Source organism: Clytia hemisphaerica, unplaced genomic scaffold (genome assembly GCF_902728285.1).
Source record: "Clytia hemisphaerica strain Z4C2 unplaced genomic scaffold, Clytia hemisphaerica genome assembly, whole genome shotgun sequence".
NCBI classification, from domain to species: domain Eukaryota; kingdom Metazoa; phylum Cnidaria; class Hydrozoa; order Leptothecata; family Clytiidae; genus Clytia; species Clytia hemisphaerica.
The window spans coordinates 29,664-266,149 of NW_027103716.1; the positions used below are offsets into that span (position 1 = coordinate 29,664).

Consider the following 236,486-nt stretch of genomic DNA (forward strand, 5'->3'; position numbering starts at 1 on the left):
GGCAATAACAATATTCTGAAAAGGAAAGTTTGATTTTCTGTTATGTGTTGATGTAGTACAAAAGCAGATTTAATCCAGTCCTGATACAACATAATCTCTGAAAACTACTCTTTCTCTCAGAGTACAAATACAAAGTTTTTTAAAATGTTATGATTTTTTAGATGTTGCCACTCACAACTAATTTAAAAGAGGCTTATGGCAATGGACGAGATGATGAGCAAAACTTTATACAAAACTTGGCGTTATTTTTGTCTTCTTTTCTCAAAGAACATGGAAACCTTCTTGAAGAAAAGGTAAATAAAGTTTTAATCTATCTCTCCTATAATTTGACGGCCATCAATACTTTCATCATTCCATTTTATGCTTTTTAGGCATTAAAGAAAATAAGTCGTAAAAAGCTTATCATCGAAAATGTGGACTTTTGCCTACTTGAATTTCTTCAGGTTTTTTTATTCTTTTCGCTTACTTTAACATATTCTTTATGATTTCTTTCTCTTTTAGGCTGAACTCAAAGCTACCCTGTTGGAAGGACTTCATTATCTTGTTTTGGTTTCTGAAGTTGAGGAAATGGAAATTTTCAAAATCTGTTTGGAATATTGGAATGCCCTTGCCACAGACCTTTACAGAGAAAGTCCTTTTGCAGCACCAATGCAACTCTTAGGCTCCCCAAACACAAATGTACCTCCACGAAGGCAAATTTATTTGCCAGTCCTATCAAAGGTAAGTTTGCTTGAATTTTGTTCCTAATCTTTTTTTTTGAAAATAAGTTTTATACTCACAGTAACTCTCAGCATCAACTTGCAATTTGCAGACTTTTTCACTCAAAACTGGTAGTGTGTAATTTATTCTTTTTTATTTACAGGTCCGTTTCATTATGGTAGCTAGAATGGCAAAACCAGAGGAAGTATTAGTTGTTGAAAATGAACATGGAGAAGTTGTGAGAGAATTTATGAAAGATACTGACGCAATAAACAATTATAAAAATATGAGAGAGACCTTAGTATATTTAACTCATTTGGACTACCATGATACAGAACGGATCATGACAGAGAAATTACAAAATCAAGTCAACGGCAGTGAATGGTCTTGGAAAAACCTCAATACACTCTGTTGGGCTATTGGTTCAATATCTGGTGCAATGCACGAAGATGATGAGAAAAGATTTTTAGTAATGGTCATAAAGGTAGGAAATCTAACAGGAAATGAGTTTGTCTTTGATTATCAGTGCAGTTTAGTAACTGTGGTTTATCTACAAGATAGCAAGACAAAGTTGTTACTACTTTCATGTGCCTCACCTTATGTTTGTTCATCCATCCATTTTTAAATAGATCACAGTAATATTTTAAAACTAAAAAAGACTCAATTGATGACCAAAAACCTCTAAATTCTGCTAATTTTGATAAAAAAATCTTCAAAATGGTGCAAAAGTCTGTAGTCTTGTTTGATTTATCAACATATTGTTAACCTACCATGATAATCCAACTAGTTTTCTTTTTTTATTCCAGGACTTATTGGGTTTGTGTGAAATGAAGCGTGGGAAAGACAATAAAGCTATTATTGCTTCTAATATAATGTACATAGTTGGTCAATATCCCCGATTTTTAAGGTAAGTAATAAATCAGGATGAGTTAATATTTTGTTTAATGCAAGTAAAACTTTGATAAACTTTTGTAAGATTTGTGAGATCAATTCAGAAATGGACATTCGGAGTAAACACATATTCTATTGTTTCAATGTTATTCTTTCCTAATCGTTTTGGACACATCTTTAAACAAAATTTTTTTCTAATCGTTTTAGGGCACATTGGAAATTTTTGAAAACAGTTGTAAATAAATTATTTGAGTTCATGCATGGTAAGTTATAATTCTTAAATTCCACAACATAAGTAAACATAAACACAACACAAGTTGTATAGGGCTTTGCTAAATTTGCTCACAATATTGGAGAAAGTTATTGTTTCTGTTGTTTTGCTCAAAGCATCAAAATATTAGTCTACATAATATACAGCTCCAGGCTTTAAGCCTTACTCTTGGTTATCTGATATGCCGATGGTGGATTGCCCACGCTTAATAAAGGGACATAAAAGTAGTAAAATGTAAACATTGCGCAAACCACATGTCATTAAAGAGGACAGTTAAAATTCTCGTGTCCAAAACAAACTTGCAAAACAATTGAACAATTAAAGTTAGCCATATTTGGTTTGATTTTTTATTTTGACATGTGACATTTGTTTTAATTTTGTATCCGCTGCATACAGTTTGTTTACAAATTTTGCAAGTACTGTTATGTCTCTTTAAGCTCTAAAGGACTGGGCCAATTTCCCAATGGAGAGGAATGATTGTCAGCCTTTGATGTGCCGCATTCCCAGTTGGGTTCATTTACCCTTACACGAAAACCTAGAAATATTTTGATTGGACCAGCCAATCTCCGAAAACGAGCAATGCAAAATCCTTGAAGCAGTAATCTAAACCTGCCATAAGTTGAAAATTTCCCAAACTTGGAGCTTTAGCGTGTCAGATGAAAATTTCAGCATCTGGATGCCATATAATACTCCTGTTCTAATAGGCACTGCTATAGGCAGCCACTAGTTGCCCCGCGCCCCCACCAGGAATTTGCTTTTAATAAGATTAAACACAATAAAAAAATTTTAACAAAAGTTTATCAATAGAGATTTCAAATATGAAAATATTTTTAAAACACAGCTGATTGGCTTACGTTCCGAAACACTATTGTTTCATTAAAACCTCAGTGCACATGTGATGTAAAAAATCATGATATGACGTAGCCTACAAAATATTAGTCCTTTATTTTTAGAAACACATGATGGTGTTCAGGACATGGCATGCGACACATTTATAAAAATTGCACAAAAATGTCGCAGATTTTTTGTACAGGTAAAACACTTTTTATTGCATCTTTCTCCTTTGGAATTTCAGGTTCTAAGACAGCTGTCCAAGCCCCCAATTGTATTGGTTCTGATAATTCATTTATTATTAAATAAAACCTTTTGTTAATACTTGCCAGTTATTTGATTGTCCTGGATGATTATCTTTCAGGTTCAAGTTGGTGAAGTGATGCCCTTCATTGAAGAAATCTTGAATAATATAAGCTCAATAGTGTGTGATTTGCAACCACAACAAGTTCACACTTTCTATGAAGCTGTTGGTTTTATGATCAGCTCACAAACAGTATGGATCGTTTTAAACTTTGCTTGTTATATTTATTCTTTGGACCTTTTAATATGCACCCTTTAATTTTTGTGTACCTAAGAGGTTTTTTCGTACTTGAGTTGTAAAGCAGATAAAGGTAAAAAGAAATTGAATTTCAGGTTTTACTCGTTTTTAGTGTACATTTACTATTTTTTACAATCCAGATTCCTATTTAACTAGAATTTAAGGCGCATGAAAAGAGAATTATTAGGATGAGACTTCTTATTTTTTGCATCTCTATGCATTTCAGGATCAAGTTGTAACAGAGAGGCTAATAGAGAAGTGTATGCTACTACCAAATCAAATATGGGATGGGATTATTCAATCAGCTACCAAAAATATTGATGTTCTTCGGGACCAAGAAACAGTTAAACAACTTATGAACATTTTGAAGACTAATGTATCAGCATGTCGGTCTGTTGGACATCCTTTTGTTGTGCAGTTGGGTCGCATTTATTTGGATATGGTCAATGTATATAAAGTTTTAAGTGAAAACATTTCCTCAGCAGTGGCACAACACGGTAAGAAAATTCTTTTCATTAAAAATCTTCGTTTTACAAATATTCCAAAGGTAATCTTCTAGGCAATCTTTGTAGAATTTTTTATGCTAACATTCAATACCATACATAAAAGTAACAATTATCATTAAAGGTAAAAAAAAATTTTGTATAGGTGAAAGTGTTACAAAGCAACCACTCATCAAGTCAATGAGAGGAGTCAAAAAGGAAACATTAAATTTGATTAGCTGTTGGGTCAGTAAATCAAATGATCACAAATTGGTGAGTGTTCCTTTTTTAGTTATTGATTAACTCATATTAAGTCATTCTCTGTAAGGTTTCAAAGGCTTTTAGAAATATAAAGTTCCATTGACAAGCTTATGTAAGAAGCTCGAAGGGCTTTTGTAATTTGTATATTGTAATTGATTATTAATTTCCTTAGGTAAAAGACAACTTCATTCCACCATTATTATCAACGGTCCTGGATGATTACAGTAGCAATGTCCCTCAAGCCAGAGAAGCCGAAGTCTTAAATACTCTTTCTTCTATTGTAAATAAACTTGAGGTAAGAGAAAGTCTTTGAAACTTTATAATGGTAAATTTACATAATACCTAATAATAGAATTTCCCTTACGTCCACTATTTCTCTCAGTTTGACCCACAGTGATTTTGTGGTTCAGAGATGTTGGCCCAATCGAGCTGGCCAGTCATGGTGTAGTGAAGTGCGGTGTAGTGAAGTGTAGTGTAGTGCTGATGAGTCCCAATAATGAAATTCATACCCCTGCCCTTCCACCCAAATCTCTTGAGTGAATATAGTTTGACATAAATTATTTTTTCCTAACATATAATATTCATTCATTGTGTTCTTTTAGAATAATGTTCTGGAGGATGTTCCGCTGATGTTTGACGCTGTCTTTGAATGCACACTGGAAATGATAAACAAGGTAAACAAATTGAAACAAACAAACTGAAACAAACAAACATATTCTCGTAGTTAAAGGTTGGTTTACTTTGACCTGGTACATTGATTGGAAGTGTCTTCTATAAATTTCCAGTGGTATCTTCTTAACTCTGATTTGGTTTTTCTTTTTCTGTCAGGATTTTGAACAATTTCCAGAGCACAGGACAAACTTCTTCAACTTACTACAGTCAGTTAACCAACATTGTTTCCAAGGTAAGACATTGCCCTTGAAAAATTCTTTTTCCCTTAATAATAATATAACTTAGTATCTGGGACCCTATAATGAAACTGTATGAAATACATTGCAAATTTGCAAAGCTTATTTCGCAAATTTTGTCTATCCCTTTCTTTTAGCATTGGTAGCACTTGCACAACCACAGTTTAAATTGGTTCTTGATTCAGTAATTTGGGCTTTCAAACACACCATGAGAGGTGTTGCAGATACTGGTAAGTGGTCTTTTATGATTTTTTTATTGTTGGTTTTCAACTACAGTACTGTATTTCCTCTATTTAGTGCCCCTCCAATAAGTGCAGTGCTTATTGGATTATTGGAAACTAAAGAAACTGAAAAAAGCATGTTTTACTCAAATTCAACCGTCTTTCTATTGATAAAATCTTCCACTATTAACTCTAGTTGGCTAAATACACACTTAGAGTTTTTCTTATTTTCTTTAGTAATTTTCTATATTATTATGAAAAGAAAACATACAATGATTTATATCATTAATTATTATCATTCGAACTTTTACTTGAATTGATAATAGAACAACAAAATTATTTCCTTTGCCAAATAAAATTCATTCTTTCAACTAATCTGATAAAAATCTTACTTTGTACTGCATTTTGAAATTTTAAAATAAGTGCCACCCTTTTTTTAAGTGCCCTCTCCAATAAACGTCGCAGAGCTTAATTGAGGAAATACAGTAGGTGTTTTGCTATAGCATCGTTTACTTATTCACACAAGACATGCATGCACAAGTTAAAAATTTTTCTCTGCTGCAGAGAGAGATAATCAATAAATTGTACCTTCTTGACCACTTAAAATGAAAAACCAACAAATTGTTACGTTTCCAGGTTTGGATGTCCTGCATGGTATATTACTGAATATCCAAAGCCATCCACAAGCAGCACAAACCTTTTATCAACAATACTACATCATGATTCTTCAACATATATTCTCTGTGGTCACTGATACTTCACATACTGCTGGTAAGTCCATGGTTCTGTTTGATTTCTCCCCCTTGCAACCATGAAAGCGCAAGATAGTGAGAATTATTTTTATGTAACCAGGCAAAATTCCAAGCACTTAACCCACTGGACGTTTTTTTATCTAAAAGTTGAGTGTAGGCTGATTGCCAAGGCGGTATTTGGGACCAGATTTTTGTCCTACGAAGTAAGAAGGTATAAAATATCATTTCAGGGAGGCTTAATAAAAATCTTCTAAAAACGAATTTGCAAGTGGGGAATACGAGATGTTTCTTATTGAATGAAAGTTTAGGTTATCAACATAATACGAGTATCTGCAAAGTGTACAAACACATTTTTTAAATGTTTACTTTTTTGGTATGTTTCAGTAGAGTGTTAGAGTTTATACTTACTTTGATTGGATAAAGTTTTACGGGGATTTAATTTCGCAGATCTGGGTAGGAAAAGAAATTTTGAAAACGGCCGAAACCTTGAAATAATATTTTTCCAATAATAAGAAAAAAGTTTCTTTTAAATCAAGTAATATGATGAATTTCGCAAATTGCAAAAAAAAATTGAAATTTTCAGTGTGAGTTTTATTTCCCTAATGGGTCCTTTCAAAATTCCCAATGGGACTTAATTTATCTGCAAAGTCCGTGAAATTCAATCCCTGCAAAAATTTATCCCATTAAAGTACTTAATATGTTTCACTGTCTATTTGCGTTTTACTCTCTTTCAGCACTGACAAAACATGCCTCTATACTGTCGCACATGTTTAGCATAGCTGAAAACAATGGGATTACCGTATTACTTTATGACCCAAATCAAGTTCAGAATCCGGCCATGACAAATGAGGTACAGCAACAATCTCCAGTTTTATTTCTCTAGCCTTAAGAGATTAGGATGGGAAAACCTTTCTAGGATTCCAGAGAATTCTAGCATTGCTTTATTTTATGCCAAAACACTGCAAAACATTATAATCAAGGTGGAGTATTAAGTTTTCCTTTACTATATATGTGAACAACGACGTCGTTTTCTTTTTCACAAAATCATAATTTATGATCTTTATTATAGCTATACATCAAAGAGTATACAGCCGCATTACTTAAACAGGCTTTCTCACACCTTCAACAGTAAGTTGTTAATCTTTAAATTTACAATTTCACTGTGGCCCAAAAACTTTAGCATATAGAGGATGCATACCTTTAATGATACCTGCATGGGATCTCAATAGTCCCACTGATGGTAGTAAACAACCAATCATATTTCTTGTGAAATAATCGTGCTAAGGATCCTAAATACATCTAATTTCAACCTAAGATTCTTTGGGTCAAAACAGACTACCGTCTGCCTGAAGAGGCTATTAAGGTAGTGGGCTGATTCGCTATTCACTCTTCCCTTTGTGAAAATAATTTTCTTTCTTGCAAAATGTTTAATATTTTTCAAATGTAATGGAATCTAATTCTCAGTATCTCTTGCATATGTGTAAAGCTGATTTGTTACAATGTATTCTTAATTTGTATATAATTAACACTTTGTATTATCCGCTCTTTTGTAGTGCACAGATCAAGATTTTTGTACAAGGCTTATTCGATTTGGATCAGAACATGGGTCAATTCAAAGAACATTTAAGGGATTTCCTTGTACAAATCAAAGTAAGAATTCTTTATTCAATGTTTAAATCAAATTTCTCGCGGTGATAAAACCAATTAGAATTTCTCAATATCATGGCACACATTCTTTCGGGTGATTATGATTCAATTATACACCTGTTCAATCCTGGGCTGTTAGTAATTAGCATTGAATTTTAATGTTTTCAGACTGACTGACGCACCACATTACATTCAGAAATAACTTTTATGATCAACGTTGTGCGTCTTTCAACGATCTATTGACCTAAACGAGCTATTATTTTGCAAAAAAAGCAACATTGATTACAATTATGGTGCGGGGAGGGTGTTTAAAAGTAATCGCGTTTAAAAAAGGGGTTATATAACAAACAGTTAAAAATGTCATGCGTTTTATTTTAATGATTAATTTCCATGTGTGGCTAATTAAATGTTGAACAGAAATGATTCTTCTCTAGCTCGTGATAAACTATAAGCAGGATATTAAAGATTGATTAGTATAATCAGCTTCTAAATAATGGTGTGCTGTACTATATTTCCTCTTTCCTGGTCTCTTTGTTGACACCTTGTCGAATATTTCCACCTGTAATTTCCTTAAACCCTCCTTTATCTTCCTCTCCTGTCAAACAACTGCAACATGTAATTACTTCGATGACTACAATCTGTTAACCTTTAAAGTGCACTCTGAAGCTTAAAAGTTTTGTCAGCTTTTTTTGCCTAAAATCATTCCCTCTTCAAAATAAACATCTACGTAAAAATTGTCAACTCTTGATATTTTGAGACAATCCAAAATTTCAAATTTTGAATTTTTTTTGTGTTTTGATCATTGCTCTTACTGATGATCCATGATTCATTTTCCAGGAATTCCAAGGAGAGAACTGTGAAGACTTATATCTCGATGAGAGGGAAGACCAATTACGAATTGCACAAGAGGAAAAACGAAAACGTCAAAAAGCAGTTCCTGGCATCCTTAACCCACATGAGCTGGGAGAAGACATGCAGGATGATTAAAGGATGATCGAGCAAAAATGAAAGTAGAAGTTGCATTAATAAATGATTTAATATAACCCAAAACGAAGAAATTTTACGTCTAATTATTTAGATAATGGCAGTGCTCCAAATGAAGAATTTGGTCCGTACGAGAGAGAGAGGGTTCGAGAGAAAATTGAGGAAATTTTTTGAGGGATAAAGTGAGTGTGGAGCCTGCATATTTTTAGCAAGCAGTGGTATACTTTTGTTATTTAATATTTTTATAAACCTATATATGACGTGTATCATTTGTGAGATCTCAGTGAGCTCTGAGAGGTATAAAGATTTTTATTAGTGGTCGAGAGAAAATTATTTCTTGTCCTGTTGTTTTTTCTCTTTGTTTTCCCTTTATTTTTGTTCGCATTTTATTTTTTAACTCCATGGTTGTCGCTTTCTTTTGAAACCCATTCCCACAACACCTTTCTTTTCTGAGCATCAGCGGCATTATGATTGTTCGTACGCGGGAAGCTAGTTAGACTCCCTTCGTCCTTCCCCTTTTCTTCCCCTCTCCCCTATTCGTCGTCCACATCTTTTTTCTTAAACTTGTTCCCTTTCTTTTTTTATTGAGTTGTTGTCTGTTATGTTGTGACATAGAGCGGTCAGTCAGTATGACGTGGACAGCATTTTGTACATAAAATTACACATGAGCTATGATAAGCAGAAAAATACATAAAATTTTAACACCCTCTTCCTTTCCCTTCTTCTGTCCTCTTCAATTTCTTAGATTTAAAGATTCGAGCCTAACTTTATTGCCAAGTAATTCAGAATAATGGACTATTTACGTGAAAAAAACCTTCCTTATAATTTCTATCGTAATCTTGATTTTATACGCTATGAGCTTGTCGATAAGGTTTTAACATCCAGTGTTCAAAGTTTTTCCGTCTCAGGCGGATTTCCGTCTTAGCGAGGTGCAAAAAGAGACTTTTTCGTCTAAAGATTCAACAAAATTGTGCAAAACATGAAGAATCTGACCAGAGATGTTGTCTTAAGTCCATTTCCGTCCGTGATGAAAATTTTGCTTTGACCACTGAACATCTTTATGGGTGGGCACTTTATGTGTATCCTGCAACATTTTTGTAGGTGTAAATAAAGGAGTTTTTCTTGACCTCACATATTACGTAAGATCGGTTTGTTCTTTTCATCTTATGTCAGAGTTTTACTGACTTGATCTTCTGTGAAAATTTGTCAAGACCTCGAAGTCTCATTCCCCCTTAGTGAACGGGTTTTAATCTAAGATTGCGTGGTCTTCAACTACATTTTAATCTCAGGCTCAGCAATTTTCTTATTTTTCGACGATTTAGAACCTCGTTATTCTTATAAAATTGTTCTTACAAAGAAGCTGAAGGTTTTTATTTCCAAGAAGAGACTTTTAATATCCATTTGATTCTTTGGCTTTTCTGTCATTTATTCTGACCTGTCAACCGATCCTAGGGCGTGGCATATTTATAATAGATATTAAAATGTAATTGTGACAAGTAATCCTTCGTTTTGATAAAATTATTTTATTAAAATTTGACAGCTCACTATTTTTTGACGATTGGTTTTGTTCTTTCAGTTGAAAACTAAAAACTAAAACTAAAATTACGTCAACATCAGCATCACCATGGCGACCACCTCAAACATCGCATATCTCAAATTATTGGTGGTAAGGTTACGCTTTTTGTGACGCAAAATGTTTTTTTCAATTTTTTAAAGTTAATTTTCCCATAAACAATGCTTTTTTGTTTATTTAGCAATTATTTAGTATTATAGAAGGGCCTCTCAGGAGAAAATAATCCATGATACTATTAGCACATAGTCCTTTTCTCCAATAGCTCTCTCCTTTTATCCTACAGATCCCAAAAAGAATTTGATGTGCTTCCAACAAAGCTTTCTTTAATGACTGAGATCTTGATAAATCAGTATGGGGTCCTTTCATTAATTCTCGTTAAAACATTGATTTTTTTCTTTCGTCAAGAGTTATTTTTCTGTTGTTTAATTTTGATAACCCCTTTGATTGACCTTTCTGTTAATTCGTTAAGGATTTTTTTATACGATGGCGTCATTTTCATATAACTTTGGGAAAATGCAACTGAATGCAATAGGGTTGTTCTGGTACAAGCTTCACCCCTTACATAATTAACAACATTAAGTCCTTCTTATTTAACATGAAGATATACCTAAGAAATAATAGACCTTTTATATGCCATGTGCCTCATGGCTTACCTGATATATTATTGTTGTGACACTTAATAATCGCACAAAACCCCTCCTATTAGCCTTCCCACGTTCAATGAACATTCAGTGCACTCTCGATATCCAATATGCCTATTAACTGTCCTTCCCCTACTCAATATTTAGATGCAAAGTGATGTAAAGTACAAAAGCTTACAAAGCCAAGCCGATAAATCATCACATTTATCCAGACACAGAAAAAAAAGGATCAAAATGTCACTAATGTGAAAAATGTCAAATACGCTTTAACAATCATAGTAAGTCAGCATTTTTTTATTACTCGATCAAAACGAATTTGATGCTTTGTTGTGACAGCTCTCATTTTTGTTTTGTTTATATTTTTTGTGAATGGACTTTGTACTATGTCAGCACTCTGTCAGGCATTGAGGAAACTTAAGCTCACCCTCCAATGTCGTAAGAAAGTTCATCCTTGATTGAGAAATTCGTAACCTCTCTCGAGAATTTCATAGGCGTGAAGACTATTTCTTAATTCAGACTTTCCCCTTTCATTCCTTTATTGTAACTATTTAGACTAATTGCTTCATCCTTTTGCATGGAAATTCGGATTTTTGAGATGAGGATCGTCAGACTGAGGATGACTTTTTATGTTACTATATGCGAATATTCCTAATGATTATGTCATCTTGTTTTGGCTTAAAATTCCCAAATTTTTTTGCATGTTTGTTTCGATTTGTTTTGATTTTACAACGAAATAGTGTAACACCTCAAAAACACCCTTTTTCAATCATGTCTCTCTCTCTGTTGCCTTACACGTTTTTTATTTTTTTTATTTATTATAACATTTCTAGGCATTCTTTTGCTCAAAGTTTGGGTTGAAAAAATAGCTATATTGTCTATAAACAGATGTTTGGGAGGGACCAGGGGGGGGCTTAAAGATGAATTAACATATACTAACACTCGGTATAGGTTTTTAAGATATTTTGGAGACACAAAGAACCATTAACCAAAGTTGACTCGCTGAGCTAAAGTTCTCTTCCACAACCTTGCTTGTTATTGCAACAAATTGGATCACTTATTTTAAAATCTAGAATGTGCGCACGTACACAATAACAAACATATCTAGAAGTAATCCAATCCAAATTTGAATCATTAAAATTCTTTGCAATCTTTACGATCGTTTGATTGGAGTTATAGCAACACCAATTTTCTGATTTACATTCATCAAATATAAAAATCACCATAGCTTGGCTGTACCCCTCGGGTTTTCTCATTTGATCTTCAGGTCCTTTAAATTTCTTTACTATCTTCTGAAACAAGCTACAAGAAATATGTGGATGATATGTAAAAGGTTAAACTGTTAGGTCTATTGTGTGGATGGTAAAACTTATTTGTCTGAAGCAACTTTGACCAATTAAGCAAATAATCCCGATAATTTATCTTATCAACTTTATTTCAAAAGCTGTTGTCTTTAAATGCTTCGATCGGTCTATTCCTTAGATCGATAAATGAGCTCTAGTTTTCATAATAGAATATTTTGTACAGATTTGAAATGTGTTCTAATGATCGACTGTTTTCAATGAGTTTCTATAATCTAATCAAAGCTGATGATTGTGAGCTATATTACCGGCTCAAAGTCCTTAAGCATCATCATTGTATATATTCATTTAGTTTTAATCAAAAACTAATGAGAAATCGATGGAATCATCAAAGTCATATAATAGCTCAGACAATACAATTTTATTATTGGCTTCCAAGCCATTTATTATTGGCTTCCAAGCCATTTTTAAGTATTCTGAAAATTTGATATAACACATTATGTTGTTATGGGGCTGCTATGACTCACTCATTCCATCTATTTTGTCTTTTGTTGATTAGAGGGTTAGTCTCCTAATCAACTGACTATTTAACTCTTCACAGCGTGCGGTCGAGATAACTCCAGTTTTCCTCACTGTGTGCTGTTTATGCTTGCATAAGGTTGTTTGTATTGAATGTAAAACTGCCGCCTTAACGATGACATATTTGCCTTTATATGCCTTCTAATTATCACATGAGCTCCTTTTGATGCTTTTCTCTGTCTTTTTGGTTCAATAGATTTCTGGATACACTACTAGACCATTTTTGTTCTTCAACTCCACTACCTTGCGTTTTGAATCTGTTTTTTATGGACAGCAAATGATCAAATTTTTAAACCCTTGTGTTTTTGTCTACACAATAAAAACCAAGATAAATCTAATATCTCAAGATTTGTGCACTGTACTGTGCTATGCTTTTAGACGTGGTAAAAAGACCCCTGGATTTGCATATACTTTGCATAGCTAGCTGACTGTGAGAATTTGCAGAATTGAAAATTCAATATAGTTTCAACTAGCGACGTCATTGGGTGCGCTTTATTTCCGAACGTTTCCACTCAGCTTCCCTGTTGAGTTAATATCTGCACAAAACGAAACTTGAAAGAAATTGGCAAAACGTTCTTAATCATAAACACCTTTTTCATTACTTTCCCCTTAAACTTTTTCGTTACTAGTTCTTTCCTAGTGGTTTAACGTTGCATAATCTTGACTTTTTGTTAATTATCAGTGTGAAATGATTCTTATTTCCTCTGCAAACTTCGCTTTATCCCCCCCCCTAAGTAATAATTGAAGCTCCTGTGTGCTTAAAAAACCCAAACATGGTACTTGATTTAATTTTCGAAAAGCCGAAAAGTAAAATGGTAGTTTTGCAAATTGAGGCTCGCCGCAAGATTAGGTTATCTTCTAGAACTGATCCATATTTTAAAACTTTTCCACCTTGATGCGGTTTTCTCCTAACACAGCATTTCAAAATATTATACCACTTTCAAAATTTCGTCTAAGAAGCGATTTATAAGCTGGAAAGCATGCAGCGAGAAAAAGTTGTAAATTTCTAATTATATTGATTTCAAATTTCCAGAATAGAATTCCTTCTTGAGATGTCACGGTAGCTTGCTAATCCAATTTCCACCCTTTCTTGTCTTAAAATACCAAAGTTTCATTCATCCATGTTTGCAAAAATAAACTTCTCGCTTCCTTCCCTCTCATTTCTTTGATTCTTCTTCTATTCGTGTCAAATTCCACACCGAGTCGTGTTAACCGGAAAGGTTATCAAACCCTTCTTCGTTAACTAAAAAGAAACGGCAATAGATCTCCAAAAAAACAACGAATCGCCCTCGTTGGAACGGTGGTACAGGCTACAGGAAAGGTGAAGCATATGCCATCTAGTCACGCGTATACTTGAGAAACTTCTCTTAATATAGGTAGGTATCAATATGTTTACAAATTGATCTAAGCCGTGCATTGCATTCTATTTGCCATCTTTCTTTTTCTAACGTCTGCCTTATATTCTTCTGGGCTCGGTCTTTTGTAATTTCAGCATTAATTATCGTCGTTATAGCAACTTTGATTAATTCAACTTCAATAAAGGGCTGATTTTTTTTTTCAAAATCGTTTGTGACCTTTATTCAAACCTTGAACCACTATAACAGAGATATTAGAGACGCAGGTGCATTTGAACCGTACCCATATTAACCAGCAACAAATTGTCAAGCTTTTTCCTAAATAATGACTTTCTTGAAAGGGTATTTAAATACCAGACCACATTTTTTTCTTCCCTACTTTCTTTCTGAGAAAATACGCATTCATTGACATTTGAAATAAATTCGATAGAATTAATACCACTTAAGACTTTTTGATTTTTCTTGCGTGAATATTACCTTCAGTAAGTAGCCACGCATTTATTGTCATGCTATTCTTATGCATTTTTGAGGTTATTGTAAAGCATGAACTTACACGTTTTTTAAAAGAACATCCAAAATTGTCGAAGCATGTTCTTAACTTTTTGAGTTTTAATGTTCTTAAAATATTCTTATTTTTACTTATACATAAGTGAATATTTTTTGTAACTTCCTAAGAAATTGGGTGTTTAAGAGTTTGCGAAGCCTTAGAATGTTCTTAACTTGTTCTGAATATTTTGGCCATCGAAGCCTTATGTTCTTATATACTTTAGAATAGTCGTGACCCTTTTTAATTCCATCCGAAAGTGACTGAAGAGTTTTTTTCGGAGAGTGTTTTTCAGGATTTCCCGCCGAATTTACCAAGGATTTAGTTCGAAAATTTCAATGATAGAGGTATAGACTAGAGACAGTTGACTTGAAGCCCAGTCCGGTTGAATCCATTGATATACATGTCTTTTTTATAAGAACACCCAAAATTTTTGAAGGCTTAATATGTTCTTTATTTTTTGGGTTTCGAGCCTAAAAATGTTCTTAAGAGCATGAGTCTGGTAATGTCACCCAAATAGGTGAAAAAATTTGGAAAAAATAAAGTTTTGAATTTCACTTTTGTTCCGGGATAATTTTTTTATTAATGACTTCAATTTTCAGAAAACATAAGTATCAGGGCTTAATCAAACTGGCTTGGTCCATAAATTTAACCTAGAGTAGTTATAATCAGACAAATTTGGCAAAAAACTCTTTGTAGTTTACACTTAATTTGAGATAAAATATGCATTATCTAATACTTGTCATAGATTTCAGTTCATGGCTAATATATTAAGCTGCATTGAAAAGCAATTTTTACCCTCCAGTATGGCATATTTTTCAAATTCTGACACTTTTTTCAAAATAAAATCTAAAATACTAAAAAATATTCCCATAAAGTTTGACTTCATGAAAAGAAAACTGGCTATGGTCAGGTAATTTCATTTTAGATTTGAAGGACTCATCACAAGGCTTCCAAAAAACCAAAAGTTTGCTATATTTCAGTTAGCCAATAAAAATTAGAAAATGAAACCTTGTTGGTTGCGGACATAACTTTTTGTTAAATTTGATTTAAAATCAGCAATAAACATTAAATTGAGTTATTATTTGGCTTTTAATACTTTGCTGTACTTGAACCAAAACTTAATCATTGAAATTTGTTGTCTTGAAAGGTCTTTGTAACTATGATTTCCTGAAAATTGAAGATTTTTTGTAAATGAGAATCCAATCATATATATTTTTTTGTTAAAATCTAATCTTAAAAGTTAAGATTTGAGCTTGACATCAACTGTTGTACATTTTCATAATCATTAAATATGATTTTTCCTTGAGAGTCACTAAACTTTTTCAATAGAAAGGGTTAAATGTATAATAATGCTGTGTTGCGGACATAACTTTTTCTTCTTAGGTTAGAACCCTAGAACATTATACATCATTAATTAAAGATTTTGGAGTGTCTTTTTCTATTGCCAAAATTTAAGGAATATTATAGAGACTAAATCAATATAAAACCAAAAGATTTGGTTTGGTTTGATTTCAGTTATTACATGTTTTTCTTTGAAAAGAACAAAAGAAGACTTATCAATGATATTAGAACTTTCTCATGTTTCTAATAGAAGAACGACCCTCTAGAGGACACAAAAAATAAAAAAAAACAAGGAAATGCATGGTTTTTACAAATGTAACTCTTTAGTATTGTCAAAGTGTTAGCATAACTGCTTAAGACACTTAAGGGGGTCAAAAATCTGATAAAATACTTTAAATAGTTATGTCCGCAACATACAATTTGCTACAGAATATGACTCTGTTTTGAACAATTGGAGCAATTCTAACCAGTCTGTAAGTGAATGTGTAGTAGATTATGTTGTGTGTACACTACACAATGAATTTAATATGCAAATTAATGCACGATTTATCCTTTATTCAAGCTCGCAGGCTCAGAACCATCATTTTCAAAGAAACAAAAAGGTTATTTTTCTGTTAAAATTTTAATTTTGGACCTCAACTTGGCATCAGAGTATTTGTTTTCTATTTCTAATAGCCTAAGCACTACTTCCATATAATAAAACATCATGCCAGCTTGCAAATACACTTTATCAGCAACATTTTAGATGAAATAGTTATGTCCGCAACATGAAATACATATGATATGAGGTGAAAAAACTGAAATCTTGCCAATGGAAAATTATCAGACTTTTTTCTGGTTTTGACCAACTTATAATGACCTCAAATGCAATAATTTGTCAAAGAAACCTAAAAATGGTGTTTGGGGGCTGAGAAAACTTCATGATTTGTTGCGGACATAACTTTTTGTTGCGGACATAACTAATTTTTGGAGAAACTATTTTGTTTCACCGTCTCCCAACAAATAACCTTTGGTACTTCAAATTTGTATAAAATGACCCCAAATATGACCCTTGATATAGAAAAATGATTCAGCTGAGTAAGAATAACTCCTTTGAAAATTTAAAGGATAAAATAATGTGCGGACATAACTCAAAATTGTGAACGGAAATCATACCCTGTTCACTTCAAAATGGAATATTTTTCAATGAAGGACAACTGGTATTTTAGTGTTACTTGGTTTGGTTCTCTAATGGATGGGAAGAGTTAAAAATCAAATAACTATAGATATTAACACTTTCACTTTTCTAGCAAATCAATTGTGTGCGGACATAACTTTGTGAACGGAAAAAGTTATGTCCGCAACTTTTTGCATTTATTCTGGGAAAAACTTCATTTTGAAAAATCTTTTTGTAGATTTTGTTTTTCATATTCCTTGGCTGTAATAAAAAGAAAAATTAAGTATGATCAGACAGGATTGGCCTAGATTATTAAATAATGAACTTAGACAATTTGCTAAAAACCTCATTTTCCGTTCACATTTTGATGTAAAAAGCTGTCCTGAAAAAAATTGTGTACTTTGTAAAGTGAAAAAATGACTGTTTAAGCTTGCCAGTATCAAGACTGATAAAAAACATCAGCTGGTATCATTATTGCATGCACCTAGATTTTTCACTGGAGCCTTAAAGTTGAAAAGTTGACAAAACCGAAAATGGGTGACATTAGCAGACTCATGCTCTTAACATGTTCTTATTTTAACCAATTTTTTACCATTTTTTAACCAATTTCCTAAGAAATCGAGTGTTTTTGAGTCCATAAAGCCTTAAAATGTTCTTAACTTGTTCTTAACATTTTGGCTGTCGGAGCCTTAAGTTCTTATATAGTTTGTTCTTATAAAAAAACGTGTAATGACACATATTGGAGATAAAACCAGGGGTTTAACCCTGCTTCCCTACTGTTAAATGAAGAGGTTCATCTGTAGGTGGTTTTTCTTTAATCCTATCATGGATCAACTTACTTCACCCCTGTCATGTTACTATATATGATGAAGTAGAAAGCGGCTTCACTATATTTCTTTCTTACGCTTATGAACTACCTTTAGTGTAGACTAGAATAAAAACCTTTATTTTCTGCAAAAGAGCAAGTTAATGGAATCCATTAAACGTTTTTTTATAAGAACAAACTATATAAGAACGTAAGGCTCCGTGGGCTCTAGTAAAACACCTGTTTCTCAGGAAAGTGGACAAAAATACTCAAAAAATGCTGAAAATAAGAACATGTTAAGAACACTTTTGGGCTTAACCCAAAAAGTTAAGAACATCTGAAGGCTTCAAAAATTTTGGATGTTCTTATAAAAAAAACGTTTATTATAATTCTTTGCAAAAGCTATCCACTTTTGAATTAGTGGATTTTTGAGAAATCAGTAAACAAATCATGAACAAGTTTTCAGATTTACGATAATTTCGAAAAAGTTGAGCACTAATTTTGCTACTAATGAGGGACCAATTAAGCACACATGTTCAGTTTTTATCCCAAAATCTGTTCCTAATCTTTTGTACAAAGCCACTCTATTACATGTTTTGATGGAGGAAAGTGTTTTTTAATTGAAAGTCCACTTATGTTTCGCGTCTAGCGCCAATTCTCTTTGATTTCAAAAGCAATGACATGTTTTAATAAGTGCTACACCAAATTCCGATGCTTCACATAATTGTTGCCTAGGTTACTGACGATTTGTGATACCTTTTGATGTGGTTTTTCTTATTTTCATCGTTCACTCTTTCGATAAGATTGGAAATATAAATTCTAGAATTCCTGTTTCCCCCCTGCTCTGTATGCAGCTTACTTTTGCTTTTGTATTTTACGAATGTTGTTGGCTGTAAAATTGTTGTACTAATTTTCTTTCCATATTTCGCCAACCATTATATTAAACTATATCATATTTATCAGGTCTAATCAAGAAGGGTTTTATTGGGTTAACCGTCAGATGACGTCGAATGTTTTCCTATTTTACTCCCCTGTGTCACCGACCCACTGGGACCCCATCCCCACTGAAAAATTTGGCAAAAATTTGGTCCCCGGTGGGAAAATACCCTGGAATTTCAGCCCCACTGGGAAATTGACTTTGATTACATCCCCACTCGAAAATCAATGTCTGAAAATTGCACTCCATAACCATCCCCACTGGATTTTTTAACCTTGGAACAATAAAATTTATATCCCCATTGGGATTTCGATAGGGATTTTTATCCCCACTGAAGAAAAATGTTCCACCGGGGTTGTGAGACAGGGGTGTTATCTTAGAATGCCCAATTCCTCATTTTAAATGCTTGAAACTCGTTAGAGTTAGGCCTCTATCATCCTTTTCCACTTGATCCATCCTTAGAATCATCTATTGGAGAGGATCATACTCAAAAGCGAGCAAATCAGAAAGTTTGTCGTTAATAACATTAGTATCCTAATCAAATCAACACATTTCCCATTCTCCTCACTAATACTTCTTTAATACTCAATTAACCCTGTGGAAAGGATTGCAGGATTATTCAATCACTTCGTTTCCTTTTCACCATTGACAACAACTTATCACATTGCCACTAATTCTCGCTCAAAACAGTGGACAACCTTTTTTAAGAAACTCCATGACAAAAGGATCGTTGATATATCACTGCTACCTCGTCTTCGTTTTGATTAATATAACTTTCTTCGTTTAAAAATAAAACATGTGACTTTCTATTTCTGTCCCACTTTAAAATACATTCTTCATGCACTCAGATTTTCATTACAGTGGAAAATGCCTTTTTCCAATCAAAATAACCTTCCTCCTTCATTGTCTAACTGTAAAATTTCATCAGATACTTCCTCACAGCTTTGTCGTCACCTGGCATAAGTAAGTTATATCTGAAAAGCTTTAAATAAACACATATCTTAAATATTAGCTTTCAACTTCAGCCCCCTAGCCACGTTCACTTATAACCAAACCGATGTAATGTTACAATATCACGAGTGAAAAGCCACTTATTTTGGTCAGTTTTCATATCATCAACTTAGTCTTTCCTTCATTAACACAGGACAGCTAAGAAAAGTTCTTCAAAGGAGACATATTTGTTTAACATGCGACTGTACAAATTCCAATGTCATATCTAACCGTTACTTTCATCTTTCATCCGATCAAAAGAATCTAAAATAAACGTAAACAGCTGAAGCGCTCAAAATATAAATGCCCGCGCGCGCTTTATTATTTGGATTTTTAAATTGGGTAGTAGTTGTCTTCTATAAGTAGCAACAGATATTATTTTCAAACTTTCGCACCCCATTTTCAAGTTAAGATCTTTTCTGATCTTTTAAGAAATCTGAGATTTTTAGAGGCATGCTGCGAGGGATTCTCGAGTGAACAGCTTAACAAGAAAACTTAATTTGGCTAATTACATGCTTTCGTTTGATGCAAATACTGCTAACTAATGGAATTAGTAAAGTTAATTGCTTTTAATCAGTATCCAATTTGAAATTATACAAAATCTGATGCTTCTATCCGTCACACATGTGCGTTTCTTATACACGTCAACTGGTGACCCTCCTCTTTTCCGACCATTAAACCACGAGGAACCTGCTATCATAATTTGTCATACTGTTTCGTAAAGGGGTTTCTTGAACGTTAAAAGTAACAGAATGAATTTCTCAATACACTTCTGTATCCGTTTCAAGTTTATCTAGGCACCCCTGCTTCAATATTAAGATGACTTCAATACACCCCTGTATCGGTTCTAGGTGCACTGCAAATCAACTTAGCTCTATCAATTTTGGGTGGGTTTTAATACTAAATATTTGCTTTAGTATAGATTGGAATCAAACCAAACCCTGTTCCGTATCGGTTGACTTGAATTTCCACTCTACAAACACTCTTGTGTTCGTTTTGGGTTGACTGCATTACACAGTGTTATGCAAATTACATCCCTGTGTCATTTAATAATTGAACATCCATGTTTGGTTTCAAATGGGCAAATTTACAATCCTCTATGAGTTTTGAGTGGTCCTCAGATACACCTTTTGATTTTGAGTTGAAGACTTCAATCCAATCATTTTAGGTAACCTCAATACATCTCTGTATCAGCTTCGAGTTTACCTAAGTAGGGTTTTATAACCCTTTATGTATTTGAAAAGAATTTAAAAACATCTCGCTTAGAAGAGCTTCGAAGTTCGACCCTGTATCAGTTTTAGAAATGATCTCCATACACACCTACATCTATCTTGATTTGTAGACTTAAATCACGCCTGTATCAGTTATGGGTGAAATCCAATACACCTCTTTATCAATTTCGAGTTTACTTAAGTACACCTATTCTGTACATGTTGAATCAAGAATCAAGCTTGGACAAAGTATATTTTCCTTATGCTAATGTAATCAGTCAGTGATGACAAAAATGCAAGTTTTGACTTGTTTTGTACTATAAACACTAAAGGTTGTCGAAGTAAGTTACATTTTTTACACTTCACAATCAATTAATCGTATGTATGAAAAGGTTCTAAGAATTTGAACATGATCAAATTTCCACATATCTCTCGTCTGAACAAGAGTTGGTTCAGTCATAGACTTTCCTAGACTGGACAAGTCAGGGCACATTCACACTTGATAGATCGAAAAGAAATATGTAATTTTTCCTTTGTTGATTATAGGAATTTTGTCCATCTTCCTAAGAAATCAGTTGTTTTAGATCCCACAAAGCCTTAAAATGTTCTTAACTTGTTCTTGATATTTTGACCATCGAAGCCTTATGTTCTTATATAGTTTGTTCTTATAAATAACGTATACTGTATAGTATTTCCTTGTTATTACGAATTTTAATGGTAGGAATTTTTTGTAGTCATGCAAAAAGCTTTTTTCATAGTACCAAGGTTACAGAAACATTGAAAACAGACGGGCGAAAAAAATGCACGAAAAATCAAAATTGAAATCTTAATGAAAAAGTAAAGAAAAGACACGAAAATGAAGAAATTTTTATTCTTCACAATAACTTCCAAGATACGTAGGCCACGTGTTTTTTTGATTAGCCCGCGAAAATATTTCGTTTTTATTTATCCCTTGAGTTGCCATAGGAACTCTTTGGACCATTGTCTCCCCTTTTTTTGTAAAATACATCATCTGATGCCCCCTCCTTCATCAAATTTCTTTGTTTAGACTAACGTCATGTGATGCCCTTTTAAGCGCGGTTCAAATTTCAAATTCATTGTTGTTCACGGATTCAAATTTTTCATGATCTCGCTCTGTTTGTAACTTTCCTTTGTTTTGAATGGACTTTTCACCAGTACTATTTTTTTTTCAAAGAAGACTACCCAAACAGTTAGCTTTAGAGTTTATTCACCAAATTTATTGTATGAACGTAAATAGAGATAGAGCCTTGTTTTATTCGTTTAGGCCCCATATTTTATGAAACATTTAGAGAATTTTGGCTCCCCACTGATCTATTGATTTATGGCTACTATTTCAAAACTTGTAAACAAGTCTTGAAAGGGTTTTAAGTTTTTCTATTTGTTTCATAGGAAGCTATAGTTTGTTCCGCTAACATGGCTAATATATATTTCGCGAATGAGCGCCAAAAGTCCTCCTAGTTGACAAGTATAGTTTTTTTTCACATTATAAAACAATATCTGACAATATCGATATTGTAGTTATTCTGTCATGTCAAACATTTCTTATTTCTTATGATTTCTTATACACTTTTCGTCGTGTTTAATCAAAAACTTCATTCCATACTCTCCGTTGCGTAAAATTTACTTAAAAGATGATGTCAATCGACATAATTTTCCCCTTCTTTATTTAAAATTTATAACACTGTAAGCATTAAATTCGTTTGCAAGGTTGTACACACAAAATTCTCATGTTTCAAAGAAAAGGTATCACTTTATAAAAACATCTTCGTTTGGTGGAAAGGTCCTTAAAATCAAATAAGCCGCATGTCAATAGCCTTTCTTCACTGCATACAGTAATACAGTAACCCGAAAAAAAATCAGTTTTTATTTCATGTAAGCGTATTATAACCAACTTCGCAGGTCATTACGAAATTGCCGCCCGTCCTCGTACACCGGGGAATTTTTGATTGGTACAAAGGGAAATGCCCGCAAAGTTTGCGTGAGAAAAAAGAAGAATAGACTCGCCCCTCTTTCTTTTGTTTATTTTGTGAGTTCCGCAGGCAGATTGCATAATCCGGCCTTTTAAATATTCATTAAATAGTCAAAAGAAACAGAGAGAGGGTGCCGAAACAACAAACACAATTTTGTAAACATCTGTTTTCTTTTGTGCATTTTCATGTTTTTATTTCTCCTTCTCTTTTCGTTCATTTACTCTCTATTGCGTCCTTTTAACTTTTTGTTTCTTTTTGACTTTCTTGATGATCAAAACACACATAGAAATAAATAGCGATCACACTTTCTTCTTTCTACACACAGTGAATTAACTGATGACCTTTCGCCCTCTTTTTCATTGCCATCATACAAAACTTTTTGTACATATTTTGTTATAAAAGAAATCCTGATTAAAGTTCATATTAAATTGCCGAAACTTTAGAATTCAGTTATAAGCAATCCACTCCATTCTGTTTACCTATCTTTTTTATAAGAATGTCAAATTTTTTTAAATATTTCAGATCACTTTCTTGATTCTAAGATTTTGTTGAATAGTTCTCAATGTCTTTTACTTTGGTGTTCTTATATACTTTGTTCTTATATAAAGGCGTATATTAGACATATGACCAAGTTGTCAGGCAAAATTATAAGACCCTGTTGTAAATCTTGGTTTATGCAGTTTCTACTTGGGGAAAAAATGTAAGCACCAATCGGTCGCGGGAAGGAAGGGCTTGATGGGCGCTCAAGGATTTTGAACAAAGGAAAAAGGTGTGTTTGAAAGATGAATAGGGGAAAGAACAGAGGCAGATGCTTGATGTTCATTGTCGTTTTGTTATGGAAAAACAGTGAAAAGATGCTCTCTAGTCGAAAGCACGTGGCATAATAAACGCGCGCCATTATTTATAAAAAAGGAAGAAAGAAAGAGAAGAAATTATATTGCTACCGAGATGAAAAAAACTCGTTTCTTTTCATGTTTTTTATTTTATTCTCTATCCCATCTTTCGTTTGTTGAGTTTTGGATGGCATACGTCAACTTGTGTCTCCCTCCCCTTCTCTTATTTCGTTTCGCTTTTGTTTCTCCTCTTTCTTTCATTCTCTTGATAATCTCATAATATAACAGATGACACAATACACTAGAATGTTTCGCGGTGAATCACATAGCTCTTTTGTTCAACCTCATTTCACTGGATGTGAAAGAGTATGAATGACTCGTTAATTGTCGTTGTTAATCATGTGGCTATAAAAATGAACCAATGAGATCGTTTGTTGTTATTCCAAAAACATTGAATTATATGAGATTTGAAAAGACACTCATTCATAGAGAGATAAAGGGCCGCCATTTATAAGAAGCCTATATCGTGCGCTTGAACGTTCAAATTGCTATTTCACATTAACTGTTGTTATGTTATGTATGTGTGTGAGTGTGTGTGGGAATAAAATGCAAAACTGACTCAACGCACCAACGAACACTAAAACATTTAGAGAAGATATGAACAAAGTAAAACATACACAAAACACACACACATTTTTATAAACAACTGAAACAAAACTCAAAAAAACTTTTTATAACTCGCATCATACTACAGTACTACTACAGCAAGCACATTTTTTAAAAAACTTAGAACATGGCTGTCACAGGACTTGAATCGACGGATGATTTGAGATTACAGTTAGCACGGAAATTGTATACAGCAGTTGTATTAAATGCTTCTATATTAAAAGTGAAGGATGTTCTCAAGATTATCGATATTGAGCGTATAGTTAACGTTTTAAAGAAGCGTGGCTTATGGAATGGAATTCGTGGATTTTTACAGAACTATCCATGTTCGTTTTTAGTGACAGAAGAAAATGGATGTGCTGTTATTAAACCTATCGTTACAATTGAATTTTGTCGTGATTTTGATGGGAAACGTGGCTGTAACAAGTCTTATTGCCATAAATTGCACGTTTGTCGACATTTTGTGAAAGGGAAATGTACTTTTGGCCCTCGTTGTAAGAAACCTCATCATTTTCAAAACGAAAACACGCGGGAAGTTTTGAAGAAACATTTCCTTGGTCAACTAAACGACGAAGAATGCAGAGAATTTTTGTGTCGAAATGTTCAACATTTTCTTGACCCTGAATTGGCAAATGCTGAACTACCAAAATGTTTAGAGATTTGTAAATATTACAACGTAGCAACCGGCTGTACTCGTGACTTTTGCCCCTTCATTCACGTGTGTCGTTTCTTTGCTGAGGATGGAAATTGTAAATTTGGAGGTCAATGCATTCGAAAGCATGACATCAACAATGTCCATTCCAAAATCTTGCTTCACAGATATCATATGGATCACTTGAACGAGCAACAAGTTTTGGCTTACCTCAAAATCAAAGGAGAAAATCGTGGTGGAGACCAACCCTTACCAAATGGAATGGTTGTCAATGGAAACTCGTTGAAAGACAGCAAAACACAAAGTTTATCATCCTCAAACAATTCTCTCAACACGAACATTTCATCTGGTTTCGTCTCACAATTTTCCTTACCAAATTCAGTTTATGGCAGTCTTCATTCTTTAATGTCAGATCACAGCAACTCCAGAAAGCTTTCATCACAGACACAATCAGCAGCTATCAATGGTCTACCATCAATGATGGATTCTTTGAACCCTACCAGGAAACTATCACTCCCTACACCTCCCATGGGACGCTCTAACCTCTACCGACCAAGTATGTCAAGAGAAGAAAACAACAACATCCTGTTAGGCTCATCAGTTGAAAACACTACATCAAGGATGGGATCTTTGGGTTCAAGCAGCTTCAAAGTTGGCTCCTGGAGTGCAGATTTGGATGTAGATTTAACAGCCTCAACATCACCAATGATGTCACATCACAATTCTTTTGTCAACTCATCATCCTTAACCGAGGGAAGCTCAGCCAATTCCATTCGATACAATCTCAACAATGAGAATTCTACTTCTTCACTGTTGAACAACAATAACATCTCAGTGACATCCAACAACAATGGAGGAGGATATCAAATAACCAAACCTGTTCCAACACAATCCAACACAGGAGTACATCTTTCAAAATCATACAATGATACACATTCCACAACCTCTCCGTCACAACTTACTCGCGACTTTCAAAGTTTCAGTTTACATGACAACCACTCTACAAATAATATAACACGTGATCAACAACGTACTTTCTCCAGCAGTTTGGGACTTCACAATCTCTCCCTACCAAACGTACACAATGCACCTTCGCACCAACGTTTCCAGTTTACAGACCACTTTGATAATTACCATTCTGATCCTGAAGACAAGCTCCCTACCAGTGTCACAACCAGTAATGGAGTCAACTTTTCCAACTCGTTACGTTCACAAACAAGCTCTCTATTCACCAACCGTAACCCGATTCTTCGTACGTCGTCAAACGATATCATCTCACCAACTGGATCTTCATCCAGCATCAATGGTTTGAACAACAACAACCGATCACCAGTCTTCGACGTTAACGACCCTTTCAGTGAATGGAACGAAAATGGCGAACGAATGTTCAAGTCTTTCTCAGCCAAAGAAAACGACGACGAATTCTCATTACCTTACTACCGAACACGGTCATTACCGAATTTCGAAACGACAAGTCTTTACAAAAATAGCAGCACCGACAATTCACCAACGGAAACAACGTTGATGAACGGAAAAGAGAAAACCACAACACTCGGGGAATGCATCTGTCAAAGAGGAGAAATCTGTCTACCCAACATCAATGGAGGCTGCAACGTCATGAATTGCCTTAAACAACACTCCAATGAACCTTTCTTATGGCAAATAGCAGCAATCCCATCATCACAAAAAGCATTCGCTAACAAGAACCTTAAAAATGATAGCACGGACATTGTGGCTGCTAATTTAGCCTGGATTAACGTTGATGAGAACGAAAACATGAAACTCGAACTTGCTTTTTGTTCTGTTGAACTTGAACAAAGTGAGATTGAAGTTTTTGGAGATTCAATCATGATCAACTTTGATGAGATGACTGGTGAAGGAAGATTTGACGTCACAGAACATCACAATCATTTACATAATGGTGGATCAAGGGCTTGTGATCTTTCTGCATGGCTTCTCCAAGCTACTGGTAAGAATATGTTATCTACTTTTATTGGTCTTGTCTGTTATTAAGTCTGTTTCGTGTAGTTCACCAATTCTTTTCATTGAACGGGTTTTGCGTTATGGGTGATGATAAAGGAATTGTGATTTTTTTACATGGATTCATAAGGCTAGTGGAAAGAAGTTGTTCTGTACTTCTTGACTTAATAATGGGCTCAACTCTATCCCAATGAATGGGAAATTCATGTTTGATTTCATGTACTACGTGCAGGAAATTCAAAGGGAAATAAGCTCTTCACAATAAGAAACAGATTCTAAGAGGGTTCTCGCTTTCACTTGATAGGGGTTTTCGCTTAACATATTTTGAAACCTTTAGGAGGTCGATCGTCAAAACGTAAACATTTCCAACGGTTTTAAACTTCCTTTTCTACTCGTCTGTTTCGTCAATTCGCCCCATTGCTCTTTTATTTTCTTTATGATGAAAAATTATTTTGAATCAGTCTCCTAAAGGGCTTTCTTTCATCGATTGTTATTCGAGAGAAAAAGTCTCATGGGCTAGTCATTTATTTGGTTGTGAATTAGATTAAGACTTCTACAAAAGGGTGTTTAGTTTTCTTCTCAATTTTATTTATCAAACCATGACAAAGTTTATTTCTTTTGACTGCAAACCCTCTCTCTGTCTCTCACTCTCTCTAGATCTTTCTTATTTACATTTCTAGTACTGAAACTGTGTTTCGTTGAGTAAGAAGTTTCAGATTGTTTTCGTTGTAAATGGTGACGTCATCATTCCCTGATGGGGGTTTCATTAATCATCAAAACCTATAATTAAACCAAATGAACAGCTTTTGATGTGATTTCCATCAATCCTTTCAATATATATTGTTTTTCTGTTCAGACTTAATTTGATTAGTCGAAGTAAGCGATAAAGTTTTCTTTGGTCCATGGATATTGTTTGCTTAGAACGGCATCTTTCTTATTGCTTTAATTGGTCTCATGTGATATCTGTTCGCTTGTTTTTCTAAATAAACTATTTTTGATGAGTTGTGACTTGTTGATTATCAAGTTTTGTGTACACCCTCAACGACAATCAACATTCATTTTCAAAACGTAAATGTTCCCTTTGACGTAGGCTCATCTCCGTTTTAACAAATTGCTTTCTCTCGTTAAACGCTGATCAAGTTTTTTTTAACAACCACCTTTGACTGTTTATTCAAAATTAAATCTAACAAGACCTCGCTCAATCATTTTTTAAGCCGCAAAAAGGCTATTAAGATAATTTTTAACAAGATGGTTGATTAGAGTTTGAACAACAACATCAAAAATGAATCGACTTTTTTTTTCTTTTTCTCTGCCTAATTTCATGTTCCATCAAGTTTTTAAAGAAAATTGCCGTGCCTTAAATTTGTTTCTAAGGAATGCCGCCATTTTGTCATTGTCTCTCTAAGTGTCAATATTGAATTTTGAGGGGTTAAGAGAAAAAATAAAGTCTTCTATACTTGTGGTTTAGCGTTATTTACTTTTCTCCTCTACTCCGTTTTTTCGCATTTCTGAATGGTTGTGTAATATATGCCTTAGTCTTAAACCCTCATCCCTTACAAAATGCATATTTGTCTCATTACGCAACGCTCTTTCCCAGTTTCACAACGTTTTGTGTGATCTGAGAAAAATGTACACTTCATATTTCAAGTTATAAATTCATTAATTTTGTTCAAGAATGTTAAGTCCTATAAACAAGAAATCGAGATTTTCGTGTCCGCTTTATCTCCACCATTATTAACTCCTGCTTGTAGATTTCGTGACTTGATTACATGAGAAGGTTTTCTTACAATATTTTAAACTCCCCATCCTTTTCAATTTTTGAAATCATAAACTGTGAAACTGTGACTAAATCTTTTGATTCTTATACTTTTGTAATGAATAATGTTTGACGTTTTTACCACCCCTCTGCCACGGCAGGCTACTATTCTGTTCTTTATTCTCATAAAAATTCTAAACTCCCAATTGGGTACTAATCGTTCTATTCTTCAAAAAAAAGATCCTTTTGAAAATCTCATTGTGTTTTTTTAACATAGAGATTCTTCCCTGTTATTTAATTTTGCGTGACACTTTAAAAAGACAACTGTTTCCACTGCTGATATCTCACAGTCACCAACAGAAAGTCATCCTTTACTTTAAGTTTAATTAAAATCACGAAAATGTCATAATGCTAAATTTACCTTGTTGTTATAAAACGCTACTTTTTGCCCGCCAATCAAATGTGATTTGAACGTTCGTTTTTCTATTTGGAAAATGACACTAAAAATAATCAAATTGCTAATCAAACAATTGTCTTCAATATCTATTGCTTTCATGTTTTTATAGAAGAAGTGCCAAGTCGGCGAAATTCACAAGACGCAGTGTTTTATCATATCCGCCGTTTGACGACACCCTCATCCATCACAGCTGATGTCAACCTCAAGTATGCTACACAGTGGAGATGGTATTGGCAAGATTCATTCGGCATGTGGAGAAGTTTCCCTAAGAATAGCTCTGACGTCATCGAGACAAGTGCAGCGTGTTTATCAGATGATATTGAAGCCAAATTCTTAGCAGGTAGATAATTAAAATGAGGCCATTAATGGTTTGCTTGAGACTTCCTCCCCTTAAGCCACTTGTTCGTACAGATGGTATTTAATTTTTATTACCGTATTAAGTAACCCTCTCTCCTTGCAGTTTTTACATCATAAGATTCTCATTGAATTCTTATTTTGAAAGTTTATAGTAATTAGATCAATGAGCTCATTTTCTAGCCTTTAACTTCAATTGGCTTACTGTATTTGTTTAAAGATTAACCACCCCTTGACTTTTCATCTAAATCAATATTCTGATCGTTTAGGACTTGATCAATGCTTATTTGAGGAGCAGAAAGTGTTATTGGACTTCAAAACTATGGTTCAAATCAATTGTCAAACTGGCAAACAAAAGAAAATTCGTAGACGTCCTTTGTTCGTTAGCAAAGAACAAAGAAGCCTATATTCAAGGTGTGTACAAATTCTTCTGTCAACGATAAGCGTTCAAATTTAATTGTCACTAGGTGAAAACCGCTCTTAAACACATTAATTAATATGGTTTCCACCATGAAAGCCAAAAAGAATGACGCAACTGTAGAAGGGCTTATTTAGATTATTTCGTCTGGGTCACATAATATTATAGTTTTTCCTCTGTTTATTTGTTCTGTTTCTTAAGGGCGTTTCCGCTTCTGGAAAAATTATAATTTTGGTTATCACCAAAAACTTTTTCAATTTGCTGATATCAGCAAAAAAAAATGCTGATTCGTTCGAAACAAGACCTTTCTATGATTAATCTTCCTTGTTGCACTGTTTTTCGATTATAAATATTTCCATCTTTCTCCTGGGTACATTATAATAAATCTTTTTTTGTATATTTCACTACGTTTAAACTTTCATGTTTTGATAAATCCATTCTTTTTTATTCAACTATGTTTTTCTATGGGTGAATCATCGAGTTTTATATTGGTTCACTGATTTGATCCTTTGTGTATTTTTTTCCGTTCCTCCCCAAGAGAGAAATTTTACGAAACTAATATATTGCCACCCATCTACATTCGTGTTTCCTTTCTACAAAATCGAAAACATGTACGTGGTGTTGTATTGAGTCTTTCTCCCTCGATGACGTCATTTTATAACCACCATTTTTTCGAGAAAATTCGAATCATATGGTTTTTTCCGAGTTACTGGGGTAACGAAAATCCGTTAAATGTCTAAACGCCCACCCTCTTCTCAAAGATTCCTTACATATCATATATTTTTGTTCAAAAGTAATTTTTATCAAGTTTATACTCTGACTGAACAGTAAGATGAGAAAAAAGGAGAGAAATTCTGAAACGTCTATACTACCCACTAATCTCATCACTGTGTTAAGACAACAACAATTTTTCCTCATTCGTCTGAAAACTTATAGCCTGTGACCGTAATCTCATTTCAGCCCGACTGGCAGTGTAACAGATTTGAACACAGAAATTTCACGCCCTTGGTATTGGGATAATGAGAAAAACGAAAACCTTCAAAACACTTTATCGTCATATCAATTGGTGGACGTGGATGAATCGTCCGAAATGCTGTCTAATGTCCGAAATTTGTTCTCTCGCTCCATGATTGGGAAATCATATGAAATCATTAGCGTCAAGTCAGTTCAAAACCCTCATTTGTGGACCAAATTTGTCAGGTAAACACCAAAATTGATTTAGAACTTCGTCATTTGCTTTTTATGAAATTCGCTTCTTTCTGTTTGTTGTGTTAAATAGCTTAGCAACTCCATTAGACAGAGACTGACTGCTTCTTTCAAGAGGATTTCTTCCATCTCCTAGAACTTTTTTTTCTGATTCTTACAAAAAAAACAAAGTTAGCAGGTCTAAAATGGGCTTGAATTGCTAGAAAACTATGTTTTCAACGGATTAGGTGGTGAACTTTGCTCAAAGGCTTTATGAGAAAAGATGCAATCTGCAAAAATGAGCGTTGACAACTGTGCTTTTGTATGTCTCACCCCTGCTGTTTTTATCAAAATAAAGACTAAACTAAAGATTGCTTTATTTGTTTTTAGACTGCGTTCGTCATTAAAGTCCAACGGATTCAAGCTAGCTGAGAAGTTTGTGTTTAAACGAGCCAACGAGAAAGAGTTGTCAGGTATTTGTCAACAAGGTTTTCCTATTTGTATGTGTAAACAGAGTGATAAATACCACACACAGAATTCCTTCACCACCGACGCCAAATGTTTGCTGACAGATAAGGATGAAACAAATGGTGAAATTAAATACATGTTTTGTATCCGAATGGCTGTCCTGTTGTCCGATTTGAAGAACAAATCATGTTCGTCCATCTTGGCGGAAAAAGTTGAAGAAGAAAGTGAAGGGTCCTCTTCTGACGACGAAAATAATTGGGTCCCATCCCCTACATTACCTAACAAAAATAACAACTTGATGTGTCGTCATGGTAACCAAATTTACCCAGAATTCCTGGTCGTTTTTAGAATGTGAATAAATGTATGTGTTTTTGTTTGTGGGCTGGTGTAGTGAGTAGTAAAGCTAGAGAGACTAGAGTGTTATTTTAAAAATGATTTGATGGAAAAAACGAAAACTTTTTAAACTCGCAAGTACATTGGTTGACAAATTTTTTTTTTGAAATATGTATACAAAAAGAAAACAGGTAGATTTACTTTTTGTCGTGGAAAAATATAAAACAAAATTTAGAAAGAATTTTTATAGGATTTTGATGGAGAAAGAAATCCTTTATTTTTTTGTTCATTGTATATAGAAATTGTATAAATATTTGAAGTCTTTTTGTTTTTTGGTTTACATGTTTGCCATGAAGTTCTTCCACGAAATTTAAAATAAAACTTAGAAACGCCATTAACCTATATTATTATAATGTATTCCATTTCAAAAACAGCTTCAAAACTAGTAAATTTGTTTTGAAGAAAAAGCGATATTTTACCAATTTTTTAATCAATACAATGTACAAGACCTTAATATAAGTATTTTTTTGTTGGTCTTGGACATTGTATAGTAATTATTATCATTATTATTTTTTATTTTGACGACAATAAACCGCAGTTAGGAATGCCTCTAAAAAAGTAAACAAATAAAAAAAACCCTAAAGTAACAATTTTTTTATTTATGTCAATTTGAATTATTTTTTAGATATATCACTTTCACTTTCACAAAAAAATGAATTGCACTTTCTAATAATATTCACTCGATTTGTATTTTAATTTGCTGACACGGAAGAAAAACTTGGATTTTTATGGTGAGGTCATAAAGTGCATTTTTTTCTCATAATTCGTTCAATGGCACCATTTCGATCAGTGATAAGCCTCACATCTGACCTTTTCCTTATTTCTTTCACTTTAACAAGTCACGAAGGTTAGCGTGCTCAATGTTTTTAATACACGAATTATGTTTGAAAAAAAAAACCACTAGGAATTAACGAAAAATTTTTGTTGCTTTTTTTATATTACAATATAAATTGGTAAAGAGAGAACGGAAACAAATATTTTATAGTATTATTTATTATATTGAAAACAGTTCATTAAATTTTAAAAAAGTTTTATGCGCACGCTCAAGAATTATTTTACCTTTTTTTCTGTTTGTTTTTTTTGTCCTGGTATGCTGTTATTTCCTTCAAAGCGGCCCTTTCAAAGAGTTGCATCTCTTGATATCTGAGAGCTCCCTTCCTGAACTCTTAATTTAAAATAAAACGCCCTCTCTCGTACAAACAAATTCTAACTTAGTTAGAAAAAACACTGCACTTTTGGTAAATAAATCACTTAAGTTTTTATGCGGTCAAGAAAGCTTTTATACAAGATTTTAGGATATTGCGAAAATATTTTTGCTGATGATTTTTCTTGGTAGTTTATTTTTTATAGTATTTATCATTAGAGTTGGTTAGTGGTCCTACGATAGAAATCTCAGAAAATCAATAGACGAGAGTAACAGAAATATGATAAAAATCTAAAAATAATTTTCAATGGTCAGTGAATTACACGTTTTTATTCGGGTCTTTCTTTTATACGTTTTAAGACACCAGGTGCGATTTTTAGAGGGTTTCTATGGAAAACACGTGTGTGAAAAATCATCGGAAAAAGGAATCTTCAAAGAAATTGTATTAGTCGTATTGTGGAAAAGAATCTTTTCAGATTTGCTTCTTTATTTTCATTATTTTTGAAGAAATTTTCACAAGCCTTTCTTCGTTTGTCTGATATAAAGAAATGAAAAAAGAAAAATAGGAAATAAAGAAAATCTGCTTCTCTTGTTGCTTTTCTTCCTTAAAAGGTGGCAACCAAGCAAGCAGGCTAGTCGGTGAAAAAAAGGGGAGCCTAGGGGTAAATTTAATGAACAAAGTTTTGTAAAAAAATAAAAGATATTCTCATCTATTTTTTACAGGTCAAATTTTGTTTTTTTAAGGTATACTAGGAAAAGAAAATTAGGTCATTTGAATTTTTTTTTTGTAATTAGTGAAAAATATTGATGATCAAATTAATATCGGCGCCCATAAGTGTATGATAAACTGTTTTAAAAAGGAAAAAATGTTAGCAATATTTTGCTTGTATTAATTACAAAAATCCAAAATTTATGAATAAAATTTAAAGAAATTATAATTATGAGTTTCTACAAGCCAAATCATTTAGTTGGCTTATCATTAGGTGAATTACTTATTTTGTTTTAAAGTATATTATTTTTTATTATTATTATAATTAAGAGTAAAAAATGCACTAGTATTATCCGTGGAGATTTTTTTGTGCCACGCGGCTTGAAAAAGAAAAAATTCACTCACATTTTTTTGTACAATTTTAACAGTATCATATTTAATTTAAAAAATAAAACTTTTTCAACAAAAAAATCTAAAATACAACAATAAAATGAAAAAAAAATTGTCATTCTTTTACAATCATTTTCCTTGCCATTTTCCTCCCGAAATTTTGAAAATTTATGACGGACTTAATTGCTTTGTTATGGGGAGAAGTGGCTAGTGTCCAGTAATCAACCCCATAACGATGGGTGTCATTTAAATTTAATGAAACTTTTCTCTTTAGTCAGAATTTTTACATTTTATCAATTTTTTGTGAATCATTTTTGAAATTTTAGAATGCTCTGGTAGGTAAATATGGAAGTGGAAAGTTTGTTAAATTCGATAATTTTAATCTTTTGTTTTAATGAAATGAAGTTTCCGAGCCCAAGAATACGGAAGACGATTAGTGCCATTTAGATTCTCCTTTAATTTTTTAACGACGAAACTAAAAAATTGACAACGAAAATAAAAAATTGACGCCGAAACTGAAAAATTTTTTACTTCGTTTCGTCGTCGAAATAACGATACATGCCTTCCAAATTCTCCTTCATTATTATAACGAAAAGAAAGAAAGAAAAAACATCGCTCATTTTTTGTCGTCAGAAAAATCGACGACGAAACTCGAAAATAAAAATGACGTCACAACTTATAGCGCATAGATAACACCCGAGTTGTTATAAACCAATTACCCAATGATGGTATAGACATGAAGGGTATAGGCTTCACTGTAGACTCTTTAGTAGGCTACCTTGATTGTTGGCCTGTTGACGCGTGTATTGTACTCTACTTAGGTATGAGATATGGTATGGACTATCCATGACGTAATCAAATATACCCAATGAAATATGAAATCAATACCCTATGAAAATTATTCATTTTCGTTTTCGAAATTTCAGTTTTGTTGCCAATATTTTCAACCACTAAAAGAAGTATAATTTTGCTTTAAGTTTTGTCGTGATTTTTTTTATTTTTGTCGTCAATTATTTAATTTCATCATATATCTTTCTTTTTCTTGTATCTTAACATTATCCCTGTCTCGATCCCTGATTTACTTAAGATTCTTCGCATCCCTCTCAGTTGCATCGAATTTTTACACTAATAGTATCTCGTAGAATTTGCCAAAACAAGGTCCCTTACCCTTAAAAAATAATATGTCGTCGCTGAAATTTAGCAAAATGTATTTTGAAAATGGGATCATTTTGTAAAATTTAGCGAAGTACACCAAGTTTTCCTGTTACGATACACGTATTTTTTTTAAGAAACTAGTTTTACCAAGCAGCCTCAATGTTTCTTAAGAATTCGGCCTTTTGATCCTTAAATGTTTCTTAAATGTTTCTAAACTTTTTGACATAATCAGCCTTATGAAAGACTGAATTGGAAGGCTCTTAAAAAAACCGAATTAAAAAATGTTATTTTCTCATTCTCAGCCTCAGCATGTTTCTTAGATGTTTCTTAGTTTTTAGGCATTCTGAGCCTCATGTTTCTTAAAAGTGTGTTTCTTAATAAAAAAATAAAAAAAACGTGTATTTTAGTCGAGATAACCATCGACCTCTAACGGTTAGAGGTCGATGAGATAACAAAATGGAATAATTTGTAAAATTTAGCAAAATACACCCGATTTCCTAATGACGTCTTCTTTTGCAAATTACTTTTACATTTTAAACCATAAGGGTTAAAAGAATAATCTTCAAACGTAGTAGTGACCGAATTTGGTATGGTTTATAACGAGCTTCGATGGCTCGATCACAAGATATTTAAGGTTTTAAAAATCATTGATTTCTGCTTACCTTTTACGATATTTTAGCCGAGTTAGCAAGATCTTGATTTTGTTATTTAAGTCTTTGAAAATGATCGATTGAATGCGTGGCTCTGCCACCCATTCAACAAATGGTAAACTCGTTTAACGATGAGTTGCTGGTTAACCACGTGCAACGTGGCCTGTGTGTTGGGGTTCACAGGTATTGGGAACTGCAGCCCATAACGTCCCCCTGTTGTCTGGAAGAATATGGGCGTTCCGCCCCCATGAAATCATCGCCCGCCCTCCAGACGCCCATACAAAAATTGAAATTTGCGACACCCCTTGAAAATCCTGGCTACGCCCCTGGCAGGCCATCAAAGTCCCCTATCAAAGTTGTTATGCAATGCATTTACTTGCTTTAATTCAAATCATTTTGCATTTTTGTGTCAAAAAGCAGGGGGTACAGGTGCATTGCAGTTGCCAGTTTTTGTCAAATCAGTAAAGAAAATTTCCTAATTTTCCGAATTTAACGAAAATATCTTGAATATATTTTCAAATTCAAAAAAGAAAGAGACTACTATTTAATTCGAATTCTATCAAAGGTTTTAGTCATTTACAAATTTCAGTACCAGGCTCTAAAAAGAGCAGGGGTACCTTAAACAAATCTTCCTGAAAATCAGGATTAATACTCTGTCGTGTAAAAAGCTCAAAATTTTATACTTTCGTTCATTATGGACAGGCCAAGATAATTTTAAGAAAATACTTTTCAAATAATTATACTGGTATTTTGCTGAATTTTGAGGGTTGGAAATCGTCATGACAAAGATTTTGATCTAAGGACAAAATATTATAATTCAAGAAATGCGGAAGATTGAAAGAAATAGACTCATAAAACATAAATAAAAAGATTACCAAGTAATACTTGAATGAAATTCCAAAATTACCAAAATACTATTTTGAAATATATACTTCTATCAAAGACGCCACAATATGCGTTATTCAACCAATATACATTGTTTAGCACAGCATCGTGAAAAAATTTATAGTGCCATCCGCGGAATCGAGTGACGCGCAATTTGATCGCGATGAAGTAGTCCATTTTCAATGTATCTTGCCGACAAAAAGCCTTCTATCAGCCAGTATATTTGAGACAGGGATGTTTATCATTTAAAATCCAGGCTATCACCGAAACTAGAAGTTGTCTGTAAAGTATCGCTCACACCAAACGCTGTTGGTATATTGACGTTCAAAACATTCGCCTGTTGATCACCAGAAGAAGGGCGTCGATAATTCGATTTCATGGGTGAATACGCTGATTGTTTTGGCCCTTCAACCGGGCTCCCACGTGACGATTTGGACGATTGTGATTGGTTAGAATAACGGGAACTTTGACTTGAATGTCTTGTCATATTACTATTAGTGCGAGTTTTCGATCTCAAGCTTTCCCCATCTGAAGATTTCAGCGTTCTTGAAATAGCACTCTGAGGGTGAGAGCTTTGCCGTGACGTCATGGATTGTACACTCCTTCGTGGGTCCAGCGAGAATGATTTCGCTGAAGATTGTTTTATAGTGTCGTCTATTTTCATCGGGGAAGCGCTATCCGTGTAGTTCGAAACAAGGGGCAACGAGACGCTACTTGTTCCCGAAATTGTCCCTTCACTCGCAAATGATTCGTCAGAGTAACCATTATTAAAAGATGGTTTTCTATTGGTTGTTTTCTCGTCACGTGATGTAAAATATGAATCTTGGTTGGCTGTATTTTCCAAAATTGTGTTTTGATTGGTTAGTGAAGTTGTTGACCATGTTTTGTTATCATCGAAAAGTTTGGAAGGTGAGATTGGGCGTGGTTCGTTAGGGGAATGGAACCCAACTTGTGAAGCAGTTTGTTTGTTCCCTGAATTTTCTCCTAAAAGAAAATGGTTTTCAGAATTTTTTAAACACAATGAGACTCAATAGGGTCTGAAACCAAAGATAATTTAAGAACAGTCCGAGTGTTATAATTCCAGAAATGCTCGGGAAAAAATATCCATTTCAAAGCCCTTCTTTCAGGTGCTTGTTAAACGGCCTGTTGTCTCCGGTCTTTGTTAGGACCTAATGAATCTAAGAGACAACCGACCTACGTATGATTTGAAGTCACTCGTTTCCTAGTGTATTTTTAAATTTTTAATTCTAAGTAAGCCTAAAATTAAAAAAATAAGAAAAGCATAAGCTCCAATATTTTACTGGCCGTTACAAAAAAGTGTTATAGAGCAGTTTCAAAACATAAAAAAAAACACACAAAAAGCGTATTTCCATACCAGTATAAGAAGCATCTTTTTCATCAGACTGTGTCTCCTTTATTATCTCCGTCATCAACCTTTCAAGGGAAGTTTGAATGGAAGCATCAACCAACTGAGAGGTTTTTTGCGTGGTAGGAATCCCGACGTCTTTCAGTTGCTCTAGAATAAACGGGACGTAACATTGTTTCAGTCAAAGACAAAAGGATATAAAAATTGAGACTTTCTAAAACTGAGATGGAAACAGAGTTTTCATCACGAAAAAATCCACGACGTTAGATTAGATAACTCTTCTTGAACTTCTATTCGAGTTATTAAAAACGTCAGCCATAATAAATATGGAAATATCAATCCCCATCGAGTTTCAGTCCGTAATTTTTACCTCCAATGACTGAAAAATCCGGGTCCGGAGAAGAATTCTGTAATACAAATGAAACATGGGAGAAAGTAAACGAGAGAGTATTACAAATCAATACCTTGAGCAGGATGAGCAGCTTCCTTCTCATCATAAACTTCTTCATATTTTTCCAAGGTGTTTAGATCGTCAATTGAATAAAGATTGTTCGAATTATTGTTTACTTCTTGGTTACGGGGAATTTCTCCTTGATGTGTCATTGCATATCTTAACTTTTGTGTTCGTGTTAATCCGTAAGGTAACGCTTTCTTTCTGGTCGTTAATTTCTTTTGTCTTTTTGCTTTCTCTCCTTCATAATCTCTCTTTAGTTTAGCAGTCCTCGGTATTGTAGTTTTTACCTTTGGACGGTCCAGTGGCTTTTGAGAGTTATTACGTTCATTTTTCGAATCAATAGACTTTTCTTTGGGAAAATTAACTTTTTTCTTTTGATCGTTAGGTGAAGCTATTTCCGAGACTAAAGGTTCCGATTTCGTACAATCACAATGATTTGGTTTTGTATTTACAGTTTTTCGATTTTCCTCACCATTCAAAAATTGATTAAATTTGGCAATCTCTGACACAAGACTACATAAGATGGGCATTGATTTTTTGACGTGTTTGAAAGTCATATGCTCGCTATCAGTTTTCGTTTCAATGGAATCTGAAGGTATCTCTGTATCATTTTTGCGATATCCTTCATCGGGCGCCATTTTCATTCGATATCCACGTGTACCTTTCACCCAACGTTCGGTTACCGGTTCCTCATCCTCCGTAAAACTCGATATCCCTTCTTCCTCGTATTCTTCAAATTTCGTTTCGGTCAAATATCGAGACTTTCGTTTGATTCTCTCCTCCGATGAGATCGATACTTCATCGATACGATGATTCTCGTCTGGCTGTAAATTCAAAAACAAAGGTGGCGGACGAAACATATTATCGTGTTCGGTAATGATTTCTTCATATGAAGTTTCCCTCTTCATTCGTCTAATTTTTTTCTTTTTACGGATTTGCCAAGATGTGTCTTTTGTAAATTTCGGTTCATTGACATTAATAGCTTTCGTCCCGTCTGCGGGAAAAATTTCATGCAAAGGTTCTGGTGTTTTTGATTGGCCTTTCAGTTGCGACGGTTCTTTAACTTTACGGGCTCCTGCGTTAGCATTTTCCTCTTCGAGACTCAAATTATTGAGCAAAATATTAATATGTGTGTCTTTCTTTTCTTGAACTGTGACATGCCGAAGTAGCGAGTTTCCATAGCAAGTCAATTTCAAATGAAACCTGATCGATCCGACAATGGTACCCATTAAATCGAAAAGTTGAATCTTTTCTTTCTTACTGGCAACTGCCAAAGAATCGATGCCACTTTCTCCTCTCATTTTCTTTACATCTTTAATCAAAGATAACAAGGGTAACGAAGCAACACCCAACAGTTTCGGTTGTTTCTTAGATTCATCTTTATAAATACAATCCACCAGAGTTATATATAAAGGTATCTGTTGAACTGACTTTTTCAATTTTTCGAATGCCTGTTTAAATAAACATGATTTTCCTTTATTAAAACTATACCCATCAAGTGAATTTCGCAACGAGTCAAAATCCCCAGCAACACATGTTCCAGTCAAGTCATCTGAGTTCATTTTTTGGTTTATATCGTCAATGTTCGAGAGTTCCGTATAATAAATAATGATTGTCGGATAGTCTAAAAAGCGGAAAGCAACAGCAGGAATACCGCAGTCTAATTCCAAGTTTTGGATATCTTGAATGTATAATTCCAACGAAAACAAACATTCTTCCATTGGCATTTTCTAAAAAAAATAGAAGAGAAAATGTGGAAACTAGCAAACGACAAAGCATGTTTTGTACGATTAAAATTGTATCAACATCATATTAGAAAATTAATAGTATAGGTTGCTAATTACCGTCATTTTGTATAAGATTCCCCTTTAGAGAACACCCGCCGCCTAACTGCCTATTACCTGATGGGATTAACAAATAACGAGTGTGTAACTTGCCGCGTGAGTGACGTCAAACGCTCCATTGTTTTACCACTAATTTGTTCTTCGTTCCAGACACTCGCATGTGTTCCACTGACGGATTTTTTCATATTTCGATTTAAAAGCCTACATACTCGGTGCGAAAGAAAAATCATGTATTTTTTAATACATCGTTCATTAACTCGACTCAGATGACTTTGGAGTTTCGGTGAAATGGTGGCCGAATTGCCGTCACATGTTTGTCAGATAGTCCCAAGTTAGAGCAGTTGACGGTACCGTGAGAACGGGTAACTTGCATCAGTGGAGGCTAAAAATTCTTCCCAAAACTCAATAAGCGGGGGGGGGGGTTGGAATAAGAATGTCCTGGCAGTTACATCAATATGCCTTCTTACTTGTCTTTAAAAATATAAATAAAAGTAATCACGGAAAAGGACACGAAAAAAAAGACATAAGTGTGAGAACAGAGTAATCAAACTCGTTAGAAAAAGTACCATTAGAAGTCATAAAAAATCAACCTGAATAAATGCAATCGAAATTCCAGAGAACTCCCATCACATAAATTTTACAATTACGTCAGAGTAGACTACGCTCGCCACCGAAGGAAGAGGTTTATTTGGAAAGGGTAATTATATTTTATTGTTCGCTTCTTTTTTAAAGATTCGCCGGGTTGGAAAAGTATGGATTTCTTTGTACATATTTTACCTACCCCAAATATTTAGGAGGCTGAGTTTTAAACGAATCGTCAAGTTGAAACGAACGATAAATATATCAAGGTCTGTTTTCTTTACCCCCTGGTGACTTAACAAAAGAGACTTAACTCAATGTTACAATCCAATTATTGAAAGTTTGTCTCGGCCTTTTTATAATGAGCGAGACATACGTTCTCTGATTACGCAATTTTCATATTGACATTTTCGAGGCATTTTGATGTAACTGCCTGGATGGAAAATATTCGAAAAATTAATTAGCATATTGATGTTTACACATCTATGTGTAATCCATATTTCGGATTTATGCCTTTAAAAAACCACCTTGCCCGGTGTGTGGGAATGATATGCGGGCCAGTTTGGGTTATGTTCCACACTTTTTCAAGTTCAAAATCCCTAAGTAGTCTGAAAAATCTCTGATCAAACCCAGGGTCGTTCACAATCAAATATCGATGCAAATGTGAAAATAAAAACTAAAAAATTTATGGATATATAATTATAGAAATAAAAATATCAGAGATATATATAATCCATATGATTCAGGTACTATCCTGTAAGATGTCACTTACAATAGATTGCTCTGTTCCTCCTGCGGATGTTGTTTGTCGTCTTTAGCCTTTTGTTGCTGAGAAAAAAGGTAGATGGTGGAAAAAGTATAAAATGGGAATAATAATGGGACTACCAGATGCCAGACTACAAAATAGCGATTGAAAATTTTGGCGCGAAGCTAGGTCTATCCTGTTTGTTATTGTTTTGATATTTTGGTATATGACTTTTAGCAAATCAGAACATTACGTCATTAATTTGAGGGTTCAAGATGGTAACCGAAACTTCGATAAAAATTTAAAAACAAACTTTGCTGGCACATCTCTTCCATCCATCTTCTGTCTTTGTAAGCAATTTTTATTTTGAACTCCTGTGATTTGACGGCTAAGTATAACTGGCAGTATTTATAAGGGTTGGGAGAGGGTTTCTATTGTAACTGAAAAGGTACCTAAACTACCTGTATTGGGCCATTCCAGAAAAACTAGCCGTATTTGTATTAGTTTTAGCATAGAGTCCCCTGCCCAGTTGGCGACCGGTCTAGTTGGCGACCAAACGTCTTTGAACCCAGAAAAGTCATACAAAAACAAACCTCTGGAGAATTTCTTTTGGTAGTACAGTTAGGGAAACCATCCAGGATCCTGCCATTCTATAAGCCAGCAAAAACTAAATGACACGTGTAAACTTAAGTTTCTTACCATTTTCCATCGAAAACAACCAAAAACAATGCTACTTCCCAAAGCCGGAGACCAAAACAAATTATCTTCCAAGATTATGGCGTCCTTTTGGATCTATTGTTAAGGCCATTTAAAATGGTGGAAAGAGTTGCGGAAAGACAAAGGCGCTTGCTGCGTCGGTCGAGGGTAGTAACGCCAAAACGCCCAATATGATCTTCCAACAGAAGGCCAGTTAGTTGCCGCGCGAGTTACGTCACGCACTCCACCGCAGCGCATAACGAAGCGTGTTTAAATGAATATCATTAATTATAAGAATATCTTATATGTGCTTACTTTCAGTAAACTTCAAGTGCTTCATTTAAAGATGAAGAAGGTAAGAAGATAAAAAATGCGCTGGATAATTTTCATTGTAACAGTTTGATCAATCATCGCTGAAAGTTTGAAAAAGTTTTTCCGACGCAAAAGAAATTGTCAGCCAATTAAAAGCACAGTGTGCTTATACTTACTATGTTTGCTACATCGTCTAGGCTAAAAAAAGTGCGCTGAAAAGACACGAACGCCATTTTTTATTGAGTGACGTTATGATTTTTTTGATTGCGGCCGCGTACAGGAACTCGCCAAATGTTCCTAACTGTAGTAATCTGCCTTGATCTATTTCCCGTACTGTGTAAAAAAAATTCTAGAAAAAAACGAGTAGAATCCGAAAGATCCAACTTTGCACAGAAGCACACGAAAAAGCCGGATTTTTCGAAAAAAATAAAAAATGGCTACCTGTGGACAAAAAAGCTTCGTAAGAAAAAACGCTTCAACTGCCACTCCAAAAAATACTTGTCCAAAACTATGAGTATGTTAGAAAGCATTTCTGTAAAAATCGGCTCGATAGGGTTTCCTTCGTCTGAAATATTGATAAAAAAGTTGATGCAATCAGTTTCGAAATTAGACGTCCAGTCTGCGACCAACAAAATTGAAAGTAAGAAAAAGAAGACTCTACATTGCGATCAAAACATTCCAGATGCTGAGAAAAAAAAGAAGACTTTACATTGCAATCACAACATTCAAGGGGCATGTCCGCGGTCTTTAACTTGACAACTGCAATGCAAAGTTTCTAGCTCCGGATTGAAATAACAAAGAAAACCGCCCAGTACATCGAATCTCTGGGTAGACATAAAAAATTCCCGCGTTTTTATCAAATGAAGACTCTCCATAGACCGCCACTTTCAAAACAAAACAAAAAAAAACTTTAGAAAAAAATGGCGACTTGAAGAAAAATTCTAAAAAAACATGCCAAAGGGAAATGTAAGTGAGCTATTTTAAAACAAAAAAACGAGTGCAAAGAAATTAAATACGGGAAAGCTTATGAGTTTTTTTATCATCCTGATCAATTCATATGACCTAACCTGCAAGTAGAGCACTGATTTTCTCTTTTTAGCGATCGGTCCCAGACTGGTACATCGGTCGGGAACTGGGCACTAGTACCGCTTGCTTTGAAAGTTTTTTATTCTAAGAAGATCGCCTCAAATAAAAAATCAAAACAAACACGAAGGGCATGTTAAAAGTTGTCTAACCGTTAGTCGAAAAGGATTTTCAAAAAAGTAAAAAGTAAGTGAGAAATTTGAATTAAAAAATTTTGGTCGCCAACTGGGCAGGGTACTCTAAAGGGTTGCAAAGCTATCCAGACTCCACCTCAATTTGCAAATTGCTAGCAAAATAAGAGACACTCTAAAAATCCCTCTAATAAAGCCGCTATAGAGATAGGGTGGTAAGAGCCTTAATGGTTTAATGCCCCAAATACACCACATAATCCATGATGGCGGCTCAAGCGCCCGTCGCCCGCGCATTGCTCTTTTTTTCCTTCTAGCTATTCTAGTGTAAATGGTACCTTAATAAAATCGAACGATATTCGTCAAACGATCGAACATTTTTATTTTAATCAAGAATCGTCTGTCGAAATCATCAAAACATAAAAATAGAACAAAAACAAAAATGTACAAAGATGGCTTGTTGGTTCTTGGGCAGTTTTGATTTATTTCTTGACAACTTTGATTACCTCCGCACTTCTTTATCATAGAATATCCACTTGGTTTTGCAAGGTAAGTTTCATTCACTGAAAGAGCACTCCTCCCGTCCGCGCGACTTGCAAAAAGCTCTCATTGATTGACCTTATTTGATACTTGATACTTGCTGTTAAAAGTCAAGGGATGATGAAGATCCTTTCTGTCACCGTTCAAACTGATTTTTTTCCATTTAACAGCAAAATAAACATTTAAAACCGAAGAACCACTGCTTGGGTTGGTCTAAAAAGCAGGGTAGCCAATGGGGTAGCCAATTGGGCTAGGTTGTGGGGTACCTCTTTTTGCCTAAACTTTTGAAATCTGAAACCTGTTTTCATGTGGAAATAACTATTACAACATCTTGTTAATGATTCCATGTAATAAAATTTAAGATTCCTTTCGAACTTCGGCCACAATAGCCTTTTTACCAAAGGTACTGAATTTTGTTACTTCTCAAGAGACCTGGCGCCATTTTGTCTTCCTTCTTGGCTTCATTTGAAACTTTACAGACCCGAATAAAAATATATACAAAATAGTTTTTAATATTTTAGATTTAGATTTATTTATGTTTTTAATTGTTATTTCCGTGAAGCTGTAATTCAATGATAATAGCTTTGGAATCGCCTTTGGGCCATATGATATCTAATTTTGTCATATCTTAACAATCCTTTATTATTGAATCTATTGTTTAATTTAAATCATGTTTAGATGTTTCGAACAATTAATTCCTTTCAAAATGTTTAAATATGGCAGCTTATAATAGGTAAAAAAAGTCTTTTGAAATAGCTCTATTATAATGAAGCACTATTTCTTACTCCTCGTGCATTAACACGTGGTAATTTATATCTTTGTTTATCTTTGGAATCATACATGATCAATCTAAGTATCAATCAGATTCATGCTCCCTGGTCAGTAAAATGTGGTTCTATACATTCATTTTCGGTATTTCTATTCTGGTCTGTAGAATATTTAGGTACCCCACAACCTAGCCCAATTGGCTACCCCAATTGGCTACCCTGCTTTTTAGACCAACCCCCACTGCTTAGATTGCTTAGATGTGTGCCGCCCGCACGGCAATTTGATCAACTTCAGATTCTAAGTCCTAGTTTTGGCTTCCGGTAATTTTGTTGCTGTTCACTGCTAGGGTACAGCATTTTAAAACGGCATTTTTCGCAGTCCTAGCTACCAAACCGAGAAAGTTTTTGTGGCTTCAAGCCAAACCATTCGACGTCATTTTGATAAAATCATCGGTTTGAAGATGTGATTTATATAGCAAATTTTATAGCAAATTTTTGCTTGGGATAGAAGTTAAAGGTACGTGCACACAATATAGCAAAACTGCTTCGCTCATAAATTCGTAATGGATGACATCAATTTTTTAAATAAATTTTGGCACGGAATTCCAGGCAAACTTTAAAGAGAAAGTATCGGAATTGCATGAATTTTACTAAATTTTGCATTAAAGTATTGGAATTCCATGATTTTTTAGGTTACAGTAACAAAATTCTACAGTTTTGATAGGTATTTTGTAAATTTGTTACGGAAATTCCGGACTTTCTTGAAAGAAATTTGCTACGGAAATTCTATGTCGTCCATTGGGGAGTAATGAATAAAAACTGGGATGGCTCGTCTAAGGATCATCTAATATTGACATGCGTCTTCTAATTTGACATCGGATCTGTAAAATAATCAAAACAAACCTTGAATGAAATTCTTGGTATCATTCTTATCGAACAAATTCATCCATCAAACTAGAAGTTCAGTAAACATTGCAATCCTTTCAATTAAAAAAACAGCCAAATTATAAGCAGTTTTACACAACACACGAAACGCATGCAAACTTCCTTGTAACTTTCTCGTGTCCATCATTACCATTTTACAACTTTAAGGACCCTGTCGACGCACCAGACTGTCCGGTGGCAAAAAGTATCCTTTCACTACACCGGACACAATAAGTCTGGTGTCAGTCCGGTGTTGCATACAGGGAATTTTGGACGCCGGACATTTATGAAACAAAAGATTAAGAAACACTGGACGAACCGGACTGGTCATGTCCGGTGTTTTGATTGTCTGGTGAAAAAAAATATCATTCTCCGACACCGGACATCCGACTTCTTTAAGTCTGGTGTAGAGATTGTCCGGTGGTAAAAAAAATTCTCATTTTACACCGGACTTTCGCGTGTCCAGTGTTCGTTAAGTCTGGTGCGTCAGCAGGGTCCTCAACTTTATTACGCTTTAAGTCACGTGATAAAAATAATTTGTGCGCTTATTCGACCTGGTTTCCCCGTCCTTATTATTCATTGCAAGCACACGTTCTAGGCGCTGCTAAGAGGCCGTGTTAAACTTCTAGGCGCCGCACCTAGCACACCCGGTCCCTTTTAAAATGGCATTCTGCACCAGAAAACTCACACAGCCATTGCCTGCAAAACGCTGTTGTAATTTGGGCATCTTCGTTGAAAGCATGCTAATTAGTTTTTTAGTGATTACTACTATGAGATGGGGTAACTTGCATCAGTGGAGGCTAACATGCATAGCCCTCAAATGAATGACCTGCCTGGTCATTAAAATACAACTACGCAGCTCCGCTTGCAGCTCTACTCTACTATTTTTTGTTTTGATTTAACTTTGTATTTTAATGACCAGCCAGGTCTTTCATTTGAGGGCTATGCATGTTAGCCTCTACTGATACAAGTTACCCAATCTCACGGTACATCGTTAAAGTTTTCTTTTCAAATATAAGTAATACCGTCAACTGCTCCAACTTGGGACTTACACAACATGGGACGGCCATTCCACCACCATTTCACCAAACCTCCAAAGTTATTTAATTTGAGTTTAATGAACCACATATTAAAAAATACACGATTTCTCTTTCGCACCGAGTAGGCTTTTAAATCGAAATATGAAAAAAATCCGTAGTGAAATACGCATGAGTGTCCGGAACGAAGAAGACCAAATTAGATGGAGCGTTTGACGTCACTCAGGCGGCAAGTTACACACTCGTTATTTGTTAATCTTATTGTGCGGTAGGCGGTTAGGCGGCAGGCATTCTCTAATTCTCCATTCGGCGTCCGGTCATTTTGAATGAAAATAAAAGTTAAAAAGGGCGCGCTATCAGTGAAAGTTATCGTGACATGTTATGACAGAAAGTATGGTGGAGTTATCAAAACAAATTTGTTATCAAAGAGATTTAACAGTAAGTGAAAATGCAGGCCAAATATCAACGAGTCCCATGTTGCGAACACTTGTCCCAAGTTGGAGCAGTTGACGGTAATACTTCACATTTCTCATATTATATTAACAATCTGTGACGTGATAGAGAGAGTACAATATATAGATTGATTGATAACTTTGGTATGTATTTGATTATGTTTGATTTTTTATTTCGAAGACCAGCCTACAGCTATGTCGAAATTAGAAGACGCATGTCGCTATTAGACTATCCTACGGTACTGTGAAGTCGGGTAACTTGCATCAGTGGGAGGGAAACTTGCATAGCCATCAAAGGGAAATGACTAACCAATCAATGCAGCAAAATTTCAAAACAAATGAACTACGCAGTTCCGCTCGCAGCTCTACTCGCAGCTCTACTCTACCATTTTTGTTTTGATTTAACTTTGTATTTTAATGACCAGCCAGGTCAACCATTTGAGGGCTATGCATGTTAGCCGCCTTGTCTCCACTGATGCAAGTTACCCGATCTCACGGTAAAGGTTGCGAAGTGATCCCCACCCTCCACCAAGGCAAGACTCCACCTCAATCCTCAATCAGTCTACAATCTTCACCAAAAAGGACCCTCCTGGCGCTCTGGAAACTTCCGGAGCTCTTCTGGTGCTCGCTTCTTCCAGAAGAGCAAGTGATTTTTAACATGGTTACAAAAAAATATTTGTCCCTAGAAGATGGACTTTGGTCAAATAAAATACTATAGTTATAGTCTTTGAGGATGATGGTTTAGCCATTAATGTAATAGAGTTTGTCACATTATGTTCGAAGGCATCACACTGGTTCGGATGATTTTTTTTAAATATGCGCGTGCGCAGTTAGTTTTCGCATGATTAGCACAGTGACCAGTTCTGGAAAGGAGGGAAATGTTACACCGGAGCTTTACTGGGAAAAGTTAAAGGCAGCAGATCTCAAACCTCAAATCTATGCCGGAGATATCTGGTGCACAAGCCGCACTTTCCAGACTGGCACACTATTGTAATTATATCGCAAATATCTTGCTCCGGAAATGCTTCGGAATATTCCGGTGTTCTGGAGCACAAAAAACAACACTTTTTGCTTCAGACGTTTCCAGAGCGCCAGGACGGTCCTCGCCAAAATATATTGGCAATTTTGGGTATTTAGAGACTGTTCATCTAATGTTTCTCTAGACCATCTAAAAAGAATGACAAATAACTATTAAAAAGCAACAAAAATAACGACAACTTTCTAAAGAACAACAAATTACATATTTCGCGATCCACAACCCCGACCGAAAGTAACTTTACCACCCCCTAGACATCCCTCTTTGTTTATCACATGAATTAACTGCATGTGGTTTCAAAGAACTGCAAATTACACATGTGTATAAGTCTCTATTTGGGTGAGCTGGAAACATTAAATGAACTAACTCTTTTCAAGTTTTTCAGAATTTAAAGGTCAGGCAAGACTTGCAGTTTCAGTACTTAGAGCAATCCTCCCGCCCGCGCAACTTGCAAAAACTTCTCATTGATTGACCTTATTTGGTAGTAATTGATACTTGCTTTTAAAAGTCAAGGAATTATGTTATGAAGATTCTTTCTGTCACCGTTCGGACTTTTGTGAGGTCTGTTAGCACATAAATACTTTAGATGGTGATAAAAGCATGAATTTTGTCAGAGATGATCCTTAGAGGGTCTAAAACTTAATTTTAAACTGTAACACCAAATTTTGCCACCTGGCCACCTGCCAGATGACGTCATGTGGTGGCTGGGAAAAAATTAATTTTTTTGAAAATATTCAAAATCTGATGATTCCAGTGGAAAAAGGATGAAATGCAGATGAAAATTGAGGTATAAAGCATGCCTTGAAAATCTTCCTTCTGTCAAAAGTTATGAAGGTTGAAAGTTTTATGATTACGTTATCATGTTGAATTTGTCAAGAAAAGGCCTATCGAATTCATTGGTGTTTTAAAATAGATAAAAAAGTCTACATAATATACAGCTTGAGACCTTAATCTTGGTCTATAGGCGGCCACTAGTGGCCCCCATTGGGAATTTGCTTCATTATTGCGTCAACTAGAATCTATTGTCTGTCTGGTGACATTACCTGGGTGAGCTTGAAACAGTGTATACAAGTAGTTGATGACGTCATAGAAATTAAAACAGTGAAAGAAAAGGGTCAAACATTAGTACTAATTTGTAAATCCTTATATCGAAGATTTACACCAGATTTTGTAAAAATCTTGATTAAAATCAGACATGTCTGAGATAAGTGAAAATTTAATGTCACAATATGACAAAGATGATATACTTTTTCAGCCGTTTATGATTGCAGATTCCAAATCACACCAGTCTCAATAAACTAAAATTTGAACATAAATAAGTTACAAAGGTCCATGCCTCATTTTATTTAGGGCAAAAATCTCAATTTTTTAGTGTTAGGTTGAGAAATCAAATCCGTTTAAAAGTCTTCTATATAGTTTATACTTTCTTTTACAGATTTAAAATAATTAAAGTACAATTATGGCACATTGGTTTCATAGAAATCCATTAAAAGCGTCAAAAACGCAAGATTTTGATGGTTTAAAGAAAATTGCTAAAACTCCACCAGCAGCAAAGATTTGTGGGTAAGACTTCTTTAGAAAATCCGATCAATTTCTTGGATAAATACTTCACTTTTAGTAATACCAATAATTTATGTTTAATCCTCTGTGTATATTTTTCTGTATTAAATTTGTCAGGTGTATACAGGTATATGCTTTATTAAACATCATTATTTTTTCAGAGATCTGCGAGTATATCGAGTGAAAGCACTTCAACAATTGCAAGATCCTAGAAACGCTGTTGAGCAGGTGGAGAAAACAGTCAACGAGTATCTCTCATTATTCTGGGGTTTACTTGAGGATGTCAAAGGGCCAGTTAAAGAGGGAGAAAGTGCTCCTCCAACTTCAGCATCAGGGGAAGCCAAATTACAGAAGATTGAAACTTTTAAATGGAGCCATTCTATATGTGGTAACACTGCAATGTATGCGTAATTTTAATTAAGATTTTTGAACTTTGTTTCTTTGATTTTATGAATTTTATATAACTTAAGGTTAATGTTTACTTCACATCACTTCCTGTTTCATTTGAGCATAGCAGAAAAAAGTCCACCACTATATGATTTGATACAGGCTTCCAAATGCTACATTTTCTTGTTTTGTTTTGTTTCAGTGCTGTTCCTGATGCCAATTACGAATTAGCCTCTGTGTTGACAGAGTTGGCTTTGTGGTATACCAAACGTGCCTCTTATCTCTCTTCGAATGAAAAGTGAGCAATCAATAACCAATTTTTTTCTTTCTTAATATCATAATTGAGCTCATTCATGCGCCTCCCAAATTTATGATAAATTGAAGAAAAAAAATAATTGAAACATAAAAAAGCCATAAGATGTCTAACCAAATTAAATGGAAATATGACACATTTTTTTAACTATATTTCGATCCTTACATGTTAAGTTCTTCTTTATCATTTAAAAAAATTAACATATAAAGTTCTGTGTCCGGAAATTTTACGACTACATACAATTCATTCTAATTGCTCATTTTCAATATATTTATCTTTCAATTTGATTAATTTCAGTTTGTCTGACGAAGAGGCGAAAGAGGTATTCAAAAGCTTAAGACAAGCTGCTGGTATATTCATGCAAGCAAAGGTATGGGTTTCATGGTTATTGTACCTTTCTCGATTTTGTTTTCGATAAGATATGATGAACTGACGACCAATTTTTTTTAAAGGAACTTAATGGAAAGGAAAATTTAACAAATATTTTTTATCTTCATTTTTAGAACATCTGTGAAAGTAAACTAGGAACAGGGCTGGTGGAGAAACACAGCGATGCGGATCCACGCGTTCTTGATGCTTACCATCTCCAATGTTTAGCAGAAGCTCAAGAAGGTACTTTTTTTATATGATGAAATTTATTTAAAATCTTAATTTATCTCATCAACATTCATGATAACCGTTAATGTGTAATTCCCTAAAACTTCCAGGGATAGACTCTCTTCTACTTTCACTCATATACCTTAGAATCTCTATTTTTCAAGACGGTTACGGTTACGGTTTACGAAGTGTTTTGTTGAGAAGTTTCAAAATCTGAATTGAATTTATTTGACGCATTTCTTTCATAGTAACGGTAGCGAGAGCAGTGGAATTAAAACACAAATCGACAACCATCACAGCTGTCGCACTGGGAACAAGTAGCTTATTTTCCAAAGCAGGTATTCAAACGGAAACAATTTGTTAGATTTAGTAGTGTTATTCTCTCAGTGCCACGGGTTATAGCATAACTTTGCAGTTTTGTAAAGGTTTGAACTTACTGACACTGTATAACTTCAGACCGAAAAAGTCTGCATTAGTGTAAGGATTAGGGGTATTTAATTTTTTTACAAATAGATTCCTCGTAAAACTCGGCAGAGGTACTCTTGCTTGTTCTTGTGATAAAGGATTCACCTTTCTCCTTCAGACGATTCATTAAGAAGCATCGATGCTGCCAAATCTGGAAAATGGAGACGTTATTTACAAATAAAAAAGAACATCTACTTGGCATATGTAAGCCCACCTTACACCTGACAACATATAATTAATTATTACATCCCGTTTTTTGAACCCCTAATTGAACCCCTAATTGAACCCCTCAGTTTAGCAATCACTGTCAAGGGTTTCATTTTAAAGTTTTACTTTTTTTAAGATTCAATCGTAGATGCTCGTTGAGGAATCGTGCTCTGAGCTGATTTTCGTCCCTGCTGGTTTATCTCAAAACCAAAATGATGAAAGATGCAGCTTCCCGATTCAAATAGTTATGCCTCTATTTCCCTTACCTGAATGCTTTTGCTTTCTTTCTCAATCATAGGCGCACAGTTTCAAAGGCGAAACGCTTTTAGCAGAAGATCAATGTGGAAATGCAATCAGATCACTCCAAGAGGCTGACAAATGTAAAACATCATTCCCATTCCTTTTTTTCTAATGTCTTCAAATATTCTTTGAATCGTTTAGGATTCGGGAGATCATCATAATTTTAACGTTTATTTCAAGTGGAAGGGGGGGGGGGGTGGCAGGGACTTTTAAATCCAATTTTTGAGAAGAAAATTTAACTCAGCCTAAACTTAAGCCTCCCCCTCGCTAATTTTACAGTATTGAAGAGGCTAAAGCTGCATTACCCTCCTCGATTGGCCAAGTTGATGAAACCCTTGTTTAAGCTGCTGGTGTTCCCTTTACAAAAGCTGATTGACTTCGTTCAGTTGATATAACTGGTTAAGAGTATACCAAGATAATTACAACGACAATAGACTACTTTTGGGTGCCTGCCTAATAGCCGCCCCCCCCTCCCTCCACTAATTAATTTTCCGAAAATTTTCCACCCAGGACATTCTTACTCCAACCCCCAGCTTATTAATTTTTGGGAAAATGTTTTTGAAAGCTCCCTCTTTTGTCTTAATTCTGCTGTATTAGCCTCCTTTAAAAAAATAGGTACCCGAGGGTAGTCACAATACGAAATTTGATTGGTTGGGACTCGCTAGTCTATTACATTTTTCGTCCGTCGTCGTGATTATACAGATTTACTTAATCTCACTAATATATATTATTAACCTACAAAGCTGCTTGCCTTTTGTCATGCAGGTTACAAGCTTGCAGGTCAACTATGCAAAGAATATGCATCTACGAAGGGGCCTGGAAAATCTGCTCGACCGGACGCTCATCAGTTTTTTCGAAGACTGGGACCGATCGTTCATCAACGATTGGAAAAAGCCACTCATGAAAATGGATTTATGTAAGTTTATAACGATTGTTGTACTTGTTATAACAAGTCCGGTTTAAAATTAAAAGATCAATCGATGCAAGTGCAGTTTTAAATTGAGTTAAAGCTAGGTAAGTAGGTTGAGATTCTTATTCCTTGATAACTATATTCCAATACTATATTTCTCAATGTTTCTTTTTAACATCCAGATACCATCAGAAGGTACCAGAGGAAACTCCTGAACTAGAGACAACAGAAATTGGAATAGCAAGTCCTGTTGAATTTGCCTTGCCTTCCCATAATCCTCGGTGGAAACCAGAAATCTTTGCGGCTTTTGACGCTGGAAAAGCTCAGTCACAGGTCAGTAATGGTATTTTGATGGGGTGTACTGTAATTGTATTTGTTGCTACTGCAGGTATTTCAACACCTTGTTGAATGGTAGAAAAGGAAGTAAATCTTGCTAAAGTTGTTCTTTAAAAAACCATTAAAATCTTGTTGAGCTATAAGATCCTCATATTCCTCATATTTTGACAAAGTTGTCAAAAGATTTTGAATACTGTCATCTGACCTTATATGAGAACCCATTAATGAGCATTTTATTTCTATAAGTGGGGGACCACCTACCCAATGTCTATATTTACACCTAAAGTTTCTCATATTTTTTTTCAGATGACGGGAAAAGATAAAGAAGACAACGAGAAAATTGAACCAGTCAAAGAGATTGATGATCCGAATTCCGCCGGGAATAAAAATGAAACTGGTTGTGTTATCTCATGAACATTCTTGACGCCTTTTGCACTCATTTACACCCGTCACGCCCATCTTTCATTCACAATACACATTTACTCTTATTGGCTCTTTGAAGAGAATTTGTACGTGAAATTAGATAATTTGTAGATAATGAATTCAACAAACGAACTTTTGGGTTATGAATAGTCAACGGTCAACGCTGGTAGATAATTAGAAATTGTTGGACGGCTGAACAGTTTTCCAGCATGTAAAATTTGCACTTGAATTTGATACACGTTCGACGCCTAGTACAATTAAACAGTAAAATTTAAACACTAAAACGGAAAATGTATGTTGCTAAATGTAACTTTCTGGTACCTATCAATCTATTTTGAAAAGTGCATTATCATTTTAATTTTTATCTTACTGATTTTTATTTGTTCGAAATTGTAATATTATTTTTAATTTTTGTTACAATTTTGAAAATTTAAGTAAATAAGACGAAAGGTATTATTACATACATTATTTAAAAGAACCAAAATGAAAATGTATACCTCTTAAAATATTATGCTAAACGAGAACAACTCTAAATAAATTTCCGATTTCAAGCCTTGGCCAAGGATGTTATTACACGTTTTTTTTTTCTATAAGAACATTTTGATGTTCCTAACTTTTTGAGTTTTATGCCTAAAAATGTTCTTATCATGTTCTAATTTCACCATTTTGTGAGTAATTTTGTCCTTTTTTTAAGAAATTGGGTGTTTTAGAGTCTGCGAAGCCTTAACTTGTTCTTAACATTTTTGCCATCGAAGCCTCTTGTTCTTATATAGTTTGTTCTTATAAAAAAACGTGGCGAATTTGAATTTAGGAAAAAGGATAAGAAACTGTACAAATTGATGCTTTCCTTCGTTAAGGGAAGAATTTAATTGTATTTATCTAAATTGTAAAATAACAAAATTTGTTTTTTATCTGAAAGAAACATTTTAATCTTTGGTAATCGTGATGTGGTGTGTGAAAATATATATTTTTGATTATCACAAAGTACTGTTTTGGGTAGTTTAAATCATGCGGACGTGGCACTATTCAATACGTATTAAGTGAGAAAGCATGGCATGTGATTTGTATTTTCTCATCCGCGTGCTTTCTGCGTAGGATCTTAAGTGTAAAAATCATTTTCAACATGCATGTGATTCGATAGTTGTTTTTTCCTGTGATAATGGCAATTAAAAGATTAAACACTACCCCAAATTACGTCCCGCGTATTTTTTCTTTCTGGTCAATATAGTCAATCTGTCGTAGATTAATCTTGTTACCCCGGTACTTGCGATGGGTTAAAACTTCGATAATGCCAAAACATGCCTTAAGGGAAAAGTATAATCTATTTTTAGAGTATTCCTTGATGACTCATCGAAAGTGCTTTAGAAAGGAGGGAAAATACTTTTTTGACATGTTGAAACGAGCTTGGAAAGATGTTTCGAATAATCTTGAAATCCGATCCACTGATATCTTCATATAAAAAGCCCCCCCAACAAAGGTTATTGGTGTAGTTTATGTTTTATCCTTAAAATTCAAAGACGCGCCATTTCAAATTTTTGCAGAGAAGATTTATATTTGGGCAAAATCATGAACAAAGTGGTGATTTGCGTGATGACCGTGTTTGTATTAAGTCAGATTTTTAATGAGTTTTCATTCGTGATAACCGTAACTGGAGAACCTATACAACGAAAAGATGAGAAAGTAGTTCTGAACGAAAAAATTCGTATTGACTCAGATGAAGATGAAATTTTGATTCGTGAACGCCGCTCACCTGATCCTAGACCGTGCGGTGGAAGATCGAGAGGCGGTGGTCGATCATCAAGAAGATCATCATCATCATCTCGTGGCGGAAGTTCCAGTGGTGCAGGGCGTTCGGCTGGACTTTCAGATTGGGCGATCATAGGAATCGTGATTGCTGGTCTCGTCGCATTTCCAATTTGTTCTTCATTTTGCTATTATTTTAAAAAGAAATGTTGTGCTTCTGGTAAGAAAAATAAAAAAACTGACTTCAGTATGACTTCGAAATAACCATAATGATCTTTTGATCATTTTTTTACCTAGTTTATTCAGTAATACATATTTTTTATAAGAACAGATATATAAGAACATAAGGCTTAAATGGCCAACATATTAGGAACAAGTTAAACATTTTATGGCTTTGTGGACTTTAAAACAACCGATATCCTAGGAAAATGAACGAATACTAACACTAACAGCATAACTAACATCATGGCGAATATAAGAACACGTTAAGAATATTTTCGAAGGCTTCAACAACTTTTGATGTTCTTATAAAAAAACGTGTTGATCTAATTTTTAGTAAGTTTGTAAATACTTTACCTGGTTTGAAAATAACAGAAAATATGAATAGCCTATATTACTAAAATGTAAAATTTTGTATACCCTTTCCACCCCTGTATTTAGTCAGCATTATAATACATTTCTGAAAATCATATAATACCTTTCCAACGTTATATAACTTTCTAGCATACCATGAATAATGGGTGTTGAGAAGATGCTCAAAAACTGTCCACATATTCTTTTGAGGCAGACTTTATTATCTGGCTTGAGATGTCCTTGGCAGAAAATTTCATTTACCTTTAAATTAATGCCATAAATGACTGTGAAAAAAACCATGTTTGCTAAATCTTATCCCTCCATCTTTGTACAAAAAATCAGAAAAGACTTATGACAGGATTTTGCACAAAGTCCAAAAAAGGCAGTTTTTGGTCCAAATTTGCCTAAATATATATTTTTTCGAAAATCGGGCTCCGTCACATTTTGGGCATTGCCATTTTGCATCTTTGTGCCAAAAATCAGAAAAAACTAATGAGCCAATCTCGAGAAAAGCGGGTAACAGACGAACGAACGAACGAACGAACGAACGAACAGACAACGGTGGAGGTAGGTCCAAAAATCTTATTAAAGGCTTAATTTTTCACTTTTTTCATTCATGGGTTTGTAGGTGATTGGGAAACTACAACAATAATCTACTCAGAAAATTTATGGTTGTCATAAGAATGACATTTTTCTATAAAATTGATAAATGCTATCTAAAATATGAAATTATAACATTTCTATTGGTTCAATAAAAATTATTCGAAACCCCAGAAAATCAGATGACAGGTTGTGTAATAGACAGAGTAAAGCTCTAAACGCCTCTAAAATGAACTACTAAAGCCCTTGAGGTAAAAAGCCCTCTCAAGGAAATTCCATACAAGTTAGTATCTTGTTACAAGTCTAAAAAAAATAAAATATTCCATTGCAACACCACAGAGAAAACTTCTATTTTATCCGTCACGAGGTCATCCTAAGCAAAGCGGGTCTTCATCAAATTCACCAGAGTGTAATACTTAACGAGAAAAAACAATTGTGATTTGATTTCAGGTTAGATAAATACTATAATTTTTTTCAAAAATTAGGAAAAACTAAATTCAGAATAGCCTAAGTAGTAAACTGGTAACAAAACGTAAACACGAAAAAACGATAAATAAAGATTTTTAACAAATAGCATGTTCTAAGTTATATTATTTCATAATATGATTTAAAAATTGTTATAAAAAAAAATCTTCTAAACAAACTAAAAAGTGCAAAAAAATTAAAGCCAAAAGTGAAATCATGTTTTATAAAATGAGAATAGACCTTTTCATAAATTACGTCACGAACATCGCTTGCCTCGTATTCAAACAATTACCATGGTGATCAGTAGTGATTATGTCCCTTGAGACATTAAATGATTTTTTTTATAAATAGAAAGTAGTTTAATAAAACCCGCTGGGAGCTAATCACCATGGCAATAATTTCAAAACGAGGCAAGTGATGTTCGTGACGTAATTTATGAAAATGTCTATCCCGGCAAGAATTCTATCCCATTACTTTCAATCTTCAATAACTTGCAAACAAGTTACACCCCCGTTTTGATAACGGGAGATTCCAAAATAACTCCTTCAGCACGAATTAAATAATGAAATAGCCCCACTCTAAAATAAATGCTGATGTCAGCAGTCAGGTTCGTATGCCAGAACAGGTGACAACCAGGTTTCGATTTCTTTGATTGGTTTCTTCTTGCGATTAGCATAATCTTCAACCTGGATGAAGAGAAAAGAGGTAAACAATTTTTCAATGAAATCGCCAGATATATCGGTTGCATAAGTATAAAGTATTTGAATACGACCCATTATTACAATGTGTCAAGATCTAAGTTTCTTCAGTCTTGTATCTAAAAGTCACCTTCAGGAATGATAATTTGATTTAATCCTTTTGACCTCATTTTAGTACAAAAGGACTTGAGACACCTCAATAGAGAATCAGGATCAGAAAATCACTATCGGTTTGTAGATAATAATCCACTGGGCCCTTTCATAACTTGAATATCAAATAAGTTGAAAAATGATTGTCAACAACAACAACAAAATGCTCTACCAGAAGGAGCATTATAACAAATAACTTGAATAAAAAAGTTGATTCAGTTTATGATATTATACTGTCGTCGATTTTTTACCTGGTCTTTGCAGATTTTCCCAGTTGCGAAATAATGTGATTTGGGATGTGCAAAATACAGACCAGATACAGAAGCCGCCGGAAACATGGCCAAGGATTCGGTCAATTCTACGGAAATGTTTTTTTCCGCTTCCATTATTTTCCACATTGTTTGTTTCTCTAAGTGATCAGGTTGTGTTGGGTATCCGGGAGCTGGTCGAATGCCCTATATGACGTAAGGAAGATAAGTTCTTATCGTACAAATCTCTTTATGAGCGCCATTTTAGCGTTTTATAACCAAAGAAAAATATTTACCTAAAAATAGCATAAAAGTGGAACAAACCTGGTATTTGACTTTGAGTAGGTCACTCTCTGATAGACTTTCTTCATTACTATATCCCCATAAATCACGCCGTACCATTTCGTGAAGTTTCTCTGCAAAGGCCTACAAAACAAAGATGATCAATGGTACATAATGACACGCACAGTAAGTGTGGGAAGCTTTGAGAAAATCAAGCAAAGTATAGAGGGTTTGGTTAAGTTATTCTCCATTGGGCTCTTCCATAAAATATTTGTACATGGGGGGTGTGGAGGATGTATTGGATGTTTTGTTCGGGGAGTAGTGGAAAATTGGCAAGTCAAAAAGTCTGCTTAGGGTTAATTTTGAATGTCCGGGTAGGGGGGCAACTAATGCATTTCCGTGGGTGAGATCTGCCCGGGGGGGTCGAAACTAACAATGTCCGGGAGATAAATTTCCAAAAAATGTTTTATCCTCCCCCCCATATTCAATTTTTTTCTGAAAGAGCCCATTTTTGAATCGCCATTACTCGAAGATTTGCCTCATAATGGCAGAAATTATTTAGGTAACTTAAGAAAAAAACCACGATTGTTATAACGAGTCATGTACTAATATGTCATAAATCTTTCATCCAAAAATATTAAAATTTCAACATCAACTTTTCAGAAGTGTTTGGCAAAAGAAGCCCTCACGCTTCATACATGACAAGTGTGAAAACTATGACTTACTTCGGCTAAACGATCAGCTATCGCTTTAACCATGATGGAACTGTAATCGTCAAATAAATCTTCGTATCTGAAAGAGAGAAACACACATTCGTATCGGTGCTTTTTGGGTAGATAAATATTTGTGAGCAAGCTTGTTTCTTTAAAGAACGTTGTTCAATTCAACTTTTAATTTAACAGGCATTTATACTCTGACGCCTGTTATCTTGCGATAAAAATGAGAGTGCAGCAAGCTTCAATTCTGCTATTTTTTTCGACCACTGAGCGCCCATCTACATTCATTTACCTTATGTGAGAAAAATATCGGAGGAAAGCGATGAAAATTGAAAAGGGGGCAATAAATTTTCCACATCGTCACCCGATAAAACTTTTCGCCGATTTTTTTATTCCCGAAATTTTATACCCCAACCAAAATTCAAATCCAAATATTTACACCTTTATTAACCGATACTAGTGCATTAAACATCGAATTACAAGATCTATTTTCGAGCTAGTAAAGGGAACCATTTCATTTGGGCAATTTAGTTGGGTGGAGATGTCTAAGCTGTAAATTTGGTCGGGGAAAATTGACGAATTTGAAATTTCGGTTTGGGAAAAAGTGACGAGAATGCCTCTAGGTGACGAAATATTTCCTCGTTTTTTCCCCGATGAGGTATATCATTTCTGACATCGTTAGTTTTATTATTTATAACGATTTGTTTATAAACAACAGACTTGCTGCAAGTCTAGGGCACCTCCAAAATTTGCCATAACTTTTTTGAATCGCAAAGTAGCGAATGTTCTTACTGTTTTGCGAGTTCTTCAGCACCAAGACAAGACACAACGAACATGCCAACATAATCTGTTTTGTTCGCACACAGAGGAGCAACGAAATCAGAAATACACATATAGGATTTCTCTTTCGTCTCTTTTTCAGCCTGTAAAAAGCAGAACAATAAAGAATTGAGCACAGACAATGTATTTGATTGTGTCTCATAAGTTATCAGGACCTTGGTATTAAGGATTCTAAATATTCTACATGTCTAAAGAGTTGGTTTTTTTAAGATTCTAATACCTCACTGCGAGTCAATTTTCTTTGCAAATTGAAAACACTGGGAAGATCTTTCAAACAATTCTAATCTCGACTTCAATTTATTGTGTAAAATGCTTCCTCCAGGCCAAGTACTCTCTTGCTGAAGAAGCTATAAAGCAACTTAAGAAGAAGGTCTTTCTACAAGTTTTTAAACCTTGGCAGTAATCTCTTTTATAGGACATGTTTCCGAGGTCTAGTCGGTCTTCACTCACAACATCGGTGCTGGAAGCGGTCAAAGCGGTTCAAAGCAGAGCGCTAAAGACCAATAGCCTCAATACATTTCGACAGTTGGAAAAGAAAAATGTCCATTAAGCGTACCTGTTGTCTAATACCATAGAACGTTTCGGAATGTATCCTTTCACCGTCTTCATTTCTTTGGTATAAATGAATATCATCTTCAACACTGTTCGCTTCAACGAATGTGACTTGACCAACCGCTTTCATTGATTTATTTGAAATGATTTTATTCAGCATACTTTGTGCATCATTGTACACCCGTTGTGCTTCTTCGCCTAAGGTTATGGAAAAATAGGATTTTAAGTCAAATTGAATTGCACAAAACAAAATGATTCACTTCCAGAGATATCTTTTTGTTTTTCAAGAGGTCGTTTCCAGGCTGGTGTTACAGACTAGCTGTAACTGGTTGACTGGCTGTTTCTGAACCAGTAGAAGGATCGTAGAAAGACGGAATCAGAAGGTAATAATAACATGAGTACCAAGAGTAGAAATATTTTCTGTGAAGGAAAAGTAGAGACTCACCCACAGTTTTATCTTTGAATATTTTTGGGAAACCACGATTCGGATATCGTCCACGAAGTTGCCAAATATCGAAGAAAGGTTTCCAATCAATGTAAGATACAAGCTGTTGGATGGGCAAGTCTTTGTATATCTTGTTTCCCACAAAGGTGGGTTTCACTGCAAGTATAAGAAGAAAAGGAAACTTTCATTCACAATAAACAGGTTCAATATCCAAGATTTTGAATATAAAAGTTGGTTACAGATCTCTGAGGCCTAGTCTCATATTCATTCAAATATTTAGGATCATCTTCGCAATAAGAACACTGAAAGAAAGACATCAAATGAGTCGTACCTGGTTCAAAACCATCCCAGTCGAGCGTGAATTTGCTTTGCCGTGCGGTTTCTATTGAAGTGTATTTACGATCCTGAAAAGGAGAAAGTTATCTTCATTTCAAGAATTTATATCAAATTCTTTGACTCCATTCCAAAATATATTTCGTCTAAAAAAATCAAGTGACTCATTTTGAGACACGGCGGTGTCAAGATCTTATAATTCGATTACTATAATAAAACTTCTTCTGAACCAGAGATCTTAATTATTTCATTATATATTTCGGACAGTTGAAACAATTTTCGGACAGATCCATGTTACCTTGATTGAGTCTTTGAAATCTTCTCTAATTTCATCATATTCTTCCACGGTTTCTTCCGTCAGTTCCAAACGACTATCCTCGTCCATCAAAGCCTGTGCCTGAAAAACATTTTCAATTTTGTCATCTTTAAAGGTTTTATTTTTACGTAAGTGTTCTCGTTTCATTTATATCATACACATGTTTCATATCAGGAGTTTGTTATATTGTGCTGATATAAGCAAAAAATGTTTTTCTTTTCTTCTTTCTGACCAATCAATATCAAAAAGCTTAGAAAATAAAATTTATGAGTAAGTAGTATCACTCTCATTTAAAATCTAAAATCTACAAAAATATTTTATCTATTAGATCATTCGCCTCAAAAATACCTTTCCAACAAGAACATTTATCGAGAAACTAAAGGTGTTCGCAAGTATAGCCATTTTCTTATCCGCACCAATGCTATTTTCTTGATTACAATTAAGTACTTTTTGGTAGTTTTTTGCGAATTTTCTTACCACGACAGCACTCTTTGACGCATCCAGGACATGTATTGTAGGGTTGCTGTACCGTGGTGCAATCTTCACCGCTGTGTGTGTTCTACGAGAAAATGGTTCAACATTATTATGAATCGTGCTTTTCAGATCAGTGATTGATTTCGATTGTGAGCTGTTTTAGAGTGTTAAAATTTTTCTTTACAAATTTACGAAATTTTATTTGGTACGCTCTGACTTTACCTGCCCGTGTGTTTTTAAAAATCTATTTTATGAATATCTTGTGCGCTAAAACAGATAGCCATGTAAAAAAAACTGAGGAAGATGGTAACTCTAAGCATCATAAAGGACAGAAAAGAGTTTGATGGCTGACAAATACCTTGATGTAGTCGCTCCACCAATCAGGAGAGGAGTTTTCATTCCTTTTCGTTCCATCTCCTTGGCAACGTGTATCATTTCGTCCAATGAAGGCGTAATTAGACCTGATAAACCGATGATGTCAGCATTTTCTTCGATGGCTGTTTGAAGGATCTTCTCACAAGGTGTCATAACGCCCAAGTCGATCACTCTGCGGATAAAGGTAGGTGTAAGTTAGAGCCACGGACATCATATTTTACACACTAGATAGGCTAACTGTTCACAGTTTTCCCGTGGAAGTGTGTCCAGTTTTGAAGTCGACTAATCCACCATATTTTTTTCTATTTTACCTTGGATTTTCAAACGTTTGAATTTCAAAACATTTGATTCGCGCTGTTGACGACCAGAATTGAAAACAAGATGACGGAATAGCCAGCTCTAAAACTGTACACGCTTCTTTTATATTGGAAGCCCGATCCAGTCAAGAGATTAGTGGTTTGAGTTCAGGTGCAAATCTTCGAGATTTTATTTTCATCAGCTTTTACAAGGAATACCGTTCACTTGGAGAAGAATCGTAGAAGATAACAAATTTACCTGAAATTATTGCAACCGAGAACAACACCAACTATATTCTTTCCAATATCATGAACATCGCCTTTGACAGTCGCTATCACGATTGTGCCACTGTACAATGACTACAATTAAAAATTAAAATGGGTATATAATTACGTCGAAAATAACTCTTCTGGTAGAATCACTAATAAAAGTACCAAAACAAATGTCTGCCCAGGTCTGCCACAATATAAATTTTCATACTAAAAATTTCATCATTTTAGGAGCAGAATGGGTAAAACTCCCCAAAATATAGATCAGTGTAAGTTCCACCGGCCAAAAAAAAAAGAAGAAAATCTAAGTCTGATTAGGATAATTTTGATCAGGAAAAGCGGGGGAGAAAAGGCGCATGGTTGCTGCTCACTGAGCTTAGATTTAGTTCATTGGTTATCTGATCTTAGGTAAGTTCGTCTATAAAACATCCGCGTAAGCATTCTTACTCCAATCATGCTCGAAATATATTGAGTATTTTAGGTGTTTTAACGTTTTTCCGAATTTCGGGCGAGAATATGAATTGCAATTTAAGTACTTTCACTTTATTTCATTGGATTTTTCGATTAAGAAAAGGAGTTCAGTAGATTTTAGGCTTTATTCTCAGGCTTATTTGAAAAATTTTGAGCTATTTGATTCTGGGATCCTAAGGTAATAATGCCTAAGTCTCAGAGTTAAAACTCTACATTCCAAAACTAATTCATAGTCATTAAAAAACTTGTGGCGCATAGACATTTGCAGGGAATTTTTTTTTTCATCAAATTAAATGACTTTAATCAGCTTTCATATTGTAGATACAAACAAAAATCTCACCGATAAATCTGGAGTTTCTTCTCCGCTGTTGGCGTTCATTTCAGCTTTTTCAATCTCCATGAACGGCACCAAATATCCGACAGCTTTCTTCATCACACGAGCTGATTTGATTACCTGTCAAAACCATAAGACAATTTAAAGGCTTACAATAATTAGGAATAGGAGTATTTGCTTTTAAAAACGTCGAGGAACTCTAGAAACTGTAAATTTGAGCTTCGCCCCTATTAAATACTATTTAAAAAAAATTAAGTTCTAAAAGGGACTCTTAAGTAATTTTTATCCCGTGCGAGATTTTGGTTAAAAACCAAGGAAAGTTTAGGTAATAATTAGATTATGTAAGATACCTGTGGCAAGAACATTTTACCAGCCCCGAATCGGTCGCCAACAATTGACATTCCCTAGATAAAGAATAAAATCAGGAAATCATCTTTAAAACGTCCAAGAGACATATTATAATGTTTACAAGTATAACCCTTTATTAAAGGAAAAGTTTTAAGTTAACCGGCAAATGTCTTACTGAAACGGCCCACAATTCTAAATACGGGCTTTTAAAGGGTTTCAAAATACTGACCCATACCCAAATTATAAACACACTCACGCTCATCAATGGTCCTTCAATAATATTCAAAGGTCTTGGGAAATCTTCTTTCATTTGTCTCGCTTCTTCAACGTCATTTGTCACATACTTATCAATGCCCTGAAAAATAATCCAGAATATGAGAAACATTCTAAAAACGATATATCTCAAATTGATCTGAAGCCTTTTAAAGTGCGTTTGTAACGATATCATTTTGAGTAAAATTTGCAAAGAAGACTTGCGTAACAGATGCCTTTCAATCTGCTATCAATGTTTGACAAAGAACCTTAAGAGGTCCAGTAATTTAATGTTGGTACGAAAATTTAAAAATCTCAAAAACACTGGACAGTCGTTTTCTACCTTGATGAGGGCGTATTCAAGTCGTTTACAAACATGCTCTTTCCTCCATTCTTCATCTGTTTGTGGTTTATTCCCAGTCTTGCTTTGTTTCTGCAAAAGATAACAAGGTAAAGAAACACCATTCAAAAATCCAAATAGAAACTATTGTAAACTTTTAAAACCAGATAACCCTGTAGCGACACTTTTATAAAATGTATCCCTTCAAATTTTGGATTTAAAGATACTGATTTTTAAGATATACTGACAAAGTAGGATTATTAAAATTTGTGCTACCGTAGACAAGGAGAGGTGGAAAGTTATTTCTTTTTTAAATGATGTGTAAGAAAATGGCAATAGGTACGTCAAAAGATGAGAAGGACTTAATCAGTTGGATTGACATAATGAACATCTTCCAAGTACTAGAACCTTCCAAAAGTACTTTACATATGCATACCTGCGCAAATTCTAACATTTTATCAGTAGCTTCAGTATTTTTATTCCAAATCAAATCTTCACATAGGTTCAACAAATCTTGAGGAATATCGTCATATAAAGGGATCGTTCCTGCATTTACGATTGCCATGTCAAGCCCTGCCTAAGAATTCAAGATTAAGGTTAGTAATAGTTTCGTTCTCGTAAACTAGACGGTTAGCAAGTTAACTGGGACCTGGAATCTTTTTTATGGGCTGAAACTCTGTATTCAATATTGAAGTTCAAAGAAATTCACAAAAAAGACACTAGTAAACTAGTAAAATCAGTTTGAGAAGCAAAGAAGAACGTCTATTACCCATACCTTGATTGCATGGTATAGGAAGACGGCGTGCAAAGCATCTCTCACAACATCCATTCCACGAAATGAAAATGAGAGATTGGAAAGACCACCACTACAACGTGATCCTGGACATAATTTCTAGAGAAGAAAAAATTGTTACATTTATTGAGAGACAGGAATACGACATAATCCTTTAATCCATTGAAAAACGAAAAGGTTGACACATCTTCCTTTTATTATCATTTTCATATGGAATGGAGAAAATCTGTACAACATAAAATAGAACAATATAAACAAAATGATCCAACCTTGATTTCAGCAACAGCCTTAATGAAATCAATAGCATATTCGTTATGTTCCTCCATACCAGTGGCGATGGTCAAAATGTTCGAATCAAAGATGATATCGTTTGCATTGAAATGCACTCGATCAACCAAGATATCATACGAACGTTTACAAATCTCGATACGCCTTTCCAATGAAGCAGCCTGTGTAGAAGAGGAAAATATGTATGGGTAAAAGAGCCATCATTCTTGGATTGGAAGATGTTCTTTCAGGAGAAGAAAGTTTAATGATTAGACATAAAGGATCAATCAATTTTAAAGTTAAATTAAAGATAATTTTCGACACAAAGTTGACTCCCACTAATTCGAACTCAGACAAGAAAGCTAATTTGTTCGAAATGTCATTAAAAAGGGGAAATTGATGGGATCGATTTGAATTTCAATAGTTAAAGAATCGTTCAATAATAAAAGATTAAATTAACGAGTCCATAAAGATCAATGCGCTATAAATTCCTACTCGAAAGAGAGGAATCCTGATCACCTGGTAACCTGGAGGTGTAATATCCATCTAACATCCATCTAACATCTATCTACCTAAAGATCAATAATACAACCACAAACCTGTCCTTCTTCATCGAAAGCCATAATAACAACAGCCGCTCCGTATTTCTTGATGAGCAAGGCTTTCTCAATGAAGTCCTCTTCACCATTCTTTAGACTGATACTATTGACGATCGATTTCCCTTGAGCACATTTCAATCCTGCCTCGATCACTTCAAACTTGGACGAATCAATACAGAGTGGTACCTACAAAAAGTTGAATTATGATATGAGTTTAATATCCTCTTATAAAGTCTGATTTGGAGATTTTAGTTCCAATATATCTTAATCCAAAAGATCTATGTCATGACAGGATCCATTATTAGTATCAATAATTTCTTTGATTTTAATATGTAAGTTTTAAACTAACTACCAGGAGAGAACTCATCTTGAGTTGATTTATCAAAATCATAAATGATAGGGTAGATTCTGAAGAATTCTTCAACATTTGGTTGGTCGTGTATACAATGGGGTATTTCACTAATTACTCTTTGTAGACAGGGTAATACCTTAGAGATATCGGGCTCTGATGCGATGAGTTTACAGAAATCAGTCATGCATTTTTCTCCATCTAGAAGCCCATCATCCATGTTGATATCCAAGATTTGTGCTCCATTTTCCACTTGACTTTTGGCAATCGCCAATGCATCCTAATGTTCAAATTTGTCAAACTTTTATGCTAGGGCTGAAACTCATAACAACTGCATTTATCATTACACTGATTTATTCCGAATAGGGGTACCACAGATCAAAGCATACTTTAAATGCCATTTTGATCATTATGCAGTGCCTTTAAAGTGTTTTAAAATCGAATATGAATCAACTTCTATAATTTATAAAGCACTGTCCTTGTTGTTTGCAGCAAGGATCTGATATAAAATTAAAACGAGGGTTTCTAGCGATAAGCTTCCACATATTAAACGATTTACCTCGAATTTTCCTTTCTTAATGAGATTACAAAAGCGCCTTGAACCTGCTACATTACATCTTTCACCAATATTGACAAAAATCGATTCTGGTGTGATATACTTAGGCTCCAAACCTGAAAATGAAATGTTATTGACGATTAGAGTGTTCCTACATTCACTGCTTGACAAAAGAATGTTAAAAATAACAACAATAACAAAAATTAAAGTCTACATGGCCTGAAACTACTCTAAAATGTCTTGTCATGGTATACAATTTAAGAATATTGGGCTATTAACTATCTTGGAACTATTAACTATTAATAGTATTAACTATTGAAATTAACTTATTATCTTTGTAAGACAATACGGTTTAGGAAATACAAACTATAGAGGATTGACCCTGCTCCAATTTTGCGCCATCAGTAACTTTGTACTTACAAACACTTTATTTAAACACAAGGAAAATTGAAGGATCACATGGATTTCGCCAGACGGTTTAACACAGAATCAAATCGACTTCATTATAACCAATCAAAACAACAAAGGAAGTATTAAAAATAGTCGATCCTATCAATCAGCAGACATCGGTTCCGATCATTCACTCGTTATTACTACAATTGTTTTTGATAAACAGGTAATAAAATGGCCACGAAAGAAAAACACACGATATGATGTACAGACTCTATTAAACAAAAACACTGCAGAAGACTTCAGGATATCAATAGGCGGAAAATTTGCACCGCTTATGCTACTACAATCAGGGACAAAATATTTGGCACAAAAGGGAAATTCACCAGAGTGTTTTGAAACTACAATCGATTTGTAAGTGCTCTAAAGTAGGTTCGAAGGGTAGAGTTTTAACTCTGAGTTTTAACGCTAGACTTAAGACTTAGGACCTTAGGATCTGAGGATCCAAAAGTTCAAAAATGGTCTAGTAGGGCTTGAAATATATCCTAGAAACCCATAAATCCCTCCCAGATCGAAATACTTGATGAAATCAAGTTGAAGGCCTAAAAATTGACATTCTCGCTCGAACTTCAATTTTCGAAAAATTGTAAATTAGCCAAAAGTGCCAATATATTATGACCCTGATTGTAGAAGGATCTGATATTGATTAACTCTACGATAAATTCAAAACCACTACGAACAAAGCTACTGAGGAAACCGTTGGACGACTTAGAAATAAACGAACTGAAGGACTTGGAGAAAACGTAGCATTACTTTTATTTGTCACCAGCGTAGACAAGCAAGAATTAATTTCATCAAGCATCCCAGAGACCCCGACATTAAAGAGAGATACAGGACTCTAAATAACTCGGTGAAGAGAGAAATACGAAAATTTAAATCCCTAAAATTAGAAGCGAAAATAAACCAAATGGAAATAGACTTTCAAAATAATAACAGCCACGACATTTTCCAAATTTCTAAAAGAATTTGAAGGGAAACCCATCAAGAAACCCATCAACACGATTAACGATAGAAAAGGTAACAAACAAACGAACATAAACAAAGTTTTAAAATGCTGGGAAGAACATTTCAAAGAACATTTAAACAAAAAATTTCCTTTTGATGATAATGCAATAAACGAACTTAACCCAAATTACGAAAACGAAAATAATCCCGAACCAATCAGCATTGAGGAAATTAGAAAAAGCATCAACAGTATAGAAAATAGAAAGGTCCCATGAGTTATTTCGATCACTGCAGAAGTCCTAAAAGCAGGAGGAGATGAAATGATTCAGCTTCTGCACATGCTGTTCAACAAAGTGTGGAATAAAGAGAAACCACCCATAGACTTGTCGAAAATGATCGTTACCCCTATCCATAAGAAAGGAAATAAGCTCGACCCGTCAAATTACCGTGCAATATCCCTCATATCCATCCCTGGTAAAGTCTTTACATACGTCCTTCTCCAGAGAATCAAAGTCCAAAGTGAAGACTTCATTAAGGACCAAACCAAGGAACAAAGGACGCAATCTTTGTAACCCGCCAAATCATTGAAAAAGCCAAGGAGCACAACGTCCATGTTCACTTTAATTTTGTAGACTTTAAATCAGCATTTGATACCATATGGAGAGAAGCCCTATGGAAGATGCTATCCAGCATCGGTATCAGTAAAAAGATTGTAAAAATTATAAAGAAATTTTATGAGAATACTGAATGTGCAATAACTATTGATGGAAAACTAACAAATTGGTTTAGTGTTTTGATTGGACTTCGACAAGGTTGTTTGCTGTCACCAACTTTGTTCAACGTATTTTTGGAGTTCGTCATCAATGAAATAAGATGTGTACCCCAACGTTTTGCTATGGACAACAATGATCTCGCTCTCATCATTAAATATGCAGATGACACAACACTTCTCGCCCTTGGTTTCCAGAAATTGCAAGAACTAACATCACAGCTACAAAATGCCTGCACTAAATGGGGTATGAAAATAAACACTGACGAATGTAAAGTTCTAACTCCCTCACAAAATCAAATCACTATCCAAGGAAATAATATCGACAATTAGTGACTTTGTTTTCCTTGGGAGTTCAGTCCCAGACGTTAAAATTGATATTGACCGAAGAATCGCCCTTGCATCGACAGCCTTCGCAAGACTGCGAAACAATGAATGGATCAAGCTAAACATCAGCCTTAAGCTGAAAATGAAAATTTTTCGTGCACTCATCCTCCCAATCGCCATATGCCTCAGAAACATGGGTTCTGACTACAAGGGAAGAAAACAAACTGACGGTTTTTCAAATGAGATGCCTTAGGTCAATAATAGGAATTTCGAGGCGTGACAGATTGTGAAGAAATGTAGACATACGAAGAATGACACAGTCCGAAAAAACGATTGTCAGAGTGATCAAAATCAAAAGGATGAAATGGTTCGGACATGTATGCAGAAAGCCGAACACATCACTTGTGTACCAAAGCTTCGAGCGAGATTTTCAAAATAAGAGGCCGAGAGGTAGACCACCAAAGAGATGGTCCGATCAGATCAGAGCCGACACAAGATTGCCACTCCTCACAGCGGAATGAAACACAAGAGACCGTTTGAAATGAGTTTGTCAGAAGCGTCGCAAAGGGTCGATTGACCTATGCTGTTAAGTCAAGTCAAGTAAGTCAAGTAACTATCTTACCAGATAACACCATGCAATCTTGATTGATAGGATCAGGCAACGAACGTGGTTTGCAATGTTTGGTTGCTTCCTTGATAGCACTAAGGAGAAAAACAAGAAAAAAATTTAAATCAATGTTTATTTCAAATTATATCAGTGATAAAGTTTGTCTTAAAATTATCTTTAGTGAAAACAAAAAAGGCTATAACTTAAATAGAAATGGAATCAACAAGCGGATATGTGCCCGTTGAAAGGATATTCTGGAAATGGATTATTATCAAACAGATAAATAAGAAAACCGTTTTTGTGTACGCTGGAGATTACATTGGGACAGACCTCAATTATTAGGTGCATTTATTAAGTAAAAAAATACTGTACTGAATGTGTTCAGGAGTGGTGCCGCAACATCCACCAACGATATTCACCAGTCCATCTTCAGCAAAAACCTACAGGCAGAGTAAAATTTAAAAAAAGTAAAAATATTGAAACCATTAGCATTAGATTTCAAATTAATAACGAACAAAGTATATTCACTTTTAAGGTAGCAGACATTTCTTCTGGAGTTTCATCGTAACCACCAAAAGCATTAGGAAGACCTATAAGGAAATAGCAACTACTCAAAAAAGTTGCAATGAAATTCACTTTCTTGATAAGACTGTATAAAGTATTTATTATTACACGAATATTACTAGGGAAGTATTCAACGGCCTTGGAAATTAACATGCAAAAAATTAACACAAATTTTATTTGCTTTTTCAAGGACACCATGGCTTGTTTTAATAACACGAAATTTCTTAATTCATGTTAATTACATGTCTTCTTATTTCCGTGTATATTATGTAACCATAAGAAGTTTTTTAATATGATTGCAGTTTGCAGGCTAAATTGCCGTTCAAAAAGAAAACGGAGGAAGTAAAGAAAAAAACTACAAATAACTAAACTAGAAAACTGTGAAAACGAACCTGCATTTGGGTAGCAAAGAACAAATCCTTCATAACTCAAACCCATTCTTTCAACAAAAGGTCTCATGTCTTCAGCACCAAGTGCACAATTCAATCCAATGCTTTCAAAAAAGAAGTTAACATAAGTTGAAGAATATTTCAGATTTTTTGAAATTGGCTTTGCAAAGGATTCATGCCCTGTAGAGGTTCCAACTATAAAACATACAGCTTATTTTTATTCAACAATTTACATGTAAAAGAATTCAGCTACACCACTTTTTATTCATAAGATTTACGACCCCTAGATTTTAATTTGAAGCAACATACCATAAAGGATTTGCATGTTGAACACTTGTGACAAAAGCTTCTGTAGTCTGGCCAGACAGTGTACGACCACTTTTATCAACAATTGTACCAGATACCTTAATAAAATATAGAAAATATTTATAACTTCAATTGACTTTCTAGTATAATTTTTCACATGGTACTGTAGCTCAATGGTTGAGTAAATGCCTGCGCATATTGTATGCTTGTGAGTTTGAATTTTGCCAGATGTGTTGGTTTTCCAAGGGCAAAATATATGAGGAACATAAATAAATATTGTCAAAGAGAATAAGGGCGAAAATGCTTACAAATATAGGTACTGGTCGATACTCCTTTTCGAACAAAGATTCTATTGCAAACAGTGCAGCCTAAGAATAGAAAAACATGAAAATTAATGCAAATCAGTATGCTATTTTGAAAAAATATAAAGATGATATCTATCTTCAAAAATATTTGATGAATATCAATTATATAGAAACTAATCATAATTTACTATACAAACTTAATTATTCTTTATTGACTTTAATCACCTTGGAGTTGGCTGTATCAAAGATGGTTTCCACTAAAAGAACATCAGCTCCGCCATCAAGTAGACCTTTAGCTTGCTCAGTATATGCATCCACTAGCTCGTCGAATGCTGAAAGCAACAAAAATGAAATTCTAAAATATTTTTAAATCACTGGGAAAAAATAAAAAATGTGTGAAAACTTCTCAAGTTTTCACAGACAATTTCTGTTCTGCTTTTATTTTGTTAATTTGTATTGTATGTATAATATTGTAATTCCTGAAAAGAAAGAATTATGATTCATATTTCAAACTGTAAGTGTAAAGACAATATTTGAGTAATATAGCATTCAGTAAAAAATATTTTATCATTTTCAAACTGCTGGACTTACTGACGTTTCTATATCCAGGATTTTCAACAGAGGGAGAAATTGAGAGTGTTCTGTTTGTAGGTCCCATTGCTCCTGCAACATATTTTTGACATCCTAAAGAAAAAAAAGATTGTTAAAGTATCAGCCCCAAAGGGAGAAACCAAGAATAAAACCCTTTATTGGTTCTCGATACTTCATAAAAATCAAAACAATCAGAAACAATTATAAATGCATACCAGTGATTTCTGTGACATCATCTGCAGCTTTTCTGGCAAGTTCAGCTGAAACTTTGTTTAGGCGATATACCTAAAAAATATAAAGCATAGAAAATCGGAATATTTTTTTTGAAATTCTCAATCATAATAAGGATAATTATGATCAAAGAAACTCTAGTAAACGTATGTGAATTTATGCTTGAAATTGTTGTACTGAAATATATACAAGTTAAAAATGAAAGAAGGTGAATATTTCATTAAAAAATACATACCAGGTGCTCTAGTGCATAATCAGCTTGAGCGATTGATGTTCCACTGAATGTGTTTGTTTCTATGAAATCAGCACCAGCTTCTAGGTAAGCCTGATAATATGGAGAAGAGAACAATTTCATATAGAATATTATTATAATGAAGCAACAATAACATATCACACAATAATAGAACAATTAATTTATATGAATTTCGTTACCTTGTGAATTTCATAGATTTTCTCTGGTTGGGTTAAGCTCAAGAGATCATTATTGCCTCGCAATAACTTTGAATGGTCTTTGAATTCATCACCTAAATTAACATGGTATATTAAAATTAGTTTTCTTTAAGGAATCAACGTATTATTGAATCGTTATATATAATATATATCGTTATATATGAAAAGTAGATTTCTAATTTTTTTTAACTCGGGCATTTATCATACAAATGCCTTATAGTACTGAAGTGTTCAAAGAATAATGTACCCCGGAAATCATCCTCTTCCAGTTCCAAATTTTGAATCATTGTTCCCATGCCGCCATCAAAAATCATGATTCTCTCTAACAGAGTTTTTTTGACTTCCTCTTTTACTTGTCTTGTTTCAATCATTTTTGCTGAGGTTATCTAAATAAATTATTAAAAAAAGTACCATATAATTGATATAAATCACACACTAAAGTTTTAGGACCAAATCTAATTGGAAATAGGACAAATCAGTAAACCTGGATTATTATGGCAGTTTTCCCCTAATTTCAAAGCTTGATATCATATTTAGAAGAAAAAATTGTTTAATGTAAAGGGTTTTAGAGAGAACAATTCGAAGTCAACTTTGTACAGCTGCTCTAGATTTTCATTACAATATTCTAAATTAAATTACAATTTTCTTTCAATCCAAATGTCAAAACTTAACAAAGGTACAATACACTTTAACTTTATACACTTTGATCTGTTCCTTTGTTCCCGCCCCTGATCATAGAAATTAGAGACCTGGAAACCTTGGGGTACTGAGGTTTGTGAGGTGAGGGGTATGTCCAAGCCAAAGGTTGAAAATCAATCCTTTCAAATTTCCAAATATTGCACTTTGACCTTTTGAGAGACTATTTCCAATTTCAGCCAAACTTTTCAAAATGTAATCCAAATTACAAGAATTATTATGACCCTTTCAGGTAGTGGAGTCAACTTTAGATATTCCGTAATTTTATCACCGTCATGTTAGAGCCCCATTGAAAGACTTCACATACCTGAAACACCCATTTTGCCTTCGGGGAACCAATGCCTGAACCCCCATCCCTGCCCTAGGACTAGCTAATTCACACATTCGTATGCACAATAGTGCAGATTCATGCATTCATGAAATCAAAGTGGATTTTCAAGTTTGGGCAGATTTGGGCAAGTTTTTTCAATTAAATCTCCCGCCTTTTCAGGATTTTCTCCCGCATCTTCCGCATTTGCAACAATTTGCTAATTCCCTGAAAAAAATATTCAGCTTTTTGAAAAATGGAATGGCAAAATTTACTGATTTTGGAGAATAGGGACGAAAAATTTCCTGATTTCCCGAAAAAAATTTCCCAGTTTTCCGATTTTGAAAAATTGGATTATTGGGGAAAATTGGATTCAAACCCACCAAATGCAAAGTTCCATCGTTTGGAAACCCAACACCTTATCCACTGCGCCACAGACTCATGCCAGAAAAGCGTTTCTGACGGCTATTTATATTGTACAAACTACAGACCAGACTATATTAAGAGAAAACCGGTAAAGAGTGCTTTTTTCGAGCTCCAACCCTAACCCTAACTGACAGTATTTCCGCATGCTGGATCCGGAAAATAGATATATGTGTCGCTGCAAGCGATTTAGAGCACATTCAAGATCGGCCAGGATCGGCCAAGTAATTCTACAGCCCAAATCGGCCTAGTTCGGCCAGGGGCAGTTCGGATTGGCCAAGTCCGGTCTGGATCGGCCAATAACGGCCAGGTCCGGTTTTGTCAAGTTACAAACCTGATAAAACAAAAACAATGATGTTTGGCCAATGTAAGACTGGTCTAGGTCGATATGGTCCGGTCCAGAACGTTTTACGTAAGCGGAAATACTGATTATAAGCAAAATTGTTTTCAAACAATTTTTTCGTCGAAAATGACATACTCCCTTGTATTTCATAACCTTGACCCACTTGCTCTTATGAATCCATTTAGAAAAGATTATTAGAAATCCTCCTTAGAATAGAATTGCACTGTGTCCCTTCGTTAGTTTATTTAGACATCCCTGTTTCATTTACATATATCTCCCTGTTATAACATGTCAATATTTTTCTTTGTATTTCATACACAGCTAGTAAAGTAACACCAAAACCAAAAGGAACAATTGGTTGTTTCGACCTTTTAACCAACAACAGCACAATCTCTGAAAAAGAAACTGTTACTTGTCTTTTCCTTTGCTGATATTCCAATAATACAGTTATCTTGATACTTTATAAATTATCTTTTAGCTCATGAAAAATTATTCTCGGGATGGTTTTCACTCTCTAGTGAAAACATAAAAATAAAAATACTTCCACCTTCTTCAGGGATCGAATTAGCGTATCGCATTTCGCAATTCGCGATGCGTTTTTGGATTACTTACAAGCTAAAAATTGAAAATTGATCCATTTTAGGATGCAAAATCATGCTTATCAAAAAATTGCGATGCACTTTCTATCCCTTATTTCGATGCCTGTTCTTGCTTCTGTTGTGATACTTTTCCTTTTGCTTTTGTTTTGATTTTGGAGTAAGAGACTTTTTAAAACATTTGAACGTTCTCTGGAGTTCATTCGAACACTTTACAAAAAGATTCGAAAGTTTTTAGGCACTCGAAATTGTAAACAAAAAATTGCCATCATACGAAAAAGATTTGCTTGTTTGTTTTCAGACCGGACTTGGCCGAATTTGGCCGATTTGGACCGGTCTAGATCGGCCTTTGTTTAGAGAAAAGATTTAGAAACATGGCTTAGCTAAGATCAGCCTATATTGGCCCAGATCGGTCAACATTGGCCAAATTCGGCTAGGAACGGTCCAGACCGGTCCATATCGGCCAAAAGTTTGGCTTTTTAAGGATCGGCCCATTTTCAATGTGCTCCAAATCGCTTGCAGGGACACATATGTCTTTCGCTTTTATGAAGAAGCCTTCGACTTCTACTTTCCTATCTTCCATCCTGATTTTCTGACTTACTCAAGTGTTTCTGACTGTTTTCTAAGTGTTTTTTCCTGAAATTTGCCTATACTGGAGAAATAGGACCAGTGCCCCTACAAAAGGATCCCTATGCTACGGGATCCTAAGTTAAGTCTGAGGATACGAATGTCCCTAAGATAGCCTTCGGCCTTATATTGTGACTCTCGAGCTCTAACCCTAACTGATAATAACCAAACTCCCGACTAGGTCTGTGGATTGAAAAATTTCACTTGCATTCTGGAGTATGATATTGTTTGCCAACTATTCCTAAAGTTAGTACCGTCAACTGCTCTAACTTGGGACTATCTGACAAAATGTCGAAACCATCCAGAGAGGTCCATTTTTTAAACATCTCTGTTTCCCAGGCATAGCCTTCCTGGAAAATTTGATCTGTTGACCAAAAGTTTCAAAAATCTTATTCCTAGAAATGAAGATCTGTTTCTCCTCAAAACCTAAATGTTTAACCTTAAAGTATCTTCCCTAAAAAATTTGATCTGTTTTCACAATTTTCAGAATTAAAATCTTGATATGTTCTCCCAAGCTTATATGGAATAAGATATCTGTTTCCCTCTCCTGGAAATTTTCATCTGTTTCCCTTGCTTTTTGTGATTGATATCTGTTTTCCCCCAGAAAGTTCAATCTGTTTCCAATGCAATATCATCTTTTTTGGAAACAGATATCTGTTTCCCAATTTATTATGTCATCTCCTAGAAATATTGATCTGTTTCTCTCTGATGACGTCATCAGCTAGAGCGGGGAAACAGGTAGCTTTAAGGAAAAGGTCTTTCCTAGAAAATCGGATCTGTTTCCCCATTTTTCAAAAAACGCTCTCTCCTGGAAAAGGGAAACAGATATTTCGGAGAAATGGGCTTGTTGGTTGCTTCTGAAACATGGGACGGCAATTCGGCCACCATTTCACCAAACCTCCAAAGTCATTTGATTTGAGTTAATGAACGGCGTATTAAAAAATACACAATTTCTCGTTCGCACCAAGCTTTTAAATCGAAATAATCCGTAGTCAAACACACGCGAGTGTCTGTGCACTCTGAGAGAAACAAAGAAGTATGCTTAATAAACTTGGTGGGGTTATCAAAACAGATTTGTTGTCAATGAGATTTAACAGTAAGTGAAAATACAGGCCAGATATCAACCAGTCCCATGTTTCGACCAATCGTCCCAAGTTAGAGCAGTTGACGGTAGTAATGAGCATGTGAAGTCGGGTAACTTACATCAGTGGAGGGAAACTTGCGTAGCCATCAAATGACTGACCAATCAAAGCAGCAAAATTTCAAAACAAATGAACTACGCAACTCCGCTCGCAGCTCTACTCTACCATTTTTGTTTTGATTTAACTTTGTATTTTAATGACCAGCCAGGTCATTCATTTGAGGGCTATGCATGTTAGCCTCCACTGATGCGCAAGGGGCCATTCCAGAATTTGTCTGTAACAGGGGGCCGACGACAAGACGACACAGGATTTCCGAGGGCAAAAGTTTTCACCAAAATTCAAAATTTCCAAGAAATTGAATTAAAAAAGGCAAAAAAGAGTGGAATTTCCAATGCATTTTGCAAAAGTACATGGATTTATATTGGAATTTCCGACCACCACTGGAAAAGAAAAATTATTTCTGATGCTAGAAAAAATTTAAAAATGCACGTCGTCTGATGGGGGGTAACAAAAATTTTCTGGAATGGCCAAAGTTACCCAATCTCACGCGCCACGGTACTACTTGTAAAATTAACTTTATGACTTTAGACCCTAATATAATGCCTAAAATGAGGGTTTATCATTTTTGTAATGTAATGTAATGTAAAATTTATTTGGTCAAGAAGGTCAAAAATTTAGTTATTGCTACAAGCATTGATGTGGATCTACTATCGTCAACTGCTCCAACTTGGGACGATTGGTCGAAACATGGGACTGTTGCATATCTGGTCTGTATTTTCACTTAAGCGGCAATCACAAATATCTTCATTTCGCGTCCTTGTTGGGTCCAAAAAGTGAGTAGGTCGGTCAGTAGGTTTAAAATTATGACCTTAACACTGTGACCTCCAACCCCAAAATGATGGCGCATGTACTGATTAAACAAAGTCAAAATGCTGCGAATGCGCTAAAAATAGCTCGCAAAAAATCGGCAATAATAAAATGAACGAAGAAAAGGTCATTGACAGAAAAAGTCCGACAAATTTACCGACTCACCGACTCAATTCTATTCAATTTTCGAGAGTCGGTCGAGCGACGCGAAACGAAGATATTTGTGATTGCCACCTTATTCTCTAAATTTAATTACTTTTGCAATATCTCTGATAATCTCTGAAGTCTCTGTTTTTTAAGTCATTTATTTTAGCCCATTTAACTTTAAGAATATATTTATTTGTTAATAGTCGAAATAATTATTTATATTTTATTATCTTATTATTTTCTAAATTATTTTTATATATATATACCGTCAACTGCTCTAACTTGGTCTTGGGACTATCTGACAAAACATGGGACGGCAATTCGACCACCATTTCACCGAACCTCCAAAGTCATTTGATTTGAGTTAAGGAACGGCGTATTTAAAAAATACACGATTTCTCTTTCGATTTTACAGTAAGGCGGCAATCGCGTCCCCCTGACCGACTCTCAAAAATTGAGTAGAATTGAGTCGGTGAGTCGGTAAATTTGTCTGACTTTTTCTGTGTCAATGACCTTTCCTTCGTTCAAAAATTTTATTATTGCCGATTTTTTTCGAGCGATTTCTAGCGCATTCGCAGTATTTTGACTTTTTTTATCATTACAGCATGCGCCATTTTGGGGTCGGGGGACGACCCTCGACATGGCCCGAGAATTCTCGGGCCTCTTCGGGCCATGTTCGGGCCGAGAGACCCTATCAATTCTTTTGGCCCGAACATGACCCGAGTCATTCGGGCCATGTTCGGGCCATGTTAAATGTTAAATTGATTCAGCATGTCCAGTCAAACAAAATAGTACAAAATAAGATTTGTCTGTTTTGTTTATATCGCTCAAAAAAACTTTACGAGCTTCCCGTGGACACGCTTCAGTTTAAAACCAGGACCAGTTTACTAGCAAATATTTCCACCCTAAGTATATTTATAACTATGTTTTCATACCAAATAAGACATATAATATTTATATGAATTTACAACATTCATATATTTAATATAATCAAGAGAAACCAAGTTTTTCTCAAAGAAAATGTTAAAAAAATTCAGTCCTGAAATTATACGCCTGTTTAAATCATGTTTTCAAAAATTGGCCCGAGTGTGGCCCGAGTGTGGCCCGTGCGTGGCCCGCGTGTGGCCCGTGCGTGGCCCGCGTGTGGCCTGTGCGTGGCCCGCGTGTGGCCCGCACACGGCCCAAATTCTCGGGCCAGCTCGGGCCATACTCGGGCTTTACGCGAATTCCAATAAAAGTTTTGGCCCGAGAATTCTCGGGCCATGTCGAGGGTCGTGTCGGGGGTCACAGTGTTAAAAGGTCATGATTTTAACCACCCATTACACGCGGTGGATTTGGCTGCTGGCTGGCTGGCAGTTTCCTCCAAGAATGCACTCCATAATGGATAGAAAAATGGAAATCCGAAAATTTTTACGACCGTCCGACAGTCCGATTCACTTTGTAGACCACACAGAGGACGCGAAATGAAGATATTTGTGATTGCCGCCTACCTAAGGCTTGCAAAGACAAAAGAGGTCTTAATTTTTTAGAAGCTTCGTCCCATAGCCGAGTCCAAGCTGCCAAGTCAGAGAATGTCAATAAAGAAAAAAATATTAAACTATAGTCTAAAACCCTAAAATGAACAATGATGAATGACTAAAAAAAGTATTTTGAGAAGATGTCTAACTTATAACTGGAGTGCCAGGGTTCAGGCGCTATAGTTATGAATCTATTTTATGTGATGCAATGCGAGGATCAATGAATATAATATGGTAACTTACTGAGGTTTATACAGGACAATCATGTGAACAAAGTGTGCTGATAAAGTTTCTGCATGTGATTTCACAAAAAAAGTACCAAATGACAAAGTGACTCACGCGAAGTTAACCTTCGACGCCGCGTGCGACTTTAAGAATGTATTCTACATGTAGGTAAATTTAAGCTAAATTGTACAAAGTTAGCCAGTATTTTAAATCATATCTATTATCGGAAGGTTATGCTTGTCGTTAAAGTCTGTCCAGATATAATTGGCAGTGGAAACAAGAATGCCTGTAACTTTTGACAGTCAAATATAATTATGGATTTTTTTTTTTGCTTGTTTTAGAGAATCAAGAGCGCTATAGTTCAATGTATTTTTTGTTGAAAAATTCGCGATTTTTAGCGGTTAGATTTGCGATTACAAAAATTGAGCTTTTTTTCTACTTATGCTATAACGTTCATTTTTACACCAGTGGTAGTTCAACCTTAGGTTAAAAACTTTTTTAAATTTCAAGGCAAACAAAAAAGTCCTTCGGAAGATATGGGACCCGAAATACCCCTTGGTAGCACTTTTCTGTGAAATATCAAATCTCCAACTTATTACTAAAAACGGGGGTTATGTTATCTTTTTTAACAGTGCAATTAAAAGTTGGAAAATGTTAAGTGTTGGTGCATTGGTATTATTGGTATCATTGATTATTTCGAAACGAAGTCACAGTATAATTGTTTTTATTGAAAAGATAAGCATGAACTTATATTGCCTTTGTTATTTTTAAGTCATTAAAGAACTTTGCTAATTCCCAAAACACTAAACACAGTTTGGCTATGAGGTCATTAAAGAGATCGTAAAATGTGTTATGATCAAAAAACTGTTTTATCAATCATATCGCTACCCCCGTTTTTAGTAATAAGTTGGAGATTTGATATTTCACAGAAAAGTGCTACCAAGGGGTATTTCGGGTCCCATATCTTCCGAAGGACTTTTCTGTTTGCCTTGAAATTCAACAAACTTCTTAACCTAAGGTTGAACTACCACTGGTGTAAAAATGAACGTTATAGCATAAGTAGAAAAAAAGCTCAATTTTTGCAATCGCAAATTTAACCGCTAAAAATCGCGAATTTTTCAACCAAAAATACATTGAAATATAGCACTTTTGATTCTCTAAAACAAGCAAAAAAAATTTCCATAATTATATTTGACTATCAAAAGTTACAGGCATTCTTGTTTCCACTGCCAATTATATCTGGACAGACTTTAGTAACTTACTCCTTTGAGGTCCTGTTTAAAATTGCTTCAGTATAAAGGATCGAATATAAGATTTTTCTGTCAGTCTTTTTCCATTCTAGACCTAACAAATTTATGAAATTTATTGGTTATTCAGGTGGGTTCAACTAGAATATATTTTGATATCTGTACTACATCCCAACAACGCATTATGTTATTAATAACCCTCTCAATATATGAGTCGATGTAATATTTGAGTGCCCACAATTGCTTATCTCGCGATATTTAATGATTGAAACCGACTGGGCATTTAGTCATTGGGAAATTTCGATTGAATAATTTAGAAATTTTGCTTCCGTTGTCATCGAATAAACATTCACGACATCCTACAGTCCTAGGTAAAACCTAGTTATTTATTCTACTTCTACTCAATATTTGAAATTTTGATAACAGTGTTGGCAGGGTAATTTTTCCGCTTTATTTTTCTCGCGGGATATAACCCACCTCCGTCCAAAGGAGGCGTCATCATCATGGTGTCATCATGGAGTTTGGAAAGGGTTTGTTTCCAAAAAAAGGTACCGTAACTTTGTTTAATATCAACATCCCTCGTCTAAATTCGACACCCTTTTCTAGAGCTGAAAAATAAAAAAAAGGTCGAAATCAATTGTAAAAGGGGTTACGCACGATACAAAAATCTCGTGTTCGCAAGCGAAAGGTTTTTTACACTACATACCGTAGCGCGTAGGATTGCTAAACTTCCTTATTCCCAGCGAAACTTTCCGATTGCTAGTGTACAACAGAAAAGGACCAAACGCCACAAAAGTAGATTTAAGACCAATTTTTGCCTGAGACGCCTAGAAGCGAAAAGATCCCGGAGATGGGGTAGGTATGTTTTCCCGGGAATGAGAAAGTTAACCATTTTATGATACAATTATAAAAACTTATACCCAGCTGTTTGCGTGATGCGTGATCGGGAAATAATTCGAGGCATGATTTGGGCTATTATAAACCATGCAATTTTCATGATCGTCACGAGAGCAAGGAAAATTTCTATCAATGCATTTTAAACATGTACAAACTCTGGTGAACCAAAAGAAAGTTGATATTCTATTTTCAAAACAAACTGCTTTTTTGAAGTTTTTTTAACTCAAATATCTTAAAATTTCGGCCTAAAATAAGAACATAATAAGGATTTTTTGGTATAAAAAATGTCTTATGATACTTTGCACAAAGTAACGGAATTTCGTTCCGTCTTTTTCTCTTTTCTCGTTTTGTTAAATCAGGGGGTAATGTATATCTACAAAAGTTGATCTTGTTCATCAAAAATTGAGAATATTTTACAATAAGAAAACCAAAGGAAAATTTATATTTTCAAAATAGATGAAATATTTTGCATACAGTATACTTTCATATATAAAATATTGGAAAAAAGGTTTAATATATAAAATATTGGAGAAAAGGTAAAATATATAAAATATTGAAAAGAAGGTAAAAAATTATAGCATCCAAAAGTTATATTTTTTGAAATGCATGTCAAATCAAAACAGGGAAACAATTTCATAATTTCAAACATGCACTTTTTTTAATATAAAAACAATTTTATAAGAACAACGAGGCTCAAAATCGCCAAAAAATAGGAACAATGTAAGAACAATGCTGAGCCTGAAACTACTCAATTTCAAGCAATTTAGGGGTCAAAGTAATAAAAATTGGGTATAATGCCTAAAATACCTCACTTACATCCTATTAATAAGAACATGATAGAAGCTCAAAGTGCAAAAAAAAAAAATCAAATAAGAACAGTCGAGGCTCAGAAAAATTTTACTGGTTGTTATATAAAAAAAAGTGTAATGCTAAAAAAGAAGAAAAAAAATTTCCTATATACTGGGAAACATTTTCATAATCTGAAAGAACGTCGAAAGGAAAAAATTCCCCTAGCAGAAGGCATTTTATAATTTTCAAAAGTATGCTGCAAAAGCAAAAAATGTCACATAATTGGCAATCATAATTTCCAAAAATTCCAAAAAGAAAAAAAGTCTTCATGCCTGGATATTGCTTGAAAAAATTTTCAATTGAGGCGAAAATAAAAAAAATGTAGCGTTTCTGGAAACCAACCGGGTGAAAAATAATAATTTTCTGATCTGGCCGCGGACTATGAGTTCATCTTTCAGGGATTTTTTCAAGCACTTTGAGCTACTACCGTTTTTGATATTTAGATTGAGTTTCAGATGTGTGACAGCACATGAACGAAGCGAGCCCGATTTTGAGTTGGGAGTCTTGGGGCGCTCTAAGAACCCCTAACCCCTTAATAAATGTTTTCCTACTGAATAATTCTATCTATTCATACTACATACTTTCAGCATGATTGAAATATCCAGCTTAATAAAGTTTACAGACGTCATACTTACTGACCCTGTCAATATTTTTATCAAATAGTCCCTAGTGTACAGAGATGCCTTTAGATGGCATTAAAAGATGCAATTTGAAAGGAATCAGAATGGTATCTGATAACAATATGAGAAAGGCACGGGAAAGGCATCCGTAAGCCACTTTTGTCAAGAAAATGACTGGTCATTTTCTTCTAGTATTTTGAGGACTTAAACGTTCTCTTCGGTGGAGAAAGCAGACAAACTCAATAACCCAGTTGAGTTTCATAACTCAATCTTGGATTGAGTATTTTTGCCGGTATACGGTAGTAAAAAAGTGCTTAGAAAAATCCCTGTCTTTATAGTTCATTATTAAAAAAATCAAGTTGGAGCATTTAAGCTATCAAAGTTTGGTTAGATATAGACATTTTATTAAAGAGGCAGCCATGTTGAATAATTATGTACTCCAGCATAAAAACAATGATACAGCCATGCATAATTACTGTATCATGCATATTTAAAAAATTATGCATGGCTGTATCATTGTTTTTATGCTGGAGTACATAATTATTCAACATGGCTACCTCTTTAAAAAAAGGTCTATTCCCACTTGTAAATCAAGATTTGTTTGTTAGTTAGTAGTTGATACATTAGTATATTCAAGGCTTACTTCATACTGTTTGTACATAAAAGTTATCTATAAAGTTCTATTTCAATGATCTTATTATATACGTTTAAGTCATCAAAAAGATCAAATAAAAATGTTTTTCTGGCCAGCCGCATGAAAGCTTTTTTCTTTCACCCGCATTCCGGAAACACTACGTTTGTTCATTTTTGCCTGACAGCAAAACTTTTATACATTGTTTAAATGCATGTGGAAGAAAATGTCAAGTTCATGACAAAAGTTTTCAACATTTTAAACGCACGGTGAAGAAAATGTCCAAATTCACAGCAAAAATTTCCACGTTTTAAAAGCACGTGGAAAAAAATGTCCAAATTCACAGCAAAAATTTCCACGTTTTAAACGCACGTGCAAGAAAATGTCCAATTATTCACAACCAAAAGCTTTCCACGTTGCATTTTTAAAACACCAAGGGAAATTCAATCACTAATCAGTAGATTTTGGTCCGGGTTTAAATTTTTACATTAAAGCTATTCAACCAGTTCATATCCAACCACAACCATTTCCTTGGGTGCCGCATCTACCATCTGACCATCATAAAAATTATTTTTCTTTGCTTATAGTGGTACCGTAAGTGGTGGCGTAAGTTGGTCTAATCTCGACATACGTCTTCCAATCTCGAAACCGGATCTGTAAAATAATCAAAACAAACCTTGAATGAAATCCATCAAACTAGAAGTTCAGTAAACATTGCAATCCTTTCAACAGCTTTCAATTAAAAAAACAGCCAAATTATAAGCAGTTTTACACAACACACGAAACGCATGCAAACTTCCTTGTAACTTTCTCATGTCCATCATTAAAATTTTACAACTTTGTTACGCTTCAAGTCACATGATAAAAATAATTTGCGCGCTTAGTCGACCTGGTTTCCATTTCCTTATTATTTATTGCAAGCACACGCTCTAGGAGGCGCTAGGAGGCCACGTTAAACTTCTAGGCACCGCACCTAGCACACCCGGTCCCTTTTCAAATTCATAAGGAAACCGGGTTCTTTTAATTATTTTCGGTTCACGGTAAAAAGGTCTACTAAAAAATTCCAGGTCGCGTGCAAAATGTTGTTGTGATTTGGGCCGCATCTTTGTTGAAAGCATGCTAATTAGTTTTTTAGTGATTTATACTACATCGTTAAAGTGTTCTATTCAAATATAAGTAATAACAGTTCACATTTCTCATATTTTATATTAACAATCTGTACCGTGATAGAGAGAGAGTACAATTTAGTGATTGATTGATAACTTTGGTATGTATTTGTTTATGTTTGATTTTTTATTTGAAGACCAGCCTACAGCTATGTCGAGATTAGAAGACGTATGTTGATATTAGACGATCCTACGGTAAGGGAGTGGTAATTTTTCAATCACAAATTCCAACTTTCATATTATTCCTATCTCTAAAAAAGGGTGTCGAATGAAATTAGAAGAGGGATGTCGAGATTAGACCAACTTACGGTTGTAGCTATGGAAAATCTTGTGTTTACCCACGAAACTGCCTAAATTTCCGAAGCTCATTTTTTAAAAACTACCCCAAAGTCCTGGTCCGATAATGACTTTCTTTTTATTACGGAGCGGAAACCAAACGAGCAAGAGCCAGCAAGAGCAAGTCATTAAAACTAAAAGTCAGCGCTCCGTGGTTGCGATGTAGGTTTTTGTAATCGATAAACATTAATTACGGTAATTTTCACAGTTTCTTGTTTCTACGTCATTTTTTAACCTCTTAAAGGAGAACGTGTCATTCTATAAGGAATTTTATAATACTTCATGGCAGATTAAAAAGACAATTAGAAAACGAAAGTTTCTTTGTTTATCATTTTCCCATTTATGGCAAAAAATGAAATTTTCAGAAAATGCTTTATTCGATATGAGGATTCCTATTTCCGTAGATTCCCATCCCCCATGGTTGCAAAATGGTAGCTATGGGTATTTCCTTTTGCTATTCTTTTGCTATTTTCTTTTGTTCTCTATGTGAAGTAAAGACACTTCGCAAATCGAAGTACTTCCACTAACTGCTGGTCGTTTTCCGCTAGAAAATGGGAAGAATCTCTTATACAAAATGACTATACTCCTTTAAAGCTTGACCAACTCAGTGAAATTCATGTAGGATATGTAAATTTTAAAACCAATGTTTTACCTAAAAGACTTTAGACTGTACCGTCAACACTGCTCTAACTTGGGACTATCAGTGTGGCTCGAATTCCTCAGATCCTTGGTTAGGAAAAGCTATACCTGTTTACTTTTTTCTTGCCAGATTCAACAAGCCATCAACCATCAAAATTAATACTGACATCAAAAGATTATTACTGACATCAAAAAATTCACACGACCTTTCCACTAGACACTTCTAAATGATGTCATTATGAAGATGTTCCAAAATTAACCAATTAGGTTTACAATCAGAATTCCTCTGGGAGTTAGCGAGTCGGGAAATGTAAAGTTACGTAATAGGTAATACATAATTTTTCCGGGGGTTAAACGCATAAAAAAAATTGAAAATGTTTTGTTTTTTTCTTCATTATATATTTAAGTTTCCATTATCAAAATTCTAGAAATGCTAATTTGTAGACCATATTAGAAAATGTTATATATTTCGCAAAATAAACACTTACAAAAGCTATTACTTACTATTTTTACCCCCGCTTTTTAAACAACGTCTTCTCTGGGCGTGATATCAGGCGGAGACAAAACATCCTCATCATAAGATTCTCGGGCCGTCTTATTGTTTGTTCCTTTTGTCGAGTCTGTCGGTCCTATTGTTCATGCTAAATCCATACACGATGACGTCAATAGCGTGTTTATGTATCGGAGATATTCTACAGCTATGGTTGCGGGGCTGCCTGTACGGGTAGGCACCAAAGGCGACATGTCATTGTCTACTTTGCTTTGTATGGGAAAAACACCAAAACACAGTATAAGCAAAGTCGACATAATTACTAATGTTTGTCGGCATACCTGAAAATAAAAACAAAAAGATTATCATATCATTACTTTTGCATGAATTACGCTACCTCATACGTTATTATAAAATTATACAAAACGAAAGCGAGTCTCGGCCGCCCGCCTACAGAGCGCGGGCCCTAATATGTTTTCTCTCGCAAATCGGAGAAAATCAGCCTTTTTAACCTGAAATTGAAACATTGAGCGATTTCGCTGGGATTATTTTGTCTTTTTGTGTTGAACATTAGTACAAGACACCATTTAGAAACCATTTTGACCCTTTCCTGGCCTTTTATAGTCTTAAAATGGGCAAAAAATACCATTTATACTCATTTTTCGCTATAGTGCGAATCAAAGACCCCCCTGGGGAATGCTTGATTTTTTACCTAGGAGGTTAAAAATTGCGCAAAATGTAAACAATAGATTAAATTTTCACAAAAAAATATTACACTTTGAATTTTTTGACTTTGCCGATCTACCCTATCTTCAGGGGAAAACGAAAGTGATCGATATTCTTCGAAGAAAGAACTTGCCAAAAAAAACCCTAGACAAAAAGATGTGTTTTGAGGTTGGGAATGGATCCTGCGAAGATGAAAAAATTTTGACTAGGCGTTTTTTTGGCAAAGCCAAAGCTAAAAAGGTTACAGGTTTTGGGTAATCGAGGCAAAAATCAGCAAAAAGCTGGTGTTTTCTTTAAATCTGAGAATCGCGATAAGATCCTCACTGACTATCTGACAAAACATGGGACGGCAATTCGGTCACCATTTCACCGAGCCTCCAAAGTCATTTGATTTGAGTTAATGAACGGCGTATTAAAAAATACACAATTTCTCTTTTGCACCAAGTAGGCTTTTAAATCGAAATATGAAAAAAATCCATATTGGAACACGCGAGTGTCTGTGCACTCTAAGAGGAACAAAGAAGTATGATTGATAATCTTGGTGGAGTTATCAAAACAAATTTGTTGTCAAAGAGATTTAACAGCAGTCAGGACCTCCTTTCACTTTATCAATATTACGCAAACGGCAGTGTGCGCTAAATTATTTTGGTTTTGCTTTCAATTTCAAACAAAGGTCTTAGCAACAGGGCGCGCGTACATAGTAACGGGGCTGGGTAGAAAAATCTAAACATAGAATTCAAAAAAAATACCGGTCATCGTATAGAGCACTAAAAAATACCCCCTTTCTTTGTTTAGTTTGTTCTACCTTGGATTATAACATATCTTCAAATAACCTTTGCCCGCTATCAGCCAGCGCGGTAATCTTTGCCCGCTTTAATTCTTAGATAATGAATAAGAGAGGTGCGCTGAGCTAAGCCGTGCTCGCAGGCGATAAATTTTTGTTCACTTAAATCTTGTATATTTTAGTGGTATTTATCCAATGAAAAGGATGTTGACAAAATATGTACTGCGCTGACAAAATATGTGTGGCATTGATTATGACACCATTAAATATGTCAATGTGGATTCAACGCCCGTTAAAGAAATAGTTCTTTTTATCGTGAAATTTAGAAATACGAACAATTAAAGGATCAAATTTAATATTTGTTTCCTATCTGGATTATAATTAGCATTAGACTACGGTAAATTTTCACGAAAAATATTTCACGATGGCGGTACGCCCAATTGCGCCCACGGGAAAGTACCAATTTTTAATTATTGGGAAATTGGGGAAACCAGTTCACCACGTGAATAATAAACGTACCGAATGAAACCTGACAGAAGGTTTTCAACCAGATTTATTCAGATAAAGCTATAAAAGTTCATTACTTATGGATTTTAAAAGCTACATAACCAAAAACGAAAGTTGTTGGGAAGGAAAGAGTAAACGCAAGACAGGAGGTTTGGTTGTGTTGATCAGGTATGTTTTTATCTATCCGAACTAATGTTATAAAAGACCAAGGAGGCCCTGACTGAACAGTAAGTGAAAATACAGACCAGATATCAACCAGTCCCAAGATAGAGCAGTTGACGGTACTCTTTAAAGCTTGACCAATTCGAGAATTAAGCAAGGTATGTCTGCATTGCACAAAAAGTTACAGTACTGGTTATACTACATATATACATCCAGACAGTGTCAATCGAATGAATCGAACACAATCGAAAAATTGCGATTCGATTGTCAAACGCAATCCATTGCCACCCTCTTCAATTTTGCTTGTTTCCCTCTTTCCCTCAAAATAATTTGCTGAACTTAATCCAGTAAAATGTATTGACCTTAATCATAAACCTGGTTTTCAGCCCTCAGGAGGATAGTAGCTCTAAGGAGTTGCTGAATTTCGACTTAATAGTTTCAATATATTACTTCGTGAAAAAAACTCGAGTAGTACTCAATGTGGTTAAAATAAGCAAAAACCAGTTGTAGTGTATGGTGATGTTTTAAGATAAAAAAAATAATATAAAAATAATTTAGATTTTTCAGAATGGGGCTTGTGGTTTAGCTGTTAAGGTGAGTTAGTTGGATGATGCAAAAGGAACATATTTTATGGTCACCTGATGAATATTTTAAGGATCTCCAACTGTATGTGGTATACAGTACTAAGTGATGTATGTTTCCAGACAATACAGTAATCGACATGTGATCCCTTTTATAATGCTTTTAATTTATCCTTCTATACAAAGAGAAATTAATAATTTGATATTTTATGATTTACTGATTCCAAAATTAGGCATCATTGCACTACTTAGAGAGTGTAGGTGGCATCACCAAAGGGTGATAAACTTCAATATGATGTTCAGGCTGTGATGTGTGCAATGCGTAAAAATAACATAGACATTGCAGATGCAAATTTATGGAGTTTATGGCCATGTTATGCTAACTGGCATTCTCTTGCAGGAAAATTTTTCTAGAGCATTGAATATGGTCACATAGTTTGCAGAGGGGTATGAGAACCCCCTGGGTTTATTTCATTCCCCTATATACCTATCTCCCCTTCTGTAATGAAATCTTACCCTCCCTCTTTTTTTTTCAAGTCATGAGTCAAAAATGTCAAAATGTAACAATATAACTAGCCTTTTTATTGACATGATACAAATTATTTTGTTTTGCTGGTACATTTTTTTACTTGAAAACAGCCATCTGTTTGATTCATCTCATGATTCATTTCCAGCCCCAATTTTTTGGCATATCTTTGTATCCCCTACAAATGCCCCCAAAAAAATCAGCATCCCCCCTATTTAAAAAAGGGGGTGCAAACTATGTGTTTCAATTATTGAAGCTTTTTTTCATGACAGAAACTTATTGTACCATCTGACAGAGCTCGAAAAGTAGGTCTCCAAATTGGGTCATTTTTCTAGTTTCTTTTGTTGTTTTTTATATATTTTACTCATGCAAGGTATATTTTGAATGAATAAATTGTGTTTCCATTAGATAGTGTACGATAATGACAAGTTTCCGACAGAGAGAAAAACAATCTGAATCAATATCCAAAGAATTCCAATGCTCAATATGTGGCGAAAAATTTAAGTACAAAAAGTTTGCAAATTACAAAAACAATAAATCACACTATTTACTGCTAGAGGAAACTTTTTACATGGATGATCCATTTGAAGCAACATCGAAAAGACCCTTTATCCTGGGTGGTAAATGTAGCTTTTGTACGAGGACTGTTTGTATCAATCAGAAGTGCAGTTTATATTACACCAAACGTTTTTGTACAGAATGTGTGAAGGAAAAAGATGAATGTTTTCCCAAAGAAATTTTAAAAGATGTGCCTAATGGTTGATAATTTAGACTTGTTTTACATATAAATCTATTAAATTTAAAACTTCTACTTGTACAATTGTATTTTATTCAAGAAAGAAAGTATTAACAAGAGGTGAAGGGGTGTTAAAATAACGAAATAATCTCAGTTAAAGTTAATCCTTTAAAATGAGTCAATAAAGGGATTTGTAGCCCCCTTATGCAACGTTTCCCCTAGATTTTTAAATAATATACTATTACCTGTTACTCAAGTTGTTATATTGTTATATTTTTTATATAGGGGTAAAATATAGTAAGGTTATTTCAAAGATTCTAACTAAATCTATTGACCGATTTTGTTTTTAGATAATAAGTTAAGAACAAGAAAAGATAAAACACTTGGATAGAAGAATACTCAGTGACAAAGAATGGATAATGAGGATATCAATCTAGTAGACTCAGATACAGGTAATATTCTTTCAGCTTTATATCGGTTTCTATAGCTACTTGAACAAAGAAACTTGTTATTTTATTTATGTAAATTAACCCAAGTCGCATTAATTTATAACAATTAAAGAAAAAAATAGATCCAGTGGTAGTCTTTAGGTGCTTTAAAGCACGGTTGGAAAGAAGAGTTTTAAGTTTTTTTTTATGAGAGTTAAGCTTTAGCTCAGGACCTTAGGCTCTAAAAGCTAAAAAATGTTACAATAATAAAGCATTACGCAATTCTCGCCCGTGCTTTAAAGTCAGAAAAAAAAGACGTTCAAATGCCCAAAATTTTCGATATATTTCGGTGGTGATTGTAGAAAAAAAATTCTGGAATATTTTCACCCTCATTTTTAGATTATGAAGATTCAGAGTTGAGCATATTAGGGGACAGTGATAGCGATGGTTTGGATACTTCGGATACATCAGATGATGATGCTGGTAGATGGTTCAGTGAAGGAAGTATCTCCAATGCTTCCTCTGATTCTTCTCTCTACGAATCTTTCGGTGAGGAAGGTAAGCTGTTGTTCTCTCCTTTGTTTTTCTTTGAACTGGGTGTTTATATTCATGTAGAATGAAGTCAAAATCACTAAAATTGTGTAAAAATCAAATTTGTTACAGAGGTTTAGAGGAAATGTTCGAAATCTAAAAAAAAACTCCACTTCAAGGAAGCCGGGAACAACCTGAAATCTATTGTGGCTGACATAATAATTTTTTTCTACTATTCAACCTGATTATTATTTTGTGAAAACATCTTTGGCCAGATAGGATGTTAATACACGTTTTTTACAAGAACAAACTATAAAAGAACAAAAGACTTTAAAGGCCCAAATATTAAGAGAAGAGAAGTTAAGAGCATTATAAGGTTTTGTGAGCTCTAAAACACCGGATTTATTAGGAAAACGGACAAAAATGCTTAAAAATTTAAGAACATCCGAAGGCTTTAAAAATTTTGTATGTTCTTATAAAAAAAATGTACTCGAAGTGTGTAATTTTTTCTAATTTTTTTAGGAGAAGCTGGTGGATTTTTCGAGGTGAGTTAACTTTTACTGTATTTAGTATTTTCACATCAAAATAAACTGGGAGTTTCTAAACATCAACCAGAAATGGCGACCACGACCAGCGACCACGACCGGCGACCAGATAAATTTGGGTTATCGAGTTTTTCCTCTTTCTTCACCATACAGTCTTTCTCTTATGATCATTTATTTATCGAATTGAAGAGTTTATCTGGTCGCTGTTCGTGGTCGCCGGTCGTGGTCGTCATTTCTGGTCGACGTTTAGAAACTCCCCTTTACACGTTTTTTTTTTATAAGAACAAACTATTTAAGAACATAAGGCTTCGAGGCCCAAAAATTTAAGAACATTCTAAGGCTTTGGAGACTTAAAAACGTGCATTTTCTTAAGAAATTACATCAAAATGCTCAAAAAATGCTGAAAATAAGAACATTTTAAGAACATTTTTAGGCTTCAAATCCAAAAAACTAAGAACATCCGAAGGCTTCGAAAAATTTTGACGCTCTTATAAAAAAAATACGTGTATCAGTTTTGAATTTGAAACAATAACTTCAGCTGGCAAATTTTCGCCTTTCATTGAATGTATATGAAATTTTCAACCATCGTGAATATCTATAAGTCAAACGAGTATTGCTATAAATTTTATAAGAACTCTCTATAGAGATTTTCTGATTGTTTAGATATGATGATGATTGTTCACCTACAAATGAGAACTATTAGCTCAAGACAAATATTCCTCTATTTGAATTTTCAAGCATCGTTCTTCCTTCTTCAAAGCAGCATATAGAAGGATTGTTGTTTTTTATATTTTGAAAAGTATTTGGTTTTTAGTATGATGTATGGTTTTGATAATTCCTTGCTGTGGAAAAAAGGCCAGCGTTTCTATTTCATGCAGATGTGTTTTTCTTAGTATTGGTGTTTAATTGCCCTTAATAATTAATTGGCAATTACTTGAAGAAAAAAGTTCACACATTTTCGAATCTCTTGAATGACTCAAAAGAGCATTCGGTGTGTTTCATCAACTTGTTATTGCTTGCTGTTTTTTTTTGCCGCTAATTACATCTTAATTGCTCTAAAGACACGCTTCTTTTTTTACAAATAAAAATCGCACACTAAAATAAGACACTATTTTTAACTACACATTGATGTTTAGTAGCATTATTTTTTCTTGGATATTGAAAGTAAGAATTTTTAGTTTTGAGGAAAAGTTTTACTTCCAGTCTCGATATTTAATGATTGGAATTATGTTTAAAGAGTTTTAATATAAGGCCGGAAAAGATCCAGTCCCAGTCCACTATTATGGTGCACAAATGACGCGATAATTGTGTCTTCAGGTGTCTTATATCTCATAATATTATTTTTTATTTTTTCAGCTGATGAATCAACATTTGGAAATTTTCAACCATGAAGCGGACTCCTTCTTCAGAGTCTCCTTACGAGTAAGTGTTTTAATCATATGTGATCTCTTTCCTTTTATATTGATCTGGGATGCTGGAATTGATGTAATAAGGCAAACTTGAGCATGGTCAGTCATGAATAAAACTGCCAAAATGTCGTCGGCGTTAGTGTTGATAGTTTCAGCAGTTATTTTGATGTCAAATAGAATTGCCTACTTAATGAATTTGTGCCAAAAAGTACCATTTTTTTCGGAAGCTTAGAATCCTATAATTTTATATAATCATTGGCACAGTTGAATTTAATTTGTGACCGCTGGACTTATTATTCTCAACAAGGGGTGTACAGGCGATATGGAATACATACTATCTTAAGTCAGTTTACAGAAGTGTGGTCAACCTTTTTTGCTGCGGTGTTTTAGGTACCACTTTCAAGGGAATTACTCTCGTTAGAGCATCATTTCCACTTGAAAGTCAAAAAAATTGCAAGCTGTTTATCTTAAACAGATTCTTCTAGGTTTCTCTAATATTTATTACCCCTTTGTTTTGTTTAGACCTTATACGATACCTTGATGGAGTTTATGGAGGAACGAGTTGGACCTACACCAAACCATATCATCCAATCTCTTCCCACTATCAAAGTCACTCTCGCTCAGCTTGGTACGTTAGTTAAGTTTCGTGTGGATTTTGTTATAGTTTTTTTTGAGATATTTTCCTTGCTTTTAATGTATAGAATCTTATAACAGATCATTGTTTCTGTCAGCACCAAGCTCTGCTAAAGGAATACTATGATGTGATGATTTTACGAGCTTCGCGTCGTTGAACCTCGAGTTAACAAGGAAATGGTAGTACCTAATGAAAGACCACGTAAAATAATATGTTTGTTATTAACCGAGTAATTTCTATTTCTTTTCATTTAGCGACTAACACAAGTTGTCCAATTTGTTTTGTCGATTACGAACCCAATGAAGAGTTGGTGAAGCTACCTTGCAATCATTTGTATCATAAACCATGTATAGTTAGTTGGCTCAAACTGGTAAGCCATCTTTTTGTAAAAAGTCCTCGAGGAAAATAACATACAGTTGACTCTCTCTAATTCGATCTTCAAGGGATCGAGGAATTTTCTTCGAATTAGAGAAAGATTCGAATTACAGAAAGTGTTTTATACTAATTTCTAGCTAAGGGGACAAATATTTTTGTTCGAATTATAGAAAGATTCGATTAGTAGAGGCTCGAATTAGGGAGAGTTCACTGTAGTTCGACCTCTCCCTTTCTTTAACGTGAAACAGTTTTTTGACTAAGCGGATGCTGAGAAACAAGAACCCTGCCACACTATGACTCAATTTCTAATAACATTGATTAGAGAATACCCCTGTTTTATTAACCCTGTTATAAAATCAATTGCGTGGAAATTAATTAAAGTCATTATTGATGAAGATTTGCTTGCTTTTAATGGATAAGGATTTCAATTTTAAAGTTTTAGTGGGTATTCTCAAACTTGTATTGTATTTTCAACTGGGATGAGAATTCAGTGTAATTTTTTTTGAGACCTTCCTGTGTCAATTTAAAACCCAAATCTCAATTTATGAAGGCTATCATTATTTTAATTTTTTTAGAAATCCACTTGTCCCACGTGCCGTTTGGATTTGAAAAAAGACGCACCAATAGAGAGCATCGATTTAACCAACACTGAAATTGATGACCTTCTTGACGGTGCGGAAAATAACGATGAAAATAATACGAACGAACAAGCGGACACTCTTCAACAATCGGACACTCAAACAAATAGTAGTACAACACGTGGTATTTCCATCTCTTCGGAAGACGACATTGAAAATACAAACACAAACGAAGCGAGTGCCATCGTTCAAGCGCATCGAATTTTCTCGCGAAGTAGTTCCCCCATACTCATTGTTGACTCGAGTGAAGAAACAGATAGCAATGCATCGCCATTCAGTTCAAAAGTTTCTATTGTTGATGCTACAAGGCGAGAACTCAATACTGGTGCACGACCAAGACTGAATAGAGGTGAAACTTCAAGGTCCAATGAGGGTAGCCAAGATAGACTAAATATTGCTTCGTCTAGCAGTAGCCAAACCAAAGGAAATATTGATTCTGTTTCCAGGCTAGGCAACAGTGAAAGCGACCTAAATAGACTTGAAAGATCTTATGATCAAAATAAACCACATTTTAGTGGGTCTAGTAGTAGTAGCAGCTCACGAAACAAACTAGATACTGGCGTGATATCAAAACTAAATAGAGGTGAAAATTCATCGTCAATAGATAACAGAATCAATGTTGGTGCAACAAGCAGTCAAAACAAACGGCAGACAACAACTCATACGATTAGCGAAGTACCGAAAAAACGCAAATCTAAAGAAACGGAAATTTGGTAGTTTTTGTTCCATGATATAATAGAGAAAAAAACTGGTTTTGGTCTGGTCATCTTTTATGGAGCTGATTCATACGGTGGCCAACAAATGGCTTGTCACTGGTGGACCACCGTGTCTGCGGTTAACCGAATAAAAACGAAAACTGAAAAGGTGGCGTTGTGACCGGTATTTGATCAGTGCAATCGATTGATATCAGACGCATGTTTACCTTTATATCAAAAGCTGAACGATTGATTGTGACGCTTTGACTGAGCGTGGGGTTAGAAATATTATTTTTAGTTGCTTTTTGCACTTTGCGAACAACGAAATTTAGCGATGTTTTAGTTCGCTTCAAAAGACATTTGTGATACTAACATCATTTGTGAATAGGTGAATATGATAGGATTTCATAATAGGTCAGTTATTTTATGGGCCACGAGCTACTGAATTTACAAAAGTGGCAGGACACATACATTACGCACACTTTACTGTCCCAATTGTAATTTTCACCTTTCCATTGCTATTAGCGAGATTATGTATCTGAGATATTCTACGGCTACGGTTGCAGGGTTGCCCATGCAGGTCGTCACCAAAGGCGACATGTCGTTGTCTACTTTGCTCTGTACGGGAAAAACACCAAAACACCGTATAAGCAAAGTCGACATAATGCCGTACGTCAAATATCGAACTTGCTTTCACCCGCCATTACTTGCCTTACTCGCCATTTCCCTCGCCACTTTAACCGTAGCCGTAGAGAATTCCAGATACATAATCTCGCTATTGTCCCTCCTTCCTCCTCTTGATCTTACAAAACTTATACACATTACACGTTTCTTTTTTTAAAGCAAATCAGTGTGGCCTGAAAATATTAGATCTATTGTGTTCTTAGGTCTGCTGCATCGTACTGTGACAGAACAATAGATACAAATAATGTCAATTGATCTCTTTGCTCATGAAATTAATGCCTTTTAGAAATCCAAACTATGATATGATATTTAGTATAATCAATTATTACCGATAGATAGTCATCAGGGTTTTTTTATATTTTTGCAATATTTATAACAGATAGTTTGCTTTTTCATAAATTTCTCCCTTAATTGCTGCTAGCTGCTTAGTGTAAAGATGAGATGAATATAACAACTGAAACCGATAATAAGTCAATAATTTTATAAAGCATTCATGATCAGATACAGTTATAAAGTGCTTCAGGACCGTCTGAAAAAATTGTGATTCTGAAATAAGTTGCAGAGGAAAAGAAATTCAAAAACTAAAATCACAATTTTTACGCACTTATGTTCTACAGCCTTACACATTTTTTTCTAATGTTTTTCATCATTCTTTGAGTTTGTCAACCATGCTTGTTTTGTATGCATCCCACCGGATTTTTGCGTGTAGCTTCTCTAAAGTGGGCGCATAGGAATTCCTCTCCAGTGACATCAGTTTAGAAATAGTACAAAAGTCGGCGTACCTCATCAGTTTGTTTTTGTTGATCAAGAGACATTCTGCACCGTTGCTAACCAAAATTGTTTTCTCCGTTGCTAAGGCTTTCGGATAACTGTCTGCTGAATCACTTATAATTGTTCGTACCATGTTTCGAACGCGCGGGAGGAGCGAGTCCAACCCGTAGATATCCTTGTGGTGGATTGTGCTGACTACAACATAGTCTTGATGTCTCAGATCGTTTTTGATTGTTAAGTGAGGCAATCGACGAAGAAAGTGATTGGTTTGAGAATTATTGAGTGTCTTCTTAGAATCTTCCGTAGAATTTAGAGAAATGGAAGGGATATCAGAACGTCTCATATAAACACTACACGAACCAGCTTTGACGATGTAAATGAATGGAGAATCATGAATATTTCTTTCAATGACGTCACTTTTAGCGTAGAATTCGACTCTCGTCGACTCGATGGCGTTAACGAGCTGCTCGATTGGATATGTCTTGAATAAGTCGATTGATTCGAGTAAAAGCTGTTTTGATAGTTGTGTCTCTTGTGTGAAAAAGATAGTTTGAAGATGTTCCCTTTCCAGTAGAAAAACTTCAACGTCAGTTTTACAGACCAGACTATACTGTCGTTTGTTGGTCTGTAAAGTCTCGTTCAGATCGGTATAAAAGCCATGGCTCAGTTCTTGAAGATAACGTTTTCTAACGCCCTCAGCTAAATGAAGTGTTTTTACTTTTGAAACAAGTCCGGATAGGATGAAATAAAACCGGTCACTTGTGCGATTTTGTAAGCATATCACCCTTCCCGGATCATAACTCTCATATCCGACCATTTTTGCCAGTCCGTCGTGTTTGTCCCTGGAGAACATTTGGAAAACTTTGTATTTGGATAAAATGAGCGTAATTTTCTTCTTATCTAAATCACTTCTTCGTTCGGGATGAACTTTCAAACATTCCTTCACGTCATCTGATAGTTTGTTCAAAACTGAGAAATTTCGTGTATCGAAGTTGATGCTTGGGTTATTTTTCTTTGACCGAATTGGTGGAAGTATGTTTTGTTGTCGATCTTCAGGTCGTCCAACTCCGATCTGCATCAAGAGTTTGTTATCATACAGTTTCCAGTAGCGCGGTATTCGACAAATAATACAGACAACTTTTACTTTGCGACGAAATTTGTGTAGTGAAGACTGTGAGAAAGCATGACATTCGAAGCTCGTATTGGAGTTTAAAAATCGTTCAGTTTTTTTTACAAGAGCTTGAGTAAGCAGTGGAGAAATGATCGCGTTTTGCGATTCCTCCACGAAGCGACGGATTTCATTTTCACGTGTTTTCAATTCTTGTTCTAAATTTCTTGACAGTTGACTTGGTTTAATTTGTAACCTCTGGTAAACGGTCTCTTCCTTACGCAATATGAAATCTCTCGTCTTTTTCTTGGCCACTGGAGGCTGTTGATAGTTTAATGGTGATAGTTCAATCTCTTGATTTGCATCTATAGACTCTTCGTAGTCTATATCTAATATTTGTCTTTGATATGCTTCTTGCATTTGTAGACTATAAAATTATCTTCAAAATCTTCCGGGTTGCTTCAATTCTCATGTATTAGAATGCGACACTGTTTTTGAGTTGCTTTGCGGGATTCTTGGTAGACGAGTTAGACTGATTTCACACGTCTATACAATAGCCATATGAGTCTCTCTTGTGTATTGTATTCTCTTATCTACCACGCGTTTCTGTGACAATCCGTACTTTAAAAACAACGTCCTTTTTTTCCTGACATTGCTTTATCCTTTCAAAATAGAAAGTGAGATTTTTTTTTTATTCATCGTATATTTTGATCATAAAAACGTACGAAAGGCGGTTTCATAAACTGTAAAAAAGGAGAAAGGATTTAGCACGATGCTTTTCCCTTGGACCTCTCTAATCTTGTTAGTTTTCATCCTTTTCTTCTAAAACCACGAGAAATTTTTCGTTCCCAATAAATATTGATCAACTGTTTTGTCTGTTAAACCAGACGATATTTTTGGATCACGGGTATTTGAATGATCTGAAGGTTAGAATGCTTTCTTTCTTTTCATCTTATCCGGATACATAGATGAATTTACAGTACATGCAATCGGTGACGAAATACTTGGCACAAATGGGGAAATCCACTCGGAAGTTTTGAAACCACAATCGATTTGCAAGTGCTCTAAAGTAGGTTCGAAGGGTAGAGTTTTAACGCTTGAAATATAGCCTAGAAACCAATAAATCCCTCCCAGATCGAAATAATCGATGAAATCAAGTTGAAGGCCTGAAATTGACATTCTCGCTCGAACTTCAATTTTCGGACAATGGTAAATTAGCCAAAAGTGCCAATATATTATGGCACTGATTGTGAGTTTTTAAAAAAATTGCGTATCATTTTAGTAGCTACCCCTACCCTGAGTATCAGAGGTTAAGTTTTCAAAGAAAATAGTAACCTCTGAAGACAAATAATAGAAATTTTATCGCGCATGTGTCGATCTAATCACTGTAGAAAAAATCAAAGATGAAGAGCAAATATTACCATATCAATGTCTAGCAGACTGTATCAGTATGCAGTTTACTATTTACGAATTCCCCAGAAACCTCCAAGTGTAGTTGAAATGAGTTTATTTCGAAAGAAATCTTTTACATGATCCCCAAATGTATAACAGTAATTACTAAACTTTTAATTATGGAAATGTCACTTTAATTGAATCGAAATAATAGACAGACATTATGTTATGATTCTTTATCACTGACTCTTTTTACAAAGCATTGATGACTTTTTGTAAGTTGTGTTTTCAACGACGGGAATAAAAATATCGACTATGACGCTCATCCAAGATCTTGGATGGTCGTCATGGTTACCTTTGTCTTCGCTGATTGCGCGATGAATTCTTGATATGCGTAAGTCATTTTTCTAGCGGAAACACCCTAAAAAAGCCGGGATTTGCCTCTCTCTGTTACTAAAAATAGAAACACAGAGGTCAAAAACCGGCTTTTTTGGGTGCTTCCGTTGAGAAATATGACGTCTTCTTGACTTACGCATATCAAGAATAGAATCTCGATTCGTCGGCACAGCGTAAATATATGATTTTGAGCTGTGCTTTTCACGGTAAGCTCCCAAAAATTAGACGCGCTACAGTCACTATGTTTTCCCGATAAGGTATATGTACATCGAACAACGCATACAGCCGTGTAAAATATGTCATATAGGAACTCGTTACACACTCGGAAATGTTTGAGGTAAGAAAATACTTTAAGCGTACAAACTTTCGCGAATTTTGGCACTTTTCGCGAAAGTAAATTTCTTTGAAAATTCTTAAAAGGGCAATTCGTGAAAGTTTATGCTCAAGAAAAAAATACTTTCGTTGAATTCGTGAAAGTAAATGTCATGAATTTCGCGATTTTACGACCACACAAAAGTTTCTGCTCGCGAAAGTTTGTACGCCTAAAGTAATTTTAGAGGGAGGCAAAACTTAAAAGTAAAATTTTTGCTGATGTCAACACTCTGACATCGTGACAAATATGTCGCTCATCTTGAGGCAAAGACGGGAAAATATATTAGATAAAAGCATAAAGGTATAAAGAAAAACAGGAGTTGAATGTTACGAAAATTAAATAGAACTTCATCCACGACACAAGTTTATGTTCCATTTCGTTATCCGTTCAATTTTGTTTTGAAAAGATATTTTCTCAAGCCAGAAAATGAAAAGTTTTTTTATAACCACACACAATTTCATACTCAATTTGTAGACATAAAGTCGCTGGAGAATTTTGGAGGAAAGTATCAAGCAATAGAGTTCACCTTAAAGAAAACATTGATCGAAAAATCTTATTATTTGATGAAGGATTGCCAAGTTTACAGGCCTTTTTTTAGTCCAAATATTTTCTTACACTGATGTCAGAAACAATGAATCTCGTCTCATCTAATTTCTAAAGCTTAAATGAGCCAATAAGATTTCACCTATGGATAAAAGAGCTCATTAAAAATGCACGATATATGAGATTATGAGCATGTATACATCGTAATTTTTTTAATCGTAGGGCGAGCTTGGTTACAATAGCATACTTCTCCTGTTTCTTTATACCTCCATGATAAAAGTCAGAATATATTCGACAAATAATGACAACAAAAAGCTTCATTTTTGCATTTTTGTATCTTTTTATTAAAATTGAATTTGCTTCTCTTGATATTTGGGGATAGATTGTTGTGGAGAGCTGATGTGACGTCATTGTGTCTACAACAAATCAACATACACCAAAAGTACGGTTAGGCGCCTAACCAGCTCTCCTACAAAACATATGGACGGTTTAAAAATAAACACTGTACTACTTCGCTAAAATAACAACCATAATAGGGTCATAATATACAATAATTAAAACTAAAGCCTAAACAATACACACAAGAGACACTATACAAGAGGCTAATGGTCTGTAACGAGTTGGGAAGTACAACTTTGAAATTGAAAATAATTTTCAGAAGATCTGCCAAACCAAAATCAGTTACTTGAGCGCTCATGGAAACATAAAATAGCAAAATAAAATTTGCCTTAAAAAACATATACAACCAAAATAATCAGTCTAAAAATAAAACAATAACTTTGCTTCTCATCAAGATAATAATAAATATTTCTAAGGGTTGTTTTGTTTTTACTGCAAAAATCCTCAATATTATGAAATCAAGAAATTTTGCGAAATCGTCAAAATCTACATCAAAACCAAATGTTGTCCGAAAAAAATAAACTTTCCGTCATACATCGTCCGCAATACGAATAAAAAAATCTCTCTCAAAAAACTTGGGTCAAATATTCTACTTTGTACAATAATAATAATTAGGTGTATCTTTGATTACAGTTTTGCCGCTTTGGAATAAAAGAAAGTTCCTTTAAATGTTTTTCATTGTCATTGATTTGAATGTTTCAACCAGATATCTCTAACCAATGAACTTTTGACGGCGGCACATATACTGGATCAGGGGGACATATATACAAAAAACAATCTCTCCATAATAACAGAAGCTCGGATACAAAAGCACAGCCGGATAGAAAAATGAATGGGTGGTTTTTTATGAATGTCTTTTTTTCAAAAAAGGTCTGTCAACTCCAATGGCTCAAAGAGCTGCATAAGACTCGGGAGGAGACTGGATCTAGTGATCTACATCTTCTAGTCATTTGTCACAGGCTATTCGGAAAGCGTAGAAGCTAATGAGAGAAAATGCCGGCATCCGGTACCATGGGTTGAACTGAGCCGTCTAGTTGATCGGTTGGAAAACCTAAAAATGCAAAAATATGATCAGTCTTGGATTGTTATTCGCTAAACTAACAGTCCTTGAGAACCAGCAAAATTCAGCGTTTAAAACTGGTGCGAAGCTGGAGCGCTATTGTGGAAAATTTGGCTAAGATTATCAAGTAGTGGTAGAAAATTTATAATGATCTTCTTGGTCAATCCTTAAAAAATGAGGCTTCGCTCCTTCATTGAACAACATATAAGCAAAGAGAGAAGAAGAACTCTGTAAAAACCTTCCAATCTTAAATGTAGCTAGCCAGGAACACAACACTTATACGTACCCGTCCTTCGAACTTGTTGAGGTTTCTTGTTTCCAGGTCTCTTGGAGCCATCAAAAGAGCCATTCATGTTCATCCTTTTCTCTGACACGTCATCATTCATCTTCTCCTCATCTCCACGCCGCTTCAAACACGCTGCTTTAGGATTCAAATTTCGTTCTGTAAAATATAGAAATGAAGAATGAATCATAACATAATGTTTCGTATTGTTCCAAAGTTCTGTCAATTTAAATCACTATGTCCAAACATTGTTATTGAACAAGTTCAATTGATAAAATGATTCTCATAAATCTCATAAGAGCTTCCACGATTAACAAGACTTTCCAAATGACAATGACACCTAAACTAAAGCTAGCAAATGCAAAGATATGCCATATCGTAAAAATTAAAAAATAATCGAACTTGGCCATACCTCGAACTTGTGATTCGAGACTAGTGATAATTGTGACTGCTTGATGTAAAATCGTCAACTGAAAAAAAAAAAAAAATTCATAAATTAAGTCTGGGAGCTTAACGGGAACAAACATATAAGCTAATTTTTAAAATTCAGTTAAAATTCAGAAAACAAATTTTCAAATACCTTCGTTTGTGGACTTTCGTTTTTGAGGTGTAACGAACACATTCGCCCGAGTTCTTTGAAAGCTTCGTTGATATCTCGCACTCGTATCCTTTCACGAGCGTTGTTCGCGTGTCGTCGTTCGGACTCGCGGACGACTTTTGTGCCGCCAGTTTCTTCGTTTCCAGGCTCGTCATTGAGATCGTCATCAATAGAATCTTTCGAACGTTTCTTGCCTTTCCCTTCTACTTTGACTTTTGATTTTTTCTCGGAACCTGAAGTTTGAAGCAAAGATATTGCGGTTAGATTTATTTGTACATATTTTGACATTTTGTTGAGAAATTAAAATAATGCATTCTTTTTGAGATCGATGAGAACACGCCTCGTTTTGCATGCTTAAAATTTTATTTTAAATGAAATCTACAAAAAGACATTGTTCAAAAACGCAGTTATGGTAGACTCTCGTTAGTTCGAACTTCTATTATTCGAATCTTTCTACAGTTCGAACTAATTCTCAGTTCCCCCTTAAAATACTCTGTATGATCCAAATCTCTGTGTAGTTCGAAGATACTGGAACAAAAAATGACCAATAATATGAATGGAATGGTGAGAAAACCTACCTAACATACCGCCTTCTCGAATTGTATTCATCGAGTTTAAGAGAGCGGCCGTTGAAGCTTCCAAGCCTCCTGGTGTATCCAGGACAGAGTTTTGTAAGTTTTGTAACTGATCTGTTAAACCGGGTGGAAATTGTGGGGTGGACGGGTATTGGGCGTTGGGCGGCATGTTTTGATTGCGTTGTGAAGTGCTTTCTGCGTGACTTTTCAATACCCAGATGGCGTCGTCTAAACTTTCTTGCATTCGATTCTATAAAACGAAAGAACAAAACAAATTTAAAACAAATTGTAATAAATTTGATGGTCATTTGTTAAGTGTTCCTGGTAATACAGTTCAGCTCTGTTTAGAAAATCCGTTTTGAAAACTAGAATAGTAGATTTCAAAGGTGGTAAATATAGCATACATATAAAGTCAAAATGATGAAAAATGCAAAATAAAATTATTGTATTAAAAAAATACTCACTAGTTGCTGCATGCTGTCGAAGGGAGGAGAAGGGTTTCCAGATGTTTGCCAGGCAGGATTACCGGGCGCGGAAGATGGTCCGTTAGATACTTGAGCACGATCACTGATGAGGGGCGGAGGCGAGGCGACGGGCGTTGATGGGTTTGACGGGAAACTATTGTTTGAGGCGTGGGCGTCTCCCGTTGAATACATCTGAAGGTGAGAGGAGGAAAGGAGGGTTGTAGGATAGGAAGGATTTGTCAACAGTTACAGTGTGGGCGGATAATGGGAGGAATTTATATTTGTCTTCGACTTCTCTTAGGCAGGTAGGTATCGGGTATAGCATTGTGTTAGAATAGGCCATCAGTTTTTTTTATGACCATTCATGAATTTGAAAAAACTTACGGATGCAAGTGCTTTTCCGAGGGCGTCGGCTGTCTGCGTGCTACCGCCATTCGAAGGCGGAGGTTGGACAGAAGAATCTGTGACGCGGGGCGGAGCTAAAAGGTAAACAGATGAGTATTACTCGTAATTAAATGATACATAGATTTCGCACGTTGATAAGATAAGAGAAGATTAAGTTTTAACAACGTCATGACGATCACTTTCAATATGATATTGTTTTCGCGAGATCTCGAATGGACAACCTAATAAACCTATACCCGGAGAGACAAAAATAAAGCTGATCTTAGAGATTCATGCCCTGACATGGTTACCCCATCTTAAATTTCGATAAAAGCAATTTGCTTTTACTTCATCATCAGCTGTTTTGCAAGTTCAAAATACCTCAGGGTAATTAGGTCGTTACATATTTGTTAATCAAAATCAAAATATAACAGCCGCATTCATTTACACCGACCAGCACATTTATGTTAAGTTTATCAATAAAACAACGTAAAGATCTAACTTATAAACTTTATTAAGTTCGACACGCCCTCAACTTTTAGAATTTAGGACATATCTTAGGTCTTGACTGATTCAGTTTTGATAGAGCTTATTATCAATAGTTTATTAGGAAAATTTAGTGTTTGCCGAAAATACCTTTTTTAATAAAACTGAGTGACAGTGAAGTCCTAAACAAGTCAGTAAATTGAAAGTTGTAAACTATAAAAACACAGCACAAAAGTCTAGAGAACATCTGAAAAAACGTGTTTTTTTTTTGAAGAAAAGGTTTTCTTTCTTCAGTTTCTCTTCGATGGATATCTGGTCGTCCGATCAAAAGTTACATTTCTCTATATTGAAATCATTAAAAAAACGCAAGAAATTTCAGTGAAAAGATCATGTACATACCAGTTTGTATGGTGGGTGACGCTTGCATGAATTGTGCAGTTGATTGAGAGGTCGCTGATCCGGGCTAAAGAAAAAAAGGAAACTTGAAGTCAGATACACTTGGCTTTCTTCCTTAATTTGAGCTTATCCTCGGTCGCACTAAAGGCTAAATGTTTCTATAGTTCAAAAAATGAGATAGTTTGAGTTTGCTTCAAGTTTAATCCGAGAATCAACCTAAACTTATAAGCCGCTAAAGTCTAGGCCTAGGACAAGAATAGGTCTATAAATTTATGAAAAATATACTCACAATTTCAGGCGGTAGTGAAGAGTATACAGCCGATATCGTTGGAGGTGGTCTGGAACTAGTCATGTGATGTCCCCATGGGTCCGGAGAACCATGTTCCGCTAGAAAATGAACAAAATGATAGTCAAAAGAAGTAAAGACATTACAATTTTAGTGAATTTGTGCCGAATTTCACGTCGGAAAAGGCCCAAGAGATTTAACAAAAAAATTGAGTTGTAAATGTTACAAGTCTGAAGATTGGAAGACATCTAAAAAACCTGGCAAAAGAAGATTTAGTAAACCAAAAACAAAAGTGAATAAATTATTCCGTGTTTCAGTTTTCCTTGATTTTAATGATAGCTTCGATCGAAACAAGGAATTGATTCAGTGGGTGTGGACTCGAAACATATGTTGGCTCTGATAGCAGTCCGTTGTATGCGAAAAGTAAATAATACGGAGCAAGGAAAATGATTTAATGCATACAAAAAGAGATATCATTGGCCAGTTGAAAAGGTTCTTTCAATTTGCTTTGTAAGCTACACGTTTTTTTACGTGTTATTTATAAGAGCGTCCAAAATTTTGGAAGCCTTCGGATGTTTCAAACTTTTTAAGCCTAAAAATGCTCTTATATAGTTTCTTCTTATAAAAAAACATGTAACGAAGTAATTATAGGGGATCGGTATTTTTAAGATCGGGCAAGTTTTAATCACGCAATCACATAAAACCCTTCCCGCGTTAAGACGGAATGCTTTAAATACATAGGAAGCTAAATTTTCATCAAAAATACTTGTAAAATTTCGCGATGAAATTCAAAGCGATTATTTCTTTTCTAATATTCAGAAAATTTCATTTAAAAAACAGTCATTAAGAGCCATTTTAAAGAAGAAGGAAATATTTCGAGCCATCTTGGTCTTTAGAATTAAAAGATTTTCCTAGTAGACTAATACGAAAAATTGATAGAAAAAGAACGAAAAGAAATAGGAACCTTGTGAAAATACAAAACTAATAAGCGGCTTTCCTTTGCAATTCTTCATGCAAATATTTTTTAACAAAATCTGATTTTTAAAATTTCTTAGGCGCTTCTCAATACAAATGACTGATTTTCTTAAAAGATTTACTTTTAAGTAAACCATATGGCTGTCTAGGTAAGGGGAAATGCTACCCATGACAAAAAAATCGAGGTTGAAATTGAAACATTCTTTCAAAACTTCAATTCTTTTGACGTCAAAAGGTCATCAAAATATCAATTTTTGACAACATTTTGACGTCCAATTTCAGCTATATTGAAAATCTACTAATGAACCTTAGATTTAGACCATGTTCAGATGTTACCGTTCCGTTCCGATCGAAACTGTTCCAAAACAAGTGTGGACGTCAAAATTCGAAACGTCAAAAAAGAAGACGTTACAAAGTAAAACAGATTAAAACGGGTTTCGCTCTACTTTTTCATCGGAACGGAACTGCTCCGTTTTCTTGCTCCAAAACGTTCCGAAACCACCATGAACACATTTGATCCGTAACGAAAGCGTTTAAAATTTAATCCGTACCGAAGCGAAACGGAACAGTAACGTGTGAACATGGTCTTAGAACGCCAGGAAAAATTCAGTTTGTAGATTCTATTAGGAGATCTTCACGGTATAGTTCTGGGCTTTCAGTTTTTGACTTTTGAGAACTTTTCGAATTTGGATTAGCGACGTCATGTCATATCATCCACATTGGAGTTTGAAGATGTAAAAGCCAGTGTATTTACTTATGTTATTGCAGTTACGTCGCTTAAAACTATATTTTTTTCAGATCAGAAAATGCATTACGGAACCAAGAGAATCAATTTAAATAGAGGCATAGAGAGATCACTTTCGCTAAGCCCATTCAAAAACGAATTTCCACGTGTCATAATGACATTAGAAGAGCAAAACTGAAGCTTAAAAGTGGAAATATAACATGGAAAATCAATCAGCCAAGTACACCTTCCCCTCAAAAACATCACATTTCTGGTGATGAAGTTTCAAGCCCTCTAAATCAAAATACGAAAAAAACTGACATACCTAGGTAGTAGTCACCATACAGAGCTCCTTTAGGTGACGGATATTGTAACGGCGTCTCGCCCGGTATTAGATCATCCGACGTCGGTGAATAAACCTGAAGAAAAGTAAAGATTGAAGAAGATTAAATTATTTGCATACAAAGTATCTCTTTTGTGTAGTTTTGAGTCATGGAGAGGTATCTAACCTCAGTAACTACTGTAGATTTGGTAAATTAAAGATGATTGCTATATGGCTAAAATAAAACCACAGGGATCTACAAAGGGAGGGTTAGAAACCTATCATACTATTACTAAAGTCAGCAATTTGCTTTAAGCGTGCACTCTTTTTTTGCTATGGAAACCACCCTCTCAATGGTACCAAAAAGAGTGCACACTTAAAGCAACTTAAAAACAGGCGATTCAATTATTTTTTCCAGGTAAAGGGATATGAAATCACAGCAAATTAAATCAATGGGTGATTGACTTTGAGAATAATTCTTAGCATGTAAAAAATAGAGACAGCCTAAATCAAAGTAAAATGTTGGTTAAAACCTTGTAATCCTTGTTATAGGCTATACACTAGATTCAGGACATATGTAATAGGTTTTTATGAGGCAAATCTGACGACTGCTTGTCCACAAGTAATAGGCTTTCGTCTTAATCGTTTACAGACCTTGTAACGATGAGCAATATGTATTGAGAGCAGGCTAAGACCGTGAAAACATTAGTTTTATAAGAGTCAAAGTGGATGGTGAAAAGAAGTTTTTCATTACGATAGAAAGTACGTCGTTACAAAAAAAGAAAGTTTTCCTCTCCGCTAATAAGGAGAAGTCAAGCTGAGAAGGTGTTTTATTTTCAATGGCAAAGTCGAAGTTTGAAAAAGTGGCGAAACTGTGTCAGTGAGTATCGCTTTTCTTTCTTTCTTTTCTTTTAGAACTGTTTGAAAGTGTTCCTTTCCCTTTCCATCAAATCCTCTCTTCGATTCACAAACAGATTTCTACAAAAATACTCCATTGGAGTTGTTGAGAATCCGTGTTATACAGTAATATGCTTGTAATATGAAAATATGATAAATGTTATGGGATAGTATCAGTTTGTATAATCTAAATCTTGCCGCTTCCATTATTTTATGCTTATCTTTTACTCTGTCTGAATTATTCGTCTAGCTAGCTAGACTATCAAAATACCCTCTGTACATCGCACCGAAACTTCCTCGTCATTCACATTGAAAAACATGATTTGAACGAAGGTTTTGTTTTTTTAATTACCATTCCAATATAAAAATAACATTAAAAAGGGACGAGCTTCTTAATTGCAAGAAGGATATTTGGGAATAATTTGACCAAACCTTATTCTTAATGATCAAAACATTGATGGACTACTACTCAAAGTTGGTCATATTGAACCCGGAAAAATTGTTGAAAAAATACCACAATGAAAGCAGTTGTGATTTGTTGAAAGTGATTAATGCGACCACGCCGTTTTTTTAATTAGTCTCAATTTTCAGTTAATTAAAACATTCCCTTCTCTTTCTTTGAACAAATCAATTTGATAATCTCACATGTTTAGTTTGTTATTTTGAGTACAATAACAATGCTTAGGAAAATGATTCATAGTGGTACAGTAACCAAACTCGATGGAAAAAGGAACAAATAAAACAACACTTATTTGATGAGTCAGCAAAATAAATTTCTTGCTTCGTAACCTAAGCCTGAACGAATTCCTGAAAGATTCTCGAGGAAAAAACCTGGTATTAATGATTCCGCTTTAGGTTCTGAAGGTTACCACACTTTAATGTGATGACAATATCAAATGTAGAAAATATAGTCAGAAAAACTTTTCCAGGTGAATTATAAGACTGGGGTGCATTACACATGTAAAAACTCCCAAGTTTTCCAGGCAAATTTTAAGGCACGTGCGTACATAATCCGATATAACCGCTTGTATTGAGAGGATTTTTCAAGTTGACTAAATAGACGTTATATTATGAAATATACTCACATCGATGTATGGTAAATCGATCATTTCGAACGAAAATGTTGATGAGGATCTCCTTCCTTGTTGATTTTTTCTTAATTTGATAGTTTTCTGTAGATTTATAATTTTCTGGTTTACGTATAATTTCTAATCAAACACAGATTGGATTACGACTCAATGGAACCATTGTATTATAAAAACAATATTCAACGAAAACTTTCATTGTAGTAGGATAGGAAAAACTGATAACATAAAATACACTTCTTCTATTCATGATGCAATGACACTTTTGTGCATTTGTATGTGGCTTTTCTACCGATAACCTGAATTGTAAATCGGGACACAGCAAAAAGCTTGATCATTGCCAGCTTTCCAACAGAAAACTTTTGAAATGTACTCTAATATTATAAAGTATAATTCTAAAAGGTAAAAAATATCCACCAAATTTCTAAACACTTTCTCCAAAATTTCTATAAAAAATAACCCATACAGATTGAATTTCTCTAATGATTTGTAAAATCTGTTTTAAGTCCTTTCAATGAGTTCTACAAGCAAAAAAAGCAACATAAAAACAAACATCTTTATTTCAATCACAACCTCCATACTTCTCGTTATTTATGGCACACAAAGTTGATGTATTTTACATTCTCTCCATCACAGAAACAGGATTACAATCAAACTATGATGGTTGATTACAACATTTCAGAGGAGAGAAAAAAGAAAGCTGGAAATAAAATATATCCCTCCTTAGCAAACAAAAGGAAATGGGAAAACTTCCATTATGTATCGAGACTAATAATTTGATCTCGCTCATCCACACAAGCGCCACACAATGATTTTCCCTCTATTATTTCTACTTTTTTTTGTTATTTTCCTTTTTTTATCTTTCACATTATTATTTTTTTTGATCAAAAACCTTTTTCCTTTCTTCATGATCAGAGAATAATAATGATAATAATATTCTACTTTGAAAAAAATATATTATAATATTATAAAGGTTGAATAAAACGAAGAAATAATTTTTTGTGTTTGGAGGGAGACCTTTTTCCCCTTCTTTTGTTCAATTTCCATGTGCTTTGACGATGTTTTTCATAAATCATTAAAAACTTGTCGCGAAATAAAAGTTCTTCCCTGAGCCGCTATTTTATCGGAGAGACCAGGGGGGGTCATGCAGTTATTATATAAACACTATGACAATTACTACCGTGGTGGTATATAAACCAAAATTTGGAAAAACAGTTACTCCACCAGTGGACTAACTGCAACATGGGTGGTGCCTAAGCCCAAAATTGTCGATTTTGGTAGGATATGGTGTACTAAGTGAGCACATTTTTCAATTTTTCACTTAAAATTTTAGAATTTTAAAAATTCCAGAAGTAAAAAAATTCAAAACATTTTTTTCAAAAGTCAAAAAAAAAATCGTAAAATTTTTTCTTCAATCAAGGCATGAGAGATATTTTAACAAACTTGGAAAATAATTGAGATATTTAACTCTTGAACGGTCGTTAATAAGACGAACCCAGTAAAATGGTATCAAAAATGAGGAATTCAGTGAAAAAATTGCCAAATTTGGCATTTTTAGGGGTGGTATACACAAATTTTGAGGGTAAAATCAGTTAGTACACTATGGAATAACTGTAGGGGTGGTGGTGTCTGTAGAAAATGTCCAAAATTGCAGTTACTCCACATAGTGTCAAGGAGTAACTGCAAGACCCCCCCCTGGAGAGACGGTCAAAGTATGTATTTTACTTCCATTTCTTCTAATTCCATTGATTCGCTTTTTGTTCCTCGAGAAACGACACATGTTCCTTTTCTCAATGAAATTGTAAAAAGAAGCAGGGATTACTCTAAGGAAAGCTTTATCGAAATTGAAGCAATAGAAACGGAGGTATTTTGAAAATCAAGCTGCGAAAGATTCCTATTTTTAAAGAATAAGTCAGATTAATCAGAACGATATCAAAATGTTAAAAGAATTATTGAGAGCCTCGCATAAATCAGGCATTGGTGGTAAAAATTGATTCAAAATTGATAACATTTGGACCCGGCTAGTTATGTCGTCACATTAAAGGGCGACTTCCAATACATCTACATACTAGGATATAGACCCATTCCTTTTGGAAGGTCAAGGTGGATGGCAGTGAATACACCATCCGAATTTCAAAGAAATAAAGTTTATGTTTGGCATAATGTTTATCTTTAAATGCTTTAGGGTGTACATATCCTACAAAACAACTTTTCAAACCATTACTCCGACATTTTGACAACAATCTCTCTACATGAAAAAATCTCTTGAAAAGACCGGTCCAGAGACATAATCAAAGAAAAATTTCAGTAGTGAATAGTAATGAAAAGATGCATTCAAACGACCCCTCGAAAGTTTACGATGAAAGGACCACCTGGTGTTTGAAGCCCTTTATTTACGTTTTAATCCCTTATCCCGAGGTTTCACTTTTAAGTAGCACTCCGCATTTTCTCATGGCTGAAAAGATATGATATTCTATGTTTGCTATTTTTACACTGTAACATCAATTTCAATTTGGTTACACAAAGGAAGGAGAAGCTCTTGTCCGAAACAATACTTTCGTTGAAGAATACAGTAAGTCTCCGTAACTCGAACACGCACCCGGCTAACACAAATTTGTTCGAGTTATGGAGTGAGGTTTATAAGGCATTGTTAGCTGAAGGGACTTGTTCGAGTTAAGGAGATATTCGAGTTATAGAGGTTCATCGAGTTAAAGATACTCCACTGTAATACTTCGCTTTTAAACAAAAGTTTTCAACAAAGTCATGAAATTCCCCAAAATTAACCAAAGAGAAGGACATAGAGAGCGGGAGAGAGAAAGATGTCTTTGTACTTACGAAGTAAGTGGTGGTCGGGTGTCCTTGTGTTTGCGGTTGAAGTGGAAAGCCCTCCATGTAGGTCAAAGACATTGTATTGAAGTCCAAAACAAAGTAAACAAATGAATGTAAACAACTGAACAAAAGTTTTCTCCCTCTTTCGCTCCAAATAAATAAACTCTGGTAAACAATGTTTACAAAATCAATACAAAGATGCCATGAAAAGGATCGGAAGAGTCACGCAAGTTTAAAGCTGCACAATCAAGTCAATAAAACATTAGACACACACCACAAAGTGTGTATGATCTATACTCCTCACACAATAATTGTTCTTTATTAAACCACCATAATACAAAATGGTAGCTTCGAAAAAAAATTTATATATAACGCAAGAGAAAGTCAGCTCTAATTCTTTCAGTGTACAAGATTAATAATAGAGCGTTTCACCAATTGTACTAATCTATTGAGACATGATTACGTAAAACTTAATGTACTTTCATTGTCTACACTTTTTTTTTTATAAGAACCAGTAAATTTTTGTTGAGGCTCGGCTGTTCTTATTTTTTTGGCACTTTGAGGCTCAAATTGTTCTTATCCTGTTCTTATTTCTAAGGCAAATTTGGGGCATTATGGGGTATTTTTGGGTTCGTACCCTAATTTCATTAATTTGGCCCTTATTTTACTTATAACTCAGCAATTCCAGGCTCAGGGTTGTTCTTAAATTGTTCTTATTTTTTGGCGATTTTGAGCCTCATTGTTCTTATAAAATTGTTCTTATAAAAAAAAAAAGTGTATCATTATTAAGATTTCAAAACGAACGCGCGGACTCGCATTCTCTTTCGCTCGGGCTTACATTTTCGTCCGCGCGACCATTCAAAGATGAGTCTAGATACTGATTCAAAATCAAATGGCTACAATTAACATATAATATCAAAGCTCGTACTTTAGTTGTACTTTGATGCAAAAGCCTAAAATATATATGAGCCAATCATAAATTCCTGGATTACCCTGGTTTATCATGAAAAGATTAGCACGATAATCACCCAGACAATCCCGTAGCAGCCAACAAACAAAACAAGTGAAAATCCATCAATACAATAAACAAAAATAGAAAAATATATGGGATTGATTATTAATGAGCTTATGGGTGCTGAAGGCTTTTGATAGGCACCGAGTATCATATTTTGAAGTTGACGTCATTATGGTTGGGTTAAATTGTCAACAAAAAAATTAAGACAAAAAGGCTACCAAGAAAAGACAAAAATAAGATATAATACCTATTGTTAGGTATATATTCTATAAAGCATGGAACTTGCATTTACTATTCAGAAATGCATAATAGGCAATGATAAAGAGCTTCGATGTAAAATTCATTAGGAGTGCATTCGAGCGATTTTTATAACAAGTCAAGCACTTCTGAAAACGTAGATCGAGATTTTGCGAAAATTGGGTAACGACAAATCACAGATCGTAAAGATTAGCCACACTTCTTCTAATTATTATTTTCTCCATTTCATTACACTGACAGCACGCACATCAATTTATTGTGGTTTTCCTATGTTAACAAGGTGGCAATCAACAACAAAAACAAAAGCATTCTCGAAATGACAACCGGTAACAGGTTATGCGTGCCAAAAATTCTTCATCACCCTCTCGTGTGTGTTTCAGCGTTTTGAGAAGTTTAAAGAGTTTCTACAAGTCAAACCAACATTTTAGCCATTTTCGAAAGGTTTATTTAACGGACGCAATTAGTAATGGCTACTCAGGATGTGTGCAAAGAATAACAAACTTCCGGCTGTCAGACGCAAGAATTAAGCCAATAGTTGTACCGAGCAGGCAAAACTCCTCATTATCATAGTTAATTTATTACAAAAATGTGTTAAAAAGCAGATTAAGTCATTGAACCCGTATTGAACAAAACTAAAGATTTCTTGTCTAAAGATTCCAAGCAAAAGGACAACTTATTCTCAGCAACAAAAGAGACTAAGCACGCGTGTATCGACGTGCCCATAACCTGAGACTTTGGAGGGTTTCACAAGAGATGAGGTGTCTGGTTTCCTGTCTAACCAAATAAGCAGGTCATTGCGGTTTGCAGTAACCACCAACGGGTTGCAAGATAACGAAAAAGGTCATTCGACACACACTTTTTATAGAACTGAGAGAAGCTTTTCAACACATGATTCTCATTCGTTGATTGAAACATAGGAGGCGCAACCTGTCTAGATCTTTCCAAAAAATAATGGCACCACTTCTTATGATAACCAATTAGGCTATGTTTTTTTCCAGGACATTGAACTATAAATTATTTTTATGATCCCATTCTTAACTTAGGATGTACCTCCTTAATTTGTTAAAATCGAGTCATCTCAGGCTCAGGACTGTTCTCGATTGTTTACATTTTTGGTGATTTTAAGGCTTATTGTTCTTATAAAATTGTTCTAATAAAAAAGTATTTAGCACATAGTGATATGTATGGAAAAAGTTTAACAGGGCAATCTAAAATTGAAAAAAGAAAATTGTGAATTCTAAAAATGAAGTCGAACTTAAAATCAGCGCTGTTTCAGAGATACTATGAAACTAGAATCTTTAAATTTGATTCATGACGTATTATTTTGGGAAGTCCACAACAGTAAAAATTTAATAACAAATCAGAGCAATGGATAGATGAGAGAGGAGTTTGTTATCTAAAGTATTTTGTTGTAGTAATTAGGTAATGACGGATGGTGTTTTAATTTGTGAATAGCTTTCAAAAAGCCATCTTTTAATTGAAAACAACTGGTTAGCTGTTATAAAACCACTGAGAATTAAGTCATCGTTTTTATCGGATTAACGTATCAACACTGTCGTGAAAAAAACCCTTCAAAACGATTAAAAACGATTAAGTCTTCCGAGAGAGAAAAAGAGACTCTTTGCATTTTTTGTGCAGATGACTGACGCGTTATAGTAGGAAAAAAAGACAATAAGATAAAATCGGTAAAACGCTCTTTTTCATGAGCTTAAAGGTCAATGTTGAAGTTTTAGATCACTGAGAAGGAGAGTAAGGAGGCAGACACTCCCTCGCAGACGCTCATTTATCAACACACTAGGGTATGTATGTTAGAAAAAGAAAGTCGGAAATAAGTACACACAAAAAATGAACTTTTGAAAGGTATCTCCAACCAGGTAGAGCGAGGTGGAGATAACATGATTATTTCCTTCTTTTAAAATAGAAAGATGACCTCATCAAAGCTTAGACAAATACATAATCCAACAAAAATATACCAACGATTTTAAGCCCTTTCCAAAAAAAAAGAGAGATTAAAACACATAGTACGAGAGAATTAAAATAATAGAACGAGGGATAGACGAAGAAAAATTAGTAACAAATTCTAAAAAGATTTTAGCATGGAACTGGCAAAAGGCAGTTCGTAATGAGACTAACAGGCTCATGCTAATAAGCTCTCTTTTGTTTGTTAGACTTCGTATTCAGGTGATAAGGGAAAGCCAATACCGAAAAGACAATAAGTTAAAACGAGACGTGTTTACATTTGGCAGGGGCCTTAGAACAAGATGTTCAAATAGAAGAAAAAGGAGTGCTTGATTCGTTAATTTTAACTTGCCTCCCACCGAAAACTAGATATTCACCATTGCACGCTTTTTTTATAAGAACCAGTAAATTATGGCTATGGCTAAAGAGAATTAAAGCTTAAGAAAAATTAAGTAAAATTTTAGTAAAGAGTGAATTATAAAGATTCAGACGTTTTTAATTATACTTAGGTTATAGCCAAATTTCGGTCTCGTTTTTTTTTATTTAACAGGGGCTTAAAATATCAGTATATTCTAGCCTAGGCCACCATTTCTAAAATCTGAGGCAGGGATTGAGACCATGTATTCATTTGAAACTTGGACACCTGGAATCAAAAAAGGAAAACAGGAAGATGATCATATTTAACGCATTATCCAAATGGTTTGACAGTGATAATTTGTCTGGATGACCTAAAAATATCTTCCTGATCAAAAGTCCCGTCGAGAGAAGGTCAACTCTTATTAATTAGACCTTCTAATTATTCCTATCTTTCTATAATTCGAACTAAAACTTTGGTTCCCTCAGCCGGGGAGCGGTATTTAGAGTCTTTCTCTAATTCGAAGAAAACTTGAATTCGAGAGAGTCAACTGTAGAAGTTTTCAAAGCAAAGTCGTATCTTGCTTCGTTTCGAGCATAAAACCTGGAGCGGTCTATTGTATAGACTGGGTTTGTCATGTTTTAATAATTTACGTAATTTCCCAAACTATGGAAATCAAACGTACTAACGTTACGTCAAAATGGAACTTATTTCAATGATCTCTTAAACAGAAAACTAATCCAATTCATGAAATGCATCACTGCAATGACTTAACATGTTATTTATTTGGTTAAAACGTTAAAATTTACAAAAATAATACTATATCTTAGAGAGTTACCGAATTGTTCACTAATTTACAAGGGTTTTTTTATTAATTGTGTCCATAACTCGAAATTTCCTTAATTCGAACAAATTTGGGTTCCCAAAGTGTTCGAATCATGGAGACTCAATAGATTAATCATTAATCAATCATTAAATACAAAAAAACGACCCCAGTCAGTAACTGGTTAGGACAAATGTTACGGACTCAAATTTCCAAAAGTTAGCATAATACAAAATATTTGAAATTAAAACCCGAAGAGTTTACAGTATTAGACTAATGAAAATAAAGAAGTCTGACCTCACACAGTTGAAGTGACATTATAAATATACCAACTACAACGTTCAGAGAACTCCTAGAAATACCAAAAAGAAAAGAAAAACACCTTCTTACTAGGACACAATTTCATTCGCTTAAAAAATGTTTCATGTTTTATCGTTTTCGAACAAAGTTGGGAAATATGAAGTAAAGTTTAGACTTCTTTGGTTTTATATTTATACAAATCGTGTTTTAAAAAATCTTCAACATTTCATTTTTAAGAATTTGCCAAAAAATGATTAGAAAACTATTTTCACATAAAAATATTACCCAATCAACCCCCCCCCCCAAATAGGAAATTCAAAAAAAAATCTAGCGACATGACCAATCAAAATAAACCCTTATAGGAGACTAAACAAAATTTAAGCACGATGATCTACTTTTTTTTAACATTAAAATTTGAATTTTACTTCATATTTCACATTTCGAAGGATTTCTTTTTGTTTTCGTAAATTTGTGACCTACTCACAAACGATACAAAGAGACTTCAAAGACATGGTTTTCTCACGCTTTAATCGAATTAACAGAGTACGTCACTCAAAGGCTCGAAAGACAACGGGAGCCCCTTAAGATTATGGGAATGTCATCAACAGAGAAATGATCGTTACTGTACGTGACTTATCTCGAAATATAAACTGGAAATATTATCAACATATTTGAAAGTCTAACTGGTAGTAGCCTGGAGATCCATGCTATGATTTCTTATTCTATATACTGATGAATAAATATATAGCATGGTATGGGCTGACAGTTTGAATTTCCCATATCCTAATAACGGTTGAAAACACAGCCAATCAAATCCTGTTATTGTTTCACTGGTCACACTTTCTTAAAGGAAGCGCAAGTTCCGAAATTTGGTTTTTATTTTAGTAAGTGAGGACAGCGCTAAATTCGAATTTTTCACTGTAATTTTTTTGAGTCCAAAATCGGACTCACAGCTCTGACCCGTCAAGTATTCATCAGATTTAAAAAAAAATACGCAGACGGGTTCCTGTCTAAACTGGTAGTTGTTAGATAATCTAGTATAGTTTTAATTGTTTTGTAGAGAATTTTCATATTTTGTTATGTTACGTAATTTTCACCATCAAGTTAGCAAACGTGGGACTTCGATTCGAACGTTTGCTTCCATGATATCGTAAATTACTCAATTTAACAAAACAAGGAAAACCTCTTTAAGTAAATTTTGAAATTTATAAAGTAAGGCGTAAGGCTTTGAAGCTAAAAGTTTAAGAATACTGTAAGACAATCATAGCTTTGCCAGCTTTAAAAACATGTAAAATTCGTATAGGAATACGGGAAAAAAATTAGAAAATTCTGAAAATAAGAACATCTAGTCCACCGAAGAGGAAGTAAATTAAACCAGCTTAAGCTAGACATCCAGACAGTAAAATCAGATAACGAAAACACGCCACCTGACTGCTTTCAAACAATGGGCGTAATTAAAACTCCTCAAGACGCAATAAATAAAATCAAAGCTCGTTTAAATAACAATGATGAAATAATGCTGAAGATAAATGAGGCATTAAAAATGATATGAAGTGTAACCACACAAACAATGAGAGTACTATACAGTACAGTTTTTCATGTTGTATGGAATAACGATATCAACCGGAAATGCTTGATTGATTAAAAGTCATTAACTTTTGATGTCAACTCATTTTCACAGTAATAACCAAAGGAAATAACACCAAAACATCAACACATGGTATTGTCATTATGTTGTCATTGAGTTTTTCTGAAAAATCATGAAAAATCGCTACTAGACCCACTCAAATTCATCAAAAACATCAACCAATTCAACTTAAACATCACCATAACCAACCATCATGACGTCCACGAGGAATAGAAATACTCCAAATCCGCTTTGCAGTCCTTCATCCTGTGCTGACGACCAAAACGAAGAAAGTTTAACCTGCTCGAAGTGTAATCGACTAGTGCACTACATTTGTACAAGGCTACCACCCTACATGATTGCAGTCTGTAAAGACGGGAGAAGAACTGCGAACGCATGCAAATACGTGTGTCAAAATTGTGTGAAAGTAACTAAAGATCTTTTGGTCCTCTCCCCTCAACCTGGACCTCAACCATCCCTGCGAACGGCCGCCGAGCTTGCAAAATTAAATGAGACGATTAAAGAAAACGAAAAGACAATTAAGAAATTGAAGTCTAATGAACAACACCTTCTCGAGATTATTGAATCTCAAAAAAAAGAGCTCACTAATCTAGAGAAGAAATTGTCTAATGACCCGGCGTTTCATACTGTCGAATATGTAGAGAGTAAACTGGAAAAGAAACTAGAAACCTTCCGAACGGAAATCTTAACATCATTGAAAGAGGAATGTAAAAAATCGTATGCTGCAGCCACTTCTGCCAATGTCCAAGTGCCTAATGACAATATCAAGACCGCCGTTAAAGAGGTCCACGAGGAGGAGGCAGCAGAAGAAAGGGATAAGATCAGAAGATCAAAGAACATCATCATCCATGGTGTTGAGGATCCAACGACAGAGGATGCTACCAAAAAAGATGAAGCATGGGTGAAAACACTCATCGAAAAGCTCCACGTCAAAATTAACATCAAGTATATCTCAAGAATTGGCAAATCAGTAGACGGGAAAAAGCGTCCCCTCATTGTTACTCTGAACAGTGAGGAAGAGAAAATGAATGTTTTTGGAAATCTCCCAGCGCTAAAAGGAATTGATGCCTATAAGGGGATGAGCATTTGCGTTTTCGTTATTTACATCAATGATCTAGCTGAAGTTACCAACTCAGAAATGTTTCTCTTTGCCGATGACACAAAGCTTGTTGAAGAAATAAATAACGCTGAAGATGCAATTAGACTTCAGCACGATATCGAGGCAATGGAAAAGTGGTCTGGTGACTGGTTGTTGAAATTCCATCCTGACAAGTGCCACGTGCTGACACTAGGGAAATTCTGGAACATTCAACATGCACATCCTTACGAGATCGCTGGCTCTGTCCTAGAACATGTTGATCAAGAGAAGGATCTTGGAGTGATTATTGATAGTGAATTGAATTTCGAAGAACACATCTACACCAAGATCAAGAAGGCTAACTCGATCGTTGGATTGATTAATAGAAGCTTCGACTTCCTTTCTCCCGAGATGCTCCGCACACTTTTCATTGCATTTGTGAGACCTCACCTTGAGTACGCGCAAGCTGTTTGGTCTCCACGACTGATCAAACACTCTGATGCAATTGAAAGTGTCCAACGTAGGGCCACAAGACTTGTCGGTGGTTATAGAAACCATTCATATGAAGAACGTTTACAAGTCATGAACCTACCCAGCCTCAAGATCCGGCGTAAAATCGGGGACATGGTGGAAGTATATAAACATCTTAATGTCTATGATAAATCTTCCCTATGTCAGAAACTCGTTCTTCGAAATCGACCTCAACGTAAGCACAATCTCGAATTAAAGAGGAATTTCGCTGAAGACGGCATTAGAGGATACCAAACGAATTCACTTTACTATAGAAGCATTGATACTTGGAACAGTTTGGCAACCAATGTTGTAAATGCACCGTCCGTAGGGAAATTCAAACTAGAATTGACAAACGAATGGAAAGATAAGATCTATAAATTGTAAAGATGTAAGATTGTTTCATAGAGGTCAATAGACCTGAGAAATACACTTCTATAAATTAAAAAAAAAAAAAAAAAAAAAAAATTAAAAAATTAAATAAACTACCTCTCAAAATTGACATTTTAAGCGACATGCTTTTGTAATTAATCACTAAGGCAGGTGGTAAAAAAGATACACTAATCAAAACTCAATTCTGACATTACATCTTTCTGGAAATGTCATAATTAAAATAAAACTTTTATTTATAATAAGAAGCAAGTTTCTTAAGACTCGTAATCATAAAAACCTAATAGACAAGCTTCTTAGTGCGGGATAGCCCTGCAATCTCTCCCGAAACCTCTCTTCTCTATGAAACTAATTCAACCTTATACTGTGGATACTTTAAAAAAAGCGAAACCTGGTACTGAGGTAACACAATTTCCAGTTTATAAAGTAAGTTTTAGCGACAATTCTCTATAGTTTTCTCTCTGTGACTTTTATCTTTCTATGTTGGGCAATAGATAAAAATCTGTTTTTGAGAATAAAAAAAGTGTACTTACAGAGCGAAATTGTGAGTGAGATTTGTTCGATGATGTTTTGTATCTTCGTGCTGTAAAATGAAATTGTTGAATGAAAGAAAAGATAAGAAAAAAGAACCTAAAGGTCAAAAGACATACGCAGTGATAAAATCTGCCTCTCTCGATTTCTTCAGTGAGCTCCAAACCATAGTCAAAATTACCTTATTTTTAAATTGGAAACTTGAAATCTCTTTAAACTAGTTTTTCCATACAATTAAAAAAAAACTGATCATTTTAGTGTCCATGCTTACATGAGTCTGGAGAGCTGGAGTTTTCAGGATACGAAGAAAGTGGCTGGAAAGGAATAAATAAAGTAATATACTGATGTTTGGTATATCTACCAAAAATAAAGGTTCTTTAATATCAAGCCTAAAATCAATGACGGTAGGAGATTGAAAATGAAAGACAGGGGACCATAATTATTATAGCAAGACCAAAGGTCGCTAATAATTATAGACACGTTGCAGTGGATTTTATTCAGCTTGAATAGATTTGCTTCATTTTTCTTTGGACAATAACGAGAAACTCCAATTAAAAAGAAGGCAATCGCAGCGAACGTTTACGGAGACCGGCCTTGAAAAACTAATTCATTACACTACCTGCGATCTATTGGTGAAAAGCATCGTCGAGAAGGGGTCTTTCTTTGATCCTAAATATCAAAATGGAGCTTGTTGATTAAAACTTTCATTAAAAGAAAGCTCGGGAAATATTTACAGATTATTGTAGAAGTAACAATATAACTTATTTAAAACAACTACCTTTTTATAGAGAACTATAAGGAAATCACTGGAGTACCCCCTTGCTAATATAACTTTGATTGGGGGTATTTCTTTTAACAAAAATGTTAAAGGAAAACCATAAAATCTTTCAAACAAGTTTTTCCTGTGTACACCCTCCAATGCCCCACATTTTCCAAGATAATGTTTATAGATAGAACAACCCGATTCCATATGCAACAATGCAACTGGAGTAGACATACTTAGCAATATACTTTGAATAGCCAGAAATTTACTAAAAACAGCTTTTATTTTTTGCACCAAATTTTGTTAAACGAACCCACTTGACACTGGGAATTGACACTGGAAAACACAAGGGAATTGGATTTTCATTAAAATAACGAGGCATATTGAATAGTAGAATTATGTCAAATTAGAGAGCGTCAATTTTGTACACACAAAATCTGTATTGTTTGGGAAGATAGGTAAGAATATAATTCGAACAACAACAAATACAGAACTCTTTAGTGCATTAGTTTAGCACTTACCAGTTGGGCTGAAAGTAGTTGTGATAGGTTTACGTGATGAAGAGATGTCTGCATTTTCATGAGCCAGCAAGGGAGCAGGTGTATTGCCTTCGTAATTCTAAATATTTGTGTTTAAGATTTTAAGGCAACAAACATTAGAGAATGAAGGGGGTCACAAGAATTTCAAATTCTGAAAACTTGACCAGTTTTGTTTGAGAATAGTAGGCAAAATTTTTGTGGATAAGAAATTTTTAAACACAAAAAAAAGTGTTCTTATCTTGCCAAACTTATCTAATCTAGTCTGATGCACAATCCATTGAAAAAGGCATTTTTGAAAATAATTTGAAAAAAAACATCACAGTAGTCATTTTTTATTTATTTACCCTTGGCTCGTAAGTAGTCCATGATGGTTCTTCTATTCCTGAAAATGAAGAGTAAAAGATTTACTTTCAATGACATTGAAAGATTGGTAACACGAAGTTAAAACTACCTTATTACACGAATATTACTAGGCTATTCAACGGATTTGAAATTAACACGCAAAAAATTAACGCAAATTCTATTTGCTTTTTCAAGGACACCACGGCTGGTTTTAATTAAGGGGGGTTTTATTAACACAAAATTTTTCAATTTGTGTAAATAAAATGACTAGTAATATTTGTGTAATAAGGTAATATGTTGACTGTGAATGGAATTGCAGCAGGCCAAGTCAAACATTTAATTTGATGGATAATATCAAAAACGAGGGAGGAAATTGTTTAAATTCCAAAAATGTGAGAAAAAGCTTTTAACAGTAATAAAAATAATAAGAATCAATCCGTTCAAAGTTCAAATGTTCAATTTAGAAACGAATCCAAAACTTCAAAATATTGACAAAACGTTCCCTTCTTTTCAGTATATTTGAACTTTGGCCTCATTTAACTACATTTAACTACATTTAAAAGCAAACAGGTTGATAGCAAATTGTTTTAAGAGGTGGGTAAAGTTAATTTTTGATGATTTCAGAGTTTTAAAAAGCTCCCTAAGACAGACCTGATCATTAAAGGATAGATCAGGAGGAGAACTATGCATATGTTACTTTCCGAAAACAAAGATTCCATTATTTTGAAGGACTTATTTTGTGTTCAATATTGAGCAAAAGAATGGTATTAAGCTAGGCCTAATCTTTAAGAGAAAGGAAAAGGAGTCAAAATTTTGATGAATAGCACTACCTATAGGATGCTTTCACAAAAGAATGACTTCAGCTTTAGTAAAGAAAATTGAAAAAAACATTTCTGGCCCAAAAAAGCACCTTTGACAGCTTTTTTCACCTAGTTTCATGCAGTTGTGTTGAAGTTTTTATAAGATGCTCACATAATTATTGGTTATTCAAAACAATAGAGATGACGCGTTCTTTAGAAAAATATAATAAAAGTTTATGTTTGAATAGTTTAACCACCAATCCAATGACAAAATTTCTTGTAAAATGTTCATCTTGACCCAGTTTCATGATTTTGATACGAAAAATTCACCTTGTGACGTACACCCCTTTGAAGTTCAACGATGGGCCAAAATATCCCCCAATTTAGGTATTTTTCAAGCAACGCTAAGAAAATTACCAAATCGAGATTAAAAATTAGCTAGCTGTATGTGCAGTGTCATTTGTAACAAAACAACAATGTAACAAAATGTTTTAAAGAGCATCTGAATAAGGATTCCTCAAAATGAAAAAGAAAACTGAAAATTTAAATGTGTCCCTGAAAGCGATTTAGAGCACATTCAAGATCGGCCAGGACTCACTCGCTCTTATGAATCCATCTTGAAAAGATTTTTAGAAATCCTCTTTAGAATAGAATTGCACTGTGTCCCTTCGTAAGTTTTTTTAGACATCCCTGTATCATTTACATATCTCCCTGTTAAAACTTGCATGTCAATATATTTTTCTTTGTATTTCATACACAGCTAATAAAGTAACACCAAAACCAAAAGGAATACCAATTGTTTCGACTTTTACTAACGACAGCACAATCTTTGAAAAAGAAACTGTCACTTGCCTTTCCCCTTGCTGATATTCCAATAATATTACAGTTGTGGTTCTTTTCATTTTGCTTTTGTTTTGATTTTAGAGTCTTTTAGAGACTTTTCAAAACATTCGAAAATCTTTTATAATTTGATCAAACAATTTCAAAATATTTGAACGTTCTCTGGAGTTCATTCGAATACTTTACAAAAAGCTTCGAATACTTTTCGGCACTCAAAATTGTAAACAAAGAAATACAGTCATACAAAAAAGATTTGCTTATTTGTTTTTGTCTTGCTTTTTTTAAGGATGGGCCCATTTTAAATGTGCTCCAAATCACTTGCAGGGACACAAATGTTTGAAAAGAAGGTTGATTGAAACTGTCAAGCTTGGAACTTCCTGTAAAGAAAACCATACTTGGGCATCCCAAAATTAGTCTATTTAGTGGTAGAAAATATGCTCAAAGTGTGAAAGGTCGATGGTTCAATTCCAGAAAGAGTCTTTGAAGAGCTTTATTAGATTTTCGAAAACTTTTTACAAAATGTTGTTAACACAAACAAATTAACGTATTAATATATAGGGGGTAGGAGGTCACAGGTCACAGGTTTATTTTAATCTGAGAGACCATGCGGCAGAAAAGAGACTAGACAATGTTGGGATTTCTAGTAAATTTGGGCTAAAGTTGGTACTTTCGACCTAACTGGGTTAGAAATTTCGTTTTAATTAAGATCTCTTTAATTAAAACCAGTCGTGGTGTCCTGGAAAAAGCAAATAAAATTCCTGCAAATTTTTTGCATGTTAATTTCAAGGCAGTTATGTGTCTACTTATTTCAGTGTAATAAGGCATACAGTTTGCCAGTGGACATATTCTGCTATAGAATTATTCTGCTATTTGAAGTTGTCAAAGATTGTGTTTGTTGGTATATAAGGGTTTCAAATATTTATTTTTTTAACCATGAAGAAGACAAGTTTTCTTACACCACGTTGGGTTGGACAAAATGTATGTTCCTGGTTGTAAAAATTATTATCATTGGGTCGGAAAGCGAGCAATTTAGGTCAGACAAGGAGCAATTCAAGCCCTGCATTTTCTAAGACATCCCAAGACCCAGAGGGACCATGGATATATAAAAAACTCTGGTCTGGAAGCTTTGTCGTTTGTTAATATCAAAAGATAAAAATTGATTTGCTCAGTTTTTGTTCACATTACCAAGTATTCCTCTTGGGATCGGTTTAAGATTTAATTACATGATCAAAAAGTAAGCAAAGCAATGTAATTTCTCAAACGCAAGTTCAAGTAAGAGACAATGGAAAGAAACAAAAGGCTTTCAAATATATGTAAAAAGAGCCTCGACGGAGGAGCATGAAATTGTGGAGGAATGTTTAGAGAAATCTTCGAGTGATCAAAACATTCAAACAGGGTTAGAAGAGTCCAGCAGTAGATTCAAGTTGATAACAATTCAGTCAATTTGCAATGTACAATCAGGCCTCTGGATACAAAAGGCTTTCAAACTGGGTTTTTTTATACAGACTATGGAAGGATAGAGATGTCAGATTTATGTTGCAAATATAAAGTCATTTAGCAGCCATTATTCAAGTGATGTACATACAACGTCTAGTTTTTATGTTGATGATTTAAACATAAAACTGACAACTTATTGAAGTACTTCACCAATGACCGCTCTTAATACCATATCAAGACTGGTGTAATTCTCAGATACTTATAATTGCTTGGAAAGTCACAAATTATTCGAGAAATAATATATTAATGATAATACAAATTATTTAATATTTGACATTGAATCAAGAATCAAGAATTTTTTCTCTTGTGTTTTGCCAAATTATTTTTTTAGACTCCAAAAATTATATCCCAATAATAATTGAATAATAAATTAAAATAATTGGTGGTGGTGTTCAAAATTACACTGGGAACTCCCCTTTGTCTCAAATATTTAGTGGATGATTGTAGAATAGTCCAAACAAAACTAAATCTGGATTCTCAGAGATTTAAGTTCTAGTTCTAGATATCTTAAATATATGTGTATTCATTTTTTTAAATCATATTGCGCAATGCGATGTGCAACCAAAATATGTAGCACATTTTTAAAATATATTTCGACCCTTGTGCCTTTGTTAAATTTTGGAGTTTATTTACTAGGTGTATTACAACTTCACTTAATTTTTGTCAAGTTCATTCTTTAAACATGGCTCTGAATGGGGTTCTAGGTCCCCCCAACAAATTTAGGTCCCCCCTAAATTTTAAGTCCCCCCACTTTTCAGTAAGCTTCAGGTCCCAGTTGAAGTCTTTGTACCACCCCCTCTCGCACGCAGATAAAAATAAAACAGTAGAATATTTAAAAACAGAACATTAAAACCAAACAAAAAATATTTTTACAATTTCTTAATTATTGTAATTAGCCCCCAGAACTTTAGTGCGGCCTTTCAGGCCCCCCCCCCACTTTTTTTAGGCCCCCCCCTGAGTTTATAAAATGAGACAGCTCCCACCCACTTTTAGGCCGATTTTAGATTTACACCCCCCAAATAAGTGGGGGGGGGGCTGAGCCATGTTAAACTAAGTGAGTAATTTCTGTTGACATTCAATAAATCCACTCCTAAAAGAGATACTTTAACCTTAAATTTGCCCATTTTTATTGTGGTTTTTAGTGTATAAAAAACATAATAAACTTATTAGGCAAAAAACATAATGAAGCTCAAATCAATGTAAAGGCAATGTATCAAATCCTTGACATCTGAACCTAATCAATTGTTGTAAAATGGCAGTTCAATTGCAGTTCAATCGTTCAATCACTCCCAGTCCCTACATAAAAAGTCACAAGGTTTTTATCAATTTTTTTTGATAAAATTGACGTGTGTATTTGAGGCTTTCAGTTTAGAATAGTCGAACGTGCGCAACGCACTGGGCTCAACTTCAGTGGCTTCAAATTATTCATAGGCCCAATTGTAGACCCCCAGATATTTACCCAATGAACAAGTGTGCCAAATTTCAACAAAATCCGACCATTTTAGAGGCCTGTAGGCTGCTTCAAAGCTTTAGCCTCGTTTTGGCAAAAAACTCGTCCCCAGGCCCCAAAAATCTAAATTTTTGAAAAATGCAAAAATCACTCCCAGATATTCACCCAAGGAACAAGTGTTCAAAATTTTAGCCAAATCGAACAATTTTTGAAGTCTCCATGCTGCCCCAAAGTTTTAGCCTCGTTTTGGCGAAAAACTCGTCCCCAGGCCCCAAAAGTCAAAATTTTTGAAAAATGGAAAAAACACCCCCAGATATTCACCCAAGGAACAAGTATGCAAAATTTCAGCCAAATCGAACAATTTTTGAAGTCTCCATGCTGCCCCAAAGTTTTAGCCTCGTTTTGGCGAAAAACTCGTCCCCAGGCCCCAAAAGTCAAAATTTTTGAAAAATGGAAAAAACACCCCCAGATATTCACCCAAGGAACAAGTGTACCAAATTTCAGCCAGATCGAACAATTTTTGAAGTCTCCAGGCTGCCCCAAAGTTTTGGACTCGTTTTGGCGAAAACTCGTCCCCAGGCCCCAAATATCAAAAATTTTGAAAAATGAAAAAAACACCCCCAGATATTCACCCAAGGAACAAGTGTACCAAATTTCAGCCAAATCGAACAATTTTTGAAGTCTCCAGGCTGCCCCAAAGTTTTGGGACATACACACACACAGACAGACACACACACACACATTCTCAGATTCTAACTCAACTGAAGTTGAGAACATTCCCAAAGCATTTAGGATTTTGAAGGAAAAGGTTTTCGTTGGTTTTCGCCAACATTGGAAACAATGTAATTTATGTTTAAAAATATATTTTTTTGTTGAAATTACTGAATTAGCAATGAGGTTCTTTTGTAGTTTATTTTGATTGATAAGATGTCACTGATCACTGCTGTTCATATTAGTCATATCTACTCCTTTGACAAAGGGATTGACTGCTGAAGTTTCAAAGAACAGTTTGCTTATATAGTTCTATTCAAAACAAAGTGATCATTTTCAGAGACTAGTGCTTATCAATATATCAAGGGTCAAATTCCTTTGAAAAAATGAAGATGAATCAAATTACAATTTTAAAGGAAATTGTGAAATTTTTTCATTAAAAGAAAAAAGAATTATGAAATACCCTTCATATAATGTTGATCAGAAGAAAGTCCTGATCTGGGAAGAATAAACAATTGAAAGTCTCTTCAAAGCAAATATTTTAACATTATAAAGTATATCAATTTTAAAAGTAAAGAATGAATCAAACTTCCCTTTCTCTAACTTAAACAATAAGGCACAACAAGAAAAAGAGGGTTTAGAGGAAAAATGGAAAAAAATGGTCAAATAACTAAAGTAAAATTAAACTTTTGTTTTGTGTAATCTCTTTATTATAGATTGAAAAGGCAGCTGAATTGACAAGCCAGATGGCTTTATTTCAAGAGTAACATAAGAAAATTTATTCATTTAAAAGAAAAAGGGACTGGGTAAGAACAGATGTTTTTCTTTTCATGGAAAAAAAAATCATATACAAAGTTCAAGAGAAAAAAGTACCCTTCTTCTTAAAAAAAGTGAAAAAGTGAATAAAAACAACTTCCCTGATTCCCCTTATTCTCTTGAACAGCCAAGAAGTGACATAAACTTCTCTTTAGAAATATTATTATCAGAGATATCTATTTTTCTGCTTTACAAGACTTAGGTGTAACAAACAGGTACAATAAAATAAAGAAAGTAAAGTTGATACCTTTCAGATAGTAATTCTAACAAATCAAGGGAATAATAGTTTGGGAAAGAAATCACAAAGATTTCTATCAAACAAAAAACACGACCATGCAAAAAGAAAATCATTCCAAATAAAAAATGACTCTTGGTAGTCTCCATATCTCTTTCTTTTTCCTATCTCACTTTCCTGGGGCATATGTTTTTCCATTGAGCCTATCTCTGATGAACAAGAGCAGCTGAATCAGCTAGCTTCAAAACAGATATGCTTTGATCAAAGACAACTGTCTCATAGGTACAAAATACTAAATAAGAGTAGAAGACCCAGAAAAACACCTTGCACTAACTTTTTAAAAAATGAAGAGAAAAAAACACCTGAACTCATAACAAGAAAAACCTTTCATTTTTCTAAACTTTTGAAACAGGTGAACCTAGAACTTTTTTCTTCTATATAGTAGAAAACATGCTAAGGACAAAATTAATGTATTTTACACCTGTAACTAAAGCTTTCTAGCATATTATAGGTGTAAGCCTAGAAAAACCCAGAAAAGCAAAATATGAAAAATGGTTTTTACATATTTATTTTCTACCAAGATATAAAAGTCATCAAAGATAAAAATTATCGTCATATTATATAGCTTGAAAATGGCAGAAATAAAATACTTTGAATCAGTTTTTGGTTTATTTACTTCACATTTTACAGGTGGATCTCTTTTTTATTCATAAAGATTTTTTTCAAATTGAAGAGTGCAATAAAAACACACTTTACCTGCTCTTGATACAGCTGCAGATGGGTCAGTCGTTGTATTTTGGTGTGCTGGAGGTGAATTTGTATTTGTCTTGGTCACAGTATTGCTGTTGGTTGGTGGAGTGAACATCTTAAACCACAGAAAAACAATAATATTATTGTTAATAAACAAAACAGAAAATAAAAGCAAAATAAAAGCTACATATTTTGAAAATACATTCACAATTTACCTCAAATGACCTAGATTCTTCTTCTGAGGATATGTTTATTTAAAAAAATGATACCAATGGCAAAAGATGATGCTACTTTCACATACAAAGATTATCAACACACATAAACAACTTATTAAACATTGCAGCAGTTTCAAGCATGCATACAGAGCATCAATTATTATCAAATTAGATTGGCTTTGTTGTTTAAAGAAAAGAGTATTTAATAAGCAATTTACGATGATTATGCTTGAGGAAAAGGGAGGAAATAGCTTTAATAAATGATATTTCACACAGACAATCACAACTTTGGTAATTAAGATATACAAAACACAGGAATATATGTGTACGTTACTAGATGGTAGAGTAGAAAGACCACCGTTATATTTTGACAACAATGACACATTGTAGCTTAAAAGGATATTTAATTACCGCACTGAAATCCAGTAAATCACTGAGTTCTTTCTCATTATGTATTGCCATTCTTGTTGATGGTGGCTCCCTGAAACAAAAATTAAAAAGCTTGATATTTGCTAGGAAATGAAGACCTTATAACAGCAGTTGGAAGCTCGGCTCTAAATAATACAAGCACTTTTGCCATACCCAACACTGTGACTTTCATCACACCCAAATAGAAGACTTGTTTACCTTTGAATAGCAGCCCAAGAAAGTCAAATGGCAAGACTTGAAGTAGTTAAAGTAGTATTTTAACCTTGTTAAATTTTAGAATTTTAGATATTCAATTGTTGTATTGTGTAGCATTTTTTTGCAAGATGAAAATAAAGATATATTCATGATAAGATTCAATTTTGAGCTCGTTTGAATGGTACAGATTATTGTGTAATACAGATAATTGTGGTCAAAAAGTATTACTATAGAGGTTTTGTGGTCATAATTTATTGGGCAAGCGATAAATGTAACTTATAGGCATTAAAATATAATTATCTTAAAGTTTATATTTTTGGGTGTTAAAATTTTGTATTTTAACATGAATATATTTTATATAAATACTTATTTCTTCACATATATATATATTTGAAGAAATCTATAGAACTTCTGTCCAAACATATTCTTTCAGGAGATTGGGTGGTAGAGCAGCATATCCATTTTTTCTTTATTAGGACTGTTAGCACTGCATACTGCACCAGGGTCTAGGCAGATCGAATTGCCTGGCATCTCACACCATAAAACTAATTGTGACACAGACTGAAAGAAGAGGACAGAAGGGAAATTCCTTGGGGAATTCTGTGAATGAATCTTCTGGAGTCAAGCTTTGAGAGAACCAAATGGGGGAAGGAAAGCCTGTATACAACATATATACCGTAATTTTCCAAAAAATCCTCCTCCTCCTCCTGATGACTTTTACAATTCTTTTTTGCAAGGGCAAATTTCCTTTGAATATTTTTTCTCTGTAAATTAAATAAGTTTTGAAAGAAGTTTTTCCTTCGCTGTCGTCTCCCATTTTAAAGGTAAAACAAATTTCAAAATGGCCGAATAAATATCTCGCTTTATACCATCTAAGTGAAGGTAAAATACTTTGAACTTTATATACTTTAATACTTAAAATATCGCATATGATTAAATTTCCAGACGCACAAACACTGCTGTATACAAACAATTATATCACATCAAAACTTCCCTCCTGAACAGTCCTGAAATAATTATTGTGAAAAATCCACTGTTTGAAAATAACATATTGCCTAGGGAATTTTTCAAAGTCATGGAAAAGAAACCTCTTATTTTTGGAAAATATTCTTTGAAATTTGATGCATGATTTTGGAATATAACTTTGAACAATGCTAAAGATAGCAGCAAAAAATAATACAGCCGTGGTCTCCTAGGTCTGCTGCACTGTAGTGTAGCTATAATAGCCCCAGTAGTGGGGACAATGATGAGATGGTAATTTTTAGAAAAATGTGTATCTTAAAGAGTTACCCTGATCTTTCCCAAGCATTCAACCACTCTGCCATTGGACCATCACGTTGATGTGACATAACCTACACTGCAAGAGGGAATTATAAAGCAATTATAATATTCTTGAAGAAAATATGCCTCAAGTGATGAGAACTTGAAAGCACGTCAGTCGCGTTTTTGTTTCGATATGAGCTACCATTATGAAAATGGAGTCGCGGTTCCCGAACTCACAAAAAAGACCTGGGCCGAGCCGATCATTCTTTTGTCTTCTTTTTAGTTAAATCTTCTTTCATGATTTTCTTACTGAAAAGATATTTTTTTCCCATTTTTTATGTAATGAGAAATTTGAGAAGATACAAAACTTAGGATGAAAATTGTTGAAAATGGAACAAAGATTAGAAAAACGAAAATAAGATTCCGTATGCGACATTGCAGAAAAACCATTATTGAGATTAAAAATATGTCTTACGCTGCCAGACCGCAGAGAAATGTAGAAGACTCCCGCAGACTATGTTTTTGAAATACTGAACCCGAAAAGTATGGGGTGGAGTTGTACAGTAACAAAATACTTCTAAAAATTTGACAAAGCGCTTGTGATAATTAACTTTTATTTCAAGTAAACATATACAAATTTAAAAAAAGTTTTACATGACCTAACTGCTCAAAGAAGTCATAACATTTCAAAAATATAAAGTTATATTGAAATTTATAACCCCCGGATGATAAAATAGAAAAGTTATTGCTCCACAAATGAATACGTCAAAAGCGCGCGGAACATGTTATTACAAAATTTAAAGATGGCGTCCGAAGATGATCATGCAGATGAAAATCAAGAAAATTTAAAATGTCAGCTAAAGGAAAGCAATCAAAAGCATGTTGAAAAGAAAAAGGTAAAAAGATTCTTGGGGCATTGAACAACTTTTGTACAACTCCTTCTGTTGGTTCTATGTATAGATCTTTTTTCAAAGAGTCCAGCAGAAGAAAAACAACAATATGGCACTTGGCGGCTGTCGTCAGACCAGCCAGCAGCAACAGCGCTAACCAGAGAGAGGAAAATATTTTTGGCTTTCCTGTTATTAGTATTTCTAAAGAATTGTGTCAGCAGTTTGTTCATTGAGCCCTTACAAACCAAGATATGACCCAAAAATTGACACTTATAATCAGGCCTGGGTCACAAATAAGTTGTGTTTGCGTCCTCCGACCGACTCACTTTCTATCTTAAAAATCCGACAAATTTTTCGACTTTCTGACTAGAAAAGGGACAACGACAAAAGTTGGACCCCCCAAATGGACCTCCAAAATGGAACCCTTTGAAAAACGAAATTACGCCTGTTTCAGGCTGTATGCCATAGATTATCAGTTGGCCCAGTGGTATAGGGCATTGGGTTCGTGCAATAGGGATCCCCAGTTCAAATCAGGTCAGGGTCACCTTAAAAATTTTAATCCAGGTTTTGATATTTCATGTTTTTTTGGGTGTAGATTCCGAAACAATAGTCCTGAAAAATTGACGGAAGGGCCCTACGGGACCTTAAAGGACCCGTACGGGACCGTAAATGACCCTCTTCTCCTAGCGCCGGACTGGGTGGGTCTCACGACACAATGCAACTTTTTGCACGGTCACGATTTGCAAAATAATCACATTGCATCAGCGCGCTCGATGATTCTTGTCACCTGAACAAACCTATGCTCAGAGAGCATTTTTCTAATGATTTTTGCACCGCCCGACCGGCTATATTCAGAGCGCATTTTTCCGATGATTTAAGATGTCAACCGACCGACCGACTCATGTTTTGGGGCTGGAAATGACGAAAACATAACTTACTGTACTGGTGACCCAGGCCTCATAATAATTACAGGCTAGCTCTAAAGCTCTAAAACAGCATCTAATAACATGAAAACCAGAATATGATTCTTCAATGAGAATCAAAAATATAAAGTGCATTTACAAACATCAATACGTCAGATCTAACAAAATTAATAATGGCACTGTCATCATTGACAATAAAACAAAGGATTTTCTGTCAAGAGCCTTGTAAACATTCCAACAACTTCCATCAAAATGATCTGTCACAACTAATTCTACCATTTTAGCGCCGTTTGATGATTGAGCCGAGAGCGCTGTCAATCTGTCAATCATTTTCTCAAGCGAAGAGTAGGCGAAGCGATTCTAGCTAGATTCTAGTATTCAGTTATAATTATCCCTTTATTTTCATTCCTAGAACTTTTGCAAAAAAAAGGAAACATAGAAAAGTTGTATTTTTTACTCTTTCTATTCACATACTGAATTTGAAAGATCTTCTATGTGGTGTTTTTTGCAAACTTCAAAAAACTGATTTTTGTCTCACTTTTGTGGGAGTTTAGCTTAAGTGCTTGCATACAGCATAGGGTACAAAGTCCAAAGCGTTTCCTGTAATTTTTTAATGAAGAGTTAAGTCTATACTGATTTACTAAGACCTAACTTCATTATAACATCTTTTTAACATTCAATTCATGTACAAAAGTTTCCAGAGGCTCCTCAACAATGAAAAATGTCCCTCAACAATGTAAAATACTCCTCAACAAATTTTTATATTTTTAAGGGTAAAAGCAGCCCTAAATCTTAAATTGGCTCTCGGCTCTTGGTCTACCCGTTGATTGACATATTTCTATACCCAATATCTTAGACTGTAGTAAAATCATTTGGAAAAAGGATCTGTATTAATTGATTAAGAGGTAATTCTTAATAGAAAAGACTGCTAAATTAACTCACACTCTCATGGCTGGAACCCCCCCTGGACTAAGGGGGGGGGGCTAAAAGGTCGAGGAGTAATTGGTACCTGATTTTAGCCTGTGGCTAGGGGGGACTAACCATGTTAGGGGTCACCTAAATTTTTTCAGATGGACCTGGGGGCTAGATTCTATGTTTGGTCCTACCAGACCATAGGTTGGCACTTTCTCATCTTATATTTTAATCTAAGCATATTATATAAGTTTCTTTTTTAATTTGTCATAATTATCTTATAAGTGCATGTTTTGAGTGCATTTTCAAGCAATGTAGAGCTCAAATTTTCAAAATTTCCCCCCTCAGGCCAAACCATGGTTGGCCAGAGCGGTGTCACTAAACTTCAGCCTCCCTAATATGAAAATGCTTCCTACGGCACTGATCTGTAAAAATTCTTTAATCCTGTTGCATTTACTTAGATAAAAAATCTGTCTTACAAAACCTTGATAATCTGGCATGAACCTTCAGTACTTAGCTTGTCTCTTATTTCTGAGGGCATTTAATCTATTTAGCAATAACCTAAGCTAACTGTTGTATTTCTTTGATTGTTTGAAAAGGATTTTCGAAAAAATTTGACGAGTCATTGGCTTAGGGGTCATCTAAAATATTTGGTAACCAGGGGTTACCTAAATCTTAGGGGTCACCTGAATTCTTAGGGGGCACCTAAAACCTGCTGCCAAGCCATGCACTCTTCATGGCTGAGAAAATGGTCACACCATCTCCTAGCATACTACAACCTCTTTTTATACTACGACCTAATACAATTCGAAAATCTTAGTGTTATTAGTCTGTCTTAGTTGTTAATCTTAATGTTATAATAGTTCGTAGTATACTCCTTGGTCTTAATATGCTGCCGTTAAACCCGACTGTACGGGCCACTCTTCAACACTTGGTAATTTAGAACATGTATCAGGGGGTGTTCAAGGTAAGTATTGAGAGGTGAAAACCCGAAATAGTAGTATTGGAGAATGCCACAAACTATTGACTCAGTTCTGCATATCAAATTACTCCACCCATTGGGGCTGGAAATTGTATGCTCCTTATTACGGAAATAAAACTATAGTACTCGGGCTAATACTTTATAGGATGTCACACTCGGGTAACTTAATGCATATTCCAGAATTGCATTAATTTTCCGCCCCTGTTCCAGTCCCTAAACCATAACAAACTATACATTTTTGGAAGTGTTTTTGGATGTAGATTACCGTATTCGGTGTAACTTAATTTTTTTCTCAGTATAATTAGAGATATCTTAAGAAAACCTAATTATGACGTCATGATTGATGACGTCATAAATACAAACTTTATGAAATTTTCGCCCTGGCATGATAAACAAATATCTAACGTGGTGACATCATGCGTTCCATGGTGTTGCTTCTGATTTCTTCTTCTTCATTTCTGAGAAGTCATATTTTGGAAGTTTTCTTGTTCTGCATTTGACACAAATTCAATTTTAGAACACCCTTCACGATTTATGTACTAAAACCGATTTATTCATTCATGATTAATTATAATTCAGAATTACAACTATTGTTTGAATGACGTCATTTCTGTGTTCTCTGTGTACAAAGGGGAGGGAGTGTCAAATATTTGGCAAGTTTTTGCATATATGAATGGCCGTTTTGAGATTTGTTTCTTGTCTAATTTTTGTCTATTTTGCTTTTTGATACAAAACTTTTCTTTCAACCGTTGTCAAATAGTTTTGAGGAGTTAAACATCTCAATTCAATATGACTATTATTTTCATTCAGTTAAGTTAACTTAAATTTGGGATTAGGCTGCTGGCATCCACTAACGGATTCGTGATCCTTATAGATGAAGAAGTTAGCTTGTTTTTCTACCTCCTTTCTTGAGTTATATGGAGATTAATAAAACTGATATGTATTTCCTTTGTCCATAGATTTGTCGCCTTTAGCCGATATACGGCTAACGACATTTTAAGCTGGCGAGGTCTCATAAATATAACATTAGATAATGTTTAAATTTTCTGTGAAGCACCAAATCATAGATTAGAAAATATATTTAGATATAAAAGAAAGTAGGCAGGAAGAAACTTGTTTTTTTTCTCCTTTCTTGAGTCATATTATGGAGATTTTGTAAAAGATGAGAAATTAGATTTATTGAATTTAAGTGTCCTGGTGTATCTAATGTGTGCACCTACAAAATTTCGCTTCATAAAGCTACATTTTGATGCTTTTCTTTGGACTTGTGTGAGTACATGATTTTTTACCACACTGGATTTGTTTATCACTTTGTCAGTTTTACATAAGCTGCAGAGTATTTCAAGGTATGTTAGTTATGTACATTGTACAGTACATTCATTTGGGAGTTATATTTGAATATTTCTACATTTAAACACTTTTTTTATAAGAATAGTGTACTTTGGATGAGAGTCAAGTTTGCCAAAATTGAGGGTGACATATTCTTAACGTATTCTTACTTTTTTAGACTTGACTTTTTTACAAACATGAGAAATGATCAATTTGAAAGTTTTGGACTTTTGAATGAATATTTCGAACTAAAATTACATTTCTGCCTCAAAGTTAAATTCAAGTCTACTCCAGGGGATTAAGGCGGGGTCAAAATTCTAGCAACGTGACAAATCATTTTCAGAAGCTCATTTTGGGCTCAAACGAAGCGTATAACTAAGTAGAATAAGATTCAGTCTAGGCAGATGTTTTTTTATTTGATATTTTGCGTAATTTGTAATTTGTTAACAAAGGAAGCAGTTTTTTTCTGTTAACCAAATACAAAATGACTGTATTCTTATCAAATTCTGTGAAAGTCACCCTAGAGGGAGGATTCTCAGGGCATTCTTACGGTTTGGCCAATTTTCACCCTGATATTCTTATAGAAGATATTCTTATAAAAAAAAGCGTGTACTTCTTTATGTTTCTACGAAAGGGAATGTTGTTTTTGACAAGGAAGGATCTTAACTGTAGCTTTGGCTCTTCACTTTTCCACATTGTGTGGACTTTGCGTTTATCTTTTTCAGGTACTTAGTTTTGATCCTTTTAAGAAATTGAAGTGTCTTTTGTTATTTTCTTACAGGTTTTGTAAGAAAAAAGTAAAAAAAGTTAGTACCCGGTATTAACAAGGGGTGGAGGTATATAAGACAAGTTTTCCTGAAAATCAGGGTCAGTACCCTGTAGGTTAGTTTAGCAACACCCCCTGCATCACTCTGTTTATTGTTTGATGGATGCTAAAGTTTTTAATTATTCAACATGACATTGTTAAAAAGAAAAAGTTTTATTATTAGAAGAAATCAAATTATATGGGGAAAAATCCCAAAAGAATGTGGCTATTATACGTGTCCTTTTGGTGTCTTTGGCGGTGTTTTTTTTCCACCGTTCAACGTAAGAAATCAAATTCAGGGGGCCGCGGCTCAACTTTGAAAGTGGTAGGGCCATGGTTTAGTGTCTAAGGAGGTGCCACCATGGTTGGCGCCGACGGGAGAAATTTTTGAAAATTAGCCCTTCTAGACTGCCTAAAACAGGTCTTTTTCAAGGTTTTTACGCAGAATTTAGCTGAATCAGTAAATTTTCTTTTTGTTTTGAAAAAATGTGGTCGGGCCAATGCCCGTGTGCCCCCCCCCGCTGCCGCAGCCCCTGAAATTACCAATAGGTGATCTTTATCAACTTGAGATTAAGTTATTTCGTAAAATAACACAAGATCTTCCGAAGATCAATAGTTTGGTTTTATTTTCTAAACCATGATCAAGACCACAAATAAAAGCTGAAATTCTAAAATAGAAACTGAGTACCTTATCGGCCCTTTTTACGCCGGCCCTAATTTAACGCTGACCCCTTTTACATCGGTCCTTATTACCCCACTGCCTGATTTTGGGCCAATTAGGGCCGTTAATAACGCCAAAATTTGTAAAAATGGCTACTTATGCTTCAAATTAGTAAAAAATAATGACTAAAATTTACATTAAAATGTCATATTTTAGTAGTAAACTGTTGAAAATTCCATCGAAAATCACTGATTTTTAAATATATTAAATATTTCACTGAAGTTTTAAAACAATGGATAATTTTCGTCTTCGAATCATATAATACCTAAAATCCTTTAAATTGAGAAATAATTGACCCTTTTAACGCCGGCCCTTGTTACGCCACGAGCCCAGAAATAACACAATAAGGGCCGGTGTAAAAAGAGGCCGATAAGGTAAATAATTTGAAATTTCCCTTGGGACTAATATTACTTTTGATGTTTGACAAAATTTAATGTTTTTATAAGGAGATGAGATATTGTAGAGATAATTAATAAATACTGTCATTAAAAATATTTATTTTTCCAGTGGAACATGAAAGAATTTGTTCAAAAGACACCGGGCGTTCGTTCATCTTTGATCAATGGCATCGTTGGTGGTTCGTCTTTTGGTATCGGTACCTTTCTCTTCACAAGTAAGTTGTCTATCAAAGAGGCCTCCAAGTGGTTTGCGTGATGGCGTGATAGGGACTTTTTTCTCGCGTGATGACTTGATTTGGAAAGATTTTTTTCGTGATTGCGTTATCAGAGGTCAAAAGGTGGTCACCCAAATCTTTGGCTGATTTGCCTGATTGTGGTTGAAGACAAAAAATACACCTTTCCCGAGTTTATTTCGACTTTTTGAAAAACACTATTCCAAAACTCTGCTCTACTTCCATTTAATTTAGAAAAATTCTACTACGAAATACAAAATCAACAAAAAAAGATGGTGAATTATGTTAAAAGCTCTTCCGGTTCTTGCCATAAAAAAGGAGCGGAAAACGTTTATATCTCAAATTTTTAAAATGACTTTGTGATCCAAAAGCTTCAAAAGTATCAAGTTCTCGTTTCAAACTGGAGAGGTCGAAAAAAATCGATAAACTTGGGAAAGGTGTATTGCGTGATATCGTGATCAGAGTTACCGCTTGGAAAGTCTCATCAACGTATTCTCACTTAAGTGTACACTTTTTTTTTGCGTAAATAACCACTCTCAAGAGTCTATTTAAACTGATTTAAAAACGCATTCAGACGTAGAAACGATATTGAAATTATAAATTTATTCTTTTTCAGAAAGAATCAAGAGATCGTGTGATGTTGCAGTTGGAGGATTCTTAACCTTTTCACTCATATCATGGTATGCAACTTTGAACAGTCTCTTTATATGCATATCCTTACATCCTTTTCACTCATATCATGGTATGCAACTTTGAACAGTCTCTATATATTCATATCCTTACATCTTTTCACTCATATCATGTATGCCAACTTTGAACAGTCTCTTTATATTCATATCCTTACATCTTTTCACTCATATCATGGTATGCAACTTTCAACAGTCTCTTTATATTCATATCCTTACATCTTTTCACTCATATCATGGTATGCAACTTTCAACAGTCTCTTTATATTCATATCCTTACATCTTTTCACTCATATCATGGTATGCAACTTTCAACAGTCTCTTTATATTCATATCCTTACATCTTTTCACTCATATCATGGTATGCAACTTTTCAAACAGTCTCTTTATATTCATCCTTACATCTTTATCATAGCATGGTATGCAACTTTGAACAGTCTATTATATTCATCCTTACATCTTTTCACTCATATCATGGTATGCAACTTTCAACAGTCTCTTTATATTCATATCCTTACATCTTTTCACTCATATCATGGTATGCAACTTTGAACAGTCTATTTATATTCATATCCTTACATCTTTTCACTCATATCATGGTATGCAACTTTCAACAGTCTCTTTATATTCATATCCTTACATCTTTTTCACTCATATCATGGTAGGCAACTTTGAACAGTCTCTTTAATTCATTCCTTACATCTTTTCACTCATATCATGGTATGCAACTTTGAACAGTCTCTTTATATTCATATCCTTACATCTTTTCACTCATATCATGGTATGCAACTTTGAACAGTCTCTTTATATTCATATCCTTACATCTTTTCACTCATATCATGGTATGCAACTTTCAACAGTCTCTTTATATTTCGGGGCACTTTTGATTCCTTCTACTAATATGTAAATTAACTAATTTTGCCGATGTTTTAATTTGTCGATTAGCCAGCAAAATGTTTGGCGGGATTTCATTTAGAGGAGTTTCAGAGTTTGGTAACTTTAACATAAATTAAAACAACTACGAAATATACTAAAAATTTGATTCTTCATAACAAAATTTGTTTAATCTAGGGGAATTCATATGAATAAATTCCGGTAATTTCCGGTAAAATTAGTTGGTTTGTTTTGTTGCGTTTGCGATAATCGTCAGTTCCATTTCCAAAAAGATTGAAATATTGATTCTGTTTTGATACCTAATCGATTGATTTTGTTCTGTTTTCCAATGGATTGGTTTTGTTCTTTTTTCCAATGGATTGATTCTGTTCTGTTTTCCAATCGATTGCTTTTGTTCTGTTTTCCAATGGATTGATCCTGTTCTGTTTTCCAATTGATTGGTTCTGTTCTATTTCCCAAACGATTGATTCTATTCTATTTATGGAGCAGTGCGGTGCTGCCAGAACGGTTGATTTGTTATGAGATTAGGGAAAAAGTTAATTAAAAGTCCTGTAAAAAACTGCCACGTATTCAAAATAAAAATTGTTAACTATACACGCTTTCCTACAAGAATAACTTTAACAAGAGTGCATAAGAATCATGGCGTTCTAAATCTAGATTCTAGAACGCCATGATGAGAAAATATACTTGAAGAATATTTTTTTTTAATAATGAAAATGTTCTTCAGATATTCTTGATTTGCTATACTTTGTTTGTGAAGTTCTTACTTATGTTATATCTGAAATGAAATACTGTCTTTAATATAGTGTTAGCTTATTTCCAGTTACATTTTCTTGTAAAATTGGTCTTATATAGGAATGCGTATGTATGCTGTTTGTAACTTTCGTAATTGGTTCGCATCGAATTTTTCAAAACTTTGCAAACCACAAACACAAATCTTATCTTGTAATAAAATAGCCAGAAAATTAAAGTTATGATTCAAAAAAAATCTTATCTTATCTTGTTTAACAAAAAGGCTATTATTGTATTGAACAGTATTAAAATATAGTGCGCATGCAGAATAGCCATGTCTGAAAAAGTATAACAAAGGCATGCAAGCAATCCTCGCCCTCTTAACACGATTTCACAGTAACGTATATTAATAATAATGTTTTACAGATTCCCAGACCACCGTGCAAGCACATAGGCCTCTATAAATCGCTCATACATTGGTTTTGTTTATTACAAAGGGTTAACTTCAAACAGATATGCAACAATAGTGATAATTTCAATCATATTCAATCATTTTCTCTTTCCAAGCTAGACCGAGGTTTTCTTTAAACTCTTGCATTGTAGATGATTTAACTACTTTTTCAGGTAGGCTATTTCACTGTTGAATGCCCCGATAGTAAAGGGAGTTGCTCTGGGGTCCACAGACACCATCGTTCCCGAAAATTCTTACCAGTTCAGAATTGTGTGTTCTCGTTGGTCTTATTCGTTGGTTAAATTTCTTAGAAACACACGATATTTCATAGTGATTTAAATGTTTAAAGATCTCAACCATATCACTTACCGCACGCCTATATTTTAGACTTGGGATTCCAATTCTTTGTAGTCTGCTTTCATAACATAGTCGTCCACATGTTTTGACTGTTTTTGTAGCGCGCCGCTGAACACCTTCTATAAGTTTTTTGTGTTTTTTCAGTTTCGGTGACCAAATGACTTGGGCATATTCTAGGTGAGGCCTGACAAATGTTATGTAAAGTTTACGGGATAATTCAGGAGTGAGATAAGTGAAGGTTCGTCTAATTAGACCAGCCATTGAGTTTTCCTTTTTTACTTGGTTTGATATACCTTATCGGGGAAAACTTCGCCGGGAAAAATTTTCGTCGGGGAAAAATTCGACCTGCTGGTAGTTGGTAAACGCATTAAGGCCGGGGAAAAATCTTCCCCGATAAGGTATGTTGGTCGAATAAGAGATTTTGGTCAAAGATAAATCCGAGATCCTTTTGGAATTGTACATGTTTTGGTAAATTTCCTCTGAGTGTGTATTGATGTACATGTTTAATTATATTCGGCTTACCTAACGTTAGTACATGACATTTGTTTTAAAAGCCACGTAAATCAATTTATCTGTACTTCTTTATCCGTCCTGGAATGGAATTCAGGGAGTTGCTCAAGTGGCTCACGTGTAAAGACACTACAGAATTGTTTCTGGAGTATGTTGGCTTTACTTTTGTCATCATATTTGATTGAATTTTCATTATTAGGGTTTTCGAGGAGAGGATGTATTCCCGTTCTTGCTTTCAGATTGCTGCGTACATATTTCCAGAATCTTTTTGATTGTTCGCTGGTCTTTTTTTTCGAACTCTCTCTCTGGGAGCGAGTCAGGGCTCTATTAGCGGCGTTGCGCCATCTTACGTACTCCCTTCTACGTCTCTCAGTGTCGTCATTTTGAAGTGAGATAATCCATTTTCTATGCGCCTTACGTTTTTCTCGATTATCTGACAAATTTTTGGATCTAAGGAATGCTTCCCTTTCTTCCTTTGATTTGACAGGTCGTTCTTATTGTGGGTAAGTGGCACATAGAGGTTTCAGAGCTCGATTATTTGTTTTAGGAAAAGGTCCCAACTCTCATTCACATCTAATTCAATCGACTTTTGGATGAATTCGATAGACCAATTGATATGGCTTAGATGAGATCTCATAAACTGGTAGTTAGTTGGCTTTGCTGTATTAATATCTATCAAGCTCATTTTTAATTGTGAAATAGCCATAGAATTTAAAGGAGAGGACACTGTGATCACTGAGATGGAGTGGGGCAAGGTATTTTATCTCGGAAATTTGATATTCTTCCCCTGTAAGGATGAGATCGAGTATTGATGGGTTATCTGTACCTCGTCGCCGTGTCGGTTCAAGGACATGTTGGTATAAAAACAGTCTCTTAGAGCATCAAGGTATTTCTCCTCGTCGCTATCTTCTTCACAAGGTGAGGACCAATGGACCCAATCGATTTTCTTATAGTTAAAGTCACCTATAAGACATATATGAGTGTATTTCGGATTTAGACAGAGATCTTTTATTAGCTTATTCATGTTCTTGTTATTTTCATCGAAGATTTTTGTTTCAGTTTTTGTCGGGCTTCTATAAAGACATCTGTAACATGGTGTTTTTGTTCCCCATTGCAATTTCTAACAGGCAAGTCTCTTCAAATTCAACTTTCGTTTGTATTTTTAGGATGAGATGATCAATGGACTTGTGGACTAGAATAATGATTCCTCTCTTTTTTTGTATTCCTATGTTAATTTTATAACATAATGAGTAGTCTTGATCTTTTCTCTCAGATCCGTTTGGTGTTGACTTCGGTGATCGCAATTATATGAGGTTGTTCAGTAGCGACGTGCTTTAAGAGTTCGTTTTTCTTCTTAGCTGTCATTTGGTCTGCATTTGTGTAGATGATAGTAAGTTCACTAATGTTGTGGTTGTGTTTTTTGAATCGTTTTTGTTAGGTGGGTTTTCATTCAAGCTGTCATTATCGTTATCGATCGGTTTTATTGATTGATTGGGTTGTTGTATCGTTTTTGTGTTTTGTTGTACGCCTTCTTTATGTCGAAGCCGTTTTTTGACGATCCTCGAACCCGATGAATAAATTCATCGGTTTCTAAGTCATCATTTAGTTCTTTCGCCTGTTGTGACAGCTCTTTATACTTTTCACGTTGGGATCTACATAGGTCTTCTGTGATACTTATGCCTTTATAAGTATCGTTACTTATAAGTGATGGGAGATTTGGTTTCTTACCTATTCTAAATATTTTTTTGATTTTAGAAGAAACATGCAAATCCTTAATTAATTGATCAGGCCATTCACAGTCCCTAGTATGATTATTTTTGTCACTATTATCGCATACCTGTTCTTCTTCTTTTATTCCGTGAACGATGATGTTCGTGGCTCTTCTCCTCTTCTTCATCTCAAGGTGATCCTCGAAGTCACGACTACTTTTTATAATTCCTTCGCATGCGTTGATTTCTCTGCGAAGGCGTTTAATTTCATTTTGCGTTTGAAGCGATGGTTTAGCCTTTTCCTTCTTGGGGACCAGTTCGAGCAGCTTGGGTTCAACTTCAACGCAGTTGATACAAATGTATTTCTGGTTTCTGTTGGCTGCGAACGTTGGAATATGGAATGCAGGAAGCATACAACATCGGTAGTGAATGGATCTCTTACATTTTGCACAGGTTAGCGAATCTTGATCCCTGTCATCAACACATCGATTTTCGGTTAAATCTGTCGGACATACAAAGTAATAAAGTTTTTTCCTATACTCAGTCGAGATAGAATTGATTTATGTTTTAAGGGGCAAGTGTCAAGTCAAAAAGTTGGGTTCGCTGGGTGACACTACATAAGGAAATTTTATTTTTCAAACTGCAATCATGGTCGTAATGTTTGAGAAAAAGGGAAATTCCCACGAAATCTTATAGCCACAATCTATTTGGAAGCGCCTCTAACTTAGGTTGAAAAGGTAGAGTTTTAACTCTGAGTTTTAACATGAGACTCAAATGAGGATCAAAAAACTCAAAAATTGTCCTATAAGGCTCATAATATAGCCTGGAAGTCTATAAACCCGAGCCAAATTGAAATATCCGATTGAATTTAAGAGGTTCCGCAATTTTGGAACGAAAACGGAACCGTTTTGGCTGAAAAAGTGAAATTTCAAGAAAAGATTTTACCTGTTGATTCTACATCGTTTCTTTTGACTGAAAGAAAGAGAAAGAAAGAGAAAGAGAAATTGGAAAACATCTTAAAACTTTTCAAAACATCTTTGTGTTTTGCAGATTTTTCCAATTTTTCGCATTAAGTTTTTTGTCGGCCGGTGAGATTGATAACTTGGCGTTTTATGGACCTTTTTACAATGCTGATCGGATAACGTGGTCTGTATTGTGAAATATTGAACGATGTCAAGATTAACGTCCTAGAAATAAAAAGGGTAACCTGACAAGCGCCAAAACCCATAACTTTTATTTACCTAAAAGGAAGAAAATTTAGCGGATTTGGCGGATTTAGCTAAAGTGAAATTTTAGTCATTACTCCTCGGATTCTTGGTTTCTAAGCAAGTCATGCATCAGACACACAAAGCATATACGTTCTTTTTTGGAGCCTTTTATTAGGAAGGGAGATTTTTTTTACCCTAAGTCACACCTGGTGGCTTACCCCACTGGAAAATCTAGCAAAATTTCGGCCCCGGTGGGACAAATACCCTACAATTTTAACCCCATTGGAAAATTGACTTGGATTTTATCCCATTCGAAATTTTTTAAACTTTAGAATTTCCTCTTTGGGATCTCGATAAAAATTTTTATCCCGGCTGTGGGATAAAAGTGGTGGCTGTGAGACAGGGGTGTTAATATAATAGATATGGTCATTAATGAATGTGTTATATTATTGTTCTCTTGTTCAGGGGTTATTGCTCATATCATCGAATGGAGCAAGCAAAGAATCTCCAAAACATTATACAAACCATGGAAAATACTAACAAACGAAATCGAAATAAAATTGAAGAACTCAAAGCACAAAAAGTTGCGTTGCCTGATCAGAGTGACTAATAAAAAAGACTCGTTTTTCCATTGTTTTGTATGGAGTGTGGGATTTGTGATTACGATGGTTGGTTATTGTGAACGCATCATCAAGAGCTGCTGTGTCAACGAACGAACTTGCTATAATTACTAGCTTTGTTATGAGCGATTTATTGGATCAACGAATAATAGGCAAAATATATTTTGCTGCAATAAACGCAAAAATTTAATGGTATGGAGTGAGAATAGACCTTTTCATAAATTACGTCACGAACATCACTTGCCTCGCATTCAAACAATTACCATGGTGATTATGTCCCTTGAGCCATTAAATGATTTTTTTTTATGAATAGAAAGTAGTTTTAATAAAATCCGCTGGAAGTAAATCACCATGGCAATAATTTCAAAACGAGGCAAGTGATGTTCGTAACTTGATTTATGAAAAGGTCTATTGGTGTACTTTTATTTTTTTGAGATATTTAGTCCATTTTGAGCATTGTACTATTTGTATTATCATTTACCGACATAATTAATAAACATCAAATAGAATGCGGTATACACATCCCTGATTCACATTCTTCGCTACATGATACACGCATTTTTTATAAGAATACACTTTATAAGAATTCCATAATGAAAATGGCCAAAAAATTAAGAATATCGTAAGAATATCACCATCATGGAATTAGGCAACAAAATCTAAGAATGCCATTTACAAAGCAATTTTAACTGTAAATTGCCAGTTTTCCCTCAGCAAGGCTCAAAATTTTCTCAAAAATGCCATTTTTTGTTTCAGGTGCGTGTATTTCTTGTTCAGGGACTCCAGAGGGAGGGCTATCTCTAGCGGTATTTTAAATATCTAATCAAGGTAAAGTTGGTATATTCCCGTATTTCCATGGGTATCACACACATTGCAATTTCGAGTTTGAAATAAATCTGTGTTGTAAAGCCTATGTTGTAACTTCTAAGGGGAAATGTTATTTCTTTCAAATGATTACTCTAAAAGACGACTAGATGTGTATATCAATAGCGTCATTTTTGTTTGTTTATCTTATGTTTATGTTTGGTCAAATAATTGCAAAATGATTTCACCCATCTTTCAAATACAGGAGAGCTTTAGCTCTGAACTTTTTCTTTGAACGGAAATCATAAAACTGAAATCATAAATTTTACGTAAGTAACAAACTTGAACAATTCTTTGCTCTTTTTGGTCAGCTATAATTATCTAAATTTGCAAAAGGTCGTGTAGTATATATAGTTAAGCATGGCATAATGATTGTTAGGACGTTGTATATTTGAATGGGATTTGGGTAGCTACAGAGTCACTGTTATATACAATCCGAATTTTCTTATGTTAAATCCATTCGTCATAGTTTCATTAAAAAAATCAAAATCAAAATTAGTAACGTAGACAGAGGTGAAAGAACATTTGAGAGCAGATTGAAAGGACACAGTAAGTATGTTTTTATACTACGAATAGGTAAGTGCTTTGCCGTAAAAATCTGCTCACGCAGATCGTTTTTCACCCCTGTCTACGCTACTGAAAATTTATTTCATAGTACTGTAAAAGCTGTTTGGCTACGCCATCGTCAGAACAAACATAAAAGCAAAGCAAAGGAATCGATAAAAATGTAAATACATATGAAATTATTCTTTAGGGTATATTCAAGAAATGCCATTTCTGAAAAATTATACAGTAATTGTTGTGTTTTTAGTTGATTGTTAAGTGACGGTTCCATGGTAGCTATAAACGACGCTTCTAGAAACTTCCTATTTATCCCGAAATTTTCTTATGATTCTTTGTCTTAGACCACTCTCGTCATGACCATGAAGATTGTAAGAGGGAATGGAAAAGAAATCACTTCGTATATACGAGACAATAAAAGGGAAATCATAGACGCCTTTGAGACACCCGGCGCCCTTCTACTCCGTGAATTCGACACAAATGAGATTGAAATTGATGAAGTTGCCCGATTAATAGGATATACACCAGCGCACACTTATATTCCAGGAATCGCTCCAAGGAAAGCTGCTATAGAAGGAAATCCGTTCGTATTTACTTCGACAGAAGCACCGCCCCATCTCCCTATCCTTCCTCATACTGAAATGACTTATTGGCCGGACCCTCCCCATCTTATACTGTTTCAGTGCAAATTTCTTGATAGTTCATGTCCTCAAGTCAATGCAAATGAAACTGTGCTATTTGACATGAAACTAGCTGCTGCTGAGCTAAACGAAAATCTGCTTGAGAAGTTTGCAAATGGCTGCATTATGGAACGAAAATACCCTGGCAAATTCAACCCAAACTGGGATATTGAGGACTCTATTGCAGGAGGTTCTTGTTGGCAAAAGGCTTTTGCTACTGAGAATATAGCTGATGTGGAGTCGATATGTAAATTGAATAATGTTGAATTTGAATGGATATCAACAGTAAGCAAGGAACCACCAACATTGGTGACAAAATATCACTCATCCTGGTATGTCAACCAACGATTGGTGTTACAGACACCCTTGCTAGGGAAAGCAGTTTACCAAGACATGATCAAACGTTTTCCCCAAAGGTTTGACAATCAAAGAATGTACGAAACTGTGGAAGGTGGTTCAGCTGCCCCAAAAGTGGATCTCTTACATCCTAACATTCCTGGCAAACCTTTTCTTAAAGAATCGGAAATTTTTGCGTTGATGGAAGCTCTTTGGAAACATGTCGTGTTTATTGAGTGGGAAAAAGGTGATGTTGTTTTGATAGACAACAAGAATATGGCTCATGGAAGGATGAATTGTGCAGGGAAACGGAGAATTGTTGCCTCTATGGCACACAAGCGTTAAAGACTATCTCGTCAATGAGAAATATTGGAATCACAAACTTTTTAATTCATTGATTTACGCATCTGGAAAGTATGATTATATTTACGTTTATCATTTTTCAAAATTTACACGTTTACGTATACTTGTAATTTGTAATTGCTTGCAGTATTCCTTTGAATTCATTTATTGCTCGGTTTCGCAAATGCCTAAGGGTGTTTGGCATTTGAAATGTCAATTTGAGCGAAGGAATCCCTTTTTCAAGTATTTCAAAACAAACAAAGAGAAAATAATCACATTTCACAGGTTATGACGAAAAATACTATGGAAACGGCCGAAAGTATCAAAATTGAGTCCCAAATGCCAAATACCAAAAGCCGTCATATGTAAACGCGCCCGTAGTCCATAAAAGAGGAATCGTTAATTGAAAAAAATCGCTCTTTTGAGCAACTCTGGAGATCCATGTTATGATTTCTTCTTTTATCAACTTCAGTTGAGCTAAATAGAATCTGACAATGTCTGTTTCTGTGTCTGTCTGTCATAAAACTTTAGGGTAGCCTGGAAATGGTCGGATTTGGCTGATATTTTGCACACTTATTATTTTGATGAATATCTGGGGGCGTTTTTTTCAAACTTTTGATTTTAGGGGCATGGTCATGACTTTTACGCCAAAACGAGGCAGCATAGTGATGAAGGTGGGAAGCCAACAGATTCTGAAAGAGTTTCTTTCACTTCTCCTGTTTTATCTTTCCAATCGCCTTGTTCTAATTTGTTTGAACCTCTGCTTTGAATAGGTTGGTTTGTTACCGTGAAAAGCACAGGCCGAAATCATATATCGACCTGTGCCGACCAATCCAGATTCTATTCAGCGCGCAATCAACGCAGAGAAAAGTAACCATGACGACAATCCAAGATCTTGGATTAAGTTCCAAGCTGATATTTTTATTGCCGTCGTTGAAAACACAACTCAAAATATCATTAATGCTTTTTAAAAAGATTCAGCAATAGAGAATCATAACATAAAGGCTACAGTGATTAGATTGACACATAATAAAATTTATATGATTGGTCATCAGAGGTTGATATATTCTTTGAAAACTCAACCTCTGATACTCAGGGTATTAATTTGTTCTTTAATCATTTTTTACCATCTAACGCGAAACTGAGTGTGAGGTCTGGAACTGTTGATTGCATCTTTTTGTTGTCATAGTGCTTCCAAGACCACCGACACGAGGCGGAAATATGAAAAAATTTCTTTCACGATCGTTACATATGTAACCATTGAGGAGAGCTGGTGGAGGGTGATGCTCTGATCCCAACTGGCAAACAACGTTGTTTTAACGTTCAAATAACGTTATTTGGATTTTAGGGACGTTAGATGGGCGTTGTTTTGAGGTTGTGTGCCGTCTGGGATGGCTTCTTCCAATGAAACAAATAATTCTCTTGTCAAAAGTACGGTCCTCATGATGTGTAGATGTACTTGTGTTGTATACTGTTTGTGAATGCACAGTACGCTGAATGGGGTATGCATCCTGGCAATTTTTCTCAGTGATTTGACTTCCGTAATCCATTCGTCGATCTTTAATTTAATAAAAGCTGATGTGAACTTTTCGTCGCCAAAACAAGCACCAATCAAATGTTTCCTATTAATACATTGGTAAACTTTTTTAACGATAATAACACTTTTAGAAGGATTGGGAAAGTAACCAATCTTTGGACCATATTGAACGATGGTATTCCACCCAGTCTTCTAACGCTTCGATAGAGCCAAGATCAGTGAGATCGTCACCAAACGCGATCTTCTTAGCTGTGCTACCTGCTGCTTCTAGAAGTGGCAAAATCGCTAGCGAGTATGTTGTCATGGGTGTTGGATTTGGATCGCCCTTCTTTCGATGCCAATTCTTTGCCGCGAGTTAGGAATAGACGTGCTGGTTTGGCATAGCAGCTTTGTACTACCCTGAGTATCAGAGGCTAAGTTTTCAAAGAGAAAATATTAACTTATTAATTTATTCGAGCTGTGATACTCACGGTAGCTTTGTACGAATCTTGCAAATTGTGGACATAAGATGTTCAAGTTATACATCGCCACTTTTCTAATGGTCGAATTGAAGGCATTGTTGTCTGCATCAATTTGCAGCAACCCTTGTGCGTTTCAGCCGCTTCAAACATCTCTTTGACACTGTGGATTGCATAACCAGAGTTCACAGCGCACAGTTGAAAGATTTCCAGCACACTCACGCATGTCGTTTTGAAATGCTGACATCACTGTTTTTCCGATTCTTCTTCTCAAAACCTCTCCAATACCGATTGGACGGTCACCGGGATTCTTTGAGAGAGGAATCAGACGACAGGCCACGCCATGAGGAGCCGAAAGGAGCAATAGATTCGGGATCTTCAAGCAGCTCAACAAATAGATTTTTAGGTCATAGGGTTGTAATTTCTTTTCGAAATTCGACTACAGCAGAACCATATATTCCACTACCGATCATTCTTCGCCCCATTCGTCTATGCCTCGAGTTAGTAACGATGCTCCCGACGCGCCACCCTAATAATAAGTGGCTTCTTTTCTCATCCAGGAGTCTCGAGTTTAGCTTTTCGGGCTTGGAAGTCAATGGTGAAGCGAGGCTGCTGGCATCCACTCCTGCCGGAGGAGGAGGGCGGGTACTACTAGGGTTGCTGGATGAGGGGTATGTGCGGACGGGACCTTCGAAAACCGACCCTTAGAAAGACCGAGACTGATTTTTGCTTGAAAGGTGACTTTTTTACAATTTTTTCACTTGAGAAATCAAAAAAAATTCCAAATCGTGAATTTTCCGACCCTTAGAGAGACTTGCCCTTGCCGTGTCTGCTGGTGTCTGCGGTTTTTGTAGAGCTGAAATAAAAGAGAAGGCGAAAAGGGCGTAAACTAAAAATGGCGGTTTTTTACCTGCATTTGTTACTCTTCTTAATTTGTGCACGAGCGTCGAATGGCAAAAGCCAGATAATTTGCTTGTAGAAAAGTCGTCGCGTGAAATCTATAAAAGCGGCGGGTACTTTGATTTGGAAAGAGGAAATCTGAAAACACTGCAAAGTTTTTTCAAAAAACTTCAAACTTCAAAAGAAATTGATTATTATTTTATTCGAATCATTCAACATTCAAAGCTTCAAAGCAAGGCTGACAGTTTGATTCAGTGTCAGTGAGGCCTGGAAAGCGTTGTCAGGTTAGACCCAATATTTTTACCACCTTGCCTTGGCCAAAAAGTAAGACAGATCGATCTGGCATGCGGGAATAGTGTCAGGACCTGTCGGCTTGCAGGAATAGGTCAGGACCTGCAGATGACCTGGTAGGGTTGGGTATGGGTGTGGTTTGGGTTTGGTTTTGTATGAGATTGGCTAGGAATTGGGTTATTATCAATATCAATCAGTCAGGGTCAGGGCCAGGGGGAGTTGGAGCTCGAATACTCTTTTGTGATGATATTCTCTTAATATAATCTGGTCTGTAGTTTGTACAATATAAATAGCCATCAGAAACACTTTCCTGGCACGAATCCGTGGCGCAGTGGATGAGGCATTGGGTTTCTAATCGATGAAAAACTTTGCAATAGGTGGGTTCGAATAGACCTTTTTTTAAAGAGGCAACCCTGTTGAATAATTATGTAGTCCAGCATAAAAACAATGATACAGCCATGAATAATTACTGTTTCATGCATATTATAATAATCATGCATGGCTATATCATTGTTTTTTTTTGCTGGACTACATAATTATTCAACAGGGTGGCCTCATTAAAAAAAGGTCTATCCCACCGGTGGCGAAATTTCGGTAAGTCATTCAGCAGTCAGTTAGGCAATGGGAATTTGATGTTCTGTTTACCGTCGCGTTTCTAAAAATATTTGATGCGGCAAAATTTCATTATTCATTATTCATACCTACCTGGTGCTTCCAATCTCCAACAAAGTTGAATTCCACTGTGAAATCGAGCTGCTTTCACTTTTGGAATCAAAATGACATGCGCAAAAATTCAAACGCATTCGAGACGTGCCTAAAACGCGAATTTCTAAAACGCCCTTGATGCCGCCCACTGCTTAAAAAAATGCCTGCCCCATCTGCGGACGTGATTGGAACCATGTTTTTTACTCGAGGCGCACATTTTGTTAGCGAAGATGTTGTTTTTGATTCTCTTTGAGTGTTTTGGATAGCTTGGCACAGGAAAAGCAGAAAATAATGAGTTTTTAAGAAATAATGAACTTTTTTGAGCGGCGGCTCAAGAGCATGCGGGCGGTCGACGGTAAACAGAACATCAAATTCCCGTCGCCTTAGAAAACATAAAAAACAACTCACATAGAACCAAATTTATTTTGCCATGGATCAATGTGGAGTCAGATCACAAACAACAAAATTTTCATTTTTTGAAAAAACTAATATTTCGCTTCACAATAAAAGCATCGTCAGAGTGATAGTAATACTGAAAATGTTGAACAAATTTCTAGAAAAATCAAAAATCAACTAGCGGAAAAAATCTCTAGAGGCTTTCAAACCCGAGTTCATTTCTGGATTTTTATCTTTAATTGCCAATGCCTCTTTAAACAAAAGAACAGACCAATTATTGCTTTTGTCAACAACTCGAATGTTATTGCGAACGTGATTAATCCGTTTATCACGTATTTCATCATCAGTGAGCGATTCTGTGACGCCAATCAACAAGAGGGAATCTATATAGTTAATGCCTTCACACTTAGTGAGGTGACGGTAAACGGCGGAGAAAAATAAGTTGCAACTATTGATGAACAAATGTTTCTGGAAATGGAGGAAAGTTGAAGCTGTTTGAAGTCTGAAACTTTACGTATGTTTATCGGAAAAAGGGTGAGGAATTCAAAAATCACAATCGCCAATTTCAGTTCTTTAATTTTTATGTATTTTTTTTCACTTTTTTGCTTCTTTAGCATGGGAATGTCCCAACTTTTTGTTCCTCCATTTCCAGAGGCCCCTTGAAAATGGGCCCTATCACCTTTCTCGACTCATTTCAACCTTTTCCAAGCTAATTTTCTTCAAAAAAAACACAAAAAAACTATGCTATGTCTTCTTTTTTCAAAAAAAGATATATCTTTCGTTATTTTCATAAATATACTAAATGTTTTACAAATATTTTTTTAATAATAATATTCTAACACCATCAAATAATTCTCCCTCCAAATTTCAGGTCTCTAGCTACACTAGAAAAATAGATACAGTATGCAAAATTAAAGAAGCCTGACTGGGAAATATCTTTTTTTTCTTTTTTGACACATTTTTTGAGTTTTTCCAAGCTATTTTCCTAACCTTTTTTTCGGTTAGTGTAGAACGCAGGTCACAGGTCACAGGTCACGGGTCACAGGTCACAGGTCAGTGTTGACAGGTCAGCTTTGATTACTGTAAAATACAAAGAAAATGTTTGAAAAACAGTTGTTAATGTCAATGATATAATTCCAAAGGTATTTTATTGATCTAGAACTATTTTAAAGCTAAAAATATACCCACGTGTTTACCACGTGATTTCGCGTTTTATGCCGTGTATAACACGGACCTGTAATACTTGTATTATATATTACATCTATATCACACATGCAAAAAAGTTATCTTTTCAATGTTCGCATGTTACGAATGTTATATACAAAGAATAAAGAAATATTCGAATATCGATCTCACCTTTGCCTTAAACAGCCCCTAACAGGAAAATAGCTATTTCACAATCACTAATGTCATATCTCATTTTATCTCCTGCATCACCTTGGGTATGATAACAAGAATTGATGAAAATAGCGTCAATGGGATTATATTTTATAAATGTTTTAATATTTTTATTTTTTCCCCTGCTTCGTATTTTTGATAAAATGACGTCACTATTTTCATTTCTCTAAAACAGCTCTCTTGGAGTATTTATTGTTTTCAAAACCTGTCAATCTATATCCACTTGCAGCGTCGGCATCCTATTACGCATGATAAATATTTTTATTGTTAATTGGTGTACAAAACCTCATACTTCGAGATAACATCATTATTTACATAATTTAAGTGTCATTTGTTGTCAATTTTTGGGGTTGATGATTTGTCGTTTAAGTCTTCTAAATACAATATTTTGATATTACATTTCCATTACATATAATATTTTCAGGAACTTTTGTTATGAGGGTTGTATGTTACATGCGTTACAGTTTCCGGTCTGTAATTTGTATGACCTGTGACTTGGACCCCGTGACCTGTGACCCGTGACCTGTGACCTGTGACCTGTGTTTTACACTAACCGCCTTTTTTTGGACATTTTTAGTCAAATTTTTTACACTAAAATTTGAATATCTTTACAACCACTTATCTTCTGGAGGAAATTTGAAAAATCTTCTGGAGTTGCTACATGGGGTATGGGTCACAAGGCACAGGTCACAGGGCACGGGGCATACAAATTACAGACCAGAATGAAATATAATGATATCATGACGTATAATTCATAACACATACTACACAGCACATATAATAGTACTAGTATAGTATGTCTAAAACAATTATATACGAATAGTATTGAATAGTATCATGAAAATTTTTAAAAGATATGTCACCCACAAATATTGACAAAATGATATTGAATGACAAAAATATTGTCAATATAAAATATAAGGCCCCTGAACCAATTTACAGCAAAATATTTTTTCATACTCAATAGGATGCTAATTATGTGACTAGATATAGATTGACATGTTTTAAAACGATTAAAATGCTGCAAGATAGTGGTTTTAGAGATATGAGTACAGTTACGTTATTTTTATTAAAAATTCATAATGGTAGGTGGAAAATATTAACACATTTATAAAGTAATATTTTTACGTTATTATCCATTAAAAATTATATTCATACTCAAGGTGATGGAGGGGATATAATGAGATATGATTTAACAATAGCCGTACTATAATTTCCTTGAGAAAAATCGGTTTTCAGGAGATGGGAATTGTAATATGTATATTACTTATGTATAACATATAACATATAGGGCTATATTGAACTATAAGCTTGTTATATGCATGTAATATGTTGCGGTGTTTTCTGGTCTGCATTGTACATGACGCAAACTTTGAAAGCACGTGGAAAGCACCTGGTTAGATTTTGAAGTTTTAAATAGTCATACGTGGATAAAATACCTTAAAATTGATTTTTCGATAATATTTTTAGTGTTTTTAAAACATTTTCTGTTTGAATTACTTTGATCTGAGCTGCCCTGTGACCTGGACCCGTGCCCCATGACCCGTGTTTCTAACTAGCCTAAAGAGGTAAGACTTAGGCTGGACTTAAAAAATTGTTGGTTTGCCGTCACCTGACCAACCCTATCTCGAAACCTGCCGACCCAAAAAATTTTATTTCCATTTTAAAGAAGATTTTTTTTCCTTCAAAAACTTCAAACAATAAAAAATCAAAACTCGTATCTTGTTTATCTCAAGCATAAGAATCGTAAATTCCCTGCTAGCACTTCTGTTCTTTATTCAAAATTACCTAAATGTAAACAAACTGTCAAGGGGGGGTTTGTAGGGGCTCAAAATACCGTTTTCCCGTCAAAATTTTTGCTGAATCCCGGAATCCCGAAAATTGAAAAAAATAATAATACCATCACACCGGTTTGTACAGGTATAAATACCGGCATAATGACAAAAAATAAGGCCAAATACCATCACCGTCTGATTTTAAAATACCGTTTTCCCGTCTTTTTTTTTGTCAAATCCCATAATTCCGTACTAAAAAAGGGGCCAATCCCATCACACCGTAAAAGTACAAACCCCCCCCCTTGTTAACCCTTCCATGGACAAATTTCATAAATCGCCAAAATAAAAAAAAATTCCAACAGACCAACCCACCTCCAAAATCTAGGGTCGGGTGACAGCAAGCCCAGCCTTAGCCTAGTTTCTAATGCTGATATAGGAGTTTAAGCTTGGACTGACTGGAAAGTACAAAATAAGTCCAGATATGTCTTTCGCCTTCATAAAGAAGCCACGACCATATCATCCACAGCCAGGATGCAAGTGGAATTTTTCAATCCGCGGGCCTAGACGGTATCAGTTAGGGCTAGGGCTGGAGCTCGAGAGGCATAATATAAGGCTAAAGGCCTTCTTAGGGGCAATGGGCCATTCCAGAAAATTTTTGTTACCCCCGGCCGTCCCATCCTGTCGGTTGATGTACATTTTAAAATTTTTTCTCAACTTCAGTTGAGCTAGAATCTGACAATGTATGTATGTGTGTATGTGTGTGTGTCTGTCCGAAAACTTTGGGGCAGGCTGGAGACTTCAAAAATGATCGGATTTGGCTGAAATTTGGCACACTTGTTCCTTGGGTGGATATTTGGGGGTGCTTTTTTCATTTTTTGAAAATTTTCATTTTTAAGGGCGTGGTCACAAGTTTTCACCAAAACGAGGCTAAAACTTTGGGGCAGGCTGGAGACTTCAAAAATGATTGGATTTGGTTGAAATTTGGCAGACTTGTTCCTTGGGTGAATATCTGGGGGTGTTTTTTTTATTTTTTGAAAATTTTCATTTTTAAGGGCGTGGTCATGAGTTTTTAGTTGAAATTGGTTACAATTTTACAATTGGACCTACGAATGATTTAAAAACACTGAAGTTGAGCCCAGTGCGGTTAGCACCTTCGATTTATCCAGTGGTGGTTGGAAATTCCAATGAAAATCCATGTACTTTTGCAAATTGTGTCGGAAATTGAACTCTTTTTTGGCGTTTTTAAATTCATTGTCTTGGAAATTATTCATACATTTTTCTACTCTTGCCTTGGAAATTGTGAATTTAGTTGAAAACTTTTGCCCTCAAAAATTCTGTGTCGTCCGCCCCCCTGTTACAGACAAATTCTGGAATGGCCCATTCGTACCCCTGAGACTTACTCAGCAGAATCTTGTAGGGATCCTTCTTGTTGTAGGGTTGGGAGCTTTGTTAAGGTCAAGTAAACTACACACACGTTATAAGTATTTGTAAATGACAGTATTCTGCTGTATATCGCTGGCGCAAGCAGTTAGGCATTGGTTTTAAGGTTACTTGCATGTTTTGGTGGTTCGTACCGGGGCGGCAAGAGGGTAGGTGACCTATTTCACGGGTAGCGGTACAGACAAATTTCAGAAAATTACTTAGAAAACAGTTAGAAACACTTGAGAAAGTCAGTAAATCAGGATAGAACATAGGAAAGTAGAAAATAGGGGGTTAATAAGAGAGGATGCATCACAATGATGATGGTATCGTTTGCCAACCTCACCAAATCACTACTAAGTGGTGAAGGTAGATGCTGACTTCTCAATCCTTAATGGTCGGTGAAAATCGTTCATATTAGGTTCAGGATCAGTTAGGGTCAGGGTGTAGCTCAAGAGTCAAAATAGGGTTGGGAGTTGGCATTGGTAGGGAAATATAAGACCCAAGGCCTCGGTGGGGGCCCTCTAGTGTTGGGGCTAACTCCCAAGGGCCAGACCCATTGAATTGTTTAGTTTAAGAAAAATTTCTGGCCTCCAAAACTAGGGACGATCTAATTACAGCCCATAACTAACAAAAATGAAAGTTATTCGATTAACAGAATTCTGATATTACCCAAAAGAAAATTCTATCAGTTGTTGAATTGAAAACATTAGAAAAATAAGTAATGGGGAAATGTGACATCGAAATATTCAATTTATTGAATTTATCTTTCTTAGAACGAAAAATAAGAATAACAGATCATGTCTTCGTCCCATTTTATTTCAAATTTTCGTAATTCGTGTGTTATTCAACCCAGAAGTCCAAGTACTCGTCTACCGACCACTGTATTGGAGCGAGATTCTCTGGATTTTGCCAACCGCATCTCATCTGGAATAGGTCGTAAGACCAACCCTTCAACTGAGAATGTATTAAATAGTTATGAAGCTACTTCCTCAGTATTGGATCAATGTAAATCGCCAACTGGAGAAAATTCTAGGAACCGTCTCCATCAAAAATCACCTACAGAACTAAAAAATCTCATCAATGATGATGATAAATTCTTCTCACATTTACAAGCACTCAAGAAAGAGAACAAGAAAACATTGAACTCTCTTGAAAAGTTGTATAACATGAGTATTGAATCAAATGAGGATCAGACTAACACTGGACGCTATATCATGAATGATGAAAAAGTACACAGCATTTTAGCACGCACTAAAAAACATCAGGAATCTACAAAAAGAAGAAAACCTGGAACAAAACAGAGATCAACACACAAAGACAAAAGCACTGATGAGAAAGATGAGTTAATTGATTTCGAAGACCAGGTTCTTGTTGATCGACTTGAGAAATCGTTTCAAGATTGTAGAGAGAAGTTTCAAAGACGTGCTTCACCACCAGGAACAGCTTCAGCAGAAGAAAATCACCAGAGCCTTTCTCAAAGTGATGAAGGTAAGACATTATCATAACAAGACGTTCTTCTGTTGGATAAATATAATTAGTGCTTAGTTGCTAATTAGTTTAAAGTCAAATTCCCATGTATTAGGTCTTTTTCTTTTTGGTCTCCAAGCAAATTTACACTTTGGAAAATCGAAAAAGTGTTATGATTCGGAAATCAGTACATTCAGAACTACTTAGTGAAGCAAATCTTTCGTCTTTCTTTTAAGTATATTTTATTTTTCTCTAGAACTTGGCGTTGACATTGAAAGGATCAAGCAACAAAAAATGGATTATTACGGAAAAGGTGAGTGAAAAACATTTTCTAGTGGTGTATTACACTGATCAAGATCGGACTTAGTAGTTTCTTTAGGAATTCATCCTGTTTCAAAAAAATCTACCCAATGTGAAGGAAAACATCTTTGGGAGGATAAGAACCCCTCTTGATTTTTACCAAAATTTCAGGGTATTATTGTATTTTTATAGATTCTTGAACTACACCTACACAAATATTCGTCTGAATTTCCTTGGTTTTTACAGACCCCTGCCCTAGTATTTTACAAAGTTTTATCGATTCCTTTGGAGTTTCCAGGTTATGAGTGCGCCCTCAAAAGGGTGTATTTATTGTTGAGTAGCCTAATGAACTTCAAGCTATGCATGGGTCAAAATAGAATTTAAAGTAGGTCAGGAACGAACATGGAATCATAACTCACAATGGGAAATGTGAGTTTTTACTGAGTACTGTTTCATTACATCTGTAAAGGGTTGGTAAGAACCAAAATGAACTTCTGCAGTATGAAGTTTTTATTAAAACTTTCTTACTTTTCTTTTCTCTGTTTTTTTTCCTATTTACAATCTTTTTTGATAAATTATTTTTTCAGGAGGCCTCTTCTTAAATACAGTTTTTAGATATTGTTTTTATTATAAAAACAATTTGCGTTAGTGTCGATACGACTTTTTGAGCTATTGAACCGTCACCGTATTGATTCAGCTTAAGTTCAATTATGTTTCACATTGTACTCTATATGAGTTAATGCTTTTTGCGTTTTGTCTTGTTTACATTCCATTCGTATCTTGTGCCAAGAAAGAAGATGTCGTGCTCTTGACGTCAGCCGGATTCAAATCACAAGCTTTCGCGAAATTCTCAGCGAATGCTTCCCATTGGTCACCTTGGTATTCCTCCTCCTCAGTTGGCTCCTCATGGAAGTATGCAATCATGTAACTTTCAACCATGCTCGTGTCTAGCTCAAAAGCCTCAGCTAGATGATGTGCGAATTCTTGATATTGGCTTTCGAGAGCGGCTTCAGGGTGCGCCCAGTGGTGGTGGGGTGGCGGATGCAAGTCATGATGTGGGTGGTGTGGTCCTTCAAATGGTGGTGGGGGCATGTCATGCTGATGGTGTCTTCCTTCAAAGTGTGGTGGAAATGGAAGTCCCCCGCGTCCTCTTCTACCACCAAAGAAACCACCTCTAGGTGCAAACATCCCTCCACGTTTTCCAAATCCAAAACCTCGTCTCGGCCCACAAGCGCCACCTCTGCGTCCCTTGAGCCCTCCTCTACCGCCAAACATTCCTTTTCTTGGATCGAAGTGATGCCCTCTCGGGCCAAAGAGGCCACGACAATGCCTACGTCTTTCGCGAGGTCCCGGTTGAGAAATTTCTGATGAATCTTCTTTAGTTTTGACGTAAAGTTTGACGCTTTTGGACGCGTCGGCGTTTTTCCATACTTGTGAAAGTTCTTCGTTTGATGAAATGATGACCAAATCCTCGTCCTCATCTATTGTAAAAAATAATAAAGTTGTTATTGTTTGAATTCAATTAAAAAATGCTGAATAAAGGTATGTTTTATCCATCTATTTAGATTCAATTACACTCTTTGCTTTAAATCAGCAAGATTTGAGCTTTGTTTTAATTGCCAACACTGATCAAACTTATTTAGAAGATAAATAAAAGATAGTATATCAGGGGAAATATAATGATCTCCTTCCTGTCTTAAGCTTCCCTTAATATCTCTCAATCAGCGATTTAAAGGTACAAAATCATGTCTTTAACTTCCCTTAATACATCTCAGTCAGCGATTTAAATATACAAAATCAGTTCTCATGACTGATTAATTATCGAAAAGGCGAAATCATATTTAAGATTTTAGGAAAATACAGCACCATTTCCTGTGAAAGCTTTTTCTCTCACTTTTTTACGAAGAAATGCAAGACATGGGTCTATCGATAGCATCAGTTTATGAACTCTTGAGTCTGCTTGAGTACCTTCTTTCTTCAAATAACTGATAAATCATCAAATACTTCATCGCAAACAACAATCGTCTTTATTATGCGATCTTGTTTTTTTTCGAATCGACTGTTTGTTTTTATTTGGTATTTTAATCCATGAACCCCCGTCTTTTTAATAAATTTGACATGACGTTTTTTAGCAATGACTAAATAATAAACTGTCTCTTGTTTTCTTTATCATATGGAATGTCTAATTATAAATCTGCGTTTTAGAATACCATTGATCTTATGTGTTTGTTGATGCAGTTTCGTGTCTTCTAGTGAGTATGCAGGGATTACAAAAAGAGTATCTCTATCGAGTGAACTTTCTACCGGCTTTGACAACGTCAGTTGAAAGTTCTCAAGAGGACGATCAGAAAAGCATCGATTTGTCTGGTATCTACAATGGTGGGTTTTGGTCACGAAGGAGACTCTACGGTATACGGGCGGCTCTAGGTAGGCACTACGTAGATCATAATTTACCGCTCCACAAAGTAGTTGCTATCGTATTGGTTTGCTCAGTTGGTGAAAATGGCAAGACCATCAATCAAGATTATAACAAGCTTGTTCTAAAGAGAAATACCAATCTTGATTATCATGTGCTGTTCGACAATTCATCAGGACGATGGTTTGTCATTGAATTCGTGGTGGATGAAACATCTCTACTTGAAGAAATTTTTATTTACACTGGATTTGTAGATATTAATCAACCTGACGGAAACATTATTTACTGTGATCAAAAATCATTTCTAAAATGTAGACTTTTTTACCAACCTAATCTTGGACATAGAAGACTCCCTCACCGCTCTAGCAGTTTGGTGGGAAATACATTGGCCATTATATCACCTTCGAATAACCTTGAAAACTCTTACTCCATCTTAGATCTTGTATGCTTTAATGAAAATGAAATATTTCACTTAAAACGGATTTTTTTAAACCATAATTTACGGTTTACTACCCTTTTTCTGGATATCGATGCTTCCATCGTTTATCTGTTCCAGAATAGGAGACACAGAAGAAGACTACCGTCAGGTCATAATAAAGTAACCACAAGACTGCAATTATCAATCCTCGACTTTTCTGGGAGTTGTATTATGGAAAATGCAACACTAGATTTTGATTCCTCAAATGTTCTTCATATCAGGAAGTCATTTTTCCTGATATATTCGCCTTCTTCCTGGAAAAATCACTTTAAAACAGCCAATGTAACACCTTCTGGAATAACAATGTTGAAAACAATTGATTTGCCAGCTTCTAATTTAGCTGTTAGAAGCATTGAAAATTCAATCCACATAGTGAGCTATTTTAACCAAGTATTAGTGTGTGCCATTGTTAAAGATGTAGAATTCTTGGCAGAAGGATGTTATGGAGTTTGGTCTTATAACCTTATAACAGGAGAGCAAAAGGTTTTATACAGTGGTTCTGAAAATGAACAAATTTTACATTTTGATTTGAATTGGGATTTGAGTGAAATTGCAGTTTGGACATCAAATGGTGATGAACGAGAGAAACACCTTAAAATTACGAAACTTCCATCTCATGATATCACTTTGAAACATTTTGCAAGACTGGCTTGTTTGAAGTCCTTTGGTGAGAAATATTTAAACGAGCGACTTCCAGTTTGTTTACAAAGATATCTTGGAATTTTGCATGAATGAGTATTGATTTGTTTTATGTGTAGTTTTGGTTCTATATAGTATTATATTGCATTATAATAGTCTTACTTGCTCAAAACGAGGCTCTCTAAAATGTATGTAACATTTTAATAAAAGATACCTTTCTCTAAAACATCTTTTACCACGTTTGTCTGACTTTGTATATTGGATCATTTTTGATACCATTCATGGTCAAGAGAGCCAGTCTACAAACTTTGGCTGTTCAAATTCAGACGACTTAAGCTGTAAAATATTCATATACGGCTCAAAACAGTATTTTTCCGTTTAAAGACTTTTATTTCATAATGAATAGAATGATTTACTATGATTTGATAAATGGACATACTGGCAAAACGCTTTCTTAAAGGTTTTGTTTTTAAATAAAAAATCGTTTGCGGACTCATCAATTTTAATTTACAAGCTTTTTCACATTGAATTGACACGGATGTGGAGCAAGATTGGTCAGCAGGAGGAAAAGAATAGCACAATATAACAATAGGGAGACAACAACACTAACGTAAAAATAAAACCTTTAACGGTTTCTAAAGCTCCCAATTTCTTGGGAAATTGCACAAAAATGCTCATAATAAATGGTGAAATTGAGAGCATTTTTAGAACATTTAGGCAAAATGTTAAGAACATCAAAAGGCTTTGAATATTTTTGATATTCTCACAAAAAAGAGCAGTAATCTGCAAATAATCGAGGCACTCTTACCTTTCCAAAATATCTCAATCTCCTTCTCCCTTAATTCTGGAAACATTTGGCAAATCTTCCCTCGGAGGTATCCAAAATCTTCTTTAGATGTTGATTGGACGGTGAACTTCCGAATTTCTTTGGTTTGTCGATCCTTGATGTAATAAACTTTCAGTGGAAGTTCACTCGGTGGTGATTGTCCTTCGTTACTCGTCATGACTTCCAGTGAATTTATTCAAATAGTACTTTTAAACTTATCTCTAAACTTTATATCTGTTTATATATGTATGTTTGAAAGTATGTTTTCCCTAACTTCCCTGCAGTATTTAAAAAACTTGCTTATGTAAGCATTCAATGCAAGATGCTTAGACTAGTGTGGTTGTTTTTAGATTTCTCAATCGTCTCCAATTTCATTACTTTTGTGTACATCTCAACATTTTTTCGTTTTTTTTTGCTGAATTTGCCATTTGTCCAGTCATCCGGTTTTTGATTTGTGATTACGTATACAAAACTGTTTTTCGGGCACAGGTCACATGATTGTCACAAGTGAAGTGAAGGGGAATTCCCATTTTACAAATTGCTTGAGTCTGCAATTTTATATAGGCACAGAAATCATAATCAAATATACGTTTCGAATTTACATTCTTATTACATTACATTGTTTCATTACATTACAAATTTTTGAAGTCTTCGGATGCTCTTAACTTTTTGAGTTTTAAGCCTAAAAATGTTCTTAACATGTTCTTACGCACTATAACCATAATAGATCATAAGACATTTGTCTCAATAGTATGTGGGCACTTTACTATTTTTAACATAATTTAACAGCACCCATTAAATATTCTTAATTGGCTAGAGTATAAGGAATATGATTTATTTCTAATTCAGCCTTGAATATCTTTTGTTTTTCTCAAGAGGCTGAAAATTGAATTTGTTTTGATCACTTAAATTTCTATAAAAACATTCGTAAGGTAATCGTATTGCACCGAAGGTTTTTAAAATCAACTTAAATAACATCACAATTAAATAATGGCACCAAGAAATGTTTGAAGTGAATTTTACTTTTTTACAAAAGTCCGATGAAACCTTCGTCTTTTTTTTCATGTTCAAGTGTATCGACCATTTTGACTTTGGTAGAAAACTCTCGATATGTTACTTTTATGATGTCTTTTAGTCTAGCGTCTAGCAAGCTAGACGACTAATTCAGATATAGTAGAAACAAAGCAAAAAGTAATGGAAGGAACAATTGTAGTCCGCTAAATACAAACTAAATCCCGTAACAATAATCGTATTATCATATAACGCCTATACTACTGCATTACACGCATTATAAACGACTCCAGTTTTGATGTCTTTCTTTTATTGAGGAATGTTCGCTAGATTTTATACAGCGAAAGTAAATTTCTTATATTGAAGAGATATTATTCAATCATTTTTACAGAACCAAAGAAATTTTTTCAACAATTCGACATAAGATAGTTTCGTAGTTTGAATCGCGGACATCTAAAGATATACTTGCTATAACTATAAGAAACCTAAGAAGCCAAACAGTGAGCGTGTGAGTATTTGTGAAAAGTCATCTCAGACGACCCCATGGCGACTTGAACGATATAACTTTTATTTATTATTAAACTAATTTTAAGAAACAGACCTTTATTAGCTAATGAGATTTCATTTTTGATTGATGAGGTTTGCTAAAAAGAATAAAACTATAATCACGTGATATTCATGTGACGTCACATCAAGATGAGATTCTTCGGTGAACGTTTTTCTTAACCCTTTCTGTGCCAGTACCTCGCTCTATTTGCCGCGAATTTAAAAAGATGTAAATTATATTGCCAAGAAAATTTACTGTCAAGAATACATTTTCACGGGCTTCCTATTTTGCCAATGCCGGATATATCCGACAATTTTATTCCAAAAATTATTGGCACTACGGGGCCATGGGACCAGCATTTAGCGCCAAAATGATGCTTTGTGTTTGAGACAGCCTGAAGATCACGTCAAAAATGTTTAGATTTGGCTGGAATTTGGCATACTTGTTCATTGGGTCAATAGATAAGGCCCTTGTTTTTCATTTATTGAATCATTATCAATGGTAAGGCTTAGAGACAAATGTAATGCATGTCAGATATATCCGACAAAGGCACGGAAAGGGTTAATCTCCTGGTGTTGTGTTTGTTGAAGGTCGACCTAAGCAAAGAATTTATCTTAATGATTAAAAGAATTTTTGAACGCGTCATAAAAATTCCACAACGATAACACGATTAAAAAATCAACCGAAAAAATTATCAGCTAGAAAGAATTTATTGTTGCTTTCTATTTTTCTCGTGCTATATATCTGATAAGGTAACTTGATGCTCAGCGATAGACATAACAATGTACAAATTGTTCTGGTTGGATACTTTTACAAAGTTCAAAATGAACTCTTGAAAATCTAGAAAGTGTACTCCGGGAAATTCGATATAGATTCCTTATTATAACAGAATATGTAGTACTTTATTTAAAGAAAATTCTTTCTTTGGGAAAGAACTCGAATTCTACGAATATCTATCCCCTTGAAAAATGGCAAAATTTGATAAAAACACCTCGAAAAAAGTTATTCTATTGCCCTTGGCAAAATCAGGTTCCTGGAAATCCCATAAAACTTTCTTCGGACCCTTGGAATGTACACGAGCTTATTATTCCACCCCTGGAAAAGGAAATATAGCCTTATTTTGCTCCAAAACTCAAAGAAAAAATGTGGTGCGTCATGTTTACGCATCTAAAAATCTAGAAGAAGAGAGATCGTTAAAAAAGTTTTCACCTGATTGGGTCGGAGTATCTACTACATTCTGGAAATTCCTTTGTTTCATCTTTATAAGTTTTTTGTTCACACGAAGAGAAAGATTGTTTCTGATTCAAAACCATCTTACCGCGATTATAAAGTAAAAATAAGCTTGAAAGTAGTCAACACATCAAGTTTTGTATGAAGTAGGAAGTATAAGGAAAAGGTGAAAACCTGGTGTCGACTACACCTTTATAAACAGTGAAAAATATATCATTACTTTCATTGTGAAAGCATCATCGTGCTGTACATGTCAAAGTTTTTATGATTTTAGGAGGAGCGTTCATTCGAGGAGGGCGTTTAAAAAAAGGGGGCTTTTTTATTGAATTATCCTTAACTAAGGTCACTTTCTTCGTTATCTTTCAGTTCAAATTATGTCATTTTAAAGATGTAAATGGGTTAAAATAAGTTTAAATAAATACTGAAAGAATGCAATTATAAACACATATTTAAGTTTTTCTTCATGTAACTCGCCCTCACAGCTACTTGACTCGAGCAAACGCCCCTCCTAGAGGGGAGGCGATTATTCGAAGTAATACGGTATGTCACGTTCTATTTCATGCAGGCTTGTTTCGTTTCTTAGTTAAAAATATCACAAATCAAAAAAATTCACAATGGTATCAAAAGCTGGAATCATATCAATCATATTCTCAGGTCTTGCTTTCATTTTTGGGTTTACTTCGATAGTTGATAATGATTGGTTGCATTCGAAATCTACAATTAACGGCGTTTTGATTGCTGAATTCACTGCTAGTATATGGGAAAGTTGCATTGGATTCCGTGGCCAACCAACTGAATGTTCAGCTAACAACATCCCATGGGATCGGCTGCAAGCTGCTCAAGGTTTTCTTGTGATTGGCACCATCTTTAGTTTCTCAAGTCTCCTAGCAACCATGATTGTCGTGTTCAAGCAGAAAATGAAACCTATCATTCCACCCATAATGCAATTCATCACTGCCGGATTTATATTCATTGGATTGATTGTTTTCATTAGCAACAAAGAAGGAAATGAGGTTTCGGATTTGGTAAGATGGGCTTGGTATGGTCGAGATTTTTATTTGTCTTGGGCTGGATGGTTATTTTCAGTTGTAGCAGGTTGTGTGAGTGTTTGTGGATGCAGATGTATCACTACTACCGCTTTGACGGAGTAGAAAAACCGCTCCTAAACGTGGCGCGGAGCTGTGTAATACCGTTTGTGATTTGAATACAGGTATATGATGTAATTTAGGCTTAGAAAACTTTTGTAAACGATTGTATTCCTTTAAAAGTGAGGTTGGGTAAAGAGACAAAGACACATACTGTACCCAAAAATAGAAAATTATATGTATTTTAGTGTAATTATTTGTGTAAAAATCTTGTATTTTTTAAATTATTTTTTTAAAGTTTTTCCTTTATTTCCTTTGTTTTTACTCGCTGAAAGAGATAATAAAATCCAAAACCTTGATTAATATTCAACTTCCCCAACATTCCCCGAGTCTGTTTATCGTTTGGAAAGAGAAACTTGGTATAATTATTTTCTTATTTTTGACCTTGCCAACAGAAGGGACCATTCAAAAAGTACGTACGCTCAAATATAAGAAAAATTCGACCCCTTTATACACTCGCGTACGCTTGGATAGCACCCCCTGTGCGTACGTTCGCTTTTCAATTAGAAGGTTCGGAAAATCTGGGAAAAAACAGGTTGAAAAAAATTTCAAAGCGTACGTACATTTCTTCATTGACCCCCCTCCCTCACGTACGCTTTCGTACGCTTTTCGAAGGACCCCCCCCCCTTCAGAGCGTACGTACTTTTTGAATGGTCCCGAAGTATATTTAAGTCGCTCGTCTGTTCTTTCGTTCGCTCGTTCCATAGTTCCTTCTATTCTGATTGTTTGCTCAGGATTGCCAGAAAGTCCATTTTGATGAAAAGGCTTTTTGGAGTCGCTTTTAGTCTTTTCTCCATTTGACTTAACTTGATATTATTGAAATTCCCGCCTGTTTCCTTGTTTTCTTTGAAGATTTAAAAGAAACTAAATTTATTTCAGTAAATGTCCATTTCTTGGAACCATTGACAACAATTTCCTGAATGGAATTTTATTGGCTTAAAGAGGAGAGGGGTATAGACCAGCGTCCGAGATTCAAAAAAGGCCTTAAAACGGTTTTCGTAGGGCACCCCTTAGATCAGGGCAAATTTTTGATATTATGCTCCTAATAGGGTGTAGAATTGTCAAAAAAAATTTGCCCTTCGAATCTCCTGCAGTTTTCGAGTGAATCGATTTTTAGTTAATCGATAGAACTTATCAAGGGTCCCCCCTTTACTAACGGTTTTTTCGAAGTCTGAAAATCAAATATCTGAGACTACCAACGGATTCAGCGTGAAAAGTAGATAAAGAAAATGGGGTTATTTGTTAAGTTTCGACCACCTGGTGCCGAGAAATGGCATTTTTAAGGCGAAAAATCGACGTTTTTGGCGTTTTCCGATGACGTCAGCATTTTCCTAGGAGCATTTTCAGAAAAAATCATTCCCACAGCTGGAAAGCCCTGAATTAGTAGTATCCAAAAATGGTATAGTTTGTCAACTTTCAATGTATAGATCTCGAGATAATTCATTTTTAAGGTGGATAAATATGCTGAAAAACTGCTGACTCAGCAAAAAATATCGATAATTTTCAATATTTAAACCAAAACATCTCGAGATTTAGACATCGAAAGTTAACAAACCATACCATTTTTGGATACTACTAATTCAGGGCTATCCAGTTGTGGGAATGGTTTTTTCTGAAAATACTCCTAGGAAAATGCTGACGTCATCGGAAAACGCCAAAAACCTCGATTTTTCGCCTTAAAAATGCCATTTCTCGGCACCAGGTGGTCGAAACTTAACAAATAACCCCATTTTCTTTATCTACTTTTCACGCTGAATCCGTTGGTAGTCTCAGATATTTGATTTTCAGACTTCGAAAAAACCGTTAGTAAAGGGGGACCCTTGATAAGTTCTATCGATTAACTAAAAATCGATTCACTCGAAAACTGCAGGAGATTCGAAGGGCAAATTTTGTTGTCAATTCGACACCCTATTAGGAGAATAATATCAAAAATTTGCCCTGATCTAAGGGGTGCCCTACGAAGTGACACAATCCACTGCCTCGGACGCTGGTCTAGTACGTGAATTAGGCCTGCGAATATCTATAATTCTAAAGATAGACTTTACAGGGAAAACTGTAAGGGGGTAAAAGTGTATAAAAATCAAGTAATTGTTACCAAGAAGCAAAGCATGAAATTCCAAGCAAAAAAAATATACAAAACTTATCCCTTACTCAAAATCCTATCAGATCTAGTCCAGCATGACTGGAAAGTCTATCGTCAGTTGGAAAAAATTCTCCACTTCTAGTGCAGTGCTTCATTCAATACTTCGATCTTGTTTTAGGCTCTGAAGGAGACGAAGATGAGATTAGTTCCCAATCCTCTGAAGAACGAGATGAAGATCTAGACGAACAACTTCGAGTCACTGCGCCGGAGAGTCATGTTAATATTCTTCCTGATAAACATGAACGAAAATCTTTTCGTGGACGCTCCTCCTCATTTGATGTCATTGCAGGGATGTGGGAGAACTTCTCCGTAGACGAATACGCGCCGTACACCAAGCGAGATAAGGACGCAGATAAGAAATGGTCGCCCTCCATTACCATCCCCGAACCTTTCCAAATGACGATACGCGATGAAATCAAAGCTAGGAGAAAATCAAAACGTATCGAGCAAATTGAACAAGAATACTTTCGCAAACGTCTCCTGGAAGATATGGAACTACAAAAACGGATCCGCCCTACGCCAGTGCCGCCCACAACCTTTCTACCGCTTTATGACGAACACCGGGAAAAGGAGGAAAAACGCCGGGAATATATACGGGACTTAAGTAAACAGATATTGAAATCAACGGAAAAGCCTTTTTCATTTGTCAAGCGTGAAGAAGTCAAACATGAAATGCGGAAAGTTCATACTTCAGTGGCTGAAATGAAAAAGGAAAAGAAAATGAAGGAAAAACAGAAATTCACAGCCAACCCATACCCAGAGAAATTGTTCGGCTTAACCTGGGCTGACAAGTTAGCGGAACAAGATGAATACCGGAAAATCAAAATCAAAATGCGAGCACAAGAAACGTTAGCTCAATCCTCTTTACCGCTGAGCATGAAAACGAGATCTCATTCTGCAAAGTATTATGGGTCACGTGAAGGAACAAAACGAGTCAAAGAAGACCTCAAAAAACGGAAACAAAAGTTCCAACCGGAAATTCATCATGATATACCAGACTTTGAAGATCTGCAAAATAAATTTGAAGAAGAACTTCATAAGAGACGTAGTGCGAAAAATCGCACTATTTGTGAACCCTTTGATTTGCAAACTGGTAAAATACCCGAGAGGCGTTCGAAGTTTTTGAATTCGGTTTGTAAGTCAAACACTAGTTGCAATACTTCCAGTGGATACTCTCCGAAATTTGAACGTACCGGGCGTAGTCAAAGCAGAAACAATCTTTCAACAACTGGAAACCGCTCTCGGTCATTGAGTTGGTCGCGCACACAACAACAAACGCCCCCTGAAGTCAGGTATGAATTAAAGTTATTGCTTTTAAAGCAAGAGATGTATGTTCAACTTGAACTTGGCCCATTTGAACTTAGGTTATAAAATCGAGATCGTGAATTCTCTCTGTAGAATCTTAAGTTTTTATTTACTAAATGGAGTTAGGCTAATGTTATGATAACCCTAAGTTGAATAGGTACTCAAACAGTTATGTCCAGGGGGGGTCAAGCAGTTAGTACATGACACCTGTGACACTTAATACGGTGGTACTCCATTTTCAAAATTGGCAAAATGCAGTTAGTACACCCTGTGGACTAAGTGCGAAAACAGGTGGTATGCTTTATGCTTGGTAATTAGCAGCAAATTTTGTGTACTAACTGCCAAAAATCAAGTTAGAAAAGATTTAATTTTTTTTTCAATCTTAAAGATATTTTTCAAATTTGAAAATAAAAAAACTTTCAAAATTTTGCATTTTTTTCTAGAATATGTTTAATTTCAAAAATAATTTCAACACCAAAGATGTTGAAAAGTTTCTCTCATTTTGAAAAAATTGAAATTTGGCCTCAAAATCAGTTAGTACACAGTGTACTAAGTGACAGCAGGTGGTGGTGGGGTACAGATTTCTCAAAAAATCAAATAGTACACATCGTGTTCAAAAATAACTGCTTGACCCCCCCCCTGTTTTGTCTCACTTATTCATTTGGCCAAATGATTTCAACTCTTTCAACTGTCAACTCAACATTTCAAAAACTACAGTACTTAATTCGAATTTTTTTTTCTTTTTGGCATTTGTGTTGAATTGTACCCTGGGATCTCTAGAACTCAGACCTCTCTTAGTCTAATGTCTCCTTAATTCAAACATGTTTCCCTTCAGTTAACAGTGCCTTACAAATCAGGCTCCATAACTCGTACAAATTTCAATTCTTGGTGCGTAATCAAGTTCTCGAGACTTCAGTGCAGTATGAAAGCTTTCTTTTCCAGCCATACAGAGACATCGAAGCTACGTCACGAAAGATTACGAAAGAGTCTTGAGAAAACGAAACAGGAAGAACTCCAGTTGGCTGTCAAACTGAAAAAGAAGCAACAAGAATTAAACGAACTCCGAAAGAGTGTCACTTTGAAAGCGAAAGCTCAAGATCCATCACGAAATCGCAAGAAGGAAACCAAAGAGAAATTGAAAATTTTTAAGTCAGTATTATTTTGCTGTGTGGATTCAGTTAGTTTCGCCGGTTAAGTAAAGCAATTGAAAATCGCAATTTTACTGAAGTCAAATAAAAGCAATGCCTGTATAAGTTTGTAATGACTTCAGACAATTGATCTTTGTAAACTTTAGTCCAATACCCTTTCATACAGTTTTTAAGAGCAACAATTGATAGGTGTAAAGCTTTTGGGTGTTTTATTTTATTTTCGACGTATCTCAGTTAAAAAAATTTATTTTAGGATGGCTGACCATGACCGACGTAAGGAATACGAAACATATCTTCAAGACGTCAACGAAAAGCTCAAAGATCGGCCGCTCTTATTCGAACGTGAATCGCAAACGAACGCGCGTAGCAAGGCGCATAAACGTTACGAGGAGATTTTACGAGAAGCTGGAATCGATGGTGGAACGTTGGATTCTTTCTTGCAAGGCGAAACGACATCTGGTGGAATGATAAGCACTGGTGAAGATAACGGTGTAACTGACAGTGAAGGTGAAATGGATACTGTTAGCAATGATGGCAGTTATGTGGGTGGGGATGATAGCCGCCGGACAGAGAGTCGTTTATCGGACGACGAAAGTGTGGATGATGAAGGTGCGAGAGAATATTCTGAAGATGAATTTGAAGAAGATGCTGATTGATTGATGTTTTCGATTGGTTTGTCGATCATTTTCGTTCAATTTTACCCCCACTGTTGAGAATTTTGATTTTCGAAGTATCGAACCCCCTGGATATCCTACTTTATTAGTAAAGACCCCCTGGATATTCACTTTTAGAAATATGCTCAACCCCCTGGATATCCGCTCCCTTGTAGATATTTAACCCACTGGATATCTACTTTTTAACAAAAATTGTTAACCCCTGGAAATCCGATATCCTCAACAGGGGGGGGGGCACGGACTATTTTTGGAAAAGCCTATTTATCAATGGAAACCTACATTAACCTTTTTGATAGAATGAATACCCTCTCTCTCAATACCGTAGTCATTGTGATGTTTTTAAAAGTTAAATAGTATGTCGTCTGTTTGAGGAAATTCGAGTTGAACTTTTACTAAAGGTACCCATCGTTTTCTATACCTCTACGTAGCGTTCGCTTTTTTTCTGGGATGGGGGGGGGCGCCGAAAGACAAAGGTCGAAAAAAGGCGCCTCTGAATACTAATTTTAGCGCCCCTTTGTTTTTATACCTTAGAATTAGCTGTTTAGAAAAGATAAAAAATATTTTGGTGATTGCTTCGCTCTCCTCATTTTTACAAAGATATTTTACTTTTAAAAGGGGCACCAAAATCAAATCGCCAAAACTTTCCAAAATTGTCTACCCAGCCTTGGTTGACCCAGCACGCTACTAGCTAAATGATGTAAAATCTGTTGTTTTACGATGTCGACTTTGATGAAAATTTTATACCCATTTCTCTGAAGGACAAATTTTAAATACAAATCTTAGTTAAGAGTTTATTATATACTTGAATTATTTAATTTTTATTGTTACATAAAATATTTATAGAATTTACAGTGTGTCCCGAATGAAGCGCAACAACAATCCTCACCATTTAGATGATTTTCTTAATCACTTTGAGTCATCAAATTTGATCATGAAATCGACAACAGATTTATTTTAATAAATTTCTTTGATAAACAACAAGAGCGACAAAATAATCAAACTTTGAAAGCAAAATTTGAAAAAAAAATTCTACCGTGGTCTAATAGCCATGATATATCAGGAATTATTCAATGGCTTTTTTTGCCTGCAGGTATATAATAATCATAATTATTTTTGTTCGCAGTTATGGAGATAAGGCTTTTCATTAATTGACTGCTTCATTCGGGACTCGTTGTATACATATTTTGAATATGTTTTTAAACGCAATTTCTTGGTTAACTTAAGAATGGATACTCCGATAAATCACTATCGTCTGGAGGAACTATTTTTGACGGTACTTAACTTAACTAGTGGATAGTCATCGATCTTTAAAATATTTTGTCGAGGCCTTTAATACCTAAAAAGCTATCAAGCAGAGTAACTTTTTCTGAACTTTTCGCATAAACTAAGTTCTCAAATGAGAAAAATTCGTCGGAGAGATTTACATGAACTTATAATAAAATCGAAATCGTAAATAACAAAAGGTTGAATTCCCTTCCGTGATCTCAAAAAAAAAAAATTGCTTTGGAAAATCTTAGCTTCGTGTAATAATTAATTATATTTCTTTCGTTCAAGCTAAAAAAAATAATAACTTGATCAAACTGGACACTTTGTATGGTTGCTATCAATGGCAAAAGTCAATCGCATCAAAGCCACGAACGCCATTATTTGTTGCATCAAAAATAAAGATCCATAATGATTCCTGGAATAACAGGTACATACTCTTTTTTACTTCGATACTTTATTCAACACGTTGCTCCCACGGGTTCTGTGATATTTAGTGGGCTATGATTTTACAACAATTTTGAAACATCTAACAACAATCTCCACAACCCTGTGACATCATTGTTTTCGAGGGTAAAAAGCCGTCAATTTGTCTTGTAGACACACACATTATGTTAAAATCGTTATTGATTCCCAAGAAGATAGTTGACGGATAATTTTGGGTGTTTCAGTTTAAAGTGAAAGTTTTAGCGCTGAGAGCTTAAGTGGAGTCTTCTTTCTGGCTGAACTTTATTTCCTTTTAAATTGATAATTTACTGGCGGACTATTTTCCGTACCATCGAAATTGAGAACTACCATCTACTAGTGGGCTACTTAATCGCGCCATCCAGTCTATCAAGAAAGCCCTTAGTGGACCCCAGGCTAGAATATTAGTCATGTTTTACGTCGGAAAGTTACTTTACTAAGACACAGAGAATCTGGAAAACCTTTTCGGGTTTCGATCACAGTTTACCTACTGTTCAAAATGATAGATGATTAACGATAAATTTCGTCTATTGTGGTTTCGTGAACCGAGGTTGTGGCTTCGTAAACTGATGTTGTGGCTTCGTAAACTGATGTTGTGGCTTCTTTTGCTCAATTATTCATGAGATAATTCTAGAATAATTTCTTTCTAATTCACTTTTTGCAATGGAGACACCAAAACGTTTTCATTTTAGGTTAGCTTATAGGGTTTGCGTCCCTGCGTACATGGCATGCCTTTTGCAACCTTACCCTCCGTCCTCTGATACCAAGCTCGTTTTTAGATGAATTTTTTCAATTGCCAGATGAAAAACCTCAACTAAAATTTAGCGACAAAAATATTTAAAAAAATGTAAAATCATTGTGACGACTATGATATGCGTTTTTATGAAAATATATGAATGAAGTAAATGCTACAAAAAGAGAGTATAAAAAGATTCTTTGTTATAAAAGTATCAATAAATCCTTTCGTAATGCATTATGGGTTCCAGATAGTGCATCATGGGAAAGACAGGTCTTGTTCCTTATTGTTTTCTTCAGGTAGCCAGCTATCTTTGTTCAGGAATTTGGCGTACATATCAAAGAACCGGCTCCCTAGCGCCAGTACCAAAACCATAACTGTTACAACTCCATAATATAACATTGCTGCTCCGATTATTTTCCCTGGTACTGAGGTAGGAACAATGTCCCCGTACCCAAGACACAAGACTGTCTGCATTGCCCACCACATGGACATTGGGATACTAGTAAAATTGGTCCCAGGCTCCGACATTTCAACATAGTACATAGTGCTTCCACATAAAACACAAATAATTAGAATTGTAAACCAAACTGCTAGAATATCATTAACTGAACTTTTAAATACTAGAATAGAAGTTTTTATCATTGCAGACATGCGTGCCAAACGTGATATTCTAAACGCACGGAGAATCCGTGATAAATTGATAGCCCATTTAGTTACGAAATGAGATGGTAACCATATCGCACCTAGGAATAATATAACAGAAGTTATTTCAATGTTGTTGAGTATTTTCTCGAAGAATCGTTTCTTAATAGGTGTAGCAAAAAACCTTGCCAGAAGTTCCATAGCAAAGTAAACATTCAATGCGAGTTCTATTGATTGCTGTATGTAATAATATTCCTTCAAACGAGCGCTCTTCCAATTTAATAACAAAATTTCACTTTCCACGCAAAATATTGCGATCGAAGCAAAAATTAATGCGAAAGAAAATACAAAATACACCATAGCTGACCAATTTTTAAATTCTTTTGGGAATTCAAAAAACTGCCATAATGTATATTGGAAATCACGGTAATATTTATAACCGGGTAGTTTCGTTTCTCGTTTGTGTAAAAATCCATCTCTACATTTCATTCTTTTAACTGCATCTTGCGGTAGATCAAAATAAGCACACTCTTCTTCAAAATCTATCATGGAGACGTTACTAGGTCGTATTAAACATCCACTGCTTTGGTAATAAAAGAGTATCGCGTCAAATGAATTTCGATTCCGCTCCAGGTAGATCTGTTTAGTACGCCTGTCCGTAATGAGTGACCGCTTTAAGGGTGTTCCGAGTAAGGTATCCGGATATTTATTTAAAGTCGATGCGTAAGTTTCGAAAATCATTCCACTAATATTGATGACAATTTTGGGTTTTCCGGTGTTTTTCTGTTGGCTTGTTACAGAGCCTTGCGGTGAACTCACATTCAGGTTGAATCTGCTGGTCCTGTACCGTCTTGGCAACTCGCTGTTACCAATGGAACCGGCTGCTAATGCGTGCATGTTGGTGGTGTGTTAAACAATTAATGTCTGTGGTGTACATTTATTTGTTATTTTCATCCCCTAAAAAAGTTCATAATTATAGTTACATACCTTATCGGGGAAAAAAATGTCGGGGGAAAGTGACGAAAATTTTGAGTGGGTGACGAAATTTTCACCCGACGAAAAAAAAAACCGACTAAATAAAACTCCGACATTTTTTTCCCCGATAAGGTAATTCTAATTCTTCAAGTCAATTATACAGGGTGTCCGAAAAAAAGGAGAAAAACAAAACCGATTCGGTTTTAATACTCAACATGTTTTATTTTATATTTTTTAGGACACCCTGTATAGTCTCTTGTTTACTGCAAATATTGATACGATTATTCCCAAATAGCTCTAAATTCATACAAACCCTTAAACTCGTTGTTTGCTCGAACTGGTTTTCTGGTCCCTTCAGGTTGCAAACCTTATAAGGAAGTCTCTATCACTCTAATTTTCCATAACTCGAATAAATTTTTATTATCCAAACGCTTTTGAGTTATGTTTTCAACATTCTGACTGAACGTTGCAGTTTTTAGATTTTATTAATAAACTCGAAAAATGACTTCAAAAGACTTCTCTTCGTTTGTTTACATCTTCTAATCGAGAAAAAAACAGCCATGTACGAAAAACATCGGGATAAACAAGCAAATAGATTTTAAAGGGAATTTTTCAGATTTCTTAAAAAATTGACCAGTCGTTGTGGGCTTCCTTAAACATATGCTTAGAGAATTTTAATCCAAAGATTTCCCTTTTTCATGTTTTTCCATAGACTAAAGATATATGGAAATAATGCTGGTTATTTTATCGAACTTAAATGTTTAATTATTTTCATGGTTTCCTTTATATCTTTTCTTAGTTATTCTAACTTCTGCATTCCGCGATTTTTCCTTTAGTTATTTTTATTCTCCTTTTAATAGGGATGTATGGCTTGCCAAAGAAGAAAGTTTCCGTTCTTATTCTATGATTGGAACCGGGGATCTAAGAAGTTTTCCTCGGACCCTAAATATAATTGTTGTGGAGCCATCTTTGATCAGGTGAGCCGGTCTTCTCCACTCTAATTACTCATCAAATCTAGCATTGAAATTTACCTTGAAATGCAAACAACTATTGAAATAGAATGCTGGTTTAGCGACACGCATGGCAGAGGTATGTCTTTCAAGATTCTCTCCACAAAACACGATTACTCATATTGATGAACGAAAGATCTCTGCTTTTCTACTATATTAAAATCAACAATTATCTTTGCTTTCAACGACACTATCTTGAGATAGATACTACCATAACCTTTTTTTTGTGTATGTAAAATCAATAAAGAAAAGGGCAAAGCGCGAGATAAACTTGTATCGTAAAATAATTCAAAAATCACATTCATGAAAAATCATTTTCTCAATAAATTCCATTCATCTATCAAAGAGATGAATCAGAAAGGCCTGGTGTTCTGTGTATCAAGCGATTGGATTGAGAAAAATATATCATAAATCATTCAATAATATTCCTCATTCAACCTATACAAATTTCCAATGCTCTGATTACAAAATACGCCAAACTTTCTCATCAATTATACATTTTCACCCCATTCTTAAGTTTTTACCCCTCAAAATTTAACATTCTTAAAATTAATCTTTCAATTGTCAATTAGTATAATAGGATTAGGTCATTCATAATTTTTTGCTAATTTCTAAAATACTATTTTGACCAGGTCTTCTCGAAATCTTTCCCATAGAATCCAACTTCCTCTGCTCTGTTCTGAAAAGTTCACCATAAATCCTCACTGACAAAAACAAAAACAGCTCGAAGCCCCCTCAAAGATTTCAACTTTTGACATAATCTTGCAGAGCAACTTTTAGCCTAATGCTATATCAGATTATAAAAAATACAGAACGGGTCTCCTGTCTAGTATTTCATTTAACATACCCCCTTCTCACAGACCTGGTAGGATTTTTTCAGTCGGTGGGGATAAAAATAACGGACTAAAACTCGATGGGGATTGCTATTCCCATATTTTTTATGGCTGGGGATTTCAATTCTTTTGTTTTCAAGTCAGAAATTTCATAGTGGGGATATGAAAAATAGCAGCGAGGATTGACTTATTTAATCATTTTCAGTGGGGACAAAAATGGGAGGATAATTTTCCACTGGGGACAACCGGGACGATATTCTGGTCAATTTTTCCAGTGGGAAGCCCGTTGGGTCTGTGAGACAGGTCTTTCGGGGTATAGTACATTAATCTTTTGCTGATAACGTATCATGTCCATATTTCATATTATTTACAAATGATTATGATATTTTATAAATTTGTGCTTATTTATAGGTTTTATTATTACATTTCATATCAGACACATATTTCATATCAGGACAGTGTCTGCCTATTGTTATTATTATGCTAATATAAGCAAAGAAATTTTTTTCTTTTCCTTTTTCTGACCAATCCTGTTCCACGCCCGCGTGTCAATCCGATGTGAAAAAGCTTGTGACTTTAAAGTGATGAGTAAGCTACGATGGCCCTGAGATGTCACTGTTTCGTCACAAAATTTCAGTGTTTTATCACAAAATTTTTAGTTTCATCACAATATTTTTAGTTTCGTCATCATAAAATTTTTAGTTTCATCACAGAAGTTCTTAGTTTCGTCACAAAGTTTTTAGTTTTGTCACATGAAATTTTTAGTTTCATCACAGAATTTCAGTGTTTCGTCACAACTTTCCAGGACTTTTCAGTGTTTCATCACGAAACTTTCAGTGTTTCATTATTAATATATTTCTTTATGAAACTAAAAATAAAATTTTCTTTCTTGCTTTTAAATACAGGCATTAAGGATCCATATTTCAAAAGACGATATTTTTGCCACCAGTGATTAAGGGTGTTGATGAAAACGTGATTAGTATTTTCCCACTGCGATACTCTTCGATACTCATTTCTTGAGATATTGAAAAATATTTCAGGCCTCCTTTTCAGAACGCAGTTACCAAGATAAGTCAACATCCCATGATACATGATTTTAAGCTTTTCGACTCGGTTTTCAAATTTATAATTCTCTTAATCTGATGCAAACGAATTTATTCGTTCTCTTAGGTGTAGTAGTGTCCACCACCCTTTTCTTGTTTGAATTATTTTTATAGAGTGTTCACAATTAAAAAAATTACTTAAGAGAAAGATTTCATGCAGCTAATTTAGAAAGCCTCCTTGCTATAGCCTAATATTCCCTACTTCAATGTCAGAAAATTTTGCGTCTAGAAAATTTTGCGAATGACCCCTTAATTCGCGAAATTAAATGGCGAGAAAAAAATCTTTTGGCTGACCAGAGAGATGTGCTGATTCCTGAAAACTAATTCCTATGAAAAACGAGCTTCTCAGTTTTCTTTGTATTTCTTTTTCGCAAAATAATATGAAAACAGGATCTTGCGCCTGATCCAGTTTTCGCCTGATCCTACCGCCACAAGAAAAAAAGTTTTTTTTAGTTTCATAAAAAAATATATTAATAATGAAACACTGAAAAGTCCTGTAAATCTGTAATGAAACACTGAAAATCTGTGATGAAACACTAAAAAATTGTGATGAAACTAAAAGTTTTTGTGATGAAACTAAAAATTTTTGTGATGAAACTAAGAATTTTTGTGACGAAACTAAAAATTTTGTGATGAAACCAAAAAATTTTGTGATGAAACTAAGAATTTTTGTGACAAAACAGTGACATCTCCGGGCCATCGTAGTAAGCAAACAATATCACTCTTATTTAAAAACAAAACCTTTTAAAATGTACTTCTCAGAAATCCCTAGTACTTCTCAGAAATCCCTAGTACTTCTAATTAGATTTTGTAAATGTACAGGGAAAGTCTTTGAAAACATATTGACATAATTTACAACATGCCGAGTTTTTGAATTTTTCATAATAGCTGATAACGTTGTCTAGATGAACAACTTTTTTTTAATATATTTGGAGTTGGTTGAAAGAGAAAGTTGTTGTGAGATATTTGTTTTCAGTGGATTCTAGCAACTATGGCAAGCTCAAATCAATCGAGTCAATCGGTGAAATGGAGAACGGAAGGTAACCAATTATACCAGACAGCTCAGAAAGATGGTTTTGGACCGACTATAAAGAAATCTCGTCTTCAAGAAGCAATGAAATGTTATCAAAGAGCATTAAGTGCTGCTAATGGGGATGAAAATGAGACATCGTCTGCCTGTAAAAATCTTGCAAGAGCAAATTATGCTGTATCTTTATTATCTAAAGATGATACAGTGCAAGAGATGTATTTCCTTCGAGAGACATTTCACTACTACAGTAAAGCTCTTGAAAGTGGAGAAGGTATCAAACCTTCAGAATGGTTAACAGATGTTGACGCTTTATATAGAGCTCTTTTTGTAGAAATATGTGAAAAATTTAATGAAGCAGAGCCAAAAGAAAAAGTGGTACGAATCGAATCATTTGTATCTGTCATCTCTGAGAATGACTGCCTGTATCCAGATTTACAGTATAATTTGGCCTTAACCTGGATCAACGAAGCCTGCGTTGGCTTAAGCAACAAAGATTTTAAGGCTAGTTTGAATGCCTTAAAAGAATGTTACCGACCAGTTGAAGAGTTGAAACGATATGGCAAGCATCGAGATGATTTGTCCGATGATATTGGCTGCTTTGGAAGTGATATTGCCTTACAGACAGCCAGAACAGAATCAATGCAGGCTATTGATACAGGTTTTAATTATCTTTCTTGTCTTGAGCTATTATTACAATTATTGCGTCTTCTCTATCATATCTTTTTATATTCTGGCCTTGACATTTCTAACTTTTCAAAGAATGAGACTTATCTTTGGGAATTGGAAATTCGCTAAAGCATTTTAGACAAAAATTATTTGATCATTTTTATGAACCAGATGATGGTATAAACACCAAAAAACTTCGAAAGAAATAAAAAGTTGTTACATGAATTTTTAAATTTTTGTTTTAATCCAATATGACATGGCACACTCTGAGACAACACAAAAATTATATTAGGGATCATTTCGGATAATACCGTGCACTCTTCATAATCCCCACGCCAAAATCAGTCCCCTTATTAATTTGAAAGTACTTTTGGTGACATTTTAGGTGATTCTTTACTGGAGCAGCATTTGCAAAATGACTCTGATATCAACATGGATTTGATTTACACCGTCATTGATTATTACAGACATGCAATGGTCCTCACTCGTGATGTTGAGGTAAGGCAAAAGAAAACCTTTCTAATCAAGCTCACTGTTATTTGTTTTTCCTGGTTTTCAATTCTCAGACCATCGTATTCAAGTATTTTACAAAATAACCAGGATAATCTTATTTCTATGTATTCAACCTGGAAACCTACTCTGTTTGTTTGGTCCCTAGTCATCATTTACTTTGTGAAATGCTTAATTAAGCTATGATATGTGGTAATATTAATACATTTGTTGTTAGTAATGACTTCAAAAATTCGGATATGTGTAATTCAGGAGACTCCATTGACCCATTATCTACTACATCTTAGAACAACCATAATTAATTTCTTGATTCATCATATTTTAATTTTAGATCGAACTAGAAGCTATAGCGTTGAGTCGTTTGGGCAAATTATACGATAAAGTTTTGAAGATCAAATATAGAGCTTCTGAATGCTTCAAGAAATGTTTGGAAATAGCTTCCACGCTGGTTCCTCGTGTTCTAACAACAGAGCGTAAGATTACCACTTAAGCGTTCGTCATTTTTAATCATCTTTATCTCTTATTTCTGCTGAAAAAATGTTTTTTTTTTTTCAAAAGATCGACTTTGGTGAGATACATCTTTGGTCCACGTTTGAAGGGAATTGGATGGATGAACCATTCTTGAGAAATTCAATTTTTAAGTTTTTATGACGTCATAATCAGTTTTTGCATTTTTCGCAAAATATTTAGGTTGCACCTCAGACTAGAAACTACATCATAGTACCCTTCATCTTCAGTCATTTAATTGGTCAATTTCTGTCAACTAATGCGATATAAAAATTATGGTAATTTTAAAACATACCATAACTTACCTGAGTTTGTCTTCACTGGTCAAAATTAGGCAGTAAGGGGGAATTTATACAGTCTTTTGTTAGTAGAGAACATTAGGGAATTAACTATCATCCAGCTAAATTGTGGTCTCTTAAAATCAAATTTTTCAGGGTTCTATCAATCAAAACAAAATGTCATTTACTTATCGACATGCTATATATTTTAGTTTGGTATCAAGTGGCAAGTGAGGCTCTCCAACGCTATCAACGGGAAAATCTTCAAAATCAAGAAGAAGAAAAACGAAACCAGAGAAAAAAATACATTGATGTAAGTTGTAATCAATATTTTCACCTGTTGATTTCAAAGAGCCATTTTTTCCTTGGATTCTGTTAAACCGTCTAAACGGACGCAAAAATGTCACCATTAAGAAATCCTTTAAAATTCCAGATTTCCGTCAAAAATTCGGGGAAATTCAAATATTTTTCCTGATTTCAAAATGCCGACCTATTTTCTGCTAAATTCCATCCTTACGGACCGTTTCCGACATTGGACTTAATTTCTGAAATTCCGCCACTCTGCGCGAAAAAAGGCTCCGCAAACCGTGAAGAAATTCTGATGGGTGATCATGATGGACAAAGAGATGTCAATAATTTTGATTTTGTTATCTTAGGAATTGAAGACCGAACTTGAAGAGATTGCTGAAGCAAAGAAGAAATGGAAAAAAGAGGGTGGAAAATTCCTTATGTTTATTTACGAAAAATTTCCACCCAAGGTCTCCTGTAAGATTCCAAAGAAAGAAGATGTTGTTGGTAAAGAAATGAAAAGTTTGAAGAAATTTTTTCAAAAAGCTGTCATTTACTACCACCCTGACAAACAAGATGTTGAAAGGTTTGGAATGAAATGGAAAGTTTTAAGTGAAGAAATTACAAAAGATTTGTCAACCTTTTATGAGATCACCAAAGGAATGACTGATTAGCGATTGTTCTGATCAAAACATGTTGGAGTGTCTCTATTCTAGTACTCGTTTTTTATAAGAAAAAAACTATATAAGAACATAAGCCTTCGATAACCAAAATATTAAGTACATTTTAAGGCTTTGTGGACCCTAACACACCTATTTTCTTAGAAAAATGTTACATTTTTAAGCTTAAAACTCATAAAGTTAAGAACATTTGAAGGCTTCAAACATTTTAGATGATCTTATAAAAATGTGTATTCAACGTTTAACACTAATACAACCCTCTTCTCACAGACCTGGTATATTTTTTTCAGCCAGTGGTGGTAAATGTAATAAACTAGAGGGAATTTTTTGCAGTGGGGATTTGTTTATTTGATTATTGATTGCTGAACTAATGTAATTGAGTGCATTCACATCACAACGCTTAATCTATAATTATCGCACAGTTTTCCAAGAAGTTGCATTTTTTCTAGTTTTGTTTACGATTTTTTTAATGTTTATTTGATTATTTTCCACCTTTGAATATCTTTTCAACAAGCGCAAAACTGCTATTTAACTCGGATATTTGATGGAGGGATTTCATATCTTATGTAATGTATTTTCTTAAGTGTGTACATGTGTTTTTGTTTTAATAAAGAAAAATAAGCTACTCTTAAAGTAAAGGGCTGAAGGTTTATCTGATAGTCTGGTATAAGATTAGTTTTTACCAAAGCTTGCCTGAGATGTTTATTAGAGATATAGTAAAATCGGTACGTGAATTCTAAAGAAAACGCCGCGATACCGATATCGTTGTCAGTAGCGGCCTGGCTTAATTTTCTTGGTGGTGCAAACTATGAAATTGGTGCCCCTGGTTTTTTGTCCTTGTTTGCGCCCTCCATCATTAAGTGAAAACATTAAACTGTAAGAGCAGTGACTGGTTGAAAGTAACGCCCCTAATCTTTGAAATGGAAATTTTATACGTAGTAAGTCGATTTAGTCTATATTTTTGCTTTCTAAAACTTTTATCAGAAAAATTACCTGATAATCTTTAAACTTTTGGACCGGTGGTCTTACTTTACCCTCCATTAAAGATCATGGCTGAAAGAACCCCCCAAAATGCAGAATTTGGAAAGAAGGGTTCGTTCTAATTTTGGCGCCGCAGGCAAAAAATTTTGGTGTAAGAAAGGTCAAACAGCTTAAAGATCTTCTAAAACGGAGAAAGTTAGTCAGTATAAGACCACAAAAACCACAGCGAGAATCAACAAGTTTTGATCATTTTGGCAATCTCTTATTTTAGGGGTGAGCATTTGTAACTAGGGGAAAGTGAGCAATAAATTTGTTCGAGTTTGCTAATTAATGTTAAATTTCTCTTCTTGCAACAAAACTTAGATGTCGAATGAAACAACAGCCGCCATCTTTGATTTCCATCAAAACTGACTTCCGTATCCGTCAAAGAAACATTTCTAGCGGGCCGCAGAAGAGCACTCTCATACGCCCAATTCATAAGGGCGACACATTCTCTTTAACCCCTGGTGGATACACAACACTTCTCTTACTTCTGATTGAATATTGATAGAAGTTTAGAAAAAATTCAAGAGAAAGGATGCAAGAGGGTAAAATAAAGGGCCGCAGGCGAAAAAAATTAACATTGTACTCATAGAAGGCGCTATAAACGTGCCGAAGGGCGCCAAATTGCCTAATTAAACATCAACAAAATTTTGGCGCCCCCTTGAAAAGCTCTTTTGGCGCCCCTCTCAGATCTTTCTGGGTGGTGCACTGCACACCCTGCACCCCCTGCCAGGCCGCCACTGATCGTTGTTAAAGTAGTCCGTCTAATGTCTAATTCCTAGATCAAAGTTTTTCTTTTTCCAATATCACATGGACCCAGACTCTTCAGGCTCAGATGAACCCATTTCACAGGGTCTTGGTTGTGCGTTCTCTTGTATTTTTATCGAATTTCTTGTTGAAGTAATAATTCATGTCGTCAGAATCACAGATCGTGATTTCGCCGAGTTGATCTGAAAAATGCTTTGCCGGCCTTCTTTTTCATCAGCCTTAAAGTGTGGAAAGTATCGATTCAAAACTTAGGCTGCACACATCCCCATATATGTTTTGATGTAGAAAAATATCCCGTCCGGGAATTTGGGGTAATTTGATTAAATTTTTCTTAAAAAGGGTCAGAAATCCAATGATTGTATTAATCTCTAGATATTTAAAGTCTCAATTCAGTATCTCAAGCCATTGATGCTCAAGCTTTAAGTATATTCCTGATCGACGTCAGAGAATAACGAGATGTAGGCTGATGTTTTAAAAACAATACCTCTTAATGAAATGGTGGTAAAAATGAACAACAATGCAATAGTTTCAATTTCAAATCCAGACACCTTCGCGAGCCAGGGCCAATAAACGATTCTGTTATAAAGAAGCCAGTGCCGTGAAATCCTTAGAGGCACTATTTCCACAAAGTTTCAGAAAAAATTTCGAAATTTTAGTCAAAAATTCAAAAATTCATGATCCTTTGAGGAAGCCGATTTTTTATTTTCGTAATTTTGAAGCCCTTGCAGAGACTGAATTGATTTTTAATGATTTCTGTACCCCTTGAGGGATTTTCGAGGGTGAGGAAAAAGGGACTCTTATGGCTGGTATCCCCCCATCCAATAACAAATGAAACCTGAAGTGCCAGGTTTTTTATCTGGCGCTATCATTAAAGCATCTACTAAAAGAATATTACACAGGAGAACGAGACCCGGGGGTACTATCCTTGCCGACCGACGAGGGTGTGCCGCTAAAGTTCGAAAATGGACCCTACGTGGGAATCGTAAAAAATTGATCTTGAATGGGACTGTAATTCCAAAAATTTTCTCAGAATTTTCAATTCCCCCAAAAAGGTACCCTACGACACGAGGGACTGATTTTCTCTTTGGGTGTTTTTGCGACCGATGTGGGACTCATGCGGTGAAAAAGGTATCCTGACCAAACGGCACATCCCGAACCCCTTTTTGCCCAAGTAACCCCCCCCCCTATGATTTACAGTCCGCCTCGCAGACCTTCTACAAAACCCCAAGTAGTTTGTGAAAAAGAAATCCGAGTTAGCGGTAGCCAAGTTGGCTAAAATAAAAAATAAAAAATATTCTAACTCGAAAAAACCTTCTTTCTTTGAATATTGAAAATGGAAAATTGAGTTAGAGTTATTTACACTTTTATGACGTCATAATTTAGCTTTACTCGAAAATTCCTAACTCGAAGTTTTCTAAACTCGAAGATCCCCCTCCAGCGGGGGATTATTCTTGGAATCTTGAATTCTCAGCACCAGGCTCCAAAATGGTTACAACCCGCTACAAAAATGAAAACACTTTCGTTTTTGTGACCCTTTCCAAGCTGACAGACGTTTTGCTCAAATTAACTGCTCAAACTACTCTCAGCAAATGAAAACTGAGATGGCTTTTTTTGAAGTGTTAGAAAACAGCTCACACTTCACAGATTAAAAAAATGCTTTTAGCTTGAAAGATGATTACATGTGATGGTGGTGTGATGAACCTCAAGTTGATTGAAATTGCTGAAGAATAGGTATTTTTGATAGGATATTTTTATTGGGATAAAGCAGGGTCATTTGGCTATCCCTCAAATTTGCAACATATTGAATATTTAACCTAAGGATTCTGTAAAGACTTGAATAAAATGTCTCAGCTTAGAAAATTAACGAAGGGACACAAAGGGAGGGAAATTTTGAATAAAATGAAAATGCAAAGGGTAAAGGCCCGGGGGGGGGGAGGCGGTACTAGGGTTGGCGAATGAGGGGTATGTGCGACAGGACCTCCGAAAACCGACCCTTAGAGAGACTGATTTTTGCTGAAAAGGTGACCCTTAGAGAGACTTTTTGAAATTTTCTTTTCGATTTTTGAAAAAAGGCCTACTCACTTTATTACAATTTTTTCTCTGGAAATCAAAAAATTTCCTAAAAATCCTGAATTTTCCGACCCTTACAGAGACTAATTTAAAACTTTCTGATTTTTCCGACCCTTTGAAAGACTTTGAAAGGTAAAAAAACCGACCCTTACCGCCCGCACATACCCATCAACCCCCCCCCCGGTAAAGGCCCAATGTTTTTTGGAGTGAAGAACATGGTATGGATAAGTGCTAATCAGGCCAGGGTTGTTCATTTCTCAAAGCTCAAAAAATAATAATACAACCGGGCTGCAAATCAATATTTTCGGTATCAGACTGTCAGATAGAGTGTATCTCAAACTTGGGGAGTTATAGTGTACAGTGTGTCCAATTCCAATGCGATCCAACATTTTTGAGGTACACTCATTTTTTCATCAAAAGTAGCTGATGTAATTTACAAAATTGCCTAATTACGTATTCTAAAATCACTGTAAAATTAATTTTTGTACCATAGGTGTGACACAATTTTTTTTCTTTTGAGTAATTTTTCTCAAGTTCTATGAATTCTAAAAGAATAAAACTTTTTCCATAGGAAAGAAAGGATTTTAATTTTTTATTAATTTTTTAATTAATTTTTTTTTCATCAGATTAATCAAAAGTTATGCTTAAATGAATATATAGAAAAGTTACTTTTCAAAAATACATTTTTCTGTAAAGAATTTTAAAAATTTTTTGGAACATTTGAAGGTCTGAAAAAAGATGGGCAATAATAAGTGTATGGATTGGATGGCTTGCTAGCTAAAATTTCCAACAACATTTATATATGACTATGAGGATGGCTTTTCGAAGGTAACCAAAATGCATACAATTCATTCCTTTTTTCAAATTTATGGTATATTTTTCTGTTTCCCTTATATTCCTTTCACAGTATAAAATTTGGAAAGAACTCTCCCTAATTTCTTCAAACAATATAATCAAGACTACTCACTCAAAATTAAATGGCTCAACTTACGATCATATCTAATTACTATTTGTAGTTGTATAAGTGGTCTTTTATATTAACTCATTAAAAATAAAAGCCACAAACCGTAATGCTTTATTATTGTTTTTTTGATAAAAGAGATTTTTTTCTATGATGCTCCTTTCCTTGACTCTATTATAGTCTAATTAGAATAATGCAGAGTTTGAAGAGGAAGCATATTTTATTGAAAACATTAGGCATCTTATTTCAAGTTATTTGTTTTGATTGCTTGTGATTTTTCATTTCTGGCGTATTTCATTGTTTATCAATCTCTTTTTCTTTTGCTAACCTAATGCTATATAATGCGACAAATTCTACAAAAATATGACATCATTTTTTACAAAAAGTCAATTATGTTGGCTTTTTCATTCAAATTCTCTAATCACATTATTTTGAATTGACGATGTGGATCATCTAAATAAATGAAATTATTGAAATTACTATAATTTGGCACACTTGAAATTTGGTCACTTTCCTCAAGTCTTTGATTCGAAAATTATTTTTACAGATTCATTGATTGTTATAAGGATTTTGGATTTCATTTTAGGAAAAAGGGAAATGAAAATAATATGATTATGTAAAAAATATATTGCTTTTTATAAAATTTGTTTTAAAATTAAGAGAAGATGAAAAAAATATTCACTATTTTGCTGTTTTTTGGACAATATATCATTACAGAGGCATCAAAACTGGATACATGTGGCTATGCTGATAATCCATCTGATCAATATGATTTCAAAACTGATAAATGGTTTCACATTGGGCAATTGTATTCTTATTGTATGCAGGTAAAGAGCCTACTTCGTACTTTGAGAAAATTGAAGATGAAAAAAAGTTATGTTTTGGGAGTGGAGACTTTTTGTTTCTAAGAATGTTATGATGACTATACTCAAGCAATTAACAAACATCAGTTAATCAAAGAGAAAAACATTGTCTTCTTGTCATTAAGAGAAAATTGATAGTTTGACTTTTTTGGTTTGTAATGTTATGTTTGTCATCACTGTTAGAAACCTACTCTTTCTTAACATAACATGAAAACATTCTTGTTCAATCTTCAAGTACCTTTTTTTCATTTGGCACTAGGGTCCCCCTCACATCAAATGTAAACAAAAAAGCTCTTATCATCTCTCATCTCTTTCAGCCTGGAAATTTGACCACTTTCGATGCAGATTGCAAAACTACTGAATGTAAAAACGTAAGAGAATTTCACAATTTTTATTTTCTATTCAATTAACACCTATAGTGGGGGTCTGATCACTCTAAAATGTAAGCAAATAATGGAAATATACACAGACATATTTGCATTAGAGCAGTAGCAATCTAAAGGAGGGTGTTATAATTTTTGACTTTAGGATTGTTGATATCCATATTAGGAATATAACACTCTCTATCATAAATGGAACATTTTCCTGATTTTCTTTTTTTTGAAAATATGATATATAACTAATCTAAAAACACAAATATTTGAAAAATATATAGATTTCGTATATACTTACGATTCGTGTGATTAAAATTGAAAAAGTAAATAATATAGAGTCTACGTGTATACGCGGGGTGTTGAACCAAAATTATGACCAGAGTGATGGCAAGACCACCAATAGTTTTCATAGTCATCGACTAGCTATAGGATGTGTTTTTCCATATCAGTTCACCATTTTCTTGACAATATCCTTGCCAGTTACCCCATACTCTTGTTGTGCTGAAAGGATAAATCTTCATACCAACTATAAGAAGAATAAAAGACAAATTCTAATATAGCCTTTACAATTGAACATAAAAAGGTTAGCATACTTAAAAGGAACACTTAAACAAGGATTTTTGTCATATTTACTCTTTAGATCTCCCCAGATATCTCTTCTTTCAAGTTTTACAAGCACATATAATTCTAATTTAATTAATACTCATGACCTATTCTGGAGGAGCTAAGCAAGTGCTTCAACAGTGTCAAAGAAGAGCCAACATGTCATTTTCGGGCTTATTTTACTGGGTCACTATCTAGTAATTTTGACAGTTTTCAAGGAGAATTTTTAAATGCTGAAAGTGACAGAAACCTTGCATTCATAGCAAAAGTAAACAAAGTGATCAGGTTTATCATACAATGTCAACATTAGTCTATGATATATTTACTCCATTTATCTGTGCAAATTTACTTAGTCTAACAGGTCAAATATCAATCTTAATACTTCCTCCTTTAGAAATGTTGAGTTTTATGAGGGATAGAAAGTAAAAAATTGAAATACATTTCTTCTTGCTACTAACTCCTCGTTTACTAGAAATGAAATGAGAGATTTCTTTTGGTCAACAATGATCAAAATATGCTACTTACTGTAAGAAACACAAAACGTTTGACTTGTTGTTAAAGATATCAAATGCATCAGCAACATTGCCAATATTGAAAAATAATACAAGAAATTCATCCTGCAGGCGAATAATGTAAAATCTAATTGATTGAAAAAAACAAACGAATGCTACACGGGATTCCTAATAAAATTCTAGTTTGGAAGACTAAATTAAATAATTAAATATCTGTTTGATAGAAGTATTAATACAATTTGAATCAGGATTCATTGACTTTTCCTTTTGTTATTGATGATTCAATCATATTTATTAAATATTTTATTAAAGATTGGTCGTTCTTTATATTAAAAATGGAAAATAGTTTATAATGCACGCAATCATCGCTGAATTCACTGCATTTTAAACGGAATACACAATTTGCTGGTTTAGGGATAAACAAAATGGAACCTTCCTTTCGAAGTCTTTCAAACAACTGGATAACTAATTTAAGATTAATTTTTTAAACAAAAATAATTATCATAGTCGTTGGTAATTGTAAAGCACTTTTTCAAAGACCTTTAGGAAACTTCTATCTAAAGAAGTTTTAGAATGAAAGAGGCTTTGTCGCTTTCGATCGAAACTAAATTTAAGCTTTCGTAACATTTACACGTTTTTTATAAGAAAAAACTATATAAGAACATGAGGTTTCGACGGCCAAAATATTAAGAACAAGTTAAGAACATTTTAAGGTTTTACGGACTCTAAAACAGCCAATTTCTTAGGAAAATGGACAAAAATACTCACAAAATAGTGAAAATAAGAACATGTTAAGAACCTTTTTAGGCTTCCAAAAGCTTCGAAAATTTTGGATGTTCTTAAAAACAACGTGTAGAAGGTCAAATGCCTCTTTAATGATCTGTTAATTATCAGTTTGTAGTAATAATGCTGAGACTAATTAAGCTTGTTATAGAATGGTCTTTTTTTGTATTTGATGATTTTAATTCCATGAACACTAGAATTTTGATTTTTGACTTATGAGCTCAGGGGAATATTAAGCTATTGTTACTAAAAACACATTTCTCGCATTCGCAGTGTAGCCCAATGACGTAATGGCTTTTTGATCAATGACTTCATTCTCTGATTTAAGAAAATCAACTCTATTGAATTTGGAAAAAAAACATTTATTTTTTTGGCTCCATATCAAATTTTCCCGACCGGAGTTTTGTAAAAATATAAGTGCCCTCCCCATAAATGAAAACACATTACTGACTAAAACATGATCAACCTTCTAACCCTCTCATTCCTTTATTTTCCTGCCTCATGTTCTAGGGAATGAAACCAAGAATCCTTATATTGTCGAGATTTCAAATATTTATTTGACAATTTTATATGTGAATAAGTGTCTGATAATTAGAATAAGGTTCTGAACATTATTCCGACTCATTCCGATTGTTCCCTTTCAGAAACAAAATTTATTTTACGTCAAGTGATATATTATTCCGTTCTTTTAGTGTATGAAAGCATGCCCAAATGGAGATTTTAACTTGGCAGCTTGCATCTCCGAGTGCAACGTAAGTACTACTACATTTTCTGTTATAATCGTTTGGGGAATCAGCACGATTTATTTAAACGAGGGTTCATTAAATCGTTAGCGAGGTTAAGCAATGTTTATTTAGACCGTTCAATGTGATACCCTAGGGGGGGGGGTTTCATGGTTGGCGGAGGAGCGGAATCGGCCCTTTTTTCGGACGGAGTGACGGAATTTGGCGAAAATTTAGACGGAATTACGGAAATTGGGTTCTCTGACGGAGACGGAAAATTAGACAATTTTAGTGCGGAAAAACGGAATTTAGCAAAAAAAATTGCGGAATTTCGGAATTGGTAAAAGATATTCAAAATTTGCGGAATATTCGACAAAAATATTGAATTTCAAAGGAATTTTCGGTGACGGAATTTTGGTTCAATTTAAGACGGTGTGACGGAAATTGAAGAAAAAATTGGCGGAATTGCGGAATCGGGTACCCCCTGAAACCCCCCCCCCCTAGGCCTGTACATAAGATTTCACTTGCATGGTTTGCTTTGATAAGTTATGTACAGGCCTACGGTATCGCACTTTACGGTCAAAATAAACCCGTGCTTAACATTGCTATTAACATGTATGCAATGGTTTGAATTTGACAAACTCTTCTATCAAATTACCAAAGGTCTCGATGGTTCTTAAAGGAGGTTTAAGATTTATGACCCGAGTTGTATTTTTATATAAGAAATGTTAGAAAAAGAAAATTGTTCATATCAGTCTTATACTGTTGACGAATGTAGAGAAATTTGTGCTTCCTTTCGAAAAGGTATGAAAAATACTAGATATAAGAGCGAAACACTCCACCATCAAAAAAGTAAACACCTCAGTGGGTTTTCCTAGTTTAGTTGAAAATCAACAAAATTCAATGAACCTCGAACCTCGTTTATCATAAAGTGTTTTGACGTCAACAACCGTTTGATTTTGCGTATAAATACAAACAAAATGTTGCAAGTTTTGAAATTATACAAAGATTCCCTGCAGATAGACAATATCATTTTACAAACATTGCGAATCTTTTGCCACCAGGAAACTCATCGATAAAATGAGTAATCTTTCAGATATGAAATACAACTTAAAGAATGCGTTGGCTATTTCGATTTAAAAACACTTGGTCTCATGATAAGCTGATACTGTAGAAAGAAGTTATAGACGATATCGGATTTAGATAAATGCAATGCATTCTGGTTTCTAGGGACTCTCAAAGGAATTATAATAGATCAATTATAATAGATTATAATTCCTTTGAGAGTCCCTAGAAACCAGAATGCATTGCATTTATCTAAATCCGATATCGTCTATTGCCAGAACATTGCCAAATTGTGTTTTGAGAATCCTTTATAATAATATCAGGCATTTTTGAGTGTGCCAATTATTGTAATTATCTAATCCTATCAAAGCTATTGATCTTGAAAAGTATGTTTAATTTCGGTATGTGGAAAAATCTTCCTCTCCCATCTTCTATAACAGTACTAGGTAATAAAAACTGAAAATAAAAAGCACATAATGGTCTTAAACAGTGTCTATCAATGTCCATTAAAGTCATGCCGGTTATTTTCATTGATTAAAATGGTCAATAGAACATGAATCATTATGAATGCGTAGTGTAGTGTAATGTAGCCACTTTATACCCGGAACACATTCTTGATCTCAGCCAAACTAAAAATCTTTGATGGAAGTTTCTTGAAGTGGTACCACTACTCAATACTGTATGAGTTAAAAGATTTTTGAACGAAAATTTCATCGAATTATACCATAAGGACACCATCTTTAAAAAAACTCTGATTGAAGATGACAGATATAACATAGTAAAGGGTTTATGAAGGTCAATGACTCTAACCCTCTTATATCCCTAAAATAATAATTATTATCATTAGTATAATTGGTTTCTTTTTTTCGGTTTTCCAGTCAAACGAGCACTGCATCAATGGATGCAAATTCTTCAATCAAGTAGTTGGAGGTAGGTCTTCTTTAAGTTGAGCTTTTCAATTCTATTGTCACTTTATTCGGGTACAAAAATACTAAAAATGAGGCGAAAATGGTCTCATCAATTCTAGCGAATTTACCCCTGGGAAATTTGTCCCTCGGAAAAATGCCCCCGCGGGAATTGGCTTTTCAATATATATACTGATGACGCAAGATGGTATTTTGAACGCTTAAAAAGAATACTTATTCCAAAATAAACACGTCAGATCTCATTGTTCTGATATAATTCAAAAGCTAGTCTTTATAACGTCAGACTTTCGTATGGAATTCGTTGAATGTAGTTTACCTTGAATAAGGTCGTAGATTATGTAAGTCGTTATATAGAACGTCGTCAAATTCTAGAAAATGAATTTCAGAGACGTCAACACATAATGCCAATCATCTTTTAAACGTGTGCCAAAAAGATGAATCTAATTTAAGAGTGGCACCAATAAAAAATCCACAAATATTCAAGAAATGTTGAATAACTATTTAAAAGTGGATTCTACCTCAAGTGTTTTTTTGTAAATTGTATAGGTTATTTCATGTCTCCTTATGTTGTAAAGACCAAAATTTAATGCGGTTTTATCGTCTCCTGGCTGTCTCCTTAGACAAAGCCATGATTAGTCCAATTTTTTTTAAATTTCGATTTCGCTTTTTAGTTAATACATAGCAGAATTCTCCTTTGACTCCTGAAACCTGGTAACACTTACTCACTAGTTTGAATTAAATAGATTATCGACCGCCGGAGGCGGTTTCTTTCATAGTGGTACGCTAATCTCGTTTTGCCTTGGCTCATTACTTTGTCTGCCATTTACTTTCTGTTTTTTTAACTAGATTACCCAGGTGTTTTTCTTTTTTTTCCCTGAATGTCTTTTATTCGGAATTGAATAATCGAGACATGAAAAATGACTATATTGTAATCTGTTTTCAATGAATAATCTAAAATGTACTGGAGATGACATGTAGGCGTTAATAATGTGCGCGCGCTCTTTCGCGAGCGTGATGCGTGATGGAAGGCGGTCGTTTCAGTGTGGTTTAGATCCACACTGTGACCTAGTTTATCTGTTGGCATTCTTTACCTAAAATAGTCATGTGGCAGTCAGACAAGATTTTCCTCCTCCCATTTTTTAGGTTCTGACGAGTTTTTAACACTTGCCATATCAAATACACCAAAGATTATTCAAGATGCTCCAATTATTACCGAATATGATTACAATGTCAATTATAAATGGGACAGTATCGTATCCGGTGGTTCTGTCAATTTATCCAGTATCTACTTGGTGACAACTGTCCTTGGATCTGACCAATTCCAATCGGGTTATACTGAAGAGAAGTTTCTTATGCTGGTAAGTGTAAATAGGTCTGTTGTTGCATTTACCAAATGAGTGGTCTTTAATGTTTCTACCCAGAAAGAATCCCACAGAGTTATCTATTTTCAACTACAAACTATAGGGTTCAATGAGACTGAAATGAGCTAATCTAGATAGGGCACTGGTCACATGCGGCTCTGCGAAATGTACATGATGTCTTATTCTGAGCCTGTGATTATCCTTGTTTTTCTTCTGAGAGTATAACAATAATGCACGAACATCGATGTTGCGAGGAGGAAAAAACCTTGGTGGACCTAATTTCTTGCATGACGCATTGATAGCATAGTAGTGATGCATGACTGTTCCTAACAATTCGTGTTTTCCTCAATCTCAAGACAACAGATACTGCATACAATTTGACCATCAATGATGTTTGTCAACGGATGGGAGGAATTCATAGACACACCCCGAAAAAGAAATATCAGATTAAAATATACCCCATCAATCGAAATGGTTGGAATCGATCAAATGCCCTTAATGCAACTTTTATACGTAAGTATTAAGAAAGATCCTTTCAAAACACGTATCAATTCTATTGTGATACATTCATGGGTCAAGGACCGTGTGATACCCGCCACTTTTGGCCAAAATTGTTTCCTCCTGGGTTGAGTAAATAATCTAAAATTTCATATTTATTTCTTCATCATTTTGTAGATGTATTCTCTAAGGATTCGAATAGTAGAGGAGAGTCTCCCATATTTTCTAAAAGTATGATTAACGGGGAAGTAGCATTTATTTATCTTATCTATTAAGACTCAGACGTCTCTGAATTCTTTAGGTATCAATTAAAGAGTTTTTTGAAATAATTAAGTTTAGAATTCAAAGTAGTCCTTCTTTTTCTCTTCCACAGGTAAAAGATTGCCGAATGTATCTTCAGTAGAAATTTCACGACCTCGATTTTATGGTTCTGCTAATTTAGAATGGGAATTTACTGTACCACCCGTTTCAGGTATCTATTAAGTATTTTTGTTTCTTTTGTTGAACGAAATTATGTTTTCTTGTATCAAAGCTTTCCACTTTTTCCATAAAAGAATCAATGAGAGCTTGAATTTTGATACAAGTGTGATGACCTGGGAGAGGTCACCTTTTTCAGTTTAAAAAAAAAGCATCAATAGTTCAATGCCTTCTTCATCAAACTGCAGCTTTATCAAATTTAAATATACAGGGAAGGAGTGCCCTAAGTGAACTGATTTAGTGGGAACTAATTTTTACTTTTTTGCAGGTTTTGGCCAAAAAATAGATTTCGTGTAATTGCCTACTACTAGTATTATCTTTTTTACTGCAAAACATTTCAAAGCAAGGTCAATTCACTCTCTTTTTAGACGATAATGCCACTTACATCAAGGTATACAGTGATTTCCAAGGGACAAGATGTCGCAGTATACCACTGTTCACTTCCGGCAAATCTGGCGGCCAAAACATACAATCGGGACAAGCAACAACCGTCAAACTTACCTACTATGACCCTGGGAAGGACCAATTAGATGGTTGCCATAGTGACGTAGAAATATACGTATTTTATGATTGTCTCGATGCTGGACCATTTCTGAGTAATTTTACGTACGTCAATTGCTCGTATGTACGGGACTACACGAAAGACTGTCCCTACGTGACACCGCCGACGCGTAAGTATTTAGGATATGTAGGGTATTTTTTGTTTTGATAGGCTCGCAGATGAAAAATTAAACCTGGCGAATTCTTAGAAAGTCCGGATTGTATTGTTTAACGTGAATATATATTTGAAGCGGCGAACTGAACTTTTAGACGAATTGTAATGTTTTTGTCCCTTGGACCGGCGAAATTCGCAGCTCGGGTCCTTGATAAGACCTCTGGGATACAAGATGGCTGTCTCTGGTTGACATCATTAGACCTGATAAAGTTGACTTTCGCTTAATCGAACTCGAACGGGAAATCTAATTTGTTCGAGAATCAAAGAGATTCGAATTATAGAAAACATGTTACCAAGGTTTCTCCTTTACGGGGACTTAAAGCTAGTTCGAAGTATAGAAAAATTCGAATAATAAAGGCTCGAATAAACGAGAGTCTATAAAGTTGATTGAGTTTCCTGCTAGGTCTCTTTAATTTGTTGTTTTTGCAGTTGGGTATTTATGGTCGCGACAGATAGGTATAAGATTGACGATACATTGGATTCTCCGTAACTCTAACCTTTATAACTCGATTATCTGCTTAACTCAAATAAGTTTAATGCTGGTCCTTTCAGTAAACAATGCCTAATAAACCTGTCTCTGTGGCTCGAAAATTTCTTAACTCGAACAAATTCTATTTCCTCACGCGGGTTCGAGTTACGGAGACTCCACTGTATATTTAAGTTGATATTGATTAGTCTCGAGCTAAGTACAATTTGTACTACTTTACATCAACTTTAAAAAAAAAAAAATCATAAACATAAACATTATATTTTCTCTCGACAAACAGTACCACCGCCAGTAGACGTTATCGCATCATATACATTATCAAAGACTACTTGCCGCCAACGAGCATGGACTTCTGATTTGCAAGAAAAATGTTCTAATGCAAACTATGCCTTATCTTTAACTTGGCCTAAACCCTCGACGGTTTATCCAATTCAGGAATATTTGATACGTTGGGGAAAAATGGAACCATGGTTCTTCCCTAATACTTCATGGGTTTTCAAGGGCAAAGAATTTGGAATTTCATCATCTGCGGTAAGTTTGAAGCTGATTTGATTATATTGTTATTATCGCTCAGTACCGACTAAGTACGATTAGTACGATAAATTAGATTTTTCATCTTCTTTTTCGTCATATTTTCTTGATGCGAATTTCAAGCAAGGAAATATAAACATCTGAAATAGTCGACGAAGAGTATCAATAAAAATTTGACAACTGAAATTGAAACCAAACTTTAGAGGGTGCGATTATTTTTCCATCCCCACAGAATCTTCTGACTTTAAAACAAAATAATTGAAATCTCCAGCCATAAAAAATATGGGTATATTAATCCCCAGTTTCAGTTCGTTATTTTTATCCCCAATTGCTAAGAGAATCCTACCGGGTCTGTGAGAAGGAGGTGTTTAAGAAGCACCTTAAACTGCATTGTTATATTCAGTCTTGGTGGTTCATAAGGATATTCTTTTCTACATCTTTTTTTTACAGCTGAATACATCTTTCTTGATTGAAGAAATTCCTCTTTCCTCGCAATTCAACGAATTTGGGATAGAGGTGATGTTCGTTATATTCGATTTTATAGCCAAGTCTCTTTAACTGGACAAATTTTCTGCTGCTTCCCTCAAACTCAAACTCTTAACCCAAAATAACTGTTCGACAATTTCTGAATAAAGATGAATTTTTGTCAAACCAGACCTTTATTAAAATCCTTTTTAAATCTACAGCCACGTGAACTATTATCTGGAAATGATTTAAATACCGTATTACTTTGAATAAACGCCCCTTGATTAAACGCCCTTCGAATAAACTCTATTTTCTTTGTCTGAAAGAAGAAGCTGTAGCAAGTGTAATATGAAGAAAAACTTGAAGGACACTATTTAAGGTATTTCGTATCTTTGCTGACACAGCATTTTAAGTAATAAGTTACCTATGTTGTAGATTCACCCAAGGACAGAAAGATACGTCAATTTCCGATACTCAAAATATGCAGCTGGTTATACCATTTATAATACAGGTTAGACTTATCTTCATACTTCAAACTTGCACAGAACATCAAACGAACGTCCGTATAACGTTAGATGAACGTTGAAACAACGTCGTGGGCCTCTTTTCATGATTTTGAAGGTTCGCCTGGTCCACCAACAAGAAATCGTGCGTCTTCTCTGTCTAACATAAGAATTATGACAGTCTCCAGGTTTTGTCAACAGTTTTTCTACTGAAAAAAAGATTTCTATTCAAGCTTAGATTAATAAGTTTGTGCGCTCTTTTACAGACGTTGTACCGCAAACTACATTTCCTCTGGAAATCAGTATCGAACAAACTGGAGAATCTTGTACAAAATGGTCATATGTTCCTTGCTTTGACGGAGATGCTCAATCTCGATGTGAAGAATGTATAGAGGGGAATGGTATCGAGTATACTGTTTCTTGGAAAAGTGAAAATGCAGAGGCTCCGTTTCCAGAGGGTGAAGGTTTTTTGGTTCAATGGGGACCAGCTGTTCAGTGGACCGGTGAAGAGAAAGTTATTTTGACTTCTGATGCGATGGATAAAGTGATTGTGAATGTGGTATGGATCATTTATGTTTCATTACTATCGTGGAATTATCATTTTAGTATCGGGATAGTATCACCCTTTCCATATCGAATACTGCGTAGAAAAAAGCCGTAACGTCTAAGGCTATCTTAGAATAAGATGTTATCGTCCTTTAAATGGATAGTAGGCGCGGGATAATATATATGCGTGGAGTTTACAGCGGTATGGACGGTTACGGAAAAATAACAGCGTAATAATAATAGAGTTTGTAACAAACCCCATAAACACTTCCGCCACTGCTTACCCCGCCCCGGGATTTACCTCCCGTTTTCAAATTTTCATATTCATCCTGCCTCCTAAATAATTCCATTTTTAGTGGCCTTGTTGACGATAAGACCGTCCACATTATTATCGTTATCGTGAAACTATTAGCCAATTTATCTAGACTATTTAAAATTAAAAACAAATTATTTTATCATGGGAATCGAGTATCCACCCTCACTATGTTTTATACCGTTGGTTTAAAGTTTTGTATTCATTGATACAGGATGGCCGTTAGATGGACATGGTATGGACATAAGCTGGACGATATTTTGACATTTTGTCTATAGTATAATATAACGATATCATTAAATTTTCTTTTGAACAGAATAAAACAACATACAAAATTCGAAATATCAAGAAAATTGTTCCAAAGCTTGGAGTCCGAGTAAGATCTCTTATTTTCACATTATATTTTCAAATAACTTGCTTCCCTGTCTGCACTTTTCCAAAGGTTTAATCTCATAGAGCCCCCTCCCGCAAATAAGTTTATTCTTACGCTAACCTAGCTCATACGCTGATTCTAAAAGGTTTTTTCCACATTTTTTACTTTTAACAGTAACATTCTCTTCTTTTTTTAAGGTTGAAGTTGACAACGTAAATAACACCAAATATGCTTATACTACAAATTTTGATTCCTTCAGAGTTGGTAAGTAAAATATGGTATAGGTGATTATATTTGATTGAGGAATGACTGCAAATAGAAAGAGGATAATTAACCCTATTCATACTGTTGGCGAAGGTGATTTCTCAAGTTTACAAAACAAAATTTTGGACATGAAATTTGTACTTTATTTTGTAATTTATGACATGGACTTGGCGTGCCAAATTTCTTTTGAAGATCAAGAACTATAGATCGAAAAAAAAACGAGTGGTACAAGCCCCCTAGTTCTGAATCGCTCCTAAAAGCCAAGCATTAAATTAATAGGGTTAAGGGAAAACAAAGAAAAAAAACCTTTTAAGATATTTTTTTCAAATCAGTTTTTTGTGTCGACAGGACTTGAAGCTGAACAGATTCAAGTCAAGGTTGCAAACTTTACGTGTACAAATCGAACAATAACTTTCGATTCCGAGGGGCGTGGTAACGAGAGATGCGAACATGGAGATTACGATCTGCTTTTCAAATGGGCGAAACCGGACACGAATCGCTCCGTAAACTACATGGTCCGTTGGGGACCAAGAAATCCGCGTCAAAAGGACGAAACAGAGGCACTGGTACTGAAAGAACAAAAGTTGGGAGATGTTACAACGGTTCGTATTATTCCGGACCCCAGTGCAGCGGCTTGCGTTAAAAGTTGCGTGAAACAAAGAATTTAGTGAACATGGAAATTCACTTTCTAAATGCGAGAATCTCGTAAACCCTTATTGTGTGAAGACGTAAACTTTCCATTTACAGCAATTTTCTCAAGTTTCCCTGGATTTGTCAAGCTTCCCTCTAGATTTTTCCTCAAAATTTCTTTAAAATCGAATTACGTGAATAAAATCCCCTTTGAGAATCTTTCATCTGGTGGAAATTGTTAACGGTTCATTAATTTTTGACAACTATTGATGATATTAAGCAAAATAGATAAATGATTTTTTGATGTTGCTTGCTTACCGACCTTGAAAATAAATTTTTATTTTATCCATAGGAGAATCTTTCACAGGAGATCAAAGGAATTGCACTCGAGAAAGAAATTGGTATCGAGGTCTGTATATTTTCTGTTTCGCATTGGCGTTCTGCATTATGTTTTATAGCTGGATCCATTGGTAAAAGATTTACTCTACATCTTAGATTCTTTGAATATGAACATTAAAGAAAGAAATTTTGGCGGAAAGAAAATTTGGCGGATTTGGCCAAAATTTCTATTTTCCACCATCCGCCAAATTTATATTACGTACCGCCAAATTTCGTCCTATTTTAGGCTCCAAAATTAGGTTTTCAATAATTTTGCTATCATTTTTTGCCCTAAACATCCAGCAACCGCCGAATTATTTTCCTGCCAAATTAAATTCCGTCTAAAAAAACTTTTTCGGGCATCCACCAAATTAAATTTCCGCCAAAATTTCTTCCTTTAATGTATTTAATTGAGACATGCGCGAAAAAATCCTTATAGTTTGTCGCTACAGATTAGATTTAAGAGAGCAACTTTAAATATATGTTTTAACGGAATACTTTTATTTTATTTCGAATTTCACAGCTACACGTTAAAACTAGACTGAAACCCAATTATCCTTACTCCTCCGAAGAAACTGGATACACTTGGTTTGCTGGTTTAAAAGGTATTTGAAATAACTCATTAGTTTTTGTTATAAGGTAGACTGCAAAACCTTCTGCCAGATTCTAGTTTTTGAGATGATCTGTATCCGCTTTACTGATCTAAGCGTCGTCAAAAATTATCAAAAAAACATGATTTAGCCAGAAATAGACTCCAGTTCAACTGTATCCTGAAATCGGCTAAGATTCGGTACTGATAGGGTTAAATTCATGATATTCACCATTTCAATGTCTTCTTACATTACATCACGGACCCAATAGCTGATTGGTTGTAAGTGACGTAAAATCAGTCAATACGTCACTTTCAACCAATCGTTGGGTCCGTGGAAGACATTGCAATGGTGCATATTATGAAAAAATTATTTTATGTTATTTGTATAAATTATTAACTCAGCACCCTCTACAAAATTCTTCAGATTCACTCCCGAAACCTATCAAGCAAAATTTGGAGATTACTACCAAACTGATCAAAAGCTGTCAAGAGTATGAGAAAGTGGAATGTTTTTCTGGCGATGAAGATCTCTCATGCGTTGAATGTCATAATGGTAAAAAATGTCTTAATTTTATAATTTAAGAAAGAGCGTTGGCCGAGTGTTCTATAAGGCGTCAGCGTCACAATTAAAAATCTCGAATTTGAACCTTTGTTGATTTGTTTGAAATTTGCAGATTTTCACTAAAAATTGACGATTTTTCTGCACTCTGAATTAATTCACAAAACAAGGATCAAAATACTCTACAAAACCTTTTTTGCTAAATAAAACTTGGCTTCTGTAGTTGACTTAAAATCGCAATGTTGTTCAATATTAGGTACAGTAGTTTATCAAGTGACTTGGAGAAAGTGGGAAAAACGAAGACGTCGTAGAAGCCTTGGTGAAGTGGAATCAGAATTTGATGATATGTATTTGGTGAGGTGGGGAGCTGCCGTTGAATATGGCGGACAAACCATTGTACCACTTGATTCGGAACTGGGTTGGTTACGAACGGTAGGTACAACCATTGAGTTTAAAGGCGAAGGTATATTTGAAGCTCTTCGATGGGAAATGAAGCCACTTATTTGAGATGCATGACCCAAACGGCATGACCTGCTAGGCCCGGTGTAAAATCCATCGCCAAATTTCAAAAAAATATACTGCGTGCTTTCTTCAATCCGCCATCCTTCCGATGTAACTAAAAATTAAACAAAACTCAAATTTTTGCAGTAACAGATACAGGGATTTGTCTTCAAATAAATACACTCTAAACTCTCCCAAAAACTTGCAATGTTTCTAGGAAGCAAACAATGTGACCTTCAACATCTCAAAGATTCACCCGCTGATGGGATTTCAGGTACGTTTAAAGATTTTGTCGTTTTTTTCTGATAATTAATCTGAGATGTCATGAGAATCTAAATTGGTCGGAACTTTCTATCCCCAAAGATTTCAGGTAAGTGGTTTGCCGTAATAGAGTATTGCCAAACATTAACTTACACTCTCTATACCTGTCTATTCTTGGACAATTTTTTTCTCAGTATACCCTAAAGAATATCTGTGCCAATTTTCAGCTTGATGGCAATTTTCTACAGTTCTGAGGCTAATTTTACCTGACCATTAAACAATATCTTAAAAGTAAAGAAATCCAAAATTTTTAGACCCATGGTTCCTTTCAACCGTGAAATATCTTCTCATATTTATGTTTCAGGTCTTCGCGTATGGTGACGGTGAAGATTTTTCTGTTTTCAGTGAAAATTATAAATTCAACCAAAGTAAGTTCACTGCAACCATAATTATATTCTATTCCTAGGTCTTAAAAAGTACAAATCACTATCTAAAAGTAAAAATGAAAATAGAATAAGGAAAATAGGAAAATTCATGAACAAGTTTTGCAGACAGCCGTTTGAGTTTATTAGCAAACTTCCACCTTTTCAAACGACTACCATTATCATATATATTTTCCCATGTTTACGAACGATAAAATTGTCAAGGTCTAAGTTTCAATGATACACATACTTACCATTACCAATTTATTACATAATTATGTCTCTTTTTGGACCTACCTTGGAGGTCCTATAAATTAACCGATGTCCGTCCGTCTGTCCGTCCGTCCGTTCGTCCGTCTGTTACCAGCTTTTCTCAGGATTGGCTCATTAGTTTTTTCTAATTTTTGGCACAATGATGTAAAATGGCAATGCCCGAAATGTGACGGAGCCCGATTTTCGAAAAAAAAAATATTCCGGCCGAAAATGCCGGAAATATGCCGGAAAAACTGTTTTTTTGGCATTTTCTCGAGATTTTATCATTAGTTTTTTCTGATTTTTTGCTCAAAGATGCGTACTAACAATGCCCAAAACATGGCCGAGTCCGATTTTCGAGAAAAAATTTTTTCCGGCTTAAAATGCCGGAAATATGCCGGAAATTGCCGTTTTTCTGGATTTTCATTGGACTTTTTCCTTATAATTGGTTGTTTTTTCATTCAAAAACATTATTAACAGCAATGCCCACCATCAAACATGTTTTAATTTTCAATAAATTGATTTTTGAAGCCGGAACTATTTAAAAATCGCCGGAACAACCTATTTTCGCCGGAAAGACAGTATTTCTTGAATTTCTCAAGCTGTACTTTATATTTTTTTATGAAATTTTGCAGACTGATGCAAAATGACAATACCTAAAATGTGACGGAGATTGATTTTCGAAAAACATTTTTTCCGGCCGAAAATGCCGGAAATATGCCGGAAAAACCGGTTTTTTGGCATTTTCTCGAGAAGATGCGTAATAGCAATGCCCAAAACATGGCCGAGTTCGATTTTTGAGAAAAATTCTTTTCTGGCCGAAAATGCCGGAAATATACTGGAAATCGCCGTTTTTGCAGATTTTCATTGGACTTTATCCTGATATTTCTTTGTTTTTCATGCAAAATCATTTTTGATAACAATGCCAACCATCAAGTATGGTTCAATTGTGAATAAAACTGATTTTTGATGCCGGGACTTTCTAAAAATCGCCGGAACAGCCGAATATCGCCGGAAAAACGATTTTTCTTGAATTTCTCGAGCTGTACTTTATATTTTTTCATGAAATTTTGCACACTGATGTAAAATGGCAATACCTAAAATGTGACGGAGTCTGATTTTGTAAAAAAAAAATATTTCGGCCAAAAATGCCGATAATATGCCGTCAAAACCGGTTGGTTGCCATTTTGTCGAAATTTTGCACACTGATGTAAAATGGCAATACCTAAAATGTGACGGAGTCTGATTTTGGAAAAAAAATATTTCGGCCAAAAATGCCGATAATATGCCGTCAAAACCGGTTGGTTGCCATTTTGTCGAGATTTCATTAACCGTTTTTCCCGATTTTTGCACAAAGATGTGTATCAGCAATGCTCTAAGTGTGGCCGATTCGGATTTTTGAGAATCATGTTTTTCCGGCCGAAAATGCCGGAAGTTAACTTAAAAATTATTGATAACAATGCAACCATCAAGCATGATTCAATCGTCAATAAAACTTTTGCAATTTTGCAACCGGAACTTTCTATTTCTTTTTTCCCTAAACCCCTCCCCCCATCAACAATCAATTATGAACTTTAATGCATTTTCGCTAAGCACTACATTTTCTTAATGATTGTTTATCTCCTTATTGCTATCTAAGTTTCATCATCAGGTAGGTCCATTCAGCATGTTGCTTGTTTGTGACTTTATTCATGATATCCACCACTGGAGAGTCTTCGAATAATTTTCAAAATTTTCACCTAATACGTCACTTTTTCGATTGTTTAAGTGACGTATTGAGTGGAAAATTTTAAAAGTTCTCAAAAGACTCTCCAGTGGTGCATATCATGAATTTAGGACAGCGTGATATTTATTTTTCACAATTTCTCTATTTTTCCCTCCACTAGCACCAACACAAACACCACCCACAGATAGTCCAGTATCTAAAGGCAAAGATGAACCAACAGCATCCATCGTTCTTGGTGTTCTCATCCCTCTTATTGTGATCGCTGTTTTAATCATCCTATTCATTGCATGGAGAAAACGTGATAAGGATAACAAGAGTCCTTTTGAAAAAGATGGATTCGGGTAAGTAGAGATTGTGGTTCTCAGAGAAACCATTTTTCATTGTCCCAGGAACAAAACTGAGAGAAGCACAAAGGTTATTAAATGAAAAATGGGGTGGAGACACGAGAAAGCGTTTCAGGTTGGTAGGATGGAGCGTGTTGCATTGCACCAACGCGAAAAAAACTTCTCGTGTCTCCAAGCCTTAAGTCTTAAAGCATTTTTTTCTTTTTCTTCCATGGTATTAAAAATCCATCCTCGTTTTCTTTAGCATGTATTTTGACGCGGAAAAAGGAATACTTGCAGATGATTGGGAAATTGATCCTAAAGCGATCACTCTTGACGTTAAAATAGGTAAAAGAAGGTTGTTTAATCCAGACTTTGATTTTCTAGTTGACGTCTATGGTACAATTGCTTGAGCGTCAGATAAGTTCGAATAAGCTCGAATAAGTTCTTTGGGCCCATCTACCCTTTATATTCAGTCAATTACATTCTAAATTATCTTGTATTTTGAAGGCTCGATGTCTTTCCCCCATTCTATCCTGAACAACTTCAGCTCTAAGCTCTACATTAACTCTCAATATATTCCTATTACATTTTCAGGCGAAGGGGCTTTCGGAACAGTATACAGTGCAACTATCGATGCAATAGTCATTGCAAAATCAAATTACGGCAAACAGGCTGGTGGAGTTGCTGGTTTTAATACAGAAAATAACCCCAAAGTGGCTGTCAAGCTCTTGAAAGGTAAATATTGGTCTTACCATCAGCAAACATATAGTTTAATGACTGCATAACTGATATTATGTGAAGATGTCGTTAATCTTTAGACCTTCGACTAACATTGATATTTTAAGGCTATTTTAACCAATGAGAAGAGCGATTTTTTATAGACGGGTCAAAATCTTACACCGCACTCGGCTTATAAAAAAAGTTATAGAAGTGCGCATTTTTAGGTAAACAATTCTGATAATTTGTCAAAATTCTTAATTTCATAACTTTTGTGATCAAAATTCGAATTTAAGATCTCTCAATATTACAGACGGTGCGCAACAGGAAGAGTTTGCAGATTTCAAAGAAGAGATCACATTGATGAAGAGTATTGGATACCATAAGAACATTGTCAACATGATTGGTTGTAGTACGGTCAGACAACCGATGTGTCTTCTAGTAGAATTTATGGAACACGGTGATCTATTGAATTTCCTAAGGAAAAGACGCTCAAAGGTAAATTATAATTAAACCTCTTGATTCAAACCTTACAGTGGATGCTTACAGATTTGACGGTGAGACGGTATGTGGCCCTCTTTACCATCAGTGTTTCGGTGTTTGAAGAGAAGTAACGGTATTTCGGGGGCAAATTTTCCATGTGATGACAAAATAAAGATCTAAAAAAATAGTGTTGGTGTTTAAGTGTTCTCGACCCCCTCCCCCCTGCATACACCCCTCCTTACAGTATAATTTGTGTCTCCATATATCCGTTGACAAACTTTTTTTTATGAATTTTAATATTCGTCATTGTTTACAAATCAAGATTTCTCTTTCCAACAGCTCTGTACTGGATTGACTACAACGGAAGGTACCAAAAGCTTCATGTACACACAACAATTCCATGATACATTACAGGTTTGTCTTTTCTGGATTTCTGGTATAAGAAATATAATATAAAACATAAATAAGGCTTCAAAAAATTTAAATTCAGATTAAGAACATCTATAGGCTTAGAATTAAGAAAAAGTTAAGAACATCCGATGGATTCAAGAATTTTGGAAAAAACGTTTATTATCATCCTCTAAAGTTTATCTCTATTTTCAGGACATTAATTCCATCGGTGAAGAATCAGTAAATTCGGGTGCACCAATATACGATGATAGTCCGAATTCTGATGAAGTCTTGACTCCTGATGATTTGCTGTCGTTTGCTTGGCAAGTTTGCGCTGGCATGGTAAAGAATTAATGGTTGATTCTGTTGATTTTCACAGCTTAGTTAGAGAAGTTTTTAACGAAAAAATGACCAGGTTTATGTCTAAAATCGAACGAATGTAGATATGTTTTGCAGATAATATGAAAGGGCTTTATTAAAGATCTAATATATCCGTTCTGGTATTCCATTGTGTGCATGTATACACAAAACACATACATACACTTATATATAACACATACTGCATACACCTCATACATACTTGAGGTTGTTTTTGTCAAGCATACAATACAGCCGTGTATTACAGCCCTGCTGTCCCAAATTATCCAGACAGTTAAAAATGGCCTACATTTGTAATCATATCTTCAATATTTTAAGAATTGGCTTTTCGAATTCACAACACTTATGTTGAATAAATGTTAACTGACACCTTCATTTCTTTTTCATCTCAGGAATTTCTGACATCAAATAATATGGTGCACCGTGATTTAGCAGCAAGAAACGTATTGATAGGTGCTAATAAAGTATGTAAAGTATCTGATTTCGGTCTCACAAGGACAGTTGGTGATAGTCAAATCTACACCAGTCAGAAGAGTCGAAAATTACCCATCAAGTGGATGTCAGTTGAAGCCATCTTTGATCAAGAGTTTACTATGTACAGTGATGTGTAAGGCTCATCTTGTTTGTTTGTTTGTATTTCATGTTATAATGATGACTCTCTCTGATTCAATCTTCAAGGGACCGAAAATTCGAATTAGAAAAAGATTTGAATTAGAAAAGATTCGAATTATAGGGGATTATAGTACAGAAATCACTTTTCAGCTGAGGGCACCAATATTCTAGTTTGAATGATAGAGATTCGAACAAGAGAGAGCTGACTGTACTGAAAGGTAAAACAAATATTTCCTCTCGGTAACCTAATAAAAAGACCATCCCTAAGTAATAGACCTTCTAGAGGAATTATTGGGATGGGTCGAAAAGTGGTTGTTTTGTGATAAAAAATGTTTGATCAGGAGAATTATGATAAAAATTCTCCATACAAAATTTTCATTTATAAGAGTTATCTAATTGTACCTCCTATGCCTGATAATGTCCATTTCAAAGTAGCTCTGTATGAAAGCTTAGACCTTTCTTATTTCTGATTTTTGCGTTTTAGTTGGGCGTATGGTGTTTTACTTTTCGAGATAGTCACACTTGGCGGTACTCCATATCCTTCGGTTAATAACCGTGAATTGTTGAGAATGTTAAAATCGGGTTACAGAATGGATAAACCAGAAAATTGTGCAGATCCGATGTAAGTATTGTTTAGTATTTTTTATCGCTGGGTACATTTCATCGATGGACCACTAGAGGGGGGTTTGTACTTTTACGGTGTGACGGGATTGGCCCTTTTTTAGTACGGTATTACGGGATTTGACGAAAAAAAAGACGGGAAAACGGTATTTTAAAATCAGACGGTGACGGTATTTGGCCTTATTTTTTGTCATTTTGCCGGTATTTGAACCTGTACAAACCGGTGTGACGGTGTTATTATTTTTTTCAATTTTCGGGATTCCGGGATTCAGCAAAAATTTTGACGGAAAACCGGTATTTCGAACCCCTACAAACCCCCCCCCCAATTAGAATTATCTAACTGTCTGACTTGAATAACTCAAGTTTGTAGGGGTTCGAAATACAGTCGCTCTCATATTGTTTTCTGACCAGCCACCAGAACCGTTGGAAAACCAACGGATCCGGCGAAACTCGAACTCACAACCATGCCATTCGCGATATGAGAGCGACTGTTCTCACCTCATTGTAATACATAAGGGCAATATTCATGATAAGCATATATAGGCTCAGATTTTATTGTAAAAATTTAAGCATGTGCTAAGCATTACCTTGAGCCTACAAAATTTTTTTGAAAAATGTAAAATATTAAAAATATAAAGGTTTTTCCTGATTTTACCTGTTTTGGCTGGGAATTTACAGATTTCCGGAATTTCAGTTAAATTTTGGTTTGGATATAGGCATCCTTATAAACATTTTTCAGTCTTGCCAAGCCGTCCTAAGTATCTATGAGCCTGTTTTCAAATTTTTGTATTTTTGTACTTCAAAAAGTGCATAAGTGAAAAAAGTGGCGGTAGAGTTTGGAACAAATACTGTAAACACCTCCGCCACTGCTTACTCCGCCCGAATTTATCACGCCTTTTAAACTATTCCCTTTTTTAGTGATCGTTAGGATCGTCTACTACAGCACGGGTCGAAACCTTTGCTTTAAGGCCGGTCTCCACTTGCGCGCGCTGCGATCGCACTTTTTCGAGCAAAGCTTCCACGTTGTTGGTCAAAAGAAAAATGAAGCAACTCTATTGGCGCGATCTGACGTAACAGTTGAAAAAAGTTGAAATGTGTTCAACTTTTTTTTCAGGCGTGCGCTACATTTTTATGACGTAATCTTTTTTCCAAACAAAAAGGATTGAAGCCAAAAAGTGCGATCGCAGCGCGCGCAAGTGGAGACCGGCCTTTATAGCTTGTAAAATACATGTACTTTATTATTGTTGGACCACTTTAGGTATGACATCATGCTACATTGTTGGAATGAAGATCCTCTTGAGCGTCCAACATTCACCGAATTACATGACCATTTGGAGCAGATTATGTCTCAGTCTGCCGATTATCTAAGTTTTGATATCGATCAAGGAAATACGTATTATAATGTAGCCTCGTTTAATAGTGTTCCCTCCGATGATGAAGATTTATTTATGTTTGATGCTGAAGAAAATGCACCGAAAATAAAAAGCATTGAAGAACTTAAAGAACAAAAACAGAAGATGAAAAATGAAGATAATGAACAAATGGAGAGTAAATTAAGCTTAAAAAGTCTTCAGCCTAATGAGGAAAGGTATGTGAAACCACAGCCCCTGAAATCATTTAACAGTGCACCAAACGGCTATGTGAATCCAGCTATGACCAAGGATCTATCGGATTTGACTTTGTGAGCTGGATTGGACGAATTTTAATGAAACGATTTTAGATGTGATTTATATTCTCTTGGGTTGCTGGAACACCCGGGTAAGAAATTAAAATGGAAGTTAATGGTTTAGAATCAGTTTCACAACCTTAGAGCCGGGAAAAGGTTCCATTGAAATATCTCGTTATTTGGAACCTTATGGACGTTACATGGACATTACATTGACATCGATTTGATATTGGATTCATGCAGGCTGGGTATTACCTATTTTTTGTTGTATAATATTCACATGAGAGAGCTGGCTCTCAAATAATTATTGCCGAATGGAAAGCGTTAATTTACTATTTTTAAATGCAAAGAATTTTATATTAATTTTATTATCAATTCCTAATAATTGGGCCATTCTATTTTATAACCATACAGGGGGTGGACGAACTTTTCCAGGGGGTAAAAAGCTATTCTTAAACTTCCAGGGGTTAAACGATTGATATTAGTTCGCCCACACTCACTTTAAGAGATGAAAATAATTTTTTCCATGGTCTTTTTTGCAGATGTTGTTATTTTCCAGGGGGTATCCACACATTTCCAAGAAATTTGTTTTGACTTGAAAAGGTTCGTCTACCCCCTGTTTGGAACAGCCCATCTTACTAATCTATCATATTTTTGTAAATTTTATGAAATTAATGGTCTTCAAAATCTTTGATGTGCTTCGACAAGAATATCTAGCAAAGCTTTGGGTAATTTTGAAGATTTTGAGCTTGAAATTTGCAAAAAATGATTCCATAGCAAACAAGAGATATTTTAAGTTCAAACAAGAGATATTTTAATATTTTAATGTTTTACAGTATAGTATATATTATTTTTGGAACACATATTTTTTTAAGTGCACCTTTTCATTTCTTAAATTATTTCTTTGAATTCGAATTTATGTAAGAGTTGTATTTGCTTTTATCAGCGATGATATTATTTTCAAAAATAAAGATTTAGATAATTTTCTAAAAGCATTCCTACATGATACTAAATACTCGAGCTAAATGCAACGGGGTTAACATATTTCAGAGGGGTATGCGCGTGGACATGTCTTTCTTTATAGAATTTTCGGGAATATTTTCCATCTCATCAACAATCAACCAGTGAGTCAAGGCACTTTATGGTCGACGAACAAGGTGCGCGGCTTAATTATTGCATAAATTACGTAAATCAAGCCTTCAAAGGCTGTCATTGAGCGCAACAAGAGTTGAAACTTTTCAACTTTTTTCGCTAGGCTGTGCAGCTTCCATATTGTACTTTTTTAAATAGCCAATCAGAAGAGACATTTAACTTTCTTGTACCGTGTGCAAAAAGATTTCAACAAAAGAAAAAAGAAAAAATGTGCTGGATCAGTGGAATGGGAAAAGCGTTCAGCGATTAAAGCGCCCGAGCCGTGCGCCTTGTTTGCCGAACATAAAATGCTGAGTGGGTAGCAGCCTTCACTGGGGGAGCGCTGTGGCTGAGGGTGTATGTGAAAGGATTAATGCATTCTAAATCACATTCACTAAAAGGTCTTGACCATGGTCTTGACCTAGCAGACTTTTTTTTCAAGAGTCTCTTTTTTCTTGTATTGTCTAAAATTTAGTTAAAGCACTTGTTATGGACTTGTTATCAATGAAAACACTTAATGAATTTCAAGTCCACGTTTTTTTATATAAGAACGATAAGAACACAAGGCTTCGATGGCCAAAATGTTAAGAACAAGTTAAGAAAATTTTAAGGCTTTGCAGACTGTGATAGAAAGGAAATTTAACTCGTGATAACGTGATTTGGATTTCTTTTTGCGTGTTTGCTTGATTTGAAAGGTAACTGGGGGGCCTCCTTAATATAAGATGAAGGACACGGTTCTTATTTTTACAGAACCAGTAAATCTGCTTGTTTTAATTCTTTGGCACTTCGAACCTCAAATTGTTCTCATCCTGATGTTAATTTCAGAGTAATGCTGCTGAGGTATTTTTAACTATTTATCTCGTACTTCTATTTTACCCTTCATAATTTGCTAAAAAATCAGTTATTCCATTTGTTTTCATTTCTAAGGGGAGTTTCATAGATTTGCTTGTACAGCTTATATACACATGTGATGATGGTACAAGAAATGCCACAAGGGTGAAAAATATACAATTGTATCTTATTTTCATCTTTCTCGTGAGATTGTAAAGACGTATTGTGAAATATGGTGTTATAAATGTCGTGGGGTACTAGGGTTGCGAGCTTACGGGGGGGGTGCCGCCCGACTTTGGACCCTTGGACCCTTACCGGGACTAAAAAGGAGAAAACAAAGGAAAGTTTTGTGAATTTTGCGACCCTTATTGGGACAAATTTGACCAATTTTGGCCAAACTTCGATCTTTCCGGGGGTAAACAGTTGAAATTTCCCTATTTCTCCGACTCTTGGTGGGACTGAAGTTTGATTTCCTGATTTTTCTGACCCTTAGCGAGACTTTGGAAATCCAAAAAAGGTACCCTTAAGGGCGGCACACACCATACCCTCCATTTATTTAAGTAACCCCCCCCCCCGGGTATAAAGGTCCCAGTTTAATACTCTATGCTAGCAATCTAGCTCACAAGCATCACGTGTATGTCTCTTAAACTTACAATAACACGTGTGTTACGACGTTTGAAATGAATGTTGGAACTGTTCCAAAACGATTTCGAGGAAAAAAACAATCAAATAGGAAAACCGAAACTGCATCATTAGCACTTAAAGCTTTGTCGTGACCTTTGACATGTTTTACAGTAATTATTCCTGTTGTGATCACAAAAGATTAATCGAACTTGGAAGATAGTAATTACATGCTATAGAATAAATACACCTTTGTGCAAGAAGGAAATGTAAAGTTGAAAAAATTCACTGAAACAACTCTAGACTAAGAGCGTGCTTGTACACAGTGTATTTTTCACAGAAAAGTTTTATCAGTGTAGGAAAGAAAATGGAGCATTTTGGAAGATTTGTCAAGATCATTCGTTGGTTATTCCTCATATTGTTTTTTTCTGGTAAGTTTCAAGTCTCTTATTCAGATTTGAAATTAGCATTTTCATTGTACACGTTTTTTTTTTTATAAGAACAAACTATATAAGAACATAAGGCTTCGAGGCCCAAAAATTTAAGAACATTCTAAGAACATTCTAAGGCTTTGGAGACTTAAAAACATGCAATTTCTTAAGAAATTGCATCAAAATGCTAAAAAAATGCTGAAAATAAGAACATTTTAAGAACATTTTTAGGCTTCAAATCCAAAAAACTAAGAACATCCGAAGGCTTCGAAAATTTTTGACGTTCTTATAAAAAAAAACGTGTAATGTTCTAGATTCCAATTTTTTCCAAATTTAACTCGTGCTCTTAATAACTGTTACAAAAAAGGGTATCGGATTATTTTGATGTCGATTGTTGGGCGTATATAACTGTGAAAAGGATGTTTTGTAATTTTTTAATTTTTCGTCCAAGCCATCAACAATATTGATTCATCCACAAATCGTGTCATCCTATCTTGTGGCAATCAAAACAGAACCAATAATGGAAGTCAAATAGTGTGGCAAAGGTTTGGCAAAAACTTGACATCAAACAATAATTTTACATTCAATCAAAACAAACTGAATATCTTCCCCTGTAAACATTTGGCTGGAAATTATAGTTGTTACATTAGAGACGAGAATGGGACAATCACCTATGAACAGAACTTCCAAGTGTTTATAAAATGTAAGTCAAAGTTCACTATTTTAGAGTTGTTATTTTCTACAATGAAAGTGCTTGATAAAGGCTCTGAAATCACTCGATGATTTGACGGTCTGAACGCATTAGCCCTTTTTCTGTTGTCGTTTCGGTATTTGAAGAAGAAAATGACGATACTTCAGTCTCAAACATGTCATGCGATGACAAAAAATAATTTATCAAATTTTGATGTCGGTGTTGACGGTGATCCAAAAAATGTCGGTTTTTTCGTGTTTACAACCCCCGTTGAGTTGCCTTTTTCCGAAAATAATGTTACCACTTTCATCTATCCCTTAGAACATTGAATTATAATGATTGTAACCTTCTTATTTTAGTCCAAAGTGATCCGGAACAAGTTAAAAATGTTACTCTGTATATTGGAGAATCAACAAAGACTTTAACGTTCAAATTAACATCATACCCTGAGATCACTAACATCACTTGGCTGCATGGTAATGATTCCATCATAAGTGGTGAAGCATTTGAGAGCATATTAAACGGCTTTCACTATGAAAGTACAGCTACTTTGAAACTTTCTAATATCAACGAAACTACTGATCTTGGTGAATATTCTATCAGATATTTTTTTGATGGTAAACAGTTTGAAAGACCAGCAGCAAATCTCATTAAAGGTATGTCCAAACATGACTATACTCCAAATGATCAGTCCATCATAATCGTCCTGGGATTTGACAAGCCAGAGCCAATTTAGGATTATAGGCTAAGGGGTAGGTTTAAGTTTGTATGAGAAGGACCATAATACTAGAGTTTAAGTACATGATAGCTCTCAACTGTTACACTAGATCCAGACTTTAAATTTTCTTTCCAATCATTTCACCCTCTTCTCACAGCCCCGTTAGGATTTTTCAGTCAGTGGGGATAAAAATAATAGACTAAAACTCGATGGGGATTTCAATTCTTTTGTTTTCAAGACAGAAATTCAGCTGGGATGAGAGGAATAGCATAATATTTTGCAGTGAGGATTGGTTTATTTGATTATATTCAGTGGGGACGAGATTCGGAGGATAATTTTCCACCGGGGACGATACTTTGGCCAATTTTTCCAGTGAGAAGGGGATGTATCATTTGATTTAATCCCTAGGTGGATGTGCACCACTACGATGGCATTGTCTACCTAATAACGAATGCTTATACTCGTCACTAAGATGTAATAACATGAAAAATTGCCCAGATCTGTCAGATGAAGTAAATTGCAGTAAGTTTTATTGTTTTTGGGTAAATACTTTATAACCCTTACTGCATGAATAGAATAGGCTCGACTCCCAATAGATTCGAATGACATCAAATGTCACATCAATACAATGGCTTCAGTGCAATTTGACGCATCTTCGATCACATTCCTTTTTACTGCAACTCTTGTCCTAAAGCTTAAAAGCAAGCCTTAAACCCTTTCATATAACCCAAGGGGTGTGCACTCTGCAAGCTACCATATTATCAAAAATTTATGAACACATTTAGCGAATGTAGGAGAGGCTGCGATTCTTTTTCTCGGATTTTCCCACTTACTCTAGATCAATATCTTATCTTTTTGAGCATCAAGCAAAAAGGAATAAGTTTAATTTTATGATTCTCGGGTATGACATGGATGGGGATTGAACCCACAACCTTGTCACTGGAGATGAATGCTTGATGCTTGGATTAATGCTTGAGGCCTGGAAAACCCCGAAAACTCGTGTTAAAAAATCTAGTTACGAAAAAGCCGAGTTATGACGTCATAACTCGAGTGTATGCATAACTCGGTTTTTTAAGATGCACCTTAATTTTCCGAGTTAAAATTGACTCGGTCATTTTATTTACACCCTAATTTTTCACACTTTTTACTATAAAATTGATATTATATAAAAGTCTTCCTCATATTAAAATAGCATCATTTGGGCACATCACAATTGGAAACATATCACATGTCAATTTCACTCATTTGATGATTTACTACTCATTCGATGATGCATTCGATCATTTTGAAAGAAATTACACAATTTTGGTCAAAGTGAGGGAAAACGAAGAATTATTGGTATCTTTAACCGTAAGTTTTCAAACTTTGATCTTTACATCACTACAAACAATATAAAATATACAAATGTCTGAAAAACGTATCGGTATTTTTTGAACCAGCCCTTATTCCGCCAACTACTCAATTTTGAGCTTTAGTCAAATAAGGACGTAAATAACGCCAAAACCTGGAAAGACATTAGTCAGTCTTCTAAAAAGTTCTCTAAGGTTCCGAACAAAAGGGGGTTCCGAAATTCCTTCATAGTATAATAAACGGGGCCTAATTGCCGTGCGGTTGGAAATTGTACCTCAAAATTGACGTCACTTTTAAGCAAATTTGCAAAATCTTGGCCCTATTTTACACCGGCCCTTATTACGCTAAGAGCCTAAAAATAACGCCAATAAGGGCCGGTGTAAAAAGGGCCGATAAGGTCTAGATTTTTTTCGGGCCATTAGAGTGAATATTAAGTTAAATTGGCATTTAATATCATTATTGGCCGGTAAAATATTTAAATCTTATTGAGTATCTCCTGAACACACTTTAAGCCACTAAGATTTAAAATTTTTGCCTATTTCAAACCGGGCCTTTTTTACGCTGGCCGAGGGATTCCGTCACAGACCAAAAAACGGGCTAACAGGGTGAGACATTGAGAATATTTAATAACTAATGCGGGTATGAAATGAAGAATCCAAATATCTATCATGTTTATTTTTGCAATAGAAATGGAATTTTTGCTTTGATTTTCACCCATTTTCCTTCAGACACATCAATATCAAGATGAGAATAATTTTCTGTTGGTCGATAACATTAGTAATGCAACAACATATAATATCACAATGCAAGCAACATCCATTACTGGTGAATTTGGTCCTCTGGTATCAAAATTATTCTCAGTACCATTAGCTGGTAAGTACGAATTTATCGAGATTGTCGATGCAGTAATGTCTCCTTAACTCGTACAAGTTTTCTCGTTCCTTCAGGTCACAATGCCTTATCAGCCTCACTCCATCTCCAGTGGCGTAGCAACTGGGGGGAGGGGGGGCAAAGGGGGGCTATGCCCCCCCCAATATTTTTTTTAAAAATGGTTACTTTGCAAAATGCAAAGAATTTCTTTTTTAAGTTGTCATAATTGTCTTTTAAGTACATGTTTTGAGTTCATTTTCAAGCAATCTAGAGCTCAAATTGTCAAAATTTCCCACTAAACTTCAGCCCCCCCCCCAATATGAAAATGCTTTGCTTCCTACGGCACTGACTCAATAACTCCATTTCCTTTAAACAGCTTAAATCAGACAAACTTGCGTTCCTCCTGCGTCTTTGAGTTATAGAGACTCCTCTGCAAAAATAATTTCATTATAGCTTCGTTCTGCGTATGTGATTATAAACCCTCCTATGAAATCTTACCAAAGGACCAACATCAAATATTTCTCATTTACAGGTTACTTGATAAATTCAGCTTCCAGTTTTCTTAGATAATACCCAGTTGGAACACAACGTTGTTTCAACGTTCATCTGACGTTATATGGACGTTAGATAAACGTTGAAACAACGTTGTGTGCCAGCTGGGTAATAAATAGACTTGTTATTCCAATAAGATTAATGCACGGGGATGGCTTTTGGGTTTTGAAAATGTTTTTTATGGCTAAGGATCTTAATTACATTGTTTTCAAATCAAAATTCAGTAGGGATGGAAAAAATAGCACATGTTTTGTAGTGACAATCTTTTATTTTTCGATTATTTGTTTGATTATTTTATCAGCGGGCACAACAATTGGAGTATAATTTTCCACTGCAGAGGATATTTTGGCCAATTTTTCCAGTTGGATCGGGTTTGTGTGAAAGGGGTATAATGGTTTTAGATGTATAAAAACCGATTTATATGAGCTATTTCTTTATTTTCAGAACTTCCAAAGGTCCCACCACTGAAAAGTGTATCACATTCAAACTATAATTCCATCATAATTCAACTGGAAAAATACCCACGTGACCTAGACTACACCACCACATTCAGTTTATATCAGAATGGTAGCAAAGTTATTGATGACGTCACCATTCATAGCATTCCAACAAAGTCGGAGTTCCCAATAGGACGATTGGGGGATGGGAAATTAGAGAATGATTTGATGTATACAATTGTTATAAAATCAAACTCAGTGGTTGGGGGAAGTTTAATTCCGTTAATGATAAACTACACCATACCGAGAATGGGTAAGTTTACTTTGAATACTTTTTTGTAGTAAGTAAGTAAATCTGCGACCGCAGTCGGAGGCGACCCGAAGGCTTCTCTTTCGATAGCTATCTACCTGAAGGTAAGGGAGGGTGCCACTCTTTCTTCCTGGATTTCTCCACTTACCCTTGATCCTTCTATCTTAATTACTGAGCATCAAGCAGAGAAACATCAAGTACCATTCTGGAAATATTTTTTATGACCTGGCTGGGGGTTGAACCCACAACTTTGCATGCCGTAGCCGGATGCTCTACCACTGCACTACGGTCGCTTATTAGCTTTGGAGAAACCAAGGGTAGGACAATGTCAACGAATGAAAACACTTCCCACTTGCCAGAAAAGTAGAAAGGGAAGACTTTATCCTTTATTACCGCATAGTATAATCACCGCATTTTGATGACGAATTGAATCCTGGTATCAAAGTTTTTCAAATCTGACCGCGGTGAATATTGCAGTATTTTCAATGTAGAATTTGTGCGAAAACCATATGGAACGCGAAGCTTATAGATGAGGCTTCAAATCCTACCAAAGATATTTTTTCCTATCTTTTTTAAGGCTCGTGAAGTATTATCTACAACCTACGTCATCTTTTTCTCTTTAGTTGCTCCTGGTCCTGTGCAAAGTATTAGCATTGTAAACGTTAGAAGTAGCTTCTCAGAAATCCGACTTCGTGTGAACTACACACGACCATTGGATGACGGTGGCACTAAGTCATTCAAAGGAAAACTAACGATTTGTGTAATTAATGACCAGGATAAACAAACGAATTGCGAAACACATGATATCGTGTTGAAAGGCATGACAGGGGAATTCGGCTTCCGCGACCTAAAAGAAGAGACAAAATATTCATTTGAAGTGTATCTGTTAAGTGAAACAAGTCAAATTGGAAAAAAGAAGACCGTTTTCTTCACGACTCCTAAATTTAGTAAGTATCGCTAGAATCTCATGAACCGTTTCTTTGATCAGCAACCAAATAATATCCTACATATTATTGCGACAGTGATGCTTTTTCAATAAATCTTATTTTTCCAAAGGGGCATAATTTACTTTTTATTGTTAGGTTTCTCTATGCTTTTATTCCCAGCTAAACAGAGAAAATTACATTCTTAAAACAGGTCCATGTTAAATCTGATTCTTTATTTCACCATGTGGAAGCCAATCTCAAGGGATTCTTACTAGCACTGATCAATCTTCACAAGAAAGCCAAAAAGGGTGCAAACTTGAAGTAAAAAGACTTTAATTTATCAAATTCCCTTTTAATTTAGGTGAATCTGGCAGCAGTGGGGGTCTTGACGCTGGAGCAATTGCTGGAATAGTTATTGCATGTCTTGCTGGTGTTTTTATATGTTCTTGTGCGTTTTACACAACATTTAAAGCAAGAAAATCACCTTCTAATAATATGCAAATGAATAATAACCCAAAGAATAGAAAAGCAGAATCTCAAGGAGCTTTGGAAGAACTATAAATTATTCTATTGTTGGATACGGTTAGTCCCAGTTCGCACGGGACTTGATGGAGTTTTTACAAGCTCTTGTTTGATTTGGTTGGTCGTTAACCAGTAATAAAACATTTTTTTTACTTTTTCTAAAGAGCGCGTCATTTCTTTTACTTCAATCGACCAATTATTAAAGTATCTTATATAAACTCCATCGCATCTGGTTTGCATAAAGCACCAAAGTCCGTTTTAAAGATCACCATATAAACATTGGATGAGGTAACATGTGACTACAGTACAACACAAGGCGTTTGTTTTTGTATATAATGGAGCAAAATTGCATTCTCGGGGTTGTAATGTTACCGAGAATACACGGGTTTCGAATTAAATTTTTGCTTAGCTTTAGCTTTGATCCCATGTAAATTTGCACGAAAAATATCAAGTAAACAGAACGAAAATTGGCCGTGTATCAAGCAATTTTAGCTCATTTTTCCATTTTGACAGACTTTATGGGTCATTATGAAAACAAAAAACATTAAAATAAAAAGTCAATCGTTTAATCATATTTCTTTTATTGAATTTAAAATAGAAAAACATCTTTTGAATGAACACCTGGCTTTCAGATTTTAACACGCAATTTCAAGAAATTCATGATACGGGCATGAGTGAAAAATTTGAATATCATTGCCGATATTGAAGGTGATACAACAAACTTGGTATTGATCAATAGTATCTGTCTTTCAAGTATAGATGACAAACTTTAGTAGAAATAATTTTTAAATATGCTTTATCCAAAAATTTTAATCGAATTCAATTGGTACGATTATTAACCAAGTCAAAGTTTCTTGTTTTAACAATTCTTTTTGTAAATATTTTTAAGTTTTTATTTCTTCATCTATTTTTTATTTTTGCATTTAAACTGTAAATAGTGCTAATTTTATCAAAAAAATTACAAAATTTTCAACAAATACTCTATAGTCAACAATCGACATCATCACTCAAAATATGCGACACCGTGAACAACACAAGCTAAAGGCACATGTTTCAATCATTACTACCCCAAGAATCGATAGGCTGCTTGCATCCTCTAACGAGTACGGTTTAGTAGGTGGGGGGCGTACGGCAATCTGGAATCCCGTCATCCCGTAAATTTTTCGAGGAAATCCCGTCATCCCGTGTTTTTTTTCCGAAAATACCGATCCCGTGAAAATTTTTCGGAAAACCAAGAAAGTTCCTTGGTCAAACTTGATAGTTTGGTAACGTGAACTCCAAAGATTTATATCATAACCCTTTATTTGGCAAAAGACGTTTAGCTCACTCATCAACCGTATGATTATGATTTTGCCGAAAAACAACGAAAAAAGTGAAAATTAGTTCCCGGCAAAATTAGTTCTCGAAAATTTAGAGATTTTCCCGGACCATAGACGAATATCTCGAGGAGCGACCAACAAGGAAGAAAGATCCCTCGTCAAGAGCATCGTCTATGTTGATGGGTTCGTTCATCACTTCGTCCTCATCGCCTGATTCATCAAACTTATCAGGTTCTTCTGGTTCCTCTGGTTTTTCTGGTCGCGTTGTTTTAATTGGTTTTTCTGATTCCACTGGTTTTTCCTCTGCTTCTACTGATGACGATTCCTTTTGTTGATCGTCTTGGTTACGCTCAATTGTTTGATCTTTTTCGACTCTTTGATGAGCTTTTGTTGACTCAATCACTTCACTCAGTTTTGTCGTGTAAATGTAGTGTGGTAATGTCCCCATTTTCGCCATGGTTGTTTCTTGACGTACCATTCTTTGTCGAACTGCTTCCGTATAATTGTTAGCCCAAGTTTGTAATTTTTCAACTTTCTGTTTATCCATTGGGATAGGAGATTTCTTTTTCGGAAGGAGCGCTGCCAACGTTTTGAAGTTGAAACTTCCTTCTGGAGGAGGATACCAACTCCACTTTCTACTGGTAAAATAATGAGCCGACCAAGGGTTTGTTTGTTCGCTTGAGAGATTCTTTTATTGCACGCATGAATTCTCTTACACATTGAAGCTGACTCATTAGAACATGTTTCACGTGTGTGGTGGAATGAAAATGCTCCAAAGACAGGGTCATCATGCTCAGAAAGATGGCGTTGTTGAATTTAAACGACGAAAGATTCTCAATCAGTCTCGTAATGGACCATTCCGTCTGCTGCAATGACACGAACGACTTTGTAGACACGAACCCTTGAGCACCATTTAATACTGCTGGAACATTGTTTCCGCTGGTCCGAATATCAAGCTTGAATCCAGAAATGATATTAAGTGACTGTGAAATCATTTTTAATCCATTCGGAAGAGCTTTGAGTTCGTCATCACCTAGAATATGTGGTGTTTTCAGCATGAAACGATTATACTTAGAAAAAAAAATACTATATTATATACTAATATTCGACTAAACGATACGTGCATGGAATGGTAAATCATAGTAACAGAAGGATCAATCTGTTACGTCGATCCCCTTTGCTTAAAATGTATGGATGTACCTGTCTCCCCACGTTACAAATTTCCCTTTAAAAACCCTTTACCCCGCCTCATTATGAAAATTTACCTTGCCTTATTGTTTATACCTTCCCAGCTGGCACACAACGTTGTTTCTATGTTTGTCTAACGTTATATATGGACGTTATGAACGTTAGATGGACGTTGAAACACCCGGGGGGGGCACTCGATTTTGAAAAACAACCGTACGTTCGGCCAAAAATCAGGTCTCTAAAATCGGACCCTTACAGTGCCGGAAAAATTTGGCTGAAAATCGACCCTTACAGTGCAATTTTTTGAAATTTCTCAAATCTTACCTCAAAATTTGGTATTTGCTCAAATTTTACACCCTTAGAGTGCACTTTTTCCCACTTGCTCACAAATCAACCCTTACAGTGCACTTATTCCAAAGTCCAAAAAACCTACCCTTAAGGGCTGCGCGTCCGGTAGGTCACTTACCTGGAGTGCCCCCCGGGTTGAAACAACGTTATGTGCCAGCTGGGTTACATTTTTGGGAAAGCTTTACCCCTCCCCCTTTCTAATAGGGTAGTTCACACTGAAGATTTAAAAGAGGAGGTTTAAGATTGCACAAACAAACACGTCATACCTTTCTTCTCATGAATAGAGAATGCTCTCAACAATTTGCCAATTGCCTCCAAAAACGTTGCTGTGTGGACCATTGTTGATGCTATCTTTATACAAGACGTTTGTAGTCCACAATATAAAGAACATTGTCAAACAAGTATTCGAATATTTAAAGCCCTGTTTACACTTTAACTCTCTGGTTGTGGTGAGAATTGCGTACCGGCTGTACCGTCCTTCTATGATTTTCACCGAAATACCGTAGATTTTTACTCAAAATACCGTATCCCGAGATTGAAATCTGACAAATATCGTCACCGTGGGTCATCTGAAATCCCGTCATCCCGTAGTTTTATTTCACAAATACCGTTATTCCGTGTTTAAAAAAGCCTTATCCCGGTTACCGTGAAACCGTACGCCCCCCCTAGTAGAGGTCTGCGATTCAGACTAGTCCTTACAGTCCTTAGCCGAATCGAGCTTCCTAAACTTCTCTAACGGACCTTTTAATCAAAAGTCACGACAGTCTCTCTAAGGGCTGGTTTTCGGAGATTCCGTCCGCACATACCTCTCATCCACCAACCCTAGTTACCCCCATAGGTTTTATAAAGCCCGAAGGGCTAGATGGCGTGCTTTTGCTGAAAAGTGCGCCGAGGTTAGGTAGGAAATCTTACCTAAGTCACGTGACATTACAATAGAATTTCAGCGCTTGACAAATCAGAAGCTTCGCAGGGTTTCGAAAAACAATAGCAGTAATAATTTTTGCGATATTCACTTTTTGCTTGGAATAGCTTAAAGCACTCCATCTAGTACCCTGAGTATCAGAGGTCAAGTTTTCAAAGAGAAAATATTATTCGCGCTGTGATACTCACGGTATCCATCTAGGCCTTCGGGTTTTATAAATCTATGGTTACTCCTCCCCCTCAAGATATTTAGGTTTGAATTCATAAATCCAAAATTAACCCATTAATATCCTAACTAGGATGCAAATTCTGGCCTAATAAGCCGCAGACATTCTAGTTTGGCCATAGCCTAACTTGCAGTCAAAGTTGTTGACAAAATAAAAAAGCCATAATCTGAAACCACTCAAAATAAATTTAAAAATTTTTCGTCCGGCATCCAGTTCAGCAGCATGCTCATTGGGTAAATGGTGGGCTCGCAATGGTTCAGAGATCATTTCTAAAATTTATTTAAAATTGTCAGTGTTTATGTTTTAAAGCAATATGTCAGTAGTCAGGTAACCAAGACTTAAAAGGTTTCAACTTTTATCGAATTTAGTTATTTAGTGCTAAAGGAAACTTTTTCAGGTATCGTGTTCTTCATTCAGGAACTAGTAGGCCGTGGCCAGTGGCAGTGGATTGTTATTGTTTCAAAAATAAAAATAAAATTCAAAATGTCGGTGAATAAACTTTTGATATCTTTCTTGGTCAAGTTGAGGGTGCTGATTCAGAATTTGAATGTTACCAAGCTTGAAAACCCGCAGTTTTTGCGTAATTTGCGATTTTTTGCGTTTTTAGGCAAAATTGTAAGCTCTGAAAATTTGTGATTTTTGGGGGGTCTTCAAAATCAAAAAAGACCTATACCACATAATAAAGCTCTTGAAACTGAGCAAAAAAATGTATTACATCAAAGTCTCAACTTTTCTTGATCAAAAAATATAGACGATTTTATGGTCAAAAATTGATTGAAAACAGGGAATTTCCCCACAATCTGCATAATTTATGCAAAATTATAGCATTTTTTTACCACAAAAACGCCCATAACTTTTGATTAAGAAAAGTTGAGACTTTGATATAATACATTTTTTTGCTCAGTTTGAAGAGCTCTGTATCACGTGGTATATAGGTCTTTTTTATTGATTTTGAAAAACCCCCCAAAATCATGAATTTTCAGGGCTTACAATTTTGCCTAAAAACGCAAAAAATCGCAAATTACGTAAAAACTGCGGGTTTTCAAGCTTGGTAACATTCAAATTCCAAATCAGCACCCTCAAATTGACCAAGAAAGATATCAAAAGTTTATTCACCGACATTTTGTGAAAAAAAGTGAAACGTTTTGAGGTATCTGGCCATGGTCTATAGCCTGTCATTAGATTTTTTTAGGACCCTGCGCCAACGTACCAGATTGTCCGGTATATTCGTCCGGTGGCAAAAAGTATCCTTTCGCTACAAGGGACGTAATAAGTCCGGTGTCAGTCCGGTGTTGCATACAGGGAATTTTGGACGCCAGACATTTATGAAACAAAAAATTAAGACGGCACCGCCGGACTGGTCATGTCCGGTGTTTTGATTGTCCGGTGGGAAAAAATATCCTTCTCCGACACCGGACTTCCTTAAGTCTGGTGGAAAAAAATTCTCATTTTACACCGGCCTTTCGCGTGTCTGGTGTTCGTTAAGTCCGGTGCGTCGGCAGGGTCCTATTTTTTTATGTTATATAAAGTTTTGTTATAGTTATAGATTAGGTAACTTGCAACAGTGGAGGCATAGCCCTCAAATGAATGACCTGGCTGGTCATTAAAATATAAAGTTAAATCAAAACAAACCTGATTTTAACAAAATTTGTGTGTTGCATATACTTACTTTTAATTATTTTTTTAATTAACAAATTTCTTAAAAAATTTTCTTAAAAATTATATAAATTTGAAGAAAGTGTTATAAATGCAATTTGTACTTAGGTGGCCGCATCTTTTTGATTAGCTTGACTATAAGGCGGTCTCCCTCCATATATTTTTTGTGCATTACATCACTTGTATCTCTTTTTGTAGTGTTAAATGGTAAATAAATACTTACTTACTTACTTACTTATATAATGTATATCTCCTAATAGCCATTCCAGGGTCAAATTGAAACTATTCTGGTGGCAATCAAACCTAGTTCATCTTGTAGAGCTTCAAAAAAAAAATAAAAAATGAGGGGTCATACACCTCCTAATGACAAGCGGTTCCGGAGATATTGAGATTTTAGTTCCGCTAAAATAACACCTTTTTAGACATTTGAGGCTGACATTTTAGCCCAGAAATGGCATATGAAATGGCACCGAAATATACACTTTTTGATGGTTTTCCAATTTCAAAATCCAATAACTTTTGATGTGGTTATAAGATATTGACCGTTGTTACTAAAAGAGGTAACGAGTGGTAACGAGTGGTAACGAGTGGTAACGAGTGGTAACGAGTGGTAACGATGTGGTAACAAGTGGTAACGAGGTGGTAACGAGGTGGTAACGAGTGGTAACGATGTGGTAACGAGGTAACTAGTGGTAACCAGTTGAAAACGGTGGCCCTCAGTCTCCAAATTTGAATTTTTCGATTCTGGTGGTTTTGCAACAGATGCTGATGGCTCTTGAGGTTCTGCAGCAGGACCTGGCAGATCTGGTGAATGTACAGTAGGAATTGGAGATTTAGGTGAATGTTATAGTGGAGTTGATGGATCTGGTGAATGTGATGGTAAAGTTGGTTGTTTGGGTGAATGAAATGGTGGAATTGATGGTTCTGGTGAATGTGAATCAAAGATTGATGGTTCTGGAGGTTCTGCATCAGGAGTTGGTGATTCTGGTGAATGCAATGTTGGAGTTGGTGGTTCTGGTGAATGCAATGGTGGAGTTGGTGGTTCTGTTGAATGTGTAGCAGGAGTTGGTGGTTCTGGTGAATGCAATGGTGAAGTTAATGGTTCTGGTAAATGTACATTATTAATTGATGACCTTGAGCTTACTCTTAGGTTCCAAATAAACGCCCCCTTGTTAATTTTCCGAAAATTGTCCGACGCTGCATGTCCTCTTTGTTATCTTATACACTTTTATCCATTTGACCGAAAATCTTTCCCATCGCCCACTCTAGTGGAAATATTCCTAAAACAAAGTCCCATTTAATTGACGTCATTTGACAAAATGGTCAAACCATTGAAAAATTGGATGCTCTTTCAATCCCTGCTGTACATTTACCAGAACAATCAACTCCCTTATCACATTCACCAGAACCACCAACTTCTGCTGCACATTCACCAAAACCACCAACTCCTGCTGTACATTCACCAGAACCGCCAACTCCTGCTGCACATTCACCAGAATCACCAACTCCTGCTGTACATTCACCAGAACCACCAACTCCTGCTACACATTCACCAGAATCACCAATTCCTGCTGTACATTCACCAGAACCACTAACTCCTGCTGTACATTCACCAGCGCCACCAACTCCACCATCACATTCACCAGAACCCCCAACTCCTGCTGCACATTCACCAGAACCACCAACTCCAACATTGCATTCACCAGGACCACCAACTCCAACATTGCATTCACCAGAACCACCAACTCCAACATTGCATTCACCAGAATCACCAGCTCCTGATGCACATTCCCAAGAATCGCCAACTCCTGATGCACATTCCCCAGAATCGCCAACTCCGGCGAACCTTTGATTCACATTCACCAGAACCATCAATTCCACCATTTCATTCACCCAAACAACCAACTTTACCATCACATTCACCAGATCCATCAACTCCACTATAACATTCGCCTAAATCTCCAATTCCTACTGCACATTCACCAGATCTGCCAGGTCCTGCTGCAGAACCTCAAGAGCCATCAGCATCTGTTGCAAAACCACCAGAATCGAGAAATTCAAATTTGGAGACTTAGGGCCACCGTTTTCAACTGGTTACCACTCGTTACCACATCGTTACCACCTCGTTACCACCTCGTTACCACTCGTTACCACATCGTTACCACTCGTTACCACATCGTTACCACTCGTTACCACTCGTTACCTCTTTTAGTAACAACGGATATTGACCTGAAATTTGGAGGGTAGTTTCGTCATCATGTATGGAAAAGGGAACTTCAAAAAAATTGACATTAACACATTATAAGCAATACTTATATGTCAAGAAGCTGCATAAATAGACCTTTTTTCAAAGAGAACGTCCTGTTGAATAATTATGTAGTCCAGCCATAAAAACAATGATAGAGCCATGCATAATTACTGTATCATGCATATTGTAATAATTATGCATGGTTTTATCATTGTTTTTCTGCTGGACTACATAATTATTCAACAGGGTGGCCTCTTTGAGAAAAGGTCTATTATGCAAAAATTAAATTAAACATTGATATATTTTTCATCCACACTAGTTTTTGGCTAACTTTCTGAATTCAAACTATCAATTGTCGAACGCAATCGAATCTCAATCGAACGTCAAAATTCTGGGTAATATTCGATTGGTTCGATTGTTGTTCGACTGGTTCGATCGTCGATTCCGCTCGATTGAGATTGTCTGGCTTTATTCTTGCAGATTCCCAACATCCAAGCTCTCAAACATCACAAGCCAAATGAAATTACTTTTGATTTCCCGTAGAAATTATGAGATGAACAATCCGGGGGTCAATGAATCGAAGATCAAACGCAATGGAACATCAATCGAACGCAATCGAATATCAATCGAATCTGAAAATTGCGGTAATATTCGATTGAGATTTGATTGCGTTCAACAATCGAATTTCAATCGGTCGATTGCGTTCGATTTGGTTCGACTGGTTCGATCGTCAATTCCGTTTGATTGAGATCGTCTGGCTTTAAGGGATGTGCCATATTCATGTGTACACTCAATCGCAGAGCTTATTTGAGATATTTTACTAACTAGCCCAGAGAAAAAATTTGAACCTTTATTATTTGAATTCATGCCTTTTTGCATAATTTATGCAAAAAATCTCAAAATCTAGCATAATTCTGTGAGTGTTATGCGCAATTTGACTTAAACTTTCCAGTTTTGCTTCAACTAATGTGTTTTTGTGATTTTTGTAATAATTTGTAGAAATAATCAAGTATTTTTAGACCTAACACATAATTAATTCTGCATAATTTATGCGAAAAGTCTCAAAATCTAGCATAATTCTGTGAGTGTTATGCGCTTTGGACTTAAACCTTTCCTAATCATAAAAGTGATGTCATACATAATCATGTATCATTATTAATTTTGAGATTAGCTACACCTTAGCCATCGATAAACATCTGAATTCTCACCATCTTAAAATTTATGATCTTGCATGATTTTTTATTATCCTTGAACCACGCTCTGTTTAATTTACCCGCAATTCTGTTGGCGAGAGTAAATATGAGATTCTTAAATGGTAGAGTAGAGCTGCGAGCGGAGCTGTGCAGGTCTTGCACTGTTTTATTTGTTTTGAACTTTTGCTGTTTGGGTTGGTCAGGCATTTGTTGGTTAAGCCCTCCACTGATGCAAGTTACCCAACTTCATTCACTGTATATCTCCTAATCATAAAAGTGATGTCATGCATACCGTCAACTGCTCTAACTTGGGACTATCTGACAAAACATGGGACGTCAATTCGACCACCGTTTCACTGAACCTCCAAAGTCATTTGATTTGAGTTAATATCAGTGTTGCTTGAATCCCTCAGATCCTTGGTTAGAAAAAGCTACACCTGTTTACTTTTTTCTTGCCAGATTCAACAAGCCATCAACCAACAAAATTAATACTGATATAAAAAAATTCACACAACCTTTCCACTAGACAGCTTCTAAATTATCTGCCATTATGAAGGTGTTCCGAAATTAACCAATCGGGTTTACAATCGGAACTCCTCTGGGAGTTAGCGAGTCGGGAAATGTAAAGTTACGTAATAGGTAATACATAATTTTTCCGGGGTTTAAACGTATAAATAAAATTGAAACGGTTTATTTTTTTCTTCATTATATATTTAAGTTTCCATTATCAAATTATCAAAATTCTACAAATGCTAGTTTGTAGACCATATTAGAAAATGGTTATATATTTCGCAAAATAAACACTTACAAAAGTTATTACTTACTATTTTTACCCCCGCTTTTTAAACTGCGTCTTCTGTGGGCGTGATATCAGGCGGAGACAAAACGCTCTCATTGTAAGATTCTTGGGTCGTCTTATTGTTTGTTCCTTTTGTCGAGTCTGTCGGTCCACGTTCTCCTACAAAGAGGTTTGAAAAATGACGTAGAAACAAGAAACTGTGAAAATCCATTACACCAGGTGGGGGGGGGGTACTTCATGTCTCCGACTGGGGTTCTAGGTCCCCCCGCCAAATTTAGGTCCCCCTGAGAACAAGGTCCCCCAAGCCTGATAAAATTTTAGGTCCCAGTATAGGGAAAAATTTTATGGCATTCACAAAGCTCTATTTACATGTTGTGTGCACTTTTAGAGAATGCAATAGAATGTCTTCATTTTTGCATTTTAACCCTTTAAGTGCCACGGTCATTTTTTTGCTAAGTTTTTTAAAGAAAATCGCTAGTTCAAACTTTAAAGGATTATATCTCCAGATCTAGAAGGAGTTAGAAGCTCGTTTATAGTCCGTTTGATAGCTTAGAGTCTCCTCTTTCTTTTAGGGGCCAACCTGACTGAATGATAGAAACGTGCTGAGTGATAAAACTTCAAACTAATTGAGGACAGAATCAAGTTTCTCAGGGCCAAATTTGGCTTCGCCCTCCTACATATCCCATGTCTGATATATACGACATTGGCACTTAAAGGGTTCACACTTTGCATGAAAACATAAATGTTTAGAGAAATAGAAAACCAACAGTAAAGAAAAATATTTAGGAAGTGTTATTTAGCCCCCAGAGTTATATAAACTAATGCAGGTCCCCCCCAAGATAGAGCTCCCCCCGCCTGTCAGGAAAAACAAGCAGATCCCACCTCTTATATATGGCAAATTTTAGGTGTAGCTCCCCCCGCTCAGGGGGGGGGTGCGAGCCATGGTGCTTAGGCAAATGGAGGGTACCGTATGTGACGCCCTTAAGGGTACCTTTTTTGAACTTCCAACAGAATGTCTACAGGATCTTGAAAACCTTGAAAACCTTGAAAACCTTGAAAATGAACCACCCAACCTTGAAAAACTTGAAAACTATCAATTTTCTGGGAAAAACCTTGAAAACCTTGAAAAATCGTTAAAAACCTTGTTAAGCACTATCCAGTCATTCGAAAAGTAAGAATAAGTAAAAAACCGCCTGCGGCGCTAAACCTTTATAACTTTTAGAGAATTCTATATTTCCCTGTTTCTGTTGCGATTCTGTCGCAACGAATGCAACATATTCTTTTATCATTAGCTGAGTTTTTGTCACTAATTTTCCGTTTGCTTGAGCCCTAAGAAATCGACTGCTCCCCAATTTTCAAATTGCTTCAGGGCGTCTTGGAATAATGGCTGTTCATCAATAAAATTTCGAGGATTCCTTAAAACAACTCTTTTGGAAATTGATTTTTGTAAAAAAAAAATCAAAAACAAGGCGTTGTTTAGCCATTTGGAAGAGTCAAAATCAAAATTTTCTCTCGTCTGCGCAAACCATGGTTGCGCCTCCTCGGTCACTGTAAATAATTGGTTTCGCTTCTAATTCTTTATTTCTACAGTTGGAAGACTAGGGAGCTGGAGTATTTCTTTTTGTGGTATTGTTCTCGAGAGGGAGACAGGAATTTAACTGTGGAAGTAATTCTCGGGCACCAAAACCGAATCAATTTTATTTGCTGCTCTTTCACCTACCACTCTGAAAGAAAAAAAAAATCCTGTAAAGAGCCATGTCAACTGAGTATCAAAAAACCTTGAGAAGTGCCAAAGTTTTTGCCAAGAAACCTTGAAAAACCACTTAAAAATGACCAAAAAAACCTTGAAAACCTTGAAAATCCCGAAAAAAAATCCGTGGACACCCTGTCCAAAGTCCCGCTAAGGGTCAGAAAAATCAGAAAATCAAATTTCAGTCCCACTAAGGGTCGGAAAAATAGGAAAACTTCAACTTTTTAACCCCTGAAAGATCGAAATTTGGTCAAAATAGGTCAAATTTGTCCCACTAAGGGTCATAAAATTCCCAAAATTTTCCTTTGTTTTCTCCTTTTTAGTCCCGGTAAGGGTCCAGAGTTCGAAAGTTGGGCGGCACCCCCCGTCAGCTCGCAACCCTAGTACCCTCCCCAGGCGATTACGCAACCACTGAGTGCTGACTTTTAGTTTTAATGACTCGTTCTGACTTGTTTGGTTTCCGTAATAAAAAGAAAGTCATTATGAACTTTGAACATGCTTTAAATGGAGGTATTTCCACAGACTGCTTAGGGTTAAAAAACCGTCTGCACTTGCACCTGAAAACCTCAAATTTTGCGGGTTGTGCACTCGAGATCTTGAGTAAACGTTCCACACTCTGCAAACTGGTTTTGGTTGGTTACCGTCAACTGGTCTAACTTGGGACTATCTGACAAAACCTGGGACGGCAATTCGGCCATCATTTCACCAAAGCTCCAAAGCCATTTAATTTGACGGCGTATTAGAAAATACCGGGTGCGCCACAAAAAAGTTTCTCTCTTAAAAAGTTTTTTCTCGAAATCTGAAAATTTTAAAAGAACCAATCCTATTCCATTTGTGAGAAGAAAGAAAACTTAAATTTTGATGGGTCATTGTTTAAATTTGGTTCATTAGATCGAAAGTTATGCTCAATTGAATAAAAAAATAACTTTCTGAAAGTGGTCAAAAACGTTAAAAATCGACACATCAAATTAAACAGAAGCATAATTACATGACGCATCATTATTTTCGTTTCAGCCATTAAAAATGATAATTAGCTGTCTAAATGACCTTTTGTTTTATAAAGGAAGGTTGAATTTCAATAAAAAGAAGAAAATTCGTCGAAAAAGGCCAAAAAATCTGGTAAAATTCATAAAAATACATGAAATATGGGTTTAGAGGTACATCCATCCTTACAAAGACTTTATCCAGTCTAGAACCAGAAATATGAGCGGTAAAATTAAATTTCAATAAAGAGTATACCTATTTTTAGTTCAGTACATAACTTGTGATATTGAGCTTCAAAAAGCGCAAAAGCTGGATAACCTCGATTTAGGTACAAAAATCACCTATACTTGCAATAAATCTCTAATCTTAATTTTTTGAGAGCTTTGCAAAAATATACAACAGGTCTCCGTTTTCTCAAGCTAAAATTTTCATTAATTTTTGACCCTATATGATTTTTGCCTGAGACCGTCATATTTGTCCAAAAATCACACCCAAGTGTCCGAAAAAAAAATTGGAACCTAAGTACTTTTGA

At 35.1% G+C, this 236,486-nt stretch overlaps 16 protein-coding genes and 1 long non-coding RNA gene across 21 annotated transcripts in view; 10 read left to right on the top strand and 7 right to left on the bottom strand.

Annotated features, from left to right (window-relative positions):
- LOC136804246 (exportin-1-like) overlaps positions 1 to 9,190 on the top strand; it is a 9,423-nt gene extending 233 nt beyond the window's left edge. Inside the window, exons 2-19 of the mRNA XM_067060946.1 lie at positions 162 to 293; positions 502 to 720; positions 863 to 1,183; positions 1,506 to 1,606; positions 1,798 to 1,853; positions 2,815 to 2,894; positions 3,057 to 3,188; positions 3,460 to 3,730; positions 3,882 to 3,988; positions 4,149 to 4,271; positions 4,579 to 4,650; positions 4,805 to 4,880; positions 5,022 to 5,114; positions 5,742 to 5,876; positions 6,592 to 6,707; positions 6,927 to 6,985; positions 7,411 to 7,507; positions 8,342 to 9,190. Coding sequence (XP_066917047.1) covers positions 162 to 293; positions 502 to 720; positions 863 to 1,183; positions 1,506 to 1,606; positions 1,798 to 1,853; positions 2,815 to 2,894; positions 3,057 to 3,188; positions 3,460 to 3,730; positions 3,882 to 3,988; positions 4,149 to 4,271; positions 4,579 to 4,650; positions 4,805 to 4,880; positions 5,022 to 5,114; positions 5,742 to 5,876; positions 6,592 to 6,707; positions 6,927 to 6,985; positions 7,411 to 7,507; positions 8,342 to 8,491 — 2,340 coding nt within the window. The 3' untranslated portion in view covers positions 8,492 to 9,190. The remainder of the gene's footprint in view (positions 1 to 161; positions 294 to 501; positions 721 to 862; positions 1,184 to 1,505; positions 1,607 to 1,797; positions 1,854 to 2,814; positions 2,895 to 3,056; positions 3,189 to 3,459; positions 3,731 to 3,881; positions 3,989 to 4,148; positions 4,272 to 4,578; positions 4,651 to 4,804; positions 4,881 to 5,021; positions 5,115 to 5,741; positions 5,877 to 6,591; positions 6,708 to 6,926; positions 6,986 to 7,410; positions 7,508 to 8,341) is intronic.
- Positions 9,191 to 24,181: 14,991 nt separating this feature from the next.
- LOC136804245 (zinc finger CCCH-type antiviral protein 1-like) lies at positions 24,182 to 33,124 on the top strand. The gene is made up of 5 exons (XM_067060945.1): positions 24,182 to 27,032; positions 29,366 to 29,596; positions 29,880 to 30,024; positions 30,989 to 31,228; positions 31,604 to 33,124. The coding sequence occupies exons 1-5, from the start codon at positions 24,539 to 24,541 to the stop codon at positions 32,034 to 32,036; spliced, it is 3,543 nt and encodes a 1,180-aa protein (XP_066917046.1). The 5' UTR covers positions 24,182 to 24,538; the 3' UTR covers positions 32,037 to 33,124.
- A 3,882-nt stretch (positions 33,125 to 37,006) lies between these two features.
- Positions 37,007 to 42,155, bottom strand: LOC136804242 (microtubule-associated protein 10-like). Its single transcript, XM_067060942.1, has 4 exons — positions 42,023 to 42,155; positions 38,838 to 40,557; positions 38,383 to 38,523; positions 37,007 to 37,991 (listed from the first exon to the last, which is right to left on the bottom strand). The coding sequence occupies exons 2-4, from the start codon at positions 40,552 to 40,554 to the stop codon at positions 37,249 to 37,251; spliced, it is 2,601 nt and encodes an 866-aa protein (XP_066917043.1). The 5' UTR covers positions 40,555 to 40,557; positions 42,023 to 42,155; the 3' UTR covers positions 37,007 to 37,248.
- An 8,237-nt stretch (positions 42,156 to 50,392) lies between these two features.
- On the top strand, positions 50,393 to 54,555 carry LOC136804243 (BRO1 domain-containing protein BROX-like). The gene is made up of 11 exons (XM_067060943.1): positions 50,393 to 50,533; positions 50,692 to 50,931; positions 51,120 to 51,215; positions 51,528 to 51,600; positions 51,734 to 51,842; positions 52,076 to 52,165; positions 52,411 to 52,496; positions 52,798 to 52,879; positions 53,565 to 53,715; positions 53,892 to 54,042; positions 54,352 to 54,555. The coding sequence occupies exons 1-11, from the start codon at positions 50,430 to 50,432 to the stop codon at positions 54,457 to 54,459; spliced, it is 1,290 nt and encodes a 429-aa protein (XP_066917044.1). The 5' UTR covers positions 50,393 to 50,429; the 3' UTR covers positions 54,460 to 54,555.
- A 3,768-nt stretch (positions 54,556 to 58,323) lies between these two features.
- Positions 58,324 to 81,087, bottom strand: LOC136804244 (methionine synthase-like). The gene is made up of 35 exons (XM_067060944.1): positions 80,996 to 81,087; positions 74,335 to 74,473; positions 74,070 to 74,161; positions 73,873 to 73,962; positions 73,622 to 73,691; positions 73,407 to 73,499; positions 73,041 to 73,147; positions 72,819 to 72,878; positions 72,514 to 72,608; positions 72,208 to 72,308; positions 71,780 to 71,841; positions 71,624 to 71,691; positions 71,267 to 71,346; positions 68,157 to 68,269; positions 67,737 to 67,877; positions 67,249 to 67,434; positions 66,652 to 66,831; positions 66,365 to 66,481; positions 66,026 to 66,166; positions 65,593 to 65,682; positions 65,254 to 65,352; positions 65,000 to 65,053; positions 64,656 to 64,769; positions 63,834 to 63,934; positions 63,262 to 63,450; positions 62,907 to 62,988; positions 62,412 to 62,510; positions 62,112 to 62,184; positions 61,781 to 61,936; positions 61,340 to 61,533; positions 60,736 to 60,866; positions 59,953 to 60,019; positions 59,270 to 59,371; positions 58,949 to 59,152; positions 58,324 to 58,535 (listed from the first exon to the last, which is right to left on the bottom strand). Exons 2-35 carry the CDS (start codon positions 74,456 to 74,458, stop codon positions 58,446 to 58,448), a joined length of 3,765 nt encoding a protein of 1,254 aa, XP_066917045.1. The 5' UTR covers positions 74,459 to 74,473; positions 80,996 to 81,087; the 3' UTR covers positions 58,324 to 58,445.
- Positions 81,088 to 92,215: 11,128 nt separating this feature from the next.
- LOC136804248 (uncharacterized) lies at positions 92,216 to 97,604 on the top strand. Its single transcript, XM_067060948.1, has 7 exons — positions 92,216 to 92,326; positions 92,702 to 92,860; positions 93,356 to 93,378; positions 94,735 to 94,800; positions 95,310 to 95,415; positions 95,676 to 95,791; positions 96,372 to 97,604. The coding sequence occupies exons 1-7, from the start codon at positions 92,287 to 92,289 to the stop codon at positions 97,149 to 97,151; spliced, it is 1,290 nt and encodes a 429-aa protein (XP_066917049.1). The 5' UTR covers positions 92,216 to 92,286; the 3' UTR covers positions 97,152 to 97,604.
- A 773-nt stretch (positions 97,605 to 98,377) lies between these two features.
- On the bottom strand, positions 98,378 to 100,202 carry LOC136804247 (cyclic nucleotide-binding domain-containing protein 2-like). The gene has a single exon (XM_067060947.1). The coding sequence runs from the start codon at positions 100,110 to 100,112 to the stop codon at positions 98,460 to 98,462; it is 1,653 nt and encodes a 550-aa protein (XP_066917048.1). The 5' UTR covers positions 100,113 to 100,202; the 3' UTR covers positions 98,378 to 98,459.
- A 2,510-nt stretch (positions 100,203 to 102,712) lies between these two features.
- Positions 102,713 to 134,076, bottom strand: LOC136804250 (transcription factor 12-like). 3 transcript variants are annotated; one of them, XM_067060949.1, is made up of 18 exons: positions 133,899 to 134,076; positions 132,396 to 132,465; positions 131,776 to 131,884; positions 124,673 to 124,710; positions 124,311 to 124,407; positions 123,646 to 123,695; positions 123,298 to 123,340; positions 123,029 to 123,078; positions 109,352 to 109,445; positions 107,331 to 107,428; positions 107,045 to 107,108; positions 106,160 to 106,254; positions 105,776 to 105,967; positions 105,315 to 105,561; positions 104,719 to 104,969; positions 104,551 to 104,608; positions 104,142 to 104,297; positions 102,713 to 103,846 (listed from the first exon to the last, which is right to left on the bottom strand). In XM_067060949.1, the coding sequence occupies exons 1-18, from the start codon at positions 133,955 to 133,957 to the stop codon at positions 103,776 to 103,778; spliced, it is 1,842 nt and encodes a 613-aa protein (XP_066917050.1). In that variant the 5' UTR covers positions 133,958 to 134,076; the 3' UTR covers positions 102,713 to 103,775. The 3 variants fall into 3 exon arrangements, with proteins under 3 accessions (XP_066917050.1, XP_066917052.1, XP_066917051.1); XM_067060951.1 differs by lacking the exon at positions 105,776 to 105,967 and having other exon boundaries at positions 133,899 to 134,071; XM_067060950.1 differs by lacking the exons at positions 132,396 to 132,465; positions 133,899 to 134,076 and adding an exon at positions 131,985 to 132,092.
- A 561-nt stretch (positions 134,077 to 134,637) lies between these two features.
- On the top strand, positions 134,638 to 148,764 carry LOC136804294 (cytochrome c oxidase assembly protein COX20, mitochondrial-like). Its single transcript, XM_067061001.1, has 4 exons — positions 134,638 to 134,767; positions 140,941 to 141,046; positions 141,681 to 141,744; positions 148,077 to 148,764. Exons 1-4 carry the CDS (start codon positions 134,654 to 134,656, stop codon positions 148,219 to 148,221), a joined length of 429 nt encoding a protein of 142 aa, XP_066917102.1. The 5' UTR covers positions 134,638 to 134,653; the 3' UTR covers positions 148,222 to 148,764.
- A 541-nt stretch (positions 148,765 to 149,305) lies between these two features.
- LOC136804251 (dapdiamide synthesis protein DdaC-like) lies at positions 149,306 to 151,450 on the top strand. 2 transcript variants are annotated; one of them, XM_067060954.1, is made up of 2 exons: positions 149,306 to 149,364; positions 150,001 to 151,450. In XM_067060954.1, the coding sequence occupies exon 2, from the start codon at positions 150,013 to 150,015 to the stop codon at positions 151,015 to 151,017; it is 1,005 nt and encodes a 334-aa protein (XP_066917055.1). In that variant the 5' UTR covers positions 149,306 to 149,364; positions 150,001 to 150,012; the 3' UTR covers positions 151,018 to 151,450. The 2 variants fall into 2 exon arrangements, with proteins under 2 accessions (XP_066917055.1, XP_066917053.1); XM_067060952.1 differs by lacking the exon at positions 149,306 to 149,364 and adding an exon at positions 149,706 to 149,822.
- A 9,219-nt stretch (positions 151,451 to 160,669) lies between these two features.
- LOC136804259 (protein FAM161B-like) lies at positions 160,670 to 175,232 on the top strand. The gene is made up of 5 exons (XM_067060961.1): positions 160,670 to 161,384; positions 161,620 to 161,676; positions 172,217 to 173,390; positions 174,346 to 174,552; positions 174,805 to 175,232. Exons 1-5 carry the CDS (start codon positions 160,694 to 160,696, stop codon positions 175,205 to 175,207), a joined length of 2,532 nt encoding a protein of 843 aa, XP_066917062.1. The 5' UTR covers positions 160,670 to 160,693; the 3' UTR covers positions 175,208 to 175,232.
- On the bottom strand, positions 162,171 to 166,490 carry LOC136804257 (uncharacterized). The gene is made up of 2 exons (XM_067060960.1): positions 166,005 to 166,490; positions 162,171 to 163,144 (listed from the first exon to the last, which is right to left on the bottom strand). Exons 1-2 carry the CDS (start codon positions 166,198 to 166,200, stop codon positions 162,426 to 162,428), a joined length of 915 nt encoding a protein of 304 aa, XP_066917061.1. The 5' UTR covers positions 166,201 to 166,490; the 3' UTR covers positions 162,171 to 162,425.
- A 2,584-nt stretch (positions 175,233 to 177,816) lies between the features above and the next one.
- Positions 177,817 to 179,337, bottom strand: LOC136804252 (potassium voltage-gated channel subfamily A member 10-like). The gene has a single exon (XM_067060955.1). The coding sequence runs from the start codon at positions 179,229 to 179,231 to the stop codon at positions 177,948 to 177,950; it is 1,284 nt and encodes a 427-aa protein (XP_066917056.1). The 5' UTR covers positions 179,232 to 179,337; the 3' UTR covers positions 177,817 to 177,947.
- A 3,774-nt stretch (positions 179,338 to 183,111) lies between these two features.
- Positions 183,112 to 186,749, top strand: LOC136804253 (uncharacterized). Its single transcript, XM_067060956.1, has 6 exons — positions 183,112 to 183,943; positions 184,337 to 184,449; positions 184,793 to 184,934; positions 185,459 to 185,559; positions 185,903 to 186,313; positions 186,359 to 186,749. The coding sequence occupies exons 1-5, from the start codon at positions 183,247 to 183,249 to the stop codon at positions 186,206 to 186,208; spliced, it is 1,359 nt and encodes a 452-aa protein (XP_066917057.1). The 5' UTR covers positions 183,112 to 183,246; the 3' UTR covers positions 186,209 to 186,313; positions 186,359 to 186,749.
- A 4,910-nt stretch (positions 186,750 to 191,659) lies between these two features.
- LOC136804254 (uncharacterized) lies at positions 191,660 to 214,055 on the top strand. The gene is made up of 30 exons (XM_067060957.1): positions 191,660 to 191,863; positions 192,217 to 192,270; positions 194,864 to 194,923; positions 196,837 to 196,888; positions 198,028 to 198,242; positions 198,602 to 198,758; positions 199,117 to 199,215; positions 199,589 to 199,891; positions 200,703 to 200,953; positions 201,404 to 201,469; positions 201,854 to 201,929; positions 202,188 to 202,480; positions 203,097 to 203,156; positions 203,351 to 203,417; positions 203,766 to 204,019; positions 204,400 to 204,456; positions 204,949 to 205,030; positions 205,442 to 205,570; positions 205,833 to 206,008; positions 206,295 to 206,351; positions 206,703 to 206,766; positions 208,899 to 209,079; positions 209,327 to 209,409; positions 209,659 to 209,799; positions 210,095 to 210,279; positions 210,604 to 210,678; positions 210,868 to 210,996; positions 211,425 to 211,639; positions 212,129 to 212,266; positions 213,524 to 214,055. Exons 1-30 carry the CDS (start codon positions 191,702 to 191,704, stop codon positions 213,948 to 213,950), a joined length of 4,308 nt encoding a protein of 1,435 aa, XP_066917058.1. The 5' UTR covers positions 191,660 to 191,701; the 3' UTR covers positions 213,951 to 214,055.
- Positions 191,678 to 193,516, bottom strand: LOC136804255 (uncharacterized). The gene is made up of 2 exons (XR_010846257.1): positions 193,402 to 193,516; positions 191,678 to 192,799 (listed from the first exon to the last, which is right to left on the bottom strand). It is a non-coding gene; the product is annotated as an uncharacterized lncRNA (long non-coding RNA).
- Positions 214,056 to 216,744: 2,689 nt separating the features above from the next.
- On the top strand, positions 216,745 to 224,309 carry LOC136804256 (uncharacterized). 2 transcript variants are annotated; one of them, XM_067060959.1, is made up of 10 exons: positions 216,745 to 216,945; positions 217,397 to 217,648; positions 217,996 to 218,292; positions 218,763 to 218,876; positions 219,547 to 219,704; positions 220,433 to 220,577; positions 221,571 to 221,876; positions 222,497 to 222,820; positions 223,161 to 223,706; positions 223,920 to 224,292. In XM_067060959.1, the coding sequence occupies exons 1-9, from the start codon at positions 216,882 to 216,884 to the stop codon at positions 223,358 to 223,360; spliced, it is 1,860 nt and encodes a 619-aa protein (XP_066917060.1). In that variant the 5' UTR covers positions 216,745 to 216,881; the 3' UTR covers positions 223,361 to 223,706; positions 223,920 to 224,292. The 2 variants fall into 2 exon arrangements, with proteins under 2 accessions (XP_066917060.1, XP_066917059.1); XM_067060958.1 differs by having other exon boundaries at positions 216,763 to 216,945; positions 223,161 to 223,748; positions 223,954 to 224,309.
- The last annotated feature ends 12,177 nt before the right edge of the window (positions 224,310 to 236,486 follow it).

Excerpts from the sequence above, each read along its gene's own strand:
- LOC136804245 (XM_067060945.1), top strand. The coding sequence starts at position 24,539 with ATGGCTGTCACAGGACTTGAATCGACGGATGATTTGAGATTACAGTTA. Across the intron at positions 30,025-30,988 it reads CAAAGAAGCCTATATTCAAG|CCCGACTGGCAGTGTAACAG; the intron begins GTGTGTACAAAT and ends ATCTCATTTCAG. Across the intron at positions 31,229-31,603 it reads TTGTGGACCAAATTTGTCAG|ACTGCGTTCGTCATTAAAGT; the intron begins GTAAACACCAAA and ends ATTTGTTTTTAG.
- LOC136804242 (XM_067060942.1), bottom strand. The coding sequence starts at position 40,554 with ATGCCAATGGAAGAATGTTTGTTTTCGTTGGAATTATACATTCAAGAT. Across the intron at positions 38,524-38,837 it reads AGCTGCTCATCCTGCTCAAG|AGCAACTGAAAGACGTCGGG; the intron begins GTATTGATTTGT and ends CGTTTATTCTAG. Across the intron at positions 37,992-38,382 it reads AAAAGATGCTTCTTATACTG|GAGAAAATTCAGGGAACAAA; the intron begins GTATGGAAATAC and ends ATTTTCTTTTAG.
- LOC136804243 (XM_067060943.1), top strand. The coding sequence starts at position 50,430 with ATGGCACATTGGTTTCATAGAAATCCATTAAAAGCGTCAAAAACGCAA. Across the intron at positions 50,534-50,691 it reads CCAGCAGCAAAGATTTGTGG|AGATCTGCGAGTATATCGAG; the intron begins GTAAGACTTCTT and ends TTATTTTTTCAG. Across the intron at positions 50,932-51,119 it reads ATATGTGGTAACACTGCAAT|TGCTGTTCCTGATGCCAATT; the intron begins GTATGCGTAATT and ends GTTTTGTTTCAG.
- LOC136804244 (XM_067060944.1), bottom strand. The coding sequence starts at position 74,458 with ATGATTGAAACAAGACAAGTAAAAGAGGAAGTCAAAAAAACTCTGTTA. Across the intron at positions 68,270-71,266 it reads AGATTGCATGGTGTTATCTG|GTTTGGAGCCTAAGTATATC; the intron begins GTAAGATAGTTA and ends TTTCATTTTCAG. Across the intron at positions 63,451-63,833 it reads CTCGGTTGCAATAATTTCAG|AGTGATCGACTTGGGCGTTA; the intron begins GTAAATTTGTTA and ends CTTTATCCGCAG.
- LOC136804248 (XM_067060948.1), top strand. The coding sequence starts at position 92,287 with ATGGATAATGAGGATATCAATCTAGTAGACTCAGATACAG. Across the intron at positions 95,416-95,675 it reads AGTCACTCTCGCTCAGCTTG|CGACTAACACAAGTTGTCCA; the intron begins GTACGTTAGTTA and ends CTTTTCATTTAG. Across the intron at positions 95,792-96,371 it reads TAGTTAGTTGGCTCAAACTG|AAATCCACTTGTCCCACGTG; the intron begins GTAAGCCATCTT and ends TAATTTTTTTAG.
- LOC136804247 (XM_067060947.1), bottom strand. The coding sequence starts at position 100,112 with ATGCAAGAAGCATATCAAAGACAAATATTAGATATAGACTACGAAGAG.
- LOC136804250 (XM_067060949.1), bottom strand. The coding sequence starts at position 133,957 with ATGTCACATCAACGTGATGGTCCAATGGCAGAGTGGTTGAATGCTTGG. Across the intron at positions 131,885-132,395 it reads ATTTACTGGATTTCAGTGCG|ATGTTCACTCCACCAACCAA; the intron begins GTAATTAAATAT and ends CTGTGGTTTAAG. Across the intron at positions 105,968-106,159 it reads TCGGAAAAGCACTTGCATCC|ATGTATTCAACGGGAGACGC; the intron begins GTAAGTTTTTTC and ends TCTCACCTTCAG.
- LOC136804294 (XM_067061001.1), top strand. The coding sequence starts at position 134,654 with ATGTTATTACAAAATTTAAAGATGGCGTCCGAAGATGATCATGCAGAT. Across the intron at positions 134,768-140,940 it reads AGCATGTTGAAAAGAAAAAG|TGGAACATGAAAGAATTTGT; the intron begins GTAAAAAGATTC and ends TTATTTTTCCAG. Across the intron at positions 141,745-148,076 it reads ACCTTTTCACTCATATCATG|GGGTTATTGCTCATATCATC; the intron begins GTATGCAACTTT and ends TCTCTTGTTCAG.
- LOC136804251 (XM_067060954.1), top strand. The coding sequence starts at position 150,013 with ATGACCATGAAGATTGTAAGAGGGAATGGAAAAGAAATCACTTCGTAT.
- LOC136804259 (XM_067060961.1), top strand. The coding sequence starts at position 160,694 with ATGTCTTCGTCCCATTTTATTTCAAATTTTCGTAATTCGTGTGTTATT. Across the intron at positions 161,677-172,216 it reads AATGGATTATTACGGAAAAG|GCTCTGAAGGAGACGAAGAT; the intron begins GTGAGTGAAAAA and ends ATCTTGTTTTAG. Across the intron at positions 174,553-174,804 it reads GAGAAATTGAAAATTTTTAA|GATGGCTGACCATGACCGAC; the intron begins GTCAGTATTATT and ends AATTTATTTTAG.
- LOC136804257 (XM_067060960.1), bottom strand. The coding sequence starts at position 166,200 with ATGACGAGTAACGAAGGACAATCACCACCGAGTGAACTTCCACTGAAA. Across the intron at positions 163,145-166,004 it reads GATTGAGATATTTTGGAAAG|ATGAGGACGAGGATTTGGTC; the intron begins GTAAGAGTGCCT and ends TTTTTACAATAG.
- LOC136804252 (XM_067060955.1), bottom strand. The coding sequence starts at position 179,231 with ATGCACGCATTAGCAGCCGGTTCCATTGGTAACAGCGAGTTGCCAAGA.
- LOC136804253 (XM_067060956.1), top strand. The coding sequence starts at position 183,247 with ATGGCAAGCTCAAATCAATCGAGTCAATCGGTGAAATGGAGAACGGAA. Across the intron at positions 184,450-184,792 it reads TCCTCACTCGTGATGTTGAG|ATCGAACTAGAAGCTATAGC; the intron begins GTAAGGCAAAAG and ends TTTTAATTTTAG. Across the intron at positions 185,560-185,902 it reads AGAGAAAAAAATACATTGAT|GAATTGAAGACCGAACTTGA; the intron begins GTAAGTTGTAAT and ends TTGTTATCTTAG.
- LOC136804254 (XM_067060957.1), top strand. The coding sequence starts at position 191,702 with ATGAAAAAAATATTCACTATTTTGCTGTTTTTTGGACAATATATCATT. Across the intron at positions 209,080-209,326 it reads TTTGAAAAAGATGGATTCGG|CATGTATTTTGACGCGGAAA; the intron begins GTAAGTAGAGAT and ends CGTTTTCTTTAG. Across the intron at positions 210,280-210,603 it reads TAAGGAAAAGACGCTCAAAG|CTCTGTACTGGATTGACTAC; the intron begins GTAAATTATAAT and ends TCTTTCCAACAG.
- LOC136804256 (XM_067060959.1), top strand. The coding sequence starts at position 216,882 with ATGGAGCATTTTGGAAGATTTGTCAAGATCATTCGTTGGTTATTCCTC. Across the intron at positions 219,705-220,432 it reads AATTATTGGTATCTTTAACC|ACACATCAATATCAAGATGA; the intron begins GTAAGTTTTCAA and ends ATTTTCCTTCAG. Across the intron at positions 221,877-222,496 it reads CTACACCATACCGAGAATGG|TTGCTCCTGGTCCTGTGCAA; the intron begins GTAAGTTTACTT and ends TTTTCTCTTTAG.